The 244,097-nt window shown below is 32.4% G+C and overlaps 5 protein-coding genes across 22 annotated transcripts; 2 read left to right on the plus strand and 3 right to left on the minus strand.

Moving 5' to 3' along the window:
* Window positions 1-484: 484 nt before the first annotated feature.
* LOC127728575 (outer dense fiber protein 2-like) lies at window positions 485-41,686 on the plus strand. 6 transcript variants are annotated; one of them, XM_052236053.1, is made up of 22 exons: window positions 485-537; window positions 1,387-1,505; window positions 2,190-2,327; window positions 4,448-4,594; window positions 6,835-6,855; window positions 7,855-8,042; window positions 9,875-10,004; window positions 11,500-11,706; window positions 13,600-13,671; window positions 13,908-13,928; window positions 15,543-15,659; window positions 19,360-19,475; window positions 21,794-21,973; window positions 23,324-23,459; window positions 28,480-28,590; window positions 29,903-30,007; window positions 32,353-32,511; window positions 34,133-34,233; window positions 35,188-35,269; window positions 37,208-37,321; window positions 38,588-38,680; window positions 40,056-41,686. In XM_052236053.1, exons 2-22 carry the CDS (start codon window positions 1,389-1,391, stop codon window positions 40,218-40,220), a joined length of 2,520 nt encoding a protein of 839 aa, XP_052092013.1. In that variant the 5' UTR covers window positions 485-537; window positions 1,387-1,388; the 3' UTR covers window positions 40,221-41,686. The 6 variants fall into 6 exon arrangements, with proteins under 6 accessions (XP_052092013.1, XP_052092017.1, XP_052092018.1 ...); XM_052236057.1 differs by lacking the exon at window positions 29,903-30,007; XM_052236058.1 differs by lacking the exon at window positions 21,794-21,973.
* A 10,565-nt stretch (window positions 41,687-52,251) lies between these two features.
* Window positions 52,252-88,918, plus strand: LOC127728593 (pre-B-cell leukemia transcription factor 1-like). Of its 11 annotated transcripts, none has more exons than XM_052236120.1 (10): window positions 52,252-52,663; window positions 52,803-52,876; window positions 60,004-60,248; window positions 62,126-62,215; window positions 64,769-64,959; window positions 66,623-66,758; window positions 77,888-78,020; window positions 79,693-79,793; window positions 81,626-81,715; window positions 88,115-88,918. In XM_052236120.1, exons 1-10 carry the CDS (start codon window positions 52,476-52,478, stop codon window positions 88,253-88,255), a joined length of 1,389 nt encoding a protein of 462 aa, XP_052092080.1. In that variant the 5' UTR covers window positions 52,252-52,475; the 3' UTR covers window positions 88,256-88,918. The 11 variants fall into 11 exon arrangements, with proteins under 11 accessions (XP_052092080.1, XP_052092079.1, XP_052092081.1 ...); XM_052236119.1 differs by lacking the exon at window positions 66,623-66,758 and adding an exon at window positions 66,795-66,930; XM_052236121.1 differs by lacking the exon at window positions 66,623-66,758 and adding an exon at window positions 66,795-66,930 and having other exon boundaries at window positions 52,252-52,657.
* Window positions 88,919-99,038: 10,120 nt separating this feature from the next.
* Window positions 99,039-115,545, minus strand: LOC127728596 (carbohydrate sulfotransferase 11-like). The gene is made up of 4 exons (XM_052236138.1): window positions 115,453-115,545; window positions 106,801-106,902; window positions 100,928-100,992; window positions 99,039-100,088 (listed from the first exon to the last, which is right to left on the minus strand). The coding sequence occupies exons 2-4, from the start codon at window positions 106,898-106,900 to the stop codon at window positions 99,213-99,215; spliced, it is 1,041 nt and encodes a 346-aa protein (XP_052092098.1). The 5' UTR covers window positions 106,901-106,902; window positions 115,453-115,545; the 3' UTR covers window positions 99,039-99,212.
* Window positions 115,546-119,661: 4,116 nt separating this feature from the next.
* On the minus strand, window positions 119,662-133,629 carry LOC127728602 (uncharacterized protein C1orf131 homolog). Of its 2 annotated transcripts, none has more exons than XM_052236148.1 (7): window positions 133,591-133,629; window positions 129,645-129,730; window positions 128,032-128,414; window positions 123,468-123,635; window positions 122,195-122,281; window positions 121,827-121,873; window positions 119,662-119,800 (listed from the first exon to the last, which is right to left on the minus strand). In XM_052236148.1, exons 2-7 carry the CDS (start codon window positions 129,694-129,696, stop codon window positions 119,680-119,682), a joined length of 858 nt encoding a protein of 285 aa, XP_052092108.1. In that variant the 5' UTR covers window positions 129,697-129,730; window positions 133,591-133,629; the 3' UTR covers window positions 119,662-119,679. The 2 variants fall into 2 exon arrangements, with proteins under 2 accessions (XP_052092108.1, XP_052092107.1); XM_052236147.1 differs by having other exon boundaries at window positions 133,586-133,629.
* Window positions 133,630-153,044: 19,415 nt separating this feature from the next.
* On the minus strand, window positions 153,045-172,443 carry LOC127728605 (uncharacterized). 2 transcript variants are annotated; one of them, XM_052236152.1, is made up of 8 exons: window positions 172,296-172,443; window positions 166,995-167,023; window positions 158,574-158,631; window positions 157,045-157,160; window positions 156,131-156,271; window positions 155,765-155,858; window positions 155,024-155,151; window positions 153,045-153,213 (listed from the first exon to the last, which is right to left on the minus strand). In XM_052236152.1, exons 2-8 carry the CDS (start codon window positions 167,014-167,016, stop codon window positions 153,056-153,058), a joined length of 717 nt encoding a protein of 238 aa, XP_052092112.1. In that variant the 5' UTR covers window positions 167,017-167,023; window positions 172,296-172,443; the 3' UTR covers window positions 153,045-153,055. The 2 variants fall into 2 exon arrangements, with proteins under 2 accessions (XP_052092112.1, XP_052092111.1); XM_052236151.1 differs by lacking the exon at window positions 166,995-167,023.
* Window positions 172,444-244,097: the final 71,654 nt, after the last annotated feature.

The raw sequence follows: 244,097 nt of genomic DNA on the forward strand, positions 1-244,097 counted from the left end.
GCAACTAAAAGAGCTAAACAAATCGAACATTCAAACAAAATAAAAAATAAAAAAAGCACAAGCATAATAGCACTATATGGATGCACTGCACTGGCATGAGCTGTTATCTGGATCCCATGTTTGTACCAATTTTTGGAAATTGTCAAAAGATGTTTCCATTCGATCTGAGACTACTATAACACTGTGTTATAGCAGACTGTAACACTGTGTTATAGTAGTCTCAGATTCGATGTTGTATACTATGCTGATTCTAAATAAAGCTTATTTACCATATTTATTTATTGTCGATTTACAATTTCGGTCTTTCACAAGATTTACCAATTTAACATTATAGCCGTTTTATTTAAAGATCAATATGGATCTCTTATATAAAAAATTAGTCTTAAAATCTCAGATACTCCTGTATGGAGCCTCATTAGTAAGAGTTCAGTCCCTTTAAGAAAATCTCCTAAAAGAATTTGCAACATAAAAATGTGACGTCGATTTTCTTCGACCAATCAGGACTGCCTCCAAGATCAACAAACGTACGGAATGAAAGTAGGTGCAGAAACATAAAATAAATGTATTTTCATCTAATTTAAAGGTTATTTAATGAACTCAAATGTTGCAGATAAATTTTTCACACCAATCAATACAGTTAGTTGAATGACTAGGTGCTAAATATTCCTACAAAGTCGAATGGATTATGAATTGTTTACTACGAGTTCCAAACAAGTTCGGACAGATGTTTCATGCAAAATTAATGTGTATTTTTATTGTATCTTTCTCCTAAAACTATAAATCGACCAGGTAGTAAACATTTTTTTGTCAAAAATAATCAGTTGATTTCTGTATTTTACACATTTTGTTTACACTGATAAATGTGCAACCTGCTGCAACAAGAATATAAATTTTACCGCGGATTAGGGCCATACATAGGGATATATTTTGTTTTTGTATATAACTTAAATATTAACTTGTTTAGATAAATAGGCCACGTATGCACCAGTTATCAATCATCTTTATTCAGATGGAAAACCGGAAAACTTAAAGAAGATATTACCGCAAAGTTGCACTTTTTGCAGAATTTTTTTTTCACCATGTAAGATAAATTTGTGATTTATGAGATATTTTTGTCTTTTTTACAGTACACGATTTCAATTGTAAATGTCTTAATACTCTTTAGACAGTTAAACCCAAAAAAATTGCATTGTTGTGTGTTTTTGCACCAGTCACTTATTTCTGTGAAGAAAAAGATTTGCACCTTTATAATAAAAGTTAAAGAAAAACTTGAACCATAATAGGATGCAGGTGCTACATTGAGCCAAAACTACTATCGATTAAGTGTCAAAAGACATTTGTAAAATATCTCCTTTATTTTTATTTGTTGTAATTTCCTTCTTTCAGTAATGTCTATGGAGAGGGGTTTACGTGCAACTTCACCAGTGCATGTACATGTTGAAGATGATGTCCCCATACATGTTCATGTGAAACAGAAAACTAAAACTAAGAAGGCAGCTGGCAAGGTTGGTTAAGTTCTTTGATTTGAAAAAAAATGTGGGAATGTAAAATTGAGAATGGAAACGGGGAATGTGTCAAAGAGACAACAACCCACCCAAAGAGCAGAAAACAGCCCAAGGCCACAAATGGGTCTAAAATGAGGCGGGTTTAAGATGTTTTGTTAGATCTTAACCTTCCCCCTAAAGCCAATGTAGAATAAACAAACACACAGTAATACACACTGTAAAACTCAGTTTAAAAGAAGTTCGAGTCCGATGTTGGAATAGGTAATAGAAAAACTACATGTAAGCAAAATGAAAATGATCAACATAATTTAACAAAGGACTACTAGCAGTTACTGACATGCCAGCTCTAGACCTCAATTAAACTGATCGAAAGATTATGTCTTCATCATATTAAAATCAAGCACAATCCCTCCTGTTAGGGGTTTAGTATCATACCATCATAAAATATATGAGAAGAACATAACCTGTATCATGCTAACAACTGGTTTTAGAATAAATGTGTTTATTTCTGATGCAAAGATCCTATGAGTGAATCAATATTAATTGAGCTTTAAAAAGTAAATATGCATACAGATTATATATGCTCTACAATTTAAGTTGTTATACATATTCAGTAGAATAAGGAAGAATGCCTTATTATACCTTCATTTCAAAAATAAATAATGAAATTTCTTTGTTTTCAAGACCTCAAGTACAAATCTTGCTAGATCTGGACGCATCAAGAAACCATGTAGTGCCAAGGCTCGAGTAAAAAGTTCACAGACAGGTCCATGGGTTCCTGCTCCTGCAAAATCATCAAGAAGTCAAAAGGTCACATGGCAGGTATGTACAATAATTTTAACAAAAATATCATAAGGACATATATGTAACAATTGATGCATTTGTTTTTTTCATTCAACTTGAATATTTTAAATAATGCACAATAAATGTAGTTCAATCCTGGCTCATGTTTATTTGTCTGTGTTTAACCTCAACTTCAAGTGTTTAACCATGACCTTTGCTGTCTATATCTCCTAATATAGATGTCTACATGTGTATGTATAAACTTTATGAGTTTGTTAGATCTCTGCTCTTTGTTAAATCAATTCTCAAACTGTCTTGTAGCGATTTGTCTCATTGGCAATTTTACCACATCTTCTTATTTTTATATTGATTCAGGAATAGCCTTTTGCATGGTTTCTTTGAAAAAAAAGTCAAGCATATATGTATTGTAATGATTTTGGTCACTGAAAAAAAGACAGTTGGATCCAGAAATACACAAATTTCCTTTTGAGTAATTTCAAATATTTTTTTCTGCACTTGGTACAAAATTTTGTTTTTAACCTTTGCATGAAGGAAGGAACTGTTTAATATTTGAAACTGAATCAGTTTTTACATTATATTTCATATAGCTTTTTGTTTATTTTTATTGTTGAAGCAAATTCTGCTGTAAAACCATTGAAGAGGCCTGTTTTTATACGACCGCAAAAAAATTTTGTGGTCGTATATTGGTATGACGTTGGCGGCGTCGTCGTCCGAAGACACATTGGTTTTCGCACTCTAACTTTAGTTTAAGTGAATGGATCTCTATGAAATTTTACCATAAGGTTCAATACCACAAAAGGAAGGTGGGGATTGATTTTGGGGGTTATGGTACCAACAGTTAAGGAATTAGGGGGCAAAAAGGGGCCAAAAATAAGCATTTTTGTAACTTCCAGACATAACTTGTGTGTTAGTGTATGGATCTCTCTGACATTGTACCACAAGGTTCCATATCACAAAGGGAATGCTGGGATTGATTTTGGGGATAATTGCCTCCCAATTTTAGGAATTAGGGGCCAAAAAGGGGAAAAAACAAGCATTTTTCTAGTTTCATGACAATAACTTGTGTGTAAGTGTATGGATCTCTCTGACATTGTACCATAAGGTTCCATATCACAAAGGGAATGCTGGGATTGATTTTGGGGGTAATTGCCTCCAAATTTTAGGAATTAGGGGCCAAAAAGGGGCAAAAAATAAGCATTTTTTAGTTTCCAGACAATAACTTGTGTTCAAGTGTATGGATCTCTCTCTGAAATTGTACTGCAAGGTACCAAACCACAAAGGGAAGGCTGGGATTGATTTTGGGGGTAATTCCCTAGAAATTTGAGGAATTAGGGGCCATAAAGGGGCAAAAAAACAAGCATTTTTCTAGTTTCAGGACAATAACTTGTGTGTAAGTGTATGGATCTTTATGAAATTCTACTGCAAGGTTCCATGTCACAAAGGGAAAGCTGGGTTTGAGTTTGGGGGTAATTGCCCTAAATGTTTAGGAATTTGGGGCCAAAAAACAAGCATTTTTGTCGAGCCTTCGACTTTTGTCGAAAAAGCGAGACATAGCGATCCTACATTCCGTCGGCGGCGGCGGCGTCCACAAATATTCACTCTGTGGTTAAAGTTTTTGAAATTTTAATAACTTTCTTAAACTATCCTGGATTTCTACCAAACTTGGACAGAAGCTTGTTTATGATCATAAGATAATATTCAAAAGTAAATTTTGTAAAAAAAAAATTCCACTTTTTCCGTATTTAACTTATAAATGGACTTAGTTTTTCTGCCAGGAAACATTACATTCACTCTGTGGTTAAAGTTTTTGAAATTTTAATAACTTTCTTAAACTATCCTGGATTTGTACCAAACTTGGAAAGAAGCTTGTTTGTGATCATAAGATAGTATCCAGAAGTAAATTTTGTAAAAAAAAAATTCCCATTTTTTCCGTATTTTACTTATAAATGGACTTAGTTTTTCTGCCAGTTAACATTACATTCACTCTGTGGTTAAAGTTTTTAAAATTTTAACAACTTTCTTAAACTATCCTGGATTTGTACCAAACTTGGACAGAAGCTTGTTTATGATTATATATATATATAGCTTTTAAACCATGAAACGGTATAATAAAATATAAAATTCTATTATCTTTAAAGGGCCCTACTCACAGACTTGAAATAAACAACCCTACCAGAGTTGAGGACCTTTCTACAGATGAAGAAGAACAGGTCCATGATCAAATGAGAGGTTATGAAAAGAAAATAGACAGTCTCATGACAGAGGTTGGAACTCTGAAAAATGAGGTACACCATCACTCAAGAAAACATACAAGTCCTATTTTTATTATGTATAATTTGTTGACTTTTGATGATATATAACATTGACATAAGGATGTCAACATAGTGTGGAATGATATATACTTAGTTTGATTTTCAATTACAGCCTCTTGTTCCACTTTTTTACATAATCCAACTTACCAATGTTAAATCCTGTTGTGACTACAAATAAGAAAATTGTACACACACCAATCTATAGCATGATGTTTCTGTTATATAATTGTTTAGAGTTGTACTCATGTCTACACCATGTTGTTTATTATGGAATCAGTTAAAACTGCATATAATATGATTTTTGTTCTTTCATAAATTACATACATATATGTTTTAGTTGTCTGGTCTTACCAGGCTATTATTTGGAATAGATATTTATTCATTGTCTGTAAAATTCTTCAGCTTTTTGTTAAATATTCGATAAGAAAAAGCAATGGCTCTTTAATTTGAAATATCTAAATTTTGATAATTCAAAGTGAAATGTTGCCAAGAAGTTTATTTATACCACTACTCTGATGGAGGGGGTGTACTTTTTTGTCCCTTTTTTACATCTCTCTGTCTGTCCCACTAAATTTCCTGTTGCAGTTACATGTGTGTCTTAAAAACTACAAATTAAAGCTTCCTGGTATCAAGCATCAAGCAAGATAGACTGCTATAGGTTGCACTTATGTAAATATAGACAATGCAATTTCCCATAGGGACTCCTTTTACGGCTAAAACTGTGCCACTTTTACTATGAAGTTTCGTAAAAAACTATCCTAGAATGGAAAGTCCATATGTTCTACAATTTTTTTCAAAGGTCAAAATATAGGGCTGTGCCGCATATTTTCAACATTTATATGCCCTGAACTTCTAAGAGTTTAAACTTATACTAAAATTCTGTACTACCCCTGCCTTCACTTTTGGTCCTCCTCAGAATTCAATTTCGCCGCTATCCATGTGTATTTATACTGGTAACATTCCCAAGTTATGTCTCTATGAGATGAAACATAGAGATCATATCTGGGAACCAGTACGTAAACAAAACAAAATATCTATGAATATTATATGTCTCCCAAAAAGAGGCATGGTTTGTGAAACAGCTGTATTTACAAAGTGCAACCTATACTGTGTGATGCATTTTATGTTCATTATTCAATACATAGTACTTATAGAGGGTATCATTGGTAAGAAATAACTCACAGTTAAACTTTTTATATTTAATATTGAGAATGTATAAGTATGTATACTTAATCAGGATAAATATAGATAATCAGGTTTATTGTAAGAAGATACATGCAATAATTTGATACAAAGTACATGATCATGTGCTACTTTTAGGCATAGGCAGTTGTTGAAATCATGTTGAAAAGTACAGGGTTTATTGTGTTGACTTATGTGGCATATAAAGTAACCATTTTCATACTGCACAAGATTATTTTAGATTATTTTGAAAGTTTATTCTGATGTTTGATTTTTTAAATTTAGAAAAAAGAAGAGGTAAGCCAAAAACTTTCTGGCAATTGTGGTATTTTTTCTCTCAATTCACATACATGTTTGTATTTGTGCTTAAGGTTTGACAGAATTTCTGATTTCAATAAAGTCTTAGAATTTGCTAACTTCTATGTCATTTGGTCTCTGGTAGAGAGTTGTCTCATTGGCACTCATACCACATCATCTTATTTATATATTTAAGAAAAAAAACTTCTCTGGTAGATGTTTGAAACAATTCAAGTAAAATCAATGTTCCAGTATAGATTGTTGTAGAAGAAAAATGTTTCAGTATACAAGGAATGCAATATACATAATATACATAAGCATGTAAAAGTTTTGAATGTGTGGTTTGTATTTGATTGCTAATAGGGATATTAAAACTTTAGAACAGCGCATCTGAGATTTTAAAAGAAAACAACACTGACATCATCAACCTAGTTGTAGAAATTTTAAAAGCACTGCAAAGGAAGTGGCCTCATTGTTCATGTTGTTATAAACGAAAGTGGTTGGAAATAAATTAATTTCATTCATTATTTCCTCTGTATTCCCTTAATGAAGTCACAGTAACAGTTTCAATAATTTGTCATTCTGTTAAAAAAATTTGTTGTATGTTTGTTTTCTATTTTGAAAATAAATGTTATAGTATCAGTTAAAGTCAATAAGTAAATTTAAAGTTTGTAAAAAATAGAGAATGGTATATTTTTAATATAGCTGATATTGATTTCATATCTATCTTGTAGAAATCTAAAGGAAAACGAAGGGTAATGCTAGTGTTGATATGATGTGAAATTAATTGTTTATAACTGTAGAAAAAAATGTTGTTGAGGGGGAAACAACCATGTTTTGATTAAGCAGAATATAAAACTTTTGCTCTGGTGATAATTTTTAAATATACCCTTTGTTATATATGAGGGTGAAAGATAGTATGAAATTAATGTGTCCATACTTGCTTTTGATAAACTCTTACTCTTAAATAAATTATGTATGTTAACATTTTGTGGTCATATCATGCTGTGCTAATGAACCAGTAATGGTAGCCCTTTATTTTACTTGTGCTGCACCAACGGTTTTGTAAATAATGATATAAATTATGCCCACTGCACATAGATAGGATTTACATGAATGTTTCTGTTTATTTGTCTGGCTTTCCTATCTCTTTGTTCATGAATTTAATAATTGCAACTTTTACTAAACTCTGAAATGGACTACTATGAACTTTAAATAAGGGCAGAATAATGCCAACTAATTCAGCTCCATTTTTTTTAAAAGAGATATAATTAACAAATTTAGATTTGTTTGATTCATCATATTGAATTGATTTTGTTATGCAACTTCTAACTTTCTAATTTCAATGAAAATATGATATAAAACTTGTTTAGAGTGTTGTTTGCATTTACATAAAGCTAAACTATATTCATGTATGTAAGAGGGTTTGGTTTCACTGTGTGGCTTCTGTTTTCTATAGTGTTAATATCAACATTTTGGTTTAAATTTTTGTTTGTTTGAAGAAAATTGTATTTTGAATTGATTTCTCATTTAATCACTCAATAAATGCCTCTATATATAACAGGTAGAAAACATGGATTTTAGAAAGATAATAAATTAAGTTAACTTAAATCTCTTGAAAATAGTACTATAGCATTAATGTAATTAAGTTGCAGTGTATTATTACTTTTACAAAAATGACAATAGCACTAAATTGTTGTCAATTAAAACCATTTTCTTGAACTTAAATAATATTTCTGTTGATGATTTTTCAGGTAGAGCTACAACACACATATAAAGAACTAGAAGACAAAGAAGATATGTTAGAGGCATCTAAACATGTGATGGCTGAACAATCCAGAGAACTAGACAAAACAATGGATGAGTTGACGTTAACAGAAAGAGAAAATAGACTTTTGAGGAAGAGTGTGGAATTGTTAGCCGATGAAAAAGATGAAGCAAGGTGAAGTATAACACAATAAATCAACATCATCAACACATTAAGATAATGTGAACTACATTAGAACCTCGTTAAGTCGAAGTCGAAGGGACAGAATGAAAGTATTTGACATCTGAGGTTAGAGTGTGTCATAATAAATTTAAAATGCAGTACAAGATTTGTGTAAACTTGATATTTGGAACATTGTGCCTTTTTTGATATGACAATTTATTTGTGTATTCAATTATCATATTTTTTTGGTCCATCACAATCATTAAACACTAAAAAGTACAGACTCAAAACATTCACAAATAAAATCAATACACAAATATTTACAAAGGTCAGTCACTATAGATTATGGAATCACTTACCAAAGTCCTGAAAGATCATTTATGAGGGTAGTCTGCTTTGCATTCAGTTATTGTAAATTTTTCATAATTGTCTTGATCCTTTTTATTATTGTAATTAAAGAATCTTGATTGAAACGATTCTTTTAATCTTGGCTTGGGTCATTTGAATTCGTTTTACTTTATTATCAGGAGAAATATGTTGATCACGCTAAAGGTAAGGTCCGCTTTGACGATCAATAGCATGTCATTTTTACTGTTATGTATACAAACGAGTATGTTTACACTGCTTTAATCACTTATGAAAATGATTAAGTTACATAATGAAAACATTCTATTTGATTTTAATTTTAAAGTATGTATTTTTCGAAATATTTTACTTTCCAACTTCGAGACATCAGGGTCAATTTACATTAATTTTCCATCGACAGGACTATAAAATTTATTTGACTTAACTGAGAATTGAATCAACCAAATTCGACTAATAAGAGGTTAAATGCATTGATTAGACAAGAATTTTGAGTTTTCTACACAATGAGGTTCGACTATACTTAAATAAACAAGAAAGAAAAATCTCTTTGTTGTATGTTGTTTATTTAGTTGTGAGGTTAGTAAATATTAATTCAAAAATGCTTTAAAAAATATTTCATGACATGAATTTGTCAAATCTAACTGTTCACAGATAAACAAACATACAAACACACTTCCTTTTATTCAAAAACAATAATATCTTTCCATAAATGCTTTATTTTGTCTGTTCCCAGACTTTGTGAAAATTGTCAGACCTGTCTGTCCTGAAGGCCAAAATTTGACTAGGTCCATCATTTTAAAGTTTTGTGCCAGTCCCATTGTTTGACTATTTTGTATAGACAAAAGAGGCCGTTGTGTTACACTCTTATGACATTTGGTCAAATCATAAAATTGAGAATGGAAACGGGGAATGCGTCAAAGAGACAACATCCAGACCAAAGAGCAGAAAACAGCATAAGGCCACCAATGGGTCTTTAACACAGTGAAAATGGACGTCACACTAAACTCTGAAACATATAAATGAACCAAATTTAAAAAAAACATACAAAATTAACAATGGCCAGAGTACACTGGTTTCAGTTTTACCTGTAATAATTTGTCATCCAAATCATGACTTTAGTACCAGTATTAAGAGATTTCAATGGCAAGGTGGCTAGTCCTATATCTGACCCCAGACTTTATGTTCTTCTAAATTAAGGGAAGACTAGTAAAGCATTATAAATAATAATCAGTGTGTATTTTGGTTAATAATTAATAGTAGTCCTGTCGCATAGTTTAACACATACAAAATGAGGTAATTAAAGTTGTTCCAATGTGAATTATTTATGTTGTTTTTAAATTAAAAGTGAATGTTTAAATTATATCTAGTTCAATACTGGATTTGTTTCTGTAAGTAATGGAAAACATGTCCCTACTGTAGCATTTACCGATAATTAATACATAATTTCTGAAAAGGAATAAATCTTTTTTTTTCAACAGATATGATACAGAAGTATTAGGAACTGAGAGAGAAAGACTGATGAAGAAACTAATTGAAACAGAAATGGATGGGCAGGCTGCAGTAAAACAGATTGGAGAGTTAAGAGATGCTCTCAGAAGACTGAGAGAGGTGCTAACTTTAATGGGGGATGTTCAATATCTAATTGTTTGCTAATCAGTATACTATAGATATTTCAACTAACAAATCATGACAAATCACTAATAAGTCATGAGCAAACAAGTGTAATTAATGAATTTAGTTCATAAGGTTTTTTAGTTCACCAGGTTAAACTCCATGTGTGTTTTCATATTCCTTACAAAATTCTTTTTGGGTATTATTAGAACAGATGAATTGAAATAATACCAAACAATGCATAAATGTTCCTTAGAAGGTACTTGCATTGTGTTGTTACTTTGGTTCTGATGATAAGCCCAACATTGCTTCACAGGACCAAAAGGGGTCTAGTTGATTCTTATTTTTAAACATTTTCTTTAAAATTACTGAATCAATTAAATTTATACTCCATATGTTATAATTTTGGTTCTTGTAAAAAGCCTATTGTTTCAGACTCAGGGCCATTGGCTAAGGGGTCTAAGTAATTCATCTGAAAGTGAATGTACTAACCTGTCAATGTTGAGGTAATGAATTGGAAACCTGCTCATAGCAAGATGCGTTTGATTCCAATCTTAATTGACTAGGATTGTCAGTTTTTTGACAGAAGGGAGGTTTTTCCCTCTGGGAACTCCAAATTCCTCCACCAACATGATATGTGTGCTGAAAGTGGTGTTATACACAAAAATCAATTGATTCAGGCTCCAGTCAGTCTCTTGTTTTTAAGTAATAACCACCTTTTGGGTTTATATCTTTACTTGTGTGGTTATGTATAATTTAACAAACCGATGATATTTGATAATTTTTTACTTGCTGCTCTGATTGTATCTATTTATAAATTGAACAACAGATGATCTGTTTACTGTACATTAGAATCAGGAACATTAGATTGATAATTATATATTGTATATTGTGACCACTTGAATATAAAAGGAGAACCTTTAAAGCTTTGTTGTAAAATATCTTAAAAAATCATAAAATATCTTTAAAAATTATAAAATCTTTTAAAATACTATTCACATTATTCTACTATTGATACAGAATAGGAATATTATTAAAGTTGAATAAGTACTTTTGTGCTTTCCTAGAATCCCTAAAAACAAAAGTTTTCTGGATCATGGGTTGCAGCCAAAGTTGGCTATGCTAAAAACTTTAAGGAATTATGAAAAATTGGACCAAAACTGATGTTTCAACATGAATAATGCATAATTTAGATGCCATAACTTCATAATTTATAATGTGATATGCCAAAAAGAAGTTATTTTGTATTACTAGTTATTTTACAACTATTTCTATGGTACATGTGTCATGTTTGCAGTATTTTGGCCAGATTTTAAAAAATACTCTAAATCTTAGGGCCAATTTTAACCCTTTGTAACCCTAATGAAATTTTAAAAAATTGTTGTAAATTTTAGGAAACCTCTTTTTTAAAATACTGGAACATTACAATACTTCAATATCATTGCAAATTATTGGATTTCATTTGTTTTAATCTTTATTTTTTCAATATCAGGAAAACCGAATTTCATCTTCCGACAGCAATAGACTATCCAGACAAAAAGATCTTTTATTGGAAAAGATGGCAGACTTTGAGGCTACAAATAAAGCCTTGAGAAGAATACTAAGAGAACAACATGAATATGAAGCAGCTGCTATCAGGCTTGGAGAGCAAAGGGATGTTCTACTGAAGAAATTGGCTGATTCTGATAGAAGAAATGAGGTAAATTAATGTATACAAATGTTGAATCATATATCGGTCAATATCCCTATTGGACAAATGAAGTAAAGAAAATGATACTTAAATGCCTACCTTGTATGAATTACACATATTGACTCACATGATGTAGTTTCTATTCCATACATTAACCCTTTCACCGATAGCTGCCCAGACAGAAGCTACTCTGAGACGATGGCTTCCCTGGCTACTATTACTCAAGTGGGAGATCTTCATAACAAATGTCAATAAAAACTTGTCTGTAGTATTTTGTGTCTTTATTTCATTCACTAACACCATGTTCACAGTTTTGTTCATGTTTTGATAATTTTTTCTTCATAAAATATTCAATTTTCAAATTTTCGGCATTATCTAGGTGAAATTCTCAAAATTCGACTTTTTGACCCAAAATCGTAATTTTTTAACCCAAAACGGCAAAATTTTGAAAAATTTAATGAGGCTGTACTAATTCCTTACACTGAACGATGTCCATTCCAAGTGTTTTGTACATAAAACGACATTTTATGTCAAAAAAGTATACTAGTTTGGCTTCAATTCTTCCATATTCTTTCAAAAAAAATGTTCCCTCATTTCAAATTCTTGTAAATTCCGTAAATTTCCTCTGATTTTGACACGGTTTTCAACAAACGGAAGCGCCATGTTTACACTTTCATCCGGGTATTCAACAAAGAAAGATAACTTGTGTTTGCACTGTTTGAGAGGGAAATATAAAAGAGGTATTTCCGATCCCGGTAAAACGGGACTCATCGTCAGCTGTCTGAAGCATGAATCCCGGTAAACCGGGACTCATCGGCGAAAGGGTTAACACCATTAGGCATTTTCAATATATTCAAAGCATGTAGAAAACAATTTTTAGACATCTTTTATATTTTTAAAATTATATCTTTATATGGTGTGGTATATACTGCTTTTGGAATACATGTATAATATGAAAGAAATATTCTGTGTGTACAATGGCAAAAGTAGTAAAATTATTAAATCCTTTGAAAATTATGTTAGAAAAATACTTTATTCAGAAGCAATACAGCTTATAGAATATACATTTTTACATCAAATTTATAGTTATATGTTAATAGTTCTGTTGATAGATAAATATGATGATATTGTCTGGACAGTTCAATATAGAAATGTCACTGAAATGACTTAACAATGAGATGCGTTGGATAGAAATCAACCTTATGCAAGTGCACATATACATGTACATGTACAAGACTATTATTATTTTTGAACAATCAAATACAAAATAAAAGATAAATTTTGGTTTGATGTGTAGGGTTCCTATATCATCTCAATTTTCATTCAGTAACAGACTTTACAAAGAGATTTTTCAACCCGAAATAAGTTAACAGATGTAATGATATTCATTTGCATAAGGTCGATTTCTATCCAATGCAGCTCATATGTTGAAATTGACATATTGAACCAAAATGGTTTTACAAACATAGTTATGGGTAAAACTATTTATTCGCCAAGGCCTTACCAAAAAAATAAACCAGCTACCTGCATCTTTGAAAAAAACTTCTTGTCGCAAAAATATCTTTTTGAATAAGGCCTTAGTTCATATCTAAAAAGTAATGATAAGATTTCAAAATATAAATACTGATATCTGTCAGAGTAATTGGAATATATATTTGAAGGATGTTAAGGGAAAGATTTTTTATAATTTTTTGATTTTTGAACACAAGGGGCCAAAAAAGAGGCCTTATCATACCATTTCCTTTCAAAAGAAAAAAAACAGTAGTAAGAACTGCAAAAAAGAATCACTAAATCAAACATTATTATTCTAATTAATGATAAATGTATTGAGGAAAATTATACAATTAATGATAAATTATATAGCTAAATGTATATTAGAATTTGATGTGTATTTTTTTACAGAGAATACATATAGAGTTGGATGACAGAGACCGACATATAAGAGAGCTAAGAGGTCAAATATCAGCTCAGAGGGTAGGTAGTAGATGTGTTAATGTTTATATATCTGAATTGCTAGTAAATCTATTAGTTCTAGTAGTTGTCATGTAGATAATGCTAAAATTAGTTAAATTTAAGAATGTCTCAAAGGATTTTCCAAAAACAGAAAATTCAACAATATCCTTTGATATATTATATTTTCATTTGCACCTTATACTGAATTTCCTTTATATTAAGGATGCTTAGACTAAACATAAGATTACATTTATTAGAACAAGATAAAAGATAATGATGTAAGTATTAGGGATATTTTACACACTCACTGTATAGGGTTGTTTCATTTAAACATACACATCATTAAAGAAGAAATATCAAAATGATTTGTGGAAACATGCTCTGTATTTGTAATAAAGGTTTCCTATTTTTTTTATCAGATCCTTCTGTGATAGTTAAAATGGAACAGCTCTTATTTAAGGTCAAAGAGCAGTTAATGGGTACTGTTGTAAATTTTTGTAGGATTTTGCCTTTTGCTCTGGTGTAGCTTAAAGCAAAGATCTCTAAAGGCAAAAGCAGTCCTCAGATTTTCTTAAAAATCAGTATATTGTTGCTAGATGAAATTCTGTTTTAATTAATTTAAATAATCATAGGGTCATGGACTCTGTTTTCTGTATAAACTTCTTTCAACGCTAGGGTATTTTTTGAAAGAATACCACAAAACGTCAAATAAAGTTAATGTTTTTTCTGTATAAACTGCTTTGAAAGCTAAGGTCTTTTTGGAAAAATTCCCCAAAATGTCAAATAAAGTTAATGTCCAGTAGCTGTAAAATATTAATAGGAGACCCTGTATTTATTTTATACCAATCATACAGAAATTAAAGAAAAAACATAATTGTTAAAGGAAAATAATATTGTAGAATATAAAAGGGATGAATGCATTATTTTTTTTAAATTTACTTTTAAAATTTTTAAATTTTGTATACAAAATCTTATAAAAATACCTAGCGTATCCCATTTAATTTTATTTGACCTTAAACCAGTGGCTTTAAAAAATTCAGTGATCCTTTCAAATAACATTTACTAAATATTTATTCTAGTCAAACTTCAGGACAATGAATGATTACTTGGCTTAAACTTTAATAATTGGATATAATTTGTTTAGTTGTTCTATCAGTTTTTATTTGCATATTAACATCAAATTTGAAAGACTGCAACCTAAAACTTCTTAGACTAATTTGTTAATTGTAGCTGCTTTTTAAAACGTTTTATTATTGCAAATGAATGAAGATGTTTAAGGGGTCTTTTTTGGGGGAATCTAATGCTACATGTATTTGAATACTTGCAATTGTATCGGTCAGGAACTTATATTGATTTTTGTGTTAAGACTTTGCTTTGCACTGCCAGATTTGTTGTCAAATGTTAAGTTTTCTGATTAAATCCATTTAAAAATAAATACTTATAATTGTGTGCAATAGTAAGGTTAAATTAGAGGAGATTCACGATTTTAAAGTCTGTTTTGTTTAAAGCAGTGTGGATTCAATTATATTTGTTAGCTACCTGTACCTTTATTTATTTGATACTAATTGCAGTGGATTTAATTTTGGTTTACAAATTCCTTTAGAGGAAACATTAATAAAAGCAGGCAATCAACTTTCTTACAATTTCTACTTTTACCCCAAAGTGGGAAAGTTGTTACTCAAAATATTGAATACATAGAATTTGGAAATATTTATTTGATAAATGTATTAGTTATCAAATGTTAAGACAGTAAAATATGGATAATAGAACTTGCCATTACAAGGGTAGGTTTCATTACAATCCCCCTGTAAATTACTCTTAGTGTGTCGGAAATAGAAACAGATGAAAAAATTAAATATTGAAAATAAAATAATACCTGATGTGTTATATAGGAAGAGGTGGCTACCCTCTCAGGACTACAACATTCGATTGAACAAACAAGAGCACACTTACAAAAACAATTACGTCAGAAAGAGGCTGATTGTAACAGAATGGCTGTACAAGTTAGGGTGAGTTGTTTTGTAAAGTTTTATGGTGCAAATTATTCAAGTTAAATTTTTATTGAAACATGACATTTGTTTGATATTATTCCAATTATTAGGAGATCACATTCTGGAAGATAATACGTTTAATTTTTCATTTCATATTGTAATTAAAGTATTATTATAGCACTGTTTTATTGCTTAGTTTGGCATATTAGAGCTTTGATGCAGCATGAGTTTTATAATCATGTAAAAGTTTCTATTAGATATCGACACTTTCCAGAGTTAAAAATGTGTTGTCTACTTTTTCTTTTCCATTGTTAACATACATATCAGTGTATGATAATATCCTTATATTTATGTTGTGAAGGTAATATAGTTCGATACATTTTTTTACTTTGCCTCAAATAAATTGAGGAAAAATTATTTGGAGAACCTTTGCATCTATTAGTATTACAACATCTACAGTCATACCATTAGAACTGCTTGGCTTACAAGTATCAAACTTTGTTAAGTAAGGTAGCAACTGCTGTTGATAGAATACTGCTGCTCAAGAAAACTATGTGGATGCATAAACAGTCAGCACAAAGCATGGATGTGATGAGTTTCTGACATGTAAACAATTTTTATACGACCGCAAAAAAATTTTGTGGTCGTATATTGGTATGACATTGGCGTTGGCGTCGTCGTCGTCGTCGTCCGGCGTCGTCGTCCGAAGACACATTGGTTTTCGCACTCTAACTTTAGTTTAAGTAAATGGATCTTTTTGAAATTTGACCATAAGGTTAAATACCACAAAAGGAAGGTTGGGATTGATTTTGGGGGTTATGGTACCAACAGTTAAGGAATTAGGGGCCAAAAAGGGGCCAAAAATAAGCATTTTCTAGTTTCCAGACAATAACTGTGGAACGGTGTATGGATCTCTCTGAAATTATACTACAAGTTTCCATACCACAAAGGGATGGTTAGGATTTGCTTTGGGGGGTTATGGCTCAAACCGTTTAGGAATTAGGGGCAAAAAAGGGGGAAAAACAAGGTTGTCCTGGTTAATGGACAAATACTTTAGGACAAAACATAATTTAAAGCAGTGTAAGGGAGATAAATCAAATACATCATTGAAATTATCTCCCTTACACTGCTTTTAAATTATGTTTAAAGTAATGGTTAATGAACAATAAAGATAATTTAAAACAGTGTAAGGGAGGTAATCCAAATACAACGTTTTGGTTACTTCCCTTACACTGCTTTTAAATTATGTTTAAAGAAATGCATATTTATAAAGGAAGACCAGTAAAAATATCTGCAAATGTTGCATGTTTTTTTTTTACAAAAAAATCCATATGAAAAATTTGACACTATATTTTTAATTCTATTATAAAATAGATTAAGTTAGCACTATGGTAAATTTAAATGGGTAATTATGGTTGCCAACTCCATTGGAAATTTGAATTGAGATTATGACCATATCTTGAGGGAAAGAATTTTTTTGGGGAAAAAAGGGGGGGGATAAAAAGAAATTGTGGGGGGGGGCAATTTTTTCTCATTTCAGATTTCAGAAATTAAAAAGAATTATTCTTCAAATATTATTTTTTTTTTCAAATTTCAAATATTGAAAAATTTCAAGAAGTAATCTTTAATTGCACAGTATGGCGCATTAGATTTATAAAATCTTTGATTACATTTATTTATTTGTTATGCCGAATCTAACAGTGTATTTAGATTTTTAATTTTGGGTCCAGTTTTCAAATTGGTCTACATTAAGGTCCAAAGGGTCCAAAATTAAACTTTGTTTGATTTTAGCAAAAATTGAATATATGAGGTTCTTTGATATGCTGAATCTTAACATGTATTTAGATTTTTGATTTTTGGCCCAGTTTTCAAGTTGGTCCAAATTGGGGTCCAAAATTAAACTTTGTTTGATTTCAACAAAAATTGAATATATGGGGTTCTTTGATATGCTGAATCTAACCATGTATTTAGATTTTTTATTTGTGGACCCCGTTATCAAATTGGTTCATATTGAGGTCAAAAGGGTCCAAAATTAAACTTTGTTTGATTTCATCTAAAATTGAATTATTGGGGTTCTTGGATATTCCAAATCTAACCGTGTATTTAGATTTTTAATTTTTGGTCCTGTTTTTTTAAAGTGGTCTACATTAAGGTCCAAAGGGTCCAAAATTAAACTTAGTTTGATTTTAACAAAAATTGAATTCTTGGGGTTCTTTGATATGCTGATTCTAAACATGTGTTTAGATTTTTGATTATGGGCCCAGTTTTCAAGTTGGTCCAAGATAGGGTCCAGTATTTAAACTTTGTTTGATTTCAACAAAAATTGAATATATGGGGTTCTTTGATATGCTGAATCTAAACATGTATTTAGATTTTTGATTATGGGCCCAGTTTTCAAGTTGGTCCAAATTGGGGTCCAAAATTAAACTTTGTTTGATTTCAACAAAAATTGAATATATGAGGTTCTTTGATATGCTGAATCTAACCATGTATTTAGATTTTTTATTTGTGGGCCCCGCTATCAAATTGGTTCATATTGAGGTCAAAAGGGTCCAAAATTAAACTTTGTTTGATTTCATCAAAAATTGAATTATTGGGGTTCTTTGATATGCCAAATCTAACCGTGTTTTTAGATTTTTAATTTGGGTCCCGTTTTTTAAATTGGTCTTCATTGAGGTCCAAAGGGTCCAAAATTAAACTTAGTTTGATTTTAACAAAAATTGAATTCTTGGGGTTCTTTGATATGCTGAATCTAAACATGTGTTTAGATTTTTGATTATGGGCCCAGTTTTCAAGTTGGTCCAAGTTGGGGTCCAAAATTAAACTTTTTTTGATTTCAACAAAAATTGAATATATGGGGTTCTTTGATATGCTGAATCTAACCATGAATTTAGATTTTTTATTTGTGGGCCCCGCTATCAAATTGGTTCATATTGAGGTCAAAAGGGTCCAAAATTAAACTTTGTTTGATTTCATCAAAAATTGAATTATTGGGGTTCTTTGATATTCCAAATCTAACCGTGTATTTAGATTTTTAATTTTAAGTCCCGTTTTTTAAATTGGTCTACATTAAGGTCCAAAGGGTCCAAAATTAAACTTAGTTTGATTTTAGCAAAAATTGAATTCTTGGGGTTCTTTGATATGCTGAATCTAAACATATGTTTAGATTTTTGATTATGGGCCCAGTTTTCAAGTTTGTCCAAGTTGGGGTCCAAAATTAAACTTTGTTTGATTTTAACAAAAATTGAATACATGGGGTTCTTTGATATGCTGAATCTAACCATGTATTTTTGATTTTAGACATTGGACCATAATAGGTTAATTAAAAAAATTCAAGTTCTTAGACCACATTCTTTCTGTGTCAGAAACCTATGCTGTGTCAAATATTTAATAACAATCCAAATTCAGAGCTGTATCAAGCTTGAATGTTGTGTCCATACTTTCCCCAACTGTTCAGGGTTCGACCTCTGCGGTCGTATCAAGCTGCGCCCCAGCGAAGCATTTTATTTCAATGTAATATCAATTATCATCCACCTTTTGCATTGAATTGAATGAGCAAAAGACAATGGTTTCATAACATGTTGATGTTTTGTGCAGAATAGTTAAATGTCAAGTTAAACTTAGACAAAAGGAGACAGGGGTCTTAAGTTAAACTTAAACAAGAGGAAACGGGGGATATACGTAAAACATATACTTTACTTTTTATTTTATTTTTCAGACAGTTGAAAGTTCAAGAGCACAAGATAAGATAGAAATAGAACATTTGACAGAAATGTTGGCTAAAGCAAAAGATAAAGCAGAGAGAGATAAGGAAGCATTGAAAAAGGCTACGAGGTTAATAATATATATAATAAATCATGTGCATGATCCTTCCATCACTAGATACCTTCACCTGATCAGTTATCCCCCTTTACCTCCCTTGCATTTCTTCTTGTTTAGACCAGTTTTGAAACTTCCCACTGAATTTAAAAAGTTCACATTGAAGGTAGTCTATCAGAGTGTATATATATCTATCATTGACTTTGATGATGCCCATTGATAATGGTACTGGGGATTCATGAAAATTGATATCCCAAGAATAATAATGAACCCACAGTATTTGAACTCAAAATTTAAAAAAAGTCTTTGCATGGTTTTTTGTCGAGCCTTCGACTTTAGTCGAAAAAGCGAGACATAGCGATCCTACATTCCGTCTGTGTCGTCGTTGACGGCGTCCACAAATATTCACTCTGTGGTTAAAGTTTTTGAAATTTTAATAACTTTCTTAAACTATCCTGGATTTCTACCAAACTTGGACAGAAGCTTGTTTATGATCATAAGATAGTATCCAGAAGTAAATTTTGTAAAAATAAAATTCCATTTTTTCCATATTTTACTTATGAATGGACTTAGTTTTTCTGCCGGGAAATATTACATTCACTCTGTGGTTAAAGTTTTTAAAATATTAATAACTTTCTTAAACTGTCCTGGGTTTGTACCAAACTTGGACAGAAGCTTGTTTATGATCATAAGATAGTATCAAGAAGTAAATTTTGTAAAAAAATAAATCCATTTTTTCCTTATTTTACTTTTAAATGGACTTAGATTTTCTGCCAGGAAACAACACATTCACTCTGTGGTTAAAGTTTTTAAAATTTTAATAACTTTCTTATACTATTTTGGATTTGTACCAAACTTGGACAGAAGCTTGTTTATGATCAAAAGCTAGTATCTAGAAGGAAATTTTGTAAAAAAATAAATCCATTTTTTCTGTATTTTATTTTCAAATGGACTTAGATTTTCTGCCGGGAAACAACATATTCACTCTGTGATTAAAGTTTTTAAAATTTTAATAACTTTCTTATACTATTTTGGATTTGTACCAAACTTGGACAGAAACTTGTTTATGATCAAATGCTAGTATCTAGAAGGAAATTTTGTTTTCTTCCAGTTAACATTACATTCAGTCTGCAGTTAAAGTTTTTAAACATTTATTAGATTCATAAACTGTCCTGGATTTTTACCAAACTTGGACAGAAGCTTCTTACAATCAAAAGATAGATCAAGAGGAATATTTTTATTGATTTACTTCCTCATTTTTTGTTGAGCCTGCGATTAACAGAAAAAGTAGGCGAGACATTGGGTTCCGCGGAACCCTTACAAATTTTTAATGGTTCAAATAGAAAGGTTAACTAACTTGTAGAATTAAGCATGGTTAGTTTCAATGATGCATGATTGAATTAACTAAATATTGTGATAATCAAAAGTATAATAATTAATCTTTTAAAAATAAAAATAAGATTCTTGAAAATATTTTCAAGGTGTATTCAGCATTGTTAGAATAACTCAAAAAGTGAAAATCAAATATCAATAATAGTGTAATAAATGGTAATAAATAGTCAGCCATTTTTACACATGGCAAATACTGGTATGAATAGCCTGAACTTGATAGCTCTGTATCCTTTAACTTTGTGCTAGTCTAAAGGGTGATGAGATGTGTAAAACTAAACTTGTTAATCATATTGACTAATATATATATATATCATTTTATTTGGTTTTGGACATTTACATTATAATCATTTGGTGAAGTATAATATTAAACAGTAACTTAAGTTTGGGTTTGATGTAACATGAATGGTTGGTTGCAGTTCATTAGGATGTGTGTGGTCAATTGCTCACTAACATTTTCATGTAATTCATTTAAATATTTTCACAGAATCTATTTAATTCTCATACAAACATAAGGTACCAATCATTGTGGGAAAAAAGAGAAATGATATTGTATACTTCTGGTCTTTTCAAAAAAATTATTAATGTAATCAATACTATTAATATGCATGGGCATAGCTGAATCATACCTTTAACTTATAAGTATAAATAATACATATTTATTTGTAACAAAATATTCCAAGGAATTGACATATTTGTATTTTGTTGGTGATTGTGTCGTTTGGCTTCTTTGTATGCAAAAATATAGTTAACCTAAAAAAAATTACACCCATGTCAGGATCATAAGTAGAATTAATGATTGTTGATTTTGAAAACATAGACTTTTACCAGCAATCTTACAATAGTGATAATTTTCTAGTCACTAACTCTAATTTTATTATCTGATACTCCAAGGAATAGCTTTCATAAATCCTTACAATGGATTTCATCATTTTCATATATAGAGTTCAGAAACAGAGGGCAACAAAAAGTCATGATGCTCTTGAACAGCTAAGTTCTCAACTTTTGGAAAAAGATGCACATGTCGAGGAGCTACGCTCTCAGCTTGAACAGATCCACCCACGATATGATAAAGTCTGCAAAGAAAAATCACAAATATTGGCAGAGAATTCCGCTCTAAAGACGTAAGTGCTGCACAACTTTTTTGAGATTTGTGTGAATCTGGAGTTACATCTTAACTTTGCAATATCTGCTTAAAGCTATTCAGTATATAAATGGTCTTGCTTTTGATGCTTGATATTTTCACCTATATAAATAAGATTGAATTAGGATAGACTTTCCCTATCTATTCATGTTAAACCTTCCTTTCCCAGTAGTAGTAGTAGTTTATCATATGGTGTAGTCAACTATTCCTTAATATAACTCTATAGATGTTAGGTATAAAATTCGAATCAGGAAATTAAGATGCAATGCTTAAAATAAAAATTTTTAACATTGAAACTTAAGAAAAACACTTTATATACTTTTCATTAATCATTTTTCATGTGGTAGCAAAATTGTTTTGTTCAGAAGCACTGCACTTAATAACCTGTGAATTTATATATTGTATTGTTTCATAGTAACTACTGTAAGTCAAGTTATTTCAATGTATATTTTTTTGGTGTTGAGTCCTTTCTAGCAGACATTATTGAAATTGTTTTTTTTTTGTTTTTTTTATATGTTTTCTAACTTAGTAGATGCATTTTTAAGTGGAAAGATTTAAATTAGAAAATTCTTGACAATTTTAATTCCTATCATTTTTAACTCCAAAAAATTGCATAAATAGCATCTTGTGAAAATAAGTGGGCTTACAGTATAACAGAATCTGTCTTATGAATGAATCTGCATAAAAACTGTATTATTCAGAAATAAGCAAGTCAAAATAGGCTTTAGATTGCTTTAGAATTTTTGTAATTCAATGCATTTTTAGAATAAGCAAAAGTTGAAAGTGATATGCAGATTCTTGTCATCAGCAGAAGTAGATTAATCTCACAAAATCCTTTATATGTTTAATGCTTTTTCTTGCACTGCTTTTTCACAGATAATGTTAATTCACACGATTTGTTTGCATCTTTTAAAAACAGCTCAAATGTTTGTGTGACAGCTAATGCTTAATGGATGATGGTATATATACAATTATAGTAAAACCTGTGTAGATTATATGCTAGATTTAAACAGTTTATTTAGAACAGAGCTTTGGTGGAGAAATTAATTTACATGGATCTATTAAACAACATTGAATTAGGGAAAAGTGCCTATGTAAGTCTGTGGGATGTCTGAGCTCAGCCCATAGAGAAAACATGGAAATTGTTGTCCTTAATTATTGAAAAAAATCATTCTGCATTGACAATAATATCTTGGTGTAAAGTAGATACACCCATTTGGGCTAATGCCCTCAAGGTGTATCTAATACATATTTTTAGATCATTTCAATTTCCACTTTATTTTCAAATATTGGATCTTAAAACTTAACATTAATGCTTTTAATATTGTAGGAGGCTTGGTGAAGTAGAAGCCCTAATGGACAGAGTAGAACACTCATCTAAATCACACACAGACACCATTGTTGTAGAATTGAGAGAAAAACAACAAGAAGTTGCTTATCTCAAGGCAGATAATGAGAAATTGAAGGTAAAACGGAGGAAATTAAAAAATATAATTGACATCAAAACTTATTTACATTTGTAGAGGAATACATATTTTTTTAAAGGCAGTGGATCTTAAAATATAAACAGTTGAATACATTAGTTTTAGTTTTATATTAGGTTTTGAAAAGAATTGATAAGAGTTACAATATATAAAAATCATATGAAATGAGTTTCTTGTAATTTTTATGTTATGGAAATTATTGAAGCAATGCATGCATATATACTAAACTAAGTCCTGTATCCAAAGGGCCAATTTGTCGTCAATCGTCATCATCGTCCATTAACTTTTATAAAAATCTTCCCTCTGAAACTACTGGGCCAAATTCAACCAAACGGCTACAATCATCATTGGGTTATCCAGTTTAAAAAGTGTGTCCAATGACCCTGCATGCCAACCAACATAGCCACCATGGCTAAAATAGAACACAGAAAATGCAAGTTTTGTCTATTATATTGAAAACAGCTATAGAAAGAGAAATCTGACAAGGCCTGAAATGTTCAGAATGTTGAGATCTACCTATTGTCTATTTAAATCAAAACTGTCAGACAACTTCTGATAGGAGTTATTTCCTTAAATAAAGATTTTTACCATTGTTTTGCAGTTTTGCCTAATATCTTTAAAACTATAATAGGTAGAGAGAAACTTTATAAAAGAGAACATGAGAGAAATTGTCGGACGACTCCTTATTGAAGTTATTGCCCTTTAATGTCGATTTTTACTCATTTTTAGTTTTTTTGTCTATTATCTTGAAAACTATAATAGATAAATAGAAACTTTAAATAGCAAAAAAATTATCAGCAAGACAAGATCTTCAAACAATTCAACAAGGCCGAAATTGTCAGTTGACTCCTTATTGGGTAATTGCTCTTTAATTACAATATTTACCAATTTTTTGTGTTTTTGCCTATCAACTTGAAAACTACCATGATAGACACTTTTGATAGCAAAGATGATCAGCAAAATAAGATATACGATTAAGCTAAGTTTTGCTGAAATTATTAGTAGACACTTAATTGGCCTTAAATGACGATTTTTTTTACCCTTTTTTGTGTTTTGGGCAAAGACTAAAGATAGAGAAAAACTGTAAACAGAAAAAATTATCAGCAATACAACAAAAAGAGATTTTTGTAATGAATTCTATTCTAGTCCACAATGTTGGAGAGTGTCCATTGTTGAAGATGCAAATTGACCTAGGCGAACGATACAAGCTATTTAGAGCCTCTAGTTTATATTTATTACCAATCTATAACTTATTATCAACAAATAATATATCATTCAGTGATTGTTGAATGCAAGCTAATTAACTTTTGAGTGTGTTACCGAAGTTTACCAGATTGTGACATTTGTAAACAATCAACACAGAGCATGTGGGGCACGTGACAAATAAGTGAATTGTTAAGAGCCATGATATTTTTTTTTATATTTTTCATGCGTTCATATTAGTTCATGATACTTTCCTTAACAGTTGTTAAATGATTTGTTGTATTAAATTTGTTCTTTAAGAATCAGTTATTACTATTTACCTTCCAGTGCACGTTTGTTTACATTCTTTCATTAGAGTTTTTTCCTCACACTTGCGTTGTGTGGTGGTTGAAGTTCTAACAAGATGTCTTGAAGTTAAGGTCACTGCTTACAGGAAAATATCTGAGAATTAGTGCAAGGGAAGACAATAATTCAATAGCAGTACATTTATGCAGATTTTGATAAAATAAAGGATTTTCTTTTACAAGAAAGTTCACATTCACTTGTTTCATAGTAAAATTAAGCCATTCAATTATATAAAACATAATTTTTTTATAAAATTTGAAGTTTCATATGACTTTAACTAATAATGTTGATTTAAGTTTTGTATGCAGCCGTTTTTTTATGAGGACATTTTTAAAAATGTTTCCTGTGTTATTTTTAAAAATGTTAAGTATTAGATAGGTAACCCCTGCTCCATAATCACCAATCAAATTTTATAGATTCATACCTCACAGAATCCTCTCAGCTTTTCAAATGTTAATCTATTTTAAGGCTTTTGATAGAACCAGCCAACGTAATCAAACTTTATATTGATATTGTATTTCCCAAATAAAAACTTTTTTTTTTGGGGGGGGGGGGGGGGGGAACCAATGTGTGATGGTCACAGGACACTTGAATCCAAAACATTTTGACACTCAAAAAAGTGGGGACTATATTACATTCTCCTCATCAGTCCATTCCTACAATAAATATATAAATATTCATCACTTTTTTCTTAAGGACCACAGAATAGAACAACTTGAAATTTGGTCAGCAGCTTGATGAGTTTTAATGTTTGAGCAGACACCTACTTCCAGTTTAGCAATACTTTAAATAAGTTTGATATGTTGAATGAACTTAAAAAATTTTGTCACACATTTCTCCAGTACGGCTGAACAGAATGACTTCATATTTGTTCATCAGCATGACAATGATAAGTTGTGATGTGTGAGCACATTTTGGGGGACACATACTTCCTGTTTTCAGATACTTTAAATTTATCAAAATATTAAATGAAAACAGATATTTTCATCACAATTTTCTCAAAAACTACTTAACAGAATGACTTCATATTTGGTCAGCAGCTTGAGAGAGATGAGTGGTAATGTGTGAGTGTATTTTTGATCTGTCCCACGCCCTCTTCCTGTATTCTGATACTTTGAATTACCAATGGGGTATGCTTAGCACGACATTGTGTGCATTCTTGTTCATGTTCTCATTGGAGAGCCCTTTGGTTGAGGAGCAAAATTATTAGGTACATATCTCATGCAAACCTACAGACCATTGTCTATTTTAATGTTCAAATTCATGCAAAGAATATACAGTCCACCAAATTCCTGTTTTTGATTATTTTGCAGAAGTAGGAAAGTTATTTTTGTAAACAATTTTATATTGATAAATCCCTAATATATTAAAGTTGAGTTAATCTGTTTTCAGAAAAGATTCAATAAGGTACAAGCATGTTATTATTCCTTTTTGATATATCTTTAATATTTGTGAACCTGCATTTCTCATTCTGTAGATAATTAGTCCAGTTAACTGCAGATTGTATTACTTATTTATGCCTACTTTCACTTGACCAATGAGCTTTGTTTGAAGAATTATGAAATATCTATATAAAACTTCCACTGTAGTTCTTTTTCTGTGAAAGAATGAGATCCTTTATTAATAAATAGATTTAAAAAAATAACCATCAGTATAATCTTTATACATGCTTTGAGATGACATAGATTTTTGGGGTATGGACTATTTTTATTTTGTAGTGTTAGAAAATATAGTTAATACATATGAAGCAAAAAAAAACTGCTAATACAACATCATTAAACAATCTGCATCTTTGCATGCCTCAAGTAGGTATCAGAATTGCTTAGCTAAAAGTATCTTTCTCAAATATTTCTTAAAATCTAATTGTCAGTAAGAGAGTGTGTACCTAAGACCGCATTCTTAAAATTCTCAAGAATATTTAAGCATGCAAGTTCTTACTGTGTGTGTGTGTATATATATATATATATATGCCTATTTAACATATTGCCACCACTTGGTGTCCATCTCCATATGTTGTAAATGTAAACTTTTTCTAAGGCCCTCTGTTGTATAAGGCAATTTTACAAAGTTGGACATTTGAATGTCATTTCCAACTTTTCATGTTGTTAATCCCCTTCAGATTATTTGCTGTGAGACCAGACATGGTTCAGCATTTTTTTTAATTTTTTCTCCCTAAACTGCAATTTGTTTATAATAATTCTTATTGGAAATTTAGTTATGGAATTATTGTTTTAGCTTCCAGTTAAATTTGGATGCCAGCAGTCTGTCCTAAATCTATTAGTAGAAATATTGTGGGTGTTATGAAATGTGATAAGAAAAAGTATGCAAAATTGCTGACTTGCTCCCTGTTCTAACATATTTTTGTCTCGCCTTGACGGAGTCAAAAAGCGAGACATAGGTATGCTGTTTCCGGCGGCTGCGACGGCGGCATCGTCAATAATGTATTAGTTTGTGATTAGGTCTAGTTCATGGTGAACCACTGGTGGTAGGTCAATGATATTTGGTATGCAGTTGTATAAGCATTGGCACATCACATTACCATGGGGATTATTTGGCCCCGCCCCCTCAGTCAAGGTCTATTGACTTTGAAACTTTGCTTAGTTTACATGTATTAGTTTGTGATTAGGTCAGTTTATGGGGAACTGTTAGTGGTAGGTCAATGATAATTGGTATGCAGTTGTATAAGCATTAGCACATCTCATTTCCATGGAGAATATTTGGTCCTTACCCCTCATTCATGGTCTATTGACTTTGAAACTTTTGCTTAGTTTTCATGTATTAGTTCGTGATTAGGTCAGTTTAAGGGGAATGGTAGGTCAATGATAATTGGTATGCAGTTGTATAAGCATTAGCACATCTCATTTCCATGGAGAATATTTGGTCCTTACCCCTCATTCATGGTCTATTGACTTTGAAACTTTTGCTTAGTTTACATGTATTAGTTTGTGATTAGGTCAGTTTAAGATGAACCACTAATGTTAAGTCAATGATATTCAGTATGCAAATGTATTGGCATTTTTGCAAGTTTCATTTCCATGGAGATTATATAACCCCACCCCTTAATTATGGTTCATTGACTTTGAAACTTTTACATAGTTAACAAGTTAATGTTTGTGTTTAGGTTTGTTTAAAGGGAACGACTTATGAAAAGTCAATGGTATTTGGTTTGCAGTTGTATTAGCATTGGCACATCTCATTTCCATGGAGATTGTTTAGCCCTGTACCTTCAGTCATGTTTCATTGACTTTGAATATTTGCATAACTTACATGTTAAAGTATTGCTATTTTTATTTCAACATTTGCATTATCAAAATAACAAATAGGCGAGACATATCTCTGTGTTAACAGTTTATTTTAAACTAGGAGAAAATGAATGGCTATATGTACATTTTGTATGTTTTAATTGATTTAGATATTATATGCAAGATCCCATCAGATATTCTATATTTTGCAGTCTTCCATTGCTACCATTGAAGCCAAGTTTCGACAAGCAGATGAAGAGTTGATACAACTGAGAGGAAATCTGAAGCAGTATGAAAATCTGGTTGAAGAGTATAAATCTCAGGTTTGTTGATGAAGGTGATAGATACTAGTTGGCTAGTGGTCCAGTACATTCACAGTCAGATGTTCAATAATCTGTCATCATAGTCATTGTGTTTTAATATTGCAACAAAATTGAAAACAGGAATTAAGACTGTAAACATGATTTATTTTCTATCTTATTTGAATAATGGGATCATAACTTATTGCAGCTAAATGATGATAGCAATTGCTCCTTTCAAGCACCATACATTTTAACATTACTATTCATTTAAGTAACAGTCTAGTCATTTTATTAAAAAAATATCTTTGATATCATTTCACTGACTTATATCATATCCACACATATAACATTGTCTTCCAAAGAATGTATCGGTTGAATTTTCAAAGGAGACAACCTTTTATTTGGTCAGTGAGAAATCAAAAAATATCATCTGATGTGGAAAAAAATTTGATTTACGGTAAATATTTATTTGACTGTTTCCTTCATGTCTAACCTACAGGTATCTTTATAGAAGGATTTTTATAATTAATAATATACAAAACAAAAGTTACTAAATTTCCATTTATATTTAATTGCACAATGCTCAATGGTGTCAGACCACAATATTTCTGGACATATAGTATTTCTTTTTGAATACCTACACTTCACGTTTAGGTTGTTTAGAGGCTTTTTCTAAGTAGCTGCTTTATAATAATTCTTTATATAGCATGTTTATTTATATTCTAAAGGATTGATAAGTCTCTCCAAAATTTCTTAATTATTTTACGATTCTGAAAGTTGAAAAGAAGCCACTTTACAATGCCTAATTGTGAACACTAGTCAAAACCACTGCTTATAAATGGTTAGATACCTGCATGTTTATATAAGTTGTAAGCATTTGTTGAATATATCGCATTAAAGAAATCAGGAAATTTACATTTTGCTTTATCATTGATGAGAAATCTTCAAATGTTAAAAAGTGTCAAAAAGGTCAAACTTTAAGCAAATCATATTTTGAAATTATGCTTCTACAATACATGATATTACTATTTAATTGAATGCTAACGTTTGATAGATGCTTACAATATTATAAGGAAATGGTATAGAATACATGTTGTCAAAGTTTTATTATAAGTCCATTATATTCACATAGAAACACATAGTTTAGATAGAGGGAACAGTGTTGTGACCCACAAGTTATTCTGTGGAGTATTTATATTTTATAAGATAAATAAACTTGGAAACATACATACTAATGAAATTAAAACAAACATTATGGGCAAGTAGCTTGAACTGGAGATCAGAGACTCTTGTGGATGATGATTCTGTATCAGATGGGTGATTATATTTACAGATGAATAAATCTCGTCGTGAAGCAGATGAAACAATGGCAGAATTAGATGAGGCTAAACAAGAGTCCCACATGGCTCAAAGAGAGGGAGAAATAGAATTAGAAAAGGCAAGACCAGATGCCAGTAGACAAATAACTACCAAACTTTCCTCTCCTTTCTCATCTTAATTTATATGTTTATGTTTCTATACTTGGGATATAATGAAGTTCTTCACTAAAAAAGTAGCAAAGAAATTCTTAGCTGTGTATCATTGTTTCTTTTGTTAGCCTTACATAAATATAATATTTATGAATACATGTATTGATAAAAAAATGAAGACAGTTTTATTAGGATGATTTCATTTTATCTCAAGAATTTTGTTTTTAAAGAATGTTTATGAATATTTTTTCTGTAAAGATTTAGATTTTTTGTCCTTATTCTAAATTTCCTAATGATTGGTTCAGGGATGAAAAAAACTGTTATTAATCATTGGTGATGGATGCTATAAGTGAGATATTCATGTTGAAATGTCCACTTAATTGTTCACTAAAATTGAATCATGAATGTATTTGTAATTGGATATTTTGGATATTGTAGTTTTTTTATTAGGGTTGGATAGAAAATTATTTATCAAGGTTGTGAAACTTTAAATATAAAAATATAAAAGTGATAATCCCATATTTATTTAAAAAGACAATTCATTCATGGTTTTATTAAGCATGCTTTGACTGCACTGTGAGCTAAAGTTAACAGGTACATAAATGGGTGATATCATGAATTTTTATAAAATTTTGCATGCAACTAGAGTATGAGGAACTGCACATAGACACAAAAAAAAGGATATATATATATATATATATGATTTTTATACCGTCTGAGATATTGCGATTTAAATATCCGGAAAATAATAGTACAAATGTATAGAATACATGTAAATATTTTAAAAATGTTCATCAATTTTGACTTTGATTTAATATTTCTCAAAAAAAATTTCCTACAATTTTTCTTTAAAATGAAATGTTACTGCTACTGAAATTTTTGTTTTATTGATATAAAATTTAGGGGGTCACCGAATTGGTTTTTTGAGTATGAAGGTGAATTTTCTGTACAGCTTGGAAAAAGCTCAGAAAAGGCAAAATTTCAACGATTTTAGATATTACAGAGACACTAAAATGATTTATGTAGCGAAAAAAAAAACGAATTCTGTGACCCCCTATTAATATTAATAAATCAAAATGTTAGTGGCAATAAACATTTTAAAGAAAATGGCGTAGAACCGATTTTTGAATTAAAAGTCAACTTCTTGAATATATTTGCGATATTTACATGCATCCTATACATTTGTTTTTCTTTCTACAGAATATTCAATACTATATATCTAAAAAAGTATAAAAGTTACATATATATTTACATATTCATATGCAGTTCCACATACTCTTGTTGCTTGCCAAATTTCATAATAATCTGAGATCGCCCATTTACGTACCTGTTACCTTAATATAATTTTATATTTGAAACAATATTTATATATATACATATATAGCTTGAGTGATCTAGCTTTTCTTTCAGTTGCATATAAATGTTCTGTTTCAGTATTAATTTCCATGCTATACAGTTGCCTTAAGATGCTTTGAGATTTAAGGCATAATCACAACTATCATTGATACACACTCTTGTTATATATAAGTGAACACATCTTCATGATAGCGTTTTCAACGCTGTGCAGATTTAGTCAGGGAAAGCATACATATAATATACAAATTGATTAACATCTTTTTATATTATTTCTAAAGTCAGGTGGGAGATATCCCACACAACAAGCCCAAGGGGTAAGTCATCTGTGTTCACAATACACAACCTCAAGTCTACTACGCATGAATGTTAATTTCAGGTGGTGTTCTTTTATATCACAAAAGCCATTGTAAATAAATAGATCTGACTGTTATGGTTTATGATTGATTAGATATATCAGTCCAGAATTTGTCGATTGGAATTATTTTTATTTATTTCTTATGTTTTTTTTTTCAAAACATCTATATACACTAATGGCATGTTACGTTGCATGAGTAGTCACAGCAGCACTTTTGACAGGTCTTTAAGAATTCTGTATTATTTGTTATCATTTGTCACTTCTTTCCTTCATTGGTTGATAAAGTTGTTTTATAGTAGTGATGCATTGTTTTTATACTTCATGTATCATGATCGTTTTATATCCAATGCTGAGAAGGAAATTTATTTTCTGTAACATGTTTCAGTATAGTTATACACATTGAATTTCTATCTTATCATTTCATCTTAAGGTATCACATTGTCAGACATTTTATAATACCATTACCAAGGTCAAGGCAAGATGTAAAATTGTTTATCCTTTCACACAGCATGTCATATAAATGGTATATATCATTGATCAATATTTCAGAGTTTCTTTTCATTGTTGTACATAGTATAATGTAAAATACTTGACTTCTTATAGGTAAAGGTTAGGTTACATCAACGTCTCCAAGAGTTAGAGCCTTTACCAGAAATGTTGAAATCATCGGAACTTAGGCTATATGAAAGTCAAGAACGGATGAATATTTACGAGAAAAAAAATGGAGAGAATACAAAACTTATATCAGAGTTGACCGCTAAGGTTTGTGACATAAAACAATGTTGATTATTTAATGATTTCTCTTATTTTGACCCAAAAAATGTGTTAGTATAGCAAAAAGTCATTTTAATATCAGTATTTACATTCTGAAACTTCAAATAAACAGTTGACTCTCTCATAATGATTTTTATCTCGCCTTTCCAATAATGTTGCAGAATGCAAGACATAAGGATGCTTATCTTACAGCAACAGCATTTGCATTTTTGTATAAAATACATATTTAAAGGTATAAGAGCTTGATTATCCAAATCTTGTATATAGATGCCTTATTGTTTGTAAATTCCATCTGTCCTTTCCTTGTTTCCTGGTTCAAAATATACTATAATGTTGAAGACAAAAGTCCTAATTTTTATTTGAAGCAGTTAAAAGAGGAAAAATTGAACAACATTTATATTGTAATTGAATGTGGGGACAGCAAATTAAGTTTATGTACAGCTTATATCTTAATTGAATTGAAAATAGTAAAGGTTTTCTTTTTGTCGAGCCTTCGACTTTAGTCGAAAAAGCGAGACATAGCGATCCTACATTCCGTCGGCGTCGGCGGCGTCCACAAATATTCACTCTGTGGTTAAAGTTTTTGAAATTTTAATAACTTTCTTAAACTACCTTGGATTTCTACCAAACTTGGACAGAAGCTTGTTTATGATCATAAGATAGTATCCAGAAGTAAATTTTGTAAAAATAAATTCCATTTTTTCCGTATTTTACTTATAAATGGACTTAGTTTTTCTGCCGGGAAATATTACATTCACTCTGTGGTTAAAGTTTTTAAAATTTTAATAACTTTCTTAAACTATCCTGGGTTTCTACCAAACTTGGACAGAAGCTTGTTTATGATCATAAGATAGTATCCAGAAGGGAATTTTGTAAAATAATAAATCCATTTTTTCCATATTTTACTTTTAAATGGACTTAGATTTTCTGCCAGGAAACAACACATTCACTCTGTGGTTAAAGTTTTTAAAATTTTAATAACTTTCTTATACTATTTTGGATTTGTACCAAACTTGGACAGAAGCTTGTTTATGATCAAAAGCTAGTATCTAGAAGGAAATTTTGTAAAATAATAAATCCATTTTTTCCGTATTTTACTTTTAAATGGACTTAGATTTCCTGTCAGGAAACAACACATTCACTCTGTGGTTAAAGTTTTTTAAATTTTAATAACTTTCTTATACTATTTTGGATTTGCACCAAACTTTAACAGAAGCTTGTTTATGATCAAATGCTAGTATCTAGAAGGAAATTTTGTTTTCTTCAAGTTAACATTACATTCAGTCTGCAGATAAAGTTTTTAAACATTTATTAGATTCATAAACTATCCTGGATTTTTTCCAAACTTGGACAGAAAGTTCTTACAATCAAAAGATAGTATCAAGAGGAATATTTGTATTGATTTACTTCCTCATTTTTGTTGAGCCTGCGATTAACAGAAAAAGTAGGCGAGACACTGGGTTCCGCGGAACCCTTACGAATTTTTATTACTACCAAGTCAATCCCTATACATTACCTTAGTACATTTATGTGGCAGTTATGCACCTTTTTCATGGGATAGCTCATATATATAAAGATTTATATGTGAATTTGTGACAAAAATTTTCAGGTTGAACATGTAACAGAACAAATGGACCAGATGAGAAACAAATGGCATGACTCTCAAGATGAGAACAAACTACTGGGAACCAAAGTGGACGCTTTAGAAAGGTATGCAAAATATACAATATATATATATTGATTTATTAATTTGTTCTGAGCATAAAATACAGGCATGCATTACAATCCGTTTTTATGTTTGAAAGAATATTCAAAAGTATTTATGCAGTGACCTTTAGAGGATACCATTCAAGGATCTTGAAATAATCGCAGATTCTAGACAAGAGCTAAAATCATTTAACAAAACAGACAAATGAAAAAACAGGGGAAATCATGAAAAGGTTGTTAATTTTATTCATCATTATGACCAAAAGATGCATGAGAATGTAAATTAAATGTTGGTGGAGTAATCAAATGGATTTTAGGGTCCTGTTACTTTTTAAAAATATTCCTGTCATGTGATCTTGTTATTTGTGTCTAACTGTCATTTTATTGTAGTGTGATCACTATAAACATCTAATCAGCAATTATCTGTCAATATGTGTTTCATGAGAAAAGTTCATCACACTTGTCAGAACTGGTTAATGTGTTAGAATTAGAGAAAAAATTACTGCTACTTAAGAGAATGACTTTAACACCTAAAAAAACAAATAAAAGCCTGTAGTTCAGTGGTTGTCGTTGGGTCATGTCTGTCATATTTGTTTTTCGTAAATTGTTTTGTTATGAATAAGGCTGTTAGTTTTCTCAATTGAATTGTTTCATATTTTTCATGACAGGGCCTTTTATAGCTGACCATACAGTTTCCCATTGTTGAAGGCCGTTTGGTTGCCTATAATTGCTTACATCACTTCATTTGAACTTTGGTGGATATTTGTCTCATTGGCAATCATACCACATCTTATTTTTATATGAAAAATTCTTTTGGGATGATAGAATGCATCATTGAACTATGAACAATGACAACTTGTGAAATTTGCTTAATTAAAAAAGAAATGTTATTTGTTGCATATCAATAGCTTAAATGTAAAAGAAACTATGGTAATAAAACTATCAATTTTTTATTAGAAAACTGCGAGATTCAGAAGACCACAATAGAGATTTGTCCACAAATATTGCCAAAAGGGATGAAGCTCTACATCAGACAAATGTATGTATTACAGTTTGGTTGAACTAATTACTACTGTAACTAAAGGAAAAACTGTAATAAAGGCCATACCTTAGTTTACATAACAAGCACAGAAAACAGATCTTATATATATGTTAGTGTGAATAATTTAACATGAAAATGATAATGTCACAAACATGCCTCTTTGTTAGATCCCTTGCCCTCAGAGTTTAGCTAGAAGACTGAAAGTTCATATGTAAAATCTTAATTGCTGTGACCTATATATTATGCAAAAAGCATTCCAGATCAAATAAATTAGAGTGTCTAGTAGAACTGGCAAGGGGAAAAGATTGAAGTTTTCAAGATTTCTTTTTCTTTATTAAGTTGAAATGGTATTTTATTAATGAACTCATTCATCAGCTGAAAGTCCCAGTGGCCATGACACTTGAAATTAATAGAAACTAATATTTTTGTCTCGCCTTGACGGAGTCAAAAAGCAAGACATAGGTATGCTGTTTCCGACGGCGGCGATGGCGTCAACAATGTATTAGTCTGTGATTAGGTCTAGTTCATGGTGATCCACTAGTGGTAGGTCAATGATATTTGGTATGCAGTTGTATTAGCATTGGCACATCTCATTACCATGGAGATTATTTGGCCCCGCCCCCTCAGTCAAGGTCTATTGACTTTGAAACTTTTCATAGTTTACATGTATTAGTTTGTGATTAGGTCAATTTATGGGGAACCACTAGTGGTAGGTCAATGATATTTGGTATGCAGTTGTATTAGCATTAGCACATCTCATTACCATGGAGATTATTTGGCCCCGCCCCCTCAGTCAAGGTCTATTGACTTTGAAACTTTTGCTAAGTTAACATGTATTAGTTTGTGATTAGGTCAATAAATGGGGAACCACTAGTGGTAGGTCAGTGATATTTGGTATGCAGTTGTATAAGCATTGGCATATCTCATTTCCTTGGAGATTATTTGGCTCCGCCCCCTTAGTCATGGTCTATAGACTTTGAAAATTTTGCTAAGTTAACATGTATTAGTTTGTGATTAGATCAGTTCAAGGGGAACCATTAGTGGTAGGCCAATGTTAATTGATGTTCAGTTGTATAAGCATTAGCATATCTCATTTCCATGGAGAATATTTGGCCCCGCTCCCTCAGTCATGGTCTATTGACTTTGAAACTTTTCATAGTTTACATGTATTAGTTTGTGATTAGGTCAATTTATGGGGAACCACTAGTGGTAGGTCAATGATATTTGGTATGCAGTTGTATTAGCATTAGCACATCTCATTACCATGGAGATTATTTTGCTCCGCCCCCTTAGTCATGGTCTATAGACTTTGAAAATTTTGATAAGTTAACATGTATTAGTTTGTGATTAGGTCAGTTCAAGGGGAACCATTAGTGGTAGGCCAATATTAATTGGTGTTCAGTTGTATAAGCATTAGCTCATCTCATTTCCATGGAAAATATTTGGCCCCGCCCCCTCAGTCATGGTCTATTGACTTTGAAACTTTTGCTTAGTTTACATGTGTTAGTTTGTGATATGTCAGTTTAAGATGAACCACTAATGTTAAGTCAATGATAATTGGTTATCAAATGTATTGGCATTTGCAAATATCTTTTCCATGGAGATTATATAGCCCCACCCCTGATCATGATTCATTGACTTTGAAACTTTTACATAGTTTACAAGTTAATGTTTGTGTTTAGGTTTGTTTAAAGGGAACAACTTATAAGTCAGTGGTATTTGGTATGCAGTTGTATTAGCATTGGCACATCTCATTCCATGGAGATTGTTTAGCCATGTACCTTCAGTCAGGGTTCATCGACTTTGAATATTTGCATAACTTACATGATAAATTATTGCTATTTTAATTTCAACATTTGCATTATCAAAATTACAAAAAGGCGAGACATATCTCTGTGATAACAGTTTATTATGTTTTTATATGTTATATTTTAGTTACGGTTGGAAGAGAAAGTGAGAGAGAATGCAGGTCTCACCAGACAACTTGAAAATGCCTTGACAGATCTCAGAAGACAATCTGAAAATGTTAGAGACAAACAAGGACAAAAGGTAATGTATTTTAGGTTATTAAATGGAAGTTTGATATTTGTTATAGATAGATATATCTTGGATTGCATTGTTTAATTTATGTAGGTCAGGTACTTGAAATGGGAAAACTAGTATTCAATGGGATAGCCATACAGTAATTTTGACTACCACAGCCTAAGGAGTAAAAATAAAAATATTACTTTAAAGTGTATTTATAATGTGTTCTACATATTGAAAACTTTTCCCACTCTGTGTCATAATATACAGTTTTTAAGGATAGTTATAGATTATAACGTGTCCTATTCTTTATTGGCCCTGGTATCATTCTGAAACTCCCATATCAGCTCAAGGCGCTAGCCGAGGGCTCATATAGGTCGAGGGATGATACCAGGGCTCATATGGAAAGGACATGTTATAATATATTTATTACATATTATACAAATGCTTAAAAAAAGTGGAATTTTTTTTATTATTCCGTCTGGCAAGATCATATATTTTTTTCCTCCACTGACATTTCAATCGACGTTGACAAAACGAACATTTCTTCATCCATCATTGTTGTTAGAAATGCTTATGACGTCATTAATAACAGAGCACAATAACAAGGCAGAAATATGACTAGGACAAATCTGTGGTTATTGCATAGATGCAAAACCCAATGTTTTTGTAACAAATATATGATAAGAAACAGTATTCTATGACACTATTGCTCATTCATGGTTAATTGGTCTTCCCTTCACATGTATCAACCTGCTCAGCTCCTTGTAAGTATAGAGTTTTCTACGCATTGATATCGTAAAATATCAGCCTCCAGCCACAATGTAAAGCTTTTTGGAAAGTAAGCTGAGCCAACATTTTGGCAGAGAAAAGCATAATGATATAACAAAATGATAATGTATAATCTATATTGTTCTTTTTATAAAACCAACTGCCCTTGTTTGAGAACACCCTATTTTCAAAGAGGATAAATTGTTTTCTCATTGAAAATTTATTTTTAAAAAACATAGTTAATTAGGATTTTTTCAATTGTTGGAAGTTGAAAAGGAACCTTGTAACTTAACAAATAACATTTAATATGTGGTTATCAAAAGTTCAACTATGAACAAAGATACACCACAAAACAAGAGAAAAGCTTCTTTTAAAGATTGTACAAATAAATTGTATCATTTTCTGACAATGTACATATTATTGTGTTGCCAGGATTTATAGTCAACCAAGAGATCATTGTATGTCACCTTGTATAGTTTTTGGCAGTCAGTGAATTTTTGCTTCGTAATTATATTTCAGGAAAGAACATATCAAGCCAGAATCACTGATTTGGAATCTCAGTTAAGTCAAGCCAGAGCTGAGATTGCTAAAGTTAGGCGAGAGAAAGAGGAGGTAGGGAGATTAATCTTGTTCTTTTAATACTTTCATGACCATGTGTCAAGTCAATATAATGGTCAAAGACCAAATTGACCATATATGTTATGTTGTTCACAGTTTATAAGGATGTTAATGTGTTAATGTAATATAATGAATAACTTATGATCAATTTGATGTAATTATTACCCATACAAAGTAAAATAGTTTTATAGTGCACCCTAATGAAAACATATGGTGGAGAGTTGTCTCATTGTCAATTATACCACATCTTCTTACTTTTATATAGGGATAAAATGCTAATATCCTGAAGACAGAAGTAGATAGAGTAGCATCTGGTGGGCAGAAATGTTGACTTTCAATAACTGCCCACTTTAAAAATAAGGAGAAGTGGAATGATTGCCATTAAGACAACTATCCACAGCTATGGCCTTCTATAATTGAAAAAAAAACATACCGTCAGCTATAAAAGGCTGTGACGAAATTAACGGCCCAATTTATAATAATACAATTTATGATAAACAATGACATGAACCATATTTACTGAATTACAGGCTACTGACTTGGGACAGGCACGTAAAGAATGTGGCGGGGTTTAACATGTTTGTGAGCCCTCAACCTTCCTTTTACCTGAGACAGTGGTGTAACAGCACAATTTGAGAACAACAAAAAAATCAGCTTAACTCATTAGCTATCAGTATGAAGCACAAAAAAAAAAAAAAAACACTAACATAAAAAAGTAGACAAAGCACTGATAAAAGAGTACTCACAGTTAGGGAAAGCTAGTTCAAAGCCAATTACAACTAATAAATAGATTATTTTATCCCAGACTAAAGTATCAATCAGTGCAAATCCAATGAATTTAGTGTAAAGACATATTAAACAGTCTGAGAAAAGTATGACCTTGTGCAATGCCAACATATAAGTGTCAGTATCAAAAGAATGTTGGATCATGAATACTCATAACTGTACATATATAGCAACATGTATTAAGTTATGTTTAAATTTTTCAAAAACAAAGTCAATGTAAGTAAGTTTATTCGAAGGATCAATGTCAGCTGACTCCTTCCATGATTATTGACCTTTAATGAAGATTTTTACCAGTTTTTTTGTGTATTGGCTATAATTGTGAAAAGAACTTTAAACAGCAAAATAGTTCTGCAAGACAAGATCTACAATTAAATCAACATGGCTTAAATTCTCAGCAGACCCCTTATAGGAGTTTACTGCCCTTCAGTGATTTTTCGCAGGCAGTCCCTTTCTGTTTGGGGATACTTTCAATCAAAAGTTTTGCACTTACTTTTGTAATTAAAAGTACATGAAGGATTTTGAATTTGTGGTTTGAAGTTTTGAAGTGAAGGAAACTAATTAATAATTATTTGATTCTTTTCAGAGTGAAAGAAAATTTAATTCCCGATTATATGATATCAAAGACAGGTTAGAACAGTCCCACAGCACAAACAGAAGCATGCAAAACTATGTACAGTTTCTGAAAAATTCCTATGCTAATGTATTTGGAGACAGTGTTACCTCATATCCACCTACACCAATAAGCTGAGACATGAACTGAAATCATAGCTTAAATTATAGTATTATATCATTAAAAAGTTAGTCTCAAGAATAGAAAGATTAATACAAGATGGGTTATTGAAAGAATCTTTAAGAAAGTAGACTAAAGAGATTTTAAACAATTTGTTAGCTGAATATTTGTTGCCAGAAATAATCACAGAGAATCTTAATTTAAATATGAAAGGTTGGTGTCCATTTGGGTGTTATGTATACTGTTGTCATCAGTTTGACATTTCTACATTCAATTTTAAAGATGAATTTTGTATACTGTAGTTGTCCCATAATTTAATAACAATGCTTTAAGTCCATTGCAGCTTTGTTCATTTTTTTAAACAATAATAATTTAATCAAATACTTTTACTTGAGTTTCTCTTTGTTTAGAGGCATTCGCAAATATGATTTTATAAGAATTACAAAGTTCTTTTTGCATGTCTCTACACTGCAAACATCACTTTTGATACTGTAGTTCAAATTTGATGAGAAATTTTCTCCTGTATAGATTTGTGATTCTTTTTATGACTAATCTCACTACAAAAAAACAATTGTGATTTGGTGCCTTTCAAAATAACTTACAATCAAATTTAGTCTTTAAGATTTATTTTTGAAAAGAGATATTGCATTTTTTATTATTTGTAATGAAGCAAATTGAATTCCAATGTGCAAGGCGAAGGATAAAACTCAGTGTTGTTTTGTACATTACTTTGTTCTAATAATGTGAAGAAAAACACTTTCAATTTTGGATTAACGAACCATACTTCACCAATCTGATGTAAAAAAAAAAAAAATGGTGTTAAAATTCAATTTTTTTTGTCAGAACATTTTTAATAGGTTTTTCAATTTCGATTATTTTTAAAACCAAACACTGAAGATTTTAAACAATTGTATGACAACAGAGGCAAGGCAGCTTCATTGCATATTTTACATACTGCCAGTTGTAAACACAGGACTGCAGGTCATTCTACATTGTTTTGTCTGTGATATTTTTTATTGTGTTTATTTATATACTTTTATATGTATATTTGTCATTTACTTTTATTTTTAATTGCAATTATGATATCTGTGTACTAAATAGATACAAACAGAAATGATTTTGTCAATGATAATCATGCACGATAAACAAAAAATATATAAACTGTGCCAGAAATTATAGTCAGAAATAATGTCCAAAATTAAGAATGTTAGATTTAACTGGTATGTGTTATGGTATTCAGCAATGATTATTTACGTCTCTAAACTTTACAAAGCGAGACATATTTTGTCTGAACTGTGTTGATATGTCATTTACATTACCAGCCACAACATCAAATCTTCTAGAGGTAATTCATATCTGTTTTTGCTGTATCCCTGATACAGTATGTAAATTTCCCAATATGTAAAATCTGACCAAACCATTACTGCATTTATGTTTGTTATATCCGTATACTAAATATAGAGAGGAATAAAGAAGTGACTATTTTTTGTCTCTGATTTCTTTTTTTAATGCCATTAATTACTGCACACCATGTATTGTAAAGATATATACCACAAAAGTTTAATTTTAAAAAACATAGTTTTGTTTTTCTTCTGCAAAATTATTTAACTCTTTAGGCTCCAAATATTTGTACATTGACACTAATTCAATTACTTTAGGATAGGCATTGTGCATCCTGATACCAGGTATCAATTTACAAGTTTTGGATTCTACAGTTTTCACAGTACTTTCAAAGTACTTTTATTCGTGGGTATCAATTTTCATGCTTTGAGCAAAAGTTTCATGTTTCTGGGTTTTAAATTCATGGATTTTTTTTTTTTCGGAAAAAAATCAGGTGAAGAATATGAAGCCATCAGAAACAAAGAGTCTTGAAAATAATCATATGTTTTTTATTATGATTTGTGGGACATTGCAAAAATAAAGGTGTTCATTTTCACTTACTTGTTCGTCTTCCATTGCTGACAATATTCATCAAAAATGAAATAATTGTTTTCAGAAATAAGCTGATTCATCTATGCTTACAAATTGTCTGGATTACAGGAAATTGCAAAGTAAACATGTGTAATCAGAGGTGATGACACGAATTAACCTGAGATCGAATGATCAACAGATTAATGATCATCAAAGGTATTAATTGGGTCATAAACATGTCCCTTAAAAGAAAGGGTTACATAAAAAATGCTACAAATGTACATTGAATTGCAGAATTCATTCCTGTGAAATAAAAAAGCAAGCCCAATATGAAATTGTTTTTTTTTTGTATGAGAATTATGAGGAGATAAAATGAACACTTCATCACCGTAAGTCTGACTTTCATTGATTAAAATTAATTTTTCATGAGAATTAAAAAGTTAAAGACTCGTACAGTTTAGGTTTTTTGTCTCCCCTTGATGGAGTCAAAAAGAGAGACATAGGTATGCTGTTTCCGGCGTCTGCGGTCTCGTCAACAATGTATTAGTTTGTGATTAGGTCTACTTCATAGTGAACCACAAGTGGTAGGTCAATCATATTTGGTATGCAGTTGTATTAGCACTGGCACATCTAATTTCCATGGAGATTATTTGGCACTGCCCCCTCAGTCATGGTCTATTGACTTTGAAACTTTTGCTTAGTTAACATGTATTAGTTTGTGATTAGGTCAGTTTATGGGGAACTACTAGTGGTAGGTCAATGATGTTTGGTATACAGTTGTATAAGCATTGGCATATCTCATTTCCATGGAGATTATTTGGCTCCACCCCTTAGTCATGGTCTATTGACTTTGAAAATTTTGCTTAGTTAACATGTATTAGTTTGTGATTAGGTCAGTTCAAGGGGAACCATTAGTGGTGGGCCAATGTTAATTGGTATTCAGTTGTATAAGCATTAGCACATCTCATTTCCATGAAGAATATTTGGCCAATCCCCTCAGTCATGGTCTATCAACTTTAAAACTTTTGCTTAGTTTACATGTATTAGTTTGTGATTAGATCAATTTAAGATAAACTGCTAATGCTAGGTCAATGATATTTGGTATGCAAATTTATTGGCATTTGCAAGTATCATTTCCATGGAGATTATATAGCCGCACCCCCTCTTCATGGTTCATTGACTTTGAAATTTTTACATAGTTTACAAGTTAATGTTTGTGTTTAGGTTTGTTTAAAGATAACGACTTATAAGTCAATGGTATTTGTTATGCAGTTTTATTAGCATTGGCACATCTCATTTACATTGAGATTGTTCAGCCATGTACCTCAGTCATTGTTCATTGACTTTGAATATTTGCAAAACTTATGTTAAAGTATTGCTTATTTAACTTCAACATTTGCATAATCAAAATAACAAAAAAGCGAGACATATCTCTGTGATAACAGTTTATTTAAAGATTAAATGGGTAAAATCCTGTGAGAAGCTGTAAATATGTAGTTCATAGTGTGTTTGCTGATATTCAATGTAGCCTCTAGATTATATTCCCGTATCCATGTAGTCAAACCTATATGGGCATCTTTCCATGTCTTGATTTAGACAACAGTTGTTATATTTTTTTTGGACACTTAAATTCGTGGATAAAGCCATCCACGAAAACCATGAAAATTGATACCCCACAAATAAAAGTACTTTCACAGTAATTCCATTCTTATTTGCAAGTAACCAGAACTTCTTTGGTTGACAGAATGAAAACAATTATGAAACTATACAGTTTAAAGATCTGTATCTTTCAAATGTATGTTCATGCACAGTACTGCTTTGCCTTGCAAGATAAAGAATTCAAAAGAATATTCTCATTTGAAGATATTCTGCCAATTGAGACCAAAATGTGTCACTTATCTTCAGGATATGTCTAAAAGTAGAAGATTTGCACTCAAAATTTTTATCCTCTAATGGTGTTAATTATATTTAATAAACAAAATAATATTTGCTAAACTATGATGCAAACCAGTCAGACATGAGAAACGACTTCAAAGAGATCAATCCATGTCTGGTACAAAATGTATTACCTGTCAGGTGTGCAGGTAATCTCAGCTGTTCAGCTGCTAATTAACCTTGGTTACAATAAGGTGTATTTAAGTAGGGTTCTTTTTAGAGTAAATACTCCCTGTGTTACTTTTTTGAACCAAAAAGTGTGCTAGCTTGTGTGGAAGAATACGTCCAGTCAAAAAGATCACATAAACTTTTTAAAATTTTCTGTATAATGCTAAAATGACAATCCTATAATAGTTGACTGTTTCAGCTGAACACAAGCTGGAAACCAAATGAAATTTGTGGTCATGGCCAGTGTTTGAAAATTTATGCTTGCTTTCTTGTTTGCTTTACCGGTATTAAGGTTTTGATGGTTTTCAAATATATATTGTTGGTTAAAGTCATATCTTCCCTGATTCCTGAAGTCAAATGCACATGTGCAAAACAGAATAAAAAGTTTCAAGGGTCTCAACTCTCCAGATTCTGCAACATAAAAAAAATGAAAAAAAAAAAATGTTTTTCCTCAAATCAGCACTTATGTGGGTCATGTGTTCACTCCTGCCCACATTCTATTCAGGCTACAGAAAGCTACACTTATCAGCATACCTTGGACCTGAAGGTCATGAAATAGGACAAAAAAATAGGCAAACTATTCCTCAAAAATGATTTTTATGAGACTGTCCACTTTTCTTCTGAAATAATGTTCTCAGTTTTTCTATTGCACCTTGGTACATAATGACATTTTATTTTCACTGCTCATGTTTGTTTTCCAGTTGTATTATTATGATATTTTTTTTCCAAAATGCAAGACATTTGTTTGCTTATCCCAGTGGCACCTATAACAATTCTTAATCAATTAGAGTTGATATTTCCAAATGAAAAGATACACAATCCATCTTTTGTATTAACATAGGTTAAGTTGTGGAGTGGATTGTTAAGCATTTGTCAGTTGTCATAGACATCATTTACATAGTTCAATGACTTGTGAAAGTCGGAACAAGAACTAAATTTCATTGATTGCACTAGCATCTTATTAAGTATGAGGAAAAAGTCAACTATATTGGGTCTACTGCAGAACCATTGTCAAGTGTACATGTCAGACAGACAGAGGAACGTTGACCTTTGGTTTCTTTCTCTCTTTTTGCATTGGTCAATACCAAAGTTCAGTTTTTGTTCTAAGGCAAGTTTTCAGATTTGTTCTACTTTCTGTTTTAAAGAATTTTCAGGATCCACTGGATTTGTCAGATTGATAAGGGCCTTTAAAAATTTGTAGGCTGATATTTCATTGGCTGATGAAATACTTACTAGAACAGAAAGTAACACAGATTGTTGTCAGATCCCTGTAAGCAAAGCTTGAACAGGATCTGCATTTTAATCGGATTAGAAAAAAAGATGTAAGTCCACTATATCATTGTAAGGTGTATATATCCTTCTGAAAAGATTTCCTGTGACCCTGATTTTATTTCTTTGCTTAAGATTAGCATTCCATTCTCATATGAAGGTCAATTTCTCAGTTACCATGAGTAATAAGTCAACTGTTTGTTCTATAGAATCATTGTCAGGTGTCCATTTGAAAGGAGGATTTTTGCTGTTGTTAGGTAACTGTATCATTTCCATTTTCCCAGCATCATTAATGAATATATCAGGATTTGAATTATTTTAAATGTAATAAAATGATCTTTCGGTCTCAATTTGATGGGGGATTACTCACAGTTTAAGGGAACAGTCATTACGTGGTGGAAGGGGAGAGGGTCATTAAAGGGAACAGTCATTATGTGGTGGAAGGGGAGAGGGTCATTTAAGGGAACAGTCATCACTTTGCTTGTAAAAATGAATTTTCATTGTTTCAATAGTTTTCAAAAGAGTTTGAGGATCACCATAATAATTTTAACTGGTCTTTACTATCACCATCGAGTCAACACTACATTAGCGAATAAAAGGAAATGAATGTCATTGAAAGAGAAACCTAACAACACAAGGTAACTATAGAAGACATTTGGACAAATAATTAGAGTCAGGATTAAAACAATTTTGGGAAAAGTCAGAAAGATTATTTAAGCAGAAGCAATCTTTGTCTTGGTAACAATGAAAATAGTTCAAAGATATGTTCCTACATGTACCTTCAAGTAAACTGTTAACATAAAATAAGATTAATATAAGATACAGTACAAATGTATCTCGCTAATACAAATGTAAACTATCACTAGAACTTTCTACTTACAAATCAAATCAAAACATATTTATATCAGATGCTCCTCTTGACTACTCAAGTCTTCTATATAGCATTACAATAGTTCTGAACTCAACATCTGGTGCTTGCTTCCATTTTATTTGAATACTTGATTTTTTTTTTACCTGTTCAATCTAGGTGGGAGACGATCCTATGGCCACACAATTTCTGACAACTGCTTCGCTATTGGAGGTCTTCAAAGGAAAATATGTCTTTGTTTTTTAACTGTCATAAACCTGATTAAGTACTCAATAGATAACGCTTTTGTTGAATAATGTTTGGTTTGAAAAATATTAAGAACTGCATCCTACAAGAAAAAAAGTTGGCTCTAGATTGATGTGAAAAAGTCCTAGAAACCTAGATTACTTTCATACCCTCTCCCAACCCCACAAAAACATAAAATGGTTGCTTCCTAAATCTAGACAAGTTTTGCATAAATTCCATAGAAACGAATGTTTAAATCTGTGACTATATTAAAGCTTTTTTTACGTTTTGAATTTATCAAAACATATTCTGTATTTGAAAAAAAACAGTTATTATCATAAGATAAAATCACATATCAATCTTCTTCATTTGAATGAAAAAATAAATTGCATTTCTGCAGGATAATTTGCTTATTTCATAAAAAATAAAAGAACAGAGTTCCAATGTCCCCTGCGTTGCACATATTTTGTATTTCCAAGGGGCATAACTCTATAAAAAAAAGTCGATCGTCCACCATTATAGAACTTGTCCGATATTGCTGATATTAACCTATAGTATAAGTTTTATAAAAATCTGGCAAGAATTGTACCTGTGAAAGCTCTAACGAGACCATTTCCCATAAATTTAATATTTCCAGGGGGCATAACTCTTTTAAAAAAGTCTATCGTCCATCATTTTAATTTTGTCCAAGATATTGCTGATATTAACCTAAAGTATAAGTTTTATAAAAATCTGGCAAGAATTGTAACCGTGAGAGCGCTAACGAGGCCATTTTCCATAAATTTAATATTTCCAAGGGGCATAACTCTTTTAAAAAAGTCGATAGTCCACTATTATAGAACTTGTCCGAGATATTGCTGATATTAACCTATAGTATAAGTTTTATAAAAATCTGGCAAGAATTGTATCCGTGAGAGCGCTAACAAGACCGGACGGACAGACGGACGGACGGACAGACGGACGGACGCCCGGTATCACCATGTCCCCTGCAACGCGTTATTTGCTAAATGATTGTAAATGACTCCCATACTACCTTAACCGAATGTGCAAGTCATGGTCGTTTAACATTCCCATATAGTAGTATACTCGAAACTTTGTTCCATGAAACAGTCACCCATTGCTATTGGGGACTGGTGAGGGGCCATGCAAGATATCTGCACATATAGAAGCTTTGATACAACCCCATCTGCTGATAAATGATGACCTGGTCATCTGCTTACATTCTAATCAATACTAAAATTAGGAGATGTAGTATGATTTCCAGTGAGAACAAATATAAAGGAAGTAAACAACTATAGGTCACTGTACTGCCTTCAACAATGAGCAAAATCCATACTGTATATTTATTTATAAGGGATAGTGGTGTAATCACACAACCTAAGAGTAAACTAAAAATCAATTGGAGACAACTTGAAAAAACACTAGGTTCCAATCTATTAAGATTACTCGAAGTTGACGAAAGCTAGTCAAAGCCAATTTTAACTTGTAAACTTTTCCTTTTTTATATCAAATGAAAAAAAATCGGGTGATCACAGAGTTCATATACTACATACATAATTTACATTGTTCTTTCAAAGTATGAAACTTATCAAACATATTATTAAGATATGGTTCTCTAATATTATAATAGAGTAAGCAGGAACACTAAAACTGAATCGTCTTCAACTGTAGTTTAGGACATTTCTTTATCAACCTCTTAAATTGGTTTTCAATATCCCTCAGGCAAAGTTGACCTTAGATGGATTTGGCTTTTATGTTTATGTCCTTTTTGGTTATATAGCTCTTTGTGTAATTCGGAACTTAGACATCCTGGCGTTCAACTATTTGGCTGTGAGAGTTTCTGATTAAGAAAATCAAGAAAAGCGTTTCTGACATATAAAATTTATGAAATATGATTTTCATTTTTTATAGCACTTGGTTGATACCGCTGCTGGTGGACTACAGTGAACCCGGGGTATCATCAGATCGGTATTCAGTGCTTTGATCGGTCTTGACACGATTTATAGCATAGCTTTCTTCAATTATACTTCTATACTTTTATAAATTATAAAGAAACTAAGTTTCGTACTACCTCGGGCAAAGTTGACCTTATATGAATTAGGCTATTAGTTGCAGGTCCTTTTTGGTCATATAACTCTTCACATGTTTCTGGGATCAATATAATATATATATATATATATATATATATTTGTATTAGCCTCATCGTGTCAGGGTATACTTATACATCCCTGGCTTTCAAATATTTGGCTTAGACGTTACTGGTGAATGAACATCCAGAAAAGCGCTTCGGACGCATAAAATTTTATAGTGTCATTTTCATCTTTTATTAACTAAAAAAATGGATAACATGCGTACCTATCTACAGTACAACGACATGCTGATCCATTCCAAAATTGAAAATTGTATTCAATCCTGAAATGGAACTGTAGGCTATTCTGCAGAGTAGCAGCTGCAAATCTAAAACTTGTCTTACTAGATTTTACCAGGGGACTGTGTTGATTTTACCAGGGGAATTTCCAGGGTATAATTGTGTCTGGGAGAATATTTACAGTCTTTTTCAATCAGAGACCTATAATACAATTTTATCACATCTCGATCACGTAAACAGACAGACATTTAGTATATCTGAAAAGGTTTCAATTGCCATAGTTCTGTCTTTTCATATGCAGTGAAGGCATCTTAGCCTTTTCAAATAATATGAATGGTCTTCATACCCGTGGTATTCATGCACTAACCTTAGTGCTTTTTCTTCTGTTTGCTTATTTTTTTCAGTACAAAAATGCCATGCCAAAGGGTAAAAAATAAAATTGCTGAAAGAAATGTATTGAATTTAGTAAGCTGCTTGCTTAGTCGGTTTGAATAAGGCGATACACGTTAAAGAATATTCAATTACTTGTGTGTCTTAGTTCCTGCATATTTTACAGATATGAGTATCAAGATTTAACTGATATCAATGCATGTCGGTGCAAAGAAGTTTAAAAGTTGAATCTCATGAGACATCTGCATACATTTATTTTTTATACATCGTTTTTTCGTGTATTGTTATGTACACAAATCGGGACAGATTTTGGTTTTCTTGGTTGCGCTTTGTCATGTCGGACCTTTTATAACCTACTATATATACTATACATTATAAGGCATATACGTCTACGTCATTTGGTCTCTGGTGAGCAGTTAACAATCATATCACATCTTCTTATTTTTTATCAACAGGAATTTTTGTACTTAAATTTTTCTCAGCAGGTAAAAATCAAGGTCGGATTCGAAAAGTTTACTTTCAGTAATTCTTAATAAATTTTTGACCACGACATTGACACTTTTTGAGTAAATTTTAGTGAATAGGTCTCAAGTGAGTATTACAGACTTCTGGGGGCCTACATTTCATTTTGCCGACTTTAATTTCTTATTGCAACGGTTGTATACATCATATGAATGTGACAATGAGAGTTTACGAGTTGTTTTTAGGTTGAACCGACTCAAATAAAAAAAATGATCACGTTCAACTTCTCCTATATATATAAAATATTCTTTTTACTGATTCATTTCATTTTTCGGTGAGTATGTTGTTCGCATCTACCCCATTGGCCAAATTGAACTTTAAATAAAGATGCTTTTGTCATGAAAAACATGATGACGCTGTCATTAGTGGAGTGGAAACTATTTACCATTACGGCACCTTATTTCAGCTTCAATTCTGAGTGGATTTTTTTCTATTCTCTGTGGAAAGTTTTTGGAACTCCGGTATGACTTTCGGCATTTCCCATAGAGTTTTTTTAATGAGTAGAATTCACGGAACACAACATATGGTCAAGTTTCAGTACGTATACAATTGACATGGATCAATTATCCGACGGGTTGTATGCATATTGAATATCAGCTACGAGTCCGAATGAAAACTCATGTAAACATAAATAGTGACCTTAAAGGCGTTTGACCTGACTTTGATAACTTTGACCCTGACTTACCACATATGTCATCATATTTTACCCAACGTTCATAACTTATCAAGAGATGTTCTGATATTGTTTTGAACATGAAATCAAGACAAATCCTTTACATTCCGATATAGTAGATGTTTTATTTCCATTAAATCGATATATAATCGATTTTATTCCAATTAATTTTCTCCTCATTTTTTTAATCAAATTATGAAAATTTTAAAGGCCCCTTGATATTTTGATACACATGATGATGCATACTTTTTTGCTACACACGCAGTCTCGCACAAATTAAGCGGCTACCCTTTGGCACACTATTAAAATAGACGATTAAACCAATAACCCGAAGATAGGAGCTATAACAATAGCTAGAGAATTGTTTACCAATTTAACATATTTAGCAGCTTTTGATACAAAAGGCTTAACATTTAACCTACTAACATTCGAGATGTTATCGTTGTAGTGATGTTTTGTTCGGTTATAATGGCCGTTCCGAAGCCAATGGCACCTCTGTAAGTACATGTATATGAGTGCCCATAGGAGTTTTGTGTCCATCAGATTCGCTTTTATCCATGTTTAACTTTGCTGTCAATAAGATTGACATGAATGATTTATTGACGATTGATTTTATGCAATAATGTGTCAACTTGATGGTTTTTTTTTGTGTATTCTTAAACGTTGTTTTCTGGCGTTTTTTTTCCCAAATAAATAGTAAGAAGCTAAATTTACTTGTGAATCCATTTCGGTCATTTATCTTCTGTTGGTATACTAAAAGCCACTGTGAAAAGTTGCAAAGAAAAATTGCCATGAAAAATAAATAAATCAGTAACAAGATTGGGAGGGAGAAAAAGACTTGGCCAAAAACTGAATAAACTGAATAACTTTATAAAAGGTCAACACTTGTGGGCTGTACTCATGTTTATTCTATTTGTCCGAATACAATAAAAAACAAACAAATAACTTGACAAATATGAAAAATTACAAATTGATTCAACTATTATGATAAATTTTAGTTTGAGTAATGTCCATTCACAACTATTTCATGTTTCTTGAGGGGAAGATAAAGTCTATACCAAATGGTTATTGTATAAAATCTTCACAAGAAATGTCTTGGAAGCATTTGGGACTAATAGACAAAGGGTATATCATGGTTGGTCATCCAGAAAGATATTAGTACTCGAATGAAGTATTGTTATTCATGCAAGTTTACTACATTACTATAAAACTGTCTATATGTTGCATTCTATAACACTTGAATCTTTGCTTCATGATATATATCTACCTTCGATTTATTGTCCTTATTTACAAACTTGATGATTTTCGTTTTTTTTTATACCGGTATCTAAATACATAATTCTTCTTATAAGGTTCTTCTTATAACATGGCTTTATCGCAAAAAATCTGATATTTTTCTGATTTAAAAAAAATATTTGACAGCTCATAAGTTTGGATTTTCTATTTACTTTTTCTAATAAAATGCATTGCGGAAGGCGAAAATACCAAGCTATGCATTTTTTCTGTTTTTATTGTGTTTATCCTTCCTGGGGCCCCTAATAGATAGTCATCTCATAATCATCTCCGAGCTGTCAATCTTCGTCAAGGGCGTGTGGTATCGGGACTAAATTTTCCTCGTTTCATTGGCTGTTATTTATATCTGGTTAAAACATTCCTTACGGAAAAATACGAAGATATCGAATCTTCGTTTTCATTGGATGTTTGTGCATTAACGGAGAGAATGATGTTCTTTGCATGCATGACGAGCCGCCATTTCTGTTTAGAGGCATTTTGACTGGCAGTGACAAAAAGCCCTCCCAGATTGGCATAAGTGTGGACATTGTTTACGTTTAGGATTTGTTTATTATCCAAACAAAGGCATTGTAGGAATTAGTGCTAAGTGTTTAATGACTTAACATAGACATAAATGGATTATTAAGGTCGGATAAAACATACTGTGAAATAATGGACGACCAGCAAAGAATGATGCATAACCAGGGACAAATGGCGAACACTAATGTGCTTAATCAGTATGGGATTCCTCAACAGGGAGACGATCCCTCAGACCAGAGGAAACAAGAAATTGGCGATATTCTTCAACAGATAATGACAATAACAGACCAAAGCCTTGACGAAGCACAAGCAAGGTGCCGGTACATGCCTTCCTTTATTTCTATGCCTGTCGTCTCTCAGATTTTCTCTTACTCTCCTATCTGTATGATGTATTTTCAGCGCGAAGTTATGAAATAATCTTTATAGTTCTTAGTAATGCTCTTGTTTTCTTTATTGCAGGAAACACACATTGAACTGTCACAGAATGAAACCGGCATTATTTAGTGTATTATGTGAAATCAAAGAAAAAACAGGTGTGTAAATATTTACCCTTCTTTAAGCCTCTTGTATGGAAACCTGTATAATTTTTTTCCAAACAAAACATTTTTTATTTCTTTTTGAATTTTATTAAAAAAGAAAGTTTGGTAAACATTTTTTGTACATATGTAATATCATAATATAACAAAAAAATACTTCCTCAAATAAATCATTAAGATTTGTGACTAAATTAACAACTATGTGTATAATAGATACACAGTGATATAATAGATACACAGTAAGTGATAAAGTTACAGTTTGTAATAAAGTAAGGTAAATGACAATGTATATGATGTGTTGCAAATTAGATTAAAAAAGATTTAGCATAGCCCAACAGGTTGAGAATAGTTCCCCAATTGAATTAGTATCCCTTTATAATAAATGGTGGTCATTTGCCAAGTTTAAAAACAATATTATATTTAGTCCTCACTCAAAATAGCATGCATGAAGATGCATTTACGGAAATGGCATATTTTTATCTTCAGTTTCAAAAAGTTAGCTACTGTGACCAATAACAATTTAAATAATTATTTATCAGCTTAAAACTTGCAAGTGTTAAACTGAATATGTGCCATTTCAAGTTTAAAGAAATGTTACTTTTTAGTTATTTCTACACGAATCCAGGTCCGTTCGTGCCCATTCACGTTCGCCCCCTTTCACGTTCGCACCCCGGGTCCGTTCGCACCCTACACGTTCGCACCCTTTTTATTGATTTTGTCTTAAATAATTTTTCAATCGTATTTTGGTTAGTGTATTGCTATAAATATTTTTTTTGTTCATTGTTTTAAAATGAAGTGACTTTCTAAAAACGATTTTTGTGTTGAATAATTTTTTAATCGTGTTTTGGTTATTGTATTGCTATAAATAAGTTTTTTTTCATTGTTTCAAAACATGCAAAATAAAGTGACGTTTTTTGTGTTGAATATCTTTTTAATCGTGTTTTGGTTAGTGTATTGCTGTATTTTTTTTTTCATTGTTTCAAAATAAAGTGACTTTCTAAAAAAGGTTTTTTGTGTTGAATATTATTTAAATGTTTAGATACCAAACCGCTGTAAACTCAACAACAATAACATTTTGAATCTTAATTGTTTTTACTCATACCAAGTTAAATACATGCTAATATAACTACATGCAGAATTTACATCAAGTTTAGCTGTGTAAACACCATATATAATTAACAGTAATCATAAATAATTAATCATCAAATCAATTTAAAACAATATTTCATTTAAAAAATTCAAAATTTGCCGATTTTTTCTTTATTTTGAGATTAACATCTTAAAAAACATCTTATAATTCATCGGGTTTTTGAATAAAAAAAAGGGTGCGAACGGACCCAGGGGGCGAACGTGCGGGGTGCGAACGTGTATTGGGCGCGAACGGACCCGATACCTTTCTACACACATGTTAAATAACGTTTATTTGAGAATTAATAACTGATATTGAGGAACAATTCTGCAGTTGTAAATTCATATACATTGACCAATTTTACATAAAAAATAGGTCAAAGTCTCAAATAGCTACATTTGTAACTGCAATATTTGTGACTTAATTTAGCTAAAAAATGAATAAATTCTAACAAATGAAAAAAAATCTCCCAAAAAAACGACGAGTTGATTACACAAATTAGGTACCCACTTTTCCCCCGCTGTCTGCATGCCAAACATCACATACTGTAAATCATGAGTTAGCCTTCGTCCATCCCAGCCAAAAATGAATGAACTGTGTAAGAAAAACAATTTTTGACTTTTTGAATGTTCAAAATTTCAAGATCACTTATAATACATTTGTATTCAACATTTGTGGAAGACAAAATATAAGAAAAATTAAACAACTTGAATCTGTTGAAAATTGTTGCCCTACTTGTGATTGTTACTTGATTCAAATTAAACAATGTATGAAACTGAAATTGCAAATATGCTGTGCTTTCAATTGTTACATGTATATTGAAATGTGAGTTTAATCAAGATATATTTTTAAAAGATTTAGAATTTAGCAAAGTTCGATACTGTTTCAGGGGAGATAACTGTTTTCACTTAAATGAATTTTCAATGTCTCATTGTTACTACTGGTAACAAGATGGCATTTTTTAAATGCATTTTCCAAAGGGTACAAGTGTTCAAAATTTTATTTCGTGAAGAATTTACAAAATAAAGGAAAGGGGGGAGCTGTTCCTGTTACAAGAAAAGCCAAACCCTAAAAAGTATATGATGCTGTGGTTACAGTTGACCTTATATGCAGTTGTAATGGAAGCTTCTGATTTCTGCACTAAGGCTGTGTAAGTGGGTCATAAAATTGTATCTGAAGACTGAAAAAATAGGCTAAACAGGAATTTGTAAAAGAGTTTTTTGCTTCAGGTTACTTTTTTCTGTTTTGTCATTTGTTAACATGTTGGTGATTTTGCCCAAAATTCTGTCCATAGCTAGCTGCTATAACCTTGAACCAATGTTATTTTTAATTACATGTAATACATGTACATTTGTACCATGATATTTGAAATAACCCTTTTCCTAAAACATAGCAACATATTTTTTTAATATTATGTGATTAAATCTATTCAGAATCAGTAACAGCATGATAAAATAATATAGCTACATTGTGCCAAGAAGCCATGGGAGAGCACTGCTGAGTTAACCTTTGACCAAAAGACCTCAAAATCTATCGATGTCTTCATTTCATACCACATTTTCTTATTTTCCCTACATGTACATCTACAAATGTACATGATTAAATATAAAAAAGATTACATTGGAAATTCTAAATTGGTTTGTGAGTATGCAATGAAAAAATACACTCATTATCATATATAAACTTAAGACTTATATGTACAATCATTATGCTCATAGTGAAACCTGCTAAGAAAAAAATTGTGAGAGAGCCACAGTACACATAGAGATTATGTGTATTAAGATGCATTAAGCCATTTCAATGCATGTTTTATTGTCCCCTGCGTAACGTGTTGTGGTGAGACATGGAAATATCGGACGCCTGTCAGGACTTGTTAAGCACTCTCACATGTACAATTCTGGCCAGATTTTTATGAAACTTATATCATAGGTTGATATCAGCAATGTCTTGGACGAGTTTGAAAATTAGTACCGTTCAATTATTTTAAAGAGTTATGCCTTTTGGAAACATTAATTATATTGAAATTTACATCGTTAGCACTTTCATTAGTACAATTCTTGCCAGATTTTTATGAAACTTCCTTTATATGTTTATATTAGCAATGTCTTGGACAAGTTCGAAAATCAGTGCTGATCAATTATTTTTGATAGAGTTATGCCCCTTGGAAACATTAATTTTATGAAAAATTGCATAGTTAGCACTCTCATGTGTTCAATTCTTGCCACGTTATTATATCATAGGTTTATATCAGTAATGACTTTGAAGAGTTTGGAAATCAGTGCCAATCAATTATTTTTAGAAGAGTTATGCCCCTTGCAAATATAAATTATACGGAGAATTGCATTGTTATTGCTCTCATAGGTACAATTCTTGCCAGAATTTTATGAAACCTAAATAATAGGTTTATATTAGCAATGTCTTGGACGAAATTGAAAATCAGTGCCGATCAATAATTTTTAAAAGAGTTATGCCCCTTGGAAATATTAATTTTATGGAAAATTGCCTTATGAGTGCCCTAATATGTACAATTCTTGCCCGATTTTTATGAAATTTATATTATAGGTTTATATCAATGTTCTTGAAGAGTTCAAAAATCAGAGCCGATCAGTTATTTTTAAAAGAGTTATGCCCCTTGAAAATATTGTTTATATTGAAAATTGCAATGTAATCGCTCTCATGTGTTCAATTCTTGCCAGAAGTTTGTGAAACTCATAGGTTTATATCAGCAATGTCTTTCACACTTTCGAAAATATTCAAATATTTTTAACGAGTTATGCCCCTAGGAAATATAAATTATAATGGAAATCACATTGCATTTGCTCTGAAGCCTTCATTTCTCTTAAGATATTAATAAAAAGTCTTAAAGAACAGAAAAAAAGTGCGTTTTTTAGTTATTGCCCTTGTCCTTTGGACATTGGAACTCTTGTTCGTTTATTAAAGTACATGTATGCTTGGAGATGTTATTAGCATTATGAATTTGCATGGGCTTATGTCCATTGTGTGTTGACTCCCAACAATAAAAACTGACCGTCACGAAATAGCACAATAATGTTGAAAATGGCGTTAAACACCAATCAATCAATCAACTTTGTACTTTATTTGGCCTTTTTTTACTTTTTTAAAAAGAGCGTCACTGATGAGTCTTTTGAGATGAAACGTGTGTCTAGCGTATACAATTTCAATCTTGGTATCGATGATGAATAAATTTGGTTGTACAGTATATATTAATGTATCATATTATACCTATTTGTTTTAAGGACACAAATCTCTTGTTACTTATATATATATGGCAATTATTTTGGAGTTCCAAGTATAACAGGGAAAATATTTTGTGTATTGATTTTTGTTTTCAAAAAATCTGAAGGAAGTATTTTTTTATTAATATTCTTAAAAAATAAAGATATTCTCCTCTGCTTGATTGACAGTGGGATTGGAGTTTGAACATAATTTTGATTTAGAAATAGTCTGTAATTTCATTTTAATATTGATATACATTTTTGTTGTACATTGAATTTATAATATTACAAAATTGTACATTAAATGACCTTGTTTATGTATAAATGTAAAACCTCTAGTTTAACATGACGGGAATCTTTGCAAATCACTCCGATGTATCCTTTTGGTCATAGAACTTTATCCAGTATTTGAGAGTAAAAAATTTGTTCTCAAAATACTAAATCCAGTAATTTGATTGGTTAATTTCTGAGTCTATGATAATCATGCTCAAATTTTTAATGACCACAATGCCTTGTCTTATGAATCTTATCTGAAACTCCAAAAATTTTGTTTATGTTCTTAATTTTTTTTCAAGAGTGTCTTATAAACCATTGAATTTAATTATCTCTCTAATTTAGAAGAAAAGTTGAATTCAATCATTGTAACCTATTTTCAATTAACATGATTAAGACATTTAAATACAAACATATAAAAAAAACGTGGTTCTGTCAGTGATATGGGTACTCTCTTTTACAACATTCAACTGTAAATTAGTTCAATTAAATGATATTATAAAGAAAAGTGTATCTTGTTGAAAGTTGTAATTTAATCTGTCTATAAACATTTACTGATAACAACTTTCTTACCAAGTAAAAACATAATTTGGATAACAGTTTGTTTGTATTTTAGACTAGTTTTACAATTAGATTGGTTTGAAATTGTATGAATTTGTGCACAAAATGTGAGAAAGTCCATTATATAATTTGCTCAAAGTAAAATTAAAATTAGCAAATTTAGCATGATACGACAAGTATCTTCACATTTGGAATGGTTAACTAACACCTTAAGGAGAGGTAAGAAGATCCACTTTATGCCGCAGATAATGATTAATGCCATTATTATTGGATTAACAGCATGGGTTGTTCTCTAACACTTCCTGTCACCAATCACGATAATCTCCTTCCATTGTAATGATTTTCTCAAATCTGATTTAAGATTTGAATTGAATCAATATGTCTTGTCAAAGTGTTGTTAGCTAGGGAGGTCTGTTGGGGTCTCATGAAGCTGTGTCAATACTCTGTTAATTTAGTTTTATTGATTTCTTCTAAATGTAATAAGACCCAACACATTTAATGCATTGATCAGGCCTCTATATTCGTTATTGGAATTCTAATTTTAGTGTAACTTGTGTATTTTTATTAGTTGAAAGAATGGGATTTGAATAATTCTTTTGTGATTTTCACTACAAAAAATGTGCATGACCAAGAAAAAACTAATAAAATGTATGAACATAGTAATTTTTACCCCCCAAAAAAATGTATTTGAAATAATTTTTTGAGATGAGATGAAAAAGATTTTAATTGAAAATTTATTTTGCTTAAGCTAATTAACTTTTATTTCTAGAAATCACAGTTATTTTTGTAAGTTCAGAATTTATTCTTTTAATTTTTTTTAAATCACCTGTTCTTTATTGCATCCCAAGATGTGTAAACAAATTGGCAAGTTCATCATAGTGGCAATCCTAGCTCTTCCTTTGTGTCTATCCATTCTTTTAGGACAGCTAAATCGAGACCTCATTTTAGGAAAAACTAATATGTTAGTTTCTTGACAACCTTGTATTTTGAAACGAATAGTGTTCTTCTATTTAAGCAATGAATCCAGTGACCGTACATGTATTTGATGTAGTATATTCAACAGAATCATATAAATGTCAAAACGTAATCAAATTATTTAATCAATTTTTTATTGCTCCTACATGCAGACAGCTTCAAATAAAATTGAACCCAATGAGGGGAAGGTCAGGAGATAAAATAGTTTGAAGTGTCATATTCACCTACATTCAATTGATTTACAAATTTTTGCAAGGTTGTGTCTCCACTTAAATTTTAAATATTGATGACTGCATGTAGTTATGGACATGAATAAGCAAAAAGTTGTTTTGAAGGATACAAGTTGAAATCAAAATGTAAACCTTTCTTAGTGTATGTGCCAGGAATAACACAAAATTACATCATTTTTAAATGTTGAATGTTGAAGTTTCAAGCTTTCAGTAAAAAGTGTAAATTAACAGAATATATTCAAGGTCTAAAGTTTATTTCATGGAATTGTTGTTGCATACATGTACATATGCATCAATATTATAGTTGATTTTTTTGTTGTTTCCAAAATGTCCCAGCTGAGTGGCAATATTTCATACATTTGTACATACTCAAACTTCCTTGTTAGAGAAAAAGTTGGGGGTTCATACATTGTACGCTGTATATCACTGTTTGCTGAAATAATGGACTGAAGTTTTCCCTCCAGGAGTTAAAAATAACAATGTGGTCAAACGATAAAAGCGATTTATATCAAAGCATACATTTTTTTATGAACCAAGACCAGTATTGTGAAATAAAAGATAAAAGTTGTCTTTTTAGTCTTAAGAATACTACACATGTACTAATTTTGTGCAGATTGAATGTACATAGTTTATAGCTATATATAGTTTATACAATCTGCAGCACTGCATGTATTGAAAAAAAGCATGAGAAAAAACACACATGTATTTGATATTTTTCAGTTCTCAGTATTAGAAATTCACAAGAAGAAGAACCACCAGATCCTCAGTTGATGCGATTAGATAATATGTTAATAGCTGAAGGAGTGGCCGGTCCAGAGAAAGGAGGGGGCTCCTCAGCAGCAGCCAATGCCACAGCAGCTGCCTCAGGTGGCCAGCCAGATAGTGCTATAGAACACTCAGACTACAGGGCCAAACTGGCACAGATCCGTCAAATTTATCATACAGAACTAGACAAATATGAACAAGTGAGTGATAATCATTTACAGCTGTTACTAGCCTCCAGTCTTCTACAGTTCTCTCAGCTGTTACATGTTTTTGTCTTTGTGTATTTCTGCTGATTCAATATGTATATTAACGCTAAGAATACTGAAAGATACATCTAAAGTGTCAGTTACATGATTTTTAATCAACTTTTTTATCTGGAAAAGGTAGTTTGGGTTTGGGAATATTTTTTTTTTAATTCCTGGTTCAAGAGAGTGTTATTCTTATTTTGAAGTAGCATTTTATTTAAAATGTACCTTTGCAGAAATAGCATCGATATTTGACTTACAAGTCCAGTTGCTTTCACATGTGCAGACGTATGAACTAATAAACACACATTTTAGAAACTGAACTAAATAATGAAAAAGTGGAATTTTAAATAAAATTATTACCAGTATTTCTAGTTAAAATATTTGTACATTTATTGAGTCTCGAGATCATTTACAATTTACGAAAAATGTGTCAATTTCTTTAATGTATTTTTGAATTAGGACAGTCAAAGGAAATTTAATGAGAATTTGCCTTTATTATGATGAATTACGAAGTAAAAGTTTTATAAGTGGTGAGAAAGAAAATCGGCTAAAGACATTAAGATGAATCACTAGTTATCATGTATGGTTAAATCATAGGTTAATACCACAAAGGTGACGCTTTGTTAGAGTAATTGTCAAAGGCTGGAGGCTATAACAGTATAAAATTTGGAATGAATAATGATGTTTTGTCGACTGGTTTGGGTCATGTGGCCCGGAGCAATTTATTCTGCTTAGTAAATGCATGCTTTGTCTGTTGATAAAATTCATCATAAATTTGTCTTATTATATCTATACATAAGAGAATTTTGTTTGAAAATTTTGCTTTTATAACGTGTATTTGATGGGATTAATAACATGAGTATGAAGATACATGAGCTCTGGAAGGAAAATTTGAAATGCATATGGTTTGGTGATGTCTTGTAAATAAGGCATGTTTTTCAAAAGTTGCTTGAATGATTGCTTAATTTCATGCTGTTGGGAGAATTATATTAAATTACCAAGTAATAATGATTTTATAAAGATTTTTTTTTCAACAAATCCCCAAGATTTATGCAAATACATAAAAAATTTCACCCTGTTGAACTTCTCATAATAAAAACATCTCAGATCTGACATTTATGAAGATTATAGACTGCTTTTTTCATTACAGTTTATAGTTTTCTGGATACTTTCTTAAAAATTGTTGCAGTATTATTTAATAACTTCTTCTTTACAGGTTGGCCAGTTACATCACTAATTTCCATTTTTGAATTAGACGTGAATTGTGTTGATTTTGTTTTGTTAGCATATTTGTTTCCCAGTTTTTGCTGCTTTTTCCCAAGGATTTTTGTAATTTTGTTAATTGGAAATCATAAACTGCTTGATGGTTTCACTTATGTGAATGTGAAAACTAAAACCTGCATGCCTTGCAAGTCGACACAGTGAATTGAAAAAAAGAACTTGTTTCGCATGCACAGATTATTATAAATTAGTAAATTTATTTGCTTTTTAATTGCAATTTTTAAAAAAATACAATTGTGATGCCATATCATTGATTATGTAGAATTTCAGTATATTGTTTCCTCAAAATCCTGTCTGGTTTGTAGTAACTCAAAAATTTACAAATATGCAACTAAAAACATACATGTGCAAAAACAGATGCTATTTTTAAATATGGAAATTGCAAATTCTATCGTGATTGACTTTAAAAAATCTTTGTACAAATTATTTCACTTTTATTAAATTTCATAATAGATCTGAAATAAAACAGCCATTTGTTTATTGCTAAATAATATGAAAAGGTGTTGCTATTGGTTGCCATGACTCTAGTCTTTGTTGTTCTTGGACAGGATGGATCGGAAATCAAAAATTCAGACTATGAAGCGAAACTAGCACAGATTCGGCAGGTCTACCAAACAGAATATGGAAAATATGAACAGGTACAAAAACAAAATGATTGTTTTCTTCATCACATGGCCAGCGTTTTTAGCTCTAGAATGGCTGTGGTTTCTCTTTAACCAGACAGGGAGATGGTGTTCAAATATTATTAACAATAACATTTGTAGTTTTAGATTGTTTACATTTTCTCACTTTTTCTGGTGTGCTCATAATATCAAACCAAAATATAGTTAATTTTATACATTTAAAAGCAAAATGAAATTCTTTGCACTTCAGCTTCCAGATCTTTTATTTATTTCTGAATTTTATAAACACAAATGTATGTTACATTTTCATACAAAATACCCATTGTAATTCTCATTTTAAATTTTTTAGAACTATCAGTCATTGAAGTTTCTATCCTTAGTTATTTGAGTTGATAAATAGCAAGCGAAAAAGCAAGATAATGTTTGAATTTGGTGTTAATAAAAAAAAAATAGATTTAATATACAAGTGTATAAATAAAAGAAACATTTGAGTAAACTATAAAAAAGTACACAGAAAAAGTGGGAATTATAACAGTATGTAAATTTTGTTCCACCAGCATTGACAACTAATGATACAATAGTACCATTTGTTGTAATGTGTTAGTTGTTGTTTTACCATATTTTACTTTGATTGGTATTAATATACTGCTTCAGAACTACACATTTTCATCATTATAATTCCAATCTTATTCACATTGTTCCTGATTTTGATTCATGATTTTGTTTTTTTCTCAAGAAAGAGGGAGGAGGGACATGTACGTTGTATGATCCCATACGTGTATCTTCATCTATAGCCATTTATAAACACTCAACAATCATAGAAACTTTTAATAAGTCAATTTAATGTTTTCTCACTTTTCATTTGAGCAGTAGTATAGCTATCACAATCTTCGAATCCATCATGCATGTTAATGTTATTTTTTGGTTTTATTGCATTTAAATATTGTTTTGATTTTAATTATACGTCAGGTGTTATCCTTTTGTATTTTATTCCATTTAAAGTTACAGTAGCCTTAATTAATACTCAAATATCATTTTCAAGTTATTAATAAAATGTATGTCCCCTTATGCCACTTGAAAAATGAAAACAATTATGATAAAAAAAATTACGATTGGAATTATAAGGATTTCCATTTTTTTTCTGAATTTCTGAATATATAAATTGGACAGTCAACTCACAAACTTGAATTTATTAGGTTTATGAGCCTCAGGTTTAATTCACATATCTATAAGTTCAGAGAAGAGTTTATTCATTTGATATTGAAACTTAAGACAATTGGGTACAAAGAATCTAAAAACTTCAGTAAGATATGGTATATATTTTAGTGGACATTTTATGTAGAAGGCATACTAAAGGAATAAATAGTTTTAGAAATTCCATTTTTTGCAAATGTAGATGTATGCTTCCAGTGTTGATAAGGTTTGAATAATGGGTAAGTTTAAAGGGATTTAGTGAACTGTTTCTCATTCAGGTTTTTGGATTAATTTCATTTAGTCTTCCACACTGAAACATGCTAACAGTTGTACTGCTATTGGTGTAGAATATGACCTATCTACGTTTATGTTTTAAATCATCTGCATAACTGGATTTGACTTTCTTATTGACTGAATCAGACTATACTAAGCAAAAATTAAACATTTTATGTTTGACTTATTGTTTTAATTTTCTTGGAAATTTGCCTGAAGATGCTTATTTTGATGTCAGCTGTTAAATTGGAAAAAAATCCAACAACATCAAAATCATATTGATTCTTCAGTATAAAAAGCTGGAAGCATACACTTTTGATTGCTTTATTTTATTTAGAAACCCTTACATGTATTAATGTTAGTAAACAATCAACAGATTAAATTTTTCCTAGTTGAAGATAATTAAATGTGTTTGGTTTAACACTTTTTATGTGTGTTAATTGATGAAATAACACTCCACCATTCCACATTTCTTATGAATTATCCATGGTAGGTACTGAAATTACCTGGTTTTTTTTCACTTTCACATAAACTATAGCAGGTAGGTATAACAAAAGGGTTTATGTATGTATACATTTTAATTCCATGTAGAAGATAGTTAACTCCAGCTTTTTTGAATTTTCGTTTTAAAAATTAAGTCCTTTTGTATTATGCTTGGCTTTCTTGCTTTTTGTTCCATAAATTTGCAGATAAGAAGCACTTTCAGATTGGTTGAAGATCTTTATCAGTTATGTATTTACTATTTTTGGCTATAGATTATTTTGCATGCATCTTAGTATTCTCATTCCTCTTCAAAAAGGAATTATTGCACAACAACGTAGTTCTGATTGATGTCAAATATACGTTGTTGGCTGCATAAAAGTTAATTAAAAATAAGTTAATATTCTCTGGTATCACTTTATAGTGATGTTGAGTGAGAGAAAGGTGAAAGTAGATGTAAAAGATGGACAAAAAAGTCATTATTTATGACGTGGGTACTGCAACACTAGTTTAAAATGCAAAAAAAATCATTTGAATACTCAAAAATGTGCAAGATTCTTCAACTATCTGAAAGTAGCCTAAATTTGTTTGCATGATTTTCAATATGCAGTTTATTTTCAGGCCTGTAATGAATTTACTACGCATGTTGTCAACCTGTTAAGGGAACAAAGTCGAACAAGACCAATAGCTCCAAAAGAAATAGAGAGAATGGTTGGAATAATTCGTAAGAAATTTGCTGCTATAGAAATGCAGCTGAAACAGAGTACATGTGAAGCTGTTATGATTTTAAGGTCCAGATTTTTAGATGCCAGGTAAGGATGCATTAAAGTAATAATTTACAAATTATACACTCATTATGTCATACAATGTAGTGAGTGAGGAAAGTTGGAAGAATACTTGCTGGCCTGTTCATTCAAACAAACATCAGTCTTTGTTATAAACTAGCAACCAAAGCCTGATGCTCATTTTTTGGAAAATTTTGTATAATTTTATTTGCCTGTAGCAATTCTTGCAGGCCTGATAGAAATTTTACCAGCCTGGAGTGGTCTGGTAGGCCTGTGGCCAAGCATGAAGACTGATTTATCATTTTGAGCACTCTGTGGACAGCGAAGCCAATTAGTCATGTTTAATGTTGCCCTGGCATCATACAGCTTAATCATAATTTACAAATATGAAATAAACATATACATTGTGTATACAATTGATGTGTCAAAGAAAAAGAAATTACAATGATTACAATAATGTCAGTATAAAAGTTACTGTATGTTTGGTGAGTGTTTTCAAACAAATCTTAGATAATGGACTTAAAAACATATATCAGCACAGTCTAGGGAAAGTTGCTATTTTGTCAGGGATTAAATTTATTGTTTTATCAATTTATAAAAACAAAGGAAATTGTTTACTTAACAATTCCTAGCTATGCTATATTCTTCCCCTTCTCCGTCCATCTTGACTGTCCTTTCATCCTTGGGTAAAAATCATAATTTTCTGAACAATGGTAAATAAAGGGAATTGGAAAAAGGCTATTGAATTTGAAAACAATAGGTCAAAGTTCAGCCAGGGTAACTTTTACTTTAACTATAAAAAAATTCTCTGATTAAATTTTGAGTTTCCCTTGTCGGAATAAAATTACTTATACCAATGGACAATATAGGAAAGGAGAAGAAGCCAATTGATTCTGGGGTCTATAGGTCAAAGTTAAATGTACATAGCTGTTCTACAAATAAAATTTCTGTAACAAATGCCAGTGATATTGTTTGCCTCAAATTACCTCCGAAATTCGGCTTTTTCCCCTAGAGAAAATTCCCAATTACTAAAAAAAATGGCATTAAATTCCTCTCAATAAGTTGTACATTTTTCCCAAACGGTGATGGCATCGGTAGTAATGTACGTAAATTTCGTATTCATGTTATTATTTTGATATTATGAAAGCGCTTTTGAGATCCGGGTTTCTAATTAGAATCATCGCGGTGTTTGTAACACGCATGTTTTTCAATGTATTAAGTACTGTCATTTTTTCCGTTTCTTTCCCCTCCCCAAAAAGTTCATTTCCAGTTTAAAATGTCTCACAATTCAAAATATTACGTGAAAAATTCTTATTCAAAACTTCCCAATTTCCCCAAAAGAAAGGGTAGAGGTAGTTTTGAAAAAAGACAACAATATCACTGAATGCTTTCCAGATGAAATGTGTTTCCCTTGCTTAATTAAAACAAAACTAATACCAATGGAAGATAAAGATAACGGAAAGAATTCTATTGATTTAGGGACCAATAGGTCAAAGTTCATGGGGACTTTGAATTAAAAATAGTTTTAAACAGATGCTTTCTGTTTGGAACTTTGTTGTAAACTTGAGAGTTTGGGCTGCAGTTGATGTAAACCTTATATCTTGCCTTTTGATCGTAAAGAAATGTCAGATGATGATGTTTGCAATTGGTATCAAAATACTTAGTTGCGTCTTTTTTTTTCATTTTTCAGAAGAAAGAGAAGAAATTTTACTAAACTAGCAACACAAGTGCTAAATGACTATTTTAATTCTCATTTGAGTAATCCTTACCCGAGTGAGGAGGCCAAAGAAGAATTGGCTCGCAAATGTCAGATAACAGTATCTCAGGTAACATTAGATTTATACTTTGTTTTCATTTTTCAGACGAAAGAGAAGAAATTTTAGCAAACAAGCAACAGAAGTGCTAAATGAATATTTTTATTCTCATTTGAGTAATCCTTACCCTAGTGAGGAGGCCAAAGAAGAATTGGCTAGAAAATGTCAGATAACAGTATCTCAGGTAAAAATGTCAGATTACTTTTTTCAGACAAAAATGTCAACTGTATCTCAGATCGTATCTTGGATATACTGTTAAAACCGCCAGGTGTGGTAAAATGTCAATGAACAGTAATAGAGTGATAAAATATAAGTATTCCAGATAAATATCAAATAACAGGATCTTGGAAAAATCTAAGTACTCAAATCAGGTTTATTATTTAAAAAGCAGTATTAAACAAATAAGAACACTGTATGCTCCATTCTTCATTGTGTATTAATAACAACCAAGTACTTTATGCTCCTCCTGCATCATATTGTCAGTAATTAACATTGTTAAGCTCCTTTGGCATTCATATTTGGCAGTAAGTCTATGAATAACAACCAAATCTGTTATTCTCCCTCTGCATTATATATTGCAGTAAGTTTACGAATAACAACTAAATCTGTTATTCTCCCTCTGCATCATATTTGGCAGTAAGTTTACGAATAACAATCAAATCTCTTATTCTCCCTATGCATCATACTTGGCAGTAAGTTTACGAATAACAACCAAATCTCTTATTCTCCCTCTGCATCATATTTGACAGTAAGTTTATGAATAACAACCAAATCTGTTATTCTCCCTCTGCATCATATTTTGCAGTAAGTTTACGAATGGCAACCAAATCTCTTATTCTCCCTCTGCATCATATTTGGCAGTAAGTTTACGAATGGCAACCAAATCTCTTATTCTCCCTCTGCATCATATTTGGCAGTAAGTTTACGAATAACAACCAAATCTCTCATTCTCCCTCTGCATCATATTTGGCAGTAAGTTTACGAATGACAACCAAATCTCTTATTCTCCCTCTGCATCATATTTGGCAGTAAGTTTACGAATAACAACCAAATCTCTCATTCTCCCTCTGCATCATATTTGGCAGTAAGTTTACGAATGACAACCAAATCTCTCATTCTCCCTCTGCATCATATTTGACAGTAAGTTTATGAATAACAACCAAATCTGTTATTCTCCCCCTGCATCATATTTGGCAGTAAGTTTATGAATGGCAACCAAATCTCTTATTCTCCCTCTGCATCATATTTGGCAGTAAGTTTACGAATGGCAACCAAATCTCTTATTCTCCCTCTGCATCATATTTGGCAGTAAGTTTACAAATAACAACCAAATCTCTCATTCTCCCTCTGCATCATATTTGGCAGTAAGTTTACGAATGACAACCAAATCTCTTATTCTCCCTCTGCATCATATTTGGCAGTAAGTTTACGAATAACAACCAAATCTCTCATTCTCCCTCTGCATCATATTTGGCAGTAAGTTTACGAATGACAACCAAATCTCTTATTCTCCCTCTGCATCATATTTGACAGTAAGTAATTATAACCAAAGGAACAAAGTTCTGAAGGGTATAATGTTTTTGACCCGTCTGTCTGCCAGTCCATCCGTCAGTCCTGTTCTTGTCAGTGCAACTGCTCAATATTTGTTCTATGAGTTAAGCCACTTTGAATGTAGATTTGTGGCCTATATATATACTACTGCAACAGTTTGTTATCACAACTCCTCTGAAACTGCACAACAAGATTTTATGAAACTTTGTAGATAAGGACATAATATGTAGTTGAGCATATCCCATTAAACTGTTATCAGTTGACTTTTGTAAGAGTTATGAGTCTTTGAACTTGGGAATCTGGTGAGATTTTGTTTGCCCAGTGACAATGTGAGGGTATGGGGTATGTGAGCATGCTCACAACGGTTCTTTAAATAATACTGTAAAGCTCCTTTCACATTCATATATGGCAGTAAGTTTATGAATAACAACCAAATATGTTATTCTCCCTCTGCATCATATTTGGCAGTAAGTTTATGAATAACAACCAAGTCTGTTATTCGCCCTCTGCATCATGACAGTTATTTCGTAGTGCATTTCTTTTAGACAATAAATGAAAATTAAACAAATCCCACCTGTGCTTTTTATACGACCGCAAAAATTGAAAATTTTTTGATCGTATATTGGTATGACGTTGGCGTCGTCGTCATCGTCGATGTCGTCGTCGTCCAGCGTCGTCTGGCGTCGTCCGAAGACACATTGGTTTTCGCACTCTAACTTTAGTTTAAGTGAATGGATCTCCATGAAATTTTACCATAAGGTTCAATACCATGAAAGGAAGGTTGGGATTGATTTTGGGGGTTATGGTACCAACAGTTAAGGAATTAGGGGCCAAAAAGGGGCCAACAATAAGCATTTTTGTAACTTCCAGACAATAACTTGTGTGTAAGTGTATGGATCTCTCTGACATTGTACCACAAGGTTCCATATCACAAAGGGAAGGCTGTAATTGATTTTGGGGGTAATTGCCTCAAAATGTTAGGAATTAGGGGCCAAAAAAGGGGCAAAAAACAAGCATTTTTCTAGTTTCATGACAATAACTTGTGTGTAAGTGTTTGGATATTTCTGAAATTGTACTACAAGGTTCCATATCACAAAGGGAAAGCTGGAATTGAGTTTGGGGGTAATTGCCCGAAACGTTTAGGAATTGGGGGCCAAAAAGGGGCCAAAAATAAGCATTTTTCTAGTTTCCAGACAATAACTTGTGTTCAAGTGTATGGATCTCTCTGAAATTGTACTGCAAGGTACCATACCACAAAGGGAAGGCTGAGATTGAGTTTGGGGGTGATGATTCATAAGGGGGTTCAAAAAAATTTGGGGGGGGGGGATTTTTTTTTTTCTTTTTTTCCTTTTTTTTTTCTTTTAAAATTTTCCATTTTAAGTTGGTTATTTCTGATTTATATTTAAAATCAAATAATAATGATATGGTAGGAGATACACACCAAACAGGATGTGTAAATTATTATATAATAAGTATTGTGCAGTAGCAAGAAATTTTCAATTGCACAGTATTGCACAATAGCAAGAAATCTTCAATTGCACAGTATTGCGCAATAGCAAGAAAATCTTCAATTGTACAGTATTGCGCAATAGCAAGAAATCTTCAATTGCACAGTATTGCGCAATAGCAAGAAATATCCAATAGCACAATATTGCGCAATAGCAAGAAATTGTCAATTGTACAGTATTGCGCAATAGCAAGAAATAATCAATTGCACAGTATTGTGCAAAAGAAGATACTTCGTATAAATTGCTTATTTCTTGATCAATTTCAATGGGGATTTATTCTTGAATTCTTGGGGTTCTTTAATATGCTGAATCTAACCGTGTATTAAGTTTTTGGATTTTGGGCCCCGTTTTTAAATTGGTCCACATTGAGGTCCAAAGGGTCCAAAATTTAACTTTGTTTGATTTCATCAAAAATTGAATTATTGGGGTTCTTTGATATGCCGAATCTAACCCTGTATTTAGATTCTTAATTTTTGGTTCTGTTTTCAAATTGGTCTACATTAAGGTCCAAAGGGTCCAAAATTAAACTTAGTTTGATTTCAACAAAAATTGAATATATGGGGTTCTTTGATATGCTGAATCTAACCATGTATTTAGATTTTTGATTATGGGCCCAGTTTTCAAGTTGGTCCAAATCGGGGTCCAAAATTAAACTTTGTTTGATTTCAACAAAAATTGAATATATGGGGTTCTTTGATATGCTGAATCTAACCATGTATTTAGATTTTTGATTATGGGCCCAGTTTTCAAGTTGGTCCAAATCGGGGTCCAAAATTAAACTTTGTTTGATTTCAACAAAAATTGAATATATGGGGTTCTTTGATATGCTGAATCTAACCATGTATTTAGATTTTTGATTGTTGGGCCCCGTTATCAACTTTGTCCACATTGAGATCAAAAGGGTCCAAAATTAAACTTTGTTTGATTTCATCAAAAATTGAATATATGGGGTTCTTTGATATGCTGAATCTAACCATGTATTTAGATTTTTGATTATGGGCCCAGTTTTCAAGTTGGTCCAAATCGGGGTCCAAAATTAAACTTTGTTTGATTTCAACAAAAATTGAATATATGGGGTTCTTTGATATGCTGAATCTAACCATGTATTTAGATTTTTGATTATGGGCCCAGTTTTCAAGTTGGTCCAAATCGGGGTCCAAAATTAAACTTTGTTTGATTTCAACAAAAATTGAATATATGGGGTTCTGTAATATGCTGAATCTAACCGTGTATTAAGTTTTTGGATTTTGGGCCCCGTTTTAAAATTGGTCCACATTGAAGTCCAAAGGGTCCAAAATTTAACTTTTGTTTGATTTCATCAAAAATTGAATTATTGGGGTTCTTTGATATGCCGAATCTAACCGTGTATTTAGATTCTTAATTTTTGGTTCCGTTTTCAAATTGGTCTACATAAAGGTCCAAAGGGTCCAAAATTAAACTTAGTTTGATTTTAACAAAAATTGAATTTTTAGGGTTCTTTGATATGCTGAATCTAAACATGTATTTAGATTTTTGATTATGGGCCCAGTTTTCAAGTTGGTCCAAATCGGGGTCCAAAATTAAACTTTGTTTGATTTCAACAAAAATTGAATATATGGGGTTCTTTGATATGCTGAATCTAACCATGTATTTAGATTTTTGATTTTTGGGCCCCATTATCAACTTTTTCCACATTGAGGTCAAAAGGGTCCAAAATTAAACTTTGTTTGATTTCATCAAAAATTGAATTCTTGGGGTTCTTTGATATGCTGAATCTAACCATGTATTTAGATTTTGGATATTGGACCATAATAGGTGAATGTCCAATTTAAAATTTTTAAGTTCTTAGACCACATTCATTCTGTGTCAGAAACCTATGCTGTGTCAAATATTTAATCACAATCCAAATTCAGAGCTGTATCAAGCTTGAATGTTGTGTCCATACTTGCCCCAACTGTTCAGGGTTCGACCTCTGCGGTCGTATCAAGCTGCGCCCTGCGGAGCATTTTATTCAATAATGTTTTTACAGTGTGGTGTACTACTTTTGGGAGAAATTGTATCAAAATTATAGAAAACTTCATCAGCTCTAACTCAAAATATGGACAACTTTATGTTCAGGGGGCCTTGAATTCTTTTGACAGCTTTCAAAATACTAATTTTTAATCTTTTTTAGCTGTACCAAATCACTACATTTACTTTAAAATTAATGACCCAAATTTGTTTACAGTGTAATTTCATCCCCCTTCTTGCTATTTGAGGCATAAAACATGAAGAAATAAATATGGGAAGGGTACAAAAAAAAATTGCAAGTAACACACTGTCCACACTATGGACTATATTTGTAGACAACGGAAATCAAAGGACAATAACTGTGTTCTCGGACCTCATATTTGGCAGTAAGTTTATTAATAACAAACAAATATGTTTTGCTCCTTTGCATCATATTATATGACGGTTAGTACTTTACACTGTAAGCTCCTTTTTGCCTTCATATTTGGCTGGAAGTTCATAAATAAGAACCTAACACAGTATGTAAGGTCCTATGTTACATTTGGCAGTAAATTTATGAGTTTTTAACAAGAAATGGTATGCCTCTTCTACATTCATTTTTGGCCCCAAGTTTATAAATTTTAACCATAAATGGTATATATATGCTCTCTACATTCATGTTAGCTGTAGTTTTTTAAGCTGATTAATAAATCAAAGTATAGTGATGAGTTATTTAAATCCTTGTGATAGTGAATTTATTGTAAAGTATAGACAATGTGGAAACTGTAGACCATTTTCTAGTTAGAAATATAGCGTTATTTCATGGGTCAATCTAATAAGGTAAAATGGTGTCAGAAGTTTTTTCTAGTGGTTAAAATATGTTTGAAAATAATTGCTATAAACAACTTTAAAATGTATATCATCACATTTTGCTGTGTTCTTGTTTAAAGAAAAAGACATACTAGTTGTATCAGTTGCGTACAAAATGAATTAAATTAAAGTTGTTTTAATAGTAGAGACTGTTAAAATATATTTCAGCAGACCTGTTTATTAATCAAAATAACTCAGACATGTGTATTTGTCCTTATTTATTCCTAAGAAATAAAAAATTTATTACCAATTTCAAAATTTAAAAAACCTTTAATTGGCCATTTCTATGTACAGGAGACCATAAAAATGACAACAAAATTAAAATTGCTGGTAGTGTTTATTTGTTCGGGTTATGATCTGTACACAAAGACTCAGTCATATAAATGACTTATTAAAGAAATATTTAATTTCCATGAGAATAGGAAAACCAACAGTTTCAGCAAATTTTATTATCAAATAATCAGGTGAGGCATTGGTGTGTAAATTCAAGTAACCTAAAATATCAATTGAATCATGTTTTCCAAATGCAATGCATTGATATTTATCCAACATGTGATTTTGATCTACATGTATGTCATGTTACTTCAGTTTGTACAAGAGGGATTTTTTTTTCAATTTTTATGATAACGATAAGTATTTTTACCAAACTTATATTTTGGAGCTAAATTATGAAATGAACTAAAAAATTCTTGATTGAATTGGTTTTCATTTGTCTTTTTGGTGCCTTTTATAGCTTGCTGTGTAGTATGGGTTTTGCTCATTGTTGAAGGCTGTACAGTGACCTATAGTTGCTTACTACCACATCATTTGGTCTCTGGTGAAGAGTTGTCTCATTGGCAATCATACCACATCTCTTTATTTTTATATAAATAATGTGTAAAATTATGAAAGGAATAGTTTTTGAAAAAAATAAATTCACTATATCTTGCAAAGCTATTTTTCTTTACAAATAGATTTGCACAAATACTGTAATGTAAAAAGGTGTGTGCTAAACATTATATACAGGTAAACACTTAAAGGCAAAAAGAAGGTTCATGACTATTTACACATAGATAAAGAAGAAAAAAATATTGTTCTGGGAAAGGTTTAGATTTTCAAGGAAAATGTAAACTTGTTCTTCATAAATGAAATAGGTAAAAATATGGACATATATGCAAGTACAAACTGAAACTAGTTGAAGTAAACTGTAATCATGATTACTTTTTGAAAGGTAATTGGATACATTTTAAGTAATCAAACCAATGCATGTGATGATTAAAAGATCTATTCATTTAGTCTATATTGTATAAATGTTTGCTACTTCATATAAGAATTTATAATTTGTACAAATAATTCAGCTTACTTAAAACATATTTTTTTGTTGCAAGAACACCAGAATGTCCAAGACTGGTTCTTCAACTGAGTAAATTTTTAAATAAATAAATAAACTAACAGATTATATATTTGCTATTGAGTCTGTTCTGTTCCACTTGTGTTGGAAATCTAACTGAAAAAAAGGATATTATTTTTTATATCAACATTTACCAAACCCAATCTGATTACAAATGTGGTACAAAGGAGACAATTGTACATGTTTATTTTATTATGAAATATATAAGTACCTCAGTGTGAATAAAATTGTAAAAAACAATCTCTCAATATAACTATCTACAGATCCCAGTTATGTGTATGAAAGTTCACCCTAAGTAAAGGTATATGGTAAATTTTCTGTCAGTGTTTGATCTGGTTACTTGCTTTGTATAGTTTCCATATTTACACATGACTGAATGTGGTAAGGTGAAGAATTGCCATTACATTGCTATAAACTTAGTTTTAATGGCTCATTTACCAATAAATTGGACAAACATAGGTTTTTGCACAAATCATATAGACAACAATGGCATTCATATATATAATACATTGGTTAAATAGTTCATACTTTTTTTACAGCTTTAACCATGTTAATGATTAACAGTGAAAATAAATTACGAAAAAGACTATTGTCAATTCAAAATAATAATTAGATATAAGAATGAAATAATATTATAATATACTGATAGAAGATTTGCATGCTTACTTAAAAGATTTAATGAAAAAAAATGTTACAAAATATGTTGAGAATTTATAATAAAATCAGAGAAAATTAAACAAAACACTATGTAGGTTTCATGTTTCATTTATAAGTCAGAATAACATTGTGGGAAATAATGGAAGTCTGTATATACCCTGAATAAACGAAGAAGTAAATGTTAAATACTGGAAAGTAATACAAAAGAAATCAAAATTTTAAAAGCAATTTGAAAAAGGTGTTATTATTCAACACCTGATTAAAATGAAACTGGAGACGAGATTTAACTGATACTGAACAGATTATATTCACTTTTCATTTCATTTTATTTGAAGGGCGATAAGAAATTGTATAATGGGGAAAATAAGTAGTATTGTTGAGAACTTACCAATTTGTGTAAATGTGCAATGTATGCTGTTTAATTGTACATCAATTATGAATCTATCCCAGGTTTAGTGGGGGTGAATTACAATTGCTTTGGTTTTGAAGTACTTCTTATTAGCCATATACAACAAAAAGCTAGGGGTGTTGTGAATGACATGTATCGTCAGCATTGTACTTGGGAGTTTATTCTTCAAATTACCTGTTTTAAAGCAAAGAAAATAAGTGGTAACAAAAGAAACCTATGAAAATCATAGTTAGTTATTATTAAGGTATATAATACTGTATTTTTTCCGTTTGACAGTACTTTCTTCTATTTTGTCTGATTTCAGGATATAAACATGATAAGCATTGAAATAATGTAAGTTCAATAAAACTGGTTGCTTTGAACATCAAAATCAGTTGATACTTCGTCCCTACAGATACCCCTCCATTGAAAAAGCATTATCCAACAACTGGATGATATGATAAGTTTTCAGTTTCACAAGCAAATTGAAGGTTATTTTAGCAGATTTTTTTGTCTGGTTTAAATAGAGGTCATAATTACAGGTCTTAAGATGAAGATTAAGTTTCCTTGGGGCTTTCAAGGGAAGGAATTAAATGGGGTGATTCTGACAGGCAAATCAGTCATAGCTGACATCTAGTCATGTGACTTCTATATCAGTTTTCTAAGTTGCAGGGCATCCTTGGGGTTCTTTGTGGAGGATATTTTGTATGTTTGTAAAGATTGTGTAAAAATGTTCACTTAGTCCAAAAATTTTGTTACAAACAGGTTAATCTACTCAATGGTAATTACATTTTGCCATTCTATTGACATTAAATAGTTTGTACAAATACAGGTTTTTTTAACAGAAAACATGTTAATCAATATGAGAAGATCATTAATATAAAGGCAGAATGCAGAGATTTTAGATTAAAGGGAAAAGAAAGTTAGTTTAAATAAAAAAGAAATTTATCAGTCTAAATGTATTTCGGGTCCAAATGCCAGAAACTTCCTCCTTCTTATTGATTTTGAAAATATATACAACCCCATATGAGGCCTCTACATAATTTATGTCATTTTGAAGGTAGAAATAGACAATTCTACATTCACTGATAACAGTTAAAATGTTTTAAATAGTTTGACTCATAGAAACTGTACTTGGTGTGAAACCAGATCTTGAACTAAAAAAATACTAAGTAATATCTAAATAAAATATATAGAAAGGAAAAAGTTATATCTAGGTAAGATGAAAAGAAAGACAAAAAGAAATTTCTTAATAAGATAGAAAGAAAAAGTAAAATTAAGAACTTGCCTTTTGTTTCATTGAGCAATAGGTTAAAATTAAAATTCTTGTTTAATTACTATTTAAAGAAATCTATTCTGGGAGTTTATTTGCAAAATTTAAGAGGTCAGTGAACTGAGTATTTTTAGGATTTCTGGATTGTGGCAGCTGTCATTTTAAAATACAAACCTTTAAATCCTACTGATCTACTTTATTTACGATTTTCTTTATTTTGGGAGAAGGGGAGGGGGTGATAAAGAATGCACCATCATATTCCTGTAACCTCTTGCTTTTAGCTATATATCAAATGCTTTTCTATTTGGAGTTTTCTGTTAATACACACCACACAAATTTCCAGTTGAAATTGAAACATGAAAATAAGCTCTTCATTATAGAAGGTAAAAATTACAAAATTGGTATATTTGGATTGTTTCCATCTGTTTCTATGATTATTAACAGTTAAAAGACGCTTACCGGTAATTGTTAAGATTTGTATGTTATTAACTTATTTAAGAACAAATTATCCTATGCAGGTAAAAAACAAATTTAAATTGAAGACGAGAAATTCACCTAAGGATGATTTTGATTCTTCCTATTGCCTCCCTTGTTTCACTTTTCAATGTTGACATTCTTTTCTTTCCAATAACTTAACGTGCTGTGCTCATGTGCAACCCATCTTCAGCTTAGGGTTATAATGAAGGTTACTTGAATACAAAGTCAATGCAAATGAGGTTGAATTATTGACTTGCAAGTCAATAATACATCAGTGATGTTTTTGGACCTATTTGACCTAATTATTATACCCCCGCTTTAAAAAAGTGTTTTACCTCTGTCTGTCTGTCCATCCGTCAGTCCATCCATCCATCTGTCCGTCCCATGAATATTTTCGTCACATCTTTCTCAGGAACAACATTACAAGGATTTCTGAAATTTGGTTTCAGGGTTTATATAAGTCAGCCATACTGTGTGATGCGCTTTCAGATTCATCACTCAACAACTTCCTGCTTACTGAACACTTGTATCATTTTACACATGATAGCCAAGTTGAAAATTTTCGTCACATTTTTCTCAGGAACTACAATACAAGGATTTCTGAAATTTGGTTTCAGGTTTATATAAGTCATCTATACCGTGTGATGCGTTTTCAGATTCATCACTCAACACTTTCCTGTTTACCAAAATATTTGGGCGGGGGTATCATCAGTGATCAGTAGCTCACAGTTTCACTTGTTGAACCAATCTCACTGCTATAAGTGAAATATTATTACTATATTCAGTTTTTATAAATGTTTGAAAAAAAAAATATATTATGACTTTTATTAACTTACTGGATTAACTACAATGGACTAAGGGAAATAACTCAAATTGCAATATTGGCTAAGATGTTTCTTTGCTTACTACAATGAAGTGTTTAATTTTAAGGTGAAAAAAAAACTCACAATGCGAATTCAAAGTACTAAGTGCTTACAATGTAGACACTTTGATTACATCTGTTGGGACTTAAATTTATAATATGAAATTTCGTACTAACAGCTTCATTATACCTTTCAGGTCTCAAATTGGTTTGGTAATAAAAGAATTAGATACAAGAAGAATATAGGTAAAGCCCAAGAAGAGGCAAATATGTATGCTGCAAAGACGGCTGCTGCTGCTGCAGCTAATGTTGGTGGCCATGATGGTCAAGGTAAGATTTGGAAAACATCCATTTGGATATCAATAGTCTTGATACTCTAGGAGACTGCATTATTTTATTGCTTGTTAATTGGAAATCTTTAAAAAAAAAACTGAATAAAGCCACCTTAAATAAAAATTTGAAAGTATAACACAAGCCATTATTTTGGTCTTAATAATTGCTAGATTGCTAAATGTAATTGTCGTAGCGTAGCCTGTGCAATACCTCCAGGGACTTAAAATACTTGGTGGCACTTTCATAAATTTTCACACTTTTAACTGGTTAAGAAATAATGAACATTACAAGTAGAATTCATCTGGCCTGGAAGGTATTTTTATGCCCCCGCCATAGCAGAGGGGGCATTAAGTTTTACCCTTGTCCGTCTGTAAGTCTGTACATCCCAAAGTTGGTTTCCATTCTCTAACTTTAGTTTGCCTCAACCAAATGTTATGAAACTTGTACACAATGCTTATTATCACAAAACACAGATCAAGTTTGAATGTTTGTGGCGTCACTTTAACCTTTCAAGAGTTGTGCCCCTTTACAAATGGAAAATTTGCTGAATTTTTCGCTTCCGTTCTTTCACTTCAGTTAGCCACAACCAAATGCTATGAAACTTATACACAATGCTTATTACCACAAAATACAGATCAAGTTTGAATTTTGGTGGTGTCACTTTTATTGTTCTAGTGTTATGCCCTTTACAAATGGAAAAATTGCTGAATTTTTCGTTTCCGTTCTCTAACTTTAGTTTGCCTCAACCAAATTTTATGAAACTTATACACAATACTTATTACCACAATACTCAGATCAAGTACAAATGTGGGTAGCGTCACTTAACGTTCTTCAGTTATGTCCCTTTATAACTTTTATATGATATGCAAGCGGGGGCATCATCTGTGTCCCATGGACACATTCCCCATTTATTTTTATCGTTTATGGATCTCGTTCTTTGAGAGAAAACTCGGTTAAACTGTGACATGGCAGTCTCTAATATAAGAGCAATAATGTAAAACTATTATAACTTACGACAGTAAGAAGAACATTGAAATATTCTTAATGATTGGTGATCTAAGGGAGATAAATCTATTTAGTTTTAAATGAAACATTCTGAACAGTTTACCACCAAATTAAGTCAAATTATGACAAAAGTTTTAATGTATCAAATTCATTTTGGAGTTGATTTATAATTTTATTTCTTAGGACTATTTGCAATTTATGTATTAATATTGCGTGCACAATAAAACAATTATGCTTCAGATTACGATTTGAATGATCTTTAAAAAACAATTTCACGGGGAAATTTGGCCATCTTCTAATTACATAGATCATCATAAAAATGCACATTTTATGGCTTTTCAAAATTATGTTTTGAATAATACTTTTTCTTTCAATATGTTGAATAGTCAACAGTTTCTAAAAAATTCAGAAATGATAGTATTTATGTTTTGATGTGAATTTATGTATGAATAAAAATGGTGTCATTTACTATAATTGTAGGCATTCCTAAACACATGAATGTACAAAATTTGAGTTAAGCAATACATTTCAGCTTCTTGAAACAAAATGACCTTAATTTGAAATAAATTTTTGAAAAATATTTAAAAAGTGAAAAGAAAAGACAGCTTTAAAAAGACAGGTGACCTGTGTTTATTCAGTTTATTTAAAGTTTTTATGTTTTTAGGTGCAGCAGGTTACAACCTTGGTTCATCGCAGTCTGGAATGGGAGGGGGTGGAATGTATATGAATCTTAATGGCGATAATTACCAAAGTAGTGATAACTCGGTAAGTATACTCAACTACTGATAGAGAGCAGTTATTAAGGAAGGAAGGGGTTAAAAAATGAACATAAACTGCAGCCTGATAATTATTATTCTATGATATTTTTGAAAGGCAGACAATCCAACAAATAATGGATTTTTGAACAATTAGAATATAGACAAATCGAAGGAAATATCAGAAATCATCAGAACAGAACAAAGGAAATATTAACAAATAACAAAAATAACATAAAAAGCTGCATCATAAATTCAGACACAACCTAAAAACCATACAACTATACAAATAAAAAAAAAGACTATCCATTGCAGGGATGATTTTTATCAGTATTAAATTAACTGAGGTCGGTTAATTTCCTTGTATTTTTCAAAATTTGGTTGACTTAGTGAGGTAATTTGTAATTGACATTTTCGAAAGGGGATGGAGGTGAATTAAGATAAAAGTTAATTATTTTTAGATAATTTATTTTCAAAGCCAAATCATCCCTGCCCATGGCAATCTGAGAAACTTAGTAGTTTTCTGTTGTGCTTGCTGAATATTAAGTGTATTGTCTATAATCTGTTATACTTTGCATGTCTTTGGCATGTATCATTAATTCTTGTAGCTGTCAAAATTATCAGATTAAGAAAAAAATGTGTTGTCTTCATTACTTTCATTTAAAAAGTGAATGTTGATAATTAACATTTTGACAGTTACTGCATTATTGATGATGTGTAAACTAATTTGGTACACCATGTAATATGATCATTTAGATTTGTAAGTTGCATGGAAGTATTGATTTGATTATATTTTCATGAGAAGACTTGTAGTTCAGCTCATAGAAACATTATTTGTTAATGATAACAGTATTTATGAAACAGTTAATAGGAATAAAATTGATCTGGTTAAAATTGTGTTCTCCTGAGGAATTAAAGTGTCTTGCATCAAGAAAATTTTCAAATAGTGTTTTGTTTGAAATTTGTAGCCTCAGGGTAAATCTAACTTTATAATAAATCCTCTGAAAATTCATTCTAGATAAGATCAGGATACCTTTAATGGTAAAATTATCAAGGGAAAACAGTTTGCTAAAATACAAGTCTTTTTATGTTGTATTGTTATCTTTGGTTTTGTGGCATGCTGTGATTTTTCTGGCTTTTTTGGGGAGATAACCTCTTTTCTGACTTGAGTAATAACCCTAAAAACCTGACCTAACTAGTTGCTTTTGAATTCCTTGTAGGTTGAAGATGGTGGTTTTATGTGAAATCGTCTCCAACCTTTGGACTTGTATGAATTTATTGAGATAGACTTTCTTGCCTGGAAATTAACAAGCACATTTTTGTAAAAATAACTTTAAAATCTTCAGATTTTTGTTGTAACGCATTTATCATGTTATGTCAAATCAAATTTTTATGTTATTAAATGGATTTTTAATATTCAGTTTGTTTTTTACTTGTTTGAACAGCTGAAGGAATTACACATGCATGTTGTATAAATAACTTTTATATCTGAATAAAAAGATTTTTAATTTTTAAAGTTATCCAGTTTGCCTGAACTTTTTGACCATATGATATCCAGTAAAAGTGAAAAAAAAGTCTTGTATGCCACAAAACTAGAATATATATGTTATCAATGTTGTATCTATGTATCTATAGGAATGATTTGTATTTTACAAACATATCTCAGTTTTGTAATAATTTATTTATCAGAAAAGAAAAATCAAATATTTGGAAAAAAGAAAAGGGGGAAAAATAGACTTATTGAAGACTTCATTTTTGTTCTTAAAAGAAAAAAAATTACAAAAATCTATGCTAATTGAGATATATTTTCTGCATGACTGATAACCTGTATTCTATATTTAGGTGAATACGTTACGGCATGTCATGCCTCAGTCGGCAGGCTACAGTAACGACAGCATGCATAATTCCTACGACCAGCCACAGGTTTCACAGGTACTGCATTCACCGCGTAGCTGAGTCATGAGAAACATTAAAAAGAGAAATAGGGAGGGATATAGAGTTGTGTGTGTTAAAATACACAATGAAATTTTTAGAGAAATGTAGTCACAATATACTAAAATTCTTTTCATTTGTCATGTTTTACTGTTAAAATTGTACATGTAAATATATTGTCATGATTAAAGGTGTGTTCAACAAACCAAGACGTCTAATGAATTAAAATCATATCGGTGATAAACTGAAAAAGGTTATAAAAAAAGAAAGTTTATGAAATGGATAATGTTTTAAAACAAGGATATAGATTAATTAAGACTACACATTTTCATTATTGTATAGTGTAGAGATGGGATATCCTTTAACGATATCCTTTTAGTCTTGTTAACCAGGAATGTAGTATAATGTGGCTCATTTCAACTATCAAACTGTTGACAGTGCTATGTTGTAGAATGGTTGTTGTTTATTGCATGAACATTTACCCTTCTCTTTATCATGTTACAAATCGGGTTGCCTTCGATACTGATGAATATTTAACATTTAATGTGATTGGAGATATAAAATTAAAGTTACTTCAAATATTACACGAGTTTATTTTTGGCATAATTTAAAAAAAAAAATTAAGACATCATAAACATTGTATGTCTGTTAATCTGTTCGTTGATGCATGTTAGTGTGTAGTCTCTTTCCCATGTTATATAGGAATCCAAACACAAAAAGAACAAGACTGAGTCAATGTATCATTTCCTTGTCAATTTCAGCTACAGTAAACAAGACTATTCTGGCTACCTGGAGAAGATTTTATCATGTCATTCATATTTTGATATAAAAATAGCATATTTTGTTGTTTGCTGAGAGGGTGCTGTAATTGCTATTAAAGGGAATTGTGCCAATGTGATTTCATAATTAAGAGGGACCATTCATTGGCTTATGTCTCCAAGATCTGATACAACTGCTATTTAAAACATTAGTTTACATGTGATTGAACTGAATTCAATCTTAATGAGTCATTGGGTAATATCAAATTTTGTCAGCTTATGAATCAAAAATAGTTTTTAATTTGGAACAATTACAGAAAGTTTTGACTGACATATGTGATGTGGTATAGATTTGTCTGGATTTTTTTTTGAAAGATATAAACTTTTGTTCCAATTTTTTCCTTAGGCATCTGTCTCACCCACTAGGATATACCTATGAAGCCACTGGAATATTGTACCCAACAATTTCTGTCTATGTAAATATGCACAAATGAACTTTAAAGTAATTGGTTATATCTTTAAAGCAGTGTATTTAAGTATGTTTGTCATTAGTTTTGTCAATTGCTGGCTAGTTTGGTGTTTTTATACAACCACAAAAGGGGGCATTAAGTTTTACCCTTGTCTGTCTGTACGTCCCTACATCCATATGTCCCAAAATTTGTTTCCTTTCTCTAACTTTAGTTTCCCTCAACCAAATGCTATGAAACTTATACACAATGCTTATTACCAAAAAAACACAGGTCAAGTTTGAATTTGGGTGGCATCACTTTTACCTTTCAAGAGTTATGCCCCTTTACAAATGGAAAAATTGCTGAATTTTTTGTTTCTGTTCTCTAACTTAAGTTTGCCTTAAGCAAATGTTATGAATCTCATACACAATGCTTATTACCACAAAACACAGATCAAGGATGAATTTTAGCAGTCATATCAAGCTGCGCCCTGCGGAGCATTTACTTTATTAAGTAACACTACTGATATAATACCAGCTTGATTGGCAAATGTCATGATCAACAAACAATTAGATACACATGTGGACTTTTAAATTTGAATGTCCTGTCTTTTAAGCCAATATTAGTTGAACAAATTACCTTACATTTCATAGTTTAGTAGACAAAATTTTATTACACAACTCTACACAATTCTTGATCTCAAGAGATCAGTTAGATATTTGATATATAGAAATGATAACTTATGAATTTTGATATACAAACATAAAATTATTCTGTAAATAATGTCAAAAGACGAATGATGAATATAATGCCCTTAAAATCAACCAATTACAGGTAAATTTTTGGAGACAGTTTATCTATTGTCTAGACTCATTCCCAGGATTTAAGCTGAGGAACTACAAAAATAAACTTCGTGACTGCTAGCATTGGCACACATTTAACACATTTTGTCTCTGAAAAAAATTGCTTATCTTTCTATATAACTTAAGTAATGCAACTATATGCAGTAGTGCTATATCAAGCTTTTTTGTCCACCATCCTCAATGGAAGACTAAAATATGATTGATAGTAAGAAATCAAAGAGAGTGCTAAATCTTTTTAATGTGATGCATCAAACTTGACACAATTCTCACAGGGTGGACTTCTGGAAAAATAACAACTGAGATGAACATTTTCAAACTGAATAATGAATGACTATTGTAAGATATTTCAAAGCCTAGAGATCCTATAGAAGAAGAAGGTCATAAGCAAATGGTATCAACTTTTTTGTTTGCATCTTACATCAAAGTAAAAATCGGGTCAGACCAGGAAATATGGTACATGTATCACAGAAAAAAAAACTAAAAAAAGAATAGGTAGATTTTATGCTACAGATTTATATTGGGTTTTAGCAATAATCTTTAATGTTGCATATATTCATAGCAATTTTAAGGCAAAAATCCAGGTTTAGATAGAGTTTAAACTGTCATTCAAATTAAATAGATAAAAGTTGTAAGGTTGAGGTCTGTTTACTGATGGCCCCATTTAAAGGACAATTGTAGTCATGTAATGTAGACAAGGCAGATCAGTTCCTTGATTGACATTTCAGTGTATAGGAGGTAGCTCATGTGTGGAACAAATTAGCTATTTATAGTGCTTCAGAGACATTTTTGTCGAGCCTTCGACTTTAGTCGAAAAAGCGAGACATAGCGATCCTACATTCCGTCGGCGTCGTCGTTGTAGTCGGCGGCGTCCACAAATATTCACTCTGTGGTTAAAGTTTTTGAAATTTTAATAACTTTCTTAAACTATCCTGGATTTCTACCAAACTTGGACAGAAGCTTGTTTATGATCATAAGATAGTATCCAGAAGTAAATTTTGTAAAAATAAAATTCCATTTTTTCCGTATTTTACTTATAAATGGACTTCGTTTTTCTGCCGGGAAATATTACATTCACTCTGTGGTTAAAGTTTTTAAAATTTTAATAACTTTCTTAAACTATCCTGGGTTTCTACCAAACTTGGACAGAAGCTTGTTTATGATCATAAGATAGTATATAGAAGTAAATTTGGTAAAAAAAAAAAAAACATTTTTTCCTTATTTTACTTTTAAATGGACTTAGATTTTCTGCCAGGAAACAACACATTCACTCTGTGGTTAAAGTTTTTAAAATTTTAATAACTTTCTTATACTATTTTGGATTTGTACCAAACTTGGACAGAAGCTTGTTTATGATCAAAAGCTAGTATCTAGAAGGAAATTTTGTAAAAAAATAAATCCATTTTTTCCGTATTTTACTTTTAAATGGACTTAGATTTTCTGCCAGGAAACAACACATTCACTCTGTGGTTAAAGTTTTTAAAATTTTAATAACTTTCTTATACTATTTTGGATTTGTACCAAACTTGGACAGAAGCTTGTTTATGATCAAATGCTAGTATCTAGAAGGAAATTTTGTTTTCTTCCAGTTAACATTACATTCAGTCTGCAGTTAAAGTTTTTAAACATTTATTAGATTCATAAACTATCCTGGATTTTTACCAAACTTGGACAGAAGCTTCTTACAATCAAAAGATAGTATCAAGAGGAATATTTTTATTGATTTACTTCCTCATTTTTGTTGAGCCTGTGATTAACAGAAAAAGTAGGCGAGACACTGGGTTCCGCAGAACCCTTACAAATTTTTAACCAATCAATCTTTTGTTTCTTCCAATGGTTTAGAAAGAGTTTTTGATTTTATTATATAGTGATTATTTTTTATTCTTCTGTCCTCCAAGTCAACACTTTATATACTTCTTAACCAATGAATGGATTTAACTTTGAGAGAATCTTGAGTATTTAATGGTATTGAGCTATTGATCAGGGTATGAATTTTAAGCTCTGCCCATATGTTTTGTCGTTTCATTTAACATAATTGTGCCATATCATATTTAGACAACTTTTCATATTACATCGTCATTCATATTACATAGATTTTTACATCAAAACATCAACATAAATAATGTGTTCTGATTTAATTTTTACAAATTTTAATCCTGTGTATTTTAAAAGATGGGGCAGATGATGTTTTATTAATAGATAAATATGTTGTCTGTGTAAACCACACTTTCATACTGGTTTTAATAATTTAACATGCATGTTTTGGACTTTAAAAAGTAATTCTAATAATCAAATTGAACTTTTAACTTGCCAATAGCATCTATTTTGTCATAGTAGAAAACATTGATTGATGTGTTATTGCCTTTGATTAAATTTTTTTTATATAAAGATATTTGAACATTATGGTACGGTATTTAAATTCATGGTTAAAATATATAGGTGTCTTGGATTTTATTTGTCAATACTTTAAACATTGTTTCAGCTATAGGAAGTAGTCTATTAATATAACATGGTTAAACCATTATATTTATCATCATCATTTGTTAATAGAGCACTTAAATGTGGATATATCATTGTCATGTAAATATCAAATAAAATACACAAAATCTGGAAGTTACTGTTAATTAGTGATGCCTTGATCCTATCTCAGAAAATCATGTTTTGTTCCCTTGCACAAATTGAATCTGAGACAAAGACATTACCATAGCCTATCACATTTGTTTACTCTAACATTTTGATGGAAAAGTTGCCTTTTATATTTGCATATACTCTAAATTCAGAAATTATTGTGAGGTTTTTATAAATGCCAATAATGTGACTGGGTGATTATCGCAATAATAACAACTCGCATTCTGATATATGATATATATCTCTATATTAAGATTTTCTAGAAATTGCAATTATTATTCTCACTATTCTGTCCTTTCTTTATAAATGGCAATAATTTCTGAATTTACAGTATCAGGAATGTGTAACAGTTAATGAATTTGGAATTATTTTTCCTTTTTATTCTTAACCAAAATAAGTATTAATCAGCTGAACATGTCCTAGACAAGCATATTACACACCGACACACAAACACACACCTTATACAGTTGAGATATGTGTAAAAAGCAGTTCAAACTAAAAAAAATGAGTAAGACTATGAGTATGATTTCCAACGAGATGATAATCTATCGAAGGCCTGAAATGCTAGGAAGTAAATATCTTCAAATTTACAGGTCACCTTACATTTAGCAATGCTCATAGGTCAGTTCTGAAGATCAGTCTATGGTAAACACAATGTTAAAATTCATAAGTTGTATAACAAGACCGGTCTTGTTATAGCAGAGGTTGTTAATCGTTAATTCGTTGCTTGGAAACCACTGAAGCCATCCTCTCGCACTACGTAAGATAATAATTAAAGTACTAGTGAGCAAGTAGGAAAAAAAAAATATTTTCTCTGATTCCATTGGTATATAATATGATATCTATGATACATTAACACTAATACTGTTATATATCTTGAAATTCTTTAAACTATCATGCTTGCTTTTATGTTTAGTTAGCTCACCTTATTTCCAGCACTAACAATCTGTTTTCAGTCAGTGGAGAGTTTATCATATAAACTTTCATTTATATCTGTTTTTTTCCCCTATTAATATGATTAATATAATCCTGAGTTTTGTGTTACTTTTTTTCATTTAACACATCTTCTGACATCTGACCACTCATGAAATAATGTTACGTCACTTGCTTCATTTTGCATACTGTGCTTGCAAAAATTTTAAAATGCACTCGAAGTTCTTTATGTTTTAGTTTTGAATTATTCATTAATGCTACTATTGAGATTGGTAATTTTGTAATCAGAATGCAGTGATTTTCAGATTCTAATATACTTATATTTCTTACTAAGTTACTTGTCATTTTGACTTCAAATTTGTCCAATGAAAGAAGTTAAAGCAAAAGAAAAAATTCATTATTTGAACTAACTGACACTTCCATATTGTTACAAGTATCTCTACCCTGTCATTGCATAAACACTTTCTTCAGTCAGACATTGCCAATGGAATAATAACAAAAAACTGAATCTGAAAATCATGATTTCCAGTGACTTCTATTTTAAGGTGCAATGAATTGTAAAGGTGATGTGATTGGTTCTTTTATCTTGCATGAATTTCAAATGCATGATTTACCTTTTACTTGCATGTTCTTTCCCACCCAAAATTATTAAAAATTTGGCTTAATTGCTATGATTAGCTTTCCATTGAACATTAAAAAAAAACTCTCCACTGGAATAGTGATAACTGTGACATTATTTGCAAGGATCAATCACATCACTTTTTGTTTCAGGCCCACAGAAGTCACGCTGGTTCTCCCATTGACCGTAAACCAGATGACAGCAGTGATAGCTTACAAGGAACATTTATGCAAAGTCTGGATCCTGCAGATCCTGGTTACTATGATCAGATTGACAAAAATCCAAAAGTTTAGAATACAAGAAATTATATCATTCTGGGAATTTCTAACATTGTAAATTAAACTTGGCTTTAAGAAAAAATAATATGAATGCATAGTTAATTGACATTAATATATAGCAGAATACTGCACCAGTAATAATTGTACCTTAAATTACTGACAAAAAAATCAACTGAGGGCAAAGGCTTCATGATAAATTTAGTTGCTATACTTGATTAAAATAGTGTAGTAGTCCAAAGAACTGAACTGATGAGAACCTTGCTTTTTACTCCAAATCTGTTTAAGGTGTCATGTTTTCTGGATAGTTCTTAGCATTGAATGATTCATTAATTGTTGTGGACAAGGTCTGAAATTGTGTGGCATTTTTGTATACAGCATTTTTATTTATCATTTGTATATAATAGAGGCATTTTCCATTTATAGGAATTATAGAAAATTTGGGGTTAAGACTTAACTTATTTTTTGACTGCAATTATGAAGAACCATTTGAAATGTTTAATGTTTTGTAAGAAGCTTTTATGATCAAAGTGAAATCTTTGAATGGGTTAGACTTAATGAAGAATATATTGTATTAGTCATTCCACTGTTGACTGTTGAATAATATGACTTCAAAAGAGAACTTTCAACATTTTTTTAAGAGATGAGATATGGTGAGCAGCATAGGGTTTATATTTGGAAGGATTCCAGGCAGATAAATTGTAATGAGTATATTTTACCATAGAATTACTGTGACTTGACTGTTTGTGTTGCTCTCCACCTATTGCAACTTATTCAAAATTCTGACCAAATTGCAATTTGTTTTATAAAACCAAACTGTTCAACTGGTCAGATATTTGAACAAACTGCTGTAGAAAACCAGAGTCAAGTCGTGAAAGTGCCAGGTGATAGAATAAAGCATACTAACAATCCTATAAGACTTTACTAATTCCACTTCAATGATATTATGGAAAATCAGTCTAACAAGTTTTATACAAATTTTATTGGAATTGTCATGCTAGAGGTGATGGGTAGTAATTTTGAATTGCTATAAAAATGTCCAAACTAAGCTTTCATACAATTTTTTTCTTTCGAAAAGTCTTCTATATTCATAAGAATAATTTGAATTAAAACATCTTTTATTCAGTAAAATATATATGAAATTACAATACGTTGTTTATAAGTTTTCATGGGAGATAACCTAAAATTTATTATTCTTTTGAATATAGAAGACTTTTTGAAAGAAAAATTGATTACCTCCCATGGAAACTTATAAACAACGTATTGTAATTTCACATATATTTTACTGAATATAAGATGTTTTAATTCAAATGAAGTCTGGTTCTTATGAATATAGAAGACTTTTCGAAAGAAAAATTGTATGAAAGCTTAGTTTGGACATTTTTATAGCAATTCAAAATTACTACCTATCACCTCTAGCATGACAATTCCAATAAAATTTGTATACAACTTGTTAGACTGATTTTCCATAATATCATTGAAGTGGAATTAAAAGTCTTATAGGATTGTTAGTATGCTTTATTCAATCACCTCATGACTTGACTCTGGTTTTCTACAGCAGTTTGTTCAAATCTCTGACCAGTTGAACAGTTTGGTTTTATAAAACAAATTGCAATAGTTGGAGAGCAACACAAACAGTCAAGTCACAGTAATTGAATCCAATAAAAAATTTGACAAACTTTGATTTACAAATTAGTTTCTTAATCTTTCAAAAAATCCAAAAAAAATCTGATTTACATATGAGCCCATAGTGTTAAATCTAGGTACAATGTATTCTTTAAATAAACAAAAGGCTTTATTAGATCAATCAAAAGATCTCTAATCGCTGTTTAAAGTTCCACTATCTGATAGAATATGATAATTGTCACAATTAAAAAAAAGTTTCAAAATACCAATATCCATTAAATAGTAGCATAGTGAACATTCCTTTCAATGTTGTATATCTACTGAGTTTTTTTATTGCTTTATGCAAAATAATTTATTAAATTCAAGACTTTATATCATTATCTTTCTGTATAAGGCTGCATTACAAAATTGTTGGAAAATTCTGACATTAGAAATTTTATTATTATTTACTTATTTTCCTGGATATTCAGATGCAAGTCCTTTTAATAATTTTATAATTACATGTGAAATGATTTTATTTTAAGCTTTATGTGTTTCTAGTCTGTTTAGATTGTCAGTTTTAATCTAGTCATTGTGAAAAACTACTGCTTATAGAGTTTTTCAGTCAAAAATCTTGGAAAAGTGTGAGTGATTTAGATGAAAGTTTTTAAACTTTTTCTTTTTCATCTCATCATTGGTTTACATATCTATAACTATTTGAACCTTGACAACTTAATAATTTATGAAATGCAGGTACTTTTTTTGACAACTTGAAACCAATTCTAACAAGAATAATCAGCTCGAAATATAAGTAAGAGCCATCTAATTTTCAGATTTTTTGGATTTTTATTGTGATGACATTTAAACGATACATGAGACACTTTTATATTCATGTGTCATTTAACGATACATGAGACACTTGTATATTCATGTGTAATTTAACGATACATGAGACACTTGTATATTCATGTGTAATTTAACGATACACGAGACACTTGTATATTCATGTGTAATTTAATGATACATGAGACACTTGTATTTTCATGTGTATCAAATTGTAAATTTTCATTTGGTAAATGGAATAAAATTAGTATTAATCAAATATGTAAATTGTATATTGATGCACAACTATATTTATTTTGCCAGTGAATGTATTTTGTTTTTAAAGGTTAGACATATTTTAATTTTAATGAGGATGAAATGTAATAGAGAGTTAGAAGCTGCTTTTGCCATCACCTGTAGTCTGATGTGGAATATACATGTATCACGAATAGGAACATGTTCAAACATGTTCAAACATGATAACTATTTAACGATCCAGAGTTGGCTCACATTTGATTTCATGAAAATCTGACTCCAAACAAAAAGCTGCTTTTATAAAGAAAGCAAAAGAAAGAGACGAAAAGTGGACATGTTTTGAGTAATTTAACGTTGCTGTCATCCAAAGCAACGTTGTCAGCAAATATTGTATCAGTCCAAACTTAAACATAGATTCATAGTGGATTAAATTTCACAGGCAAATTTACTTGCTGAATTTAGACTACATTGTCACTAATTGTCTTTCACTTAGAAATTAATTTACTTTCCTTCTTCTATAAGCAATTAAAATGATAGTAATACTATAATGTGTGCTATCCCTTACGCTCCCTGTGAAAAACAAACTTTGAAGTTTTATATAGTATGATACTAGAACCCACTTGCGACATCGCGGGTCCGTGACTGAATTAAAGTATCATGCCTTATTTCTAGCCTGGATTGTTTAGTATTCGTATTGCCATCTGATAAAGTCCTGCTGATTATAAGGTGCACAGTTTTTCTGCTTTAAAAATCTTTGTTTGAACCCGTCCTGGTTTTCATACTACAACTGGAAACTACATGTGACTGGTAGTAAGACCCGACACGGCCAGGCTGGGAAACTGGCTAGGAAAATGCTCACCTTAAATCTGTACAGTGTGTTAAATGTCCTCCTTCACACCATAACCCATGGTGCTGCTCCTAATAAAGGAGAAAGATACAGAACATACATACATACATACAAGTTTGTACAAATGTGTGGCCAATCAAGTCCACCCCCCCCCCCCCCCCCCCCCCCCCCGGAACAAGAAAGGTAGAGAGAATAACACTAGAAATTTAAAGATGGAAATCATTATTATAATCATAAATGCAACGAAATTGAAATTTAGGTAAAGGTTAAAAAATCCTATTTGTAAAATAAGATTAGATATTCGTTTATAAGACTTCCAAAATGTAAGTTTTCATGGTCATGAATATCTAGTTATCTTATTTTTATCCTGCATAATGATAATATTAGAATATAGAAAAATGACAACCTAAATTTTTCGCATGCGACAGAAAAGCCTTTGTCGACTGTTGAAAGGACGGGCGTTATACTAGACCCTATCCAACAGCGTGGAGAGTGCAATGCTCACTACGCGTCACAGATTCCTTGTAACAACTCTGTCAGGGGTCCACAGGGTCCTTTTGGAAGACAAAATCTGTATTATTGTCTAACATGCTCTCCTTTTCAAGTTGCAGTGGACATTCGTGCTCATATACTGGTCAACACACTCTGCAGAACCTATACTATTGAATATGGTTATATTTCTTGTCTTGAATATGCATAAAAATTTGTCCCTTGATGTACTTGTAAGCCAAACAAAAAGCAAACCTGTTTACAAAGCGACTTTTTGCATTTGTGAATGCCGCAAACGATTTTGCAACGTCGGTTTGCCATAACCGTCCATTTCCTATCCTCATTGCAGTCTTTAGACTGTGTCCGGCCATGGAAGTAAAATGAAAATTTGACTCCAAAGTATCAAATCATTTGCCTCACTAGTAATAAGGCTCAAGTTAAGCCACTATGAACAGATAAATCAGAAATAGCAGCGCTAAAAAAGATAGTACTTTGGAAAAAGCATACATCCTAAATGAAGAGTTTCAGTCAGTCTTTACAACAAAAACTAGTGACCCTATACAAGAAATAGGTGATATTTTTGTATGTGGGTCAATTCCTAAGTTCCAACACCTGACAAAACAAAACTTCTGAACTTCACCAACCCTCATGAAAAAAAAAACTTTCAAAGATACCAGGCTTATAATTTTGTACGCAAGAAAGCCACCGATCCTGATAATATAATTGATCCTATCCTAATAGAAATGCAAGAACCGATGGCACCAATTCTAACAATTATCTATAAAAAAATCGTTATAACTGAACGGGCACCACAAGACGGGGAGCATGATTTTGCAAAAAGGGCGACAAGCATAAAGTTATCGACCTGCATCAGCTGCATGTTTTAAAAAGTGCATTTATTTAAAAATCGCACCATGAATCATAATGAGAGAAATATCATCCTGCACATTCACGATCAGACGAAACACAATTACTTTCTTTGATCCATGTAGTAACTCTAATCTGAAACAACAACACCTAAACTGATCTAATTATTATGGACATAGCCAAAGCATTATAATACCTGCAGATCCAAGAACTGATAAACTCCATTAATTCCATCAACTCATGTTAAAGCAAACATATAAACATCAAAAGATACAAACAGACATTTTTATCGTTCACAACACCGCAATGGAAAAACATGCCAAATAATCCAGTCGATATCTCGCTGCTGCTGCTTTCTATACCTTTATTTTGATACACAACCTCTTGTACATAGTGATAATCTTAATTTGTTTCTGCGCTATCATACAACATTGTACAATATAGAAACGAATTTCATTTATTATGCCCCCGCTGTGGAGGGGGTCGGTCTTTTCACCGCACACCGCCGAACACCACCGAACACCCAAAAAGTGAATTAATACTATGAAAAAAACAATAACGTGTGTCAATAAAAGCAGAACACTGTTGAATTTGTTGATTTTTTATCGCAATTTCAAAGAATAATTAAAAAGGGGAATACACACAGCGTTTGTGAAAGTCTTTTTATTTATGCTATTGTTTCAGTAAATCAACTACATATATTGGTCGTGCCGGCGCGGGACGTTTGCGCTTTTTCATAGGACAATTGCGCTTATTTTAAGGAACATTTGCGCTTCAATTTAAAGGACATTTGTGCTTTTTAAAAAAGACATTTGCGCTTTTTGTATAGAACATTTGCGCTTTTATAATATTTGCTTCTTATGACTTCCCTCATCTTTTATCCGGGCTTAGGACCAGCAGGTTTGACCTAGTCATACTTTTCTTTATCGTTAAAAGTTTAATACTAGTAGTCATTTCATAGCACATTCGTGTTTAAAAGTTATTTCATAGCACATTGATATAGTTATATATAGCTAAGTAAAAATTGTAAAGACATAAAAGACACGTATAGTCTTACTCGGACTTCTCTTAAACTGAGTTTTACTGTGCGTACTGTTGTACGTTTGTTTTTTCTACATTGGCTAGAGGTATAGGGGGAGGGTTGAGATCTCAAAAAACATGTGTAACCCCGCCGCATTTTTGCGCCTGTCCCAAGTCAGGAGCCTCTGGCCTTTGTTAGTCTTGTATCATTTTTAATTTTAGTTTCTTGTGTATAATTTGGAGTTAGTATGACGTCCATTATCACTGAACTAGTATACATATTTGTTTAGGGGCCAGCTGAAGGACGCCTTCGGGTGCGGGAGTTTCTCGCTGCATTGAAGACCCATTGGTGGCCTTCGGCTGTTGTCTGCTCTATGGTCGGGTTGTTGTCTCTTTGACACATTCCCCATTTCCATTCTCAATTTTGTTCACAGGTCAGTTTTCGCTGAAGGCCAAAGAATGAACAAATTTAACTCTTGTAATCTGTCCTGAATGGTATTTCGCCCACATTTATAATAAATATTCTAGTTTTTCTTTCTCAATTCTTACATGTGGTTCCTGTTTATCAATATAACGAATTTTAGTATAAATAACCAACTGTTGTTCAATGATAAAAATCCATCGTGACAAAAGTCATATACATTTTTGCCAATTGACTATAGGTAAAAAGCGCAAATGTCCGGTCAATTTAATACAGGTGTATCAAAATTCAAAGCGCAAATGGCCATAGTGTTTGGAGCGCAAATGTCCTATCGTGTTACAGGTAAAAAAAAAAAGCGCAAACGTCCTGTGCCCGGTCGTGCACCAGTCAACGTCATTATTGATTTTTTTTCAGATTAAATGTCTATTTCAATATAATTATTGAAGGTATTTTTTTTTTGGGGGGGGGGGGGGGGGGGGGGGGGGGTGGGGGGGGGCAGATGAATTCTTTTTTAATTTTTTCAATATAAATATTTTTGTTATTTTTAGGGTCTGTTTTGTCATTGTGTAGTTCAATTCCTTCCTTAGTTTTTTAACAAACAAATATAAGTTTTATTTCTCAATAAATATTTATTAAAAATGACATCCATCAACTTGGTCCTTTCTTTATCATCTTCTCCAACTTTGTTCTGGAGGTAATGTTTCAGATTGTCCTTTAAATGTTTAGTGCAGAGAAGTCGTGTACAATATTATTTTACTTAACAATTTTATAGCACGAGAGCTTGGATGACAACAACTGTTTTTTTTTCAAATAAAATTACGATAAAATGTCGTTTAAGGAAAGTTTGTCTTTCTTATTCTGGACAAAAAAGACACTCCATCGGAACATCATTTTATAAATACGTGATATAGATAACATAACATAATAAAAAAAAAAATTATCCATAGTTTAGATCATTTTGGGGTGTTCGGGCGGTGATAGACCGCTGTGGCAGAGAGAGCATTAAGTTTGTAACGTTCGTATGTCCGTAAATTAGTTTCCGTTCTCTAACTTTAGAAATTTATAAATGGAAAAATTGCCTCAACCAAATGTTAATACACTTATACACAATGCTTATTATCACCAAACACTGATCAAATTTGAATTTGGGTGGCGTCATTTTGATCGTTCTTGGGTTATAAAAATAAGATGATGTGGTATAATTGCCTATATGAGACAACTCTCCACCAGAGACCACACGAAAGCTATCGGTTACCGTACAATCTTCAACAATTAGCAAAACCCATTCCGCATAGACAGCTATAAAAGGCCCCGAAATGACAAATGTAAAAACAATTCAAACGAGAAAACTAACGGTCGGATTTATGTTCAAAATAATGATGGAAAAACAAATATGATATACAAACGACAACCACTGAATACAGGCTCCTGACTTGGGACAGGCACATACAGAACTAGTTTGAAAGCGCCAACCCTTCCCCTAACCTGGGGTAGTGGTGTAACAGCACAACATAAGAACACAATATAAAAATCAGTTGAAAAGAGCTTAATGTCCCTTTATAAAGGAAATATTGCTGAATATGCCGTTTTCGAACTAACTTTACTACATTGACTCTTGCACATTTACAAGCGGGGGCATCTGTGTAACATGGACACATTCTTCTTTTATTCCACGTTCATTAATGTATGTAAATAGGCCACACATATAACGCCAAGGTGAGTAAATAAAAGGAGATCTGACTTATATGTAAATGAAACCGCAAGAAGACATCTTGTGGCCAGCATATGGTCTTCTACAATAGAAAATAGTAATGCACATTTATTTTGTGATGATATGGTATATTTGATTGATTGATTAATTCTTGCATGCTTAACGTCTAGGGGTAATTATTTCGTGCATATTCAAGGCGATAAACTATAATTAAAACAATAGGTAGGCCAACCAGAATTGAGGATATGTTTGATAAGAGAGATGTTGCAAGGGTTCTTACACGTACAGAGAGCGTGGCACTCTCTACACGGGGCATCAGATTTAACCGGACATGGCTGCGTATTTATACATCCAATACAGCTGAACGGACGTCACATTTTAGCACGGTTTTACTTAATTCAGTGTAAATGGTCGCAGTAGGCGAGACGTAGGTTTTGGTGGCGTTGTTAACCATTTTCATCTACTTAAACATGTTATCTATCTTTCATCAATGATAAACAAAATTCGTATGGTGTTTTTTTTTTTCATAACTGACCTTGACCTCATTTTCGTGCTCCAATGCTCCGGTTATTTTTTAAGATGATCTCTGGATCGGTTCCCGGTAGCATCACGATAGATAAAACAAATAAGACGGAATATACTTAGGGTGCATTCAAAAATAAGTCGAGAGAAACTGACAACGCAATGGAAACAAAAACAGAAAAGACAAACACGTTAACAAAACACTTCACAGAAAACTCTAGACTGAGCAACTCGAAAAACTTGGGGTGATCTAAGTTGTTTTAGGGTAAGCAGATCCTACTCCACTAGTGGCAACCGTCGTGTTACTCATTGTAGACACAAATTCTTCGATGTCACAATCGATGAAAAGAGGACAGGTTTGTGCAATCTGTGACACATATATTCCGTAACGGTTAACAAACTCGTGATGACGTCCGTAAAAGTTCCGAAGGGATAACTTTTCCACTTGTATTCCTTGGTTCAATAGCTTCCTTGTAAGCTGCAACCCTCTATCAAGGAAATTATAACACAACGCAGGATCTGGAATATCGTATCATCTGAGAGATACGGTATACATTTTGTGGCATCCTTTATTTCAATTTTGATTGTATATAGCCACCAAACATTGATTTTTTTAGTGAGAAGACATCATCTATATATATAACGGAATTTAATTTAAAGGATTATGCTAGCTTTTTATTCTTCATGAGAAGTTCCTGTATGAAGTCTGTCGCATATGTCGCACAAGTCGGCAAGAAAAAGAGCACAGTTGGTTCCCATATGAATGCCGATTGTTTGTTGATAAACACGTCCCCAACCTCAAAACGTAACAAATATGTAGTAATAAAAAAAATTAAGCATATTGATGATGTCAGTCTCGAAGAAATTTTTGTTTTAATAAGGAAGACAATATAGAGATTACAATCCGGCTGCACCGTAAACTGTTCAGATTTAGCTTTATAGTTTAGAACGTAGAAGACCTGGAGGCTTCATTCCTTGTATAATATGCCTTATGTTACGAAGTTTCCGCCTGTCATGTCAGTTGTGCTTGGCCTTATTTTCATGGCTCAGCGACTGCATGAAAAAAAAGTATTGTTTTTTTGTCATGTGAATTTCTCACTTATTATGAGTAACTATAGGATAGCTATATTCGGTATTATGAGTAACTATAGGATAGCTGTATTCGGTATTATGAGTAACTATAGGATAGCTATATTTGGTATATGGGTTCCTTGCAAAGGTCCGCTACCCATCGCTAGGTAAACTTAATTTGCGACAGTAAAACCTATGTTTTACGTAGGCCAAGCTTGAAATACCCAGTATGAAAGTATTGTTACGTAGCAGAGTTCCAAAATATTCTATTGCTGGGAGAAATTGGCATTCAAAAGTACATGCAAAATACATTTGCAATAAAACGAGAAGAAATTTTATACATGCGAGAGGAAATATGCAAAGGTGAAAACAACCTGTGCATTCTTTATTCATCTCTTAGTTTGAGCCACGCTTTTAATACCTGGCAAATCGGTAAATCCCTCCTTTATGGTTTATAGATATATAAATGAGAAGAAGTGTGGTAAGATTGCTAATGAGACATCTATCTACCAAATGACGTAAATGAGATGTAAGAAACAATAGATCACCATACGACCTTCAACAATGAGCAAAACCATACCGAATAGTAAGTTATAGCAGGCCCCGAAGTGACAAAAAAAAACCAACGACCTAGTCGAGAGTTATTATAGTATTTTACCATCTTTATTGCAAAATTGCACCCATCCCATAAGGGTCAAGTAATTACAAATAAAAATACATACGCATACAAGAATATAGCAATCAGCATTAAACTGAATATAAAAATGTAAGTTTAGATTAAATATTATGACTATTACGAACTTGTCTGACAGGTGTCTTATGCTCTCAGTAAAGATCGTGGATATCCGGAAATTAACAAAATTCTAGGGAACGACAGAATCAAAACAATACTACAAGATAGGGGCATTAAACAGTATATCAATGAACAATATAATGACAATCAAACTGTAAAGCCAGGTGCTCCAGGAGGGCAAGAATGTGATACTCCAGGAAAGTAATTTACTTTGATGCGAAACAAAACCCACTAGTCACTAGAGCTTTGCAAGGGTCATCTGCGTTTTAAAATTTTAATACATTTTTTGTCTTTGAAATTCGAAAGTCTTCGTAACATGTTTTATTTTAAAGTTTGTCAATAGTTTCAACCATCTAACCATGGCAAAATAAAGTTCAATACCTCTTGAACAGTTTATTTATATAAATGTATCCAGTAACGAAATTCAAGCTTATAGATATTTTTCCACCAATCTTTAGCAGTTATGAATTTGGCACTTAATCCAAGCGTAGCGTTGACATGGAATCTGTATATCAATCAGATTGAATCATAGACTAGCTTTTTTTCTTTTTCTCAAGCGTATTTACTTGTTAAATTATTAATGTCCGAATTGTGAAATGCAAATAAAGTAAAATCTTTTTTGTAAATTCTTCGTATGGCTGCTAAATGTTTTGGTGGTATATGGGAATAATATTTCTGAGTAACCTTTGTTGTTTTACTTTTACTATAAAACAAATCTCGTCTTGGAAATTTAACTCCTTTAGCACCAACATATTGGAGAAAATCAGCAGACTCCATTGTTAAGTTTTCGAACATCCCTATATAGTCATAATTGATCGCACACGGAGCACATACACTCCAATATGTTGCCCAGTGAAAATTGTGATTATTTTTAGTCATAGTTATATATTTTAGAAATTCCAAGAAAGTAACATTAGCTCCTCTTTTCTTCTCACGCTTTGTAGCATTGTGTCTATATTTTGATATAATTTTGGTACCATACTTTTTATGGAATTGATTACTGTTAACGAATTTACTTCTGTATGCTGATAATATTCGTTCAAACGGATTGCGAACAAAAATAACTTTTGTATAATTTTTTATTCGAAAATCGATTTCTTTCTTGTTGTAATGATGCAATGTTTTATAATGGTTATACATTTTATAAAATATGGCATGATTGGTTAGTTTTTGTATTCTTTTGTCTGTAAATTTTCCTGATAATTGTAAAAATATCCTTCTCCATGTTGTAGAAGATACTTTTGGAATCAAGCACATCAAGAAACGATACTTATCGCTCACAATGATACGACCTAAGATATGCTTAGGTAAAACATGTACCGATCTTTGTTTTCTCTCGAATTTTTCACATTTTCTTTGAACGTTGTCAAATCTTTTTCTGATTGCCGCTTTAAACTTACCGAAGTCCAATGTTGAGTTATAGCGTTGCTGAAATGAAAGTCGCATATAAGTTGGGGTAAGAATCATTAAGATGCAACAACAACACACACACTATTTTTTACATATCTTCTTCAATAATCAAATAATGTCTAACCATATCGAGTGCTTTAAATATCCCTCAATCAAGACAGATTGGGAATAAATTATCCAAATATCAGCAATCAACATCAAATTACTGGAGTATAACACATTTAGATATGACTTAAAGTACAGAAAGACATGTCTTATGAAATGTGCAACGTAAATCGGGGTCAAATACTAATCCCCATATACTCGACGACTCGAAAAGAGGGGCGAAAGATATCAAAGGGACATTCAAACTCATTCGACTCAAGTCGAACATAAGCTGACAACGCCATGGCAAAAAAAAATCCGAAATAAGACCAAACAACAGTATACTATAGAAAACCATAGACTGAACAACAAGAACCCCACCAAAAACAGGGGTGATCTCAGGGGAAGTGTAAGCAGATTCTTCTCCACATGTGACAATCATGTAAGAACAAACCCGGTGATGCGTATAAATCGGTAGATCACCGAAATGATGACTCATGTTTTTATTACTTTATTCTATGTTTTAACTGACTTCTATGAATTTAATCATATTTTGCTTATCATTGTTATGTAAAGATAACATTCAAGTTAGATAATTTGCAAGACAAAAATACTTTACATATACTCCTTGTCAGACTTTCTAAAGAAAGGGGATGGCTTAATTGTGTTGTTAGGTCGCTGCTTGCTGACATTAACCACATCTCCATTCATTAATAAAATGCCATGCTACAATTTTAGGTTTTTTTTTATCGATTTCTATAAGTTTTTCATACCTGATATTTCCTCCTTATTTTAAATACTTCTTTAACTTCCTGTCTTCTGGAAAGTGACGAGTTTTCTGCATTTAGAAAAAATAAATACTTTAGCAATTTATATGAAAATTGAGGATACTGTCATGAAAAAAATTGACTAAATAAACTCATCACAGATAACAGGATTATCCTTTTTAAACCAGACGCGCATTTCGTCTACAGAAGACGCATCAGTGACGCTCAAATTAAAAAAAAAGTTAAAAAGGCCAGATAAAATACGAAGTTGAAGAGCATCGAAGACCCAAAATTCCGAAAGGTTTTGCCAATCTAATTACTATTTAAAAATTAAAAGGAAAATATATTAACAAAAATGATATTCGTTAATCTATTAACGATAATCGATACCTATTCAGTATTTAGGTTGCACGATTATGGAATAGTTATTGAACAATCAATAGGGTATATGTTAGTTAAACTGTACAGGTTAGGTGACCCTACTTGAACCGAACGATATCAGGAGTTTGAGACAACGGGTCACCAAACTGTAGGCCTATAATTTACATATACCGATTTGATTGGTCAATAGCTGTTGTAACATATGACGTCATCAATTTACATGAACATTTTAGAGAAACTGGCGAAGTTATCTTGTTTATATAGAAATTAAGATAAGACTCTAAGTAGAAAAGGATTGGTAATTTTCAAATTATTAAATTTCTTTATTTCAGGCTTTCAAGCCTTCACCTTACTGTAATGGTCTCGTTATTTTGAGAATTAAGTTTAAATGACAGATCTTTGATTGTTTCTGTAAAAATTCACAATTTTATATAGATATGGGACGATTTAAAGATTGGCATATTGTGTAAACACCCGTCTGTTGCTGAAAACTGTGTTGCCCTCTAGATATCCTTTGGTTATTTTTGTCGTTGGGTTGCTTTCTCATTGACGTATACCACATCTCTTTAAATCGTTAATTCGTACAGTTTTAGCTCCGTTTGATGAATGTTATATCAAAATCGGGTTTTGTTGATCAGAGATTAAGGTGGTATGAGAGTATAAACGATAATTGATAGAATTATTTTATGCTTTGCCAAAGAGGTGGGGGTTACCCGACTCCAACTTCCCTATCCCCAACTACAACTTCCCTCCTCCTTGCTTCAAAACGAAAATCCGTTTCGGTAAAAAAAAATCCATATAATCTCATTTTTTACCCCCCCCCCCCCCCCCCCCCAACCCCTTCTTCCCCGGTTGCCGCCCCTTGACCCCGATTCCCTTTCCTGACTCTCGCTTTCCGATCCCTCTTTCCCATGTTCCTTTACCCTTGTCTAACCCCTAAAAGTGAGGAGAAAGATATCAAAGGGATATTCAAACTCATAAGTCGAAAACAATGTGACAATGCTATGGCAAAAAAATAAAGACAATTAAAAGACAATCATCGGTACACAAAACATAACACAGTGCCAACATGTGGCATATATAGTGATTTGTTCAAAAATGTAATAAAAATGATAGTTCACCGAGCTTGTTTTTAAGCTACAGATTGTGAAAAATGACACACTTTGTATGGATTATACAAAGAAAAAAACATTTTAAGGTTAATAGAAGGTGAACTATAGATTTTGGAATAAAATATGAGAAATAGCTATATAAAATGGTTTCATAAACTTAAATGAAAAATGGGGTCACCGTTTCAAGAACGAAAAAGAGGATTAATTGAAGAGTGGTATGCCAAAATTTATTCGACAAAGTAAAAAAAGTTATATTTCTCATTATTGTACACCTCGTATTTTTCAACTGCATTCGACGACCTCTTTTTAATGCGCATCTAGAGGAAGTCTATATTGATCTGCATCTTACTTATTTTTCCTGATTATGCACATACTTTAGATATGATCCGCATTAAATTCGGTCCCTAAATATTGCAATCGCAGGGCTAAATATTTATAAAGTCGTAATAAATTCCGTTGAGCACAAAATTAATTCAAATCAAATCTTAAGAATTTAAATTTGCTTAAAGATACTTTTTTTTCAGATTTATAAAAAAAGAAGATTTATCTATTATGACTTAGCCTTGGGAATGATTTAGGATTTACATTGACAAAAATATCGGGAAAACATCCTAGTTTCAAAACTGCCTCAGTTTCATCCATCCTTAACACTTTTACAATACTTATATGTTTTCTTTCATAACTCGAAAAGATGAAGTCTGTACAAAGTTGATAATTGATCAACTATACCGTAATTTTATATAGAGAAAAAGCAAAGCATTGTTCTAATTGTTATTCTTTTTCGTAAAAATTACCAGAATGTTTTCTTGTGAAATTACAATTAAAGGCGCCCTTACAGAGAACGAGCAAAACAACGTGGAGTTCTATTGTTACATCCATGGTCCTTTGTTCTACCACGGGTGATCTGGATCACCCCTCCAGATCAACCCTACCAGATCACCCTAGCTTGAGTTTCTTTGTTCTGCATGCTTTCATTTGTTCTGTAACATTTTGGCGGGAATGTCAAATTTATACTAAAACTTAGAAATATTTATACGGAAAAGACTAACTATCAAAATTTATTGTGAAAAATTCAGTGTCTATGCTGGGAATCGAACTCAAGACCTTAAGCATATAGACCCACGAGTCCCTACAACAACACGACTGGATACAAATATATACAAATCAATGTTAATTTTGACATATTTAAATATTGTGTCCGGGGCTCATAAAGGGTATATACCATATAGTAATATATAAAGTATATAATAATGATTGTGTGGCGTTCTAAACTAGATTTTATGAAGCGTAAATGGTTTTTCATCTAATCTAGAACAGCTGGGATGTAAAATAGTTATCCCATTCAGGGGCGGATCCAGGATTTTGGAAAGGTGGGGCGAAGTATGTAAATCTTGCCGAGCGGAGCGAGGCAAAAAATTTGTTTGACCTTTTTTGGCTAAAAAACATAAAATAAGTGTAAAATGCACTTTTTTAACGCTTCCTGGCGTGGGGCATGTATATTTTATAGTTAAACTGTAAGGGTTGGACATTTTTGATGCCGTATTTGATGTGGTACTTGTCAGTAAAAAATTGACATGGAATATTCTCGTTTGTTGTATGTTTAGTTAGCATAACCTCACGGATTTCTTGTTGTAAACAAGATATACGCCGGGCTATTCAATGAAATTTACAATACGACCGACACGATTTTTATCCAAATGTTTGGTTGAAATGTTTCACCCAACAAGGGAAGTTAGGGGTTCCAAACAACCAAAGGCTACGAAAGAGTCTGAAATGACAACGAATTTATGAATGACGGTCGACAAATGGAGACATAAAGGCCACACCCAGCAGGCAGGTTGCATTTGGGCCTTGAAAAAAGTATTAATTTTATCAGTTCGACGAAACAGACATTCCGCTCAGAATTGGATTTACATGCAAACCCCCGGCCTCAAAAAAATTACGTCCGTTTTTCTATTCATCATAAAATTGAGAATGGAATCATGTTTATTTAATGCTAAATAATTCTGTTGGAAATTTTTGTTTTTTATAGCAAAAAAGTGGACAAGATTATTGTTTTTAATCCAGATACGGCCAGAAGGCAAAAATCAGGGTCAGAATTTTTTATCTCAAATATCTGAGACTGCCCCCTCAAATCAAATGGTCCGTACCTTAGACTTTAAATCTATCTAGAGCTTATTGACTGGGGATCATTATTCAGCTATGTTAATAGGCTGGGGCGTGTGGGGTTAAACATGTTTTCGTAGGTAAATAATATTGCTGTGGAACTTTTTTTTCACGAGAGTGTAATAGAGTATTACTTTCTGTTTGGTGGAATTGTGAAATAGAAGTCAATAAATACGTTCTTGCTCAATCCTTTGTCGCTTTGAAGGTGTCATGCTTGTCATTCTCAGCCTAAGCAATGTGTTACTTTAATTTGAATTTCAAAATGACTGAGTGACGTTTTTTCGACGCACTGGTCAACTCCACCGTAGCGAATCACATGATTTTGACATAATCAATAATATATTACAGTAAATACGAGCGAAACATATCTTTATAAGTAAAGAATTGTCGCATAAAATTAAATACGCGGGAAATGGCAAAGTTCACGAAGTCTAGTCTAATCATTTTACAAAAAAAAAAAAAAAAAAAAATGTGCAAGCAAAGGGGGGGGGCGTACGCCCTCTACGCCCCCCTCTGGATCCGCCACTGCGGCATTCGGACTTGGTGTGTCAGTGTTAGATCGTCCCGATGGCCGGAGGCCAGAGGGTGATTTAACACTGACATACCGCGTCCTCATGGGATAAATATTACGGAAAGGTGAGTATGTTGTTAGTTGTTTGCCCACTGCAAGTGTCACGCAATTTGATTAATACTCCGTAAAAGTACTTACATTGAACAGAGACATGCACTGTGACCCAGGCAAAACGCACACAGAAAAGTCGTCTGGTATGCAGCAACGATTTACATTTTTGCAATAAGTCGCTGAGGTTAATTCATTTAATAACAAGTTTAAATGTTCCGTTTTAATTTCGTCAGAAATATAGATTTTAGTAAAAAATAATATAATATACACAATGAACTGCTAAAATGCCAAACTACAGTTATTAGATCTTTGAATAATGTTTTATCGATATAAATATTGATTTTGTTATCAATAAATTAAAACCCAACTTAATATTATTGTTATACACATATTCGCTGTCCTGCAATCTGTCGATACCTTTATTTTGGCATTGCACAAGGTAATGTTTTTTTCCCTGACTGTTAATGACGTCTTTACACTAAATCTATTGGAAGTTGGGTGTGTACTGATTGATATTTTAGTCTTATCCTTTGTTTTTCTATTAGATGCATGATTTTTTTAATAGTTGTTATGGCTTTAAGCCTGCTTTCAGTAACTGCGAGTACTCTTAGATCTGTACTTTGAATCGTTTGTGGGTTTTTTTTGTGGTTGATTTTGTGCTGTTTATGGATATGATGAGTTATGCCCTTTTCAAATGATTTTTATATTTTGTTCTTATGTTGTGCTGTAACTGCTGTTACACCACTGTCCCAGGTTAGGAGAGGGTTGGTTCGCCCGCAAACATGTTCAACCCCGCTAAATTCTGTATATGCCTGTCCCAAGTCAGAAGCCTGCAATTCAGATTTCTCGTTTGAATTGTTTTACATTTGTCATTTCGGGGCTTTTTATAGCTTGCGATATGGGTTTTGCTAATAGTGACATATAGTTGTTAACCTTCTACTTTATTTGTTCTCTGTTGGACAGCTGTCACGTTGGATATCATGCCACATTTTCTTATTGTATATTATATTTATTCATTGTGACAAAAAGCCATATCGCTTGGTGAGTGAGGGTTCAAAACGAAACTTAAAATCAATTGATAAAAATCGCTATGAATTTATAAAAGTATATATTTGAGTTGAGCAAATCATTACATCATGTGAAACACATATAGGGAAAACATATATTTCTTTTGAAATATTTGCTACTGGACGCTTAGCATTCATCCAGTAACAGACTCAAATTATCTGGTGTTAAACTCATTCAGCAATGCAGATCAATATTTAGTGTTGTGTTATTGAAAAAAAGGAAATGATTGTTAAATACATGCATGGTTGAGTTTACACATGCTTAAGAAAAATAAAACAATCAAAACTGCCCTAATGTCAATATATGGAGACAATGGAAGAATTTCAGAAATGCAGCATGGACTAAAAAAATATCATAACAGGAAATCGGAAATTCAGTTTACAGAGTAATTATTCTTCCAATTTAAAAACCTATTACACCATTGAATGAAGAATGCCTTAAACACCGGCATACAGCGGCACTGCGAGGTCACATAACGTGAAGAAAAGAAGCGCAGAATTGATCTTATATATGGCTAAGTTTAAAATTACCTGACATTTCTCTGTACGTCCTCGTAGTTAAATGCATGAAAGTAGAACATATCAATACCAAACTTCCTAGGAATACAAACAAATTCTTTTTGGTGTACATTTCTGAAATATATACGTTTTATCTTTTCAAATGAAACAGTATTCATCGGTTTACATTTAATTCACGTTAAAAATGGCAACACGTGTATCAAATCTCACCCAATTTACACGATAGCATGCTCCCAATATTATAGGCTGTTAGTGTGTACGGCCGATTAAATGTTGTACTATGGTGAATACGCAAATATCACGCAATTTTGTTTTGTGAAGTGTAAGTATTGCAAATTATTTAAAACTTTGTTAGGTTAACTACTCGGCTGTACAAATTAAATATATACGCAGTACTAAACACAAGCATCTTTAAGTTAAGAAAAGGTTTCAGCACTTTTGTACGAACCAGAGGCTTTAATTAAGGAGCATGCCAAGGTCAATTGAGTGCAACAGCTAAAGTCATATTTATGAAGCTATAAATCATTATGTTTTGAGACATATCCTTTAAGTTAATGAAATATATACACGGGTGAGACAAAGTACATGTTCGTCTCCCTTCGATTTTGAACATTGAACGTTGATCGGGTCAGAAAAAGAATCCAAACACTCCCGAGAATGCATGACTATATATATAAGGAGTCTAAGATGCCTCTGGAAAGATCTGGACCAGTCAAGCCTCGTCAAAGATTATAAATCTTACCCGTGGGTGTCTGAGATTTCTAGTGTCGCCTAAAAGGTCAAAACATGTAGATTTCACTTCACTAGAATTGTGTCCCCCATTTATTTTTTATAACCAAGAAAAGTCACACATTGAAAGATGAAACGCTGTTCTGAAAGCCCCTGGAAATCGTTAGTTTTATTTACAATTAGCCTGCACAAATTCCACCGGAATAAATGCTACCTTACTCGGGCATATTACATTGAAACCAAAACAACCAGTTTTTCCTCTTATGTATGTCATTCTTTGAAAGATACAAGTTTAGCAGATTCAAACATATTTGCATCTACTAAAGTTAGAAATCCCTGAATAATAGAAACATGATTATCTATAAATAGTATTAGCTTTAAGTGGTGTTGGAATAAGTAAAATAACATTATTGTGGATCATTTATTTTCATGAATGGAGGAAAACTTGTCTTTTCGTGAATATTTTGTTCGTGGCTTTGTCATGCATTCAATTTTTTAGAAAATGGATACTTCGTGGAACATTTAAATTCGTGGTTTACCTACTACCACGAAATCCACATGAGAACTGGTATCCTACGAATAATTGTGAACCACAGTATCTTTAATAATAGAGAGCTACACTTCTACTGTTTGATTTCAATGGACACCAAACTTTCCGAGAAACTCCAAAATACTGCCTATTCTAAGAACAATATAACTTGTGCGTATGTTAACTTAATTGACATACATATGTTTCGCATTCCATACATGATTATGTTTATAACAATGAAAACACGATTATTATGCTAATATTATCAAATTTATATCGAAATTCGTGAGAAAATCGTTTTTTAATGTTAATAGTCATATTTATGTTATTATACCAAGTGTATGTAGCGCCTCCTAACTGTAATAAACAACTAGTATAAAACGGGATAAAGTTTTATCATATCAAGTAAAGACACGGCTGACATTCGGTATATCGAGAGAAATGATCGTGAAAGAATAAGTAACGGTTGCCAAGAATTGCGATTGGATCGTGAAGGAAATCTTATCGAGAAGACACATGCAACGTCAGTAAATAATCTAATTTAATGAATAATAATGACACATCTTAAAAAAAAACTGTCTGTCAAAATGGTTCAACATTATGATAAGTATCCGAGAAAATCAAGGTTTAAAAGTATACCAAAAGACATGCTCCTCGAAATTTCAAAGAAATAAAAATGTAAACAAACATGACGTTTTCCTATTTTGAATGCATAAATTACTTTTCTATTAAAAAATATCGTTCCATATTACTGTTTAAAATGGTTCTTACAGTTATTTAGTTTTAGTTCAATCAAAAACTTTGCAAAAATGGAATTATTTGTAAAAAATTGATATTTCGGATCGTGAAAGATCGGGTACGGCATTTTGATGATCGTGAAAAGGATTATGAAAGATCTGTTGTCGCTTATTCGTTATTGCAAAAATCCAATAAGATCAAATCATTTTTAAACACATGATTATATATATTTGTAATTATTATGAAAATGATGGGTTCAACCTGGTTTTCTACCTAGCTAAAATGCCCACTTGTATAACAGTTTTATTAATGTTCCATAATATTGCCAAATCGGATGAGCAACCCAAACAGACATAATTGGTTAACGTGTCCATGACTGGGATCCAGCAGCCAAAACCGTGTAAACATACATAGCAGACATACAACACAACTGAATTAATCACTCAAACATACTTACAATTAAATCAAAGAAGTTTTTGTAGTTGATAATACAGTCAGTATAGTAAAGCATAATGGCATATACACTTTCCCGATAAAATACAAAATAAGTAAAATACAAGGGTATAAAAAATGAAAACAGTACTATAAAAGCCTCAAGTGTCCGAATCGCATCTCTGGTTCCATCAGTACAAGGAACGTCAAAAGTCAAAAACCTGAAAGCTGGACGCACATATACCGAACCACGTCAAGAGTCATACGACTAAATGGAACATGATAGTACAAAGACAAATAAAGGTAAAACTGTAAAGTAGATAAACTTCGACAAAGAGTCAGCACCTAGAATCTATAACCCAAGACCATCATGCATTATCTATAAAGAAGACCCTGGATATTTATCTATTAGGTCTTGGTACTTTCCAATGAATTTTTTGAGAACAAGGACGAGATGTTCTTTCATAAAACCCTGGCTCGTTGATTTTCTACTCGAACACTGATGACGTTTTACAAATCCTGAGTAGCAGCTGCAAGCTCCTGATTATCGTATGAGTTGAGAAATGTATACTCCATACGCGGACAATCAGGAAATGTAGGACCTTCAGTCATTCGACTTCAGAAAGTGTCTCCATTTTAATGGCAGTATTGTAAACTAGTGACGAGGACGACGGTCGTTGATATCTGTAACTCTCTCCATGTTAATGCCATTGTTGTAAACTAGTGACGAGAACGACGGTCGTTGATATCTGTGACTGTCTCCATGTTAATGACATTGTTGTAAACTAGGGACGAGAACGACGGTCGTTGATATCTGTGACTGTCTCCATGTTAATGACAGTGTTGTAAACTAGTGGCGAGAACAACGGTCGTTGATATCTGTGACTGTCTCATGCATGTTAATGACAGTGTTGTAAACTAGTGACGAGAACAACGGTCGTTGATATCTTTAACTGTCACCATGTTAATGACATTGTTGTAAACTAGGGACGAGAACGACGGTCGTTGATATCTTTAACTGTCACCATGTTAGTGACATTGTTGTAAACTAGGGACGAGAACGACGGTCGTTGATATCTGTGACTGTCTCCATGTTAATGACATTGTTGTAAACTAGTGACGAGAACAACGGTCGTTGATATCTGTGACTGTCTCCATGTTAATGACATTGTTGTAAACTAGTGACGAGAACGACGGTCGTTGATATCTGTGACTGTCTCCATGTTAATGACATTGTTGTAAACTAGTGACGAGAACAACGGTCGTTGATATCTGTGACTGTCTCCATGTTAATGACATTGTTGTAAACTAGTGACGAGAACAACGGTCGTTGATATCTTTAACTGTCACCATGTTAATGACATTGTTGTAAACTAGGGACGAGAACGACGGTCGTTGATATCTGTAACTGTCTCCATGTTAATGACATTGTTGTAAACTAGGGACGAGAACGACGGTCGTTGATATCTGTGACTGTCTCCATGTTAATGACATTGTTGTAAACTAGGGACGAGAACGACGGTCGTTGATATCTGTGACTGTCTCCATGTTAATGACATTGTTGTAAACTAGGGACGAGAACGACGGTCGTTGATATCTGTGACTGTCTCCATGTTAATGACATTGTTGTAAACTAGGGACGAGAACGACGGTCGTTGATATCTGTGACTGTCTCCATGTTAATGACATTGTTGTAAACTAGGGACGAGAACGACGGTCGTTGATATCTGTGACTGTCTCCATGTTAATGACATTGTTGTAAACTAGTGACGAGAACGACGGTCGTTGATATCTGTGACTGTCTCCATGTTAATGACATTGTTGTAAACTAGGGACGAGAACGACGGTCGTTGATATCTGTGACTGTCTCCATGTTAATGACATTGTTGTAAACTAGGGACGAGAACGACGGTCGTTGATATCTGTAACTGTCTCCATGTTAATGACATTGTTGTAAACTAGGGACGAGAACGACGGTCGTTGATATCTTTAACTGTCTCTAAAAATCGACCAGCCATTGAGTGTTTCTGTTGTATGTATTCACAACGTTTACAGACACGGAACGACTAAGTGCTTTTAATTTATTGTATAGACACCTGTCTATTGTTAAAGTCTGTACATATAAATATGTTGCCCTCTAGATGTCTTGGTTATTTTTAACGTTTGGTTGCTGACTCATTCACGAACGTATTCAGATCTTCTTTTATTCATAAGAACACAAATTATGCAGGTTATTTACTGATTCGAACGGCCTGAATCGCTCACCTGGAAAAGCTGACTTTACGGTATGGGTTTTTCTCATTGTTGAAAGCCGTATGGTCACCTATAATTGCTAATAGAAATAGAAAATATCATCACTCAAGGGCAATTACTCCTATAAGGAGTTGACTGACGAATTCGGCTATGTTGATATATTTATAGTTCTTGGTCTAGCTGATCATATTTTGCTACTTCAGATTGATCTCTATCTATTGTAGTGTTGAAGATTATAGCTAAAAACGAAAAAATGCACAAATATTGTAATATATTGGCACCAATTATATGAGATTATATAGAAAATAGTTTGGTATATTTGTCTAGTCCATGAGGTAATCTAGAAGATGGTTTGTATGTCTAGTTTATGATGTACTAAAGAAAATGGCTTATATAGAAAATAAGTAAATGTGGTTTGATTGCCGATGAGACAACTATCCAGCAGAGACCAAATGACGTAGATGTAAGAATCTATAATGTCTTCAACGATGAGAAAAAATCCATTCTGTATAGAAAGCTATAAAATGCACTGACATGACAACAAGTAAACTAACGGCCTGATTCAAGTACATAACAATAAACAAAAACAAATATGTCAAACAGAGACCAAAGACAACCACTGAATTACAGAATAGGCACATATAGAAATTGGTAGGGTTATACTATATGGTTTATAGGTCTGCATGGTCCATGAGCTAAATCAAATGTAGAGATTATTAATATATCTGGTCCATGAGCTAATGTAGAGGTTAATATGCATGGATGGCTTATATCTTTGATCAATGAGCTAATATAGAAGACGGTTTATATGTCTGGTCCATGAGCTAATAAAGAAGATGGTTTATATTTCTTGTCCATGGGGTAATATAGAAGATGGTTAATATGTCTGGTCCGTGAGGTAATAAACAAGATGGTTTATATGTCTGGTCCATGAGGTAATATAGAAGATGGTTTATATGTCTGTCCATGAGGTAATATAAGAATGGTTAATATGTCTGGTCCGTGAGGTAATAAACAAGATCGTTTATATGTCTGGTCCATGAGATAATATAGAAGATGGTTTATATGTCAGTCCATGAGGTAATATAGAAGATGGTTTATATGTCAGTCCATGAGGTAACATAGAAGACGGTTTATATGTCTGGTCAATAAGGTAATATAGATGATTGATTTGTCGCGTCCGGGAGTTAATGTATTGATGGTTTATATGTTTGGTCAATGAGGTAATGTAGAAGATGGTCTATATGTTTGGTCAATGAGGTAATGTAGAAGATGGTCTATATGTCTGGTCAATGAGGTAATGTAGAAGATGGTTTATATGTTTGGTCAATGAGGTAATGTAGAAGATGGTCTATATGTTTGGTCAATGAGGTAATGTAGAAGATGGTCTATATGTTTGGTCAATGAGGTAATGTAGAAGATGGTCTATATGTCTGGTCAATGAGGTAATGTAGAAGATGGTCTATATGTTTGGTCAATGAGGTAATGTAGAAGATGGTCTATATGTCTGGTCAATGAGGTAATGTAGAAGATGGTCTATATGTTTGGTCAATGAGGTAATGTAGAAGATGGTCTATATGTCTGGTCAATGAGGTAATGTAGAAGATGGTCTATATGTCTGGTCAATGAGGTAATGTAGAAGATGGTCTATATGTTTGGTCAATGAGGTAACATAGAAGATGGTTTATATATCTTGTCAATAAGGTAATATAGAAGATTAATTTGTCTCGTCCGGGGGTTAATGTATTGATGGTTTATATGTCTGGTCAATGAGGTAATGTAGAAGATGGTCTATATGTCTCGTCTATGAGCTAATGTAGGGATGTTTTTTTAAGTTTGGTCCATGAGCTAATGCAGAGATGTTTTTAAAGTTTGATCCATGGTCTAATGTAGAGATGGTTTATATTTCTGGCCCATGAGGTAATATAGAAGATGGCTTATATATCTGGTCAATAAGGTAATATAGATGATTGATTTGTCTCGTCCGGGAGTTAATGTATTGATGGTTTATATGTTTGGTCAATGAGGTAATGTAGAAGATGGTTTATATGTCTGGTTCGTGAGGTAATATTGAAGATGGTTTATATGTCTGGTTCGTGAGGTAATATTGAAGATGGTTTATATGTCTGGTTCGTGAGGTAATATTGAAGATTGATTTTATGTTTGGTCCGTGAGGTTATATATAAGATGGTTTATATGTCTGATCCGTGAGGTAATATATAAAATGGATTATATGTCTGATCTGTGATGTCATATGGTTTATGGCCCATTAGCTAATGTAGAGATGGTTTATATGTCTTGTCCGTGAGGTCATATAGAAGATGTTTTATATGTCTGGTCCATGAGGTAGTATAGAAGATGGTTCATATGTCTGGTCCATGAGGAAATATAGTAGATGGTTTATGTCTGGTCCATGAGATAATTAAATATAGAAGATGGTTGATATGTCTGATCCGTGAGGTAATATAGAAGATGGTTTATAAGTCTTGTCCGTGAGGTAGTATTGAAGAAGATGGTTTATATGTCTGATTCATGAGGTAATATAGAAGATGGTTTATATGTCTGTCCATGAGGTAATTTAGACGATGGTTAATATGTCTGGTCCATGAGGTAATATAGAAGAAGGTTTATATGTCTGGTCCGTGAGGTAACATAGAAAATGGTTAATATGACTGGTCCATGAGGTAGAATAGAAGATAGTTTATATATTTGGTCCATGAGCTTATATAGAAGGTTTATATGTCTGGTCCATGAGGTAATATAGAAGATGGTTTACATGTTTGGTTCACGAGGTAATGTCAAAGATGATTAATATGTCTGGTCTGTGATGTAATAAACAAGATGGTTAATATGTTTCGTCCGTGAGGTAAAGCAGAGATGACTTATTATCATATATGTCTGGACCGTGTGGTAATATAGTAGATGGTTTATATGTCTGATCCGTGAGGTAATGTAGAAGATGGTTTATATGTCTTGTCCGTGAGGTAGTTTTGAAGAAGATGGTTTATATGTCTGGTCCGTGACGTAATATAGTAGATGGTTTATATGTTCTGTCCGTGAGGTAATATGGAAGATGATTTATATGTCTGGTCCATGCGTTAATATAGAAGATGGTGTATATTTCTAGTCCGTGAGGTAATATAGAAAATGGTGTATATGTCTGGTCCGTGAGGTCATATAGAAGATGGTTTATATGTCTGGTACATGAGGTAGTATAGAATATGGTTTATATGTCTGGTTCTTGAGGTAATATAGAAGATGGTTTATATGTCTGGTCCATACGTTAATATAGAAGATGGTGTATATTTCTAGTCCGTGAGGTAATATAGAAAATGGTGTATATGTCTGGTCCGTGAGGTCATATAGAAGATGGTTTATATGTCTGGTACATGAGGTAGTATAGAATATGGTTTATATGTCTGGTTCTTGAGGTAATATAGAATATGGTTTATATGTCTGGTTCTTGAGGTAATATAGTAGATGGTTTATATGTCTGGTCCATGAGGTAATAAACAAGATGGTTTATATGTCTGGTCCATGAGGTAATATAGAAGATGGTTTATATGTCTGGTCCATGAGGTAATATAGAAGATGGTTTATATGTCTGGTCCGTGAGGTCATATAGAAGATGGTTTATATGTCTGATCAATGAGGTAATATAGAAGATGGTTCTTATGTCTAATGAAACAAAATGATAAAATGGCCAAAAATTATTAGACATAAGTAAAACCAGAGACATATAATACAATACAATATTATCAATAATAATATTATATTATATGTCTCTGGTAAGTAAAACGTATAGTTTTCGTTGTTGCTAAATGTCTGTTTGCAAGTGGGCCTTTTACATGCATAGCTTCAAACTCTGAACCAGTACATCCCGTTATCTTCTGCATATTTCTCTTGTTGTAAATAGCCATATAAAATCTCCGTTACCCCCTCCAAGCAACTATAGATTAATATTCAAAAATATAATCACTTACTCGTTATAGAAAGCGGTAAATCCAATTTACATCTAATTAAGAAATAAAAACTTGCAAATAATAAATATGTGAATAAATACCGAGGAGATTTTCATGTCTAACTGAACAGATGAAGTGATTTTATTGCAATACCTCCTCATTATTCATATATAATTGATATAGAAGTAAATATTGATCACGTATGTGTCAAATCCTATTTCCTTTTGCTTAGCTGCACACATCAACTGGGAACTCGATCAAATGGTTTGTTTTAACACAAATAAACGTAATTTTGTTCATTGACTAACACAGGTTGTTGCAAGTTTTCTAGGTCAATAGAACTTTTTGAGATACGATTCAACAGTCACTTTAATAATCGTAAATTACAACAACAAAAAACAATGATCATATAGAAAATAAAAGGTCCAAAATAAAACAGCCTAAAAATCGAACAGTAGACAACTGTAATGTCCAGAATGGCAGATTTAAAGCTCCAGGAGTCGGTTTCACACAAAAAAACTTACGACTAAGACTGATCGTAAGTTATGAACAATTACGTATACTTACGATCAATCGTAGTCGTAAGTTTTTTTGTGAAACCGACACGTCTCTCAATCTTAATCTATAACGTGATAAACTAGATCATAATAGGATATGGATATTATTTTAAAAGACATCGAAGTGGTCGAACTAACTGGTAGAAAGTTTGATAGAATTGCGTGTATAAATTCAACCATATTTTAATATTGGCAGCATGGTGGTGAAACATAACAATTAACAACAAATTGCATTTACATGTAGTTGCATTTCTACAATTATAAGGCAAGCAATTCATCGGTTGATAAAATCAGCTGAATGTATGTCAATGTCAGTAAATCACATTTATCACAAAACATTTAGTTTTTCAAATTGGAATTTGATATTTTATCCAATCGTGTTCACAGTTTAAGTTTTAATAAAAGTAAACATTTTTATAATGGAATAAATTAACAAATAAAAATTCTTCTTGAAAAGCGAGGTTAACATTTACCCTGTAGTTCCTGGATAACACATGTATGTTCCCCATATTTAGATAGTTGGTAAGATAAATTCGTTACACAGTGTGCTAGTGACCTAATACGTAATATACGGGGTCAGTAAATTTGTAAAAATGGGTATCGATTTCGATTGCTCTCGCCCCATATGGAATGTACCGATATGTACTGTTTATGATTATCTGAAATATATAGGGCTGCATGATTTAATATTACATATTAGCTGATTGTGTATTTTGAGCCAGTTTTCAGTTAGTGGGAGCATTGTTGATACAGTATATTTCTTTTCTATGATACTTTAAAATAGTTCAGTACTTATTCTGTACTGAGTTTAGTTGTATGTTGTTTTATGTACCAGTTGTTATCCACTGATCAGTATTCAATAAGGGGAGGGTTTTTGTTATTTGAAGAATTTTGTGTTGATGATTTATCATTGTTAGTCTATGTTACAGGTGTAACAATATGCTAAAAACATTTTTCATATGTTTTGCAATTCAGTGAATATTCGATCATTCTGCAGAAAGTGTCATGAAGAAATATTTTCTCCATGTCCATCATCTTAAAGTTTACATCATTTGCCCAAGGGGCATTTTCTGTCCAAAGAAGATAAAACTAGAGACTCTAAAGAGCCTATGTCGCTCACCTGCATCTTCAACAATGGCCAATTTTTAGTAAAATCAATATTAAAGTGGAATAAAGCTATTAAGAGTTAACTGACAATTTCAGTCATGTTAACATATTTGTAGATCTTATCTGGCTGATCATTTTCTCTTTAGCTCACCTGGCTGGAAGGGACAGTGTGAGCTTTTGCCATCACTTGGCGTCTGTCATCTCCTCTGAAACTACTGGCCCAAATTTAACCAAACTTGGCCACAATCATCAGTGGGTATCAAGTTTAAAAAATGCATCCCATGTCACTGCCTGCCAAGACATGGACGAGGTGGTGAAATAGAACATAGGAGTAAAATGCAATATTTGTCTAATATCTTAAAAACCACTACAGATAGAGAAAACCTGACAGGGCCTAAATACTCAGAATTCTTAGACCTACATAATACCTGTTGACATCAAAACTGTCATTCTCTATCTATAATGGTTTTCAAGAGAATAGACAAAAATTACATTTTACCCCTATGTTCTATTTTTTGCCATTTTCACCATGTTTGTTGACAGGCTGGGTCAACAGACACATTTTTTAAAATAGATACTCCTTTGTTGATTGTGGCCAAGTTTGGTTAAATCTAACCTAGTAGTTTCAGAAGAGATGATCTTTGTAAAAGTTAACAGATGTCGAGGACAACAGATAACGACAAACGATGAATACGATGTCGGTTAAAAGCTCATTAGAGCTTATGTTATGTCCTTATTTGTATACTATGCCGACTCTAAATAAAGCTTATTTATTATTTATAGAATAACTAATCGAAGAATTCAAATAGAGAAAAATATTCAACGAGTGACCGAACAACACATTAATTCACGAATGCGCGTAGCGCATGAGTTAATTATCAGTGTTGTTTGGTCACGAGTTGAATATTTTTCGATATTTGAATTCTTTGATTAGTTATTCTTTTTATTACATTGGCAAGTGGCTTTTTTTAATGAAATTAATGTAGAAAATGTAAGGAACTATATCTTTTTTCTACGCATTCACAATTTGTTTTGATCCGACATTATCGACGTCTTGACAACGCCTATTGTTGTATGACGTCAGAGAGTGAAATAACCACGTTTATTTCACATGTGAAATTATCGGTTTTTATTTGACTGGGAAATCAATGTTATTCAATGCTACCAATGTAATATTATTATTCATTTTTATCATTATAATACCAAATGATGGCAAAAGCTCACAATGGCAATTCGGGCCAGGTGGCCTAAAAAGGGGGAACAGAATTTCTTTGAACTAATTTCACATGTATTCGATGAAAAAAAAACTTCAAAAAATGAGAGCAGTGTCTATTGGTGTGAAAACTAATTTTAATATCATTCACATAGTAAGAGTCTTCTTTGTACTGTAAATTGACCTGTGAAGAATTATCGGGATTTCTGTGTTTCAGTGAATGATTACCCTCTAGTCTATATTACATTTATTTACAGCTGTTTTTAATTCAAGACAATTTAGAGCTTGACATATTGTTAAGACACCTGTTTATTTGTTTGTCTGTTCACCACTAGATGTCTTTTGGCTATGTGAGTAATTTGGTGTCTTATTGATAATCACATCACAATTTCTTATTTTTTATTAAGCTGTCTACTGACCAATTAACCTTTGTTAGTAACTGATGACAGAGTGTATAATAAGGTTAAGGTCTTGTTTCACAGTTATCACTCCTCATGTCACTTTAATGCTGTAAAAAAAGGCATGAATAGGGGAAAATATTCTAGTCTTAGATTGTCTAAATTTTGTTTTATATTTAATCACACAAAATATTGAAATATTCAGCAAGGTCCTTTAAATGAAATTATATATAGACATGTATTTAATAAATTTGTGTTACAGAGATATGTCTCGACTTAATGTGATTTTGATAGTGTAATGCAAGTGATGAAATTAAAACAGTAAACCTTCTAAATTTACCTAACATTTCAAAGTCAATGTACCATGACTGAGTGAGGGCCAGGACCAAATAATCTTAATGGAACTGAGATGTCCAATGCTTATACAACTGCATACCAAATATCATTGACTTACTGTAAGTGCCCTTGTAAAAACTGACCTACCGGTAATCAAAAATGTTAACATGTTAACTATGCAAGTTTCAAAGTCAATGGGGACCATTGCCAAATAATCTGAGCGAAACTGAGATGTGCCAATGCTAATACTACAGAATGCCAAATATCATTAACTTACCCTTAATGGTTCCCTTAACACTAACCTAATCATGTAAACTTTGCAAAAGTTTCAAAGTAATGGTTGTGCTTATATTATTGATATATTTTGAAACCCTGCAATGTTATCAGTTGTTTAGCCTCAGAAATGACTACCTTTCAAAATAAGCATCTAAATCACAATTTGACCTTAGTAACCCATTATATTTTTGATCAGCACCAAATGTGGAATGCTTTACTGTGTTCCCAACTTTATTCAAGTAAGCTAATGAAGATTATGAATGTTATAAAACATTTAAAGCCATCATTTTAACTTAATTTCCTGTAACTTTTCCTTGGTTGTTGGACAGATTGCTGAATAAAATTAACAATTTTTATACTTTTATTTTTTTCTTTTGCTTGCAAAGCCTTTGAGATCAGCTCTTTTAACAAACTGTACTCCATCTTTAAACTTTCCAACCTGTCCATCCACATAACCACCCACATCATTCCTGTCTTTTTGTCTACAAATAAAAAAAATACACGGTTAAGTACATTTTATCAGTATGAATGGTGACAGATAGATTCCACCAGTGCATTGAAGGAGATGTCATATTTCTCCATTTGAGACAGTTTTATTTTAAAATTCAACTGTTATGAAAATGAGGATGAAAATAACACTTCATAAATCAGGTTTGTCCAAATTACTTTTCTGATTTTATCTTCATTGTATAATTTAAACGACATTCTATTATGTTAAGGACAAAGAATGGGCATCTTTAAACTTGCTCTTTTAGTGATCTTGAAAAAAATGTGTTCTTTATGTGAAGCATCATCAAATACAGGTACCTTGATGTCATGATAGATAAACTAGAGGCTCTAAAAGAGGTTATGCTGCTCACCTTGACTCATGTGCATTTTTTTTACATTGAAGACTAGAATATAATTCACAACTAAGATAAGTTTTTTGTTCTTTTTATTTTCTAATTTATTGCTGATCATTTTAATGTTTTCAGTTTCTCTCTATCTACTATAGTTTTTGCCCAAAATACAAAAAAAGGGTAAAAATTGTCATTCAAGGGAAATAACGTCTTTAAAAAGTGGATTTCAAATTTCAAATGTTGACCTATTTGTACATCTTGTTTTGATAATTTTTGCTGTATACAGATTTTCTTTATCTTCCAAAATTTTTGCCAAACACATTAAAAAATGATAAAAAAAATTGTCATTGAAATATAAACTCCTATAGGTGTCATTGAATAGAAGTTCCTTCATAATATAAGTTCCAAATGGAAACAATATTCTGGAATATTATTTCCACTGGAATAAATATTACAGTAAATGTTCCTAACGGAATAAATGGTATAGAATATTTGTTCCAACAGGAACAGATATTATGACATTGTTTATAACAAAGTTTCCAGTGGAACTTCTGTTAGGCGGAACAAATATACGTTGACATAGGGAGTCAACTGACAATATTGGCAATGTTGACTTGTTTGTACATCTTGTCTTGCTCATAATTATTCCTATTTACAGTTTTTCTTTATCTACTAGTGTAAAAAAAATCTCATTACAGGGAAATAACTCCTATAAGGAGTTGTTTGACAATTTCGACTATGTTGATATTTCTGCAGACCATTTTTCGATGTTTAAATTTTTTCTTTTATCTTTGTTGTTGACAAAAATGCCAAAAACAGATAAAAATCATCCTTTGGGACAATAACTAAATTAAAATGTGGGTTTCAAATCTTAGCTTTTTTGACCTATTTGTAGATCTTGTCTTGATAATTTTGCTGTTTACAGGTTTTTATTATCTACTATACTTTTGGCCAAAAATGACAAAAATTGATAAAAATACACCATATAGGGCAAATTATTCTTATAAGGAGTTGAACCACTATTTCTGCCATGTTTACTTATTTGTAGACCTTGTTTTTCTGATATTTTTTTATGTTTAAAGTTTCTCTCTATTTATTATGGTTTTCAAGATAAAAGGCAAAAAAAAATTGTAGAATAAAAATATAATTCATGACTAAAATCTCTATTTTGTTGAATTTGTTTTCTGATCATTTTTTTGTTTAGTTTCACTCTATACTATAGTTTTGCCAAAAACATAAAAATGGGTAAAAATCATCATTCAAAGACAGTAACTTCTATAAGAAATGGACTGAAAATTTTCTTTTTTGTTACTTATTTGTTGATTGGTCTTTCTGTTAATTCAGACTGTTACAGTATCTCTTTATCTTCTGTAGCTTTTGGCCAAAACACAAAAGAAAATAATTTGTCATTTAAGGGCAATAACTCCTACAAATGTATATGGGCTCCTATGACAATTTTGACTGTGACCTATTTGAAGATCTTGTCTTGCTCATTATTTTTGTTTTGAGGTAGATCTTGACAGTGTTAACATTTATGCTTTGTCTGATTTTTTCTAATTATAGCGGTTTTCAAGAATAACGTTTATAATCTATCAAAGTGTTTATGTTAAATACATTTTTGTTACTTTAAAATGATGTAACCTTTGCTTAAGATACACTGTAACCATACCTTCTTTTGCCTCTGTTTGGTGCCACTTTATACCCTAAGCTTCTATCCTGTAAGAAAATGATGTTTGAGTTCATTACACTAACTAATGATCATGAAAATGGCATTATTCAATACATAACAGTTTTCTTAAAAATAAATAAGTCTAAGAAATCTTAAATTTAGAAGCATAAAGGTAAAAGAAATGCAACATGTAAAATAAAAACAAAAAATAAGTATTCATTCAAAATGGGTTTCCCCTGTTCGTTTGATTTATCTGAACAAATCTAAAATCTAAAATTAAAATCAATCTTATAGACCAACTATTATAAAATTCCTTACCAACTTGAAAAGTAAGTCTAAGTAAAGAGGTGTTAACTTTTTTTACTTACTATTTCTCTCTGTATTTTCTCATTTGCCTTCTCAGTTTTTTTCATTGCAATGAACTCTTTATAATTGTAAAACTTGTTCTTTGGTGGCTGAAACACAAGAAATTAAGGTCCTGTAAAGTCTTTATAGAAGGTTTTCTCCAGTCAAAGTTTTTAACAAAAAATTGTGTCTTGAACATTCTACTGCCATTTAGTTAAAACATTTAAAAAAAGATGAAACATGGTTCATAAGTTTTGATGGCATACACTTTTTGAGCTGGCTATTCACCCAGCCATGATCTGCACTTGCTTTGTTCAGGCTTACTGACAATGGTAAATTTGGTGACCATTAGTGAACAGTTTTATGAGATTCTTGTATTGCCATTTTCTCATATTTTTATAAGAGTTGATTTTTAATGTGCATTTAAAAAAATACATAAAAAGTACGTTATTGTAGTTTAAAAAAAACACTAAAATATTTCCTGAAAATGTGTTACCCAATTGTTGCTTTATATTTTCCTGAAATTCTCAGATTGTCTGAGATCTCACAAAACATGTTTAACCCTGCCACATGTTTGTGCCTGTCCCAAGTCAGGAACCTCTTGCCTTTGTTAGTCTTGTATGTTTTTTAAAATTTTGGCTCATTTATATGTTTTGGAGTTTAGTGTGACGTCCATTTCACTGAACTAGTAAACATTATTGTTAAGGGGCCAGCTGAAGCCTGCCTCCGGGACGGGTGTGGGAATTTCTCGCTGTGTTGAAGACCCATTGGTGGCCTTTGGCTGATTTCTGCTCTTTGGTCTGGTTGTTGTTCCCCATTTCCATTTTCAATTTTATCCTTCCAGCATTTGGAAGAAAAGTTTAACTACCTCTTCTGCCATATCAAAATGCTATGAAAATGTAGGCAACAACTCTGACAAAATACAAATATTTGTCCTCTATTTAATTTGAAAAGAACAAAACAATCCTATGGAAACTCATCTGAATGGAAATTTTGTGTTCTCTTTTTCAAAATCTTTGTGTATGATAAGTTTCTATTACCCAAGTACCATGAAGTCGTCCTAAACAAAACTGATAACAATATGATATTGATGTTCAATGTCACATTAGAATCTAAGACACACAATAATCAGTTACTACAGTGAGGCAAATGCTTCTTCAATGGCTCAATTACGACTATTTTGGTATAACAAAATATTGTCACCCCTTAGATATTGAATGTCCACAATTGTCAACTCTAAAAAGTTATTCCAGCTTAGATTTCTTCCTTAACAACAAATCTATAACCATACAATACCTTTGCACCTAGTTGTACAAGGAGAGCCACCATTGCTTCATCTTTCTTATTTCCTTCAAAACCTTTTATACCAAATTTCCGAACTTCATATCTTGCTCTCTTCATGTCAAATTCTTCATCAGAGTTACCATCCTTCATTCCTGTACGTTTTCCAAATCCTTTATCATTCTAGAATCAAACATTTATATACAACTATAGTATATATCAATTGGAGACATGCTCTGAAAATATGTATTTGAAATACATTATCATTCTTCCAATTTATCCTCCTTTGAATAAACAATGTATGTATGCTTAGTTTGATTTAAATCTAATCAATATCGTTACATACAATAAGATCACTTGGAAAGTAGACGAAGAACGTAGGTTCAGCAGTATATCCCTTTCTTCTAAGCAAGGGTATAAATATGTACATAATATTTAAGAACTGTATACAATTTTATTGCATCCCAAAGCTTACAGCAAGAAAACTGGTGCTTACAAATATATTGTTAACAATCATCCAAGTATTTGAAGACTAAGCTTCAATAACTCTGGACTTACTACTGTATAATAAAATGCTTCGCTAGGGCGCAGCTTGATACGACCGCAGAGGTCGAACCCTGAACAGTTGGGGCAAGTATGGACACAACATTCAAGCTTGATACAGCTCTGAATTTGGATTGTTATTAAATATTTGACACAGCATAGGTTTCTGACACAGAAAGAATGTGGTCTAAGAACTTGAATTTTTTTAATTTACCTATTATGGTCCAATGTCCAAAATCAAAATACATGGTTAGATTCAGCATATCAAAGAACCCCATATATTCAATTTTTGTTAAAATCAAACAAAGTTTAATTTTGGACCCCAACTTGGACAAACTTGAAAACTGGGCCCATAATCAAAAATCTAAACACATGTTTAGATTCAGCATATCAAAGAACCCCAAGAATTCAATTTTTGCTAAAATCAAACTAAGTTTAATTTTGGACCCTTTGGACCTTAATGTAGACCAATTTAAAAAACAGGGACTTAAAAAATTAAAAATCTAGAATATACGGTTAGATTTGGAATATCAAAGAACCCTAATAATTCAATTTTTGATGAAATCAAAGAAAGTTTAATTTTGGACCCTTTTGACCTCAATATGAACCAATTTGATAGCGGGGCCCACAAATAAAAAATCTAAATTCATGGTTAGATTCAGCATATCAAAGAACCCCATATATTCAATTTTTGTTGAAATCAAAAAAAAAAATAATTTTGGACCCCAACTTGGACCAACTTGAAAACTGGGCCCATAACAAAAATCTAAACACATGTTTAGATTCAGCATATCAAAGAACCCCAAGAATTCAATTTTTGTTAAAATCAAACTAAGTTTCATTTTGGACCCTTTGGACCTCAATGAAGCCCAATTTAAAAAACAGGACCCAAATTAAAAATCTAAAAACACGGTTAGATTTGGCATATCAAAGAACCGCAATAATTCAATTTTTGATGAAATCAAACAAAGTTTAATTTTGGACCCTTTTGACCTCAATATGAACCAATTTGATAACGGGGTCCACAAATAAAAAATCTAAATACATGGTTAGATTCAGCATATCAAAGAACCTCAAATATTCAATTTTTGTTGAAATCAAAAAAAGTTTAATTTTGGACCCCAATTTGGACCAACTTGAAAACTGGGCCCATAATCAAAAATCTAAATACATGTTTAGATTCAGCATATCAAAGAACCCCATATATTCAATTTTTGTTGAAATCAAACAAAGTTTAAATACTGGACCCTATCTTGGACCAACTTGAAAACTGGGCCCATAATCAAAAATCTAAACACATGTTTAGATTCAGCATATCAAAGAACCCCAAGAATTCAATTTTTGTTAAAATCAAACTTAGTTTAATTTTGGACCCTTTGGACCTTAATGTAGACCAATTTAAAAAACAGGACCCAAAATTAAAAATCTAAATACACAGTTAGATTTGGCATATCAAAGAACCCCAATAATTCAATTTTAGATGAACTCAAACAAAGTTTAATTTTGGACCCTTTTGACCTCAATATGAACCAATTTGATAACGGGGTCCATAAATAAAAAATCTAAATACATGGTTAGATTCAGCATATCAAAGAACCCCATATATTCAATTTTTGTTGAAATCAAATAAAGTTTAATTTTGGACCCCAATTTGGACCAACTTGAAAACTGGGCCAAAAATCTAAATACATGTTTAGATTCAGCATATCAAAGAACCTCATATATTCAATTTTTGCTAAAATCAAACAAAGTTTAATTTTGGACCCTTTGGACCTTAATGTAGACCAATTTGAAAACTGGACCCAAAATTAAAAATCTAAATAACTGTTAGATTCGGCATAACAAATAAATAAATGTGATCAAAGATTTTACAAATCTAATGCGCCATACTGTGCAATTAAAGATTACTTCTTGAAATTTTTCAATATTTGAAATTTGAAAAAAAAAAAATATTTGAAGAATAATTCTTTTTAATTTCTGAAATCTGAAATAAGAAAAAATTGACCCCCCACAATTTCTTTTTATCCCCTCCCCCTTTTTTCCCCAAAAAAATTCTTTCCCTCAAGATATGGTCATAATCTCAATTCAAATTTCCAATGGAGTTGGCAACCATAATTACCCATTTAAATTTACCATAGTGCTAACTTAATCTATTTTATAATAGAATTAAAAATATAGTGTCAAATCTTTCATATGGATTTTTTTGTAAAAAAAAAAGATGCAACATTTGCAGATATTTTTACTGGTCTTCCTTTATAAATATGCATTTCTTTAAACATAATTTAAAAGCAGTGTAAGGGAAGTAACCAAAACGTTGTATTTGGATTACCTCCCTTACACTGTTTTAAATTATCTTTATTGTTCATTAACCATTACTTTATACATAATTTAAAAGCAGTGTAAGGGAGATAATTTCAATGATGAATTTGATTTATCTCCCTTACACTGCTTTAAATTATGTTTTGTACTAAAGTATTTGTCCATTAACCAGGACAACCTTGTTTTCCCCCTTTTTTGCCCCTAATTCCTAAACGGTTTGAGCCATAACCCCCCAAAGCAAATCCTAACAATCCCTTTGTGGTATGGAAACTTGTAGTATAATTTCAGAGAGATCCATACACTGTTCCACAGTTATTGTCTGGAAACTAGAAAATGCTTATTTTTTGCCCCTTTTTGGCCCCTAATTCCTTAACTGTTGGTACAATAACCCCCAAAATCAATCCCAACCTTCCTTTTGTGGTATTTAACCTTATGGTCAAATTTCAAAAAGATCCATTCACTTAAACTAAAGTTAGAGTGCGAAAACCAGTGTGTATTCGGACGACGACGCCGGACGACGACGACGACGACGCCAACGTCATACCAATATACGACCACAAAATTTTTTTGCGGTCGTATAAAAAAGGTGAAAAATGCAAATCTCGAAATGATGGTTGTCAACTATGAAACATTTTATGCATTTAAAAGCTTACTGCAGGAGAAAAGGAACACACAAAATATTATAGGGCTCCTACATTTAATGCTGGGCCCTTATAAGCATTTCAATATACCATACAACCAAAGAAAATTTTCAATTAGACCTAACAATTATTTGGGTTGTTTATCTATGGTATATGTATACATTGCCATATAAGCGGGAGGTTTGGCTAGCCATAAAACCAGGTTCAACCCACCATTTTTTCTTAAAATGTCCTATACCAAGTCAGGAAATGGCAGTTGTTATCAAATAGTCTGTTTCTATGTATGTTTTATCATGCATGTTCAGTCGAAGAGCTCAACAACTGAGTGATAAGTTTGAGTTACTTATACTTTGCAATCTTGTTTCAGTGTAAGTGTGAGCTTGAGTTACGTATACTTTGTAATCTTGTTTCAGTATAATATGTGTGCTCCACCAAAAAGCATACTATGACATGTATTGTAGGCAGTAGCAAAGTTTTATTCCTCCAGAAGAATATTTAAATATGTTTATTTAAATGAAATTGTAAAAAGCAATAGTTTTTATAAATTTCTCAGTATTTTTATGTTTTCTGATCTGACTCTGTTCGTCTGTCATTTTGTCCTTCCATTAGTCTATTTGTATGTCCCTTATTACAGATTAAAGTTTTGAGTCAAGGTAGTTTCCATGATGTTGTGGACACATCAACTTGAAAATAAGTACATATTTTCATTTTGATGTAAACTTTTAAAATGTACATGCCAAATTAGGGTTTTGCACAAGATATCGTGGTTCACTAAACATTGAAATGCGATAGTGCAAGCAGGACATGGTGTCTTATGGACACATGTTCTTGTTTCCTTTATTTTTCATAGGAAAAAAGGCAACTTAAATTTGTTGCAATGAAAAAGAATTCTTAAAAGTGAACAAATGAATATTTCCATTGTACTTTGATACATTAATTAATTCTATAACTGATTAACTGTAACCATAAAATTTTATTCAAAAACAAACAATTCAATTGCAACATTCTTTCAATACAAATCTGAGTTAAATTCTAAAGACATGATATAAATCTAATCAATATATATCATAATTTACCTTTCTTTTTCGTTTGCTGGGGTTTTCATACACAACAACCTCAGGACCTGTTGTAGGTTTCCCATTTTTACTTTTCTCTGAGGTTGTTTGTTTTATTGATTCTAACTTTTGCTCAAATTCTTGTAACCCAAGTTCATTTTTCATTTCAAAAAGAGTTCTTTTTTCTCCTGTAAATTTACATATATCTTCATTCTTATTATTTTCATTCATTCCTGCATTCTGTAAAAGTTCTTTCTTTTGTTTCTTCCTTTCCTTTTTCTTTTTCCGTCTGTTAAATTTACTGGTTGATGAATCTTTATCTACATTTGAATCATCCTCATCTTTTCTTTGTTTTTTCTTTCTCATTTGTTTCTTAGTGAAATTTTCATCAAGAAGGCTTTCATCTGGCAATTAAAAATACAAATTAACTTTTTACTATATATAGAACATGCTAAGAATCAAATGTGAGACATAAAAATGATTGGATCATATGCAAATAGTTTTACAAGATATCCATGATATTGAAAACAATGAAATATCTGAACTAATATTTCTATACACTATTGTAAAATCAGTAAATGTTTTAGAATAAAATATGAAATTTTCCTATTCACCAAAGATTCAAAATTATAAAAAAAGTCTATTCATGGTATGGTGACCTACAATTTACAACTTCTACATCATTTAGTCTCAGGTGGAGAGTTGACCAGTTGTCTCATTGGCAATCATACCACATCTTCTTATTTCTATGTTCAGGCATGTTAGGATACTATATATAAACATGACAAAATACTGCATAACAGTGAAAAAAAGAATTGAAGAATGTGTCTCATCATTGTTGTAAATTAAAAGTCACCCATACAGACATCTTGCTGGTGTCAGTTTCAGAGGAAATTTTGTTCAAATAACAAAGCCTTTTACAAAGAAAAAAATGTTCTTGGCTAAAACAAGATATCTGTATTTACGTTAGCCATTTTTATCCACGAAACAATGCTGTGTTTAGATGAGGAATATTTTTGTAAGGGTGGATGTTAAATGTTTGCATACTATTGCACAAGGAGAGGGACTTAAATTGTATGTACTCAAATAGATATCTGGAATAATTTTAGTATCTACATCAGATTCACTCAGCTCAAAAAGTGGGCAGTATTACAGTAACAACAAAGGCCAGTTTTGGTGGCTGATAAAAATGTTTTAGAATTTTACAGAACTAGCAATACCATGTTGTTTGTGAGGACACTAATGTTATTTTAGTTTCAATTAGAATGAATGATAATCTATCGAATTATTTATCTTTGGTTGAAATTTATTGAACATGTAACAGAATCATGACTGTAAAGTCTTGTTGTAGAACATGTATATAAGTTGGTTTTCTACATTTGTAAGTGAACACACAGTGTATACCTACATTTTTGTAATTCTGAAATCAATTAGTTTATATAATGTGATTTACACACAAAAGACATAATAGTTGGGGGCTTTGTCTGTTGTGTATTTGTCATGGAGGTAAGACAAGTGTTTAGCAACTTTTAAGGTTTTAAGATTGGTGAAGCATCTTGTTTATAGATTCCTCAAGTTTTTAAATCAATTGTGTTATCAACATTCTTTCTGTAATGTACTTCATTTGTACTTACTGTAATCATGTAACCTCTTCAGAAGACTGCATGTGACATTCTCATCATCCATTCTGGTTCACTTAAGCTTCATAAAATATTCACCTCTGTACAAGATAATTAAAACAAACTGATTGCAGAAAGATAATGAAATTTTCCTATCCGTAAAGTATTGTTAAATGCAATTGCAAGTACAAAGGAAAATAAATTAAAATAAATTGCTTCGCCGAGCGCAGCTGGATACGACTGCAGAGGTCCAACCCTGAACAGTTGGGGCAAAAATGGACACAATATTCGCACTTGATACAGGTCTGAATTTGGATTGTAATTCAATATTGACACATAATAGGTTTCTGACACATAATAACTGTAGTCAAAGAACTTAGAATTGGTTATATGATTTGAATTTATATTCAATTTTTTGCTTTTGTGCAATACACTATGCTGTTGCGAATTGACCCCCCCCTTTTTTTCCAAAAAATAGAAAATGACATCCATAATCATAGCTAAAATTAATTTACCTTAATCAGCATTTTTAAAATTATTAAAATAGTAACTTCTAAAAATGAATTGACAGCTAATCACCTCAAGACAATACAAAAATTCTTTATACATAATTTAAAAGTAGTGTAAGGGAGGTAATTCAAAGTTGTGTTTGAATTACCTCCCTTACACTGTAATTTGTACTTAATTGTCCATTAACCAGGACACCCTTGTTTTTTCTCTCTTTTTTGCCCCTAATTCCTAAACGGTTTGAGCCATAACCCCCCAAAGCCAATCCTAACCATCCCTTTGTGGTATGGAAACTTGTGGTATAATTTCAGAGAGATCCATACACTGTTCCACAAGTTATTGTCATGAAACTAGAAAAATGCTTATTTGGGCCCCTTGTTGGCCCCTAATTCCTAAACTGTTGGGACCATAACCCCCAAAATCAATCCCAACCTTCCTTTAGTGGTTATAAACCTTGTGTTTAAATTTCATAGATTTCTATTTACTAATACTAAAATAATTGTCCGGAAACCAAATGTCTTCGGACAACGACGACGATGTGATACCAATATACGACTGCAAAATTTTTTGCGGTCATATAAAAAATACAAGAATAAACTAAAAGTGCTACACAATATACAATGACCTCTATCTAAACCAGACAAAAAAATCTGCTAAAATAACCTCCAATTTTCCTGTGAAACTGAAAGTTTATCAGATCATCCAGTTGTTGGATAATGCTTTTTCAATGGAAGTATATCTATAGGGACATTGTATCAACTTGGATCTTATTTTTGATACATAAAGCAACCATTTTTATTGAACTTACAATGTTTATACCCTGAAATCAGATAAAATAGAAGAAAGAATTGAACTTACGGTGACTCAATGTAAGAATTGTACATAAGGAAAAAAATGTAGTAATATATATGATGAATAAAATACTATATGAATTTCAAAAGTTTCCTTTGTGAAAACTAATGCCCCTATCTGCGAGTCTGTGACCAATTTCCTAAATGAAAAATCAGACAATGTCACAAAATTGTGTGATGACTTGTGGTACATACATTTTTTTTGTAGTTATTATACCAGTGGAAAGTGTTCATAATATTTTATTCTGCAATTCAACCAATGTAAGTTGCTCATAATGAAACATGCGCTTGATCTGGATTTCACAAATATGAAACAATACAAACAAAAAATATTCTATATACATATATATTCATATCTCCAAAATCAGTCACAACTTAAAAATAAGGAGATGTGGTATGATTGCCAATGAGACAACTACACATGTATACACCAGAGTTCAAATGAAATGGATGTAAGCATTTATAGGCCACTGTATGGCCTTCAACAAGAGAAAAACCTATAGTGTATATAGTCAGCAATAAAAGGCCCCAACAAGAAAATTGTGAAACAATTGTCCTAATGCATGCATGGCTTATAATTATGTCCAGTTTGAAAGAAATGAATAAATCAAACTTACTTACTAAAAAATATTTATTAGTAACTACCATAGGTGAAATATTTCACTGATTTGTTGGGGGTATGTTGTTCCTTTGTATATCTACATTTTTATTATATAACTCTTGGTTAAACTATGTACATCTGTACATGTACATAGGCAAATTTTGAGTTCTTTTTTTATGAATGAGTAAAGCCAGTTGACCCAAGGTCAATACACCTTATCGCCATTTATTCCATTTCGGATAAATTCTGAAATTACACAGCTCTTTCAAACCAGTTGAAGCTATAGGGCCCTGTTTAAACAATGTACTGTATGTGCATACAAATTTTCAAAGAGTTATGTGTGAACCATTGTAAACACTTCCTACAAAGCATTTTTCTTACTTTAATTTGTGCTAAAAAAATCGGATCATAAACCATACAAATTTTAAAATGTTCACTTTCTACATGTTTTCCTCCCTCAGCTCATTCCTGATGACCTTTGTTTTTGCAACACTTGACCCTAACAGGAAATTGTCTAAGTGACTGTTTTTTCCCCAAATTAGACTAAATAGTGATAAGGTGTATTGGCATAAATGATTTATTTAACAATCAAATTTTTCTGTGACAATAAAAAAGCATTTTAACATAGGAAACGTATGAGAAAATGCACGAATATAAAGTGGTCAAAAAACAACTTTCATATTCATCCATTTCCTATGCTTATATTATTAAAACCAAGGTTTGGCGGTAAATACCGCCCCAGACAATACTCCTTGAGTGGTCAATACTGGTATATTGAAAAATTTTCATGGTTCTTAAAACAGACTTACATTTGTAACTTTCAATTCTAGTTAAACATTGGTTGATGGGGGGAATTATGTTAACTTGTTTAATTTATAACCAGAGACATATATATATATATATAAGTACGTCTGAACCAGTGACGACTCTACAACAGATTTTATCCATCGGATCACCAGTGATGGTCATACAAGGCTGAAAACACATTCTGTATATATAATTCGTCTAAATAACAGCCCAACAATGTTAGATCTGTAAATTTGTGTTAGCAAATTTTTTGTTCTTCCCTGGCCGGGATTCGAACTCATGCCACTGAGAAATATCGTGGCACCAAATCGCCTTGCACTGTGCCCGACGCGCTAGACCACTCGACCAACTAGGCTCAACAATAATAAAGCTTTTGGTGGCCGGGTGTTACTTTTCCTCGTCAGTTTTAATCTAGCGTCGTAACACAGTACATGATATATAAGGCATGAAGATGTAATTGTGACAGATCAGCTGAATTATCTATTGTAAAGGATCCTACAAATTAATGTAAGATGCATATAAGATATATATATATATATATGTCTCTGTTATAACACAGTAAATTGTTCAATGAGGTCATTAATGCTGGTTGACCTGAGTGAAACAGCATAACTTGGTCTATTTAATGCTGTTTTAGATTAATTGTGAACCAGCATATTATAATCTAAGAGAGATTTAAATTTTTATAATCTAGGTCCTACAATGCCTTTCAATTTCCGGGTGAACAGGTTTGTCAGTACAATGAGTAATTTTGTAGTGTACACATGACCATATTCAAATTGTCTTCTGATTGACATTTTAAGGTTCATCATTACAAATGGACAAAAAAGGCTGTGTTTACACCCCAAAAACTGTTCTGAGTACAGACTAACGGTGAAACCTGTGCAAGGATTTGTATAGTACAGTCCAAAAAAGAATTTTATCTTTCTGAAACACAAAATGCTAATACATTCTATATGTCTAGTGGATACCAGGCCTTTAAACTTTACCAACTGCACAGGTTAGGTGTAAATACAGCCATATTTGTCTATTTGTTATGATGAACCTTAACAAATTCACTACTGAGCTATTAATGAGAAAGAACTTCTGTTTGACGAAACAAATACACGTTGACAATGATACCCTTTGAGACTAACAATCTACCAGCAGCGGTAAACGCTGTTAATCTTAATAGTTATGATAATTTTTACCCTACTTCATGGGCGCAGACATCTTTAAAAATAACGCCATCTATACGAATTTATATACACTCGTACCTTTACAATTGAATACAAGACAACTCGGCCCGAAGATAACTGGAACCTAGGACTAACATACATATTAGTGTAATAGTTCCAGTTCGGACCGTCTACAGAAAAAACACAACTTGGACGTCAAAACTCTATAAAGCCAACTCGGACCGTCTACAATGCCAACTTAGACAAACTATAGTAACAGAGACCTTGCAAAGACCGATATTAAACAGAGACATATTATGAAAAGTTTTGACAACCATCAGTCTTATCCTATTTTTACCAACTCGTTCCGTTACTAACTCGTACCGGTAACCCCATGTTTTATATCATTCATATGCATTATTGTTGTATCTTTTGTAAATCAGGTATTGGATATTTAAATATTTTGACTGTCTTCGAGCACTGACTGAGCCGTGACTGAAATTACTCTGGGACTATTATACTATAGTATAATAGTCCAAGGGTTACTGAAGGGACTGGTAGTAATTGTCGAAATAGGCATCTGGTGCCGTAAGTAAATTGGTGCCGTCGCATTATTATAAAAAGTAAAGATATAATCGTTGGAACAACTGATATAATTTCCGAATGATTTATTTCATTTAATATAGCAATGTATTGAAATAAAACTGAGACTACTGTAACACAAATTCTGAGACTACTATAACACTGTGTTATAGTAGTCTTAGAATAAAATAAACAAACAATTGATTAGCAGTAGTACTAATCATTGGTCTTTATGTTGGTCGGTCATTTATATTCATGCATATTTTCCACTGGTCGTTATGCAAACAACAATCAACTAATAATTTCATGATTGAAATAAATGCGGCAATCTGATATATTCTTGTACACTCTCCATCTTAGACTAGAAAATGAATTAGAAGAAAATGTATATTCTGAAACTTGAAAGAACAAGTTTATATAGTTTTGAGAGCAATCTTGGTTTTCGAATCCAACTTTGCCTGACTGAATTGCAACCTTTTAATATACACTTTGTTAAAAAATATCTAAATTTATCCAAGACGAATTTAAGAAACGGGTATGTTATAGATCATGTTAGCTGTTCTGAGCTATTACAACTTGCATAACGAAATCACAGGTATTTTTTTTTAGATTGCATTTACAGATCACCACATCTCCTTTTATTCACAAGCGTTATTTTTAGTGGGAAGAATATTTAGAGCTTGACACATTTTTTTATTCACGACATCTGTTTATTTTTGTTGACCTCTGGATGTCTCCTTTTCGTGTCATTGGTTTACTGTCTCATTGACGTATACCCCACATCTCTTATTATTCATATCAATATTCATTTTCATCCTGTCTTATGCATTTTTTACTAGGCTAGGATATTCATTTTCAAAATCATCCTTCTCCCGAAAGTCAAATGGTTGTGCTGTCAAGGTATATTTGTTCCGCCTAACAGAAGTTTCACTGGAAGCTTTCACTAAACAATGTCATAACATCTGTTCCTGTTGGAACAAATATTCTATACCCTTTATCCCGTAAGGAACATATACTGTACTATTTGTTCCCGTGGAAATAATATTACAGAATATTTCTTCCACATGGAACATATATTATGAAGGATCTTCTATTTCGTGACAGTCTCCTTACCAAGATCATCTGAATAAGTATGATATATTGCGAGCACTTACATCATAGCATGCATCAGAAGTCGCCTATCAGCTATTGAATGTATTTTTACTTTTCGATGCTCTACATAGCAGTTGGCTAACGGACGTACATTTAGGCTAATGTTATCAAAGAACTGAAAAATTGTCGGTAGATTGTACAAAAGTCCATGGAAATCCTAGACATTCTCAATCGCAAGGAAGTGTTGAAAGAGGGAATGCAGATATAAAAGATATGCTGGTTATCTGGATGATAGAAACTAATTATAAAAAGTGGAATATAGGGTTAAAATTTGTACATACAGTTTGAGAAAAATAAGTTTTCACACCGGTATTAACAGATCACCATACAGGGCCATATTTGGCTGTGATGCAAAGATAGGATTATCGTCATCATCACTACCTCATGAGATTCTTGGGTCTTTACAGTCTGAGGAAGATCTACGTCAGCATCTTGAAAGCTCTGATAAGCCAGATGAGGTAAGCTGCGTTGAATCCTTCGGAAACTCAGGATGCATCACTAGTTGTACGTGAAATCCCGTGTTTTTCGAATGTTCAGTGTTTCACTTGTGCAGAGTACATACGTCAGCTGTGTTCAAAATCAAGCATGTCTGATACTAATACTTGTAATCTGTGTTCAAATGAAGAGATAATAACAAATGATATAAGACATGCATCCGACTATTTGAAAAAAAAACAAGCTGTCCGGATGAGAAATTTATCAGAAGAGTTTTGACAGAGGAGGATGTTGGAGCGAATGTGTTGATTCCAATTCCCCATGTGGATCGCAGAAAAGGAGACCCGCGTAACGTTATGGCTGTTGTAACTGGCAAAGAAGAGCACGACGAACTGGGAGTTAAAGACGGAATACTACGCGGAATTTACACCAGGAATCAGTTTGAACTATCAAACAGTAATTTTAGTCATATTCAATCTGTAAATTTTGACAATGAAATATCATAAAGAAAAGCTGTGAGTAGAGTGTCTTTGTAGGATGGTCAGGGTTTCACAAAATGTGGTTATAGTGTGACTGTATATATGTTCCACATGGAACAAAATAGTATAATACAAAAGTTCCTGAGAACTAAAATTACATGATATGTTCTTTCTACAACAGAATATTCACATATATAAATGACGGAACTTACAAAAATAAAGGTAAGAAGCAATTTTACATTCATGAGCATTTATGGCATAAAAGTATAGTTTTTAAACGTAAAATGTTTTGTTTCTTCAAACTATAAAGTTCATCATAACCTTTTGGCTAATATGGCCGTATTTACACCACTTTTAATCTGAGTACAGACAAACCTGTGCACCGGGAAAAGTTTTAAGGCATGGCAGGAACTAGATAATTAAATTTTAAATGCATTTTATGTTTCAGAAAATTTTAAACTTTCTGGATTTTGTTATTCATTTTTTTTTCATTCCTGCAGAAGGTGCCAAAATAAATTAAGTTGGGAAAGAGGTTTGAGAAGCTCCCCTGATAATAAATGTTGTGAGTAGTATTGAGTTAAATGGACAATAGACATCTGCAAACAATAAGTGATTTTATAGCTATAAATACGTTACCATCATACATTCTGAGTGTACCCCAACTGCGTCATTAGGTCAGATGGAATATCCCCGACTAAAAGTAAACGTACTATCACTGGTCCGGACATATACCCCTGTGTACCCATATTCTACCATTCAATTTCCATCTGCGACATTGGTCACACGTGTATTTACAGATTTAACAGAGAAATTTTTTTTTTGTTGTAAAGTTTTTTTTAATTGCTTAATTGCTATTCAAATTTATATTGTGTATTATTGGAAAACAATTCCCTTGTTTAGTATTAATTTCTAGACAAAATTATTTGTTTTTTTTGACTAAATTTAATTATGGACTATAATTTGAATAGTCCTTCGTCACTATTCCTGGTTCGGACTATCTCCTGGATGGGTCACTACCTTTAAGAAGTTCCCCCCTAACTACCAGTACATTAACCAGAGTTTAGACAACGGTGTCTGGTAATGCTACCTATCCGACCCTTTCACAAGGTTCGGCCATGCATTTAGGGGGGGGGGGGGTCCCTACGTCAACTTCGGTGACTCATACCTTATCTAGGCCTGTTAATTCATCGGGTACTATTCGTTCTGTCCCAGGTACAGCTATGGGCTTGAACTTGCCAGGTTCTAGACCCCCAGTATCCTATTGTGGGTATATGCTTCCCAACTCGGGCACCCAACCTTTACCCTCATGGTCTCAGCAACCTTGTCCGCAGTCTTACCATTATGGTGGGTTTATGCCAAACCAACCTGGTTTTTGGCCTTATAGGGACAATATCTATGGTCCCCCTTCTGGGGTAGCTACTGCTCCACCAGTAGCAGTATCTTTGACTCCTGCAGTAGCTCCTTCTAACCCTGTACCTGACTCTCGAGCTCAGTCTTCTAGCTCTTCTCATGGTAATCAGGGTTCTGAGTCTGCACCATCCTTAGATGGTTTTCAGAAGTTACTTTTGGATTTTGGTGAGTCTTTCAGGGCTGAGTTTAGTACTCAATCCAGTCGTATGTTTCTACTGGAGAGTAGAGTTTCTTCTCATCAACCTTCTCCAGCTAAGTCTGTAGAATATGATGAGAGGGAGGTTGACGTTCTGTTTCCCCTGGGAGTCAAGAAATGGATTTCCTCACTGATGAGGATGTTGATAGTTCTTCTTCTCCCAAGGTATCGAAGACGGCCCCTGAGCCTACTTCTAAGTCAGCTCACAAACCTTCCACCAAGGAGACTGAGGATCCGACTTCACCCTTGACGGATCTTAGGGATAAGGTGTATACCCTGATGAGGGATGAAGCACATATCCCTTTTGCCTCTCCTTCCAAGCCGAAGAGACCTTCTTCAACTTTTGAAGCTTCCTGTGGTATTTCTCTGGATACTGTGACTTCTCACAATTCTTTTCCTGAATCTGGCCATATGGCATTTGCTTTACAAATTATCAATGAAGATATTGCTAATTCGGCTAGTGAAAAGGTTGCTAATAACAATATCTCTGGATTTGGTATATCTTCCTTTTCTGATCACTTCAAGTACAAAGATTTTGATATCTTTGATTCTTCGCTGGTTAGACTTGTTCCCATTTGTGACAAATCTTTTTCATCTTTATTGGGAACAAAGCCAGTAGATGGTCTTCGTCTCACTCAAACTGTTTGGGCAAAGACTGAGAATCTCCATCGTAGTGCTTCTAAAGTTCTTGGCACAGCCGAACATTTTCTAGCTGCAACCGGACATTTGCTTAACAGCGAAGATTTGGTTGTTCCAGCAGAAGTACAATCTTTCTTACTTCAACTGGATAAAGCTCTAGTTTCATCTCAGTTGCTTTTAATGGGTTCTATTGCTAATTGCACCCTATCTAAAAGAGCAGAGTTTCTTGAAAAAACTTCTGTTGCTGAGTCTTTGAAAGATTCTTTACTGAAATCTCCACTTTCTGACAAGATGTTTGGTTTACACGTACAGCGGGTTTAAGAGGAACTCAGCAAAAACCCTCCTCCCGTCAAAGTTAATGTACAAGTTAACAATGGCAAGAGGTTGGTTAATGCTGCATCTAGTTCTACTAGTACTTCTGCTTCCGGTGGTCCTCCTTCTTCTGCTAAGAAAAGGAAGAATAACTACGGCAAACCTCAGAACAAATCCCATAACTTCGGTAAAAGCTCAGGTATGCCTTCTGGTTGTTTTAAGGGCCCCAAGAAATCTGGGTCTAGTACCTAGGTTCTTGCCCCCTCGTACGTTATTGACAGCTTCCCCAGGGGAAAATTTACAACAAGTTCCTCAAAAATCAATACCAGTAGGGGGAGGTTAAGTTTTTTCCTAAATCAGTGGAAGAAAATTACCTCAGACTGTTATGTGCTGTCAATAATTCGAGGGGGATTAACACTTCAGTTCAAGAACCCACCTCCTCTGTCTGCAGTTCCGATAAGTTTGTCTCATACTCAAGACCCAGTCAAGTATCAACTTCTATCAGAAATCTGCAATAGAGTAGGTGTCGCTCTTAACTCTGTCTCCGGGATTTTATTCCCGTCTTTTTCTGGTTCCAAAGAAGACGAGAGGAATGAGGCCGGTCATAGACCTATCTATTCTGAACAACTTTCTTTCTTATTGTTCCCCATTTCAAAATGGAAATCAACAGATCAATCAGGGCTTCAATCCTTCCAGGAATGTGGACTACCTCTCTGGATCTTTCAGATGCTTACTTCGGACATTCCCATTTCCCATACTTACAGGAAATACCTTCGCTTCGTTTGGAACAACAAAATTTTCCAGTTCAAGGCTCTCCCTTTTGGCCTATCTACAGCCCCTTTGGCTTTTACCAAAAATCATGCAGGCAGCTATAGCTCACCTACATTCCCTGTCTATTCAGATTCATTCCTACCTGGACGATTCCCTTCTCAAGGAATTTTGCCCAATCAAATTGAGGGTTCAGACAGATTTGGTCAGCAATTGCTTTCTGTCCCTAGGCTTCCTAATTTCCTGGAAAAAGTCAGAGATAGTTCCTTCTCAAGACTTTGTTTTCCTGGGAGAACATTTCCTGACCAATCTAGGCCTAGTTCTCCCCCCAAAGGAAAAATTTACAAAATTATGTCAGAAAATACATTTATTCCTGACTGTTCAATCAGTCACAGCACGTCAATTCTTGCAACTTCTGGGTCTAATGAATTATCTGGCAGATGTAATTCCATTGGGACGCCTTCACATTCGTCCGCTTCAGTTTTATCTGCACAAGTTTTGGATTCCAGCTTTACAAGAAAGGGAAGCATTGATTCCAATCACTCAGCCTCTATTTTCACATCTTCAATGATGGTTAGTACGGGAAAATGTAATGAGGGGCCTATCTCTGTCCCCTCAAGTTCCCAGTCTAACTTTATTCACAGATGCCTCCACCCTCGGTTGGGGAGCATATCTGGAGGGGCTTACAATCTCGGGAGTCTGGAATCCAGATCTTTTGGAAGAGCATATCAATGTATTGGAAATGAAAGCAGTTCTGTTTGCACTGAATCATTTCCAACTGTCTTTAAAGAATCAGTCTGTCATTCTGGTCACGGACAACACAACAGTTGTAGCTTATCTCAAGAATCAGGAAGGAACTCACTCGCCTTCTCTTTATCAGATAGCCAGAGACATTCTCCTTCTGTGTTTTCAACTCCAGGCTCATCTAGTGGTGGGACATATTGCGGGGCACCTCAATATTCTAGCCGACACTCTATCCAGGTCCCTTGCTCCAGTAAACACGGAGTGGGAACTACTTCATGTAGTTTTCAAAGCTGTGACTTTTCATTGGGAGTCACCTCAGATAGATCTGTTTGCGACCAGTCTTAATCACAAACTTCCCACTTTTGTGTCTCCGGTTCCAGATCCGAAATCTTTTGCGGTAGACGCAATGAACCTATCTTGGAAAGGAATGTTCGGGTACGCCTTCCCTCCTTTCAGGTTTCTCTCCCCAGTACTTCAGAAAATAGCAGGGGAGAATTGCAAGATCATAGTTATTGCTCCAGCATGGCCCAACCAGTCTTGGTTTCCAGACCTTCTGCGCCTATCATGTGCTTGTCCTCTAGTTCTTCCTCTGAGACCAGACCTTCTGTCTCAAATCAAGGGCAAGGTTCTTTGTCAAAATCCAGAAAAACTTCATCTACACGCCTGGCTTCTTTCAGGGTTAGCCTCAGAAAGAGAGATTTTTCTGAAGGAGCTACCAAGCATCTCACAAAGTCTATCAGAGACTCCACTAGTCTTGTCATGATGCAAAATGGTCAATCTTCTCAGATTGGTGTAGTGAGCGGGAAATCGATCCTTTCCAAGTCACTGTACAACAAGTATCAGACTTTCTAGTTTTTCTTTTTGAATCCAAAGGATTATGTCCCTCTACTATTAAGGGATATAGATCAGCTATTTCAAGAACTATTCATATTTCTGGTGGTCCAGATTTTGGAAACAATGAGCATATTTCTCTTTTAGTTCGTAGTTTTAGTCTTGAAAGACAAAGACAAAAAACTTTAGTTCCTAAGTGGGACCTTGGACTAGTTTTATCTTTTTTAAAACTTTCTCCTTTTGAACCAGCAGAAAAAATAGATTTAAGGTTTCTTTCCTATAAATGCTGTTTTTCTTATAGCTTTGGTTTCTGGACGGAGAAGGAGTGAAATCCATGCCTTCTCTATTTCTGATGCTTGCCTTCGATTTAACAGGGATAAATCTTCTGTTACTCTTTTAACTGATCCTGCTTTTTTGGCAAAGAATCAGATTCCAGATAAGGGTGCAGTACCAGTCGTGATTCCTGCACTCCCTAGCGATTCTATTTCTGTACTTCCATGTCCAGTAAGATCATTTCTATTTATCTGGATAGAACGAAGAGTTTACGTTCTGTTTCTAACTCAAGACTATTTATTCCTATTAAAAAAGGAATCTCAGATCTTTCTGTTAAAACATTTTCTACTTGGATATGCAAATGCATATCTTTAGCTTATGGTTCTTCTAAGGAAGAACTTTTGGATAGTTTTAATGTTAAAGCTCATGATGTTAGGGTATCTCCACATCCTGGGCTCTGTTTAACAGTGCATCTTTAGAAGAGGTACTGTCTGCAGGTTTTTGGAGAAATGAGAACTATTTTATCTCTCATTACCTCCAATCTATGGCTACTTTTGCCGAGAGTTTATACTCTCTTGGACCTATAGTTTCAGCACAAAGATTGAACTTTCCTCCTGTTTCTTCTGTTACAGGGGATTCAGCTTTACGTTAGATTCTGTTACTCAGAATTTATGATGGTAACGTATTTATTGCTATAAAATAATCAAATTTTAAAGTAAATTTGGATTTTATTAGATAAATACTTACCATCATAAATTATAGGTCCCACCCGCCTCCCCTTCATCCCCTTTCCTTACGTTTCTGTCTTGAGGAAATTGAATGAGAGAATATGGGTACACAGGGGTATATTTCCGGACAAGTGATAGTACGTTTATTTTTAGTCGGGGATATTCTATCTGACCTAATGACGCAGTTGGGGTACACTCAGAATTTATGATGGTAAGTATTTACCTAATAAAATCCAAATTTACTTTAAAATTTGATTATTTAAACTGTGAAACTGAGTGGACCGTATCAAATGAAACTCATGTGTTTGTTTGTTTTGCTATCTTCTGCAGACTGGAAAAAAATGCACATCAAAATCCAGGTAAGTTTTTCATTTTCTGATACATAGACTACATATAATTTTTATATATCTAGGTCCTGCCATGCCAAACTTTCCTAGATGCATGTGGTGTAAACACGGCCATATTTTTCAATTCCTTTTGATGAACATTAATTATTCTGATAACTTTCCTTTGTTTAATTTAAAATGTAATTTTATTTACATGGACATTATTCATGGAAATTCCTTACAACATAAATTTTCCTTGAATATTTGTTAAAATAAATATTCCTTACAATACTATTACATAATAAATATTCCAGGAACTGCTCTTACATTATTATTATTCATGGAAATTCTGTTACATATATAATCATTATTCAAGGAACTTCTCATATATAAAAATAATTCCTGGAATTTCTATTACATAATTATTATTCCAGGAACTTCTCTTACATTGAAATTATTTCTGGAATTTTTATTACATAATTGTTATTCCAGGAACCTCTCTTACATAAAAATTATTTCTTGCAATTATGTTACATAAAAAATATAAATAAACAACAAAACGTCAATGCGTTGGAAAAATTAGTCGAAACAGTATTTTTTTTAATATTTCCCTATAATTAGAAAAGTGATAACTAAGTTTTTTGTAAATCTTGAAATATTTTTTCACAAATATAGAATTTGCAATTTCATAATTAAAATTGTTTGTAATTTTGATATCATATGTCATTGTTTCTCTCACAGTGTGATAGGAATTCATGTGTGTTGCTAGCGCTGAAGTGTTAACATAATATTTGTTCCAAAGAATTTTTGTTATATAACAAATAGGAATTTCATTATATAATATTTTATCCATAGTGTAGGAAATTTTCTTGTGGCAATGGAAACAATATTATATGGTAAAAGTTCGTCTTGGAACTTGAAACAAATATTATGGTGGGACGTTTATTCCGTCACAGTAGCAGTAATGGTAAGACTAAATGTAGTTTTTTTAGAAAAAATGTGGACATGTGTGTAACAGTCGATGTAATCCAAACATTACATGTAGTAACACATAACTGTCAACTTCAGTGCTTGTATTAACTGTGAATTAGTCAATAGTGGTAACTCAAATTCCTTGATAGAGGGTTGCTGCTTACAAAGAAGTTATATAAACTACTGAAAGTTGAAATCATCGCTTCGACAATTTTACGGACTCTATCACGAGCTGGTTGCCCGTAATGGGATATCTGTTTCACAGATGACGACGGATATGTTCCGATTGTCGTAATCACAATCCCGTCATCTTTTCCTTGAACGTGTCTTACCGAATTAGACTTTTTACCGGGTTTGTACGTACGGGTGCCACACGTGTAGCAGGATCTGCTAACCCTTCTGGTGCACATGAGATCACCCCATTTTTCACATAGACTATTGTAAGCAGCAACCCTGTTTCGTGGAAATCATGATAGGAAATGCAAGCTCTGGAATATCGTTCCAACTGGGAGATATATACTCCATATGCAGGCGCTGCTGGAATGCTGCTACATAGAAAAGTTCAATATTGGGAAGCTGAAATCATCTATTTTGTCGTAAAGTTTTGTTCTTAGCCGACCCTCATTGTCAATTTCTAGATGTAAGTCAAGATGTAAGGAAGACTTAACTGCTTCTGGTGTATCCTTTATTTTAAGTTCGATGGGATAGATGCGTTTAACGTAGTCAATAAACTTAGAATTATTTAATGAGAGGACATCATCTATATAGCGGATCGTGAAGTGAAAGGATAATGCTAGCTTCTTTTCATACTTCATAAGAAGCTCCTGTAAGAATAAGAATAAGAAAATTTATTGGGCTCGTTTCCGAGCATATACATATATCTATACAGTATTAATTATACAGTAATTTTTAATATATATTACATTAGAAATAAATGATTAAATAACTATACTCCATACCAGATGGTGTTTAGAAATAAATAAAATAGAATATTAACCCTCTCTAATACATTAAAAATAAAGTACATCATTACTACATGTATATTTAGTTTCTGGAATGCAAATTTTCTCTTATTTCAAAACAAGTACTAATAAATCTTGACATTGACATATTAACATTTTCAGACTCACAGGACATCAACAAAATAAACTGTTCGTACTTTGAAATATAAGGGATGTTTTTACATTGAATGCATGCTTCATTAAAAATAACATTCCTTTCCTTTTCGTATGCAGTGCATTCCATTAAAAATGAAACTCGTCTTTAACCTGCATATTTTTACACTGCCCACAAAATCTTTTATCTTTATCGATTTTTTTTATATCGACCTTTCTCAATAGCTAACTGACGAGCTTTGATTCTAAATTGAGTTAAGCTTTTTCGAAACTGAAATTTCTTAACTTGACATAAATATGCTCCCCTTTTGGAGATGTTTTTAAATTTGAAATAAATACGCAATTTTCCTTTTTTAACATTTGCATTATCGTCTAAAGTATTTTTCCAGTAAATATTATATCTACTAATCAAAATATTTTTAACCTTTTCAATGTCAAAACTTTTCATATCAACCTCAATACATCTTAAAATATATACAATATTAGACCAATATTAATACTCGTGACCAGGGTTTGTTTTAACAAATGTTCCTCCTTTAAAACATTAATTCTTAGTAAAAATTTAAGAATAGAACAAATAATGTCAATATGCAATTGAGTACGAACTAGCTCTCCCATATCAGCTAAATTACATGACTTTTCATTTACCCCGATAATGTATTTGTAGAACTTTAAACTTAAGTTCTCGCAATCAAACTTATTAAATTTTTTTCTCAATTTCAAAGAGGTTGTCTGTTTGACATTTCTAAAAATTAAAAGTACAAGTTCCCAAAATTTCTGAGCCATATGTTAAAATCGGCTTTATTGTGTGGTCAAAAATATGTAAACAACTATCAATTTTCGGGATGTTTTCAACGAAAGTACTTTTTGACTTGAAGAAAGCTTTTAACCCCATTTGATACAAATCATATCGAGCCGTACAAAAACTTCCAGAAGCCGAAAAAATAACATAAACAAATATTTATAATTTCTAACATTTTCAATTGGTTCACCATCAAAATAAAAGTTACATTTGATCATTTTACCACCTTTGTTAAAAACTACAATTTTTGTTTTATAAGATTAACCTGAATACACCAACTTTTACAATATTCTTCTAATTTATTTAAACATCTACTCAATCCTGATTAACTAGTAGAAAGAAGCACAACATCATGGCATACATTAAACAATTAAGTTTTGTACTTCCTATTTCAGCTGGTACACAGTAATCATCAAAAATAAACGGCAAATCATTGACAAATATCTTGAAAAGATTGGGACTTAGATTATCCCCTTGTCTAACTCCAATGTTTGATTTAAGTTTATCTGTTAGTTTATCATTTAATCTAACTTGTAAAAAATTATTATTGTATGAATTCAGCCTCATATGAATAAAGATACAAGTCGACAAGAAGAGGGGCACAGTTGGTACCCATGGGAATGCCAATTGTGTGTTGAATAATATGTCCTCCAAACGTAACAAATATATTGCCAATCAAGATATTAAGCATCTTGATACATTGTAATGTCAAAGAGATTTTTTTTATAAATGCATATAATTTGAAGGACGTCACTAATCAAAATACTGACAATCTACTCCCTTAGTTTCAACCTAATTTTTGATTTGGTTATGAATTTATTTCTTATACATGTTTTTTTAATAAATACTCATAATTTTCCAAATTCTGTCAAACTTGCGTTTTTGTGCTATCTTCGGGCATTTAGAAATTGGTCAACTGTTTAGAATTAGCAAGTTTAGTGTGATTCTCAAAGTGCACACTTAGATCTGTGAAGCTGTAAAATTGATTAAAGATTTACATACCTATTGAAATAGCCCTATTGTGAAAATTTTTTTAAGGGATATTAGCCCTACATCTTTGTCAAATGAGTTTTGAATGTCCCAATGATAACTTCCGCCAATTCTTTTTACATATGATTTTTTCTTCAACTTAATTAATGAAAATTGGCTCAGTTGTTTTGTAGATATTAAAGACATAGTTAACAAAAATCTGTTATATAAACTACTGAAAGTCAAAAGCAAAAAAAAAAAAACCTTTTCTATAGTCTTGTCGTTTTGTCCCCCTCTCTTTTGAAAATGGGAGCAATTGCCCCATCACTTTTCCCCCGGCTCCTATGATCCTGAATTTTAGCAGACACTTTATTCCAATTTCTGAATTCAAGCAAATCAAACAGTGTTTTCGAAAGAATTTGAATTTTCAATATCGCAAAAAGTCAATAGATGTCTATGCGTGTTAATCTTTTGTGTTAGGTTGCTGATCCGTCGACTTTTACTGAATATCTCCTTAATATCTTACTAGTGTAATATAATGTATAGCTTCTTCTCTTCCCCTTATTTATATGTGATCACTCCCCCTTTTTTAATAGTTAATTGGCCCACTACTGAAGAGGCTTAGCGAACCAAAATAGACTTCTGTTTGGAAAATTCACCAAGACGAATAAAACAATTGCTATTATAAACATTGTATAAACTACATGAATTTAATATTGGGGGATCATGGTATGATTAAGAAAATAGATAAGGTCTTGCATTTAAAATTAGACCTTTTTAAAAATAATCAAAGAACAAAAACGACAATGTTGAAAATAAGAACGGTCCACTCTGTGATTCTTTCAAGGAAAGGTACAACCAAAGCATATTGTATACACAAGCAAGGGTCACAGGAGTATATAATCATAGTCACTTAAACTTCTCCAGTCTCGTATTGGGAAAGGGTGTCTGTTTGACTGCTTTATATACAATAACGTCTGATCGAATGTAAACATTCGCTGAATGCATTATCCAGTCTACAGACAGTAAAAAACACATTTTACCTTTTTTTAAGTTGTCCCTTTCGGTCATCTGTGCTCACAGAACCTAGTCAATTGATTAAATGTGAAATATGTTATCGTCTAATATGACCGAGATGTTTGACACTCGACGTAAAAAGCCAGCTGCAAGTTTATTCTAGTAGTCTGCAGGGAGATTGAAATTTGTATGGAATGATTGTAATGGGTACATGTCAGTCTAGCAGGTTTCATCTGACCTTGACCTCATTTCCATGGTTCATTGGTCAATATTAAGTTTTTGTGTTTTGGTCTGTTTTTCAAGTACTCTAAGGAATCGGTCAACTATTTTTGGTGTATGGAATGATTGTAAGGTGTACAAGTCTGTCTGGCAGGTATCATCTGACCTTGACCTCATTTTCATTATTCATTGGTTAATGTTAAGTTTTTGTGTTTTTGTCTGTTTTTCAAATAGTATAAGCAAAAGGTCAACTATATTTGGTGTATGGAATGATTGTAAGATGTACATGTATGTCTGGTAGGTATCATCTGATCTTGAACTCATTTTATGGTTCAATGGTCAATGTTAAGTTTTTGTGCTTTGGTCTGTTTTTCAAATACTAATAGCAATAGGTCAGCTTTATTTGATGTATGGAATAATTGTAAGGTGCACATGTCTGTCTGGCAGGTATAGTCTGCCCTTGACCTTATTTTCATGGTTCATTGGTCAATGTTAAGTTTTTGTGTTTTGGTCTGTTTTTCAATTAGCATACGCAATTGGTCAACTATATTTGGTGTATAAATAATTGTAAGGTGATTATGTCTGTCTGACACTATTTATCTGACCTCATTGTCATAGAGATGTAATGCTTTAAGTAAAACCTTTATCTTTAAGACTTTCAACATAAAATCAATGGTTAGTAAAGCAGGCGAGACATTTCAGTGTGTGTACTCTTTTTTTTATAATTTTTTTTCCTTCATGAATTTACAGGTATCAACAAATATTTATCTTGTGGCACAATAATCAAGCAAGTGAAATGAATAAGCATAATAAGCATACTATGGTATAACCGTATGAAATCTATGGATTAAGTATAGTAATAACATTTTCATTAATATAATAATAGTAGTAATAGTAGTGCAAGAACATATATATGTACATGCATATGGTATAACAGTATACATATACTTTCAAATACTCATATACACACATATGTATAATATGGATTTACCCCATTAAAATTAAACAGTGACCTTAGCTCAGGGGTTCCAGTACAAGTTGTGTTCTTCCACACTTAAATATTTTTAGGATGTTTTTCCAAAATCAAGTTTTCTTTTATGTAATTTTGAAGTCCTTTTATATGAGGTTTTATATCTTGCATCTTAGATCTGTAAATGAAGTACTTGGTCAGTAAAAAACTTTATTTTTGATAAAATTCAATTTATAATTTTCATACAGGCCAAAAATGACAATATCAAAGTTTAGTGGAATTTCGATATGAACTATATCGAAAATCCAAGAAATTCAGTTTGTGCCAAATGTCGGCTGCAATATGACAACCACATAAGTGTATTTTTTTCCAGTTTTCTACAACTTTATTTAGAATACCTTCCCACTTTTGTTCTGCTGCAAAATCTATAGGTATAGTACCTTGGTTTAAAATAGTATACATATCCTTTGAGCCCTTTTCTGACTTTTGAAGAAAATATTAATATTAAAAGGCATAATAGCCTGACGTTTTTTTTTCTCTCTTCCAGTGTTGATTCCAATGGCTTGTAACCACTTTTTTAGTGCTAGTATAAGTCCATAAAATTGTAGAAACATGGGTTTGAAATTATACATTATTTAAAAATTTTCATATGTTAATATAGTTCCATGTTCATCTAATAGGTCATTTACAGTCCATACCCCATGGTGTGCCCAATTTTTATAGTAAACGCTGACATTATCAAATTTAATATGTTCGCTATTCCATATAGATACCGAAATGACTTCCTCAAAATGAAAAGGACGTCTGAGTTTTGACATATTTTTCCAGGCATTAAAAACTTCATCCCAAAATTTGTTTTTTGATTTTTTAATGATTCCAAAATAAGCCAACTCTGTAAAATCTATATTTTGTGTGGAGGTAAATAGTTGTATCCATTTAGATTTTGACTTAAATAATCTTCTAACCCAAGTAAGTTTTAACCCTTGCATAAAATTTCTCAAATTAATCATTTTTAGGCCCCCTCTGTAGTATTCTTGACATATAAGATCCTGCTTTATCTTGTCAGGCTTATCATCCCAAATGAATGAATAAATTTTACTATTAAGTTGACGTATCATATTATCATCTGGACCTGGGATGGACAGGAACAGATGATTAAATTTTGATATAATTAGAGACTTTATAATTGTTATTTTACCAAACGGGGTAAGTGACTGTTTTGACCATTTTTGTAATATTTTTTCTATTTCTTGTATGTGAGGAGCATAACTTAGGTTTAACATTCTATCTAAATCAACACAGAAAGTGATACCCAATAATTTGAAGGTACTGGAAACCCACTTCAGTCCCCACTTTATACATATTTTGTCTTGACTATGTATTTTACTACCTATCCATATAACGTTTGTTTTGTCTAAATTAATTTTCAGTCCTGATATCTCAGCATAGAATTGTAATATACGGAGAGATGCATCCAGTGAGGAGGGCGACCCATCTATAATAAGTGACGTGTCGTCTGCATATTGAGACACAATATACTCTGAATCATCTATCGTAATACCCTTTATCTCATCACTATTTCTTATTAAAATGTCTAATATTTCTGCACATAGCAATAAAAAGGTAAGGAGACAAAGGATCTCCCTGTCTACAGCCTCTCTCCACACGGAAAAAGTCTGACAGACAACAGTTCTGGGTGACAGTTGATGTAATATCATTGTAAAATGTTTTAATCCAGTTCATAATGGAATCTCCAAAATTAAAATACTTAAGTGTTTCAAAGAGAAATGCTCATGATATAGAGTCAAAGGCCTTCTCAAAATCAATGAGTAATAATATACTAGGGATATCATTTTCTTCTGTAAAGTGTAAAATATCATATATAAGTCTACAGTTCTCCCAGTAAATCTACCCGGGATAAAGCACTCTTGTTTGTATTATGAAGGAATTTTGTTTGATATTGTAAACAATATTTTTTATTTATTATTAAAATATAAGCTCTCGCGCGATATAGTCTTTTGTACTAAGGCGGCGTTAGACAAACACCAATCAATTCGATTATACGAAAAATATTTGGTCTACTTCATTTGTTTTTGTTGCACTTCAGTGTTTCTGTTGTTCCTTCGTTTTCCTCTTATAGTTGATGTGTTTCCCTCGGTTTTAGTTTGTAACCCGGATTTGTTTTCTCTCAATCGATTTCTGACTTTTGAACAGCGGTATACTACTGTTGCCTTTATTCGTTAGTTAGAATTCAGATAAAGTCCGGTTAGCCAAACCACATGAATGGTTTAAAGGGGCTAAACGCAAAACAAGTGAAACAGACAGAATCAAAGATGGCGACTGAAGTACTTACTTTCAACATTTGCTTTTTAAGCTGTCGAATATCCCAAAATGGGCCTATTGATAATCAATGTCTGTAAAATTTATCTTTCAAAAACTAATTCATCACGAAAACGTTTCCGTGAGCTAGGTAAAAAAAAATTGAAATAAAATATGGCGTAGTATTCTATATTGTCATAGTGGATCATTACAATATCATATTTTATTTTCAGTATAAAAATAAGGAATGTGGTATGATTGCCAATTTAACAAATATCCATCCGAGTTCAAATGATGTGGATATTATAAAATATATGGTTTGCTACTGAACCCCTATGAATCCATAGAGGGTTAGTAAAATCCATAAGGAGCTTGGCCGAAGTGATGAAGCGTATAACAAATTTTTCGCACGCGGGACTTTTCCTGCAAAGTTTAGTTTAAAAAATAAACAATGAAATATAATAAAAATAATAGTAGACATGACGTCATGATACCCTTATTAAATCCACTACGGATCGCTACGGATTCATAGGGGGTCATTACGTGACGTTAAACCGTCAATCACATCGTTACTAATTTAACCGAGGTGCGATAAAAGCAACCATATGGCCTTCAACAATGAGAAAAACTCATACTGCATAGTCAGCTATCAAAGGCTCCCACCTGAAAAATGTAAAACAGTTCGAACGAGAAAATAACTAATGGCCTAATTGATAACAATGAAAAATTACGAAAAACAAATATTACATACATTAACCAACGACAACTACTGAATTAAAGACTCCTGACTTTGGATAGGTACATAAAGAATGTGACAGGGTTAAATATGTTTGTGAGCGCTCAAGCCCCTTAACCTTGGACAGTGGCTAACAGCACAACATAAGAACAAACTGTAAACATCAGTTGCAACTGGCTTAACTCAATAGATCGCTAAGAAGCACAAGAAACCAACTAACATAAAAATAACAGACACAAAGCACCAATATAAAAGTACTCGCAGTTACTGAAAGCTAGTTCAAAGCCAATTACAGCGAATAAATGTATCATGTTCTCCCAGACTAAAGTATCAATCAGTACAAATCCAACGGATTTAGTATAAAGACGTCATAAACAGTATAAGAAATGCATCACATTGTGCAATGCCAATAATATAAGTAAATAGATCGGCATGGTGTAGGATCATGACTACTAATAACTGTTCATACTCCGTGTTGAAGGCCGTACCTTGACCTATAATGGTTTACTTTTATAAATTGTTACTTGGACGGAGAGTTGTCTCATTGGCACTCATACCACATCTTCCTATATCTATATATTGCAATGCTAGTATATATTTAGTTTTGTTTTAACTTTTCAAAACAAATTATGTGTAAGTACCGATAAATACGGTGTTAAATTGATAAACTTAAAGAATTAGTTTATTCAAAGGATCAATGAGTTAACATGGATTGATCTTAACTTACGGGCACTATAAACAACATCAACTTAAAATTAGAATGTGATACCCGTTTTGAAAAGAGTTCTACAGGTATAACCAAATTTCAGAACCAAATTTTTGTAGCTATGAATGAATTAAGTAAAAGTTTTAATTCTTTTATGGTGACGAAATCCCCGACTTAATAATTTACCAGTTTTACACAAATAACGTTCATTGAAATCTAAAACGCGACTTCGGACAAGAGCATAGCGAACAACACGTGAAATATACACAACGTAGGAAAACGCGACTTTAGACAAGAGCATAGCGAACAAGACGTGAAATACACACACCGTAGGAAGATGCTCAAGGAACATCACCGTCCAAAAAGGGAAAATTAACAATAGGAAACGAAAAATCGTCTTTTTGTCATGCTTTTTGACCGGCTGAAATCTTCCCAGTCTGACCAACAAAGGCGGTTCATGTCTATATATGCCACGGCGACTGATTGTTTAGCAAATGAAGTGACTGCGTAATTATTGGAAGTAACCTGGCTTACTGTTCGGTGTGAGCCAAGGCTCCGTGTTGAAGACCGTACTGTGACCTATAATGGTTTACTTTTATAAATTTTGACTTGGATGGAGAGTTGTCTCATTGGCACTCATACCACATCTTCTAATATCTATTAACCTTAGTTTATGAAGTTCGAATACGATTAAATCGATAATTGTTCATCTTGTGAATTCGCTTTAAATATTTGCCAGATTCTATGCTGTTAACTATACACATAATAAAATTACAGGAAGACATTCCACTCTTTTATTTTAGTTATAAATCGTCGTGTATAATCTGCAGTTCATGAAAACCAATTAAAAAACCATTTCTTACTCCACTTTTGTCACTTATAAAATCCACAAGAAAATGAGAGCCATGAAACGTTTCTTTATCCCATATATTCTCACCACATAAATATTCATCTTTACCATCTGAAAAAGACAAAATCAACAATTTTATAGATTATTTTATTACATTCATTTGGTTGAAGTTAAATACCGTGAAATACTGTGATTCCCATGCCACGTGAAATAAATCTTGTAATATTCTCTGAGTGACGACACGTCATACCACAAAAGTGAAAAACACGTAGAAAATTCCTTGTATTTTCTACTCTATTTACATTAAAAGTCAGTGAAATAAAATTAATACCCATTAGTTTTCTGTAACAGGATAGGTGTAGACTAACTAGAATTTTTAAACTCGTGAGTGAACAGTGATAGTCTACTCATGCGTTAGCCACATTCGTGAATTTATGTGTTGAAAATATTTTGAAGTTTGGATTAGCAGACAATCTTACAAGAAACTAAGCAATACCATCTAACATTTTTATTGGTGAGATGTAAAAAGGGTTACCTGTAAGACAGTATGGTACTCTGCTAAGAGGATACCTTTTAAAAATAGGTGGTATCGAACATTGTCTAAAACGAAAGCGACCTTACAATCTATGTTTACATAAGTATTGTTAAAAGTATATAATTTGACATGTGCAGGAAATAAAAAAAAAATTGTTTGTTGTACATTTGTAACAAAGCTGCCCAATCGCTGTCAGGGTATTCTAACTAATGCATTCGTTGTTAAAAAGCATTGTGAAATTTACCCTCGGTTATTTCTGCTCTCTTTATAATGATTTAGATTAAGATATGTTATAATTGAACTTGTTTATAAGGACTCAGTTGGCAATTTTATGTATATTTATGAGGCATTCTATAAAGCGTATATGAACTTTTTAAGCGTATAGAAGGAAATGAAAAGGCATATATATTTTCTAGGCCTTGAATTCGACAATACACAAGTATTATAAACATATTAAATTATGTATAATACGCAGCCATGTCGGGTCCGATTCTCTGTGGGAGAGGGGGTTGCAGCGATTCAATCAAGTCATCAGTGTCTTAAGGTAGATTGCTAAAACGCAAGAGTAAAAAGTAGTCAGTGACTTACATTACTTGTGATTCAATCTGAAAAAGTAATTTCTACGAATATAACTCCGACATGAACAGAGCAGCGATCAACAGAAAAACTTCCCTCAGGTATTTTTTTCTGCTCGACAACACCGAAACCTCAATATATTTTCTACACATAGAAAAGGGATGATATGAAATAGACCTTTAACTAGCCCCGAAACCCAATAAGATTGATGTTTATTCAGTTAACGTCCGGTGGAAACTAGTTCATGATATTCAAGACGAAAACCAATTAAATAATAACTGTAATAGGTATTTCTGCGAAGTAAGTCGAATTGGCGCTGAAATATCTTGCATTGTGGCAAACAAGCCACCTATGGATCGACGGTTCTTTAAATACCATGGAGATATCCTGGTACTCTCCTTATACAGGATATAAGACTGGTACATAGCCGTTATTTGACAAGTTTGACAATACCTATTAATATTTTATATTCCGAAGGCATACTGAATATTTTAAGGAGGGAACCAACCTAACAAAATAAATGCATCGGATTTGAAGTCTCCATTCCGAAACGGGAGTGGCTGTGTATTTATACATCCCAAACAGCCAAATGGACGCTCGACGGGAAAATCCAGGAAACAATCATTCTTTCCGTCAATCACCCTTTGGATGGAAGATTAAAACCTGGGTTATTTGTCATCAAAAAACCATCAACAATTAACAAGAAGCTTTTCATAAGTTATCACATCATTCACAAATGTTATAAACATTCGACTGTTATCCTTTTTTACCAATCAAAATAATACAAGGAATCATATATTATCTTCTCACCTGATTGAATTTTGATATAATCAAAAACACAGTTCCACTCAGGACCTACTTCGACATCCAGATAATAGACGGTCAGTGCTATGTTTCTGTTATTTTGCGATGTTATATTCCATGTACAGTTAACCTGTCTGAAAAGAAGTTGTTGTCATGTAACTGTGCAAGTATATCAACTTCGTACTTTATTTGACCATTTCACTTTTTTTAATTGAGCACACGTCTGGCGTACAAAATTATAAGCCTGATATCTTAAATGATTTTTTTTATAATTACTTTAACAAATTCAACTCATTTTACAATTAGTAATCGACAGTTTGTTACACAGTAAGTGTTGATTATTTATTGTTTTTGCCCGTACGAAACCATCGGAAATACAATGGTCTCACATCATCCCAACCTTAAGATATGATATGACCAAATTATTAGGTGCATCTTGTGCGACGTTGCATATGGATATCTTTATTGACAGTTTTTGTTATTTAATCAAATATATACATCCACATACAATATGTAAGCGCACTATGTGTCCTACATTGGTGTAAATTGACACAATACGTGAAACATATATAAAGGAAAGTGGTTATATTACTGTTTTTGGATTTTCTAGTGAATGAACTTTGATTTTGTTGCAAGTAGTTGAAAACAGAACGAAACAATATAACTATAAAATAGTTAAACATCAGTTCAATATCTGAAGTCATATTATTTGAAGAACTTTTTTGTATAAAACTATATATAGCTTACGCAGGGTATTGCCTGGGAAAAGTAGCAGTGGTAATGAATTTTTCTCTTCGTTCGGCTAATAAATTCACTGGATCACCTAAACATGCACCTTGAGCTAAAATACAATAAATTTATATATATATAGAAGTAAACCAAAACATTATCATACAACAGTAGTTTACTTTGATATGTTTAATTTGAATGACCACACTTACAATAAATAAAAGTATTCCTTGTACTGGCTGCTTTTATAACATACCACACTATTTGAAAATCACGTCGATTCATATAGAAAAATTATTAAGCTAAAATTTAAACCATATATATAAGTTACATTTTTCTAATAGCAATACATCCAGAAAATAGTTTTAGTTATCCTCCTCTTACATTGATCTTTGGCTAAAAGCGTCCAAACAGAAAATGCTGGTTTATTAACATCCATAGAAACAGTGTTGCTGTCAGCAACCCATGTCTTCACCTCAGCCATACATCCATGCTCATAACGGAGAATTCCGGTTTTACCGCTTCCTGAAAAATAAGTTAAATTATCACCCTTTCCATTCAATAAAATACATGTCTTAACTGCTTACTACCGTAACTTAAGAAAACTACCTGTCAATTACAATAATCTTAACGTTGAAATTTCATTACATTATATTAACTGTTGATTTTAGCAGATACTAACTTTCATTTTCAAGGTTTTCTTATATTTTGTAACCCGGTGCCAACTGATGGCAATAGCTCAAGTTGCCCATATTGCTAGATGTTAAACATGTCGAGCCTATTAAGAACTTAAGATTTTTTCTTCGGTTCATGCTTGAGTATAAATATTGCATGTTTTGAGATTATTTTTATACTGGTTCATTTAGATATTGGCATTCAGTTTAATGATAAGAATAATGTCGTGTTTGGCATCGACTATGCGAAATAGAAGCCTCACTTTGGCCCTTCTATTTATTTTCGCATAGTAAGCGCTAAAACCACATCATTATTTTATAAATAATACATAAATTAAATAGTGAGGTTCAAAATTTTATTATTGAGACTATAGGCGGAGGAAGAAAATTTATAAAAAAAAACACACACTATAAATGATACGATTTCAGTGCACACAAATTATAGGGTTAATTGAAATAACGAAATCCCATATCCTTATTTCAGTGTCTAATGGCAAGGCAACATTTTGCTTTAATTTTCTCACGACACAGGTTTATTATATATCGTTTGGAGCAATATCAGACTTCGCAGGTGAAAACCATCATAAACTTATTAAAACAACGTTATAATTTGTATAGGATTACCTTCGTAAAAACGAAAATTTCCACTTGTTTTACACGGCTCTTTGGCAGGTATTGTCTCGATCAAGAAAACAGCATCATCGTCAGTTTTTTGCAGAACGTAACTTACTTCACGAAATCTGCAAATTTGAACTACATGTACTATACCTTAATAGATTGATACTTTGTTTCATACAACAATACTAAAAACTAAATGTACAAAGCGAAGTGCAAAAAAATATATCATGTTATTATATTCTATGACAAATATGCTACCTTTTTCTTTTACACAACTAATAGTTAGAAAAAAGAGATACAATGTTGCAAAATTCGTCTAATTGAACAAAGATGTATACACATTGAGATTAAGCTGGCCACCTGTATATGTTTGCTTGTTGCTACGGACCACCTAGGAACGATAGACTATTATAATAAGGTTCACTTTTAGAAAGCAAATGCTTATGAATCGATTTACATTCTATATCATATATTTCATTTAATTATTAGTTTTTAAGAAATGTTAAAGTAATAGACGGTCCAAGTATTATTATATTTTGCAAAACGTGATACAGTTGATTCTCTATTTCAAAAAGTCAAACAAAATTAATGATCATCTTAAGTCAACTGACTATACCCCAAAAGGTTGACTGAGGTATACAATTATGATCGTCCCTAGACTTCTCCCGTACGGCACTTATACTCTTGCCATAGTGGGGGCGTCCGTTTGTCTGGGCGGGATGTATAAACACATGTAGTGAAATCCGATCGGAATGGGGACTGGAAATCCAATGCCCCGTTAAGGATTAATGCCACGCTCTTTGCTCGTTTAAGAAAACTTGTTTCAGCAAGCAAGCAAGCAAGCATCAATTAAACTACTGGCTATGCATTGAACGACCTAGTACAAAATCCGACTTTAATAATATAAACCGCAAATCAGTATACTCTACAAGATATGAAACACTATACATTCAGTTATTTGAATTTAGTGTCAACTGTAGGTCATTATGCACTGCCAGACTATTAATTCAATATTAGGTGTCGAATCAAAATAGATCCTATCTTCCCCTTTCTCTTCCTGAATTTGAAAATATTAACTTGTTTCGTCCAATTAAACCCCGTATTTATCATAGATCTTTCTGCGTTTTATACATTGTACTGTCAAAATAGAAATGAAACATGCGAAAAACTATAATTTACTTCAAATTTTAGCCTGTCAAACAACACGGACCTGTCTCGGCAAAGAATCGATTAATCGACCTATACTGTCTTGTAGAAGTCTCCTATATTCTTGCTCAATAGCCTGCAGCAGTTCTTGCAGAGTTTGCATCGCTGAACTAGACTTGCCGCCAGTTTTGCAGTTTTCCCTTATTCTGTTGCACCATCGGATCTTGCTAAGTCGATGCCGTTGTCTTAGTATATTGATATTTTTAATTGTTTTGGTTTACATGTAAAACGTTTGATAAAAAGAAAAAGTTAAAAATGACAATTTTATCTTAAAACACTTGTAAGTCTTGATATTTCGAAACTAAGGCATATATCAGTGTATAACTTACGGATTTGCAATAATGGTTGGCTCAAAGAGCTGAAGGTGTATATTGTTAGCGCAGATTTCTGAAAAAAGAATACTAAAACATACTTAAATTGCATTAGACAAATTGATAAAGTTTGTAATAATACTGAGTTTTCTTTAAACAAGACCTAAACATCTGTTTACTTTTGCCTGTTTTTAAATTCCGAATAAATTTATTCTGGGTATTGCGAAAGATCGTGTCATAATTTATGGCGTAGATTGTTTTTTTGCAACGTGAAGGTGCACATATTTTATGCACATTCAGAGACCACATAAACAATACATCCAATAGACAGTTTTTTACAAAGTATTTCGACCGATATGAAGGGCGGAAAATTTCGACTTCCTCTGGAAACGGGTATTTTGGGTAGAGGAGGAATTTTGCCTTGTAACAGGCCACCTCAAAAAGTTGTTGCAGGAGTTATTTAATGTGAAGACAGAGAGACACTCGCCTTGTATGATGCATCAAAAACGGTCCCATTCCGACAGGAACGGACTATGTATTTATGCATGCCACACAACCAAACGGACGACCCCTTTAAGCATGGGTTTAGTGCCTGATGGGAGTCCATGTTACCATGTTTTTTATTCTGTATTGATTATAATTATTTACTTTTGTCTTTTTGTTTGTTATCTAGTGTACCAATATTTTAGAGTGAGACTGTTACTGTCTGTACTTCTGTTTGTTGTAATTTTTGTTAATCCACTGATCTAGTTTAAAATGGAGGGTTCAGATGTAAACAATATTGCTTTAACCAAGTAACACGTTCCTGTGCCCGCATGTCTCAATTCAGGAACATCGTCAGTGACTGTCTTGTCATTTTAGAATCTGGTTTTGCGGAATCATCGACTTTTTATTTGCCATGAGCAGGAAGTTTTTACCCGTCCGGAACACCCTATATCACTCTAGTATTTCGTGGGGATTTCTGTGGAGTGATTTGTGGACTGTATTTGTCTTATCGTCGTTTCACGTTTTGCTGTGGTGTTGTCGGTATTTTTCGACTTTTGGTTTTTGATTGTTCCATTGGTATCTTCTGGTTACATTCTTTTTAACATAAATGCATATACAGATAGCTCAAAACTGCAATTTTGATAGAGACTGAGCAAGTTTTGAGTAGTTATAAAATACATTAGAGAAGATATAACTTGGTATTTTCTCTTAGATAAAAACTTATTTGCTTGGTTAAAGATGTCCTTTGATGCAAAGTTTGACAAAAACACGAACAATTCACTATATTGCATCGTCAAGTCAACGGCAATATGTTATGATTAATAACACTTGCTTTAATCGAAATCAATAGAATTGAATAGAAACGTTTCAAGTTTTATATAATGATCTTTAATATTAGAATACCATAGGTATATTAACACCTTTTTATTTTAACCATTTTAGTGAAACAAATATAGGCCGGAAAATCGACTCTACTTCTTTTCTGATTTCTTGCTTGCAAGAAACAATTTACCTAACTTTCATAATGTTCATATCATTTCCATTCCCCCACCTTCTTATTAGCTAGGGAAATATAAAAATTAATTCATATAAGAGCAGCTGTTGCAATTTCACTATTTAATTAATAATCAATATCATTATGTGGTTAATAATCGCATTAAAATGAGTTACATATCATTAATACTGAATAGGAAAATAAACCCTTTTCTCATTTAATCATGATTTTGTATAAACTGAAAAAAAAATTCTCATATCAGCACAATAAAGGAAATTATATAGGGTCCATTTTTGATACATTGTATTTGATGAGTTTATCTAATATCATTCTTCAGATATTCACGACACACTAGTCTGTTAGACAGTATTAATATTTTCAAATTTGTCTGACCTCTTTGCGTCAAGGCTTCAAATTCTTGTATTTAAAGCAAAACTTCAAACTTGTGACAACTCTTCATATTGAAATCTTATAAATTAAAATATTATTTAGATATGAGCCATAGCCTTTCACAAAACAATATTTTGCTATGTCTTATACCAATATTTTAATATGGGTAAACAATTTTTTTGGATAAGGCTATGGTTCATAACAAATTTTGCCAAAAGCTATGTAAAAATGATCATGGTTATATTTAGTACATCAAACAGGTTAATTTCGACATGTTTATAATGGCACTTATTAAACCTTCCACTTTTGCATACGTGTTATATTATAGTGAATATGCGTATTAGCTTTGTAAACAAAGCTTATATAATTTCAGCATAGTAAAAATGTATATTATATATGACATCTTATGTAAGTATATTAAAGTTGCAATAAAAAGTAACAGCTACATCACCAATGAGACTGACAAATTTTTGGTTTGAGTTATATTTCTAGTAAAACAGATCAAAAGGAAAGAACTAGATACATGTATATGAACAATATATAGAAGAAACATATTGATCTTTGTATGTATTTTGTCCCCCCTTAGTTTTTGTCTAATTGATGTTAATCCCTATCTTTTTTTTATTAAGAAATATAATAGCCTATGTTGGTTCTATTAAGTAACTGGGGGATGATTTTAACATTTGAGGCTAACCAAAGAAATTTTTGTGAGGCTGTGTGTTTGTGTATTTGCTGGGAATGGAATCATAGAAAGTTACTAATATTTCAATAGATATAGGAAGATGTGATATGAGTGCCAATGAGACAACTCTCCATCCAAGTAACAATTTATAAAAGTAAACCATTTAGGTCAAGGTACGGCCTTCAACACGGAGCATTGGCTCACACCGAACAGCAAGCTATAAAGGGCCCCAAAAAATTACTAGTGTAAAACCATTCAAACGGGAAAACCAACGGTCTAATCTATATAAAAACGAGAAACGAGAAACACTAATGAACTACATAAACAGACGACAACTACTGTACATCAGATTCCTGACTTAGGACAGGTGCAAACATTTGCAGCTGGATTAAACATTTTAATGGTACCAAACCTTCTCCCTTTTCTGGAACAATAGTATAACATCACAACATAGAAAGACACACTATGAAATATCAATTGGAAGGCTTAACTCAATCAAAGAACGTAAATTAACACACAATGAACGAATACATTTGATCTGTGATACCTGAATGCAAATACATAGTTAATAAAAATTATAAGGGATAAATAATTAAGGTCAAAAGTAAATAAGCAGGTTTACGCATAGATTTAACTCTTATTTTTTCTTTTTTTAAGAATGGAATGCAATAAGTGTCGTGGAGCAACACAAACCTACTAAAATTGTAAGAAACTCCGGAATGGAAAGCAATTCCCACTTAGAAAATCTAAAACCATAGCAAATGCAAGAATCCAGCAATACGAATTTTAACTGCTTCGACACTAAATGTATGCATATCATCAAAAGGTGTCTTTCGCCTAAAAATATATTTTATAACATTTATGTGAAAAATAAGGGGAGGATAGAGCGCTCGGAAACATATAACTCCGCCCCATTCTATTTGTGACTGTCCCAAGTTCCCCTGTATATATTTTTAGCCCACCTGACACAAATGGTCAAGTGAGCATTTCTTATCACTTGGCGACTCGTCGTCGTCGTCCGTTAGATTTACAAGTTTTATCTATCTTGAAAAACCGCTATATAAAGAGGAAATCTGACAAGAGCAGAAATGTTCACAATGTTCAGATCTACATACAGTCTATCTACAACAAAATTGTCAGAAGACTCCTTATAGGTTTTTTTGGCCTAAAATTAAGATTTTTTACATCGCGATGACCGTGAGGGCATTCCGATGTATTGCTATCGCCTAGATTTCCATTGCGAAACATTCGTTTTGGGTTTTTAACCGATCTATAAACATGATAAATACGCGGATATTAACGAGTGCAAAATAACATTCATTATCGTTTGTTATAAATACATCTCTTCAATGAATACTGATAAAAATATTTTTGTTTAGAACATAAATTAATAATATGAAAATGTTTTGTCGTTAAATATATATATATATAAATATATATATATATATATATATATATATAAGTAAAAAATCATTGATAATATCTATGCACACGTACCAAAACATTGTGTTGAAGCATGCGGAAGAATATCTCAAGAACGTTTTGCGACAATACCGACAAGGACCGGTAACTCTGCATGGAAGATTGTTTTTTTTTTGCGGGAAAATATGAATGCCTACATATAGCCAATCTTTTAGAAAAATCGAATTTTTACAGAAGAGTGTCCACCATGCACTTGCACTGCACTATTATTAGAATAGTAGAATAGGATGATTAACAAATGGATGAAAATTATATAAACATGTAACTGTTATATTAATATAATATATAACAACAAACCAGTGTATACTGATTTGTATCACTACAATATAACAGTTATTACGGTTTGGTTGAATTTCCTGTCATTTATTCATCATCCACGCACGAAATTGTCATAGAAAAAAAATAAATCTGTACCTCAGTTTCAGGTATAGAGATGTAATTTTTTTTCTGTGACAAGTGCTTTTGACCATCCACAAGAACTTGCGGTCATCCGATGTTCAGTACTTCAGTACTTTGATACCAATTTGTATGGCCCTGCATCAAAGTTGTGGGGTCCATTTAAGTTTAACCCTTATCCGTCATTCCGCAATGAACAGTGATACGGACATATTTTCTAAACGCCTTCACATATTGAGCTGATTTTAAGTATGTGAGTCTACTATAATGAGTTTTGCCTATTATCATCAAAAAACTATAAAAGATAGCAACAACCATTAAAATAGAAAAAATGATCAGCAAAACCAGATCAACAAATAAATCAACATTGCTGAAATCATGGGTCGACTCATTTCAGACTTATTGCCCCTTCAGGATGATTTTTTACCATGTGTTTACCTTTATGCTTATAATCTTGAAAACCGTAAAAAAAAAAAAAAAAAATTTAGATAGCAAAAATGATCAGCATGACATAATCTGCAAATTTTGTTAAATGTCTGTAATTGTCGAGTTATTGCACCTAAATGGCAATTATAATAATTTTTGCATATTCTGCCAAAAATATAGCACATGAAGAAAAACTATAAACAACAAAAACGATCAACAGGACAAGATCTACAAATTTGTTTAGATCATCGAAATTGTCAGACGACTTCTTAAAGGAGTTAACGATCATATTTTACAAAATGTTTTGCATATTACTTTTGTGTTCTAAAAGTTTAATTTAGCTTTACAATGCTTTTATTCCAATATTAAAAGCTATTTTTATACAAGTACCAATGCAAATGTCAAAGGAAATGTATATTTGGAATCTATATGTCCTTAGGTGTACAGACACTTTATTAAAATTGTTATTGCATTGAGAAGGACATTTTTAGAAGAAATTCATTTGTATATGTCCGTGTCTTTTCGAGAGCAGCCCGGTTTTTTTTTTAGTGCGGTCCAGGTTTTGATCGAGCGATTAAACAAAATTTCAATGGCTTAAACTGTTATATGTCAGTGCGATTACGTTTAAAAAAAACAATGAAAAGGTTCAAATAATGTATTTTTCAAAGCACAAAACCAGTACATTTAACCAGTTTGATAATACTGTAGTACGTAACACGTACATTTGTAAAAAGCATCGTATATTTGTATATATTATTGTTTGCCACATCTTATAAATTGCATGGACACAGGTATTGTTATATTTGGAAAAAAAAGTGTAAAATCACAAAAATACTGAACATTTGTATTCATCATGCATAAAGCTACCAAGTTAATGTTGCCCTCGGGGAATAATCCACCAGCAGTAAATAGATCAAACATGTCAACGCTTATGTAAATATGGTGGAACTATCCAAAAAGTCAACCTCCAGGTACACATGTTGTATAGATCCAAACATACGTATATCGATGTCGATTCAACCAAATATGGATATCATACAGTAAATATTCGTGTTGTAAACAATATAAATGTGAGCACAGGCATGTATATAAAGAAAAGGAAATGTGGTATGAATGCAAATGAGACAGCTATCCACAAGAGTTCAAATGGCTAAGATAAAAGTAGATATAGGTCACCGTACGGCCTTCAACAATGAAAATCCTATACCTTTTAGTCAGCTCTAACAGCCCCAACATGAAAAAAAGATTAAAAACAATTGAGAAAACTAACAACCTAAGTTATACAATACAGAGTACGAAAAAAACATATTTGACGAACCTGAACAAACGACAAGCACTGAATTACAGGCTCTTGAAAGTTTGGGACAAGCATATAAATATTTTGCTTGGGTTAAAAATGTTTGTAAGCCCTCAACCCTTTCCTAACTTTGGACAGTGGTGTTACAGCACAAAATAAGAACCAACTGTAAAAATCAGTTACAAATGGCTTTACTCAATAGATCGGTACGAAGCACAGACAAACAAACTACATTGTAACATAAAAACAATAGATACAAAGTATGGATATAAGAGTACTCGCGGTCGTCTCTAAAAGCCAGTTACAAATAAATCAAGTTTTTTCCAGACTGAGACGTACGTAAATTGTGTGTGTTAAACGGGTATGTGTATTTTTTAAGAGAATATTGGTCTTGACGATAATTTGTTTTATCGTTCTATGAATGGAAACAAGACCTATTTTCAAATGCTACTACTGTGAACAGGAGTATGATCAAGCGTTATTATACTTGGTCAAATAGCAATAAAACACCATGATAGCTTCCTTTCCATCAGTTAGCAGTACTTAAAAAAATGAAAAATACGGATCTCTATCTAGATCTACGAACTCTGAGAAAGACATGAATTAAATACACGAGGTGTACGCTATTGTATACACATTTTTCTTATTATTATTTCAAAAGGATCATATTAATAGGTTATTTATTTTATTGTTAATTATATATTCCATTCAATTCAAGTTTTTTGTCAATAGCAAATAGTACAGGGGCGGATATGTGGGTTTTTCTTGGGGGGAGGGGGGCTTGGCTGGTCCCAGACCTCTCTTAGAAGAGTATTTGTGGTATATTACATTTTACTGAATTATTAACTTCTGTCCTTTTGTTTTCTTAATCCTATTTTTAAAACCCCAGGTTTCGCCACCGTGATATATATAAATCATAAACTATTATTTACTGTAAAAAAAATATTATAGCATGAAATGATATTGAAAAGATTATGAGTCCCCTGTTCTCGGTTCTTAAGACAGTTTTACAAGGAATCCAGTAATTTCTGATATATCTTATTACTGCAAGGTTATGGTAAAATGATTTCAGATCAGAAAACTATCATAAAATTGAAAAGGGTTAAATTTGATCAACATAGTAATATGTTTTGTTACTTATTAGAAATATATAATATTGATCTTCGCTAAATTACATTTACAAACTAGAAAATGTTAGTTTTTACGCCCAAGAATGCCTACTTTCTTATTCACATTTTCTTTGAAAAACCCGGACCATTTGTTTAAAAACTCAAACGTTTTAACTGTTGCTCTCGAGAAGACAAGGACAAAGTAAAACACTGAATTGTAAGCGAACTACAAGGAAATTGTGCGTCGTAGAGTGTTCAAAACATTTTTAGTATTCTGAATAAGATGAACAGTCATGAATATAACTATTATATACGCGAAATAGCAGTAAATTGATCTGATCGCATGTAATACCACTCGGAAAGAACCTGATCTACACTCGAAAAAAGTGGACCGATTCACTCGAAAAAAAAACACGATCTCCGCCGGACACTATACCAACCGCGAAATAACTCGAGTTGATATCAAGCGATATCCAATTCTTACTCGTTATAGAACCTATAATTAGCCAACAAGATCAACAAAAAAGTGTTCTTTGAAATGAAATATATTCTAGTCTGCTAGAAAAAGGAAAATTCAAACGAAAGGCAGGTCAGCGACAACTTTAAAAAAAATAAATGGAGAATGTGTCCAAGGGACACAGATGATACACCCGCCTGCATATAACGTTATAAAGGGACATAACTCAAGAACGGTAAACGTGACGAAACCCAAATTGTACTTAATCAATTCTTATGATTACCCCATTAGCAAAAAGTGCGCGGATTCAAACGGGGGCACAACCTGCGCCCTCCCTCCCTTAAAAAAGAAAAAAATGTAATTTATAGATAAAATTTAAGCCATTTCTTTTGTCAAAATATGGTCCTCTAACTCATTACTCTCAAGAGCTACCCCCTGATTGAAAAACTGCATACGTCTGAATCATTTTTATAGAACAAATCATATGCTTGAGTCACAGATGGTATTTAACAATATAATTCTATTTGTCTTAAGTCTATAAGACACTAGCAATTTAAAAAAAAAAAGTATTATAGATATTTGTTTTCAATAGTTGAATCTTACCGTTTGATAACTGTAATACGGCGAAGAGAAACGAAGAAATTAAACTGTTCATTTATGTCTTATAAATTATCAATTCATTTGTGTTGTCTACTGAACTTATTTAATTGACAAGCTTACCTGACTGAATAAGCTGTTGCATTGTTAACCTATTAAAAAATCGAACTGTCTTTCATCAGTCATGTGCTGTTCAACGAATAGTCAGGTTATTAAGAACAAGACGCTCCCTGAAGTCTGAATTGCTCACCTGGTAAAACTATGCAACGTTAAAATCATATACAATTGAAGCCTTCTTTCATACACTAGGACTATGATCAATTGTGATCTAGAGCTAATCGGAGTATATTTAAAATGGTAAGGTAATTAAATGACACTCATCCAAATTAGGAGGCGATGAAAAATTTCTTCCTGTTTACAAATTCTCTTTATCTGTTATTATTAAGATAATTGAGAAAAAAAAAACGTTAAATTTGGTCTAGAATAAGAAGCTACAAGGAGCCGATCCACAAATTCAGTTATGTTCACCAATAATGATAAAATCTTATCTTCTTGGTCATTTGAACTGTTCACGTTCACCGCGTTAATCTCCATCTACTATCATATATATATAGCAACAACAACAAAAACCAAACCCAAACAAATGTTATAAGGAGTGGATTGTCAATCAGTTATCTGTCTTATTTGTAGATTTTATCTTGGTTGTTTTTGCAGAATAGTTTCTATCTGTTATAGCTTTTAAGATAATAGCCAATTCAAAAAAAGAAAAAACATATTTTCTTCTCCAAAATTCCCCAAAATGAAAAAAAAGTAACATTTAACAATGCACAGCAAACTTGGTATTGAAAAATGTGAAGTGGAAGTTCTTCATAAGAATTTTGCAGTTTCATTCCCCGCTAAAAAAATATGAAAAGGAATGCTTCATAAGAAATAAATTCGTTATCTTGGTGCAGTCAGGGGTGTACGGAATTATACACCTGTGTGAAATTCTGGAAACTCCTGATTATACTAAGATAACTAACGGAAAAGGTGTAAAAATCATTAATTCAGGACAATAACTCCTAAAGAAGTAGATAACAGTGGCGGATCCAGAACTTTTCATAAGGGGGGGCCCGCTGACTGACCTAAGGGGGGGGGGGGGGGGGGCCGCTCCAGTCATGCTTCAGAGATTCCCTATATAATCAACCATTTTTTTCCCACGAAAGGGGGGCCCGGGCTATGGATAAACATTTTTTTATTTTACCGATCACTTTAGCTGTTTACAGTTTCTCTTTAGATGTTATAGTTTTCAAGACATAACCAATACTCCCCAATATAGGTAAATATTTTCATTTTTGAGGGCAATCATGTAGCATTCCACAGTTAGAAAATAAAATTAAAATTGAACCAAAAAATGCTTAATCATCTTCTATTCCTGGCTTTCTAACACATTTAGCCAACTGTTTGTGTCATACATTTGCATATGTATGTAATCAATATCTTCCATAAATTTAATTTTCAAAAGTTTAAATGGTGAAAAATAATTCTTTTTTTGGGTATCCATGGCAACATTCTGCATTTATTTTTCATGAAATATTGCAAAAAGGGGCATGAAAATGTTACATATTGCTCCAAAATTTGGTTTAAACTAGAGTTTCAATGCCTATGAGTGATACCATTTCTGAAAATGTTGACATTAATCTACCAAATGATCAATTAAAAATTGGGTGTCTTTCGCCTCATTTTTTCGTAAAATTTAATCACAAAGTTCGTGCGACAAAAATGGTATGGATATGAAAATACGGACTGTCATACAGAAAACAGCCCATAATACATACATTACACAATCTTGATGTTCCTATAAACCCACTATGAAGGCTATATTAATCTTCAGCTATCCAAAAATGATTTTTTTTGCACACAAAAAGTGGGCGAGAACAAATGGCAATAAGTCGGTTTGATTATTTCGGTCATGTTTTCTCATTTCTTCATTATTTTTCTGATACTTCATAAAGTTGTTTTCCATAAACTCTATAGTTTTCAACACCCAAACGGGTACATACACACCTGTTAAAACTAAGTGAATTAATCATTCATGGAAAGAAAAAAAACTCTTTGGATGTTATAGGTTAATAATATGCTTTTGTTGATCCCTTCAAATCAGTTGACAGTTATGACTGTCACTTTTCGTCTCTTTTCACTGAACTTCGACAGGTAGGTATTCCTATGGGCACATAGCAGAGTTTTTTTTCCTGTATTGTTATGAATTTCAGCTATTGCCAAACTCAGTAAAAATATGTCTGAATTCCATTTAACAGACACTCTTATAGCGTACCATTTTATTTTTGCTTTATATAATCAAGAATATTCTTATTGTACTTCAGAAATTTACCCAAAGGAAATGATTGAATATGAACAGCAATGATTGTTCTTGTCTAGATTTGGATATTTATGTAAACTTATGGATCCTTTGAATAAACTTATTCTGATTTTTTCTTCAATTTAACACTAATGAGACCTTTTGATATTGTCTTCATCGGTACTAACATTAATTTTGTTTCAAATAAATTAAAACGTTCAACATATGTATAGCTAAAAAGTTCCTGCATCCAGTCGAGACTTATATTTTGCACAAGGCCCTGCTTTCCTCAGACTGTTTATGACGTGTTTGATTGTTGGTGGTCCACGCGTTGTGCTGCGGGGAATATGGTTATGGTCGCTCTTCGTCCGTCCGAAACACATCAATACTCAGAGACAATGGTCATATACTCTTGACCATGCTATATCGTCAGATTGATTTGACGATTTTACGGAGTAATGTGACTTTGATCATTTGTTGGAGTATAACAATAACACCTTGTGAACACAACTCATTACAGATCGTTTTACAGAAAACTTCATATTGGTAAGATACGTTTCCATCATGTTTGGTTGACCATACTATACCGTCATATCGATTCGATCATTTTGACGAGAGTTATGGGACTTTAACTATTTTTGTAGTATTGTGAAAATAACACATTGTGAATGCAACTCCTCTGAGACCATTGGGCAGAAAGCTCTTATACTTGGTAATATTGTTTGTCATTATGTGTAGTTTACCATCATTTTGATTTGATAATTTTTACGGGAGCTATGGGACTTTAAACATTTGTTGGAGTATCGAAACAACACTTTGTGAACACAACTCCTCTGAGACCGTTTTACAGTAAGCTCTCATACTTGGTAGTATTGTTTGCCATCATGTGCAGTTGGCCATATGACACCGTCATTTTGACCCGATCATTTATACAGGAGTCGTTTGACGTTGATTTTTTTTAGAGTGTTGTAAAAGTGTCACCTTGTGAAAGCTACTCTTCTGATACCATTTGACAAAAGGTCTCATATTTGGTAAAATTGTTTGCCATCATGTTTTGTTGACCAGATTATACCGTCATTTTGATTTGACTATGTTTATCGGAGTTAAAAGACTTTTAACCCCGCAACATTCAGTATGTGCCTGCCGAAAGTCAGGAGCTTGTAATTCAGTTGTTGTCGCTTTGCTGTCTACCATATTTGTTTCCGTGTAATGTTTCTAGAATAAACAGGCCGTTCGTTTTCTTTTTTAACTGTTTCATTGTATGTCATGCCTAGGCCTTTTATAACTTACTATACGGAATGAGTTTTGCTCATTGTTGAAGGATATACAGTGCCCTATAGTAGTGTCAATCATCGTCATTTGGTCTTTGATGGACAGTTGTCTCATTGGCAATCATACCACATCTTATAATTTCAGTCAGCTAGACTTATTTTTGTAGTTCTTGTCTAGCTGATAATTTTTGTTGTGTAAAAACTCTCTCAGTTACAGTAGTCAAGTCAGTAGCCAAACAATTGGTGAAAAAAAAACGTCATTTAAGAACAATAACTCCTTTAAGGAGTGGACAGACAATTTCTGCCATGTAAAATAGTTTTAGATATTGTGGAGTTGATTATTTTTGGCTGTATATATTTTTTTCTATCTATTGTAGTTTTCAAGATTATGGCCAATACGGATAAAACCGAACCGATTAAGATTGACTATTTCGACCATGATGATTTATTTGAAGATCTAGTCTTGCTTGTCATTTTTGCTATTTTTTCATGATTATAGCCATGATTATATAACAATTCGAAATTTGCATACAATCAAAGAAGACATTCCATAGGCAACAACTCTAATTTGTCAGGAATATGACAGTTGTTATCCATTCGTTTGATGTTTGTTTTTTTGATTTTGCCATTTGATTGGGGACTTTCCTTTTTGAATTTTCCGCGGAGTTCAGTATTTTTGTTATTTTACTTTTTACTTTAAAAAGGTTAGTTCAATTTTTTGAAACTCAGGTAAGATAGATCCTGACCTACTGATCACTTTTAAGCTGTGGTTTGCTTAAACTGCTTGAATGAGGATCTTTTGTAGCGCGTTACTGCCATCAAAACATTTGCCTTAAGGTTTCAGAGAAGATTTTTGAAAACAATTACACGACAGACGCCATAGGATGACACAAGCTCAAACAATCTGATTAAAATTCTGATCCATATTAATTCGCATGCTCGTATATATAGAAGATAACGAAATCAGAGGTCTATATTTTAATTAAATTGAAGCTCAAATGGCAACTATGGGCTAAGATTGCATTAAAATCGACTCATAGATTTGACGGTTGGACGAGTTCTATTTGACATGACGGGTGGTCGTGTCATGAACATTAAATGTTGATTGATATAACTTGATTTTAGTGCATTAAATTCGGCAGTTAGTAAGGGGAAACACGTTTTGCGATGCACACTTTATATATTTTAAATATTCTACCAGAAAATAATTATTTGGTTCAGTTCCTTGTATCAAAATAAAGACAAAACTACTACGATATGCTGTTTTCAGCAAAGGAACAGCATACACGCCTACCCGAATAGTTCAGTCCCTCCCCGTAATCGATTTCTCCTAATGCAGCCGCCTGAATATAACGACTGAACTATTCGGGTTACATACATGTAAGACAATATTTAAAGTAACTACGAAAGTCAGTTGTATGATTTAGTCGCCCAGAAACCATCTGGTCGTTTTCTATCCATACAACATTATCTACAGGACTATATGTGGATATCATCATCGATTACATTTTCATTGCTTCAATATCTTTGTGATGATACCTTGGATGGAACAGTTTACATTATTTATTATCACAATAAATAATTTTTTCCCGTGCTAAATTATCAAAATTCCGATGAAGGACTTTCTTATACATGTAAAAATTCATTTATGGTTACATTGAAATCAAGACACAATTTGTTTAATAAAAAGTTAAAGAAAAATCTACTTTCAAATCGAAAACTCTGAATTTGTTCCAAATTGCATTTTAATTTGTTTGCGAAAAAAAAAAAAAAAAACTCTTCTTATAAATAAGGTAAAAACATGGTTAAACTTACCCTTTAAAATGTGTAATAAGATGAAGAGCCGTTGAAACGAAGAAATCAAATTTTCCATTTATGTCTTATTAATAAGGAATTCACATTAAATGCATGTTGTATATACATGTAACAGGTTGCTATACATAAATATTGTATTGAGTGTTACTTAATCCGCACTTTTAGTGTAAAGGAAAAAAAATACCAGTGGCCACGTATAATTTCTGATTCGGAAATTAGATGTTATTTAGAGGACAATGCGGATACAAAGATTATCACTTAGCAGAAGTAGCGGATGTATTTCGATTCGAGTATAAGTGATAAATGTATTCACCAAAAACACAAAATAGTTTTACAATGTTTGTATCCAAAGATAAGGTAAGATGGTAAGGTACCATACTCAACACGTCAAAGAATCCCTGTGACAACTTTTCGTGATGACCTCATATAGGTTGACTGCTGGGAAAGAAAAATGTATGAAGGCCGATAATCACCTGACAGTTGTCTTTAAACTTTTGCAATTTTCAACAAAAACAAAGGTTCAGCTTCGGTATTGACATGATTTATAACATATTTTTCTAAAATTCACATTTGATGATTAAAATATAACGAAGAAACTAAGGTTCTTACTCCTTCGGACAAAAATGGTAGCTGGGGTGTCTTAATGTTCGACGATAGATTTTTCTTAAACTTATATTAAAGATTTCTGGGTCAATATACTTTCAAATTTGAATATATAAATTGGAGGTCACGGACCTTATTTTTTTGATAAAATACATTGAAATTAACGAAAATCACAGTTATCTTATATGGGTTATATATGGGAAACTGACTTTTTTCCGTTTGAAGAAACATTAAACGATAGAATAGGTTAAATTCAATGTGAGAATTGCTTTCATAAATACGTCCGAAATATCAAATAAAAATAAGGGGGGGGGGGGGGGGTCACTGAGAAAAAAAAACACAAATTGTCCTATCAAAATCAGTATAATTATCTCCCCTTGGTTATAAAGGATTATTCTGAAAATCTTAAAGACACTTAACGACGCTTTAATTATCAAGTTTAAGATGCTTTAGGTGTATATTGAAGGATACTTGGTTTAACATTTTCAAACCAAAAAAGTATTTTTGCAACATGCCCAGAAGAGATGCTGAGAAAAATACACCGGATCTACCTTAGTCTATCAAGTGTTATTTATGATTTGAATTAACTTAAATATATTAATAAACAGATAAAAAAAATACGCAGAGCTGACAGTATAGTGGCAAAGACTTGGAAATCAAATGCATGCGGAACAGCAACGTTTAGTATTATAATAGCAAAGACTTGGAAATCAAATGCATGCGGAACAGAGACATTTAGTATAATAGCAAAGACTTGAAAATAAAATGCATGCGGAACAGCAACGTTTAGTATTATAATAGCAAAGACTTGGAAATCAAATGCATGCGGAACAGCAACATGTAGTGATATAATAGCAAAGACTTGGAAATCAATTGCATGCGGAACAGATGACATTTAGTATAATAGCAAAGACTTGGGAATCAAATGCATGCAATTATAGGCAACCTTACGACATTCAACAGTGAGAAAAATCCATACTGTACAGTCGGTTATAAAAGGCCCCGACATGTAAAATATGAAACGATCCAATTGAGAAAACTAACGGCCTAATCTATAACAAAATTTACGAAAAACAAATATGACAGACATGAACCACTGAACTACGGGCTCCTGACTTGGGACAGGCACATAAAGAATTTGGCGAGATTAAACATGTTTGAAGACGCCAATCCTTCCCCTAACCTGAAACAGTGCATGGTGTAACGGCACAACACAACAGACTATGCAAAACTTTAAACGAAAAAACAAATATGAGAATATTTCCCAACCACTTAGTAAGTTTCAAACTTTTATTTGTTGTTTTTTATTTGATAGATATGAATTTAAAAGGGACACTGAATGAGAAGAAACATCATAAAAGGATAGTTTGTCAAGTAAAATTTCATGAGGTAAGCAATCAAAAACTTTAGTGAGGTCAATTAAAACTGCACCTATGTAATGATTTTTTTATCAAGGGCATTTCTCCAACCCTCTAGGATGCTGGGATGGGAAGATTGATCATATTTGACATCTTTTCCAATTTCCGCAACTAAAGTTTAAAAAAGGTATTTAAAAAAAATGTTCTGTTACTTGTTTTGTATCGGTCACAATTTTGTTGTTTTCATTCAAGACTATTTTTTGTTGGCCTGAGTTACACATTTCAGAGAAGAAAAGTTTAATAGTTTTAAATAAATCACAAGTTTTTGCACCACCAGAGCACCTTTCTAAGTGATCTCCGTTTTAAATTACTGACCAGATTAATTTTCAAAGTTATTACATTTGTTTGTTTTGTAAAGTTAGAATATAACATATGATTACGGTGAATGCTTTTCTCAAATCACTATTCATGTATGGGAGTGGATTTTTTTCTAGGGTATCTTGTTAATCAAGTATGTTTATGACATTCTTTTCATAATTTGTAAAAATATCATCTACTTCATGTGCAGTTTTTACTGCCGAATTATATGCATAGAAACATTTTTAAAGAAGTTAATGTTGAATCCAAGATAGTCTAACTCGATCAAATTAAAAGTAGTAAAGAGATGGAATAGTGCGGGGTTGTAACGAGAGAATATGAAAATTGCATAACATTATTTCGGAATTTTGTGGATATAACCTCAAGATTGTAAACGGCAAAAAACTTTTTCATATTGATGGATCATACCGCCAGGGCATCGCAACAACGGATCAAAACATACAAGGCCAATTGTACTGAAATTCACAAAAACTGATCGCAAGATGGTGCGAAGCGTTCGAAACGTCGTAAAAATAATGAATTTGGAATTATCCCGCAATCAAAAGAAGTCATAGAACGCAGAGAAAAATTGCTACCAATTCTGTTTATCTTGTTGGTGATGAATTGTTTGTGAATGGTGAGTTGAAGAAAGATTAGGAAAAAGCGGACAATTATACAATTCAAGACCTATATAGTGGTGAAAATTTAATTGATGATAAAAGTGATTTGAAAATGTGCTCTTGGAATATTTTGAAGTATCTACTTCGAAAATTATCAGATTCAGATATCTTCAAACATGTTCTTGTTTACGATGATCTAAGTTTAAATGAGTTTTGGGTTAAACACCCTGATGATTTCAATTTGACTGGTTATGAGAAAAAGTATTTATATAGAGCAAAGTGCAATGGAGCAAGTGTTGTATTAATTTATAGAAATATGTGCAAATTAAGTAATGATATTGTGAAATATTGTGCTGATAGTATATATATATGATTTGTAAATAATAAACATTGAAAAATGTATTATGTTAAATTATAAGCATTTACATGTTTGTGCGATTTACGTCTCGGCAGATAAAAACGTATATCATCGCAAATATCACTCATGACAAAATCGAACAATTTTCATTCCTAAAATTAACAGCTGTTAGATGGAGATCTTAACGGGCGTGTCGGAAAACAAATAAATAAAATTGTCGATGACCATTTGTGTAGACATTTACCAAATGAAACTGAGCAGATTGACTATAAATCTGATTTATTTATTGACAGAATTACAAAAGATTTGACACCACCAAGTCCTTAAATATTCTCTTTATAATATAAGTCATTTTGCTTTTGAACAGAATATGCTATGCGAAATACAAATTGGTAGTAATGAAAAATGTTTTGTTGATTCGCTATATATAGGAACCCTAAAGGATCTGAAAAGAACTTGTACCAGCTTTGGGATGAATCGACAGAATCTTTAAAGAAACATTTTTCAGAAGTAATAATGTTCGGCGACGTGAAATAATTTTTCAAATATAACACGAAAATCGTATAGTACAAATGGTGGTGGTGTTAAGATGAAAATATTTCTGGCCTTGATTTTGACTGAAATAAAATTAATTTCACAGTTGGCCAGCACCTCGAGTAAAAAAAAATGGCCCACATTTTGCCCATTAGATAATTTTCAAAACAAATTTTCTTATATTATCATAATCTGGCCAGCGAAGCTTGCCAAATTTTGTTCGTTCCGCATCAAAAGGGGCTTAGATCAAATTTGAAGTAATCAGACAGGACCCGAATTTATGGTGAAACAAATTTTTGATGAAAATTTTCAAAATCAAAAGACAGAATAAAAAAAATGGCCGCAAAATAAGGATACAAAAAAAAATGTGTGGGCAAGCGAGGAAATAAATCGGCTTAATCGAAATTACGCCGAAAAAAAGTTAGAAATAAAACAAATTTATCCAAGCCCCCCCCTAAAATTCAAAGGATTACTCCCTTATCAAAAACATGGACATTCTTTCATCTGAACGATAGTAAAATGTGTTGAAGGCTGTACGGTGACCTATAGTTGTTAATTTCTGTGTCATTTGGTCTCTTGTGGAGAGTTGTCTCATTGGTAATCATACCCCATCTTCTTATTATCATAAGAATTAGAAAATAACACATTTATATAAAAAATAATTTACCACAAACGTTTTCGGAACTTGAAAGTCAAAATTTTCCACTCCTTTTTATGCTTTTTGTCCGTCTTCTCGGGACTGAGGGAATGTAACGACCTAACTATACATAAATACAGATAAGTCTACTGGTCGGCGTTCTATCGAACTGACGGAGGGGAGTTAAACTGCATGACTATACCTAAATAGATCTGCATGAGCGGCCCTTTGCCGGGCTTTGGTATATTAATATTTATATATCATTAATATATTTTAATTTAAAACAACAATATATATAATAAATATTTTTAAAGACAAAAAATAAATATTTAATAACCAAAAAATAATTAAAAGATATAAATAATGAAAAATAATAAGCCAAAAGTAAATAGAAAAGAAAAATAATAAAGTTGAAAGTTAAAATAAGTTATATAAAAAAAACACAAAAAAACAACACTGTAGTACGCAATGGTAATGGAGGACTGCCGTAACCCGTGCTGGAAATTTGGAAACCAAATTAAGAACCAAGAAACGACGAATAAACGGCACTTCACGCTTTACTTCATTCAATCTTAACACAAGCCACGCTACTGCACTGGTAGACGACAACTAACTCAATAACTTATTGCTAAAACATGTTCTACCTTTCCGGACCTAAGAGCTAAATTGTGTGAGGCAGTCCCGATAACCAGAAGATCCAAAATAGGAATATAAAACATGACACAGACCATTCATTTTAACACAGAATAAATGATTTATCAATGGGACAAAAAAAATCATGTTTGGTAATCTTACAAATATTAATAAATATTAATAAAAACCCTTAATGGGAATCAAATAATCACCCCATAAACGATCTGATAATCAAATAATCGGGGTATTTTGTTATGCCTAAACATTAGAAAAACATTACAATCTACAGGTATATATTTAACTAAATTACTGAACTTGTGTCATAAAACTTTATCCTTTTTGGAAGAAATACGTTCATAAAACTCATATTCCCGTATACTCTTTGAACGCACACGCCATATTAACAAATTACATGTAGTTGAAAAAAAAACCTTTTTTCTACGAAGATGGGAACAATTGTTAACTGTATATCATTTAAATATACCTGCGTTCAAATATAACTGAAAACTCTCTCTATCGTGGAATACGCTATTTTAAAATAAATTTGAACTAAATGGAGAAAGGGAGACAAACACAATTCGTCAAATATTAGATTTTTGTTTAATTTACAAGTTTAATGACCAAAGATAGCAATAAACATTTATTTGAAATGTTAAGGGCATACGATACAGTTACAAAGGAGGTAATGACGTTGCTAACGTAAATTGTTATTTTCGCGACGTCAAACTGTGACTGTGTTTTCGACTGTTTCTTATCATTAAAACTGTTTAATCTTAAAAACGAATTCATGGACCCCTCTTTTTTAAAATGACATTTGGTTTGATAACGTATGAAGACGATGTGTACCAATTTTCATGAAAAAGTCAATAATGCAATTTTTTCAAATTTGATATATATACAGCAAAAAATGACGTTTTTTTTTCACATTCATGAACATTTGATAAATATGAGTTAATTGTAAAAATAAAATGCACAAATTTATAGGACATTTATATAAAACAGAATTAACAAATAATTTAACAAAAAAACAGCTTGTGTTTATCTTTTAAAACAAAAAAGTTATGTAGTTCTGTCGAAAGGAAAAATACGTCCAAAATCCGAAATTTCAGCAAATATCTGAAATTTCGACCTCAATTTACTCAAAAAGTAGCACATGAAGGTATATTTTTTTATTACATATTTGATTAAATCAAGTAAAAAATAGCCTATTTGCAAATTTTCATCAAAATTTTATTATGGGATCAAAACTGTATTGTATGCCCATAAGGTAAATTACGTTAAAGAACGTCAAAAACCTAAAAGTCTCTTTTACAACGTCACCACGTGTTAGAGGATCAGATAATCCAAGTGTAATAGACTTTGTTCTTACAACTGAGGAAGAAAAGTGACATATTAATTAGAAGGATGCGTGGATATTATATACTGCGATTTTATGTAGACGTTCATCAAGGTCCCGCATTTAAGACTTCTTCAAAACTGGAAAAATACCAAATTACGGGACAACATAGTACACGGTTAAGATCTTTCCTATTGAGACGAAAGCAACATGTAATAGTGAATGGGGAGAAATCAGAATGAAAAAAAGTCTCAACCGGTTACATCAATGCTCAGTGTTGGGCCCGATTTTAGTTGTATTATGCAAAAACACCATTATTGGCATCAACACTTTCCTGTTTACAGAGGATTCCAAAACATTCAGAGGTATATTTTGACAAATCGATTGTGACAATTTGCAGGAAGGTATACCTTCATTCCATGAATAGTCTCAAAACGGCTATAATGCTTTTATCCTTTTGAAATTAGGAATCTCCCAATTTGGACCTGTCATTTGTGAGGACATCAAATTTCTTCCGTTGACAATAAATCCCCCTATTTGCACCCCTTTCATTATCTGAGTTTTTTCTGTGATTGTTTTTCACGTTATTGCAAAACAATTGTTTAAAAAAGAGAGGCGAAAGATACCGAGGGGACATTCAAACTCATAAGTCGAAAATAAACTGACAACGCCATGGCTAAAAAAGAAAAAGACCAACAGACAAACAATAGAACACAAAACACAACATAGAAAACCAAAGACTTAGCAACACGAACCCCACCAAAAACTGGGGGGGTGATCTCAGGTGCTCCGGAAGGGTAAGCAGATCATGCTCCACATGTGGCACCCGTCGTGTTGCTCATGTTAGAACAAACCCGGTAATGAATCTAATTCGGTAGGTCACATTCGGGAAAAGGGGACGGGATTGTAGATACGACATTAGGAACATATCCGCTATCATCTGTGAAACGGATATTCCGTAACGGTAACCAACTCGTGATGGCGTCCGTAAAATTTACGAAAGAATGATTTCAATTTCACCACTTGGAACTCTTGGTTTAATAGCTTCCTTGTGAGCAGCAACCTTCTATCAAGGAAATCATGATAGGAAATACAAGCCCTGGAGTATCGTATCAACTGGGAGATATATACTCCGTATGCAGGAGCTGCTGGAATGTTGCTACATAAAATTGGAAAGTTCACAATTGGGAAGCTGACATCATCTCTTTTGTCATAAAGTTTTGTTTTCAACCGGTTATTTTTAGATGCAAGTCAAGATATGAGGCAGACTTAACTGTATCTGTTGTATCCTTTATCGCAAGTTCGATGGGATAGATGCGTCCGATATAGTCACCAAATTTTGAGTTATTTAGTGAGAGAACATCATCTATGTAGCGGAAAATAAAGTTAAAGGATACTGCTAAGTTCTTTTCTTTCTTCCTAAGAAGTTCCTATATGAAGTCAGCCTCATATGAATAAAAGGAACAAGTCGGCAAGGAGAGGGGCACAGTTGGTTCCCATGGGAATGCTGATTGTTTGTTGAAAAACACGTCCTCCAATCGTAACAAATATGTTGTCAATCAAAAAATCAAACATCTTGATAATGTCAGTTTCAGAGAATTTTTTTGTTAGAATCAGAGTGATTTTTTACAAAGTAGGTTTATCCTTCCCTAAGACAAGATACTTGTATCTACGTTGGCCATGCTTTTTTATGAAACAAAGCAGCATAGTAGCATAGTAAAAAAGACAGACATGGTCATCAGTGTTGTTTGGATCAGTCAAAAGGACATTAGCTGCAAAATTCATTACCACCAAATTGATTCAAACTTTTAACATACTAGTACTAAGTGTTAATCAAAACTACAAAAGTTTCATAGGAAACAACAACAAATGCGTGAAATCGTAATAAATAAAAATAACACTTTATTGATTTCGTGCGTCCGAAGAGCTTTTCTGGATTTACCTTCATCTGAAACACTCAAACCAAAATATTTAAAAAAAAACATTTTGTGTGTATTTCAGGACTAGAAACCATCTATTTAACCATCGAGATCACTTCCGAAGACTACCGATGATCATGTGACATTATATAATCAAAAATATAAACAAATAGCGGACAAGGACGTGCAATAGTACAATGACGATTATTCTATGTCTGTTTGATTTCATGTCTTAGGTTAATTAACGTTCCGCTTGCATTCATGTTTGAATAATACTTAATTATTTGGCAGTCTTAGCTGATGCTTCTTAAAAATTATCCATAGATAATAAATTTTATTTGTTTGTGCTGAAATATTAAAAGGAACCATCGATCCCTCATCAAAATTAAAACGAGTACTTAAGTCCGATAAGCCCCTTATTTGACTCACATTTTCATCATGATTGCGCAAGTACCAAATTTGCCTGTAATAGTACACAGCCATCACGATATAATATTGGTTAGAACAGATATAAAGCAACCATCGGCAGTTCAATGTGAAAGGTGGACTGTTAGTATATTGTGACCCAGAAACATATCCGAATACAGTCCCTTTTGATTTGAAATGGAAGGTAGAAATTGGACTCCATCCAAAGAAAGTCTGAAACAATGCTAAAGGAAATGGAGATATTTTAGTTATTATTAGCTAACTCACGTGTGTCGGTTGTTGGGGGAAGTTGGGTCGGACATCAGTCTGAATCCAGTAATTGAAATGTGAAGCGACATGAACATTTTTTAGTCGAACTAACAGAGTGGATTAAACCGACAGTGCCTTTAATTCTTTACATGAGAAGCACTCATTCGAGCAACCTTTTTAACAGAGCTTTTGAAATGTTCAAAATCTGTTGCAATCCTAAAAAATAAATTGTATTATATTGTTTCACTGACACCATCGACGCCATTAGACACTGTCATCAAAATCAAATACACTGACAAATATCTCAAGTGTCTAATAGAGCTTTACAGACTACGTCATTGAAATCCTTTAATATTGTCGGCACAGACAAAGGAGATGATTGTGTGTCCTTTCTTGGCAAGTTTGAAATGTACGCCGAAGTGAAAAGGCTAATTAAACAGGATAAACGTGCACATTTGTGTTGCGCAGATAGTGGCAATGCAGAACGATTTAGCATTGGAAGGGTACGACGAAATTAGAACATTTCATATGCTGAACTGGTGAAATATATATGAAAAAGAGATCCAATTTCAAATTGCTCGACAATTCCTAGGAAAATATTAAGACGATTGGGCTAAGTGGTTATTGAGATTGGTTATGGACAAAGTTTGTGGTGAAGAATTTGTTACAAGCAAGGTAATAACAAAATTATACAAAGGATGTTTCGATAAACATGCAGGAATTGTAGCTGCTCCATTTAGACCAAAACTGTGGAAGATGTACTTGAACGCATTAAATGGCAACAATAAACGACAAAGCTGTGTTTGGAGCTAGAATATTTGTATCCGTACTACACGGATAACCCAGATACTCATAATAAATAAAGGCAACAGTAGTATACCGCTGTTCGAAATTCATAAATCGATTGAGAAAAAAAAACAAATCCGGGTTACAAACTAAAACTGAGGGAAACACATTAAATATAAGAGGAGAACTACGACACAACAGAAACACAACATTAAAATGTAACACACACAGAAACGAACTATAATATAACAATGGCCATTTTTCTGACTGGGTACGGGACATTTTAAGAAAAAAATGGCGGGTTGAAACTAGTTTTGTGGCTAGCCAAACCTCCCGCTTTTATGGCAATGTTAAATATAACATTAAAATGACAATATTACATGACAGGACTACAATACAAATAAATGGGAGAACATATAGGACAGAGAAACATACGAATAATAGCTAACAAAAGGTACCAGGTTTAAAATTTAATACGCAAGGCGCGCGTTTCGTCCACACAAGACTAACCAGTGACGCTCAGATAAAAAAAGTTTGAAAGCCAAAACAAGTACAAAGTTGAAGAGCATTGAGGACCAAAAGTTCCAAAAAGTTGTGCCAAATACGGCTAAGGTTATATGTCTGGGATAAGAAAATCCTTAGTATTTAGAATAATTCATACTTTTGCAAACAGTAAATTTATAAAAATGACTATATAATAGATATACATGATAACACCGAAGTGGTGACTAGCTACAGAATAAAAACGGATACATAAAACAACATAAACCAGCACATAAAAATTAACAGCCGAGTTAGCCAAAGAGATCAACGCAAAAAAAAAGGTGACGTCACATTTGAACTTCTGAAATTTCCCCAAAATAGGATGGAATTAGGATAGAATTCAAGATTTGGTTTAAAATACTCATATAACATTTATAAATAAGAATGAAACTGTAAACCAAATATATCGTATAAATCTAGTTGACCCAAACTAAAATCTAATTAATGAACTGGGTGATTAATTATCTTTACCATAACACACGAATACAACAGAAAAAAAATAAGATTTACAACTACAAACGATAAAACATTTGACAAAATCCGATGAGAATAACAAATATAAGATCAAAACTAAATACATGAATTTTGGATAGAAAAGTACTGTGACACGTCTTATAGCAATGTGAATTCACACTCAGCAAAACAGTCACAATCGGGAATAAGTCACGTTCGGTAATTAAAAGATCAGACGACGTAATGTCAAACCACAATCTAACACGTGGTAAAAATGTCCTTAGTTAGTTTGGACAAAGACACATCATATGGATCGACCAATTCGTGATGGTGTCCGTAATATTTACGGAGTGTCATTTTTAATCTGTCCTCCTCATAACTTTGTTGGAGCAGTTTCTGCGTTAGGAGCACACTCCTGTATATGAAGTCCGTATAGTGTGAACATGCACGAGCATAAAGTATCAACTGAGATATGTAAACACCATACGAAGGGGCAGAGGGTATGTTACTGCTGAGAAATGGGAAATTGATAATTGGGAAGTTGAAATCGTCCCGTTTGTCATAGATTTTCGTGTGAAGTCGTTCATCTGTGTCAATATTGAGCAAAAGATCAAGGTATGAAGCAGTCCTTCTAGTATCAGTAGTATCCTTAATTTCGAGTTCACTGGGATATATGAGATGTACATATTGGCTGAAATATGGGTTATTCAATGATAGGACATCATCAATATATCGGAAAGTAAAATTAAAGAATTTCGTAAGGTGCTTTTTCTTTTTGTCTTTTAGAAGGTTCTGAATGAATTCTGCTTCATACGAGTACAAAAACAAATCGGCCAGTAGGGGTGCACAATTAGTACCCATTGGAATACCGACTGTCTGTTGAAATATAAACCCTCCAAACTCAACAAATATATTGTCGATCAAAAAGTCCAGCATTTTGATAATATCATCTTCAGTATATTTTCTGGTAGATTCAGTGTGGTTCTTCACAAAATATGAAATATAACAATTAAGATGATGATGCAATCCATTTAACAATATGAAGACAGATACACAGCAGCATCTGGTCAAAAGTATGGATAAATTGACGGAAAATGCGAACCGAAACATGATAACAGTCCAGAGTAATATTCGTCGAGTGCAAGATCGTTGACAAAAACATCCAGGCTGTGCAGGTAGGAATGAAATAGACGGAGAGAAAATGGAAAACCGAACTTGATTAGATAAGGACACAATGTCGAAAATATAGAGAACTAGTACAGGAACCAATGCCACAGGAAGGACTGAATACCAATCACTTCAATAACTGGAAGAAAGAAAGAGCCAACTCGGAATGCTTTCATTATAACGAGTATGGACCCATTGCAAAATTTTGTCCAAAAGCTAATGAAGCAACAAAGAAATATTTAAACGCAGAGAGGCCAGGGTTAAGTTAGCGTTGATCCGCACTGATGAAAATCGTCAAAATGAAGAGTAAGGTTTAAACTTTAAACAAAATATTAATATTTAAAGATGTTGACACCGAGAATACAACATTTCATTTAGAAACTAAACCTATACCCACACGACACTTATCAGGGAGGACATCCTGAATAATCATAGGTCTGTTCTATGTTCCGTTGGAATTTCAACCAAAAATGAAAACTAGATTTTCCTTCACTGCATGGATACCTAAATTACATAAGTGTTCTTGCAAACAATATTATATCGCTGGGTCCTACCCAAAGTGCTCCACGAAACCTCTTTCTAAATAATAACATTAATTTTATCAGTAATCAAAGCCGGGCTTCAAAGGTATCGTGAAACTACATACTCAAGGGGCGGCGTGAATCAGATGTGGTACTTAAAAAACCCAAAGATGTGTTAGAGTACATAAAATCTTAGTCTCTTTCCTCATGAAGTAGTTTTAAAACATTTGACTTGTCTACCCTTAACACAAGCATTCCACATTCCAAACTAAAAGACAAGTTAAAAGAATTGGTCTTGGTTTGTTTCATAAATTCGAATGGTGAACGTAGATACAAGTATCTTCGTCTAAAAGAGGGGTGAAAGATACCAAAGGGACATTCAAACTCATAAGTCGAAAATAAACTGACAACGCAATGGCTTATAAAGAAAAGACCAACAGACAAACAATAGATCACAAAACATAACATGGAAAACTAGAGACTGAGCAACACGAACCCCACCAAAAACTGGGTGTAATCTCAGGTACTCCTTAAGGGTAAGCAGATCCTGCTCCACATGTGGCACCCGTCGTGTTGCTCATGTAAGTAGAAAACCGGTGATAAGTCTTATCTGGTAGGGTAAGGATAAGTCGTGCTTTGTTAAAAAAAAATCACTCTGAATAAAACAAAAATTCTCTAAAATCGACATTATCAAGATGGTTAATTTCTTTATTGAAAACTTGTTACTTTCGGAGGACGTGTTTTCAAAAAAACTATCGGTATTACATTGGGAACCAACTGTGCTCCTCATCTTGTCGAATTTGTCCATTATTCATATGAGGCTGAATTCATACAGGAGCTTCTCAGGAAGAATGAAAAGAAGCTAGCATTATCCTTTAACTTCACGTTCCGCTATATGTCCCCTCTCTAAATAATTCAAAGTTTGGTGACATCTTGAACTCATCTTTATATCCCATTGAACTTGAAAAAAAGAAAATAACACATAAAGTTGTATCATATCTTGACCTACATCTAGAAAATGACAATGAGGGGCGGTGGAGAACAAAACAAGAGATGAGTTCAGCTTCCTAAATGTGAACTTTCCATATCTATGTAGAAACATCCAGCAGCACCTGCATATGGAGTATATATCTTCAAGTAGATACTATATTCCAACGTTTGCATTTCCTATAATGATTTCCTTGAAAGAGGGTTGCTGCTTTCAAGGAAGCTGTTGAACCAAGAGTTCCAAGTGGTGAAGAATAAATCATCCTTTCGACGGAAATATTCCAATTGTCGTAACCACATCCCGTCCTCTTTTCCACGAATCTGACCTACCGAATTATACTTATCACCGGGTTTGTACTTATATGAGGAACACGACGGGTGCCACACATGGAGCAGGATCTGATTATTCTTTCGGAGCAAATGATGTCACCCAAGGTTTTTGTGAGGTTCTTGTTGCTCAGTCTTTAGTTTTCTATGTTGTGTTTTTTTCGTACTGTTGTTTGTCATTTCGTCGTTTTTCGTTTTTTGCCATTTCATTATCAGTTTTTTATCGACTTATGAGTCTTTCGCATCTCTCGTCGTGCCATATTTGTGATGAACTCCTTGGGCTTCAGGATTCATTCCTTGCACTTTGAGTTACAAAGCGCATGCGTTTGACGTCAAAGTCCGTCATCAGAAATTAAAGATACTAAGGACTAAAACTTTGTATGTTCTGAACAGCTGAGTGATTGTACATATGATTAAATAGAAATGTGCTGCATTAAATGTGCCAGAGATGAGCAGATTACGATAGTTTAAATTTTCGACCTTTCCTGCCTTGTGGAAAATATGAAGAGAAGGCATCATATATTGTTATTGTAATATCATATGGATTCGAACAGGAACACATTAAACAAGTGAAAAAAAAAAAAAAAAATTATATTAAAAGATTTGTTACCCCAAAAAAAATTAAATAGCCCCAAAAAATATATATAAAATGGAGTCCATTCTCCAAGTGCTTATGACATGGAGCTCAAAGACAGTTGAAAATAACGATTAATTTCGACACGGTAGTTTCAGTTTTTATATTGTCAATTTATTGAGTAGTCATATAAAATCTGTCCGAGCCTTTGACGGTTTGGTTGAACAGATAAAATTGAATTCCAATGCTTCTTTATATTTTCGCGATATCACTGACGGTAATAATAATCATGCAGAGAACAAATGAAAAATAAACCAAAAGAGAGGTTTTGCAAAACAAATAATGTAAAGTTAAGGGTTCATATCTCCATTATTTCTAATGTGATGAACACAAAAACGGTAGTTTTATATTCAAATTTATGTCAAAACTATACTCTAGTAGAATTTGTAGTATTATGGTCAGATTAAAAAAAATCGTAAGGCCAGTAAGAACCCATCGTGAACGTTCTCCTTTTTTCTTGCAGCAAGTCACCTCCGGACCCCTCAAAATGATTAGGGTTCTTCAAAGTACATAGAACGTTGCACTCTTCCAACACCGGCCGCGCATTAAATTAATATGTTGGTATTCCAAAGAGAGAATGATGGTGTACGTAACCGTGTAAAACAACACAAAGAATTTCATTCCTACAGACCTATGTGTGAGCTCAGAGTTATCTATCTTTGCATGTGTATGAAGCGCAATAAAAAAGTCAAATTTGTAAAGTTTTACGAGTCTAAGAAGCGGAAACACAGAATAACTTAGAAACGTGTACTTAATTTGAGACAGTATTGACTTTGGTTTTATTTTATTTAGTATTTACTCTTTGTCACCTGATTACAATAAAGGGTGGACAGCCAAACTAATCTTTCGATTGTTACACCTTGATTAATAAATAACAATATAATCAGCTCAAAATATTTTCAACTTTATTACATTCCAATGCTCTATTTTCTTTTTCTTTTTTGTGTATGGACGTATTTCTATTTACAAAGTCTTCAGAAACCATAATCTATTTACTGAAAAAAGTATTTGTATTTGCATGATTTATAGGAGGAGGGGCTGGGAGGGGCTAAGTGTAAAACATCTTGAATTGTTAGTTGATTGAGTAACACTTATTTGATACTCAACTTTGTTGACATCCATTGTTGTTAAATACAGGGTGGATAACATGTGGAATGTTGACTCCTGTAAACGTTTGTTCTCAAGTGTATATTAATACAATTTGTCATTCGGCTAATGACTTTTATGAACATGCCATGTACTCTTTGGGAATGTAATTATAAACAACGTTCATAGAATAGCATTTGGTTAAATTTTTCTAATAAAGATTTTGTTACTTTTCTTTCTTTTTTTTGTCACATATTTTCTCAGACACTGGTGACACCAAAGGTTAACTAAGATATAGAACTATGGTGAACTGGACTTTCCAGTCCATCACCCGCGATGTTGATAAAATACGCTGCCACTTCCGGTTGGAATAGGGAATCTGGGTTATTTTGCAAGTATATGTAATATACAAACTGCATAAAATATATGAGTTATAATAAGGATATTCACCGTTTGTCTATTTTCTTATATGATAGTATGCACTTTAAGGATTGAGACATATCATATCACACATCTTTGATAATTTATAGTACACATTACAACCCGATATACATCTATGCACAATTTCGGTAAATTTTAATGATATATGTTGCTATATTTTATCTGATCTTACACTTAAATTAGAATATCCCTTTCAATGAAAGTTTTAGACGCTTAAAGTGAACGAATACAATATAATATTTAAATATCAGTAAATTGATACCATCACTATTGAAAGTGAATAAAATGTTAATGTGATACTTTAATCAGTCTATCTATTATAGAACACGGTTTTACTGTTATCATATACTGTAAATATTTGGTGTATTTACATATGTTTCATATACACTTTGACGTAAATAATAAAAATTGTTTCCTTCATTAAAGTTTCACATGCTCTTATGGTGGTGTTTTGATGTTGCCTCTGTTTATGAAATTCTAAAATGCTTTAGAATCCAATTTTACAATGAACTTTTGACAAGTTCTAATTTTTTCCAGTTGAAAGTCTTGCCAAGTGTACATTCCAACATTCAATAGTAAGTTGATTGTGTCTTAGAACGTAGCCAAGTGGTGGGGATGGGTTCGTGTTGCTCAATAGTAAGTTGATTGTGTCTTAGAACGCAGCCAAGTGGTGGGGATGAGTTCATGTTGTTCAGTCTTTAGTTATCTAAGTAATGTTTAGTGGAGTTGTTTGTACTCCATCGCGTTGTCAATTATTCCTTGTTTTATGAGTTTTGAATGTCCCCTAGGTATCCTCTGGATCATTCCAACTGTCAACAAAGTCATGATGACATTAATGAAACATTGGAATAAATGACTTTTAATTGTTCTTTAACTAAAACTGTTGTTGGCTCTAAACATTTGACGTCACAGTTTAATTGTGCAATTTCAAGAAAAACAAATCTGCCACAAAACTTTTCTTGGAATTACTTCAGGTGATTTCAATTCGTAAGAAACTTTATGATATTGTTCCGGACCATATGAGTCTTTGGACCGTACGCGTATGGTCATGACCATATGCTTATATACTCATATGGTCCGACCATACGCGTATGGTGCGGGTAATTAATACGGTGAATGTTGAACAGTAATTGCGTAAGACATAACCCTTTAATGTGTCATAAATGAAAGATAAGAGTTTCTAAAAATGAAATTTTGACATAGATAATAATTTAGTAATCATTGTAACGTGATTAATGAAATAAAATGAATTTTACTCACAAGTTAAAATCATAGTAGAAGCATTTTTGCATGGTCATTATTAATTTGTCTTTACGAAACACAATATGTCGACTCCGAAAATAACTAAATGAACTGTTAAGCAAGAAGTCAACTGTTTTACACATTAGCAATTGGAGCATTGAACTCTCCTTTTCCCTTTATTTCGATGTTTTAATTTGTTTTTTTGTAAATTAAAATTTCTTAAACATTTCAAATTGTTTTTAGTTATTTAATTTGTTCATTCTCCTCTTCATACGATTTACAATTACAGTAGTTTATACGTGCTGCCCCTCTATTTTTCTGTAGAAACCACTCTTATTTGTAAAATCGTATGAATAAGAGTATGAACACATCAATTAAGTGAAAATAAGTGGAAATTAGAAGAAATTGAAAAAAATCTAATCTAAACGCCGGGGAAAAGAAAAAAAATGTCCACGCCTCAAACACCCGCAGTTCCACCTAAGGACGAAGCAAAAAATTGACTACAGACAGCGAAGGCATGACAACAAATATACCAAAATTCAGACAATATGTAACAAAGATAAAAAGGATTTCAGTTAATGACTTGAACCGATATTGGTTCAGAGAACGAGCTGTGTCAGTTAAGGAAGTTTGAATTTATCCGAAAAATACCTATATGGTCTAAATACTTATATGAACATTTACAGATGTAAGATGCAAGATATAAAACCTCATATTAAAGGTCTTCAAAATTACAAGAAAACTTGATTTTAGAGAAACATATTTCTTCAAAATATTTAAGTATGGAAGAACACAACTTGTACTGGAACCCCTGGACTAAGGTCATTAATTAAATTTAAATTAGGTTAATGTAAATACATATATGTATATGAGTATTTGAAAGTACTTGTATACTATTATACCATATGCATGCTCATATATTTCTTGCACTACTATTACTATTATTACTATATTAATGAAAATGTTATTACTATACTTCATCCATAGATTTCATAGTGTTAGTCCATAGAATGCTTATCATGCTTATTTATTTCACTTGCTTGATTATTGTACCACAAGATAAATATATGTTGATACCTGTAAATTCATGAAGAAAAAAATAAATTATAAAAAAAAAAAAATATTTATATGGTCCGGTCCGTTAATAACCAAACGAGTATATACTCATATGGTCCGATCATACGCGTATGGTCGGACCATATGAGTATACCCATATGGTCATGACCATACGCGTACGGTCCAAATACTCATATGGTCCGGAACAATATTATATTAGAAGAGTCGAAAGAAAGTATATTCTTTCTATACGCTCACCCCTTCACATGGGTATTTTTCATAATTCAATTCAATAGAAAATTTGAGCTGTGGTGAAACATTAAACGCTCATCGAATCCCTTGAAAAAACTTGAACTTTGCTTATATCCTCAGACAAGCAATTGTTGTATGGGATAAAAGTATACCACACAACCAGATATGACGTTAGAACAAAACAGAAGACGTAGTTTAAAAAATGAAACTATTGATATCTACTCTGGTCCAGCGTTAACATTATTGAAAAAAAAATATAAAAATTATGTAAGACTTAAACTTATTTTCAAAAACTATTTTGTTCAGTTAAAAACGCCCAAATCACTTTGACATCTTACAGTTTCTTGAAACACTTGACAACATGGCATAGCAAAACAAATTACAACTATTTGCCATACACAGGCAAAGACTTGGGCTTTAATTCTAATCGCTTCTTTTTTTCCACGTCGCTGTAGAGTCATAAACAAAAAATCATGGGATAACAGGGGAGGAGAGGTAATCTTTTTTTTTTAATTTGTCACCATAACATTATCAGAACGTGGTAAATTAAAGTAATCGAAGATAGTTTGTCTTGCAAATCACTGCGATGTAGAACATAAACTAATAAAAACGTTAAATATTTTCTAAGTAAAAAAAAATAACTGTTTGATATGCTCGTGTTTGTAGTGACGTTTGAACATACTCTGTGTATTACTGATAAATTATCAAGTCAAGGATTTCGTTACCGCAAATTACTTTCAGCCTTTACTATATTATCGCCATACACACAAAGATTTGGTGTACCTGCAGAAAACTTATTACCAACGGGATATCACATACTTATTTTACGGTGATGTTTTTTGTCGAGCAAATAAACTTGGATACGATCCGAGTAAACTTATCAATCCTTCAAATAATCTTATTTTAAAACTTCACCAATTCAACACTGTTATTGAATCGTTGAATATTATTTTTATCGGCATAACCATTAGTTTTGTTATCAATAAACTAAAACACAACTAAATGTTATTGCAATTACACCTATGCACATTCACAGTCGTGTATTCTGTCTATACCTATATTTTGAAATTGCACACGTTTCTGTGATTGTATGACGTTTTTTACAATAAATTCATTTGATGTGTACTGATTGATATTTTAGTCTTAGATACATGATTTTTTTAATAGTTGTTATTGGCTTTGAACTAGCTTTCAGTAATTGCGACTACTCTGAGATCGGTTTGTGTCTTCAGAGTTTTGTTCCTTGTTGTTGTGCTTTGTATCGTTGTATCGATCTGATGAGTTAAGACCTTCTCAACTTATTTTTATAGTTTGCTGTTACGTTGTGCTGTTACACAACTGTCCCAGGTTGGGGGTTGGGCAACCTCATGCATGTCTACCCCCGATACATTCTATATGTGCCTGTCCCAAATCAGGAGCCTGTAATTCAGTGGTTTTCGTTTGTTGTTTTGTACAAAAACCAGGCAATTAGCGTTCTCGTTCGAATTGTTTTATTTCGGTGACTTTTATAGCTTGCTATGCGGTATGGGTTTTGCTTTTTTTGAAGGCCATTCGGTGACATATAATTGTTAACTTCTACGTCGTTTGATTTCTGGTGGAGAGTTTTCTCATTGGCAATCATACCACATCTACTTATTTTTATATATGTAATGTAATAATTGTTTTGTACATGGACCAAGTCGTTGGTTTTCTCGTTTGAAATTATTTACATTTGTCATGTCGGGTTTCAATTGGTCTCTGATGGAAATAATAATACCACATCTTCCTAATTTTATAATGATCCTGTTCAGGTTTTGTTTTTCTTCAAAATATTTCATAAAAAGTCATAATGGAGAATACGATGTTATAGAGAAAGTCCAAATAACTGTCCATTCCTGGGACACAATGGAGCGGAGGCCCATAGGGCCGACTCCCATTATTTCCCAGGAATGGACAGTTATTTGGACTTGACTAACTTAAAATGCACCTTAAATATTAAAAACGAATCTCAAAACGTATTTCAAACCATTTTATTCGATGAAATAAAATGAAACAAGAAAACAATATTTCATGCACAACACAACTTTTTGTCGTTCCACTTGCTAATTACAACGAACAAAACTTGAATGCATTTTTATTTAAATAGCAATACAAGCAAACTGAAAGTATGTTTCATTCTTCCCTATTATCAGAAAGGAAGCAAAAAAGTTTTAGAAACAAAATTCCGCATGATTAAAAACATTTCTGGATTCCGTTTTGTATGTATTTAACTTAAGTGGACAACAGTCTACCTTTTAATCTCATTTAAACATTTATTTCAAGATTAACGCCGTTTATTTGCACTGTCGATATAACCGTTATATTTGCCACTGGACATATAACAACAGTGAATGAATTCGATTATGTTACGCGTTTCTGTTGAAAACTGATTAAAAACCTCGCCCAATATTTAACACAAGCCTTATTCAAATGTTATCCATACCCCCTCAAATTTTATTCATAAGTACTATATTTAAATTATAACAACGAACAATCAAATAAAATACCAAATACGCCATTTTGACCATTTCAGTTTCTTGGACTTTTTATTCTATTAAACCACAATATCATTGTAGAAACAATCCGAGTAATTTTTGTGTTTTTAATTTATATATATATATAAAAATGCAACAAATGATTTTTGCTGTGCAAAATCAAAATATTTCAAGGAAATTATATCTTAAACGGTAAAATTAGAATCAAATCTTCATGTGAAATATATTTTCTCTTACTTTCATTATTGAATAATGTTAATGTGTTCAATATTACAAAAGAATTGACCGACTCATACACCGTTAACACATTTGATATTTTGTAGATGCACAGAAGAGGAATGGGACTCAATGGAAAATATTCGTGTTTATCCACTTGGATACTATCCATGACAAAAATGCAGCCAAGATTTGCATCGGAAAACAAATTGTGGATTATATTGTTGAATTTTAGTGAATACGATACTATTTTTAGTGAATACGATACTATATTTTACAAGATGAAATTACGACTCGCAAATAAAAGCTGTTTGTTAATAATGAGATATTTAGTGTTCATTGTATTACTACGATCCCAATTTTAAAAAATCCAGTATCAGTCGTTTTAGTAAGATTTCATCTTCATTCAATATCGCGTTTCGTCCTCTAGAATTATTCCCATGGGTGAACACTTTTTAAGAAAGTGTCCATGGAAATATCCAAAAGGGCAAAATGTTCGGATGAATGAAGACGAACAATAGAAAATAACTCTCCATTCCTGAAAAATAATGGAGAGTTTGAACAAAAGATTTACGTCACAGGTGTATTTTAATTCTTGTTATCTACACAACTACTATGATATAGTGGAAATTTAACAATTATCATAAAATTACTGTCATTTCTTTGGCAGCTTTGTCAGTCCTCGTTACTTTTGAGAAATCGGATTTCAAATATAAGATTGGTAATCATTTATAGTTAGCACTGTTAATTTCTGTCAGTACTTTTGAAGTTGAACATGTAACTGATTGAAACAAACTCCACTTTTTTCGGGTGAGTTCAAAACAACGCCATTTTCTGGATTTACCTTCACCACGAACGTCACATCCCAAAATTGAAGGCCATGTATGAATAAATACTTATTCTAACATGACGTTCTTCAAACGCTTTGAGTACACACCCGTGGTAAAATATGAATATATTGTTTGGGCTGTTTCGATCGTACTCCCGCGTCATATGCTTTTTTATGAATGAGCTACCCGACGTCATAGAACGATGACGTAAGAATATAAACATTTTACGGGAAAATACACGCTTGTGAAACCGAAAATCATTACAACAAGGAAACGTAAACAAACGATGCTAAAAAGTGTTATATTAGCCATTTTTTGTATACATATAAGACATATAAGTACAATTATCATTTAGATTCATCCAAACCTATCTAAATATGTTATTGTAAATAGTTTAAGCATGTCATTTATTCAGTTTGCTCCGGTCTTTTACGTCAATTTAATAGTGCGTTTATTTATGAGAACGGCAAATAAAGCCTTCATCTAGAGCTTCGATCCAAAACAATTGCCGTATTTGTCCTATTAGAATCGAAATAATTCATGGGGGCTTGAATATATCGTGATTTTACCACGGGTTGTCCCTTTATGCCGATATTTTACCCCTCGCTATCGCTCAGGGTAAAATATTTGTCATAAAGGACCAACCCGTGGTAAAATCACGATATATTCAAGCCCCCATGAATTATTTCTTAAATGAACTCTTAGACCAAAATAGAACAATAAACATAAAATGGCGTATACCATCTCTAATACGAGGGAGTAACAGTAGGAACCTATATTTATAATGACTTATTAATTTATGAGAGGTAAATTTTAGAATTGTATGTTAAAAAGCATGCCATATCAGTGGCGAAGCATTGAGTATTGGACTGATGATACCCTAGAGAGCTTAAGGTAAACAAACTTAACAGCTGTTGTAGTTTTTAATAGGTTCCTTTAATTGAAACAATAAAAACCATACTGTTTCGTTTGCAAAACGCTGATAGCTTCCCTACCATGCCTCGGTAGAATCGGAGGTCAAGCTACGTAAATGCCGACACACTAACGATTCAGTTTGAAAGTAGTATGTAATGGGTTTTTTTTCAGACATTGAAGATTTTGTATTTAATTGCATTCGCGATCTAATACCAGATCTTTCACGATTCGATCGCAATACTTGACCACCGTTACATATTCTTAGACTATCAGGTGTTTTGTTCTTCCCTTTGGTCGCGTGCACTTTGAAACGGCCATGTTTAGGGTCTGGTTAATCAGTTGTACAACCTGTACATCATGTCGATGAACACCAGTAGAATGACTTCATGACCAAGACATACATCCACCTCAGTTTTGATTAAAGTAAATGCAAACACGGACCAACCAAGCCCGCAACAGGCTATAGGAAAACCTTACTACGTAGATATCGGACGGCGTTGAATGTTTTCTGTAGTCATAGTACAAGTACGTCGCCCACATATAACTGACAAGCTATTTCATCTTGTGGTAGGCGGATAAAGAGCTGCGCTGGCCCGTCCGTTCAGCTGTAATGACTGGGGCGTGACTAGTTAAGAGATATGTAGTCCTGTTTCTATATAATTTGAAAATAAGGACATGTCTTATGATTGTTAATGAGACAATTATCCATAAAGATCAAACGACAAAGATGTGAACTAATACGTATGACAGAAAGCAACCAACGCCATTCATTAAATAACAAACCTTTGGGTTTGTCTTGAGAAGACACATACATAATGTGGCTGGGTTTAACATGTTTGTGAGCCCTCAACCCTACCAAGCCTTGGACAGTGTTTGGACAGTGGTGTATCAACATAACACAAGAACATACTGTAAAAATCAGTTTGAAAGGACATGACTTATCAGATCGGGACTAAGCATGATAACAATAATTCGTTTTGTTGCTATAAATAAAAATTTGAACGGTCTAGTGTCGCGAAATATGAGTTCGTAGCATTGGATTGCAAATTTGTTTGAATGCATTAATCGTCTTTAAAAATAATTCCCCAATTTATTTTACATCTGCCATTTCATGTGAACAAGAATAGAAGTATAATTCAAAGACACAAGACATTTTATCAAAGAGGCCATCAAAAACTGTACTTTTACGATTCTACTGTGGCCGTCTTCTCTACCTGCGAGAAACAATGAATTTCAAAGGTCTTTTATCAATGGGTAACAGGACCAATTACCGAAAGTGATATTATAACTATTCATAACATTATCCTTATACAATTTCAAGGTTATTCTTTGTTTAATGATAGTTTAATTATAAAGTACTGTACAAAACAAAGTAAACAAAGGTATAGCTATAAATGGGCAATACATGGGTGTAACAGGACGTATTTGTTTATAAGTATAATAGCCAAGATATACTTAACAATGACAAAAGACCAACGCCCCAAATATTGCATTGTTAAAATGAAATACGTTTAATTAACAGCTCTTGTTAAAGTGTTATCGAGAATATTACCCATTTATGATAAATGTTTATACGAATTTAAAAATATACCGAACGAACTATAGAAGCCTATAATTATTTCAATCAGTGTCTAATTATACGCGTATGATATACAAATTGGAAGTATTTGTATAATTATATAATATCTGTTCACAGTTCTACACAAAACATACATATATTGTACTGGATCTCACGTCAATCGAAGACGGAGGGAAAATCAAAAACCATAAGTCGAATAAAATATGACAACATTATTTCCTTAAGAAAAAGACGAAAATAAACCAGCAGTACGCGAAACACTAATTTGTTTGCATGTCTGGGTGCCACATGTGGAGCAGGATATGCTTACCCTTCCGGAGCACCTGAGATCACCCCCAGTTTTTAGTGGGGTTCGTGTTGCTCAGTCTTTAGTTTTCTATGTTGTGTTTTATGTACTGTTGTTAGTTTGTTTGTCTGTTTCTTTTTTAGCCATGGCATTGTCAGTTTATTTCGACTTATGAGTTTGAATGTCCCTTTGGTATCTTTCGCCTCTCATTTACTAAAAAATAAACATTGAACAATACGAACCCCTACCAAATACCTGGATAACCTCAGGTTAAGCTTTTTCATCTCAATAACTGGCATTTGTTGTGTTGGTCATGGTAAACATTGACACAAATGGGATAACAGGTAAAACAGAATAAATTCACCAACAACATCCGACTACGATTGGAACACAGACATACAACAACTACCATACGGTCTAGATAGACTGACTTGTCACAAGCACAACACATTGTACGATTAATTCAGCCTTCCGTGCGCACAATGATAAGTAGCATTTAGATTATATCAAAAACTAAGAGATATTTATGAAATTGTGGCTACGACAGTGGAACATATCACGTGGTAATCATCGACAAAGATACCCCGGCCAACCAAATACTGATGGCGTCCATACCACATCGAAAGATTATGAACCGATGTAAACCTTCTCGAAATGAAGTCATTCATGCCAGGAAAAACACTAACCTTCTAATATCTGATCAAATGGAAGGTATGTTCTTCACATATATGTTATACTGGGATGTAACTACAAGTAAATAGAAAGTTCAGATTGGAAAAATTAAAATCATTTCTTTAATGGCCAAATAAAGTTTTAAACCGACATTAACAGTCAAATTTTTATTAGATGTAAGATATAACTGCATCTTTTGTATCATTTACTTAAAGTTAAATTTGGTAGATGCGAACAGATTAAAATCCAAACTTGACTTATTCAGGAAAAGTACATCATGTATATAGCGGAACGTTTTATCAAAGGATATTGCTAGATTCTTTTCATTCTTCTTGAGAAGCCCCGTATGAAGTCTGCCTCATAAGAATACAAGTTGTCAAGAAGAGGAGCACAGTTGGTTTCAATAGGAATAGGTTGTCTGTTGGAAAACATGTACACCAAATAGGTTGTCAGTTTCAGAGAGCTTCGCGTTTGAATATTTTTTTTTAAGTTCGATTTGTCCCTTTTGCTTTCTAAAACAAGAAAGTGGTATCTACATTAACCATTTTTTAATAATTTAAAAAAAAGAAATTACAATAAGGGCTATTTGTGCAAAGGATAAATAAACAAGATATTAAAATTGGATAACATTAGACAATATCAAAATATGTTCTTGACACCAACTAAAATACCTGAGAACTGTTTTAATGTTACCATTACTGTTTCCATTTGTTTGACACTTACTCTGTTTTTGAAACTATCAAAGACATCTTATTTTAGTATGATTATTTAAAAGTTAAGTTTTTATAAATGTACTGCATCGAACTTTTAACTTGTTCTGTAAACAGAAAATATGGATCAGCTGATAAAAGGTACTATCTAAATTCTCCTTTCGTCCATAATCTAGTCCAAATACTAGATTTAACTTGTACAATATTTTGATCATATAATATTTGAGAATCTAACACTTCATTTATTACTATACGTTATCAGATTTTCAGATTTATAAAAAGACCATATCAAATAAACGACAAACACAATTTTCTTTAAGTTAATTTATGTGCAGAATATAACGGGTCACGTAATTGGTCGTTTCCATTCATAAAACTGTTAGAGTGAAATTTAACCTTGTGTTTAACGTAATGGTCTAGATGACATATTTCAACAATAGGCCTTGTGTCCTGATTTTTGATTCTATTTCATAGCAGTATATACCTTTAACAAATTAAGTTTATATTAATTGAATATTTTCTGATGTAGTTCTTCACTATTTATTCATTTTTATAGAGGGCTTTCATTGTGAGTCTGCCTTCCAAAGAACGAACATCTATTCTGTTACCAATCAAAATTGGGCTTAAGAGTAATTTTGAAGCTATATACTATGTGCACCGTAAATCGGACATCGATACATAAAGATCTATCAGAGTACATATAATCTAATATTTTGTCTTCGTATAATATCATACACATCTGACTTCCATACTAGCTGCATCCTCTAGACGTTTATTCTTATTTAAACTTTAAGATAGATCGAAATACAAGTAAAAACATTTGTTCCATAAATAAATGGCAAACGTAGAAGCACATGTAAAGATTTTTGAAGGGACAAATCATACTTGTAAATAACCACTCTGATTCTCACCTAAAGATATCTTAAACTGACATAACCAAGCTGATTGACTATTTATTTCTTAGTTTGTTTGATGAATGTGTTTTCTTATAATGTCTTTTGGACTATCGGGATTTCTATAGAATCTAACTGTGTGCTCCTGTTCTCGACTTTGTTCATAGCCCATATGCGGCAGACGTAATAAACGGACTTTCAGAAGAAGAAGTAAAAATAATAGAAACTTGCATTATCCTTCATCTTTACGTTTCGAAGCTTGGATGAATCCCTTTCATCGATTAATTCAAGAGGGGTTACTATCTTTTGAAATTAGAATTAAGAATACCACGGACAGTTAGATTTACTTCATACCATGACAGGTATTGAGAGTAAGGATAGTTTGAGAATTATACTTTACGACAATAGAGATTTGTATATTTCCCTATTTTAACAAGAAAGCCAGCAGCACCTGTTTCTTATGTTGACATCTACCAGATGATATAATATTCCAGGGCTCGATTTCCTATAAAGATTTTTATATGGAGAATCAAGGACGAACCTAAACCGTACGTTTTGTTGTGGAGAATGAAGGAAAGCATTTGAAGTATGGTTCTATACTCGTGATATTAACCATATATGGATTCTAAAAAAAACCTCTAAAGAACTTCTGGATAATTTTAAATCTCGATCTTTCTCTGAAATTAATTCTATTAAAACCTTTGATTTTTTAACCCTTTAAACCACCATTCCCAATGTTAAATTGAAAAATCGTCAAGAAGAAAATAATCCACAATGCTTTTCAATATAAAAATGGTAGTATACGCTATACATTTATAGCTTTGTAATACCATACGGCATATTTTGTTAATAGTGAACAAAAAGGTAAAACAGGCTACACTGAGGAACAAGTGATCAGTATGCTTATTGCCAACGTATTTGCTAAATTGAGAGGTAGACTTTTTCAATAATTTGTCGGCATTTCAATGGGAACGACCTGTGAGCCTCACCTTGCCGAACCTCTTCTTATTTTCACTTGTCAAACACAAAAAGATCATTTAATTACACATTCAAATATATTGATGGTGTTCTTTCCATTAACAGTCCAAACCTTTCTGATTGGGTTCCATTAATATATCCTTAAGGTCTAGAAATTAAAGAAATAACAGATACGGCTTCCTCCGCCTCATATTTAGACTTATATACATATAGTACAATATATATATACATCTAATTTGACATAAGCGGTCCTTTCAGTACCAGAATTTATGACAAACGAGACGATTTTAAGTTTGAAATAATCAATTTCCCCCACCTTAGCAGCAATATACCTGCATATGGGATATACATTTCTCAATTTATTCGGTATTCAAGAGCTTGCAGATGCTACTCAGACTTTATAAAACGTCACCAGTGTATGATCAGAACGTTGGTGAACCAGGGTTATGTAAAAGAACGTCTCGTCCTTTTTCTAAAAAAGTTCATCGGACGATACCAAGACCTTGTTGATAAATATTCCGTATCAACTTCACAAATAATACATGATGGTCTTGAAGTATAGATTCTAGGTACTGAGGTTGTTTATCATCTTAATTACGTGTTATAGTGTTCTTTTTATCTGTCTATGTATGTTTTTAACTTTTACTGTTTAGTCCATTTTTTGTAATATCCTTTTGACGTGTCTCTGTATTTATACATCCCGCCATTGTGTTATTGTGCTATGGTCATTTTTTTATGCTTGTCTTTCATTTTTGCTTATGTGCTTTGTCTATAGAGTGTCTATATGCCATTGTGTTTTTCTTTGTTGACAGTTACTTGTTTTTATAGAGATTAAGATTATATTACAATGTTGACTGCTGTACCCCAATTATTGACATTTTTGCCTATAATGTCTGTTTGTTTTGTTCACACATTGTTGTCAATATAATGGAATTTCACGCAACTGTCATACAAGTAAGAGTTTTAGCTAGCTATAAAACCAGGTTTAATCCACTATTTTCTACATAAGGAAATGTCTGTGCCAAGTCAGGAATATGACAGTTGTTTTCCATTCGTTTGATGTGTTTGAGCTTTTGATTTTGCCATTTGATAAGGGACTTTCCGTTTTGCATTTTCCTTGGAGTTCAGTATTTTTGTTATTTTACTTTTTTCATAATCGTGAAGATAAATTTGTCACGTCTGACGTTTTATGGACGCTATTATAGTTTAAGTTACCAAATATAATATCTGTGTCACAAATGACGATATATACTCCATTTGTCGTAGCCAGTCTCCTTTATGTCCTCATTATCGAATACAAATTATCGCCAGATATTTACTTGACATAAGCTACAAGAAGGTTTCCTCTAATGAATCAGGAAAGGAATAACCATATGAAACAACTGAAGTCACCCGTCTTTTGATATAGCAAGTGTTTTTTTATCTTTAGTTTTCATTTGATGTTGTTTGTGGCCTATTGTTTTACTTTTTCATTTGGGGGAATGGTTTTGTTTCTGTTTTTTTTTTCGACTTTGGGTTTTGATTGTCTCTTCATTGTTTTCTCGCTTCCCTAAAGTAGAGAATAAATAATGTAATGTATCATGGTCATTCAATGATTTGCAGTTCTATCTAATGTTCCTTTTATATTTTAATGAAAACTGAAGAACTAGACCTTTCTCCACTGTACTCATATCCAAATTACATAAGTGTCCATACAAACAACGTTGTATAATTGGCCACGAAACCTCTTTCCAAGTTATTAAAATCCATTTTATAAGCTATAAAACCACTGGAATTTCTGTGGGATACATTTTCTAGGAGTGATGTGAATCAGAAATGGACACTACAAAATTCGAAAGATCTGTTAAAGAACATTCTATCTATTAAAGAACATACAACAGATAGTATATCTGTTAAAGAAAATACTAGTGTAAAAAAATGTCATATCTACCTTTTTAACAAGTATTCAATGATGTTTTCTCAGTAGATAATTTAATGTTTATGGTAATTTTTTAACGCATCCATCCCAAATAATTTTAAGGATACCACAGTTACATTACAGTTAAGTCTACTTCATATCTTGTCTTACATCTTGACATTGACAATGAGGGTTGGTTGAAAGCTAAACTTTACGAACAAAAGAGATAATTCCAGCTTTCCAATTGTGAAATTTCCATTACCATATAGCAAGATTTCAGCAGCGCCTGTGTATGGAGTTTATATCTCCCTTTCATGACTGCCTTGATAGAGGATTCAAACTTACAAGAAAGCTATAAAAAAACAAAGGATCCCGAGTGATTGTTTTAAGTTAATACACCCATCATCTCTCCAAAAAACAATTTACGGACGCCTTTATGTTTTGGTTGACCGTTAAGGATATCTGTCTCAAAGATGACGAAGGACATGTTCCAAGGCGTTTTCACCGAATACGACATCACCAAATGAGACTCGTAAGCAAATTCGTACTTGCTACAAGCAACACGAGAGTTGTCACTAGCGTAGAAGGATCCTTCCGGAACACCTGAGATTCCTTAAGTTTTTGTTTTGTTAGTCGTATGCCCGTTTTCTTTCTGCATGGCCGTGATATTACTTTTTTTCGACGTATGATTTTTGTTTTTCCTTTGAAATTTCTTCCTCTTTTTTTTACCAGATAGAAATATTCATTAATATTAATATGTCATAAGCGCTTAAGTAAAAGAAGTCAATGAATCAATCTAAACCTTTAACTAATTGATTAAGTAACCGTATTGTAAAACACTTCAGCCATTTCATTGAGAAATTGCCATTGGCTCTTTTTTCACAGATTAATAGTATTAACTTCCTTCGAAGAAAAAAATTAAATCTCTTTAAACCACGAATCGTTAAACAAACAATAAGATGTTGAAATAGTCAACATGCACAGTGAGCATTTCTCTTTTCCTACTATGTTAAAAATTATGGTAATGTAAGAGAATATCTACAACGATGGAAACTATCTCTCTCCCTGTCTAAACGATATAAAAAAAGTTTTGTTTAGTGAAATGGAAGATAAGTTTGATGATATTACCACGTATATAACAAATAATATAATTCGAAAAAGTACGGTTGGTGCAGTTATCTACCTCCACATTTAGCGACATTATTTTTCTCTGTCAGAAATTGAACCATTCCAATGCATAAACTATTGAATATACCTCTGGGATTGTATTTTGAATTAAATGATATATTGAACAGAGATATATACAAGCACGTGGTAGTGCCATCTGTTATCTTGTCAGCAAACAATATGAAAAGAATCCTACGCAGTTAGCTGGATGCAAAAAATCGAAGCAGCGTATATTCGTTTCTTTTTAGTTCAATAGTCTTGCATATGCGATAATAATTGAAAACGTATTAAATAGTATAGTTTTACTTGCACCTGTATTTTTGTTGTTTGTTATTCGTTTCGTATCGGTATTAAAAAGTGAAGCGGAGCTGATTTTTATTCGACATTCTTTTACTTGTATGAAAATTTTGATAATCAACTGATCGAGGTTGAAAGGAAGCCTCAAGGGATTATGTTCACAAAAATGACTTAAACTCTGCCACTTGTCAGTCTCAGTAAATTAAAGCGACAGTAGTTTACAGATGTTCAAATCTCATAAATCAATTTATCAGAGATAAATGAACAAACACACACACGGAGGGAATCGCATGAACTCCGAACGGAGCAAAACTGGGTACTTCGACAGGTTAAACGTCTCCTGCTATGCATGCTTCACCTGCCATGCGAATTCACAGTCAAAATGTTACAATCGTGAATAGGACATAAACGGTAAAATTACAGATCAGACGACTTTTCGTGTCTTAAATATATAAGTCTGCGAAAGCATGTCGCCATCGAGTTGAGACACCGACACTTCGTATCGGTCAACCAATTGGTGATGGTGACCGTAAAACTTATAAAGTGTCAATTTCAGTCGTTCTTTCTTATAACGCTACTGTCGCAGTTTTTTTGCAATGAGCGTAACCCGGTTAATGAAGTCCGTTTCGTGTGAACATGCACGAGAGTAAAACATGTAAACGCCAAACGTTAGAAAAAATGGAATGTTACTGCTGAGAAATGGGAAGTTGACAATTGCAAAGTTGAAATCATCTTGTTTGTCATAAATTCTATTTTGAAGTCGTCTATCTGTGTCATTATCGAGGAAAAGATCAAGATAAGAAGCAAACCTTCTACTTTTGATTGTATTTTACGTTCATTTTATATATTGAGATATAAGCACTAATCGAAATGTGGGTTATTGAGTGACAATATATCTGAAAGTGAAATTAAAGAACTGAGCAAGATGGTTTTTAGTAGAATTAGTATTATAGTGTTTGGCCTTTAACATTGATACAGATGTCTCTCAAGATCGTGAAACAATTATATAAATCAGGAAGATCTATGCCTGATAATCCGTTCAATGGGTACCCTGTTCAAAGAAAAGGTACATGCATGTTCTAATCCATTTGAAATTTTATATTTTGGTCCATATTTAATCAATTTATTTGATTTTATATGCATTGTTTGTCATTGATTTTGTCGTATTTATGTTAACTAGGAGTACACCTGAGAGAGGAAGTACAATTTACTTTGTCACAGGTGTGGTGTAAGATTATACCTTCTCACAGATCTCCAATAAGAGCACCTGTCTCATCCATTAAAACCACCTTTATTGAAAATCATTCAAGATAATTTCAAAAATTATTTATCTTTGTTTCGGTCATTTCAATCGAAAAAGTATCATTTAAAGTGTTCGTTTTATTTTTCAAATGAAGCAACTTGGACTGTTATTGTATAAAGTTGGTATTGAAAGGTTGAATTCGCTTTTTTTGACAATCAATAATTGTTTATTTGTTTGTGCACTTTATTTACCAGATTTTTTATGTGATTGTTTTATATAAGTCCAAATCTCTTTCTGTTTCATATACAAACAAACATATATTCTATTTGCAATTGACCAAAATTAACCGCATTTCTTGCTAAATATATCTGCTTCCTTTTTTGGGGGCTATTTTAACAATATATTGAATTATGTATAAATTCAGTACAAAATTTATGATGAGCTGTAATGTAGATTACATTCTAACTTTTGTTTACAGAAATCATTACAGAGAAAAATAAAAAAAATATCTCGGCTGATAAATCATGTTGGAATAAACTGGTCACAATGAACGAAACAGTGGAAAGATCGATTCAGAGCATCAATTGGAAATGGAATTTAGGAGATGCCCGTATTGTGATATATAATTTATTGGACCGGATCTTTGGTATAACTCTCGGCAAAGAAATTTTCTAACAACGTTTTGTTGACTTATAATTTACGTTTTGTTACTGATTACTAGCTGTGAAAATGAAGACCCCTCCCCCTCCCAAAGAAAAGAGGAAGCCATATAAAAACATAAAATAAAGTAATAAAATGAGGAAGAATACGTGGTAAAAATCAAATTTAGACAACAACAATGAATCATAACCTGTAACTTTCATTCTTTCTTAATTTTGGAGCCACAGTATTTGTAAAAACATTACTGGTTGTCGCTAGAAAAGCATTATATGGTCCTTGTGCGTGAACTTATTTCTAACAGTGACATTTTTATCAGTAGTTTCAATCTTGACTAACCATTAAAGTGTCACAGATTCATTTGTTTAATTTGAGTTTCTTACTGCAACATGAGTGAGCCCAAGTGTGTCAACGGGGTAGGCGTCTTCTTCTAGGCATGCATTACCCGTCATCCAATTAAAAAAAATCTAGTTTGTGTCAAATACAGGAGCAGTTCAAAACATGTTGCAATGTTAGATAAACGTTGTAGACATATGGGATCGTTCACAGAGTTAAAAGTAAGCTAAGAAATTGAGCCACAGTAACGATCAACAAATACATGATGGCAACTATTGAAGTGATAATAGGCGCCATTGTGATTCCTCTTAACATTGCGGGAGTAGGTTTTCGAGTTTTAAGAGTATACATACCTCGGTTATGGAAACAGCAGTTTTAACTTATTTTGGGAAACTCCGAGTTCTTATCCAAAAAATGAAGACAGATGACATTCTTTACTAGGAGTGATATAAACTTTTTTCATTCCAGCGTCAATACTAAGTCTTTTGTAAAAGAACACGCATCTGGGGAAAAGAAGTATAATTCTTGGATTTCTGATGATTTTTTTATATAAGTCGGAAGTAAGTTTTATATTTGACTTTCAGATCTAAATTAATATGTGTTACGGATGCGCATTTCAAAAACGTGTACAACTATATACTTTATCAAACTGCTCTCAGATTTGTGTAGCGCTGAGTAACATATACTGACTTACTTCTAGAAATTGACAATGAGAGTCGGTTGAAAATTAATTTTCACAAGAAAAGATACTATTTCTATTTTCATTTTGTGAACTTTTCAACTCTATGTAGCAGTATTCCAACATACGGAGTATTAATTTCCTAGTTGATACGATATTTCATGGCTTTAGCTTTACTGTTATGATTTTCTTGATAAAGAGCTTTTGCTAACACAGAAGCTATTAAACCATGGGTTTATTATGAGAAATAGAAGTCATCCCTTTTGAGAAAGTTTTAGTTGACCCTTATGGATTACCACGGATATGTCCAACTTGTCTTTACATTAATCCCTTCCTCTTTCCTTCAATTGTGACATCACTAAATGTTACTTGGCATGAGCAACACGAGTACCAAGTGGGGAAGGAACTGCTTACCCGTGCACAATTTTAGTTTTCTATGCAGATTTTTTGTAAACTGTTATTTTTTTAACATTGCCATATAAGCGGGAGGTTTGGCTAGCCATAAAACCAGGTTCAACCCACCATTTTTCTTAAAACGTCCTGTACCAAGTCAGGAATATGGCAGTGGTTATCAAATAGGCCGTTTCTATGTATGTTGGCGTTTGTTTTTGTTGCTGTTCAGTGTTTCTGTTGTTCCTTTGTTTTCCTCTTATAGTTGATGTGTTTCCCTCGGTTTTATAGATATAAGAAGATGTGGTACCAGTGCCAATGAGACAACTCTCCATCCAAGTCAAAATTTATAAAAGTAAACCATTATAGGTCAAAGTACGGTCTCCAACACGGAGCCTTGGCTCACACCGGACAGCAAGCTATAAAGGACCCCAAAAATTACTAGTGTAAAATAGTGTTAGTTTGTAACCCGCATTTGTTTTCTCTTAATCGATTTGCGACTTTTGAACAGCGGTATACTACTGTTGCCTTTATTTTTGTGTTTTCGTCGGTTTTATTGTCATGTTTGTGTCTGTTTTTCTTCGAGGGTATTTGATTTCCCACTAACAGTTCACTAAAAGAAAAAAAATCAGCTACAAAAAACCCAACCAGTTAAACCTCTTTCCCAGTCTGCAGGAACATATCATCTTTGGAAAAACTCTATACTAATATCAGTTGATTCAAGCATCACAAAAAAGCGTTCATAGTCATCTTATTTGTTTTGAAGCACTTTTATGAAAATGACTTTGCAAAGATCGAGAAAGCTGAACCCTACGGAACTGTATCATTATGAACGATTTCGTTGATTTTTTGGATATAATGTAGGATTCAAAATTAAATTTTTAACTTTCATTGCGGATCACATTTATTTTAATGTAATAGTTGACATTTTCCTATCTGTTGGGTCACAGGTGTCCCCCAAAGGAGTATTCTTACTTTTTTAGTTTTTAAATCCATAGTTTAGATTAAGTTCTCAGTAAAAGTACTGAGGGCTAATTGTTTGTAGACGATTTTCTTATATATTACAAAGGTCAGAAAATAAATAACGTACAGACACAATTACAGCTTTGTCTGACAAATAAATGTGGGCCTTTGAGTATGGTTTTAAATTTTCAGCTGAAAACGCTTATTCTAACCTAGAGAAATATATGAATTGCAGCTGCATAAAGTAGAATAAACTCAATTCCTTGACTGAATTTCTTTTTGTTTAAAGTTGCCGATCCTTCCCCTTATCAAAATTTTTGAAAACATTACATGGTTAAAAGGTCCAGTTCCGATAGAAGTGATTACCGCTACATATTGCTTAACGTATATCGTTATCTGTTTAGATGTATGTTAGATTGCGGTTAAATAGTTCTACGTTCTACACCCATATTTTTATGTCGAGCATCACCAAGAACTTCGCTTGTATCTGATGCTTTTATAATTCTCCTGTTGAAAGTGTATCCGTGGACGCAAATCAACGTACTAAACTTGGTCTTCAATGTGGCATCAACGTGGGATCAAATTGAAGAATTATCCTTATGATACTGTAAAGAACAGTGCGTTAAATTGCTTTAAATGTTTTTTCTCGAAATCATGAACCTCAACTTGGTAATCGTGTTGATTTTGATGCAATTGCTATTGATTTAAACTCGGTATGCCCAGGTTAAAATGCCTCCCATCGGAACGTCCATCACCAGATATCATTTATAACCTCCATTTATATTAACATGTAATATTCATCAGTCAGCAGCATTTTACTGATATGAAATATTAAACATTTGATTTTATGCTGATGGTGATGTGTGCAACTATACTCGAAAATGCACAGTCTTCATTTAGTTTTCCTCTCTAAATTCACTCTTCACTGCTGAACCTATAGAAATGGTACTTGCACTATGGTTATTGTTGCCTCAGAACTACATTATGTTCGGATTCTCTGTCATGTCTTCAGCTAACCGAAAATGCTAAAATTAGAAATACATCAATGTTTTATATTCTTTATATTATTCATTATTTAAACTTTATAAAAAAATAAGTCCAAATGTGTTTCATCTCCTTCTTTTATTGAATAATCAAAGTTTGTGACTAAATCAACGCATCTTTACCATTCATTTTTTCTCCAACTTCTTCCCTTATCAGTATGAGTTTTGTTTCATACACTGACCTTCTCAAGAAGAACTAATAAATAGGAAGTGGAATTATTCTTCAATTTTATGATCCCTCACATGGAGGAAGTTCTCTAATCGATTAATTCAAAGAGTGGTGACTATGTTAATCGTCTCGTCACGTCTCATCGAAATAAAAGACACCATAGATTCTATTAAGTCTGCCTTATAGCTTGAGTTACATCTACAAATTGACAATTGAGGATAGGTTGAGAACTAAACTTTACGACAAAAGAGATGACTCAATCTTTCCTGATGTGACCTTTCCATTTCTATGTCGTAACTTTCCAACAGCGCCTGCATTTGGAGCATATATCTCCTAGTATATACGATTTACTAGAGCTTGCGTTTTTTACAATGATTTCCTTAATATAGAGTTGCTGCTTATACGGAAGCAAAACCAAGGGTTCCCAGTTTTAAAGTTGAAATTATCCCTTCAAAAGTTTTACGGACGCTAGCATGATTTGGTTGACCGTTATGGAATATTTGTACCACAGATAACCTGGTTTATGATCTTATTGTCGTGAAAAGTAAAATTCCAAAAAGGCATCATTTTCCAGTTGCAGTCTAAATTTCCTGTCTTAAACCCTACTGATCATTTTTGTTCAGAGCCTACATATGAGATTTATGGTAAATAAACTCAACATAGACTTTGTTCTTGTCCTAAATACGCTTGAAATATTTGCCACTGGATATTTAGCAAACACCAATCAATCACATTAGTTCTCTTGTTGATATACCACTTCCTTAAATGCTTAAAATAAAAATAATCGGTCCCCATTTTTCATATCTTAAAGCAAACTTTAAGTAATAATGCCGAAGCTTTGTAAGTCTCAATGTTGACTCCTTTTGTCGGTGTATACACGTTTTAGGGACATGTAAATGTTCTTTATATGTACCAGTTTTTATATTAGCTTACGAGTTTCAGAATACTGGTAAATATAACCTTTATTCATTTTACTTTCGAAACACTTCAGTATCCAAACAATATTTATATGACCCAAATTAATGAAATAAAATTGAATCCAAATAAATATATTATATGTCAAATCAAAAACAGTATGACACTTATCAGAAAGATGAATTATTAAGTGCAAATTCAATATAATAAATTTGACAATATTTGTATAAACTTACAAAGACTGACAAAATATGAAATGAAAATTCACTTCAATTTTTAAAAGTGACTATAATAAGATTTCAGAAGTAAACATATCATGCTGTCTGAACAGTTAAACCAGGTACAAATGTTTCAGAAATATGACACTTTTGTAACACATAACAGCTTTGTTTGATCATTGTAATTAGTCGTAAGCTTACACAAAAGATATTGTGCTGACACTGTTTACAAATAACACTTTCTGTATACACAAAAACTGTCAACATATGTATATATATATAGATTAAAGAATGTCATTACAATGTTGCTTATTTTTCGATATGGCTTTATTTTTTTTTCTATCTGAAAAAAGTGAATCAGTTTTGCCACTATATATCAATTACATAATTATAACCAATGCTTATAAATTATTAAGGAAATAGCCTATCCCTTTTATACTCAATACAACAAAACAGATTCATGCTAAATTAGGTTCTAATTTATCAGTTATATAATATCATTCAATTATATTTTCAGGCAAATGCAAAACAGTTTGTCATTTTAATCTTGGTCAAAGGGTATTTACGTCAGAAAGTTAAAATAGCACAGTTTTGCTAAAAATATAGGGTATTAATAATATCTTCAGGAACTACAAATACAGATTATAAATGCGAGTTTTTTAAATATTGTTCGGGTAAAACCCAAGAAATCGGGCCGGTAAATTCGATAGTATAATTGAAACTCTTTCCTGACTGAAAATGTCTACCATATCAAGTTTTATCACAAATACAGATATTTATTGTAGAGGTAGTGTTCTACCTACAATAATATTTCACGTTTCTTTTAAAATACAATATATTTAAATGAGAAGACCTGTATTTGTGTGTTGCATCTTCGTCTTCCAGATCAAATTAATCAATATATGGTTTTCTACCCTAAAGGCAGTATGCAAACTATAGTTTGTTATCCTTCCCAATGATTAAATTATTTTGGGTTGATTGGGGAACTATTCTGAAAACAAAATGGTTTCCGGATGTTCTGACAGGTTTTTACACATTCAAATACAAGAAGCTCAATTCACAGCAGATAAAACATAAAGATACAAAACACGATATAGCGAGCTCTAAAAACAAAAATTGGCGGATTGAATTGTTATAATTCTAGAAAAGAATCGTGAATTAATACAAAGTAGGGCTTTCATATGCTTCATTATTAAGAGTAAACTTATTATAACATCACAGTTAATTTGTTTTCATGATTGATATCAAGGGCAATGCTATAAATCCGGCAAATCAATATCCACTAATTTTCATCTAACACTGGATCAGAATGACATAACAATACATCTGTTCAATGTACAGATTTTCAAGATCAAAGAATCAGAATAAAGGCTAGCTACAACGTACCCAAGACGAGATAGATAGGCCCCACAATTGTGGCTATCACATCTAAATATTAATTAATTTAGATTATAACTTGCTTGGCTACTGGCAAACTCGTTATAATAGAATGCCTATCAAACAAATTACTTATCAAATCAACTTTTTGTTTTACTTCTATCATTTAACATTTTATGACATGTTAATTAAATGATACGGAATCATATGGGACAAGGTTTAGATACTAGTTAATGATAGCCTAGTTTACCTGTCAGGACACTCATTTTTGTAGTAATTAACAGTTTTAATTAATTTGGTAGTACTTATGATAGATTAGCTTATATTGCTGATAAGTATCCGAATTTTTGCAGCAAAGGCGGTAAAAAGGAACATTGAATATGAAGGGTGACAACAAAGACATTTTGACATCTCGTTTTATTTTAAGGGGTTTAATATTCAGAAGAGAAAAAAAAAACGTTTTCTCAAAGCCCCTTTGTTATTGTGACGTAGCGATGAAACAATAATTGATTTTATATTTAGCAAAATGATCTAAACTCAAGAAAAAGGCAATATTTATGTAGTTTTTCATACGCGCTTATTCTAAAAGGATATTTTTATAAAAATAAAAAACTGTATGATATTTCAGAATAAGATTGCATACGATTTTTTTTGGTAAGCGTTCATGGGATATAATTCAGAACATTGAAAAACCACTGGTATATTAATATCAACAGTTCCGTGATACTTATTCATAAATATATACTTAATAACAAATCTCGAGCACATATGACGCAAAATACAAGACTTGTTTAACCCTTAACCGCTCGTCGGGTATTCAAATTTGATATATTAACTATTTAAAGACAAGCACTTTCTGAATCATTTACATACACACATTATCAGTTTTTGAACAACACAGCTTCTGATGCTAGATATTAACCGACGTAATGCTTTGCGCAACCGAATACAGGAGCCTTGGTGTGGTGATAACACAACAAATGCCGATTAACATTCAAAGGCCACAAGTAATCAAACTGTTCAGTCACAAACAAGTATTGTCAAAAGTTACTCAATAAAAAAGTAGAGATAAAAGCCTTAAAATGTCCAAAAATAACTTTGAAAAAAAGCTTTTGAACACACACCCACGTACTATAATAAAATTGTCAAATTAATTTCCATTATTAATAATCCTATGTTAGATTATCAAAAATACGAAGATTTTATGACAAATCATAAAAATGGATGGTTTATAAAAAATACTAGTGTTTTGTGTGTATGCCTTTCATCCTTTTATTATGCCCTGGGAGTTGTAGGTGGTAATCATATTTATTGACCAAAAACTAATTATATGAACATTATGATAGTTTGTAACAGAAGTATAGTCATTGCTTATCAATACAAATTAATCCAAAGTAAAAAGCAAATAAAAATAGTCTCAATAAATAATAGTATCTGAAAAACAGAATATAAAACAATAGTTTCTTATTGTAGTTGCTAACATCCACGTCATTAAGACTCTTGGGATAGTTGTCTCATTGTCAATCATACCAAATTTCGTTATATTCATATTCACTCCTACACAAGCTTACAGTAAATTTGATAAAAAAAAAGGATTATACCTCCTTGGGAATGCTCAGTGCCAAAAGTTGTGATTGATTAAATGTTTGAAGTTTAACGCCGAATGGCAAGTTTTTCATGCATATTAATAAAGTCAGAGACCATTTTAACAATAAAACCATCTCATTTGTTTGGCAAATTGGGTCGTCTGAAATGAAAGGTTATAAAATTCAGACCGCAACTGGAAAAAAAGGTGCAGACAGAAATATTGCAACAGGCCAACTACGGACCCCATTAGAACTTTTTTGGATTATAGCTCTTCATTTTTTTTAATAAGCTTTGGATTTTCAAATGTATTGGCCCGAGCATCACCAAAGAGTCATTTATTGTCGAAATGCGCATCTGGTGCAGAAAAATTGGTACCGTTAATGTTGTTGCAATGCTTCTTTAACCTTCAGACAGTGTTGCACCTTTTCTGCATCACGCTTCGGATTAACGTCATTTTCCGACCTGGGATAGGTAAAAAACCAGTCAGAACAGTCAAAGGTCAATTCGGCTGAGGTGCGATTAGACTAATCCTGAAATAAAAGATATTCGGCAGGTACTTCATGACATTATTTTTTTTTGAATACATATTTTACAAGTAAACAATTCATACAATAAAAAAAAAACAAGTACCTATTAAAAACGTTTAGAAAAGTTTGATTGGATCAGTTAAGTGTCAATAAAAACATTTCTAAAGATGCTAACCAATATTTTCTTAAACATGAATAAATATAAAGTAGATTTATATTTGTTGGTACCAATTTTTGTGGATTGAGGAAAAATATTTTCGTGGATATTTAATTTCGTGGTTTTGCATACAAACCATTTACATAATTTTCACTTCATTAAACATCTAACGTATTGGTTTACCTATACCCACGAAAACCACGAAATTTGGAATTCCACAAACATTAATGAATCCCAAGTACTTTGATGTCATACTTGCTCAACTGTCCCAACTTCAGAGGTTGATGACTTTGAATATCCACATCAAATGGTAGCAAGTACGTCTGTTTTTATATTAATTGCTACCAATTGGCCGGTACCGCTAGTGACAAACTGTTTGTCTCTAACAATATCAATATCCAAGAAGTCAATGTTTTGAATAATGCGGTACATTTAATGTTCTAATTTATAAAATAAAGGTAAATACTTCAAAAACTAAGATTGCAACTCTCTGTACAAGCAAAACAGTTATTATGAACTTAAATGACTGTCGTACAATGATAATGTTTATTTAGTGCGCGCTGTAAAATCAATAACAGGTGATAAACTACCATAGTCCTGATTTCTAGTGAAGGCGATGGCTTCAACCAGATGTTATAGTGCACGATAAAATTCGACATCAATGCACGTGCTCTCCGCGACAATATTACAACTATGTATGGGAAAACAAGCGAAAACCTTGATTTAACTCCTTATTTCATTGTTATAGCAGAAAATATAGTGTTTAAGAATTGAATGCTTCTTTTTTGTTTGACTGAAAATTAAGGCGGCAATAGTTTACCGATGTTCAAATCTCAAAATTCGATTAAGACACAAATCAAGGTAACAAACACAAACTCAGTGAAACGCAAAAATCCAAAAGGAGCGAGACTTGGTGCGTCAACAAGGTAAGCGTTTCCTGCTATGCATGGCACAATACGTAAAATTACAGATCAGACGACTTAGATTTTGTCAGTTTTTATAGGCTTCCCTTTTTTGATTTGCCTTGCAGTTCGGTATTTTTGTTATACTTTTCAACTAATGCCTTAAGATCTAAGACCGCGAAAACATGTTGCTAGTGAATTGAGACATCGACTCATCGTTTCGGTCAACTAATTCGTGATGGTGACCGTAAAACATATGTAATATCGATTTCAGTCGTAAGTGAAATTTAGTGTTTAGCAACTAGACTAATTTATAAACTTTTGGTACCATTGATATACCTTTGACACATAGCATTAAATAGTGACCCCAAACCACCCTTTTTAGCTTTCTAATACTAGTATAATATTGAAGATTTCACTGTAGTATAAACCGTCACTTACAATGAACTTCTACTATGAAAAAAAAATCGCCGCTGAATTCAGTGAAGTATGAAAGAAGTAAGGTCACTTTCAACATTGTCTTTTTCATTTTTGGTTAAAAAAAAGAATATTCATGAAACGTTTTGGAATTTGAATATTAAATACACTCCTAAAAAAATAAAGAATTTTACAGATTTCAAAGGAAATGTTGAGTTATGAAAAATATTTAACATGTTTATTTTTAACTTACATATCAAAGAACATCCAATACCCAAAGACAATACACAGCTTTACTTTCAACAGAATTTTGGTTTTGATTTAGAAGTTCATTGTTAAATTTTAAATGTGTTTTAAGTCGAATAGATTATTAAAAACTGCAATGTTGATATATTTTTTTTCAAATTTAATCTAAAATTTTATCTCGGTAGTCTCGGGTAGTGAACTCGCCACAAGTGCGGTAGGTCGCGAAATAAGATCCACGGCCTGGTCAAACTTAAAACTTAAATAATGGTATTTGCTTCTTCTCCGTTTAGTAGGAGGCATTCATAAGTTCAAAAATACTGATCACCTCTATGTCAGTATAATGTGTTCTGGTACTGGCACGTAAAAATTCTGACTTCGCTCGTCTATCTAGTGCAAAGCAGGATCAAAATCATATCACTTTAACATTTTTTCGTCCTGATATGCATATCATATATTAAATTGGACGTTAATTCATCCATCCGTTCAATTTTTTTAACTCAAAAAGTACATGTAGAAATTAGACCCAGTTTGTTTCTATAGGATAAGGTGGTGCCGTTTGCTTCTGCCTTTACGCAGTCACGTAAGATCGAGATGGTCAAACAAAATCCTTCGACCCACTTTGCAGATACTTTTTTGGGATTTATTGTTAATTTAGTATCGCCACTAAATATTTACCACACAACAAGCGGTCATTTGATTTGTTGATACACATATGTTCATATATATATAAACAAGTCTAAATTGAAAACAACGTTCAAACCTATGATTGCGTTGGATAAAAACCGCAATTTTTAAACGTGTGCATGCAAAACAAATTTCTTGGTAGAGGGGTCTAAATACAGCACAAACAACATTTTCCAAAAGACCAAATGAGTGAAAAAGTATATTTTAACAAAACGCATTTGACTAGCAGGTCGAACAACTGATGTTCTTAAACCCTGCTGACTGCCATTGGCGATTGCCAAATAAACGGATCACAAGATGTAACAAAATAAATCTTATTATTAATTTATTACCAAACAAAAAACAATAAACTTGCGGAAAAGATGGTATACCGCAAACATGAGGTGCAAAATTTGGTCACCATATCCGGACTTCGACAATTAATGTCTCTTCAGTGATGTTCGGAATCGAAACGGTATTTGGAAGGCCATATAATTTACCTCAATTTCGGATAGACTCTAGAATTTTGAAAGAGTCCAAATAGGATGAACGGACCATATAAACCCGAAGGCAAATATAATACAAGCCCAAACGAAAAAATATAAACAAGTCTAAATTGAAAACAACGTTCAAACCTATTATTGCGTTGGATAAAAACCGCAAGTTTTATACGTGTGCATGCAAAACAAATTTCTTGGTAGAGGGGTCTAAATACAGCACAAACAACATTTTCCAAAAGACCAAATGAGTGAAAAAGTATGTTTTAACAAAACGCATTTGACTAGCTGTTCATATATATATATATATATATATATATATATATAGATTCTACCACTGCATCGAGTGTGATACGATATTTATCCACTCGAGACAGTTAAATTTTCAAATTTAAAACGCGAGGCTCGCCGAGCGTTTTAAATATTTAAAATTTAACTGCCGAGAGTTGATAAATATCGTATTACACGAGATTTGGTGGTGGAATCTGTTTCTCTAATGATTTTCAAACAATACGCAGGCAAATTTATTCCTTCTTTTCGAATGATCTGCAAAAAGATGTGTTCTTTCTATGTGACGTCATCAGGCATGGTCGCCTTTTTTCATGCCGTCACAATAGGAAATTCAGAGGGAAGCAAGAAAATTCGACGTCATAATCGGATTTTAACCAATGAAGAACTGAGATCAAACGAACCACACGTTGATTAAATTTTTTTTATACAATGGGTGCAGAAAGGGATAAATTGACGAAGAATTAGAGAAATATATATATATATAGATAACATTTTTAGAACCCTAAACTTCCTACTAGTTGAATCGTATTCGTCGCGTTGGGGGTTAAAATGGGCAAATCATATCAGAAAAAGAAACGTTTCCTTCAATTCTGTTCTTTTCGTAAACATGGATGTATGTGTGCCTCTTTTAAAAGCTGGGTTTTCACTTATGCAGTTTAATTAGCGGAGAACAATACAAGATGTGTAAAGTAACCGCAATTAAGCAAACGTCGTAGAGTCCTTAGAAATGCTGCTTCTCAGTGCGAAAAAAATCGCATTGTTTCCAGAATTAAAATTATGTAAAAATTAAAAAGATAAATTTTAATTTATAGTTTTTACTTCATTCTTCTATGCTATTTTACACTTTGAAATAACACTAATAGTGAATTCTAATATACCATTAAAACGTAGCCGTATATTTATATGCATATGGATTGTCATGTTGGCCACTCAAAAATGAAATAAGAACCTTGTGCAATAAATTCAATTTAAAATAACTTTAGTATAATATAGCCTTAACATTGGGCTATATGAAACCTGTTTATTATTATAGTGGTGTTTTATTATCCGTTCATCAGTCTGTATCTTAATATCTATACCCGCCGACCTTAGATTACTGTAATATGTACTTTCTCCACAATCATTTAGATGGCAGTTAATGAAAAAATTAAGAGAACAAAATAATATGATTTGTATTTGTATTTGATCTATAGAAAAACTTTATGCACAAGTAAAAAATTACTCTTTTCACTTCTTTTCATGTCAAATTATTATTAGTGTTGTTAATTTAAGTTATATTTCTATACAAAAGGACTTGGATTATGTTGTTTTCTAGATTATTTTAAGGCTATTTTATCAAATGTACAATTTTTGGATTAGCTATAGATTATGTGGAAATGTGTAAGGAGTAAAACAATCAAAACGTCAACGTTTGCAATAGAGCACGGCTCTCCGATAATAGCCAAGAACTACTAAAATAATGAATACGATTAATTTTATTATTATAATTAATTAGCCTTAATAAATGGGGATTTACAGATGCGACCCCCTCAAGATTGTCGAAAATCATTTTGATTTATTGCTTGCTTGGAGAATGCCCCCACGCCTTCCGCTAGAAAATCGTTAATTCACTACTATTGCAAGTTTTCTAACAAGTTGATTGTGCCTTTTCAGGATTAGATGTTCAATTATTCAAGCATTTTCGTATTCAGTTTCTTCACAAGTTGTGTCGAGTCGCAGAACCATTTAGTTTAAACAATATTGCTTATTAAATGACAATTCATCTTGTACAATATAAATACACACTAGTTCAAATTAAATTACGAAACAATTAAATGAAAATAACACTTAGTAATTTTATGCGTCCGCAGCGCTCTTCTGGATTTATCTTCATCTTGAACGCCCAATGTAAAAAAATTGTTTATATCCCGCTCTTAACACAAAATGTGCTTCGGTCAACGCTTTTACACCCTAATGAAATAACAAAAAGAAGTATTTAACAATTCTGTTGTTTACAAATACATATACATGTATAAGTTATTATGACCCACCTGATTAAAACAGAAAAATAACCCGAACAGCCATTTCTAGCCGCATTGAAAATTTGTTTAAATGTTAGAATAATATGAAACAATTTAGGGAAAACCAAAGCGTTCGTCCATTGCATATCAAAACTTTTGAAATAGACAGGTCGGAGATATTATCGTTTTTAGTTATTAATAAGCTAAACAGACTATTTACGTTGAAAACAAATCGCTGTCAGATTTCTTTGACTTATTCCACTGTTAAAGTCTATCATTTTGTAAAGTGATTATGCTCCGTTCATACGCTTGAACAGACGCGTGTGTATATGATTCTTACCGGAGATTTCATTTCGTCTATCTTTACAAGATCTATATAGAGTTCTTAATCACTGTCGCCAGCCACTACAGAGCCGACTATTATACCTTTCACTGGTTACCAATACCCTATAATAGTAAGGTGTTAAACCAATGACGCCTCAGATACACTGGCGGAACCATATATGTCGACCTGATCACGGGAGATCATTTAAATCAATCTAAAAAAAGATGTCATGACTATCAACGAGTTGTGAAGGGATCACGTTTGAGTGATGATCAATCTCCAATGTTTTACCAGCTAAGGTACCATTTTCACCAGGTCAGCATCAAACAATACTGTAAACATTTCATGCTGTTCATACCTTCAATAGTGTTCATATTTTATTAATTTATTTCAAATTCGAGTAACCCATTCCCCCAAATATTTTTTTCGTCTCGTTTCTCATTCATAACTTGTCACCACTAATATGACAAGTTAAATATATCTAGATAGATATATGAGCTTTTGAAAACATTATTTTGGTTTTTCAAAGCGGAAATAATTCATTTTTCATTGTTCAGTCGTAAGTACATATAAGAATTGTAAACTTTCGATAAATGTACCATCAATTTTATTCAAAAGTATACAGATCTAGAAAATAAAACTCCTATTAATCCAATATAAAGTAGAATTTAACGTAAAAACCGTATTGTTAAAAGAAAAGCGTAACATGTCAAATCTTTTAATCCAATAATAAAACGTAACGTGTCAATATAAGACAGCGTGAGACGGTAACCTTTACAATAATACTGAAGTGCAAGATTTAGACATAAAAGAAATAAACATATGGAATGAGAGAGGCAAATTGACAAGTGACCGATCCCCTTTTCACCCTACATATGAAATGCAAAATAGTATACATTTCTTTCAAACTTCGAAATAACAATCCTTAATTGTATTTCAATTATGAAACCGCTAATGATGCGTAATAATTGATTTAAACAGTAAATACAAAAATCAGCCGTTCTAAAGTCTACTACCGGTATACGTTATGAACGAGTGTATTATGTACTATGAGATAATCGTAATGTTGCAATTGCTCCCAGTTAAAATGTTTATTTTTACAAAAGATTGTTCGATATTGAACATGCAATTTGCGTTTGTTTCGTTAGATAGAGAAAAGTAATGAAAAATAACACCTTAAATTTTTTTGAAAACATTTGAAAGCCAGCGTATAGGCATATATTCAGTTTCAAAAAGAAAAATAACTATCTTTTAGACATATTTTATGCAACTACTTTTATCATAACATGGTTGATATAATAAAACAAAATCCTTGACAAGAAGACATTCACGATACCATGAAAAGCGGATGCTACAAAAACACTAAATTAAATTGCTTTCAGCTTAGAGTCTTTTACCAATGTGAGCTAGTGGCGTCCGTCGTCGAACTCTTCTCCTCTGAAACAACTTCAACCAAACATGGGCCTAACAATCAGGTATCTTGTATGAAGGTTGTGTTTTGTTACATAAAATCAACCAACATGTTCACTATGGGAATAACAAATCAGAGCTAGTATGTTTTTAATTACTTGAAAACCATAATAGATAAAGAAATTCTGACAGAGCAAGAATTCCATTTCAAACAAAATTATTCAAATGAATCTTAACAATATAAATGATGATTTTTACCAATTGCAACTTGCGAATAGTAGATAAGACACACACTTTAAAGGCGAAACATTGCCAGCAACATACAACATTGTAGATCTTAAAACTTGCCAAAAATAACTGTGCTAATCAATATTGCCATCATTCTATTGCGTATTCCTTAATTGTCCGTTTATAAATTGAAATATCATTAAGAAACTAATGTTCCAACTCCCTCAGGCAAAATAGACTTGAAGGTTTGATACCATTAAAACGTTTAAACCCACTGCATTTGTTTGCACCTGTCCTAAGTCAGGAATCTGATGTTCAGTAGTTGTCGTTTGTTGATGTGGTTCTTAAGTGTTTCTCGTTTCTCGTTTTTTATATAGATTAGACCGTTGGTTTTCCCATTTGAATGGTTTTACACTAGTAATTTTTGGGGCCCTTTATAGCTTGCTGTTCGGTGTGAGCCAATGCTCCGTGTTGAAGACCGTACTTTGACCTATAATGGTTTACTTTTATAAATTTTGACTTGGATGGAGAGTTGTCTCATTGGCACTCATACCAGATGGATTTGGCTATTATTTTTTAGGTCCTCTTTGGTCATATAGCTCTTCAACTGTTTCGGTTCTTAAACGTCCTTGGCTTTCACAATATTCGTCTTTCATCGTTCTTGATGAAGGTTAATCCAGAAAAGCTCTTCGGACGTATACAATTTATGTAATGTTAATTTCATTTTTATACGAGTGATACCCTTTAAATAACAACTTTGTTGACAAATTGTAGCATATTTGCCTTTTATCTTGGAAATTGTAATAGATAAACATAAAAAGTACTGAGAAAAATTATAAGCAGTACAAAATCTAAACGACATAACCAATCGATCCCTTGTACTTGTCATTGCCCTTAATTGACTTAACCTTTTATGTGTTTTATTAGGCTTGAATACGCCAACTGATAAAGAAAGAAAATGTAAACAAGGGAAATGTTCAACAAGATATAAAAACTATCAAATAAACTATAACCACTAATTGACCCCTCTTAGGAGTTATTATTCTATATTGACAATATTTGACTTATTTTAGGATTTTTGTCCATTATCTTGAAAACTATAAAAGATAGACAGAAACCGTGCTGTGTAAAAATTACCACAAATACAGGTCTCTGAAAAGCACCAATATAACTGAAACCATAAATTTATAATAGTTATTGCTCCGTAATGACGCTGTTTGTCAACTTGAGCGTTTCGGCCAACCATTGTTGAAACGTTTTATATAAAAGAGGATGAAAACCAGAATACAGCAACTGTAAAACTGTATTTACTAAGTGAATATAATATACAGCTACAAGACATTCCATAAGCAAATATTTTACTATAGATAATTAAAATAATTCACTATAAGTTATTCATAATTCGTTGTCATATATTTCGAATGATATTTTGATTTTTAAATTTGTACGGTTTTGTTTTATATTAAACTCAATGTCTTTCCATTTTATTTTTTACAATCTAGCTTATTATAGCAGCTACAAATTTAATGTTATATAGTTCGGCAGGAAACAAATGTAGAAGATGAGGTTTTCCTTAAATCAAGATTTTCGTCGTAGGTCTATACAAAAATAAGAAGATGTGGTATGATTGCCAATGAGACAACTCTCAACAAGAGACCAAATGACACAGAAATTAACAACTATAGGTCACCGTACGGCCGAGTATATATTTGCTGATGAATGCTTTATCAATAGTTGAACACATCGTTGTAGCTTTTTGTATTTAGTACAAATAATATGAGATAGATAAAGTCAAATATGATTGACTTATAATGTGTTATATATGAAGTTAATGTATACAAAATTAAGAACGTTTTTATTGTGTGTATATTGTGTGTAGAAAACCGCAAATATTACCTCTCATCGTTTTACAGCTATGCTTTTTTACTTGAAAATTGCAAAAACCAGAATCTTCGTGCATTACCTATCCGGACAAGGTGTGAGTTAGACTTACGCTATGGAGACTTGTCAGTTGTTGAAGATGGTTGTTGGCCTCATGATATCTATTTTAAGTGGTTGGATATCTTATTGACCATTACTTTATATCTTTTATTTAGATGCAGCATTTTTCGTTGCAAAACTTTTCAACTATGTACAACTTAAGTACGTATCATGTTACACGCAAGTTAAAACCTCGAAACTAGTAATTGTCATATTATTAAATATATATAAGAATTAAGAAGACAGTAAATGTGGTATTAGGTCCATTAATCATGGATGACACTGACAGAAGAAACGGACATTTTATTGTCGCTGGACGATACTATTCTAACGTCATTCTTGTCCTTGTAAAACATAAGAGGTATTTTGACACCTGACTCTTTAAATGACTTTGTGTAAGTTCGAGGTTTGTTTGATTAATACTATGACAAACCTTTAGTAATTGGGTAATGTAACTGCTTTGACACTTGTTCACCTTTTGAAAACATAGAAGCCTTTCTGTCACAAACCTTGTAGATTTATTGCAAGTAGATCTGCAATAACGTTATCTATAAGGTAACAGAATTCATTGCATACATTTTGTAATTGTCATGATAAATAGAAGCAGGGTATGTTGTTTTGGACAAACTAAACAATTAACAATATAAATGACAAATGATGGTAGAGTAATAAAAGCCCTGTTCATAGATAATTTTCTATGTTTTCTATGTATTGTGTGCGATTTTGTTCCATGTACATTTACTCCATATCCTTTCATTTTCTATTGGTAGAATGGTGTGCGTTGGGACATCTCTGTGGACCGCTGTCCTATTTAGGCAGTTTCTCATCAAGTTATCAATATCTTCCTATTTTAGCACTACACAGTCATATAACCTTCGAGCCACTGATTTATTTTTATAATAAAGTGCATATAAAGTAATTTTGATTTTTTACATAAAGCAAAACGTATTTGCATAATATAAATTCGAGTGTAGATATCACAGGCCAAGCACCTGTTTAAAGTCGTTAATATAATATATGAATTTTACATTTCGAGGGTCAGTGATTGATATTATAGATTTTATGATGTGTTAAATGTTTGAAAATATAATTGCTAATGACGCCTAAAGGTCAACGCTTCTTTTTATAAACCGATGACAAATACAATGTTTCAAAAAGCTGATACATAAATTATTTCAACTTGTAAAAACTGCCAAAAATAAACTTGTTTTGTTATATTCGCTCCGATTTCGCACACTTCCTGTCTGACTGATAACAACGGTGGAATATTAAATAACATTAGTAATGTACTTAAATTAGTGCAAATATAATCAATTTGAAACTTATATAAAAAACGAGATGTGGTATGATTTTCAATGAGACAACTATCCACCAAAGTTCAAATGAAGTTAATAATATGTAAAGTAATTCTGTATGTCCGTTTTATGCATTTTTTTTTCGATAGTATATATAGTACTATGAAGCTCAAGTGCTTCTTCAACGGAAGAATATTTTTTTCTTTTGAAAAGAGAAATCTTCCAAGTATAAGATGAGAATGTCAGGACCATTTAAAGTAGTCTTTCTTTCCAGTTAACATGAAAAACAACGTTGAATGATCATTTAATGTAGGATTTTTTCAAATATCATAATTACTTATAATGTAAAAAAATAAAATCTTACTACCCGGAAAGTTTTTACTTGTACTGGACAGTTCCTCTTTTGATGATCAAATAGAATGTTTGATAGGATACAATAACACAATTGATACATTATATGTAAGTATCAATCATAGTCATATAGTTTACATAAAAAGGTTCACAAAGAGAAAAAGAGGCGTATTTTGATGAAATAAAATCAAAGATGGAATGGTGTTGTGTTTTGCTGTCCATAACAGTCATTGTTTTTATGACTGTAGTTGTTCCGATTTGGTCTATCTATATCATTTTTGTAACGTAATCATATTTTTCAATATTCTTGACAAAAAATTGCTTTTAAGCAGAATTACAATTAAATACAGTTTCATATAATTGGTTTCCCAGTATTATTTGTTTTTAATAGTCGATTTCCTTATAATATGATACAACCTGGATAAAAACTTTATGATGAATTGTCGCCCCCACCTTCCATAAATGACGAAATACATTAGTTATATTTTTACATGGAGTTCATAATAATTCATGCATGAAGGTTTTTTTCAAATGCGAGTTTTGGCTTTGTACACAATTTGTTCTCGCATAATTTCCTTCCTTTCAATTTGATATAGTATACTTAAGGAGGAGAGTTGTCTTTAAGTGTTATCGGATTTATGTCAATTCTCCCGTTTCTGAGCATGTGAGCACATACCACTCAACGGCAAATAAGTCTAAAATAACAATGACATATCCAAACAACAACGCACCAAAACGATCATAAGGGGGCCATTTGATTTTCTGGGGAGGAGAATTTGAAAATGAATATTCTGGCCTGGTAAGAGCTGAAAATAAATAACCTTGCATAAGACAGGATGCAAATGAATATTCTGCAACACATAATGCAGGAAACAATTATGTACATAAATTTTCGAGGGGCGAAGCCGCGGAAAAATAAGCATGCATAGTAACACGTACAAATGAATAGTCCATCCGCGAAAATCCTACTGCCCCCTTCCAGAGTATCAAATAGTCGTCCCATAAATGAACAAGATTTGACCCCCTAAAAAACCCATTGATTTCTAAAAAAATCAACCCACCATCACCTTTTCGAATAAAACTAAATTGGTCTAAGATAAACAGATTTGAGTTAAGCAGAACGGAATAAAGTAATTTAACGAAACAAAAAGAGTTCTGTTACTTCTTTCAACATTTCAACACTAGTAATTGTTACTTGTATTTTTATCGACTGACAATGCAAATTTGGAAAACAAACAAAATTATCATATTATACAATGCACATGTTTGTCAACGCATTTCGTGGTTTTCTTCTAATATTATGTAAATTTTAAAAGAGATAATTTAGAAAACAAAAGGACACAGCCTATATGCACCCTTTTATGCTGAAATCATATGATATTCTATTATTAAAAAATATAATTGGTGGAAATCAAGATTATTTAGCTAAGTGTGGCATCGAAATTATGACAATCGTTATGTTTTTGGTCAATATGAAGTACTTATGCACTAATTCTTCTTGGTGGAAAAGACATTTTCAGCTATGGATTGTTTTTTTTTGGTACAGTCAACAAACCATCGGAGGTAACAGCACGGGAACGTTTTCATTACATTAAACAATAATTCCCTCTTTTATGACAAACTATGGCTCGCTAAAGAATAGAGGAAACAGATATCGGGTAAGGAAGTAAAAACAGTTGGAAAATGTAAGAAAGTGTGTGGACATATATATCTAATTAAGTAAGAGCTATCCCCACAAAGCGCTCAGAGATTTAAATAAAATTTTACCCATTCCAAAATATATCATAACAATTCCGTGTAAACCCCCACATTATTTTATAACACGGCATAATTGATTGATTCTTAATTACATTTAATTGATTTCTTGTGACGGATTTAGTTATTTCTGACGTATTGTTATATATCAACATGATATTGGTACAAGCTATGATTTGACATGAAGTATTATTTCCAATAATTGTGGTGATGTCTGTATTTTTGTTGATCTTATTACACCAGTTGACTACCTACACGACGTCAGCAACTGTAATGCTTTCAATAGAATGTTTAAAGTAGAACATAAACAGGAAATTTTATTATACCCCCGCTTTAAAAAAGTGGAGGTATACTGTTTTACCTCTGTCCGTCCGTCCGTCACTCTGTCTGTCCGTCCGTCCGTCTATCTGTCCGTCCGTCTATCTGTCCGTCCGTCCGTCTGTCCGTCCGTCCATCTGCCTGTCCGTCCGTCCATCCGTCAGTCCGTCCATCCGTCCAATGAATATTTTTCGTCGCATCTTTCTCAGGAACTACATCATAAGGATTTCTGAGATTTGGTTTCAGGGTTTATATAAGTCAGTTATACCGTGTGATGCGTTTTTAGATTCATCACTCAACAACTTCCTGTTTACCGAAATATTTTGGCGGGAGTATCATCAGTGAGCAGTAGCTCGCAGTTTCACTTATTTTTCAATTATCTCTCAGCGTCATTTTCTGAATAAAACTGTTACTTTATTTTTCTAAGCGGGGCTTAATTTCATTCTATTTTTACACAAAAAGAAGGGTTTGCCTTTTTCGATATCCTTAGAGGTCAAAATTGAAGTAAAAACTTAATTAGAAATCAAGACATACTGTATGAAATGGTTTTTTTTCAAATCATTCTCTGTTGTATCTTTAGAGTTATTCAAATAAAATAAGCGGTTCCAGTTTTTCTGCAACAGTTGAAAATTTTAAATATCTCATCAGTGATGTTCTAGACTCAAATATTTGAATGTCCGAAACCTAATAAAGACGCTGCAGAGCTGATGAAACTAATAAAAGGACCAAAGGTATATGTAAAGCCAAACCCAGACAAGGAATTATAGATATGCAGGAAATGTATTCATCACAATGCATTCGCCTACTTACAATTTATAATTTTTTCAACAAAATGTATATCATCCTACAAAAAATTTGAGCGCTGATAATGTCTAAATTAAAGCAGCTTTACTATTGTTTAAATGCACCCACTCGTGCTTTCAATCTGACAGAATACGTGTTAATGAACAAAACCTAAAACTCTGAGGTAATTTGAAAGTAGAATGCGTGTTATCAAATGTATGCATATGCATCCAATGGCGTGTTAAATTTGAAATCTCTAAACACACAATAGAATCCAACATACAACACTATTAAAATATTCTTTCGAAAATATCTTTCTAATGCTGCAGAGAATTACAACCCGCCCTCTATATTTTAATAATTAATTAGTATGAGTGTTTCCAAATACGATTGAGTGATATTTTTAATGCGTATTGTTTATATGTACACATGTTTAGGTGCAGCAGGACAGCGTAAGGAACCGACCTCAATTTCAAAGAAAAAGGCGGAAGATACAAAAAGAGAGGCGAAGGATACCAAAAGCAGAATTAAAACTCATTAATGGAAGAAAAATAGAAAATATCATGACAAAAAAACGAAAAAACGATGAAAAGACGAACAAGTCTACAAAACACTAAATACAAAACTAAAGACTGTAGACGCAATCAGGTGCACCAAAAGTGTAACCATTTTCTGCTAAACATATGGCGCCTATCGTATGGCCCAAGGTAAGTACAAATCCGGTATTAAGACTCATTTGGAGATGCCAAAAAAGAGGAAAAAGGATGGAAGAATGGAAACTACAACTGGAACATATCCCTGACCATCTGTGATACAGATATTCCATACAATCGTGATTTCGTCGGCACAAAAAAAAAATCCGGAGGAATGACTTCAAATTCACCACTAGGAATCTTTGGTTTAAGGGCTTCATTATATAAGCAATAACCCTCTATCAACAAAATCATGATAGGAAACGCAAGCCTTGGAATAGTTAATGAAATGGCGGTCTTAATCCCTGACTTTCATGGCTAAAACAACACGAGGGTTGACTTGAAATAGAAATTGGTCACTTTGACTTCTACCGCCCGTAGTTAAATCAATTGTGAAAAGGGAGTTTGGTGATGTTTGGCTGTGGGGAATGTACAACGCCAAAACCTGATTGTTTATCTATTGTTTAAATATAACCCAGGGTTAAATCGTTTAATCTATAGATAGGTAACCCTATATAAAAATTAAAAATAAGGAGACGTGGTATGATTCCCAATGAGATAACTATCCACCAAAGTGTAAATGAAGTGGATGTAAGCAATTATAGGCAACCGTACGGCCTTCAACAATGAGAAAAACCCATACAATATAGTTTAACTGAATGTTGATTTTCTTCATTTCAGTTAAAAAAGATCCACACATGTACCTATACATATGAAAAAATAGTCTATCTAAACAGGATACAATGTGAAAATATTAGCAGTATCAATTCGGAATTTTTGGTCCTCAATGCTCTTCACTGATGAGTCTTTTGTAGACGAAACGCGCGTCTGGTGTACAAAATTATAAGCCTGGTATCTTTGATGAGGTGTTTTGTATTCTTTTAATGGAAATTAAAAAAAACACATACGATGTACCATACTCTTAACAATGTTAAAAAGTACAATAAATCACTACTAAAATTCTATGTACCAAACGATTTTCAGATGCTTTCAAGCGAATTTACAGCCTGAAAATTGACTTTCGCATAACTTACTTTTTGACAGAAGAATTACTAGAATTACATCTATATTCACATAGACTTTACATCTTTACTACTCATATCCTATTGTTTTACGGAACATATTACTAAGATTTTACATTATTCGCATTTTGTTAGAAGAATAACAATTAGACCATAAAAATATTCACCCCATCTAATATACCTGAATTTCAACATCAAGGTGGTAAGTTGTACTTAATTGTGGATGAATACATTATCTTACTTTTAACATGCTGATTTTTTTATGCCTATAGATGGTAACAGGGTATGAAAATATTGATTCGATAATGTCGAAATGATTCATACATCAATGTACACCTCTTTGCAATAAATGCAGAAGGACTGTAAAATTTATAATTATCAGGTTTTGATTGCTGATGGTGGTAGAAATCGAATAGGTTATATAAAACTTCTAAAATCCTTTTATAATCTTGTTTGCAATCTTAATGAACAGAAACTGTTCCTTTTAGACAACAATATTGATAACATTGGCTGTTTTTGGCAAAACGTTTCGGATTTTTGGGTCCTCAATGCTCATCAACGTCGTACTTTATTTGGCCTTTTTAACTTTTTTTATTCAAGCGTCGCTGAATAGTCTTTTGTAGACGAACGCGCGTCTGGCGTACAACATTTTAATCCTGGTATCTATGATGGGTTTATTTGCTTGGTTAACATTTTTTACGATGCCCGAAGGAAGGTTGAATCCGAATCATTTAACAACGGATTTAATTAAACAAAGGGATGAACTTACAATCGCAAATAACCCCTCGCTTAAAATTTAACAAGGAGATGAGCAACCGGGCCCAGATAGAATGAAGCCATTAAATCCGTTGTAGTGGTTCCATGATCTCTATTTGTTTAAGAAATCATTGCAATAATCTTTAAATGGTCCGTAAGTGACCTATCGCAATTCAACAATATAATAATAACATTTCTGTAAATTTAGATAGTTTCCAGATAATTTGTTGATTCTTGTAAGCCCAGTGTAATATCCACCACAGGTTCCTACAATTAAACTGATTTTATTTAAAAAATAGGAAAATATATCAAACATGCCTCATGTATATGGACAGTTTTATAAACATTCAGCGTATAGCCGATCCACTATCAGTCGGAACTAGCAACTGCTAATCGCAGTCGACCCATTTGTCAAACTTACAATTTTATTGCCAATTCCCTGTGCTGTTCTAAGTTCAGTGCTATTTCTAGTGGTCACTAACGGTGACGTTCATTCTATATACAGTTTTTTCATATAGATGGGATTTTGCTTTCCAGCCCAACATTAATATATATTCCCTAAACTTGCACTCGAGTGATAATACTTTTCTATGACGTCTTTACACTTAATACGTGTATACTGATAGTTATTCGAGTCTGGGAATTAAACATGGTTTATTTGTTAGTAGTTATTGGCTTTGAACCCGCTTTCAGAAACTGCGAGTTCTCTTATAGAACGGTAATTTGTGTCCTCAGTCTTTTTGTAAGTTTTTTGTTTGCTTTGCGTTGACCTGATGAGTCAAGTCATTTACAATTGAGTTGTACAGTTTGTTCGTACATTGCGCTGTTTCATCATCTCTGCCCAAGGTTAGGGAAGGGTTGAGCGATTGCAAACATTGTTAACCCCGCTGCGTTCTTTATAAAACCTGTCCCAAGTCAAAAGCGTGTAATGCAATGGTTATCGTTGGTTGATGTCTTTTTTTTTCGTTTATTGTTTTTAGCATTAATCATGCCGTTGGTTTTTCTGAGGTTTATCTTACCTTTGGTCTCGTTGTGAAGTGTAAAGATGGGATTAGTTCTAACTTCTCTTTAGAAATGCCAGAATAATCTGAACAGAACTGTTCTTGGATAGAACTGTCAGATTTTCCTTGTAAGGCACATTTTAGATAAAAATTATTGAATAGTAAACATAAATAGAGTCTTTGTGTTTTGTTGGTTTTAAAATACTTTCTTTGAAATCGAGAACAGAACTGTCAGAATTTGTTTTAAGGTAGATCTGTTAAACGTTTTTCTAGGGTAGAACTGTCCAAAACGATAGAACAGTTCTAGTGTAGGACAGGCACTGTCACTGTCTGAAAAGATCAGTTCTCCTGACTGTAACTGACAGATATTGAAAGAGGGTAGAACCGAGCATTTGATTTTGTTGTGAGCTGTATGTTGCATTTGGTCTTGTTGTGAGGCGTATCCTGCATTCACAGCCACGTGTGTTTGTCTTTTCGAATTCACAGACACTCCCGATTTGGAAAAAAATGACTCCAAAATACATAATAGGAACTTAAATGATTGTCATATAGTGGGTAGTTTTGGCACACTGTTCAACTGACAATTTCATTGGAAAGTTCCTGTACCAAGTCAATCGCCAATTGTTCCCATGGGAATATTTTGAAAAGATTTTCACACAACTATAGACAGTTGCAACCAGTCCATATTATTACTGTACATTACTAGCTCCAACGCATTTACAGCACAAATTTAAATGTTGAAAATTTAAAGTTTGGTTTTTCTTTTGAATGATGTTTGGGTACAGGAGTCGATCGAACAATTGTTCTAACAGTCTTCAATATATAAGCCTTGATATTGTTCTTCTTGAACCCGTTTGTTTGATGCTGTTTAATTATTTGGAGACACACTGTTCTCTTTTATATGTGCTTGCTGACTATACTATATGTACTATACATTTTAAAGAATCCTTTGTTTTTCATCTCAGCCATTAGGGAAAAATAGTTAGGAAAGATGGGAAATATCCATTGTTTGTAAAGATTAATATCCTCTAAGGTACCTTTATCTTAAAGAAACATAAAAAAAAATATGACTAAAGGTAAATAATGTATTAATAAATTAAATTGCCTCACAACAAACGAATCAAAATTTGAAATTATGAGTAACAGATGAACTGGTCTAGAACAAAACAAAATTCTTTTTAGTGTGCATTCATGTTGTCTCTCTCAATGTACGCGAACCACTTTCTTTTTACGACCGACCAAATTTGTCTCTACTACCGATGGAATTCAGTCGATTTCCATATTCCAAAATCCAGTGGTAAATTGTTGAGTTTGGTTTCATTCGCTTGCGAACCCAAAGCCTTTTCTGTGCATTTTACAGGTTTACAGGATGAAAAACTTCTAAGATAGAAATAAATATAAAAAGACCGTTTGCTTTTCAATTTGATTGCATTCAATATTACTCTGTCTGTCGATTCTGACTATGTAATTCAAGTTTTACTGCTAATGTCGGTTCGAACCATGTTTCATTAATTTGAATTTGAAGACCATGTAGACCGATTCAGACAATTTCACATCCGTTAAACCAGGTAATTCGATTCAGACCATATCACATTAGTTTTAATGCGTAGGTCCATTCAGACTATGACAGATTAGTTTAATTGCGTAAGTCGATTTCTACTATTTCACATTAGTTTTATTGCATAGATCGACTAGACTTTGTCACATTAATTTGTATGTACGTCGACGATTTTCTTCTAATGAACAAGAAGGATTACCTTAACTTTAACTGTCACTCAATAACAGCAGTAAAGGAACACGTATTACCTTTCTTTTGTGCACACATAGATAATTATAAAGTGGTCATCTTATGTTGTTTCTCGAGCTGACCAAACCTTATATTCAGTTTCTTTTACTTTAAATTAAAATTACCAATAACAAATTAATAGTTCGTAGTACAAGCCATAATCAAATCGGACTATGTAAATATGATAACTACACGATAACAAGTGTATAACTGTCAAGTGGACTATATACTTGTTATAAATTATCATAGATTATCACTTAGTTGGTCCTTAACACGGAGTATATTGATATGATAAAACTCTATCACTTGTCAATCAAACCGCTATGACACGTACGATATTAGTATGTCGAATCTTTAATATGAGTAAATTAATTATTTTTGTTAAGAAAGATTTGTATTGATAGTTTGATGGCTTATACCATAACACATTTCAATAATGCATACAAATCATAGTATTTTGATTTTGAATGGGTTAAGGTGCTGAAAATGATGCTCATCCATTCAAAATACACTATACGGCACTGATATTTATCTGCAGTAGTTTGACAAATCGAATGGATCCGGTGATCAGTTGACGTATAAAAACATCTCCAATGAGGAGAGCATTTTTGTTGTTGTTAAGGAACATATAATTATTTCAGATCAAGCATACAAATTTGGTTTAGTCATAGGCGGGTCCGGGGGGCCCGCAGCCCCCCCCCCCCCTTTCGTGAGAAAAATTTGGTTGATTATATAGGGAATCACTGAAGCATGACTGTAGCAGGCACCCTTATAAAAAGTTCTGGATCCGCCACGGTTAGTTTTGAGGATAACTCTTCTTTAAATCATTTAGCTAAATCATACCTTCTCGTTTGTTAATCTTCATTTTTCCTCCTAAGATTTCAACGACATGTCAGTATACACTTATCTAATCGCAGTCAGTCAAAATAAGTGGTAAATTTGGAAATGCTTCAAGAAGTAAATATTGTTGACTTGTACAAAATGAAAGGTTAACGAGCGTTTTCCTGTGACGCCATCTTAATACGTAAATTAACTTCAAGCTAGCATTATAAAAATTTTAAAAGATGTAAATTCGCTAAAGACAAAAGATCCTCATTGTGTTATGATCAGATAAAAATATGACCGCTACAGGTAAACATAGAACACAGGAGGTGAAATTGCAGTTCTTGTTCTATATTTAAAAAAAAAATACAACAGTTTATAGAACAAAAAATACCGGGGGTATGTTATAATGGTCAAGATCTTTCTACAATGAAGTAGTCAGATAAAAAAATCTGATAATTTAATTTGGAGTTATTGCCTCTGAAATATTAATTTTTAGCAAATTTTGCATTTTGGGCTCTTATCTTGAAAACCATTATAGACATAAAGAAATTTTAAAAAGCAAAAACGACCACACAAAACTAGATCTACAAATAATACAGCATGACTGAAATAGTAAAACGATTGATGCCTTTGTTTTGCTGTCAATAACCCTTTTTTACCATTTGTTTTGCGTTTTTGGTTATTTCTTGAAAACTTTCAATGATATAGAGAAACTGTGAGCAGCTGAAATGATCAGCAAGATAAGATCTACAAAAAGTAGAAAATGACAGAGTGGATCTGGATCAAACCTGGTTACACTATGATTTATTGTTATGTTAATGGTTTCCACTATTGTCAATGTTTATATTGTTACATATTTTACCTGGTGAGCCTTTACCTCCGACAGCCTCTAGTTGGAGACAGCATGAAAGTACTATATTGTCAATGAAGTACTTCCATGGATATATTTAATCAAAGTATGCCTCGCTCTTTGTACATAGAACTCGAGTGTATAAGTATTTGGACAGATTTGTAGGTGACCTGTGTATAGACAGAGGCACATTGTCTCTGAAATTTCTTCCCATATCAGTGACATTGTTTTTCAGATGCAATCAAACCCTCCCCCCCCCTCCTTCTACTTTTCGTTCACCTCATTTCAGATCCTACAATTTGAGATATTTTCTTGTCCGGATATGTATACGATATTTTCCACTGGACGTTAACTAACCAACATTAAAATCTATCAATCAATCCATTACATAACAAATACAGTATGAATACATGTTGTTAAACAGTTATAAAGAAATACGAGATTAGATTTGGGGCAACCTGGTGATCCATACTATTTTAAGTTATACACGATAGGACTAGAAGGTTTAATGAAAAACCTTACACGTTATAAGACGTTTCCAATTTATTAGTAGGCTGCTAGCCAATTTCCGACATCTGTCAAAAAAGATAGGTATAAACAGCTGATATTTTTCCATTCACGTTCTGACACTACTTGTCAATGAGAATACATAATGGCCATATACATATGATTTGGAGTTTGTCCAAACATTTGAATTGCTTTATTTAAACTTATGAAAAATCAACTGAATTATCTATCTTTCATGTTTGTACAGGATTTAATGTAAATTTCACTTCGATAGAATATTATACATCGACAGTATAATAAAAAGGAAATTTACGAGATCTGGTAAAATTAATGAATGAAGTAGAAAGTAGGTCAACCGGTAAGATAATCAGATCGTATGAATGACAGATATGTTATCTCCTTGTAAATATTTACGTTTAGTAGAACAAGTAGAAAAGGTGTGTAGAAGATAAACTAATTACAGATATAAATGGTCATATATTCAATATTGAGTTCCCATTCTAAGTTTGCACTGAAGTGGCAAATCTGATCGTGAAGTATAGTTGAACGAGACCGATTCAAAATTTGTGTATTCGTTTTTCATATCAAAAATAGAATATAAGGTTCTTATGCTTTGATTTAAAAAAAAGGGTATCACAGCTTTAAAAATGTGAAAAATCGTTAATATAAACTACCATAAGGTGGATAATCTACGAAGTTGGTTGCACACTCAAGAAACTTGAGTGAAACATAGCTAGCTATCACTTGTACTGTTGACCATTAGCGATGACACTCTGGTGCCATTTATTCCAGAATGATGACTTGAATTATGTGGTACAGTTTGAGTGTGCGAAAACAAATGAACCCACTTCATCTATAGAGGAAAGCAAAATGTATATTGCAATAGAAAGGTTTTGTCATGACAATTAACTGATTAAGGACGTACTTGATTAAGGGTCGAAATCTGAACAGATTTAGTGATATCTAAACAATCTATGACATAATCCCGGGAACAAAACCCGTTGTTTACTGGAAAGGTCTCATCATATATATTCAAAATATATGTGGTTTAAGGAAAGAATCTGAAAAGCTTTTGATATATTGAATAATTTTCGATATAATTGGATTGATGGAGAACAACACCAGTGACAAAAACTTAAGAATGTATATGGGTTGGGGATCTAAACAATTTGAAAAATATTTTACAATTGAGACAAAACATATTGTTAACTGTTACAATACTTTCCTCTAAAACAAAGTATACCAGATTAACTGCAACCAATCTTGCCCTCAATCATCCTTTGATTGTCTTGATACAATATTTTCCCGATGAACCAGCCCACCAGCCATCATGGCCGCCTTTGCTTAAAATAGAACATAAGGGTAAAATGCAAGTATAATTGTCTAATATCTTAAAAAACATTATAGATAAAAATCTGAAAATGTTGAGAAATACCTTCTGTTCATTTAGGTCAAAACTATCTGACGACTCGTTGTGGGAGTTCTTGAAAACTATGATAGATAAATATAAACTTCATTTTGCAAAAGTAATCAGCCAGAAGATATCCACAAAAAAAGTCGAATGACCGAAATGATCAGTTGACTTTTTATAGGGGTTGTTGTCCTTGAAATATAAAAATAATGTGATATGGTACGATTGCCAATGATACAGCTATCCGCCAAAGACAGATGAAAAAATATTTAGGTGACTGTATACGTCCTTCACAAAGGCTCAAAATCCATACCGCTACATATAAGTATAATTCTGCTTATTTTGTAAAAACTGAGCCCGAAAATCAAACATGCTGTACCAAAGAACAAGTTATCAGTATGCTGGAGATTCTCATTGGCAACATATTTGTTGAATATGGAGGTATAATTTTCCAGCAGGTTGTTAGCATTCCTTTTGGAACTAACTGTACACCTCTCCTTGTCGACCTTTTCTTTTTTTCATATGAGACGGAGTTTCTTCAGATACTTGTAAAAAACAAGAAGAACAAATAAACTAGATCATTTAATTTTACATACAGGTATAGTGATGATGTTTTTTCTATTAACGATCCAAACATTTCTGATTGGGTCCCATTAATATATCCTCCGGAACTGGAGTTGAAGAAACCACAGATACAGGTTCATCCGCCTAATTTCTAGACATTTACCTCAAATTTTACAACAGTGGTCATCTCAGAACCAGAATCTATGGCAACCGAGACGATTTCAATTTTGAAATTATAAAATTTTTCACACCTTAGCAGCAATATAAAAACTTCACCCGCGCATGGAGTATATATTTCTTAATTCATACGATATTCAAGAGGTTGCAGTCGCTACAACTTTGTAAAACGTCACCGGTGTCTGAGCCAAAAATTAATAAACCAGAGTTTTTTTCAAGGAACGTTTTGTACTTTTTCTCAAAAAGTTCATCGGAAATTACCAAGACCTAATAGAAATATTCAGTTTCTACTTCGCAAATAATACAAGATGGTCTTGAGTTATAGCTTCTAGGTTTTAGAGTAGAGTATCTTTTTATTTACTTTACAGTTTTCCCTTTATTCGTCTTATTGCTATCATGTTTCTTTTGTTCGTATGACTTTTGACGTGACTCGGTATTTATGCATCCCGCTATTGGTGTTTTTTTACTTAGGGCGTTCCTGCTTCAGGTGAGTCCTTGGGAGCAATTTGGACGCGAGAGGTTTTGCAGTATTGTTTCCATTTTGTATACCCTTGTTTTTATATTTTAACTAATTCGTACTTAATCGAGAATGTTTTAGTCAGTTGTGTTTAATGTCTGTGATTTATATTTACAGAGTTTTGGCTGTTGGATCCCAATTATTCTCGCATTAACCCATTATGTCTGTTTGAGTTGTTCATCCAATTGTGTCAATATAACGGAAGAATAAAATACTGTCATACAAGTGGGAGGTTCAGCTAGCTATAACACCAGGTTTAACCCACCATTTTCTTTGTACCAATTCAGAAAATAGCGGATGTGTTTCACTCGTTTCGTTTGTTGATAACGTTTGATTTGTCAGTTTTAATGGACTTCCCCCTTCTGAATTTACCTTGGAGTTCGGTATTTTTGTTATACTTTTATAGTAAATATAAAGAGGCATGAACAAATTTTGAACAATTCAAAAGAGAAATTATATGGCCTTATTAATGCTATAACAATAAATTGAAAACAAATTTGAAAGACAGTCATCAACGACATACACTGGATAACAGGCTTCTGAGTTGGGACAGACACAACATCAAGTTGTAGATGTTAAACATGTTTATACTTAGAAGCTGTTAAAATCAGTTGGAAAGTGCTTGAATGATTATATCAGAACTTAGCACAAAAACAACTTACAAATAGACAGTCCTCCTTAAAGCAATTACTGCCATTAGAATAGGAAAAATGACAAGAAACTACCAATAGCTATAGATGATGTACTCTCATTAAACAATAAAAAAGGGTGACCATGTAGAACTGTAAGCGTAATTCATTTACGGCATCTACCCCATCGAACTTATAATAAAGGATGCCACGGATACATTAAAGTCTGATTCATATCTTTACTTATTTCTAGCAGTTAATATTATGAGTCGGTTTAGAACTAAACTTTACGACGAAAGAGATAATTTCAGCTTTTCCAATTTTGAACTTTTCAATTCTAGTAGCAACATTACCAGCAAAGCAGGCATATGAAGTATATAGTGTATATCTAAATTGATACGATATTACAGACCTTGCGTTTCCTATCATGATTGTCGTGATAGAGAGTTGCTGCTTACAACTTGCTGCTCACAGAATTAGTAATGTCTGCTGCATACATTGACTTGCATCTAGAAAGTGACAATGAGGGTATGTTGAGATTTTACTTTTACGACAAAAGAGATGATTTCAGCGTTTCTAATTGTGAAGTATCTATTTCTATGTAGCAACATTCCAGCAGCGACTGCATATGGAATATATATCTCCGAGTTGATACGATATTTCACAGCTCGCGTATCCTGTCGTCATTTCATTGGTAGAAGGTCACTGCTTACAATAAAGCTATTGAGCCAAGGGTTACTTTTGGTAAAACTGAAGACATCCTTTTCAAAGTTTTGCAAACGTATATATCCCATCGAACTTGAATAAAGAATACCAGATACAGTAAAGCCTACTTCATATCTTGAATTACATCATGAAGGTATATTTAAAACGTCACATTACAACAAAAGGCATTATTTAAGCTTGGAAAAATTGGAATGTTATATGCCCTTAGATAACGATTGTTGTTTTACACAAAATAGAAAGAGAAAACTTAAAAAAGAAATAATGGCCAACAAAAACAGATCCACAAAAAATTTGACAAAGTCCAAATTAACAGCCGACTCCTTGGAATTCGGTATTTTTGTTATTTTACTTTTTATAAGAGTTATTTACCTTAAACAATTACATTTACATATATTTTGCGTTTATTGGTGAAAAAAGTAGTAGATAGAGAGAAACCGGTAACTGTAAAAATAATGAACACAATAAGATTTAAAAAAAAGTTGAGTTACCGAAATTTTCAGACCACTTCTTATAGAATTATTGTCCTTAACGAAGATTTTTCTGGAGTAATATTTGTTGTTGGTTTGTGGTTAAGAAGAGAGGCGAAAGATACAAACTTGACGTATAACCCGAATATAATTTTATTCATTTTATAAAATTAGGAGCTTTTCCTGGGTTAATATTTGTTTATGTTATTTCCCTAATTAATATTATTAAGTATTCTTTTATATTTATTTGACTCGAACTGTGCTAGCAGGTCTCTGGTTAAAATGGTCAATATTTTTAACAAAACATGATATTGTCCTTATAAAACTTTATATCACTTGAAGTTTTCGAGATGTTTAATAAAAATGAAAAGTTACACCATTTGAACCCGTTTAAATGTACACTGTGCATATTTTAGAAAAAATGCATTGTACCTTGCATTACAAAAATATGAAGTTTCTATATGATGTAGCTATTCAATAACTATGATTTATTTTTTAACACAGACGTCTTGGGCCAATACAATTATAGCCTGTGTGCCACCTATTTAAAGAAAATATACTGAATGATACTGGTCAGCACCAGCTTAAATATAAAATGTCCATACTTTTTTTATTCCAATTGATCTCAGAGTTCGAGCAGGGAAAAGAAAAAATATTGCCAAGTAATACTGCTAGGGTGTAAACACTTAGTCTCCCAAAACAAATAAAAAAAGTATCTGGAACGAAACAGATCAAACTCCTTATGACATGCAACTCGTCAACTTTCAATGACCTTATGTTTTGGAGTTTTGGAGTGATAATTTGAAACATAAAAAAAACATCTCTTAGAGCCCCTCCAACTTAGCAAGTGGGCCACAAGTAAAAATAGAAATTATTTAGAACAAAACAGATTATGGTCCAAATACTAAAAAAAAGGTCCAGATTATGGTCCTAATATTACATATTAACACCAGTCTTATATCATTTGAAATTTTGTATCCGCTATTGTAAGATAGCTTATTTCTCGATATGGCTCATCAATGTATTTAAACAAAAGTAACACGACGGTTGCTGTTAAGTGAGCAGGTACACTTAACCCTTTCGAAGCACCTGAGGTCATCTCCGGTTTCTGATAATGTGTCGGTGCTTACATATGCGCACATTACGTTTGTGCGTTTATCTGTTGAAAAGTAATTACTACATTGTTAGATACATAGCTCTGATTCCTTATCCGGATTTGACATTAATTTAGGTCCTTTTTGGTTTCTTGGGCTCTTCAACGTTTGTGTTGGATTTTAGATTTTTAAATATTTTAGCCTCGAGCATCAGTGAAGAGACATTACTTAAGACCAGCGCATCTGACGTAGAAAAATTGGTACCGTTTATGTTACGCCCACGTTTCTGCAGATTAATGAATTTTCCTTTTGAACTGAAATGACAAAGTGAGAATCGACATTCAAGATGCAGATTTTTAAAGGCAAAATATCCTCGATTTTCGATGGATTGGTTCACTTTGCGTATAGATATACAGTTTAAAAAGGAGACATTTCCTGCACATGCATGAAGAAAATTTGCATATGTAGGATTATAACTCATCGTAAAGTATTGCTTACGGGAACAAATGAGTACAAACATGAAAGTGATAAATGCAAATAAAACAACAAATTATATAGTAAGTTCAGGGGACTACGTACATTGAAATAGGCGGTAGCGATACCCTAGATCTTGTGAAACGCACGAACAAGGTCAAAATTTAGCTCATCGATGAACAATTTTTCAAATGTAAATCTTGGGAAATGTTACGCCCATGTTATCCTCAATCTCTAGGGTACAAGTACAAACCAAGGTCTGACTTATTGATTGTTCCTGTGGTATTCCAGACTATATATGTAAATATTTATATACTTAGAATGTTAAAGAAAAACACACTTTATTCATTTAAAACTTTGCTACATACACGTAGTGCTTTTTAATGTTTATACTAACGAATATGGACTTGATTTTTTATTTATCATATAGTTATGGATGTTTTTTGTAATTCCGTAAAGTTCAGGTTATTTTATGGATTAAAACACTGGGAAAAATTCGGAGAATATACAGGTAAACTCGCACAAAAATTATATCATTGGTTCCCGCAAATGTAATACTATTTCTTCGTACAAACGTAATTTCTGTCAAAATTCAAATTAGCACAAATCTGAGTCGTCCGTTTGTATTGCTCAATCTTTAGTTTTCTGTGTAGTATGTTTTTATTGGCCATTATATAGTCTGTTTAATTGAATCTTCTGATAAAAACATAAATCTCTCTCCGTCTTGTAGATATTAAACAAAAAGTGAAAATTTCCCCTTTGCCCCTCCAACTATGCATGTCTGTCTCTTAGTGTAATAAACAATATTCAGATGACCACATGTACACTTGTATCATACAAAACATTATGTCTTTGGAGTATCAACTATAAGTCATGTATATTTGATTAGTTTATACAACAATCGGTTCGATGCAAATGCTGATGGAAGTATCGTCCACGAGTGTATCAATAGACAAGTGTTCAGTACTCTTGAGCTGACATGAAATATCAATGGTACGGTCATTTACTGTAAATGTATTGTTTATCAAGTTTATAAATGCTTATCTATTCGAAAACTAAAGATTTTGCAACCCTAAGCATATATGACCATAGCAAGATTTTTCACACCTTTCTGGAATTTTTAGGTCGCAATGCTTTTCAACTTCGTATTTTATTTTTGACATTTCAACTGTTTTGATTCGATTTCCACCGATGAATCTTATGTAGACGAAATACGTCTGACGTGCCACCGGTGAATCTTATGAAGAAGAAATGCGTCTGACGTGCCACCGGTGAATCTTATGTAGACGAAACGCGCCTGAACAGCCAAATCATAAGCCTTATATCTTTGATGAAGTTTTTTCTAACTTTCCTTGATTATTTAGTTATTTAATAAATATTTTAAGAAAAATAACATGATCTTTAATTAACCCATTCCATTATATCAGGTGGGCCCTGGTTCAAATGAAAAGTTGAAGGCCTATATATACTGATCCAATAGTATACCAAATATAAAGTTTCCATCCTTTACTGCTTTCAACAAAATTATCGGACAAGTTCAGGGTAAAGAAAGAGAATAAAATAATAATGAGTAATCCAGTGATAGGATGCTAACTCAAAAGTTACCCAAACCGAAGCGATCCCTTGTTTAAATAAAACAAAATAACAGGACCAAAACATATCGTATCGTATTGCTAATAAAATGTTAATCGCCATCTTTCAATGTTAAATGAGTTTAGTTTAAACAATATTTATTCAAATAAATAAATCAATACATAGTATACAATTCTGATACATGAAATAAATAGGATTCAGAAACAAGCAAATTTGCTTTTATTAATCTGTCTGGGTTTGAGTTATAAACTAAAAATTAAAGTTTTCCTTTGGAGACTCTCCAACTATTCACTTTGTGCCTTTTTCTGTATATAAAACTGTTGTTAAATGCATAAAAAAGCATGTATCGCTTGTATCATTCAGAACATGAAGCTACTACTTCAGCAATCTAATCAATATAATTTGTTTCACCCGACCCCTCTAGCGCCCCCACCGCCTCGGAGGTCTCGTGATTGCGAAATGTTTCGTGGATTCGGGTCAAACCTGATATTTTAAAAGTAGCAATTGCTATTTTTACGTCAAGCACGCAAGAGAAAGATTGGTCGGCTCAGTGTCAGAATAATGTGTCTGGAAAGAGCGACATGTCTGCGGACTGTTGCCTTGTCAACTAGCACTTAAAAATCCAGCTCAGCGTGTCGGTCTAGTACAAAGCAGTGTTAATATTCATATTACAATAACATGTTCTCGTCCTGAATTTGCATTTATAATGCACGCCTTTGGATACTGACCTAATTATACCAAATATAAGTTTTCCATCCTGTAAAAAATGAAAACAACACTTTAAAAATTTCACGTGTCCGAAGCGCTTTTCTGGATTTACCTTCATCAGGAACGCTCAAAGCTGAATATTTGAAAGCCAAGGATGTATAAAAACAGACAAAGTTGAAAAGCTATATGACTAAAAAGAACATAAAAAAATAACAAAAATCCATCTAAGGCCAACTTTGCCTGAGGGAGTTGAAACCTTAATTTCTTTATAATTTCAAAATTTATAAACGGACAATTTTATAAAGGTTTGTGATGAATCATGTCAGTACCGAAGTTCTGACTACTGAGTTGATGATAACCTCGCGGACGGATAGTCAACCAGCAGGGGTATCGACCCAGGACTGTAAAAAATGAAAACAACACATTATAAATTTCTTGCGTCCGAAACGCTTTTTTGGATTTACCTTCATCAGGAACACTCAAAGCTGAATATTTGAAAGCCATTGATGTATAAGAACTGAAACAGTTGAAGAGCTATATAAGTGAAAAGGGCATAAAAAATAGCCAAATCCATTTAAGCCAAATTTGCTTGAAGGAGTTGAAACCTTATTTTCTTTTTAATTCAAAAATTCATAACAGACAATTTAAGAAAGGTTTGTTATAAATCATGTCGGTACCGAAATACTGACTACTGAGCTGATGATACCCTCGGGGACTGATTGTCCACCAGCAGAGGTTTCGACCCAGTGCTGTAAAAAAAATGAAAAAACACGTTATAACTTTCATGCGTTTAAGGTAGATTC

This window comes from Mytilus californianus, unplaced genomic scaffold, assembly GCF_021869535.1.
Source record: "Mytilus californianus isolate M0D057914Y unplaced genomic scaffold, xbMytCali1.0.p SCAF_2, whole genome shotgun sequence".
Lineage (NCBI taxonomy): Eukaryota > Metazoa > Mollusca > Bivalvia > Mytilida > Mytilidae > Mytilus > Mytilus californianus.

Coding starts and splice junctions, on each gene's coding strand:
- LOC127728596 (XM_052236138.1), bottom strand. CDS start 106,900: ATGTACACCAAAAAGAATTTGTTTGTATTCCTAGGAAGTTTGGTATTG. Junction 100,993..106,800: donor GACGTACAGAGAAATGTCAG/GTAATTTTAAAC, acceptor TTCTAAATGCAG/AAAACTCGTCACTTTCCAGA. Junction 100,089..100,927: donor AAATAAGGAGGAAATATCAG/GTATGAAAAACT, acceptor CTTTCATTTCAG/CAACGCTATAACTCAACATT.
- LOC127728575 (XM_052236053.1), top strand. CDS start 1,389: ATGTCTATGGAGAGGGGTTTACGTGCAACTTCACCAGTGCATGTACAT. Junction 10,005..11,499: donor CTCTCAGAAGACTGAGAGAG/GTGCTAACTTTA, acceptor TTTCAATATCAG/GAAAACCGAATTTCATCTTC. Junction 32,512..34,132: donor TATCAGAGTTGACCGCTAAG/GTTTGTGACATA, acceptor AAAAATTTTCAG/GTTGAACATGTAACAGAACA.
- LOC127728593 (XM_052236120.1), top strand. CDS start 52,476: ATGGACGACCAGCAAAGAATGATGCATAACCAGGGACAAATGGCGAAC. Junction 62,216..64,768: donor AATATGGAAAATATGAACAG/GTACAAAAACAA, acceptor GTTTATTTTCAG/GCCTGTAATGAATTTACTAC. Junction 66,759..77,887: donor GTCAGATAACAGTATCTCAG/GTAACATTAGAT, acceptor TATACCTTTCAG/GTCTCAAATTGGTTTGGTAA.
- LOC127728605 (XM_052236151.1), bottom strand. CDS start 172,353: ATGGAAAATTTGATTTCTTCGTTTCAACGGCTCTTCATCTTATTACAC. Junction 155,152..155,764: donor TTTCCCAGGCAATACCCTGC/GTAAGCTATATA, acceptor ACTTCTTTTCAG/ACAGGTTAACTGTACATGGA. Junction 153,214..155,023: donor TTATATCAAAATTCAATCAG/GTGAGAAGATAA, acceptor TGTCTTTTTCAG/ATGGTAAAGATGAATATTTA.
- LOC127728602 (XM_052236148.1), bottom strand. CDS start 129,696: ATGGATGATGAGAATGTCACATGCAGTCTTCTGAAGAGGTTACATGAT. Junction 123,636..128,031: donor CCAGCAAACGAAAAAGAAAG/GTAAATTATGAT, acceptor GTTTGATTCTAG/AATGATAAAGGATTTGGAAA. Junction 121,874..122,194: donor AGAAAATACAGAGAGAAATA/GTAAGTAAAAAA, acceptor ATTTTCTTACAG/GATAGAAGCTTAGGGTATAA.